The 227912-nt window shown below is 33.3% G+C and overlaps 14 protein-coding genes, 4 long non-coding RNA genes, 4 other non-coding genes and 2 pseudogenes across 26 annotated transcripts; 7 read left to right on the top strand and 17 right to left on the bottom strand.

The window, feature by feature from the left end:
* The first annotated feature begins 3250 nt into the window (after positions 1-3250).
* On the top strand, positions 3251-9488 carry LOC114758713 (probable protein S-acyltransferase 22). The gene is made up of 9 exons (XM_028947803.1): positions 3251-3735; positions 3824-3937; positions 5730-6131; positions 6350-6418; positions 6500-6571; positions 7097-7225; positions 7402-7482; positions 7793-7981; positions 8596-9488. The coding sequence occupies exons 1-9, from the start codon at positions 3694-3696 to the stop codon at positions 9370-9372; spliced, it is 1875 nt and encodes a 624-aa protein (XP_028803636.1). The 5' UTR covers positions 3251-3693; the 3' UTR covers positions 9373-9488.
* Positions 9489-13806: 4318 nt separating this feature from the next.
* LOC114758750 (uncharacterized) lies at positions 13807-14790 on the bottom strand. Its single transcript, XM_028947837.1, has one exon. The coding sequence runs from the start codon at positions 14788-14790 to the stop codon at positions 13807-13809; it is 984 nt and encodes a 327-aa protein (XP_028803670.1).
* Positions 14791-23343: 8553 nt separating this feature from the next.
* LOC114758780 (uncharacterized) lies at positions 23344-34608 on the bottom strand. Its single transcript, XR_003741847.1, has 3 exons — positions 34547-34608; positions 24537-24541; positions 23344-23356 (listed from the first exon to the last, which is right to left on the bottom strand). It is a non-coding gene; the product is annotated as an uncharacterized LOC114758780 (long non-coding RNA).
* Positions 29040-30682, top strand: LOC114758777 (uncharacterized). Its single transcript, XM_028947874.1, has one exon. It carries the CDS (start codon positions 29199-29201, stop codon positions 30282-30284), a length of 1086 nt encoding a protein of 361 aa, XP_028803707.1. The 5' UTR covers positions 29040-29198; the 3' UTR covers positions 30285-30682.
* On the top strand, positions 33959-39897 carry LOC114758779 (protein UXT homolog). The gene is made up of 7 exons (XM_028947875.1): positions 33959-34183; positions 36616-36714; positions 37585-37614; positions 37773-37874; positions 38353-38460; positions 39199-39253; positions 39491-39897. The coding sequence occupies exons 2-7, from the start codon at positions 36623-36625 to the stop codon at positions 39557-39559; spliced, it is 456 nt and encodes a 151-aa protein (XP_028803708.1). The 5' UTR covers positions 33959-34183; positions 36616-36622; the 3' UTR covers positions 39560-39897.
* A 4330-nt stretch (positions 39898-44227) lies between these two features.
* On the bottom strand, positions 44228-48812 carry LOC114758717 (protein argonaute 7-like). The gene is made up of 3 exons (XM_028947810.1): positions 47974-48812; positions 46245-47481; positions 44228-46111 (listed from the first exon to the last, which is right to left on the bottom strand). Exons 1-3 carry the CDS (start codon positions 48320-48322, stop codon positions 44653-44655), a joined length of 3045 nt encoding a protein of 1014 aa, XP_028803643.1. The 5' UTR covers positions 48323-48812; the 3' UTR covers positions 44228-44652.
* A 6151-nt stretch (positions 48813-54963) lies between these two features.
* LOC114758751 (ethylene-responsive transcription factor RAP2-2-like) lies at positions 54964-56008 on the bottom strand. The gene is made up of 2 exons (XM_028947839.1): positions 55393-56008; positions 54964-55277 (listed from the first exon to the last, which is right to left on the bottom strand). The coding sequence occupies exons 1-2, from the start codon at positions 56006-56008 to the stop codon at positions 54964-54966; spliced, it is 930 nt and encodes a 309-aa protein (XP_028803672.1).
* Positions 56009-62538: 6530 nt separating this feature from the next.
* On the bottom strand, positions 62539-63776 carry LOC114758767 (CSC1-like protein At1g69450). Its single transcript, XM_028947858.1, has 4 exons — positions 63741-63776; positions 63007-63240; positions 62706-62897; positions 62539-62652 (listed from the first exon to the last, which is right to left on the bottom strand). The coding sequence occupies exons 2-3, from the start codon at positions 63172-63174 to the stop codon at positions 62745-62747; spliced, it is 321 nt and encodes a 106-aa protein (XP_028803691.1). The 5' UTR covers positions 63175-63240; positions 63741-63776; the 3' UTR covers positions 62539-62652; positions 62706-62744.
* Positions 63777-66262: 2486 nt separating this feature from the next.
* On the bottom strand, positions 66263-73106 carry LOC114758766 (CSC1-like protein At1g69450). Of its 3 annotated transcripts, none has more exons than XM_028947856.1 (11): positions 73096-73106; positions 72091-72244; positions 71625-71780; positions 71439-71502; positions 70909-71118; positions 69917-70108; positions 69465-69763; positions 68469-68745; positions 67452-67724; positions 66718-66951; positions 66263-66609 (listed from the first exon to the last, which is right to left on the bottom strand). In XM_028947856.1, exons 2-11 carry the CDS (start codon positions 72108-72110, stop codon positions 66457-66459), a joined length of 1878 nt encoding a protein of 625 aa, XP_028803689.1. In that variant the 5' UTR covers positions 72111-72244; positions 73096-73106; the 3' UTR covers positions 66263-66456. The 3 variants fall into 3 exon arrangements, with proteins under 3 accessions (XP_028803689.1, XP_028803688.1, XP_028803690.1); XM_028947855.1 differs by lacking the exon at positions 73096-73106 and adding an exon at positions 72844-72964 and having other exon boundaries at positions 72091-72419; XM_028947857.1 differs by lacking the exons at positions 66263-66609; positions 66718-66951; positions 73096-73106 and adding an exon at positions 72844-72977 and having other exon boundaries at positions 67502-67724; positions 68447-68745; positions 72091-72419.
* A 13034-nt stretch (positions 73107-86140) lies between these two features.
* On the bottom strand, positions 86141-86301 carry LOC114758791 (U1 spliceosomal RNA). Its single transcript, XR_003741851.1, has one exon. It is a non-coding gene; the product is annotated as a U1 spliceosomal RNA (small nuclear RNA).
* A 7024-nt stretch (positions 86302-93325) lies between these two features.
* On the bottom strand, positions 93326-94867 carry LOC114758752 (glycine-rich cell wall structural protein 1-like). The gene is made up of 2 exons (XM_028947840.1): positions 94167-94867; positions 93326-93860 (listed from the first exon to the last, which is right to left on the bottom strand). Exons 1-2 carry the CDS (start codon positions 94865-94867, stop codon positions 93326-93328), a joined length of 1236 nt encoding a protein of 411 aa, XP_028803673.1.
* A 7013-nt stretch (positions 94868-101880) lies between these two features.
* Positions 101881-102041, bottom strand: LOC114758793 (U1 spliceosomal RNA). The gene has a single exon (XR_003741853.1). It is a non-coding gene; the product is annotated as a U1 spliceosomal RNA (small nuclear RNA).
* A 3347-nt stretch (positions 102042-105388) lies between these two features.
* On the bottom strand, positions 105389-107776 carry LOC114758788 (uncharacterized). The gene is made up of 2 exons (XR_003741849.1): positions 107202-107776; positions 105389-106445 (listed from the first exon to the last, which is right to left on the bottom strand). It is a non-coding gene; the product is annotated as an uncharacterized LOC114758788 (long non-coding RNA).
* Positions 105783-105943, bottom strand: LOC114758790 (U1 spliceosomal RNA). The gene has a single exon (XR_003741850.1). It is a non-coding gene; the product is annotated as a U1 spliceosomal RNA (small nuclear RNA).
* Positions 107777-109085: 1309 nt separating the features above from the next.
* LOC114758792 (U1 spliceosomal RNA) lies at positions 109086-109246 on the bottom strand. Its single transcript, XR_003741852.1, has one exon. It is a non-coding gene; the product is annotated as a U1 spliceosomal RNA (small nuclear RNA).
* Positions 109247-113092: 3846 nt separating this feature from the next.
* On the top strand, positions 113093-116149 carry LOC114758787 (vesicle transport v-SNARE 12-like). 2 transcript variants are annotated; one of them, XM_028947883.1, is made up of 6 exons: positions 113093-113259; positions 113375-113485; positions 114062-114120; positions 114220-114408; positions 115117-115287; positions 115838-116149. In XM_028947883.1, the coding sequence occupies exons 2-6, from the start codon at positions 113389-113391 to the stop codon at positions 115988-115990; spliced, it is 669 nt and encodes a 222-aa protein (XP_028803716.1). In that variant the 5' UTR covers positions 113093-113259; positions 113375-113388; the 3' UTR covers positions 115991-116149. The 2 variants fall into 2 exon arrangements, with proteins under 2 accessions (XP_028803716.1, XP_028803715.1); XM_028947882.1 differs by having other exon boundaries at positions 113093-113485.
* A 4639-nt stretch (positions 116150-120788) lies between these two features.
* On the bottom strand, positions 120789-122650 carry LOC114758753 (zinc finger BED domain-containing protein RICESLEEPER 2-like). Its single transcript, XM_028947841.1, has 2 exons — positions 121037-122650; positions 120789-120939 (listed from the first exon to the last, which is right to left on the bottom strand). The coding sequence occupies exons 1-2, from the start codon at positions 122648-122650 to the stop codon at positions 120901-120903; spliced, it is 1653 nt and encodes a 550-aa protein (XP_028803674.1). The 3' UTR covers positions 120789-120900.
* Positions 122651-122820: 170 nt separating this feature from the next.
* Positions 122821-123959, bottom strand: LOC114758782 (uncharacterized). Its single transcript, XR_003741848.1, has 3 exons — positions 123934-123959; positions 123671-123744; positions 122821-123082 (listed from the first exon to the last, which is right to left on the bottom strand). It is a non-coding gene; the product is annotated as an uncharacterized LOC114758782 (long non-coding RNA).
* Positions 123960-127203: 3244 nt separating this feature from the next.
* Positions 127204-136282, bottom strand: LOC114758776 (uncharacterized). Its single transcript, XR_003741846.1, has 4 exons — positions 136213-136282; positions 134117-134121; positions 132208-132211; positions 127204-127216 (listed from the first exon to the last, which is right to left on the bottom strand). It is a non-coding gene; the product is annotated as an uncharacterized LOC114758776 (long non-coding RNA).
* Positions 136072-144166, top strand: LOC114758775 (integrin-linked protein kinase 1-like; annotated as a pseudogene).
* A 384-nt stretch (positions 144167-144550) lies between these two features.
* On the bottom strand, positions 144551-147368 carry LOC114758786 (transmembrane emp24 domain-containing protein p24delta7). Its single transcript, XM_028947881.1, has 4 exons — positions 146897-147368; positions 145697-145900; positions 144996-145072; positions 144551-144782 (listed from the first exon to the last, which is right to left on the bottom strand). The coding sequence occupies exons 1-4, from the start codon at positions 147110-147112 to the stop codon at positions 144638-144640; spliced, it is 642 nt and encodes a 213-aa protein (XP_028803714.1). The 5' UTR covers positions 147113-147368; the 3' UTR covers positions 144551-144637.
* Positions 147369-160061: 12693 nt separating this feature from the next.
* LOC114758759 (pentatricopeptide repeat-containing protein At2g35130-like) lies at positions 160062-166235 on the top strand (annotated as a pseudogene).
* A 26809-nt stretch (positions 166236-193044) lies between these two features.
* LOC114758761 (acetylornithine aminotransferase, mitochondrial) lies at positions 193045-199066 on the top strand. Of its 2 annotated transcripts, none has more exons than XM_028947848.1 (4): positions 193045-193244; positions 196038-196530; positions 197543-197977; positions 198289-199066. In XM_028947848.1, exons 2-4 carry the CDS (start codon positions 196087-196089, stop codon positions 198826-198828), a joined length of 1419 nt encoding a protein of 472 aa, XP_028803681.1. In that variant the 5' UTR covers positions 193045-193244; positions 196038-196086; the 3' UTR covers positions 198829-199066. The 2 variants fall into 2 exon arrangements, with proteins under 2 accessions (XP_028803681.1, XP_028803682.1); XM_028947849.1 differs by having other exon boundaries at positions 193166-193244; positions 196000-196530.
* Positions 199067-204702: 5636 nt separating this feature from the next.
* Positions 204703-209937, bottom strand: LOC114758760 (ribulose-1,5 bisphosphate carboxylase/oxygenase large subunit N-methyltransferase, chloroplastic). The gene is made up of 6 exons (XM_028947847.1): positions 209347-209937; positions 209203-209231; positions 208673-208884; positions 207620-207745; positions 205914-206318; positions 204703-205296 (listed from the first exon to the last, which is right to left on the bottom strand). The coding sequence occupies exons 1-6, from the start codon at positions 209844-209846 to the stop codon at positions 205078-205080; spliced, it is 1491 nt and encodes a 496-aa protein (XP_028803680.1). The 5' UTR covers positions 209847-209937; the 3' UTR covers positions 204703-205077.
* Positions 209938-227912: the final 17975 nt, after the last annotated feature.

Below are 227912 nucleotides of genomic sequence, written 5' to 3' on the forward strand. Positions count from 1 at the left end.
TCAACGAAATTTTAATATATTTGTGATTTTCTAATATTGTTCTCACTTTTAAAAAAGAAGCCAACCTTTGTTTATGGGCATAGGGACAAACTTCTATTAATTATTTAAAGAAGCTCGCCCAAAATATGGAGAATAATTTTTGTATTCTTAATCAACTATTACATGTTGTTTCACCAGTGAAGTTAGACTCTAAGCTACTTTGTATTCAACTTTTGAATTAATGGATTTCATTATCATTATTATTATTAAAAAAGTATTTAGGAAAACTAATAGAAAAAAGAACCTGAAAATCATTAAATTTTAAATTTAAATTAGGCTTGTTTCCTACATTTTAAGAGTAAATTTGAAATGGTTTATAAGTAGTTTTTTAATTAATTTACAAAATATGATGTAAGTATATGAGAGGAGTTTTGTCTCGACTTATATAAAAGATTCTTCTAAACACATAATAAGCCAATTTTTTATTACAATTGACGTGCAAATAACTGTAGTTTTATAAGAATTCCTGGCTTGAAATTATGCAGTTTTCAAGTTCTCCCAAAATTTACTGCTAAGATGTTTAAAATAATCAAATATAGATGATAATTTTGTGGCCACAGTGATTCATTCCAATTGATATCATCATTGGTCACTTCATGAGTTCAACCTCTGCGTTTAATAATAACTACTTTGACAAGAAAAAGGTTAAAGTTGCCAGCCCAACTGTAATCGTAATTATTAAAATTTGATTGTGTGCAGCTATGATTTTTAAAAAAATCTTTCAAAATCATATAATTTTGTCATGGTGGTTTTGTTAATAAGTATAAATATGGCGTTTTCCATTCAAACTGATTAAAACTATTTATGAAAATTTTCAATCTTCATATTGCAGTTTTTTGAGGAAAAGCTTGATGATATGCTTACAATTATTCAGAATCTGCTTACAAAAATAATTATTCAGAATCTAATTTTATGATAATTAGTTAAATAGTTACATTTTTCGAAAAACAACAAAAATAAAAAAAATCTATTTGAAAATATGCTTTTATCATGAGTTTAGAAAAGAAAAAGAGTTCATATATATATTTTTAATATTTTGTTATATTTTGTCCTATAACATCATCTTTTCACTAACGACAATTATGTTAATGGTAAATCAAACATTTTTTTTTGCCCTTCACTTAAACACATTATTTTATATATGTTTTTCAAAATAATAATTCAAATAATTTTAAAAAAAATTTGTTCATAAAAATTACTCTACATAATTATTTTGAGAACAAAAATATAGAATAAAATAAAATAAAAACTCTCAAAGGGCATTTTGGTCAAACATTTTTAGAAAAAAATTTTCCCTTAAAAATGACCAAGCTCCTTTAAAATAATCTTAAAAAGTCAAACTTCGTTCAAATAACTCATTCCTGAATTTAATCTTTAAACATAATTTTCCTTAAAAACTTTTTTCTACTTTTGCTCTGCATTAGACACAATTTTTTTGAAAATAGAAGGCACATATTTTTTTTAAATTTAAAAATATGGTTTATACTAATAACATGAATATGATATATATGTTGGAAAAAAGAACATGATAGAGTTTTAAGAAATAGATCAATAATCAACAGTAAATACTGAATAAAAATAATAATCACACACTATCATTCATTTTGGCCCCAGCAATGCAGGACCCCTGGAGGGTAGCTGTGTATAATAAATAACGCAGTAAAAGTAAAAAAAAAAAATCATTATGAGGTCTAAAAATATACCAGACTGATCTTTATTATAAATCATTGGTAAGAAAATTAGGAAAAAAAATATATAAGTCACTTGTAACACATTTAATGATTTTTTTTTAATTTTACTCTTATTATTGAAAAGAATTAAAAAAGATAGAGGTGAGAATAATTTGTGAATGCATGGAAAGAAAAAACTGTAATACGGTAAATACAAATTTCAATTTTTTTATCAATTTAATATAAAAATACGTTACAAAGTGATTTATATTGAGTATCATAATAATATATTAATCATAAAAAAAGTCTCCTAACAAATGTTTAAATCTGCAATGACGTTTCGGTTTTGTTCCAGAAAATAACAACAGGTTCAGATGTTACTTACTTCTTAGAAATTTTTTTTATAATTATTCTTTTAATTCTCACAGTAATTTTTATCCAAATTTCTTGAGAGTCTGTCGCTTTTGTAGATGTCGTGTGGAGGGGCGGCCCGGGGAAAATGGCCACGCTACCAAGTAGGCTCCCCAGCTTTTCGCTTTCACGGTTTCACCAACCAACTGAAATAAAATTCTTCTCATGTATTATTAAATTATGATTAAAAATTTAGTTATAAACCATTTAAAACTGGTCTAAAAAATAATTATTTAACTGATAAGTATTGATTTTATTTAAGAAAAAAGAAATATATAGCCTTTACCTTTTAATGTTTATCCAAATTAGTAATGTAAGTTAGTTCTTAAATTTTAACTTAATATAACTCAATCTTCATAATTCATTAAGAGAGCATTTGAATTAGCTTTTAAAAATGATTTTATATATATACGTGAAAGGAATTTTATTTTGATTTATATTAAAATTAAAAAATTATAATTACTAAGTTGTTAGAGTTAAAAAAAATTATAAAGACTATTTTAAGTTAAGAAATTGAGGTGCTGTGAGTAAAATTCACCAACTAAATCGATAATTGAAAAGCATAGGCGGATCTAAAGTTGTTTTTCCCAAAAAAAAAAAAATCCATATAAATATGATAAATTGGGATTATGAGTCTTTTAATATTACTACAAACTATGCTTTTGCAAAAGTCATCCCTTATTTGGCCCTTTGCTCTCTATTTAAATTAATTGGAGTTGAGTGTTGGTTTGTTAGAATATATTGATTAACATAATTATCCATACTTGGAAAAATATTTATTGATATTCTTAAAAATCATTAATAAATTTTTAAATATTTTTATATAATAAAATATTCATACTCTATATGTTTATAAGACTCATCCTTATGTTCTTTAATCTTTATCATTACCTTGGAAAAAAAATCTTTATGGTTACAAAATGTAGGAAAATATTTACGACTCATTTTAGGAGATGGGGGAGTAAATTAAAGTTAATTAATTTGGCAAAAAAGTTAATTAATAATTAATAATTCTATTAACTTATCCAATCTTTAATTTTATGAAATTTCCCAAAAGTAAAGGGTAAATTTGGGCGTCGAAAGGGGGGGAAAAACAGCAGTTCGTCTCTTCCTCACTCACACTTTCCCTCTCGTCCTCACGCAGATCTCTGCCAAAATGACAGGGTGAAAAAGCTTGCAAAGAGCAACAAGCCAAAACCCAAATTCCATAGGGTTCCTTTCTCTCTTTCTTTTCTTTCTTTACCTTCTTCCATGTCCTACTGTGCTTGAGTTGTCCCTGACTGAATAAGACAAAAGCTTCCTCACTGCACACTCCTCTTCGTCCACCACCCCCATACCCTCTGTTCTATCTCTATCCGCCAGCTCTCTTGCTTTGGTTCCTCCCAATGTGTCACTACAAGCTTCTTTTGGCTGTTCTTCCCCTACCGTAAATCGGTGAATTTTCGTTTCTTATGAAAATGGGGCGAAAGTGTTGAAAAATAGTCACCAGGTCGTATAATTTGGTTTAGTTCTCTCTGCGTTCTGTGCTTTGTTTACTCCTTTACCCTGTGGAGAATCAAAACCTGTGAAGAAAATGAGGAAGCATGGATGGCAACTTCCGTACCATCCTCTCCAGGTGGGTGGGATAATATTTGCACGATTCGTTTATTTTCTTTCATGGGGTGTTTGTGATATCGTTTGACATTATCACTGTCTTCGTTCAGGTGGTGGCGGTTGCTGTGTTCTTGGCTTTGGGTTTTGCCTTCTATGTGTTCTTTGCTCCTTTTGTTGGAAAGAAGATGTTTCAGTACGTTGCAATGGGCCTGTACACGCCTCTTGTAAGCCGACTTTTTTTTTTCTTTTTGGCGCTGTTCTGTACTCATTTTGTTTCATTATTATGTTGGTGAGTGGAAGGGATGAGATCTGCAATTGTTGCTTTTGATTCTTGTTTGATTCTATGTATGTGTGATCTTTATCGCGGTTTGAGTTCCTTCATATAGCTAGCTAACTCAGTCTGCTGTGGAGTGCTTTAGCGGTTCTTGATGAGGGCCATGTATTTGCTTGTTACTTGTTATCACTTCACTCCTGAATTCTCTTTCTATAACCCTCCCTGTTTTAATCCAGTTTCAATGTATGCATACTAGAGTCGTATTCGTTGTAATTTCATGGCATTATCGTGATTTCTAATTCCTGTACCCTCCTCCTTTTCTCAGTATAATATTAGACTTAATGTTCATTGCTTTTCAGGCACAGACATGTAATAAATTCTTAAACACAGAAATTGCAAACTGACTTGTACAATTCCAACGTGGACTGAATTATCAATGTTATATTCTTTCCAGAGTGTGCTAACACTCCTGGCAATCAAATCTTTATGTATATAGAAGGAACCCTTAGTAAAAGGATAAACCTGAGTGAAAGTTCCTGTTGATCTAATGACAATATAATTGTGGATGATGTCAAGTTCTGTTTTTCACTGTGGATATGAACAACCAATTGGTTTCTGATCCCCAGCAACATATGCTGCTGGATTGACTTCCTGATGTCAACACTCTCTGGAGTTATTGAACGAGACATCCATGAATTGCAGAGAAAATTTTCTTTGTAGGTGGCAGTTCAAAACTCAGACGAAATCATTTGCGTCATGCTGAAGTGTTATGGAACCAGACGGAAAGTAATAACAGTTCAGCGTGTATTCTTACTGAACTTGGATGATTTGAGCAATATAACATTTGAATTTCTGTCATGTTAGCCGAACTGGCCCAAATTGTATTTAAAAATATTCAAGTGGAGGTTGAAACTTGCAGATTTGTTGCTTAGAAGAGGTAGCACAGATATTTTGCTTCCAATTTATTAGCCTGGCTATGTGGGTTGTGATATCAAATAAGCAAAACTTCTGGGGTTCAGTAAGATTTTGTGGAAGCCTATGCTATAACTGTTGTTGAGCTGCTTATTAATATGAATTGTCGGCATGGATCCCTGATCATGAAATACAATCAAATGGTTGATTTGGACTGGATAATCACTAACTCGAAGTGGGAATGATTCAGCCAATTGGTTGGTAAATTTCAGGCTTTCTGTGAACCGAGATGCAGAAACAGGAAACCAATCAGCAATCAAAGATGGGATTATAAATGTCTTTGGGAAGGATTTGGCTTAGATTGGCTAGCCTTTGTTGTCTTTTCGAGTCTTTTAGAGCCTTTCTACCCAAAGGCTACATTTTTTAGCTGAACAAAGCTGCATACTCATGGTGGAAGAACGAAGTTTTTTTTTTTTTTTTTTGGGGGGGGGGGTTACAAATAAATGAACACTTTTTTGATCCGTGAGCTGTCAAACATTACCTAAGCTCGGACATTAGAAGTTTACTTTCATTGCAAGAACACATAAATTTGTGGCGTTGATATTGCTCCACATCATTCAGTTATAACTGACCAAGATCTTGTATGTTAAGTGCTTGAAGCAATTAATTTGATAAGCATTTTTATTCAGTAATGTAATAAGTGTGCTTTTTATTGTTTGAAGGGAATTGTAACAGAATGGAAGTTGCTTTGCCTTTATTTTAAACTGCATGGAGGACATGACCCGTTTATCATTTTTCCAGTAATATTTCATCTCTTTTTTTCCCTCCAGATTGCTTGCGTGTTTGGGCTGTACATTTGGTGTGCGGCAGCTGATCCTGCAGATCCAGGGGTCTTTAAGTCCAAAAAATATCTGAAAATCTTAGACAGTAAAAAGCTTGTGGTACAGAAAGATTCTAAACTTGGTGGGCAATCAACTTCATCAATCAATGATGCAAATACTTCAATTGTTGAAGAAAAATCTGTTGATAAGGAAGCATTGGGCACAGAAGCAAATTTGAAAGATACAGCTGTATCAATAGAGCAGAATGCATCAACACCTCATTCATCCTGTTTAATGTTGGTGTGCTCTCCATGTGCTTTTATTTGTGGGTGCTCTAGTTCAAGTGAGGAGTCCTCTGACCTGCAAAAAAGTGAAGATGGCATGTTTTATTGCAGTTTGTGTGAAGTTGAGGTCTGTGAAATCAATTTAACTTTAGATTTCGTTCATCCAAGGAAAGTTTTAGAGTTCACTTTATGAAATACAATGTGGCTTACTTAAGTAGCTAGATCTATATTACTTCTCTCATGATTAGCCTGAAATGCGTGTACAGGACTTTAAATTATTGAAAGCTTCATCCTGACAATTTTGATTAAGGGAGTTGGCTTCATTGAAGAATGTTATTGTTTCAGGTCTTCAAATTCAGCAAACATTGCAGAGTTTGTGACAAATGTGTTGATAGCTTTGATCATCATTGCAGAGTATGAGAATCTGATTTCTCATTTCTTTCCTTATCATCTGCTATATGATTTTAAGGCCTGTTGTTTCTTGGGTTTTTGCAGTGGCTAAACAATTGTGTAGGGAGGAAAAACTACAGACAATTTTTCACCCTTATGGTTGCTGCTCTCCTCTTGGTAAGCAAGATCGTCCCCCCATGTCTTGCTTATCATTCCTACTGTCATACCCGGCCTTTCCTGTATGACCTGGCTCAGATCCTCTGTGTACAAATCTTATGTTCTTAATAAAATTTTCAATCCTCTGAGATGCTTCTTTAGTCCCCTCATTAAAGTGAAGCTCGTGACATGGTTTGAGTCTATATTCTTATTTGCGCTCTGGATAATAAAGAATGTTCCTTTTGATATATGATTTTAGGTTTTCCCATCGATTACTAGAGTGTGTAATGTGCCTTGGAACATATAGAATTTGCCTATTCTTCTATTGCTTTTGTGTGCCCCTATCTAGAGTCAGATTCTTGTCTTGCTCATAAAATAGTTATGCCATCCTATATCCGTCTCAATTGTTCTTGAAAGCAACAGTCCACAACCTGAAGGCCATCTAAGAGGCCCAGAGTAAGCTTTTAGTTTTCCTGGTCATTTTCATTTTGATTAATTATTGACAGGTATATACATGGTTTGTGCACATTGGGCTTGAGATTGCAGCTTATTCTTCAATGGTCGACTGGAGTGCTTGTGCTTATCCGATGTTCTCTTGAGAGGAAGCAATGTTCTGTGGATATCAGCTCCAAGTTGGGAAGCAGTTTCTCTCTGGTTCCTTATATTATTGTGGTGGTTAGTGTTCTGCACATTTTGTTTTTGGATGTATATTATGTAACTACTGCTATAAAAATGGGTTATCTACTTCTGCATGCTGTTATTTTGGTAGTCGTCTGTGTCATCTTTATGTGTGTTTCTTTTTGAAATACCCATGGCTGCCATTTTTAACAACAGCATAATTTTTTTCACAGGTTGTCTGCGTCATTTTGGCTATGATTGCTACATTGCCTCTTGCCCAGCTTTTCTTCTTTCATATCCTTCTTATTAAAAAGGTAAGCTTCGGTAGTTTCTTGTTACTTTTATCTGATTTTACATTTCAATTCACTTGTGAAGCATTGTTGTTATTCATGTATGGAGCTGCTTTACTGTCTGGGTGAAATGGAGAATGCAATTTCGTGGTGGATGGAATTGTGTGATGTGGCTATAAAGTTCAAGCAGTTGCTTAAGCTTTTAATGTGTTATGCCAGAGTCAACATATAAGAATATCATTATTCCAGTCTTTTTTCTTGCGAAGTTTGCTATTATATTTACACAATGATGTTTTAATGAGCTAATTATTGAATTTGTTGTTGAACAACTCAGGGAATCAGCACATATGATTACATTATTGCTCTGAGGGAGCAGGAACAGGAGCAGCAAGGAGTTGGAGGTCAGCAGAGCCCTCAAATGTCACCTGTCAGTTCACTTACTGGATTAAGCAGTGCAAGCTCCTTTACTACCTTTAACCGTGCTGCATGGTGCACACCCCCACGCCTCTTTGTTGAAGATCAGGTAATTTTATGATCAATGCCAGCTTACTTTCATATGCTTTAACTGCTGAGAGGAAAGTAAAATCTATTATCTATATATTAAGTCTGGAGGTAGCTGCCTTGTTGTGGATGCATGAACTGTATGGCTTAGTTCTTGGGCTACTTGCTGAGCATTTTAAATTTAAATATTCTTTTGCCTCTAGTTTTTAAATTTTGAATCTGCAGGTATGGGTCCTCATGCTGCCAGCACAGGGTCCACTTTTGGTTTCTTTAGATATTGCATTGCATGCAAAAGTATGAGAATAGCCTTCTATGTCTGCTTCATACGTACTTGGCTTTCTTGCATGGCGCTTGGCTCTTGATGGGGTGCATTATGAATGTGTAATTCTTTTCTTGGCGGAGTAGTGTGGCATATAATTAAGTGCTGTGTGATGATTTATTACGCACTGCGTTGTTTAACACACCCATGAGCCCAGCGCATTAACAGAGAAATTGCATGGTTTAGCAGTTGGTGTAAATATTTTAATGAAAATGACCCATGATTCTGCTTATCTTTTCTTTCCCTTGCTATTAGAATGGTGCCTCACCCTCCTCTAATTTCTTTTTGTTTTTTTTTTTCCCGGGGGTGGGTGATAGTTTGATGTAGTACCCCCAGAAACAGGTTCAGTAAGTTCATATGGGAAGAAGGCAATGAGAGAAGAGCCGGTTAAGAAAAAGAACCCTGGAGCAGTCAAAATTAGTCCATGGACATTGGCACGATTAAATGCAGAAGAGGTTTCCAAGGCTGCCGCAGAAGCAAGAAAGAAATCCAAAATCCTGCAGCCTGTGATGAGACAGAATGACGCTTTCAGGCCCGAAACAGACGGCACCTTTGATGGCAGTGGTCGAAGAGTACTCCCCAGAATTGAGAATAATAGAAAGCGGGCAAGCAAGCGGGTTCGTCTACCAGTTGAACTACCTATGGAGTCACTGGCAAAAGCTTCTGCTAGTAATTTTGGCAAAGGCTTCAGTGGAATGTCTAGTTTAGCTCCTCTTCAGCTTGAAGCACGTAATGCATTTCAAACAAGTCAAACGATATCCAGCTCTGCAGGTGGCGTTGTTTCCTCACCTGAAAGCAGCTTAGACTCACCAGATATACATCCTTTCCGAGCATCTTCATCGGGAGCTGAGGAAACAAGAAGGCTAGCAGGTCTTCCAGCTGCTAGTGCAGCGGCTTTGAAGGGAATCCCACTGTCACATTCAACTAGTGATGGGTATGAAGCCTCCGGTGGGGAAGATAGTGACCAGGTACAAACTAGAGTTGTTCAGAGATCTACTACCAGTTGGACTAACGTTCTCTTTGGTGCTGATCAGGATGAGAGGGCTTATAATCCCAAACCATCTTCTAGCCTGGGTCATAACAGAAAGTTGTGACTGATGTTAATTAAAACAAAGCAAACAACCCTTTTGATTACATTGATGGGAAATGCCATTCTTTTGATTTGTGAAGCTAAGGTTTTAACCTCACCATCCTTATCCAACAGCTTTTGGAAATCAAAGCTCGGCCCTGAGAAATTTTGGAGTAACGAATGTACAAAGTTTTAGGTCAGACTTGAGAGGAGTCACAAGGGTATGATTTATGGCAGCAATCACCCCTTGTAGTTAAAATGCATGAAGCATTTTCTTATGGATGATTCTGCTGACTGTTCTGATTTTTGCAATTTGTGAGAAAGACAGGTGACTGTATTAACTATTTACTTCTCTTTTCCCCCCAATCTTTATAACTTTGTTAAAATTATTGGCAAAAAAAAAAAGGAAAAAAAACTCAGAATTATCTCAATGATTAAGTACCGAGGTGGCAGGTCTATTCCAATTCCACTAGTTTGTCATTGGGAATGAGAATGGGAAATGAATGAGAAAGGGGTATTTGGTATGTCCATGGAATACTAGTATAATTTTTATTTGATATACTCCTTTCTTTATTTTTACGAGAGACAATTTAGTACTCCTTGGATTTTTAATATAAGATTTATTTAACTAATTTATTAGATTAAGAAAGTTAGGTAAATTAGTTAATTGTAAAAAATATGATATATTTTTTTTAAAACACTATAATCATCTTTTTTAATATCATCTTTCTCTCTTCTACTTGATTATGGTGAAGGGGTATTTATAGGGGTAGTTTAGAAAAAAAATGATAAATATGAAAAATAGGTCTTATATTTAGGACTAAAACTAACTTAACGATTAGGTCTTATATTAAGAACCAAAGGAGTATAATTTTTATTTGATATACTCCTTTATTTTTATGAGAGACAATTTATTCTTGGCTATAGTTTATTCTTATTTATAAGAGGCATTTAGAGGCTGTGTTCAAATTTTTTGGGGTTAATTTTTCATTTTGTCCCATTTAATTACTTATATTGATACCATTGTATTTATTATCAACTTAAATTGTTTATATGGTAAATTGTCATGTTCTATCTCCCTATAAATAAAGTTTTTTTTATAAAAAGAATATTACGGCATATATTGCCTCTAATTAATTTTAATCAATTTTTCGGTTAATGTGATTCAATTAATTGTTTTTATAAAAAGAAATAGAGGGAATGTGTAATTACAATAAAAAAACTCCGTAGTACTCTTGCCCATGTTGGGGGAAAATAAGTAGAAACAAGAAGTTTGTAGTGGCTGTGGTGATCTAGTCCATGTATCACCGTTGGTGAAGAGGCTGCTTGAAAGGCAAATGAAGATGTGACGGGGGCCAGTGGTAAGTTTTTAGTTTAAGAATCAATTAACTTGATCAGTGTGAGGGAGGAGACTGGATTTCTTAGATTTATTGTAAATTTCTTATCATGTTTGAGAGAAAAGGATTGGGATTCACTTGCACTCTCCTCTTCTCTCCCCCTCTTTTTATTTCGCTAACTTTATAAAGAAAAATTACTATGAAAATTTAAAGCATCTAATCTCATGAAAAACATGGCTCGTCTGGATCAATCAGGCCAAATAATTTTTTTTCTAGTCTGTAACTATTGTATGAGATAAATATAATCTAGGGAGTACCCAAATTATCTCATACTACTGTATTAATCTAAGCAGGCTCAAAGTATGATCATATAAATCATAAAACCTAAGTGAAAATTGGGTAAAAGCTCTTGACAGGTAATTTTATTGGTGAAAAGGGCTCCATAAATTTTTATACTTTTGGAAATTTTATACCATAGAGTACTATTACTCTAATTTAAGTTATTTCCACCAATAAAATTTTTAATGGGGGACTTTTCTCCAATTTTCTAAGAACTATCATTTGTCTAATGTGAATGAACGAATGGTGTGTGTATATATTTAATATGTATTTCCTCCAATCCTTATTATAAGAATTTTCAATATATTTCATAATATACTATATGTTTTGCTTTAAATATTAATTTTTTTCACTTAATATCTCTAACTAATTATAAAACTTCCTAACTAATTAACCAGACTCCTCTAAGTAATGCTTTTTGAGGGGATAATTTTCATATTTTATAAGAAATAATTAATTTTAACAAACTTCATTATTTTTGTGCGACATTGGTATTAGATTCTTATAATAATAACTGGATACAGTATTGGCAATTTGTAGCTGGGAGTTCAAATCTAGTTTAGTAAAATTTACTAGTAAGACGCTTCTGTTCCACTCTTTCTTTTTCTTTTTTTCTCCCCTAGTTTAAGAATCTTGTGTTAGTGTTCATGATTTATGTTCTGAAAGTAATCCTAGTTGAAAACAATGATGCTCAAAATATAAACCATCCATGACTTCTGTATATTTAATTTTTCAATTAATATAATTTTTAATCTCTTAAATTTGTGTTTGTTTTGGTTTTGATCTCTTCAGTTTCAAACCATAAGTTTTGGCCCTTCAAGTTTTTTTCTTTATTTGAAACATTGGTTTCTATAATTCAATAAAAATATGGATCATTTTGTCTTTTGAGGGACTAAAACCTGTGATTTGAAACTTGAAAACCAAAATTAAAATGAAGACAAATTTGAGTGACAAAATTATATTGGCCCTTGAGCAGTAAGATTGCATTAGATGAAAAGTTAAAAATAGGAAATCTGTTTATGAGGCATTGGGTCAGTCTAACTTAAGCACAAGCCAGTTCTTCTCGAAAACCAAAAAAGGGAAAACAGAAGCATGCGAGAAACACATTTCCAAAAACCAAGAAGAAACCTTTTTACTCATCCAAAAGAAGTACACACAAAAGATTTACCAAGGGGACAACACCCTCTTTATGCCTCTCTCTTTAGAAGCTTGTCTCATTAACACACTTCTTTTACATTAGCACTACAATAATAATAATGATGATAATAAGGCCTAACAGGGATTAGTTTCAAATCTAAAATGATTTGATGTGATTCTGGATTCACACCAAAAATAATAATAATAAGCTTTATCCAATTAAAGAGAAACTGGCTATATGAATAATGTGACATCATTATACTCTATTAGCAATTAATTGTTCAGATAATTCAGACATATAATGAAGGACAGTTTGCTTTTTAAAGTTGAGAATGGATGAAGACAGAAAAAGAACCATCCCCAACTAATCCATACAAGTCACGAGGGGAAAAAGTTGAAATTTTCTCATCACATTTCATCCCATTGAGTTGCTTTATAGTACAGATTGTATGCTATAAGCAGAGTCCAGCCAGCCAGTGTTGTTTTTTTTCCTAGAACTGAAAGTGAAGGTTAACTAGCACACAAGCAACATCTTTTTCGTCTTCTTGTTTGATTTGATGAGGGAATATCCCAATGACAGATTCCGTAAAACACAATTAGCCCATCTATTACTCTTGACTCTTCAATATTATTTCCCAAAAAGAGGATTTATAACAGAATGCTTCCTTGATATCCAATTAGCTATTCAATTAGGCATGTTCTGGCAAAGTGAACAAGCTATGGACAGTTTAGATAATACCAAAACAAAAACAAATCAAATTAGCCGTGAGATATGTAAATGGTACGTGAACTAATAATCCAACTGGGATTTGCACTACCAGATTCAGGAATGATGAAACTGTGTGGTCTGAGTTTTCAGTCCCTATACATTCCGTCATTACGTGGTTAACAACGCAAAAGGTGTTGTTCACAAGGACTAGAATGCTTGATCTTCAGATCCCAGTTGATGATTTGAAATGTATCTTATTGTAGTGATAATGAATCGGTGGAGCATTTGTTTTTCCAATGTCTTTGGGTAAAAGATTAATTGATGGGCATTTGCAATTGGATGGCGATGAACAATGTCCCAATGGAGTTTAGCATGGGGAGAGTATGGTTATCAATTGGATTCTTCTGTTTTTTTTTTTTTTAAATAAAACATGCTTCAGACAAATTTTATATGTAGGTATTATTACAGCAGTGCTCGTGTACAAAACGGGAGGTCCTCTACTAGTCAAATGGTACTCAGTGATAAAGCAATAATTACAATGGGTACTAAGACTTTGAGTGTGAATATTATTGTGATACGAATTCAAGAATCCTTTTAATTACAATAATTGGGGTCTGAAAATTGAAAACAGAGGCTTCTTTTCCTTCAAGAAGATGAATTTTGGAAATCCTCCACACTCTTCAAATTTAATTTAAAGTCCCTGATAAACTCACTCACTTCAATCAGATAAAAGTGGGAAGCAAAAGAAAAAGGACAGAAAGTATAACATTGCCATCAGATGACGATCATGATATACACTAATTCACAAGTCTCATATCTTCTTTTTTCAGCTTCTGCCTCTCATTCTTTGGTGTGACTGTCTTTCATTCTGTATACAAATCATATTCAACTATGGTAATTATGAAGTCAGAGGCGACCACTAACCTCATTCTCATGGTCACTCATGGATTATTGACAGAACATGAGGAACTTTCCCATCATCAAAGGGCAAGCTGATATAAGTTAATTCCTCAGCAATCTCCTGAGCAAGCTCACCATTAATAACCTTACAGTAGACATATAACACAGCATTGGACGCGGTTTTGTGAAGCAGAAGCAGAACGAGGAGAGCGGAGGCGACAGCAATTTGAACCACCAAACCCCAGTTCTTCCCTTCATTATTGGAACTTATTGATGAAACCGAATTGGCCAAGACTGAAATCCCAGTAAAAATCACAAGAAACAACAACGAAGAAAGAGCGACTTCTTTCATTCCCTTGATCAAATCCACACTTCGTTTCAACGCCGTCAATCCCCAATTGAATTCCACGACCACAATCACGGATAGTAAGGTCCAATTAACTTGCAAATTCACCAACACAAACAAGAAAGCTAGGAGAAAAACAGCAGAGAAGCCAATGAAGTAAGGGGAAGAGTACTCAATTTGAACACCAAGAAGCTCAACTCCACGGAAAACCAGAAGCGAGAAACCCCCAAATACAAGTGAGATTAAGCAGACTATAACTTGTGAAACGACGACGGCTCCCAATAAGGGTAGGAACGACGTGAGTATCGACCTAATAGTGGTTAGGAACTTGATGGGTTGACCGTAGAAGCCGTGGAAGACGCTATACGTGATGGTTGCGATAGCGCAGAGGGAGAAGAGGAAAACGAAGAATGAGTAAATAAGAGAGAAGAAGAGTAAATTAGTGTTGATATTGTTGGATTGGAAGGATTGCCAGAGGAGAATGTCGGTGGTGGTGACGAGAAAGCGGAGGAGGAGGCGGTGGAGGGTGTAGTAGCCGATGAGAGAGAAAGAGAGTGAGAGGATGAGGAAGGTAGAAAGAGCAAGGAAGTGACGAGGGTGGGCATTGATGATGCGTTTGGCTCCTGTGATGACACCCCAGAAGCCAAGATGTGGTCCTTGAAGCTGCGCCGACATGGCCGACGGCGGCTTTCTCCGCCGGCGATGAGAGAAGGAGAGAATTGGTAAGTAGCAGAGTGGAGGCAGAAGGAAGAAAAATGCGACGTGAAAGAGAGAGTCTCAATGACGTAGTTAGTTATTTAACGATATTTAACCGTCTTGTGCATCAAGATCAGGAAAGGACAAGGAAAGCGGGCGCCGCAGAAGTGAGCAGGAAAAATGATAAACTATTTTTTTCTTCTGCCAAATTAAAATTTCATTTATAGTAAAAAGAAAAAATTAATATTTTGATCCTTGCAATTGATTCTAACTTAACCATTGGATTTTGACTCACGATAAGCTTATAATTGTAACAATGGTTTGTTTTAGAAAAAATTTTTTTGGGTTTCGTCAAACTTAGGAACTAAAGATTTAAGTGGTTAAAATTATAAGAATTAAGTTATAATAAGTCAAAATTTTAAAACTCAGTTACAACTGAATTAAAATTATGAAATTGAGTTACACTGACTTAAATTCTACTCTTCTAGTCTTTAATATAAGACCCATTTAACTAATTTGATTAGATTAAGGAAGTTAGGTAAGTTAGTTAATTATAAGAAAAGTGACACATTTTTCCTAAAACACCATAATAATATTTTTTTAATATCTCCTCTCCCTCTTCTACTTGATTATGGTTGAGGAAGTATCCATAGGAGTAATTTAGAGAAAATTGATAAATATAAGAAATGGGTCTTATATTTAGGACCAAAACCAATTTAAAAATTAAGTCTTATATTAAGGACCGAAGGAGTATATTTTTAGAAACTGAAATAATGTATTTCATAAAACTTCATAACTAAAAGTTTTAAATAGTTAAAACTCTAAAAACTAAGTTGTATTGAGTCAAAATTTAGAGACTAAGTTACAATCGAATCGAAATTTTAAGATTGAATTGCACCCACTCATAGGACTAAAATTTCAAGATAGAGTTATAACTAAATAAAAGTCATAGAGATTAAAAAATTATTTTTCCTAAATAAAAAATTATACATCCCTATAAAATTTCATTCACACCAAGAAATTAAAGGCAAGCCTTCATATCTTCAAATGGCTTTCAATTTATCAGGAAGTTCTGAGGTTGCCCACCAATTAAAACTCTCCATTCGAAGCCTCCTGTCGTTCGCAACTTGCCAATACAAGGTTTGTTAATTTTAATGAAAAGAAGTAAGAGAAGGGGGTATACATCCTGCTGTCTTATTATTCTTTTTCAAGGAAAAGCTATTCACCTTTTTTTTTTTTTAATCAATAAAAGGCTCCTTCTTCTCTTGAACTTAAGAATTGCCTTGGTATAGATTAGAAGTAACAGTCAATGTCTAGGAGAAGATAATTCATGCTTACACCTACTTTGTGTTGGGAAAAAACTTCATAACATATACCAGTGTTTTGGAATTCGTTCTAGCAGTTTATTGCATTATATTTTTTTTCCTACTGTCTTCTTTTTCTAGTGTTTTTTTCTTTTACTTATGTTAATTATTCTTTGTATTTAATTTCTATTTTTGTCCTTCTATTACTACTGTAACTCTTTAATTCTATATGTTTTTTTTTATCTTTAATATCGTTTTGTCTTTTCCTTGAAAAAGAAACCATAATCCAACTACTAATACGTAAAGAAATAAACTATAAGCCCAACCACTCGAGATATGAAAAAACAAAAACAACAACTAGCACGCCCCGAAATAAACGACACATAAATAAAACGAGATGATGATGATGAACATCATAAACGTGATCTAAAGCCAATTTTTTTTAAACAAACAAGCAATTTTTTTGTTTGGCGCAGTTATCATCTTATTGAAAACAATCATGTTTAAGACATTACTGGGCAGTGGATGTGTACACATTTCCTAACAGAAATTTAAATATTGGTTCAACACGTTATAAGAAACTAGTCCGTTCTACTAGATTTAACCCTATTGGTTATAAATAAGCGATCTTATTCAAAGTAAAACAATAGAATGATTGGGCTTCATTATTTTTTTTTTTTAAATTTGGACATCAGGCATAAAGAATGATTAACAGATGGGAATCCAATCCCAGACCTGATGCCACCAAGGGCACATCTTACAGACAACTTACTTTCATTCCTATGAAGTCTTCGTTCTAGTTGATGAAAATCTCCTACCAGCAAGTCTACTGTGTTACAGAGTTATAGTTCTCTAAAGGCTTTTTCAACATATTGAACATGTCTGCCTTGAGTATAGCTGGTAATACGGGCCAGTTTGCTAGTTACAGGATAGCTCGTGGCGGGCCTTAGGCTCGAGGGATCGGTCTTTTTAGGACCAACCTCTGGTGGGCTAGAATTTTTCCAACCCTAGGCCCGCAACCCCCAGTTTTTGTAAACTTTTTTTTTTACTTTTTATTTTCTTTTAACAAAATCTACTCAAATTCTTAAATACCTAAAATGAAATTTGCAAATAGAAATTATCATAAATAAAACATGGAATATGAAGTTTCAAATACCTCAAAATATTAAACATACATGATACATCCTAAATGATTTAACAAATATCCCAAATTAAAACATAAATCCAAATCAACAATAACACAAAGTCACAAACACAATGTGTCACTACTTAAATCACTATCAAATGCTCAATCATGGGCCATCACTCAATATTGATAGGGTTGGATGCATGATTTGAAGATGTGAAATTATTTGGCTAAGTTTGAGAAGTAAAACCACCATCTCTTTGCTCAGTTGACTTTGTCACAGATAAAATTCATAATACAAAGTGAAAAAGATGAGAGTTGAGAGGGCGGAGACTCAGAGAGGTTGTGAGCTTGGGCGAAACGCAAATGACTAAAGAATGAGGGGGAGGAAATTGTTGCCTTTTGAAGCAAAAAATTTTTAAAAAAATGAGAGGGGGAGAGATGGTGCGTTTCAAAGGGAAAAACTAAAAAAAAAGAAGAAAAAAAGTAAACAGGCTGACCCGCCAACCTTATAGGTTAGCCTATCATAGGTTCGGTTTTGACAGTTTCAGGCTCAAAGATTCGTTGTAAAACGGTCCTCATTTTTATCAACCCAGTCTGTCACTTTTTGACAGGTTGGTGAGTTGAGCCTACCGACTCTAACCTAGAGAATGATAACAAATTCCCACTATATGTTATCTATATAATTTGAAATCATGTTTGACAGACTTTTGTTAGCATATTACTAATGACTAATGTTTAGATGCACTCTTTTTGTACTAATATACTCCTATGGTTCTATTTATATAAGGTAAAGAGTTGATGTTTTACTTGAGCCTATTTACAAGTCATTTTACTAAATTTTTAACATAAATATACTATTTTATTTTTTATTTATTATTTTTTAAAGCATCATACCTTTTATTTATTATTGTGTAGATCATTATTGTTTTGAAAAGTGCACATATTAAGTAGGAATAAAGTTAAAAAATTATTAAATTTTAAGATAAAATTAATAAAATTTAAATTTGTTCTTAAATCATATGAAATACGTGAAATGATTTATAAATAAAGTCAGAAAAGTATATTCTAACTTTGTTTGAAGCAAAAGGCTTCAATCCCCTAACCTAGATCATTAACAATCATTTGTCCCTCGTGTCGCAGAAGTTATGTCCTTCATTTGTCACTTTTATCAACTCTATAACTTCGTACTCAAGATCACAAATGCCTCCCTCAATACCCTTGGTCAATTGCTCATTATTATTATGGTTGTTCGTCCATGGAACAATTTTTTTGCTTTTTACACATTTTTGGATGAGCTAATTCATTTGACTTTTGAAGCAAAAGCTACTTTAAGCATTAAGCCCACAAGAAGGTGCTTTTGAGGTAAGTAGGACTGTACATGAGCAGGACTGGGTAAGACAAGACCCTTACTCGATACCCAGCCAAAAAATAAACAGACCGGAAAATGCAGCTCATTATCCAGTCCTACTCATAAAAAGCCCTAGTAAGTTCGGGCTGGGCAGGACGAGCTTTCATACCCAGCAAGTCAATATACTAAATTAATTAATTAATTATTTATGTTCCTCTAAATAATCTAATGTAACTTTATACTCCTCCGGTCTTTAATATAAAACTTATTTAATTAATTTGATTAGATTAAAGAAATTAAGTAAGTTAATTAATTATAAGAAATATGACATGTTTTTTCTTAAAACACCATAATCATCTTCAATTATATCATTCCTCCCTCTTTTATTTGATTACGCTTGAAGAAGTATCAATAGGGGTAATTTTAAAAAAATTGATAAATATGAGAAATAGGTCTTATATTTAAAACCAAAATAAACTTAACAGTTAGATCTTATATTAAAAAGTGAAGGAGTATTAAAATGGCAACTTGGCCTTAATTTAGTTATCACTAATTAATATACTATGAAACTACATTTTATAGTACTAAGAAGAGTGAGCTATGACAAAAAAAATGTTGTTAGTATATTTTATTAAATTTAATTGCTTTTCTAGTTTCTAAAATTTCTCAACCAAATATGAATTTTTTTTCCCTATAACTTCCAAATACTCATAAGAAGATGGATCAATTATACAAATTGCCAATGGTCATAATATTTGCATTAAAAAAGAAAATGGTTATACAAATCACAGTACATGATAAGATGTTTAACTCTCAAAATCATATGAAAATAAATAAGTATAATAAACACTAAATATTGATACAAAAGTGTAATTGATTCAGGAGATAAATATAAAGCGAATAAAATATATATATATAAATAAAATTATATATATTTTTGCGGGTAGGGCCAAATGGACAGGGCAGCATACTATGCACGGTGCCCAGCCTTGCCTGACAATTTGCCAGGCTCAAACATGCCCAATATTTCTTTCGGGCCATTTTTTTAAGAGCGGGCTGGGCATTTTTTTGAGGGCTTGCGTGGGTATAACGGGTAACCAGGCTCCATGAACACCCCTAGTGGTAGGAACGGCTTATAAGTAACTTTTCAAACGTGATTTATAAAATATGAGATGAGTATGTGAGAGGAGTTTTGTCTCGACTTATGTGAAAGTGCTTATAAACACTTTTGCAATGTTGATCCAAACAAACCCTTACAAGTAGAACTGTCAAAACGTTCTGAACCCATCAAGTCAAGTCTTTTTAAACCTATTTAAGTGGGGGCCAAACTTGTATTTTAGGGGATTCAAAAGAAAATTGAGTTTTAAAGGGCTGGTCTTTTAGAGTTTAAAAATAAAAAAGGTAAGCTTGTTTAAAGCCACCTAATTTTTTTATTACGAAAACCTAATAAATTATTGAAATAACTTACTACTATTATTCATTAATTACTATTTGTTGTGTGAGTAACGTTGTCCAAGCCACTTGATTTTTTTAAAAAAATAGACATACAACTAGTTGTATGGTTTTATTTTAGATAATGGTGATGAAAATATACTTAAAAAAAACAGCTGATTAGCGATGGAAACAAATTCCGTTGCTAATTACCGGTAGAATTTGCGACGGAAACAAATTTCGTTACTAATTTTCGACAGACTTGTGACAAAATTCCATCGCTAATTTTTTCGACGGATTAGCGTTGCTAATATTAGCGATGGATTAGCGACAGAATTTCTGTCCGTCGCTAAATTTCGTCGCTAATCTGTCAGAAAATCCATCAGTAAATATTTAGCGACGGAATTTTTTTCGTTGAAAATTTCCGTCGCTAATTCCGTCATTAAATTGTTTGTCATAGAAGTTTTTGTCACTAATTCCGTCACTAATTCTATTCCGTCGCAATTCCATCGCTAATCTGTCACTAATTCTAAATTTCGTTATTTTAAATTATAATCTTACAAAAATTATATTATAACAATTAAGAATATAATGATTTAAAAACATTTTTAATTATAAAATAAATTGATATACTTATGGAGTTGGTGTTAATAAAGATATCGTCATCATTTATGTCATCATTATGTATATACTGAAAATAGAAAAATAATTTCTTAGAAAACTTATTTATATTTTGTTAGAATAAATTCCTCTTGATTATTAATAATAATTAAAAAATACAATAAGAATATTAATAAATTTTTTATACAAACTGATATAAGAAAGAAATAATTTTATCATATGTAAAATATATTGAAATATATAATATATGATAGAAATTCAAAACGATTTAATAAATTTATATGAATGCAAATTAATATTGAAGTGAATTTTAAATTTCAACTGGTAAAGCTGCACGCGCCACACATTGCAGGCAGAGGTGAGGTGGCAGCACACGTGGCAGGCAGAGGTGGGGTGGCAAGAGACACGTGGAAGTGGTCTCCAGTGATGACGTGGTAATTGGTAGAGGTGCCACGTGGCATTTTATTTTATTTTTAAAAAAATCAGGTTAGCGACGAAATTTTTCCATTGCTAATTTGCGACGGAAATTTCTGTTAAGAATTAGCGACAAAAAATTTCCGTCGGTAATTAGCGACGGAACAAATTCCGTCGCTAATTCCGTCGCTAAAAACATGTCTTGTTTTGTAGTAATAAAAGAAGATATTAGTATTTTTTTTAATTGAAAAAGAAGCTACTTATAGTAAAAAACAGTCAAATATTGTTGGTCGTAACGATAATAACGAAGATGAAAATGAAGGTCATATTGATGTTGCTAATATTCAGTTCTAAACCTGCATGTTTGAGAGTTGTGTTTCAATAATATGATGATTTTATGGTATGCAGCTTTTAACGGATTGGCCCTTTTAGGCCTTAACCCACCAAGGGCCGTTTAGGAAAGTATCAGACTTTATAGACAATTCTGCTATTTCTAATTAAGCCACAAGTCTACTTGATTGGAGTAAAACTAACGTGGGGTTTATTAACAGAGAGAATTACAATCAAGTCCCACATAAGAGAAATAATTACCAAAAGCTTCCAATAACAACCTCAATAGCCTATAATAACAAGTTCTATAGTGAGAATGACAACTCCTAAGACTTGTTTTTCAATTGTTTTCCTTGCTTGGGATCTCATTGTAATTCTCCCTTAAGGAGTTGCATGTGAGTGTGACTTAGAAGTTTACTCAGATATTTTGGGAAAATTTATATCCGTGTATCCACTTCGCTGTTTGGACGATTGTACAATTAATGGTAATATTATTTAATTAAAAATTTTTACACTTGTACGATTTATAATTTATATGCATTTTTATTTATTAAATATATTTTTTCAATTTTTTTCATTAATACATCAGCTATCTTTATTTTTATAATTTATAATTTTGATATTTCTCTTAAAATTATATATTTTAATATATATGTATTGTTTAATAAAAGTCATATCCTTTTCAGTTATTTTAGATTTAAATTTATTTTTTTAATTAATCTTTTAAATAAGTTTCAGTTTATTAAACTAACTTTTTACAAAACTCAATTTAAACATAAATCATATTACACAAGCTAATTTTTATTCTATCTTAAACTTTTTCCACCACTAATCCAAATACAATCTTACATTACTTTTTTTGGGTCCAAGCCTTATATTACTCTAAACACTTAATGTTGTGTATATGAGTGGGTGTGTCAAAAGTAAAGTCCCACATTGCTCAAGAGAGAGGAAGCTCAAGTGTATAAATACTATCACACATTATTGGGCTAGTGGATGGGCTAGAGGAGAAAGAGGATTTCACGCACACAATAACAGCCCACCAGGAGGGAAACGTAATTGAAAACTGGTGATTCCCCCTGCGCGCGAATTAGAACAGCATCGGGTACCTTTTGTAAATCACTTTTGCAAAATTAAATTATGAAATGGTATTAAGAGAGCTTATCAGAAAATCCTTGTTTTGACCATTTATTTTTGTAATAGCTGAAGGTTACTGAACGTTGGGAGTTTTCAAACCGTGATTTATCCTCTATTAATCCTTAAACCATTTTCCATGGATTAATGACAGGTAACATCTGGAATTTATCTCTTAAACGTACCAACGTTCATAACTGAAGGAATAAACAGCGTTTATGGCCGTAACGTCTGAAACTGAAATTTTATTACTGTAATCATGGTGCCCAATGTTCAAAATCTGTGGCCTATATAAAGGAGGTCGAGGCAGAGTGTTCGGTGCACTGCTTGAGCTATCGAGCTTTCTCCCCTCCTCTACCGTTTTGCTCCCTTCTCCTCTTCTCTACTTGCTGGGTAATTGTTGGTTTCTGCTTCTCTATCACCCTGCCCTTATGGGAAGGGTTCGTTTAATCCTGGGAAGTGCCGCATTCATATTTAGTTACGGTGGCGAAATAACTCTTAAAGACAGTGTCTACCGGCACAACTCGAACCAGATTGTTGATTGTTTCCAGTTTCCTCAACACTTAATAATATGACTCAAGAAACAAATATGCAACAATTCCTATCCAACAAAACATTATTATAGTAACAATAATTACGCAACACAAAAGTATCCTTGCATTATCAGTCCTCTAATAAGATTCACTTGGTAAAAGCAGAGCACAAGTAGAGAACTAACTTAGAGAGCAAATTTTATTGCGTTCAATATGAAAATAAATTCTGTTTTGTTCGATCAATATCGCAGCCTTTTTTTTCCCCTTTAAATTACACAACAAAAAATTTCCCAATTCTTTTCTCTACCTGGCAGCATATCTACGGAACAATGTTATTTTGGAGAAAATAACATTGGCCAGACGTGTGAGATTTTTAACATTTTTTTGGTATTTATTAATGATACGTTATGAATATTGCATGAGTGAATAAGCAGAAAGTCATTATCTTCTTTGTCTCTTATTTTTTCTTCTACTACTTTCTAGTTTTCTTATTTTCTCTCATTTAATAACACGATATGATTGATTAGAAGCAGTGCGGCCTCATCACAATATTAGCAGCTACTGTCACCATTAGTTTTTTAATTGTCATTTCTATTATTTATTTTTAATTAATAAATTAACTATTTATTGATAGGGTTTTGACAAAACCTCAAGCAAAACAGCTATTAATTTCCGTTGCAGATTTTGGCGCGCCAACCTATTGTAACAAAATTGTAACGGTTTTTAAATCGATGCAAAGTAAAAGTTTTTGATATTTTGAATTTTATAGATCAGTTTAGGATAAGTATGTTTTTTCCTACTTAATTCTATGTAATGTTATATTTTTTTTAAAAAAAAGTTAGAAGCGATTTTGCTTGCCAAACCGCTACCAATGTCGTTAGATAAAACATGACCATTTAGTAACTATTTGTTTTATAATTGCCACTACAGTCATAAATTGTAATGGTTTACTGCAACTACTACTATCAATCCTTAATACAAGAAACTAATTTATTAATTTGAGTAGATTAAAGAAGTTTGTTAAGTTAGTTATTTATTACCTCCGATCCTTAATATAAGACCCTGTTTGGTTTTTATTTTGATCCTAAATATAAGACCTCAATCCACTTTATCTCTCATATTTATATATTTTTTTCCAAAGTAGTCCTTCTAATAATAATAGTTTTAGTCAATATACTTGATTAGCAAGGATATTTTAGGAAAAACAACACCTATTTAGGACAAATAACTAACTCAACTTACTTCCTTAATCTCCTCAAATTAATCAACTGGCTCTTATAATTAGGACCGGAGGTAGTATAATAAATAGGCATTGTTTTTCCTAAAATACCCTTACCAATCATGTGTATTAGCTAGAATTATCATTTGATAGAATATTTAATATGTGCAACTATTACAAAAACTATTTTGAGAAAAATGGTTAAATACAATAGACAAAGTGGATTGGAATCTTATATTTAAGACCAAATTAAAAATCAAACTAACTCTTATATTAAGACCTTAAGGTAGTATTTACTATTTTTTTTATAATTTTTACTTTTTTTGCAGTGATAAAACACCATTTTTGAAAAATCTTCAAGAATATTGTTTATAGCTAACACAATGTGTTTATTAAGTACTACTTCCGGTCCTTAGTATAAGACCTTGTTTGACTTTTATTTTGATCATAAATATAAGATTCCAATCCACTTTGTCTCTCATATTTATACATTTTTTTTTCAAAGTAACCCTTCTAATAATAAGAGTTCTAGTCAATACACTTGATTATTAAGGATATTTTAGGAAATATAACACTTATTTTGGACAAATAATTATCTCAACCTACTTCATTAATCTCCTCAAATTAGTCAACTGGCTCTTATAATTAGGATTGAAGGTAGTATAATTCATCATAAAATGATAAAATCATACTTCCAAAATACACGGTGATTGGAAAGCACCAACGCAATTTTCAAATCAATACAATTTGTCCCAATACTGATATTTTTCATATATAAATAACAAAAACTAGTGTGTTTGTATTCCAAACATTCACTTTCCAAACGCCATTCATTTTTCCACGATGTGTGTGTTTACATATCCAAATGCTTTATATAAGCTCATAGCAAGCGACAAATAAAAACACATTCTATATGTAGCATGCTGTAAAAGAAGATTTGTATTTCCAAATATTTAAAAACACTTTACCAATGCAAATATAACATGCTATATATCCAACAAATAGTTTTTTAAAGTTTATCACAAACACTTGGCTTCCCAACATAATTTATAAACCTTTCCCAAACACAATACCATGCATCCAAGAATTTATCTTCCAAACACATTTATACACATCACAAAGTTTATCAATCATGAAATTACTGCGACCAGTAACTTCACATGGCATTCCTCACAATGCTAGTTTATTGGCCAAGGGTCACACTACAGAAAAAAAACTAAAGATTGCAATGGTTTCTTTGTAACGGTTTAACAAAACTACTACAAACTACAGATATAATTGCGGTTTAAAACAAAACTGCTACAAATCTGTATGGATTTGCCCAACTATCATTTTGTGTCACAAAATGTAACGGTTTTCCAACAAAAAACTGCTACAAAATTGAAGCCAATTTTGGGTTAGAAGGCGGGTGATTGGCCCCATAATTGTAGCAGTTACTTAGTTGTGGTTTGTTTTCAATAACCACAACAATAATTTTGAAGCGGTTCATGTTGTAGCGGTTGGTCAAAAAGCAAAAGGTGGACCGTTTTATGTTTGTTGTGGTTACAAGTAAACCGCTACAAATGTGATACAATTTGTAGCAGTTCCTTTAGCAACCGTGAGAAAGTGTTGTATTATTCAATGCAGACACAACACGTGTTACAATTTTGCAGCGGTTTGTTAGAAACTGCTACCAATATCAACATTTGTAGCGGTTTTTTAAGAATCGCTTCAAAATTTCAGCATCTATATAAACGTTCCTCCCCCCTCTATTTCACTTTTGGTGTGTGTGCATATAAAGGTTCTACCAAAATTTTTTCAGAATTCCACTGTAGCTCTAGATCTAGTTCCAACCACCCCGGTACAAATATATGTTCATTTATTAGTTAATTTGTTTGATAGTTATAGTATTTAAATATTTAGTTAGTGTTTTATTAATTGAATATTTATTTGGGTTTCTGATTTAATTGATATTGATATTATTTGACTTTATGATTATAGCTAGTATTGTTTTTAATTTTTATAGTTTGCATGTTAGCTATAATTATTTAATAATAAAATATATTTATTTAGTAATTAATTTAATTGACATTAGGAGTGATATTATTTTAATTACACTTTTTTATATTTTATTTAATTCGAGAAAATTGAATTTGGTGGTTTTTTTAATTATTAATTATGGTTTGAAATATAATTATAAAATGTTTAGAATTTATTAAATTCATTATGTGATTTAGATTGTTGAATTAATTAATTGTAATGATTCTACATCTTATTGTCTTCAATTTTTTTTAGTTTGCATGTTATATATTTTTAATTTTTAATGATATTAGGAATGATATGATTTTAATTACATTTTGTAGTATTTTATTTAATTCTATGTTTTAAAACTTTTTTTTATGGTTTCAAAGGTAATTGTACAATGTTTAGAATTTATTAAATGTTATGAATATTATGTGGATATCCATTTACCCCTTCCTCTTCCTCTTTCTCTTTACCAAGTAACTTCCGCTATCTCTACTATCTATTTAATCTTATAACTTACCTCCATTCACATTCATGGGCTTGATTATCTACTATTTGTTATTTAAGAACAATTGTAATTTGTTTGTAAGACTATGCTTATAAATAGGGCATGTTATTTGTGTTATAGTGTAAGTGAAGAAATACAATAGTTCTCCTCATTCTCTTGTCTTCATCTTTGTAACGCTTAACCTCCGTCTCCACCTGCATGAAGCCACGTGTTAGGCTAGCTCGGGAAAATAAAAAATTTCTAGCGATTGGAGCAAAAACCGCTAGAAAATCCGTTTAACTTTCTAACGCTTATGTAACCGCTAGAAAATTAAATGACAATTTGCATTCTCTAGCGGTTCTAGCAATAAAACCGCTAGAAATTAAATGCTGGAAATATAGCGCCAACTTCATGCCAAATGGCAAGAACAGTTGTAGCCGCGAATTTCTAGCGATTGGTATAAAACCGCTAAAAAATTGTGGGTCCCATTTACTTTCTGGTCAAAACGCTTCGGATTTCTAGCGGTTTGTGTTATAACCGCTAGAAATGAACTGCTGGTAATTTACTTTTTTTTTTGTAGTGATGATTTTAATTAATTTTAATGTTTATTTCAAAGTTATCAAATTTGTTTGATAAAATTTTTTATTCTTAAAATTTGGACTTATTTTGGTTTCATTTCCTCAAATTTCAAACTCGTGGTGGTTTCAGTCTTTAGAATTTAGTTTATCTTAAAATGTTAGTCTTTGGAGGTATCATAGTGTTGAAATATACTGAAATATCATAAAGAGTATTAAAGTAGCGGCATAAACCCACTAGATAGTACCTAGTTGAATCTTTTGTAGATAACAAATGGCACCTAGTTAGCTCCTATTTTTTCCCCCCTTATTGTTCGTCTGAGAAATGGTTCATTGCGCTATGTTTGGAGAACTCATCCCTCTCTATATAATCATTCTTTGCATTACATTTTGAGAACTTGTTCTTTTTTTCTTGTTATCCATATAAGATGCAGTTAACTGACATTAATTTGGTGAGTCAACGTTATGACTTTAACATTATTTATGACATTTTAGTAGATTTTAATATTGTTACACTTTTATGGACTTATATTTTAACGTGGATTAAAATTCAATGACAAAACCAAGGATTTAAAATTTTAGGAACCAAAACTAAAAAAAGCCCAAATTTCAGAAACAAAAAATTATGTTAACCTTATCAAATTTTATGTAAAATATATATTATACAAGACTCAAGTCTTTTTCAATCAATTTTACATCTAAACATATTTCTCCTCAGTTTGATACTTTTTATCTTTACATCTAAATTATATTATGCTAATTTGGCTTTTACCTTTATTTCAATTCACAAAATTTAATTGTGATAAAAATTATTTTTGCAAATGTTAGCTCAAACAATCCTTTAATAATAATAAAAAAAAACTCCCATCTTGGTTTTACATCTACCATGCAAGATTTGGCAAGGGATCTATCTTTGTAAAATTTTTGTGTCGGATATTTATCTACGCAGTGTCGGTGCCGAAATGCAACGTGTCTTTGACGTGGATGTGGACGTCAATTTCCGCGTGTAGGATGATGGAGAAAATTTTCACAGGCTCCTGGGGTTTAATTGATTAGTAGTAATTAAATCTTTAGCCCAAAAACAACCTATTAATTATGTAAGTGTTTTTACATATTTTTTTTTGTTCAGAAAATTGTTTAGAAATACTATGAGTTCCAAGTATTAACCTATGTCCTGTTTTCATATGCTTTGCTTCTACTGCCATTTATGACGTACGAGTTCACAACGGAAATAAACAAAATAATATTTAATTTTAATCACCTTTTTAAATAAAATTAATCACTTAAAATTTTCTTTTGACCGAACAAAATTAATCACTTAAATTAAAGCACAGTAAAACTCGCCATAGAATATTATAGTACAAAAATTGAATTGAAAAACAACGGAGAAAACACTCAGAGATTCAGATTTCATTCTTACGCTCAAGAAGGAACATTATTACAGTAATGCGTATTTATCTGAATTTGAACGTTGTTCTGAACTAAGACCGACGAATCCCTTTCTTCGTTGAACCTCCTTCTACTTTCTCAGTCTCTTCGTTTTTCCGCCATGTTAGCCCACCCCACCTAGCGTCTACCTCCACTTCTGCTCTTATTTTTGCACGTGACGTTCTCTAATGCTGGAATCTGCTCGCCTCGCATTGCCACCGCTTATGATCTCCATTCCTGTTTTGTGGACACTATATGGTATGAATTTCACGATACTTTAATCAATTCTTTGTTCGTTGCGTCCATTGCCGACATACCCAGTTATTGATTTGCTGTTCTGGAGCTTAGTCTGGTTCTTTTAGATCTGGGTTTCAAATTGAGCGCTATTTAAATCTTGAATATCTACTCAATTATCCATTTTTGGCTGCGAATGGAGATTTCTAGTGGAGTTTGTTCTCCTAGAGTCAGGTCTGATAGTTCGAAGAAAGAGGGATCCGAGGAAACCCCTTTGCAAGGTTTAGAGATGGAATTGTCTTCTGAGGTCGGTCATGATTATCAGACTCAACCAATGAATGCGTTGGATATCATGAGAGAGACCGTGAGGATTCTTAGGTTTAACTCTTGGGGTTTCATGGGGATAATGACTTTCCTCATTTGTCCTGTTTCTGCTGTACTGTTGCCTAAGATTCTAGTAAATGAGTCCGTTGTGACGAGACTGACTATGAGACTTGTGTTGGTTGCTCAAACAAGTGGTTTCTCGCTGACACCTTTCATCAAAGACTCTTGCCATCGTTTTGCAGAGACGATGGTTTCTTCGTTCATGTGCTTCCCATTGTATATCACACTGCTGTTATCATCAAAAGCTGCAGTATTTTACACAGTAGAATGTACGTACTTGAGGAAACTGTTTGATGTATCCAAGTTTTGGGCGGTCATTGCTAAGTTTTGGAGGAGAATAGTTTCGACATACATGTGGACTTGCTCAGCAATAGCAGGTTGCGTCATCTTGTTTGCTGTTATTCTAGTAGCTTTGTGCAGTGCATTTTCTGTTCTTGGGTTTTCATCAGAGATGGTTGTGTCTGCTGCAATGGTGGTTGGGCTAGTTTTCTCAGTCATATTTGCCCATGCAATTATCATTTGCAAAGTTGCTCTTGTAATATCTGTGCTGGAGGATGTTTCAGGAGCACAAGCGATGTTGAGATCTAGTGTTTTAATCAAGGGTCAAATTCAGGTAGGTCTTGTGATATTTCTTGTATCTGCTATAGGAATGGCCTTTGTGGAGGGACTGTTTGAGCACAGGGTAAAGACAATAAGCTATGGTGATGGATCTTCCAGGACGTGGGAAGGACCACTCTTGGTTATAATGTATTCCTTTGTTTTTCTTGTAGAATCCATGATGAATGCTGTTTTCTACTTCAATTGTAAGTTTTCTTATAAGGAGATCTCAGATGTTGAAGGTGACACAGTTTTGTACACCAGAAATGTCACATCTTCTGAATCAATGGGTATTCAGTGAGATAGCCAATTTGATTTTGTTTCATTAAGTGAATTAGTAATGCAAAGAAGTGAGTGAACTGCATGAGATTGTTCATGGCAAATTTATCATCACATAGTAGCCTTGCACTGATGCTTCTTCAACCCATTGAATATGGGGGCTATACAAGAGCGGATGAATTTGAACGGCTTTCAAGTCTCAAAAACCTTTTGAGATTTACTCATTTGAGCAAGTGAAAGTCTCTTTCAGATGAAGAGACACATGAAAGCAGGGTGAGATTGATGGTTTCATGTTTTGTAGTGTTTGAGGAAAATCTGCTATTTGTGTGGACAAAATGGTAGAAATTCTAATTTGAATCTTCTCCGTTCATGTAATCACGCATTTGCTAAAGAGAATTACACAAGAACGTGTTTTGATTATGTATGAAGCACGCAACTCTTTTGTCCCCCCCCCCCCCGGGGAATGAGCACGCATCTCTTCTTTACACCTATTAATTTATTACTTCTTAATCCTTTTCTCTCAAAATGTATGCATTGGATTGATCTTGCATATCAATATCATTCATGAATCACAATTATTTTATTAGGAAATGCTAAGTACACTGATATCTGGGTAGGCCTTGGTTTTGATTCAAAGAAATGTCTCAAGCATCTTAGTTCTTGTTCCTTCATCAGACTCCATCATCGCAGATCGTTCGAGAGTTTCCTTCTCCATCTTCTGTACCTTAATAGTCTACTATATATTTTTTCATAGTTGAGTTTTGAAAGACTTGAAAGGAAAATGAGTTTATCTATAAATGCTCTTCGTACATCCATTGGGTTTCTTGGAATATTGTATCAAGCTCGCTTGCATCTAAAGATCTTTAAATGCAGATTATTGTCAATTCTTTGATTCTGCTTTACATGCACAGTGTTCATTTTTGCCATTGGCATTTGTGTAGTGATATTAAGGTTTGCTCACTCAACAGCAAATTGGTGCATGAACAAGCTCTATACAGTTTGCTGTCAGGTTCTTCAATGAAATTACACATGATGATTTTGGGTGAAGAGTCAATAATGTATTTCCTAGTAAAATAAAATAAAATAAAATCTATATATTGTATTGTTATTAAAAAATTTGATTGACAGCCATCCAAGAAATGATACTCTTTTGCTTTTATTTAGAAATCATTTCCAACATTTTCACACAAAATAAAGAAAAATTTAAATTTCATTAACTATCATTTAAAATTTAATAACTTTCAATTTTATTTCTATTTAAAATACATTATACCATATGTAAATAAAGTCAACACAATAATTCTTAGTGCTATATAAATAGGACAAAAAAATGTTTTCTTTCTTTGGTCTATAAAATAGGACCAGCAGAGTATTCTCTTTTGTCAGATGGGTTACATTGTACAGGAATCTAGTGATTACTTGCCGGTGACAATTTGCCCTCAGCTTGGATCAAGGTGAAATGGCTGATTTTTTTGCAATGATGACGTCCGAATTTCCTCTGTGGTCCAGACAGTGAATATCAATGATCATATTTTATGCATTTAACCAACTAATTTTGACAGGTTATATTACATATCAACCATTTCGGGATGGATGATATGGGGCTGAAGCTATTTCAATAATAATTTTCTCTATTTACACAACTTATATGATGAGCATAAGCTCAAAAAGAGAACTCAATTTTATGAGATTAACCTATTATAAGGAAAAACTAATTAAACTTATACATCCCATAACATTTATTAGATTTTTCAAGGTGGGACTCATTTAGCCTAAAATCCAGTTTAAGAAAGGCAAGTGTTTTTCATGGTCAGCACTAAAGTCTAGTACTAAAGTCTATTCGAGAAATCTATAGAGTGAAGGGACTAGTCATTACTGTTGACAAGGGATATCCCAAGTTTGACAACAGACAATTGTTGAATCACTTACTAATGTCATTAATGCTGAATGGTCATAATGATGATTGAACCATTTAACAAGTGTTCCAAAAAGGGGGGGAAAACAAAGAAAATGATTGAGGTACTTAACATACTGAGTAAAGTGAAATACTTTGTTCTGCATATTCTGCCATTTTCAAAGAACCATGCCCATGCTATTCCTGCCCAAAGCTGAGTCATTCGTCAGACTGATTTGTTAATCCATAAGAAAGCAAATAGTGAAGGAGAGAAGTTGAAGTGGGAATAATAATAATAATGAGAAAAACAGAAGTGTGTGTATCTCCGTATATAAAGATACACACAAAATTTAGGTTCTTTTGTTTGTATCTACCATATCTAATTCTCCAATCAAATCTTGTTATCAATGGTTTTTATTACTAATAAAGGTCTAATAAAATTTTGAAATTTTATCAACGTGAATATTTATTACTAAGAAAAGTTCATATGCTAAGATTTGATTGGAAAATTAGACTCAATAAATATGAGCAAATTGATCTAAGTTTTCTCATTTATGTTTTTATGCCTATTCACATTTCTTAGATGACTCGGTCACCGGCTAGCACATTAGCTAACACAGGATTTTTGAGTGGATTGGAAGTTTGTGGGGAGCAGAGATGTCAATGCAGAATGTCTAAAAGCTTAGCTGAGGCTTATACACAATGACAAGCCATTGGAGACTATGATTAAAATTGGACAGTATATTGAAATACAGATGATCAAAATAAACAAGAAATAGATAACTCCCCTAATAAGTGACGATTTGATTGAAAAAGATATTGACAGTATTTTGAAATATTGATGACCAAAATAAAATTTAAGACAGAAAGACTTAAATAATTAATTTATGATTAATTTTTCTTAAATTTTACGACAATTAAATGAACAATAATATATTTCAACTTTGAAATTACCCTTTTTGGGGGTTTATATTTGAAAAAATTAGTTAAAAATCCTGATCTGAGGTATGAATTGGGAAATGGGACCTAACATAATATAAATGTGTGCGGTTTAATAAGTGTGATGGGAAAAAGTTACATTACCCTAGTGACAGATGCTAGTTGCATATGACAAATGCTCACTTGGATATAACTAATTACTTATGACAGATACTCATTCATTTGATATTAGCATCCGTATTATGTAATAACTTGTAATAAGAACCTACATGCAAGTGAGCATCCGTATTATACAATAAACTTATATACAAGTAGGTATCTACCATATGCAATTAGCATATGTATTACATAAAAACTCATGCAAGTTGGCATTCATCATATACAATCAGCTTCCATTACATGTAAATGAGGATATATTATACAGAATTGACACTTTTCATAAGGACAATGTAGTTTGTTATCTATCTCATTTCCTGGCAATTAAGAATCCCACATCATTACATTGTTTTAGGTCCCATTTTCTAATTAAATGATTAATTTGTTAAGAGGGATTTTTTCTTGAAAAAATGACAAAAAAATTCTTGTTGAGTTTAAAAAAAAAAACCTAATAGGTCTTGCTAACTATTCTTGTACCACTCTAGTCCTTATTATTTCTCACTTGTAAGGAAATTTTGGTTGTTTTTATTTATCATTTATACCTTTTTTTTAATGTTTTATTTTTATTTCTGCTCTTATTAATCATAATAAAAGTGAAGAGAGGGGGAGTATGTGAAAGAAATATACTCGCTGAAGGATGACAACTATTTAATATCCTCTCTGTTATGTGAGAGTGGTAATTACGTTCCAAGAAATAGGCTTCAGTCTGCGCCAGGCAGCGCTTGGGCGTTCCTCGTTCGCCGTCGCAGTCACTCACGGTGCCCCACTCATCACTCCCTTAACTTTCCGCCTCTCCATCCCTCAGTCACACGGTCGCAGAGTCGCCGTTATCTCTCGCTCAGTCGACGGCTGGTGATTCATCCCCAGAAGACCGGAAATCTTGCTCAGTCCCGGTCTCGCTCAGACAACCTCACTCCCTTAGGTCTTCAATCGTGTAACTTTGCTCTCTTTTATCTTCACTTTTAGGTTTTTTTTCCTGCTTGTTCATCGGTGATTAGTTTGTGAATGTGATAGATGTTTACTTTAGTGTGCTCTTCTTCTGAAGTGTTATGATTGTGCTCTGCTTGTTCGCTTCCTTGCGGTTTCTTTCTTCCACTGCTTAATTTTGGTGATTCAAGCGCTGAACCGTGACTGAAGCCTGATTATGATGTTTCTTGTTAATGTTCATTCCCTTACGGTTTCTTTCTTTAGCTGCTTAATTTTACTACTTGTTTTGGTCTTTGATTTTAGGGGAGAAATTATGGTTCTAAGTTGTTTTATATACTTAAAAAGTATTGGGAGCTTGGAACTAGTACATATAAATACAGTTGATGATAATAGAGTCATACAGCAATCTTTCTCAATCATTTTGCATCATTCTCTTTATAATTCTGTATCAGTGGATGTAGCCATCCATATCATATTTGAATTAAAGTATATTATGCATAATAATTAACATGTTGCTGGTACCTTGAGACAATTTATTTGACATAAAATGTAAAATATAGTAACATCGTGTTGATAAGATCATGTGGGGCCCTTTGAATTTGAGGAATATAATTTATTTGAAGGCTTGCAGGATATACAATGATGGATAAGTTCCTTTCTTTTCATTATTTCTAATTTTTTAGTTGACTTGCTCCATTTTAGATATTTGTATAAGCTTCAATCTTTCTTGTCAAATTATTTTGACCTTTCATGTAATTTAATATAAAATATAGGTTAGAATAACTATGACTTACATTTCTGGGGATTGAGAACTATGGCACATGCTAAATTTTTCTGTAGGGGAACAAGATTTGCTTGAACTTGCGTTCTAATTAGATGTTTCAGTTGCAAGCCAAGTTGTGCGTTTATTTTGAATTCATTGTTTTATTGTGTAGGAGCGATTCAGATAAGAGATTACACCAAAAACTTGATTGGTGCTATGATGGTGGATTGTCGTAGATTTATTTTCAGTTCTTTAATTTTTGGGTTGGTCTAGCTTAGATGGATTTGAATTATATATTCTGTTGTGCAGTTGTCTTGTATGTATTATCATGAACTTGTTGATTGTGTTGTTTTATGGAATAATGTAATGTAAAATATGGAATTTTGTTATTTTATTGTTTGCAAGATTTAGGTTAACAAGTAGGCTTTTTATAGGCTCAAAACCTATTAGAGGCCTTCAAGGTTGAGACTATAAGCCTTTTAAAGGCCTCCTTTTTAAGTTGGCCTTTAAATAGGTCTGTAATAGGCGCAAACTTGAGCTTAGAAAAAAGTCTTATAGTGGCTATAGGCTAGGTTTAGGCATGGAGCCTACCTTTCAGGCTTAGGCCTATTTGGCAAAAGCCCGGCTTGTTTCCATCCTTAGTATAGCCCATTTTTCATCTAACTTCTCCATCATCCTCCTCATACCAGCAGCAACAAGCTTTGCTCTCCTGAATGTCACTTACCCAACATAGTAGAACTACCATTGTCTAGCAGGTCAGTTGGTCTTTGCCTTTTCTTCTCCCTTTTCTCTTTGCTGAATGCAAGGGATTGTATTCCTAGGAGGCTTTTGAGAGCAAGGTGGAAGAGAGTGGGGACTTTGAACTGAGAATTGAGGAAGGCAGATCAAACTAGTAGAGAAATTGGGAGGGGGAGAATGGAGGGAAAGTTGAGAGTAGAAAAGGAGGTGAAGCATTCATGTTGCTGAGTCGATAAGTTTTCTTCTTAACCATTGTTTAATGATGGTAAAAATCTGACATTTGCAATGAGCTCTTAATCCTGTTTAGGCCGTTGGGAACAGATATGTGGTCTTGTTGTCCTGAAGTTGACTTGCAAGCTATGCAATTAATAGGTTTGCTTTGTCTCTCTGATGGGTGATGAGATGAGTCTCATTTGGGGCCTATTATATTAGCTGGTTGAACTGTTTGATCCTCCTGTCTTTCAATGATTTTGGGCTCCTAGTTGACTTCATAGATCATTCTATTAGATGAGGACTGATGAGTCTTGTTTGCTTTGGACTTTGTGCACTCTGTGTGTGTGTGTTTTTGTGTGTGTAGTTTTTTAAGTTGGCATTGAGTAACGAGTCTGTGCTCCTTTCATGGATGACCAAATTTCCTAATGAAGCATAAGTAAGATTATGTCTATGTATACCACGCAATTATAGTCAATGCTGCCTCTAACGTCTGATTGATTTTTCTTGTCACATTTGATATGATCACTTGGTTTCCAAATGCTGCAGCAAGTTTGGCATTTGTTTTTTGTAGATTGAGAATTTAATTTTCTTTTCAGGGAGTGTGATGATGGATTTTGCAAATTTGCAATAGCTATATGAAGAGATATTCACAAGATAACCTATACTTTCTTATCTCTCTCTCTCACTCTTGTAATGATTCCATGTTGATAATTCCTTGAATAGGAGTCCAATGGACAGATTACGCCAGGAAAAAATACACAAGTTTGAAGAATTTGTTGATCAACGTTTGAAACCGGATCTTGTTCATGCTATTGCTGCACGGTATTGGATTGCTTTGCAATTTCATCTTTGATTTATGTTGGAAAGCATTTGTTGAGTTACCATTATCTTTTCTCCTACTATGGTTCCCTTGAACATAATATTGAAAATGCGACCCATCAATCTAGTACAAAAGATCTGTTAGATCTTACTAGTTTATAAACCATATTATTGCTCAATAATGTTTTGGTTTGTGGGATTAAATCTTTGTGATCTATAGGTTCAGTAATTTTTTCCGCAAATGTTATGCCTATAGTAGTGTTCCCCCTCCCCCCTCCCCCAATCATCTCACTTTGGTTTTGTTGGGTAATTATATTGATCATGTCAAATTTATCTGCACATGTATGTATCATTTCAATATAGTTTTACTTTTTAGTTGATTCAATTGATGTTCATAAACATTGCATTACATTATTTGAACTGCTATTACCTTTAAGTCCTTCTGATGGGGAAAGTATGGTGCCTACAAGGAGTATTACCACAAGCATGCTAGTGGCTTTCTGTATGCAAACTTTCAATCAAAAAAATTGCATGATCCATTCTGTAACATAGGAAGTTGCTTATAACTTCTAATTGCAGTTATCAAGGTTTGTTAAAAGGGAGATGATATTGTGTGCTACTGGACTAGTGATGAGACTACCACTTTTTATGGCTTATGAGCGTTTTGGTTTATAGAGGCCGTTATCTTATATGATCCTTTTTTCTTTTTTGGGGCTGAATCTTATATGGTTTCCTGACTGTTGTAATGTAGGAACATGGTCTATATTTCCTAACGTCCTGCACAAAGAATTAAAAAAGCAGTTGTATAATTTTATGTCTATCCCTGCGCATTTACTTATCTATCGCATTGCATCTTTCTTTTTTTTTTGGCAGGGACAAGGTCTTTGAACAACAAAAAATCTTGTATCCTTTTACTTTTGTATTTGTGCTGTGCTTTATCAGGCAGAATAAATTTGATGGTGTTATGTGCATGATAGATGTGAAATTCAGTATGTTACTCATAATGAAGCAATGCAGTTATTAAAACCATTAATCATGTTTCACTTGACTTGTATACTCAGCTCTGATTTGCGAAGGAACATTGAGAATCTAGACAAAAATAGTGTGACCAGCCTTAAAACGTTGGTCAATATTGGTTCTGAGGTGTACCTACAAGCAGAAGTGTAAGGGATTGGTATTTTTAACACTTTCTTGCTTCACTATCATGATTGTTGCTATTTATTTGTTCCTTTTATATTTCTGTCAATGGCTTTATATTTTCATTGAATGCCCTGTTACATTTAATTCTTGATTTGTGGGATTGGGTGTGATTGGCTGATCTTCTCTGGGGCGAGCATTCCCAACACTCCACACGCATAAGTTCTAGTTTTATATGTTAAATAATAATGATAAAAAGAAGTGAGCTAAATAGCGCTGTTTTTCATCATTTTTCAATATCTAGATAACCGTCATTCCCATGATAAATAAGGTAATATGCTATCTACATTTTATATATTCAATGATTTTACATTAAGATTTAAAGTTTCTAACCACATGAACCACATGGCTCAATTTCCAATAATGCAACTTTATTTTGGAATACCATTTTCTTCTCTAAAGTCTTGCCTTTTTGTGTTTAAACTTTTAAAATAAATTTTGCAGGCCTGATACACAGCACATATTCGTGGATATAGGTCTGGGATTCCATGTGGAGTTTACCTGGTCTGAAGCTCTCAATTATATAACCCAAAGGGAAGAAAGAATAAAAAGGTAACAATTGAAGTTTGCTCAATTGAAAGCATACTTGTCCTGTCCTATATAAGTTTTCTATGTTTTTACCAGGTTGAATTCGTAGATACTATGCAACAATTGATTTATTTATGTGGAAAAGTATGAATGGAAAAATGAAACTGACTACATCTATAAGAATGTTGTACTGATATATACCATACGCCTCAAGTAGTAGGAGGAGACAGGTTTAAATTGCCTGGTTTAGTTAAAACATAATCAAATTTTGGGAGGAGACAGTTAATGTAGTTAAGTTGGACAGACATAGAAACCTAATGCAACCTGGTATAATAGATTCTGAATAGTTTCAAGTATTTAGGGCTAGTTGATCTTAGTTTGATAACTATCACTTGCCAGGAAATTCAACGAGTTAGAGAATTTTGCGGCTGTCCATTACATGAAGCAACTAAATATGCTTGCTTAGGTCTCACATTTCAAATATTTATTATTGTTTCAAAATTGTGATAATGCCTTTTACTGTCTTGTGTTTCTTTTTTCTTTTCTTTTGTGTGTCATAACTGGAGCTATTATCCTTTTCTTTTGTTCCGACCTTTTTCTTTGGCGTTTTGCTTTTCTCTATCAACCCCCCCCCGGGGGGCGCCCTTCATTCCCCTTCCCCCGCCCGGGCCTTTCACTCCCTTTGGCTTCCCTTTCTTTTTGATTTTGTAAGGTTGGACATAACATTGGAAGTTGAAATGTGGATTTACTTGCATTCTGCAGGCAATTAGAGGAGTATACAAAATTAATTGCTTCAATCAAAGCCCAGATCAAGCTGGTAGGTGTAGTTGATTGTTTCACATACTTTGTCCAACTAATCTTCTCACATAAGGATGATTGGATTCTACTTTTAAAATCACAAAAAGGGTAATGTTTGACATGGGGTTCCACGACTGACCCAGAATTGGATGTTTCCTGGGATATCATTTGCAGGACTCACAAGTAAATAATATAAATAGTATTATCACTTCTCATTTCAAAACAATGAGAGCACCATTTCATTGGTTGCATGCAGGTTTGTGAGGGTATTAGGGAGTTGCTTCAACTTCCGGCAGAGAAGCCTTTACCAGAGCGCACATTTTGATGTTAACCAGTAGATACACAAATTGTTTCTAAAGAAATTGCAAGCGGAACAGAGCTGGGAAAGATTTCACCCATGTTCATTTTTTCACAGACAAGATTGTACCTATCTCTGAGCATGTAGTGAAATTTCAAATCGATCTTGTTGCCTGTGATCAAAATGCTAAACTGTGAGCGTTTGGAAATTGGATCATGAGCCATGAACATTGATGATATGAATATAAGAGAAAGGTAAAAGGAAGTATTTTAAGGAAGAGAGAATATATGCCCATTGATGGGATAAATAAGTATTGACTTATTATTAGAATATAGCTATAAATGAGATGACAAGTGTCTAGTAAATTGTGCGGTCTTCTCATCATTTTCCTTTTACCGGAAAGTTAATAGGACCTTTTAATTCTTTCCTTTCTTTTTTCTTTTTCCTCTAACCGCTTGTAGTTTCTTAATTGGAAGCAATTATTTTCAGACACTATTGGATATTAAATGCGAGTATTTTTTTAGGAATGATTCGAATATTGATTTATCATATTGTGAGAAATTATTATTATTGTTGTTGTTGTTTTGCTAAATCCTGGTGCGTTCTGACTTTTCATGCTTCATGATGAGTCGAAACTAAATTGGAGCTTTTGGTGGGTCGTTAGGTTGGGCCTGTGTTTTTATTTGCACTTGGGCTTCGTTGGGATTGTTTGATTGTGTTGGTTACTTGTTTGTTTTGGGGGCCAAGTGTGTCTGCATTATTTTACTCCCTCTTGTACTGTACATAACAAAAATTTAAACAAACCATGTAGACTACTACATTCATTAAAATTAGCTAAAAACAATAGATGTGTAAGAAATATAATTTTTTTATAATATACCCTTATTTATGAAAATGGTGAGAGAATGAGTGGGGAAACAGATAAGAATGAGTGGGGAAAAAATGAGACATGTAATTAGCTTGGGGGCAATAATTATCAAATAAATACAAAATGCGGCTTATATATAGTATCAATCTTATTTGAGATAACATTTTGGAGAGAATGTTGCTTATATATATATATATATATATATATATAAATAAAACAAGAAATGTTTTTTTTTTTAATAAATTGTCTTACCATTACCAATTTGCTATCCGACAAGCGTACTTATGAAGAATATAAGAACCTTAAATACTTTGTTTGATGACGATTACTCTTAAGCCTAGAATGATCTGGGACACATAAAAAAGTTGTCTTACTATTAAAATAAAAGATTATGTACATAAAAAAACTAAATGCCAGCGAGGAAAAACCTGGGACTAACGTCAATTATTTCCTCTTTACTTCTATGCATTTACAATTACAGTCGAAGTTGTCCTCTTCTATAAACAAGAGGGAAAAATAGAAAAAAAGAAGAGATTGGTTCAGCTTTATAGAGGTTAATTAGGTTAATAATTATTAGTAAAAAGAAAGGAGCAGGAAGAGAGGACCACGGAATGTGGAATCCAACAGAGATACCAAAGTTATCTGAGTAAGCATACTAAGGATTTGACAGCACAGAGAAAAAAAGAAAACTGAATTTGAAGCAGACAACAGAGTACCATCCCACACAAAACACCACTTACCGTCAATCTGCTTCATAAGCCCTACCAATAAGAAAGACAGGATTGGATTGAAATGATGGCACCAATAATACAAAACAACAAAAACCCACGACGTGTCATATCTTTGTCTCCTTCTCTCTGTTGTGTTTCTGGTTTGAGGGGTTTTATGATTCTGAATGATATATCATTCATTCATCGTCTTGCTGCTTTGTGCTGTGGCTGGTGTCATCACTCTTAGGTTTTGATGTAACAGAACCATCAAATCTCCTAATTAGAAAGTGTTTGGATAAGATAAAATCATGGTTTGTAAAATAACTTCTGGAAAATAAATTTTGGAGAGAATAGATTTTGAAAGAATAACTTTTCTGAAAAAGTGATTCTGATAAAATGAAAGTGTTTGAATAATTATTGTCAGAAGTGCTTTTTGATATGTAGAAATTACTAAAAATGATATAAGTTTAAATGATAATTACATGTAAGATATCTTTCATAATATATATTTATTTGAATTAATAAATTTGTTAATAATATATATTTTGGCAAAATAATAATAAGACATAAATAATATAAATAATAAAAAATTAATGTGTATATATATTAATAATATAATTAAATATGTTTTTAGGAAAATGATTTATTTTGCCAAAAAAATATTATTATTTCTTAAAGATGATGCCTTGTAACCGAGAGTGAAGGAATATTGACGCCTTGTAACCGAGAGTGAAGGAATATTGATGCCTTGTAACATTTCCTGAGCCCAGCTCCAGCTATCAATAATTTGAAGACAGAAGCTTCTCCGGATGGCTTTTTTTCAAACCATGGTTTTAAATTTTTTTGGGGTGTTTGGCTGATTTCATGGTTTGGGGACCCAAACCACCCAAACCATAGTTTGGAAAGAAAGACAAACACCCCCTTAATCTCCTTTTTACTTTCACTTATCCCTCTATTTAGTTATGAACTATGGTGCTGCTTTAATATGGGTTCATTTTGTTTGATCTTTTTCTTTTCTCTAATTCTCTCAAAGTTTCTGTTGTATTGAGGCTGTTGGCAATGCTATGTTTGTTCTCCTACTGCTTTCACAGGGTATTGAAGGACGTGCTTTCCAGAGTACAACTGTTAACAATAAACAGGACTCTTCGGTTTTTTATTTTTAAGAAATGATCTTATGGTATTCTTAAATATAAAAAATAAATTCTCTTTACTTAAAATTTTAAATTTGTCTTTTTATTTTTACTCTCATTAAATATATGTCAGCTGTTATCTTTCTATTATAAAATTTTTCTCATTATCTCACATACCTTTTTTACAAAACAAGTATATAATTGTAAAAATATGTATATATACTTTACATATATATTATTTTTAACTAAATTTAACTAGCATTTTCACTCGTGTGATTTTAACAATTGTTTCTTACAACAAGGAATGAAGGGAGTATTAATTTCATAAAATGCAACGAAAGTGATAATACATAAAATTAGAAAGGTTTATCCCCTTGGTAAGATCATATCTTCAAAGGAGAAGGTTTAAATATATATACATATCTATGAAAATAGTTAAGAGTTGTAAGCCTTGTCTTAGCAATTTTAAAATTCAACTCATCCAAATTTTATTCTAAAAAAAGGTATGAAGGGATTTTTATACTCAAACTACTCTCCAGCCTTAAATATAAAACTCATTTTGTAGTGTAAATATATAAGACTCATTTTAAAATGTAATCTACATTACAAAATGAGTCTTATACTTAGGACCGAAAAAGTATTTCACAAGTAGTATTGGGTGTTCTAAACTATTTATTGAAACAATATTATTTTTTAAATGTTAAAATCATTGCAATGTTGTCCTTTGATTGTTAATTGTTAGCTTCATATTAAAAAGTATTTTGTCCCTAAAATATTTAAGGAGGAATAATGGGCACCTTAAATAATGATATTGGAAGAGCTCCATTGTATTATCATTTATAAGTACTATTTAAATATTTTTTAAGTCACGAGACTTGTCATAACCACCTTGACAAACTTAATATTCAACTTATCTAAATTTTATTTTTACGACAGGGGAAAAAAAAAACCTAAAATGAGCTGTTACGAGGAGAATACTATGCCTTATTGTGATCAAATCTCAAGATGCAAATTCAAATTTCACCACTTAAGCAAAGTTCTTGATGAATATCATGCAAGTATCTTTATGAGTAACTTTTAATTGAGTCTATTTCAGTTTTAACGAGCCTGAGCCTTAGGACCTATATCTTGTGAGTAATTTTTAAGTGAGTCTATTTCAATTTTAACAAGCTGAACCTTAGGACCCATTTCACTTATACTTTATAATTGATTTTAGGAAAGAACTGAAAAAAAAAAACACACACACACACACAGAGAGGCAGAAGATAATGATAGGAAGGCCCCCCACTGTATTATTGGCTTAGGAGACAATGTGTTACTTGCAACGGGCATGCAATACTCAAAAGAGGGTAAAACACAGAGATAAGTGGGAGAGACAGAGAGTGGTGGGGAAGAAAGATATTTAGAGAGAGAGAGAGGGAGAGGGAGAGGGAGAGGGAGAGAGAGAGAGAGAGATTGCTGATACATAATGCAAATATATGTCTTTCTTTGTGTGTTTGATATATATTCAGCTTTTTCCCGGGAAAAAAAAGGGCCCTAAAAACGAAAAAAAGAGACTTGAGAAACTCAGATAGACATGAGTTCAGGGGCTTTACCATTACTCTCTTCCCCCTGAAAACCTGAAAGGCACACCTTTTCTTGCCTCTCTCTTTGCACCCTGTGATCATTCAGTCCCTGACTTGGGGTTCCATGCTCAGTGGGCCCACCAAGATTCTTTTATTACATGCTCAGGGAAAAAGTACATTTAAGATTTGAAAAAATATAAAAAAAATTTCAAACTAAACTCATCCATACTAGTTGATGGAAATTTTAATGTAAGATTTCAATTTCTTTTATCTTCTCTGCACATATATGTCTCAAATTATTTTATAGCTAGACTTATCAATTATCATATTATTAAAATAATAGGTATTTTAGGAAAATTAATCTATATTTTTTTTATCAATAACTAAATTCACTATCAAATTTTGAGAGTAGGAAGATAAAATTGGAGAAATACATTATATCTATATATCCACTGAAGGGTATTTACATCATTATATACACTGATTCAGAAAGATAAAAGAGGAAAGGCCATAAATATATCACAACAGTAAAGAATCAATCAAAGAAGAACCAAATGAAATCAGATAAATGGTCCTTAACTCTAGGAGTTACTTTTGGGGTTTTCACAAGTTTTTTTTTTGGTAAAAAAAAAAGCAAAAAAAGAAAGTATCATAACATGGAAATTGACCTTGGACAGCTTGTATATGATTAGATAGTTCAAATCTTACATCACATGCCTATTGTACTCTTATGCTCCGCTAATCCCATCTTGCATTTACTGTTCTACTTTTCTGGTGCCTCAATCTCAGATATCACAAGAAAGTGGCTATACATCAAATGGCATGGCAGGAACATAAAATATAATAATTAGCAGTAGAACATGAGCTTCTTGATGTTCTCACTAAGTTTTGGAAGAGGAGCTGTCTTTGGAGGTGCAGGTCTAGATAGTGAAGAGATACCTTTAGACAAAGCAGAGGAATCTGACCTGTCAAGGTAGAGTCTGCCTCTGTACGCAGCTAAATGGGCATAATAAGCAGGAGGAACCAAAGAAATTGGCTTGGTGCATCTAACAAAAGTATAGCATAAGTTGTAAACCAGCTTTTGGAGTTCATCAGAAGTAAACTGGTTTTCATCCCACAAAACATGGTAATGAGTTGGCCTGCTTGTTCCTTTCATGCCCCAGTGGCTGCAAAGATAAAAATCGAACTCCCTCGGATGAGTGATCACAGAGTCAACCACAGTCCCTGGTGGGATATTCTCATAACCATAATGATTTTTTGTGGATGACTGATCAGTTTCAAAGGGAAACAACCTTGTGTGATGCCTCTTCTGCACTACTACAAAAGTAATGAATGGTTTATAACCAAGAAATCTAGAACATGCCCCTTTGATGGATTGTAGTTCATCTTGAAGAACTCTGTAGAATTGGGTTTCGCTAACCCCATCTCTAAAGAAAATTATTCTCCCCGGGAGTTTCTTTACCTCCTGATAGAAATCATCTAGTAACTCCTTCACCATTGCACCAAGATCCTGGATGATTTCTTGTCGGTGTTTTTGCGACCTTATTCTTGATATATATTTGTTTGCAGTAGGCCAATTCATGCTACCAACAACGGCAGCAACAGATGGACTATGATCATCAAGTGGATGAGGATGAGTTACATCAGCACCCATAAATATAGCAGGTTCATCATACTTGAAGAGTCGTGGAATTTGACATGGAAGTGAATTGTACAGGGCAACAGTGCATCCACCAACTTTGGCATTGATTTTGAGAGCCAAATTTGCCAAAAATTGTGAACTTAATTTACTGAGATTTGGATACAAGCAGCATTGGCTCACAACCCCAATACTTGTCTCTGCAATTCTTTTCAAGTCTGCATATCCTTTGTGTTTTCTCTCCATAACACAAATGAGCAGCTGTAGATTGTTTGAGGCACTTCTCTGGATTTTCTCGAGCTTAGATTCAAGAAGGGAGACATTATTAAGCACCTGAGCTGATTCAAAATGGGGCCCAACAATTGTGTCCTTGTTAAGAAAAATGCCCATTTCTGCACACCTTTGTGATAGCTGGCTTATAAAGCTAGGGACTTTGGACTTCTGTTCAGGTGTACCACCAAAGCCGATTAATGCCCACCGCTCAATTTTAGTTCCCTCAAAGACATGACCATCCAGAAGGTTCCACTGGCGGTCATGGCGTGAAGGAACCAGCTTCGTCACATGACCTCCATTTCCAAGTTTTAGCTTGGGAGGATGGAGAATTCTCCCAGATAAACGAGTCATTTCTCTTGACACTTGGAGGTTGAATTCTCTTTCCTGGTTGCCACTGCCAAAACGATTCCTTCAAGATATTAGAAACTAAAACAAGATAAAGGATTTACATGAGTACATTAAAATCATACAAAATAATTAAAATGCAAGAAAAATGGAACTACAAGAAACAACTATCATGGGGTTACCTAGTTGGCCCAACAGGCCCCCTCATGACTCCTTCAATGATGGCTTTTCGTTCTCTTGGTCTTTGGCAGCCCATCTTGAGTATTTTAGCAGTTTGATCATCAGAAAGCTTCCCAAGAAACTTCTGGCCTTCACAGATGACACAAAGCTCCATAGGAAGATAACATGGCTTGCTCCTACTAATTTGCAAGCATGGCAATTTACTAAATTGTATGTCATAGTTATAGTGATCTTTAAAATAGCTCAGGAGCCTCAGATTCTTTCCATCCCTGTCAGTAAACCAAAGATTTTCAGTAGCCTCCTCGGTTAAGCCATAGACACGATATCTCTGAACAGTTTCTCTATGACAAACGAAGACCCTGATGTTCTTCAAGGCCTTCTCCACTTCTTTCTTCTCTTGACCTGTTAAACTTGTTGTCTTCTTTTCAGAAAGATCTCGAAGGAACTCAAGACGCTTCTGCAAATATGGAATCACTCCTATGCTTTCATGGAAAGCAGTCACAGAAAAGTCAACATTGAGGGCAAGTCCTTGTTGAGTGGGTCGAAGACTCTGAAAGAACCCTCTCAACCCAGCAGCTCCTCCCCCAATCTCTTTGGTTCTTCCCATTGATGTTGAATAGAAAGACCTACCCGCAGGTATACACTTCTCAGTTGGACTCTCCCTCAGAACTACATCCAAGGCATGGAGATAATCCTGCGGAAGTGGAATCCAATCATCTTCCTCTTTGCTCAAGTATTTTGCCAACTCCTTCCCATTGATCTTAGAGACTAGTTTTATATTTATTCGGAACAGTTTAAGCTGTTCATGCCTCTCTTTCAAGTCACATATTTCTCTATCAGGTGATGAGCCCTTGCTCGCTGGGATTGGCAGGTTTACGTAAAACTCAAGCTTATCATTCTGGAATTCAACAGAGCTGTAAAGATTCTTCTGCCCATCATAAGCGGGAAGAGCACCACAAAGCACAGCAGAATTATTATTAACAAACTTCTCTTTGATTGCTCGGGCAACTTGCTTGGAGGGATTGGGAGTAATTTCAACATTGTAATGGTATATTTTTTGTGATGAATCGAACTTCACTAGAAAGTGATTGGCAAGGAGCGAGATGGCAGAGCCCTCTTTGCCACCGGAGTCTGGCCTCCTTGCGGCAACTAATGGCTGTGGTTTTCCGGCAGGTATGAGTTTCTTCCCATCATCTCCTTTAAGGGACGCCGTGGCTTGCTGATGAGACCCCTTGGGAGCTGAATTAGCATGCGGAAAAAAAAAAAAGATGGCATAGAAGAATGATTGAGATGACCCTCCATTCTATAAGGGAGATCAAAAGAGCAAAGGCAATAATTATAAATGAAAAACTCTTAACTGTAAAGTTATAAATTATTAAAAAAAAAAAAAAAAAGCCAGCCAAAAAGACTCACGATTGAAGAAGAAGATAACAATGAGATACAAGAATTAGCTAAATTCACTATTTTATTTACTGTTTTATTCTATGTGAGTAATGAAATTGATCTGTTGACAAAAAATTCTGCAAAAAACGAGTAAGCTTATACAATGAGGCACACTTCTGCCTTCGACTACAAAGAGCAAATTTATCTACCAAAAGGAATATCTTATGCATTTGTAGTATCTACCAAAGAAAAAAGAAACAGGGAAAAAATCATAGTTTCTCTGAAGGAAAACAATCATGCAGGTGAAGGAAGTAAACGAAGGAGCTATAGAACGAAGATTAGTGTTACCATGAGAAACTGTGTCTGCTGAGACTTTGTTATAAGATGAGGCAGCAAAGGGAGAGTTATTCAGCTTGCATGGAGACTTCTGGGAATGGGTTTTCGATTTGACGGTCTGGTTTTGAGTGAACGATGGCGTCAAAGCTAGTTGCAGCGGTAGAAGAGAAGGTAGAGGAAGAAGAGCCGGGTGGTACCTCTGATACTCGTTCTGGTAGCAGAACCCAAACTGAGTCGAGTATTGTTGTAGCAGCTGATGCTGATGATAGTGATGATGCTCATGAGGGTTAGCTCCGCCTCTGAAGCTTCTTCTTTTTGTTATGAACTTCTTTTTAGCATTGGGCTTGTCTGTCTGTTCCATGATTTGATTTGATTGCGAGCAAAATGATAGTAAGAGAGAATTTGAGAAAAACAGAGAAGGTGGGGTGTTAAGTTTAAGATTGAAGACGTCACAGCAGAAACTGAAGTTATTGCACACGCACTGAGAAGTAGAGAAGAAAAGGCAGGCCAGGAAGGGGTTTTGTATCTCTCAATTTCTCAAGAAATTCGCATTGTCAAATTCAAGATAACAGAGACATACCTGAACTGTGTATTCATGATACTTGTAGTTCTTCCCCCTTTTTTAAATGAAATAAACAGTCAACTTTAAAAGAAACTTAGATCATTCAAATTTCAATATGCAGTAATAAAGATAATCACACATAAGAAATCGCTGCATTGAAGTGGCTCCCACATGCATAGCATTTTTCTTTATTTACGAAACGGCACCATCAATTTCTATAAAAATTTGAGAGAATCCTAACAAAGAAGGGAAGAGTGAGCAGCTTTGGGTTTTGGTCCTTGGCGGTTTCTTTGTCCTTTTTCTGAAATAAGGGTTTGAGATTGGTATAATATATCGTATGGGAAACTGGCAAGCCTTAAATGAGAGAGAGTAAAATGCCCTTCACTACAAAAGAGGGCATGTCTTTATGGAGTTTGCAATCTGTCTGGAGAAAAGTATATGTTAAGGCATTAATACCTTCTTACATAGTCCTCGCGTACCTGTCAAAAACACACAAAAGACTAGCCTGCCCTTTCCCTTTGGATGTATTGGGAAGTCAAATGGTAAGAAATAGGAAAAGACGCTCTTTTTATTTTCTTGTTTTTATAATGAAACTTACATTTATGCTGATAGAGATTGGTCGTTCATCTTCCCGTGTCTGGGGTCAACTTGATTTCACATTTTGTCTTTCTTTAGCGGTATTGCTAGTTTTCCCTCGTCTTAAAACATCATCATCCCCTATGTTAATCAATATTGTCGTCTATTTTGAGCAGGCTTTAATCAATGCCATACACTGAACTTGCTGCGTGTCATGTAAGAAGCCTTTGTCAGCAGCACTGTGTTTTATCAAACCACCGCTCTTCACAGCAAAGAAAATATTAAACATATTCTTTGACTCTGGACCACTAAAGCCATTTTGCACGCCAGAAAAAATGGTCACAGGAAGAAACAAGAGAAAAATTCGTGATCATGCCAATCCAAATATGAAATCAAATCACTCCTGATGGATATTAAATAGAATTCAGGGGGGTGAAAAGAAAAATTAGAATTTGTTTACTTAAATTTTACGAAGATAGAGTCATAGAGATAGATTCCACCTTTCGTCCTCTCTCTGTTTTTTTTTTTTTTTGAACCTCTTTGCTTCTTTCCAATCCTAAGAGCAAGTTTAAATTCAGCAAATAATGTATCCAAAAAAGATCACCTGCAGTTTAGGATTCTAAACACATATTTAAGAAGAAAATCAAATGGCTTTTCCAAAATGAAATGAAAAAGCCAAAGAATATGAAGATGGTCTTAATTATATTTATGTACTCTTTACCGAGGCAAATTATCTTCTGTTCCTTTAAACTCTTGAACGTCATTATGCATATAGTGATGTGTAGAAGTTTTAGGTCCAAGCCTATAACCGGCCTAACTCCAACCCTAACCCTGGGCTTAAGCAGATAGATGTTTTAAAGAGCACAAGAATTAAGTTCCTAACCAATAACATAAATTCCCCGGAAAAGAACATGAACCATATTGTGCTTGTCTCTTTCTAGTTCCCAGTTTCTGCCCCATCTTTTGCTGACAGGATTTTACTGGTGTGGGACTAGGAAGGGCCATTCATGCACTTATGAAGGTGGGTCTATCAGGATAAACCTGTGAAGTATATAGTGATGGGGCAACATCATTTGTGTGGAGCCTTCTATGATCATGTATTTATTTGAATCTAGACCACTTCAGTCCACCGATTGCCCCCATTTTCTTTTGTTTATGATTTCTCAAGCATAAAGCCAAAAGTTCAGTCACACCTAAACAAGTTGCATCTAGGAATAAAAAGGTGGATAGATAATAAAGCTCATCATTAAGGGATATATATGAGTAAGTTCTATCTTTGACGTATCTTTGTAAATCAAGTCAAAGTAAGAATATTTCTTCTATGCAGAACTTGACATAACTGTGACATGATTGCGTCATGAATCATTACAAGTTGTATTTTTCAACCAAGGGGAAACGAAAAGTTACTCAATGCTACTGATGAAGCGAAGACGTGGCACGATGATCGATCTTCGTTGAAGTGAAACTGAAACTATTCAATCACCACTCACCAGCAATCTGCCGGCCCTAGAAAGTTTCGATGAATGCAATTTCATTCTCCAAATTTTTGACCCATTTGTCTTTGGGTCACTAGAACTGAAAAACGTCGCTGCGAATAAAAATGAAGAACAAAGGACGCTAAGAAAGACAAAACGCAGACGAACAGAATTCCGCAGAACCAATGGGTCGATTATGCTTTTGAATCAGTGAACAAGTCAGGTGTGGATGATCGAAAATGACGAAAACGTCGAACAAAATTGCAGGAATCGACCATGAATGTGAGCCTCAAATGATTAAGACAAAAACGTAGACACTAACAATGAAAAAAAGAACACGTAAATATAACAAATGATCACAATAATCTCGCTGTATTTAGCATCGTCTTCGATTTGAAGAAGTGAAACTCCAGATTTCATCTTTTGTGCGACTCTGGGATGGAAGTGTGCCGCACTATTTTTTTTTATCAAATATATTTTGCTTATTGAACTGAATCAGTTTTTTTAAAAAAAAAAAAATTATACCAGCTTCCATTCTAAATACAAAATTACAGTACTACAAACTAGATCTTATATTTAGGATCAAAATTACCATATTTCCAAGTATATTTTATGTGTACATATATCTCATAAGCATTGGGAGAGAAACACTAATGTTGGGGGAAAAAAAGGGCAAGAAACACTAAAGAGTGAATGAGAAAAAAAAGATGCGTATGCATTATAAAATTATAAATTATAAAATAAGTGTATACATTATCAAGGGCAAAAGTAGAAGAAGCCAAGGGCCTATCATGCTTAACGTAAGAGTTAATTGACTAATTTAAGTTAATTCAAAAAATTAGTTAAGTTAGGTATTTATAATAAGTATATATTGTCTTCCTTAAAATACTATTGCTAATTATGTATATTAGCTAGAATTATCATTTGATAAAACATTTAATATGTGCAACTATTACAAGGATTACTTTGAGAAAATAGACTAAAATCTTATATTTAGAACTAAATTAAATGTCAAACTAGCTCTTATATCAAGAACCAGAAGTAGTAATATAAATCAATTTTATAATTTATTTAACCAACAAAGATTAGATCTAACGGAAGAAACTGATCCCTTATAACATAGCAAACCAAGATTAGAATCTCGTTGGGAAAGATGCATACATTTACTACTCAACAATGTCTCGAAAAGATTAACTCCAATAAAAAGATACATGTGCCTTAGCAAAAAATTTATAAATTATTTATAAAATTGTAAACTTTGGTTTGACCCAAAGTTTCATATCAAAACATCCTTTAAAAAAAAAGTATGCATGTAGACTCAAGTCTGGGTTTAAGCTATATATTGAGTGTAGACTCAAGCTTATTCAGCCAAAGCCTGGTCTAACCTAACATATTTCTATCCACATTATGTTTATATTGTCATAATTATTTTGCATTTTATTGAATGATTCTATTGCAATTTTTTTTTTTTTGATACTAGATTCTATTGCAATTTTAAACGAGCCTTTATAGCTCATGTGGATTTACTTAAAATGTTTATAAATACGTTTTATATAAATTAAGTCAAAACTCCTTTTTGTTATAAATAAAGAAGAAATATAGAGAAGAATTATACAGAGAAAAAGAGAATCAATAAGAGAGAGTATTTCTCATTTCATTAAGTGTGCTTAATACATTATACACGGCCTTTATTTATAGACACAGCTTTATACCTTTGATAGAATCTACAAATTACATAATAATATGAGATAATTGTGGGATATAGAGATAATAGAGATATTGAAGATTATAGAAGATATAGGAGATAATGGGAGATAGATAGACATTCACAAAAATATTATTATATTCATAACACTTTCACATATATTTTTAGTCTCATAAAATTCATACTTCTAGTCATTAATATTAGTAAAATAAAATGCTAAATTGTTATCCAATTTCTTTTTTTCTTAATGGAGTGTTATCAAATTTCTAAAACTAAACCAATATTATTATAAAATATTATACAAAGCACAAGCTAAACACTAAATAATAGCAATATCACCAACATGCTTTTCATTATTATCTTCAATATCAACAATATTTGATTATACTTTACTATGAGTAGGCTCTTCTTTAGTGACAAAAATATCAAGATTTTCTATTTTAAATAAATTTCACTTCCAAGTTTTACAATCTAATTATCATTTTATTTTAATTTGGGATACATTACCATTGAAACTTATAAATTTCTAATTCAAATTATAAAATCACAAGTTACAAGTTATATAAGTATAAAAATACTCTTTTATTACATATATAGATGTAGTTTAAAAATATCAACACATATAATATAAATCAAATTATTATCGAAAGTCCAAATTAGTTTATTTTTTAAAGTTCAATCGAACAAATCATTGTCTAAAATGAAGTAAATCAAACAATTATATGAAATTCAATTTTAAAAAGATAATTATAACTAAATATTTGCAATATCATTAAAAATGTAAAAAAAAATCATAGTAAAATTACATAAATAATTTTTTTAAAATAATAAATGGGCCTGTTTAGGCCCTCGTCCCATTAGAGCTAACACTTTTAAGTCTTTTTTTAATTTGAAAAGCAAAATCACAAACCCGATCTTCATAATTTTTGGGCTTAAATAGATTGGTCTGACAATGTCAACTCATTTTTTCCGCTTTGGAAGGAGTTGCAGTTTGTAATATTCACATGTCAAAATCAACTATCAACAAAAACTTATAGTTATTTCGTGTTATCAAACATTTTTATATGTACATGCTAGAATCAATTATGAAATTGAAAAGTTGATAATAGCATCTTATGAGATAACTATGCTTTTGAATTCATAGATAATTTTGACATGTATAGGGGTGCTTGGTGAATTATTCTTTCTCCTACGGCCAAAAAAATAATAATAATTTTTTCTCTTGAACATTACTCCCTCCGTCCTAAGAAACAACTATGATTTCTACTTTGTCCTTATATAAGAAACATTTGTAAAATGTCTTAAATTTTCTTCACCCTATTAATTATTTATTTGAATACTTAATATATTTATTATTTTATTTTTCAAAGTATCGTTCTTTTTATTTTAATGATTTCCTCATTCGCTCATTTACTCTCTCTCGTAAATAAAAGTATTTTTTAGAGAAATCTTACAACTTTTACATATTTATTGTATTTAACTAATTTTTTTTATCTATGTAATTTGATCAAGTGTTTCTTATATAAATAGAGGCGGAGTACAAATTTAAGACTTTGAATTTAAACCATCCAAATTAAATTGGATAACTCAAATCATATCATATTAGTAAGCACTATTGTTGTGATGAGTTGTGAAATTAATAAGAACTTTTGGTAACTCCAAATAGTAAGAATCATTGTAAATTTAAAACATTATGGAGAGAGATCTAACTAATGGCCAAAACTATGGGTGTTTAATTTGTCCCGTCCCAGTCCCGGTAAACTCAAGACCGGACAAGACGAGACAAAAATATTTTAGAATGGGACAAGTACAGGAGGAGATGGCCGAGATTTTTTTTTAAAAATTATTTATTAATAATATATATTATTCAATTTATTTATTATAATAATTATTATTATTTTATAGTAATTTTTAGCTCTTAAGAGTATTATCTCAACAAAATCTCCTTCCTTGATAAAATAATTCATAAAGCCATTATATAGTGTTTCTTTTACGGTATTTTTTTTTTACAGTATTGTTTTTATACTTTTTATATACTATATAATTGAGCTTTTTGTATAACATTTTTATCTTTAAAAGCCTAATAAAAAATAAACATTATAACATTAAAAAAATACATATAAAAACTTATAGTTTTTTCTAAAAAAAAAAAAATGGTTAGGACCGAGACCAAACCCGAACTGACGGAACACGGGACAAAAGTCCCGTCCCGTTTCTGTTCACTAGGATGGGATCGGGACGGACCTGTCCCGGTCTCATCCCGTGAATAGCCATAGCCAAAACTCTCAACAACGAATAAATAAAAGAATTAAAGGATACAATCTTTTTTAACTTATTGATCATCATGAAGGTACATGAAATAATGGGCTAAGAACTAATTAAGAAGCAATATAATCCCCTAATGTAAAAAGTCCTAATCCCAATTATTCCGTCCTAATTTGAAGAGTAGATAAATCAAGCAAAATATATCCCCTAATGTAAAAGTCCTAATCCCAATTATTCCGTCCTAATTTGAAGAGTAGATAAATCATTAATCAAGAGATTAAGAACCCCATCTTATTGGATTGAAGGAGAAGACTCATCAAAAATTTTCCAACCCATCTGCATTATTTTCTGATCCAAATTGCAGCCTCAAGCACTCAGAAACACCACCGTATGTATAAAGACAAGCTGAGAATTTTCTTTCATAATTTCATCCTAAAAGTTTCTCTGAGAAATGATGCTTCGTAATTTTCGGCATCATTTTCATATCCGTCTTGCTGATCCATTGTTGGCCCCATCATCTCTTCTGCTATCTCAAATGGAGAAGAAGAAGACGAAGAACAAACCGTTGATCCCACGTTATCCAAAAACTGGAAATCCACGAGCCGCCACATGTCAGATTCGAATCTAGTTTCAATGTTTTCCTCATCATTCACTTTCAATTGCTTCCCAGAAGAATTTTCTTCGTTAAATCCTCCTTCATCCAAGTTAGTCTTGTTTCCTGATCTAAAACTGACTACGTTTGAGAGAAAACTATTGTCTGAGTCGTCTAGAAAGTGGTGCAACTGGGATTCTAAACCTGTTTGGTTACTGGGAAAATAATGGCTGACTTCAGAACTATTATCAGATACACAGTCGCGTGTTTAGCCTAGAAAGCATGAGATTAGCCATCTCATTTTCTTCTGATTTTCCTTCACTTTCTCCTTTTTCAACTCCCAAATTCATTTTCCTCCCCCACCCCTCTTCAATCACTCCATCACTACAAAATTCACCACCATTATTATCAGATCCAGGAAGGAAATAACCAAGCTGGGTCAACTTTGGTTCTGCTGCTGTTTCTTCTTCTTCTGTTTGGTTACTGGAAAAATTACAAGAAGAAGCAAGGTTTCGAGCTTTGAGCCTAAGAAGGATGAGATTAGCAATCTTTCTGGGAAGAACTGGATTTGCTGGGGAATTACTAAACTGAGAAGGCCAGAAGTTTCTGCGAGTGTTCGCTCCACGAAGCAAGCAAGCTGCTTCATCATAAGCTCTCGCAGCTTCTTCTGCAGAATCATAAGTCCCTAACCAAACTCTTATGTTCTGAATTGTGTCTTTGATTTCAGCCACCCATCTCCCTGAAGGTCTCTGACGAACCCCGATGAATCTCTTTCTTGTTGATCTTCGAGCTTTCAGAAAACTAGCAGCCATGGCGGCTGCTTCTGCCCATTCAGTCTCTCCCACTTCACTGTGTTCCCTCAGTTTCACCATTTTTGTGTGTATCAAGTTTCAAATTTGAAGGAGATCGTCATGCGTATTTATATGGAATTCATAAGTTGGAAATGTTTAGCATGAGTGAGATTTTTGAGAGTGTAATAATTAATGATTTGTGTTATATTATTTGTCCTTAAATCTGATTCGGCATTTTTAGATTGGTAATTGGATTCAGAAGCTGACACAAGTTTCATTTTCATTCATGAGGAGAGTTCGAAGATGTTAATTAATTAGTAGTATGACTCAGTAAACTAAACTTCCAAAACAAAAACGCGTGCTCAGAAACCACCATAATTAATAATGGAGTTACTTAGTAGTTGATTAAGTTTAAAAAGAAATTAGAGAGATCTTTCACATAGTGCTCGTAGATTATATATTTTTCATAATTTAATAACTAGTTTCTCTTATATTTGAATGAAATTTTAAAAATGAGCAGTATAATACATTATCCAAATTCGTTTGTGTGAAAAAATTATTGAAGTTTAGGCTCTTTTTTTTCCCAGTTCAGACTTAATTTTTTCTGTGGGATGAAGATACTGTTCCATGGCTAGTAAAGCTCTTGCAATTTTTTTACCACCAAACCATTGGAAAGATGGGATTAGATAAAAGCTAATCCAAGTCTCAAGGTCATATATTAATTCATTAATTCATAACAGAATTAGGAGCATTATTCACTAAAAAATTTGGCTCTTATGTTTTAAGTTGAAGCAACATATTCCATATGTATCCCAAAATAAAAATTCCTTTATTTCTTTTTATAGGGTTAAGGTGTAATTTTAGTAACAAAATTTATCCAAATGGGTATTAGGCACCATAAAGTTTATATTTGTGCAAAAATATACATGACATTGTTAAAAGCAGGCATCTAATACCACTTTGTTAATGTCCATTAGTTTAACATTAGTGAGGCCTACAAAAGTCAATTTTAATGCGCTATTTTAACAACAAATTTGCATTAAATGACACTATACACATAAGGTTTATTATGTGCAAAAAATATACATGAACTTTTTAAGAAGAAAAAAAAATCATCAAATTCTATAAATGTTAATTAACTTTATTCTTTTAGGTCCACAAAATATCACATTTTTTCTTCACTCATTCCCACTTCCTCCTCTCTTAGTATATGGATTAGTTTAAAAAATTAAAAAAAAGGATAAAAACTTAATTATAACATATATTATATAATCTCTAAAATATTTATACATAATTAGATTTATATTAATTATAAGCTAAGTAAATTAATTTGGAGAAAAACAATAGATATAATATTTTAAAGTAATTTATATAATTTCTTTAATCTCCTCAAATTAGCCAACTGCGTTTATATTAAATACTACAGGTGGTAGTGAGTGGAAGCAATGAGTCTTGTATCTTAGAAGGAAAAGATGTTGTCTTGGATAAATACATATAAAAGACTTCGGGTTGAGAAAAATAACATGACATAGAGTGTGTGTTGACTATGATAAGATAAAGATAGATAGACTTGAAAGTAGGAATGGATGGAAAGAAAATGTAGCATTTGGAGGGATCTAAAAGAATAAAATTAATGGTTGTCTATGGAAATTGATGAGTTTTATTATTTTCCCCCCTTTTAGAAAGTTGATGTATATTTTTGCACCTAAGTAAACTTTATAGTGCCTAGTACCCCTTGATCTAAACTTTATTGTTAAAAATATACCTTAATATGACTTTGTGACTTACTAGTGGATGTTAATGGTATGGTACTAGATGCCCATTTTGACAACTCATGTATATTTACACCCAAATAAACTTATAGTACCAAATACTTCTTAAAGTAAACTTTGTTTTTAAAATTGCGCTTTAATTTTTTTTTTATAAGAAAAATTCCTTTATTTCATTCTTAGGGGAAAAGATTGACATCTCGAAGGCTCTTTGAAATGAAATATTTCTTAACTAACTCAGTCCTTTAACTATGATTTATTGTCACTTAGTCCCTAGACTTTTGATTCATATATGACTCAATCTCTTATCTTTTTACTTTTTATATTATTATTCTTGTCATCTAATCTCGTGGCAAAAATTGCTTCAGACTAATCTCCATAGGTGGATCTTTTTTAAATACAATCATCTCTAAGATCAATCATCAATGTTCAACGATGGTAAATATCTCTTGCATTTGATGTTCATGAAATGAAAATAATTATCATTATCACTGGAAATATGATAGACTCCAACAATTAAATACTTGTACACTATTGTGGCCTGTTGCAGTTTTCTTGTACACTATTGTGGCCTGTTGCAGTTTTCCTCTGGTAAGCGCTAATAAGTACAAAGGATAATATTTAGGTTAATTTTATTTATTTATTTTGTCAAGTTTTCTGATCACATGTAACTATGTCTCTTATTATTATAAATTTATATAAAAAAGTAGAACATATGATCACATATAATTAGAAAATTTGACGAAATGGATATAAAGAATTAGGTGTAAGTATATTCCAATTACAAAATCAAACTGTACATTTTTATATATGCATTTCCCCTCAATATATAGATCCTGTTAGTGGGAAATTCTGTTATTTTCCCCCATGATAGGAAAAGCAAGATGAGCAATATCTATTATGTTTTTATGATCATTTTTATATAGTAGTAATTTTAATAATATATTTCATTCAGTTCTGCTGCTAATGATTGGAACCTCTGTTGTAATGCAATATAATGGACACTTTTTATATAATAATTTAAAATTGAAATTAAAATATCTTCATAATTGTATTTTTCTTTTTAGCCTTCGGCAAGCGAGAATCGGGTGTCAATATCAACTTCTTGTAGAAATCACTCTTTCTTGATCACTTGTGGGGTTGAATGATTGTACCATTCTGCTTGTACAATGCGCTGTACTTATCTATCTTCGTTAATATCAAACTAAGTGGGAGGCCATAAATTTATATTATATTGTCTCATCAACTCAACTCTCAAGAACAAGTCAATAATAAGTCATAACTCATAAATTTTTATAATTTATGAATAATATAATTATTTAAAGTTTTCATATTATATATATAATTTATCAAAAGGAAAGCATTACAAGTGTTGGCAACTGTTTGCTTCAATGGCTTCTTACCTCAATGCTGCATGCTATTATCATGATATATAGTTGAAAGAATTTTATTATTTTCAGATGATATTGTTTGCTATTGGTGATATATGATTTTTTAATATAAAAAAGAATTTTTTTTAATAACTAAGAGTATCCTCAAGTCATTTAGATTTGAAACTAATTTCTGTCGAGTTGGGAGTATAAGGTTAAAGTCCTTTCAGCAATTTCGTTTTTTGAGATTCGAATTTGTGTTCTCTTCTTTACAGGTCAGATTGCTTACTATATCAACCAACAGCTTGTTGATAAAATTTTTTTTACACATTATAGATATATAGTAATTGGAATCTGGAAGGAAATCAGAGGTAATCTATTAGAAAAGTTTTTTGTAATTAATCTTTGCACAAAATCCATAAAAGATAAAGGGTGGGGTGCATTCAATACTTTCAGATATTTTTTCAGGTGCATCCAGCATCTTGAGTAAATTTTGTGGTACATCTAACAGCTTGAAGTATTTTTCAGATGCATCCAACACCTTAAAGTTTTTTTTTCCTTGCCTAGGTGCTAGATGCACCAAAATATACTTTTAGGTGCTAAACGCATTTGAAAAAAATATTTCAGAGTGCTGAATACATAAAAAAAATTCCAATGTGCTGGATACACTTAAAAAAAAATTTCAAGGTACTAAATGCACCGCAAAGTACTTTAAGGTGTTGATGCATCCAAAAAAATATTTCGATGTGCTAAATGCAACTTACCCTAAAAATAAAAGCCTCTAGTTAACAATACATTAACATCAATTTCTTTGCCGAAAATCCTTTTCATTATTCCTTTGTTTGTAGTGGTCATGATTAGTTCCTATTTTAAAATGGTATTTTATATTCTATGTATTTATATTTTATATATAATACTACCTCCGGTTCTTAATATAAAGTTCGTTTGATTTTTATTTTGGTTCTAAATATAAGACCTCAATTCATTTTGTCTCACATTTATTTCATTTTTTCTAAGATAGTCCTTATAATAATGAAAGTTCTAGTAAATATATTTGATTAGTAAGAATATTTTAGGAAAGACAACACTTATTTATTACAAATAAGTAACTTAACTAATTTATTAAGGATCAGAAATAGTATATAATAATGTGTTATTCATTAAATTATGAACAATACACTCATATTAGATTCCATGCAAAAGCATATACTTAAACCCTATTCTTTTTTTTTAATGTAGTTTTTAAAAGTATAATTTTGTTGCAATTTTATTTTTGAAAATGATCAGATTGTTTCTGAAAATTCTTTCTTTCTTTCTCTATTTGTCCTTTTTTTTAAGAACAATGTCTCGAGATTGAAGCAAAATTATATTGAACTCACAATGATGCTAGCTTGTTTACAGTATCCTATAAAGTTCAGAAAAGGGTATCTAACAATTTCTTGTGTGATATCCAGAGAAAAACACTAGAAGAGACGATGACAACCCAAGAATCTGCAACATTCCAAGTTTTGGCTTTATCACTGTTCTTTTAACCTCTAAAACTCGTTTCTTTTAACCTGATAAATTGATATTTTCGTTAAAGCAAAGTTAACTAGAGTTTCAAAATAAAAGAGCTAACAATAGCCCAAAGCTAAAAACCCTAAACCTAAATTGAGGGAACAACTATCGTCGAGTTCGCTGAAAATATGCCCACAGTCTTCTCGACAGAATTCTACAGAGAGGAAAATGTTATCATCGATACCAACACCATCAATCCATCATAAAGGGGTGGGGGTATGAATGAACCCCCCTAAAGGACCCACCCCTCTTGTAGGCAAAATAACAACCAAGAAACGTTGTTGAAACACCATGATAGGGCTCGTGGGAGATGAAGCACCCACAAACACCAAACAATGAGATGAATTCATAAAAAAGAGAAATAGGATAGCTCACTGTCAACAACACGTCAAGCAACATCGCTTGAAAATACATATTTCCTTCTTTCATCCCTTAGATTTGCCACCATTGAACTAAACCACCAGTTGTCCTCTGAGAGATAGATCGAAAGACAGCAGAGACAACCATCAACATAACCCTTGCGCCAGAAATAGAAAAACAAAGGCATTGGGTCAGGATCTGATTGATCAAAAGTCAAGCTACCAACCAACCAAAAAAAAAGCCACCATTAGTAAGTCTCTTAGATCTGTTTATTGTTGGAAAAACAAACCACACCTTTTGTGCTTTTTGCATTAAACAAATTTGTGAGATTTGATTTGACACTGCTTGCTTTGATGGTGATAGATCAGATCCTGACCTAGTGGCTTGGATGTATGATTTTTCAAGAAGGGTTTTAATGACGCCTATCTCTAGTTCCATATGTTATCTCTCTCAAAGGATGGTTATTGTTTTGCTCAATGGTGGCAAATCCAATGCACGTCAATGTTAGATGTATGTATAATCAAGCGGAGTTTCTCAGTGGGTGCTTGACGGTGAGTTCTCTTTCTATTTTGGTGCCGTTTATTTGGCTAGTGGTTGTGGTGTTTCGTTCTATGGGTTCTCCCATAATTTTTGACAACCATTCTTGATTGCTCTCCACCCTTTACATTGGCATCAGTGCTGGCAACGACAATTTTCTCCTTGCAATTTTGACAAAGCAATAGTGGGTCTTTTTTTTTTTTGAGTGAAAAGGAATTTATTGAAAAACAGTAAACTTACAGAGTACAAACGAGGAAGAAAGAAATAGAGACAGCTAAGAGGTTACATAACAAGCTGTTTACACAACTCAGCAGATCTTATAGTTTGATCGGTCAAAGAAAAAACTTCATTAACTAGTCTTGGAGGCTGAGTCTCTTCTTGATTGAACAATAGTGGGTGTTTTAAGTTGTCTTGAAGGTGATTGCTCCCTTAGCTTTGTTGTTAGGGGGAGGTTTATGTTTTTGGACTGTTACTTTGTTGGCCTTTTTTTGTTGGACCTCATATTGGGCTTCGTATGTTCTGGTTTTTGTATTAATGAAAATATCATTTTATCTAATGGAAAAGAAAAATCCCCTCCACCTAATTGAAGATAAAATCCAGATAATCCTTCAAGGTTGTTCCAACAAGCCCAATCACTGTAACTTAAGCTTGCACTAGGCTTTCCAAATCCCAAAAGCCTGAATTCCGTAGGCTTCTCAAACTTGAGGCCCATATAACTTTTCTTAGGCTAGACAGGCATCTCACCCACGATTGGTCTAGATGAGACAGTTAAGCATCCTCCTCAGCTAGGTTATTCTGAATAAGCAATTTTAGCGCAGGAGTAGAAAACTGAACTGTGCGTGGATAAATTAAACAAACTTGAATTAAGAAATAGGAGGAAGACAAAACTGGACAGTATATGGATTTGGAAGAATCAGCAACCCTGAAGATTATTAAGGTACAAGCTATAATAAAAAATAAATAATTTGCTCCATTGTTTAGAATCTAGAGTTAAAGAAGCTGATTTGAGTTGGGTTTCTCACTACTAGGTATTCAGACCAGTAATTTTTGAATAAACAATCCACACTAACGTTCTTTCACTACCAAAAAAACGTATTCTACAGCCATATACAGTAAAACAGCAAACAAATAACTTCTCAGGCATACTGACAAAAAACCCAAAAGAAAAAAAAAAGAGGAAAAAACCTTCTCAGGCATGGTAAAAAAATTGTGCCTCGTATAAATTCAAGAAGATATAAGGGGAGTCCGAAGAGTGCTGGTGTCTGAAGGTGACTGAATTGGCTGCAAAGCAGGGTCCCTATAAGCAATGATTAATTTGTCATAAAACTCATCCATTGTAGCATCATTTGGGTCTTCTCTGTCTTTCTTGATCAGAGTCTGGAAACACAAACCCAAGTCAAGATCACAGTTGAATAATTAATTGAATGCAACATGCAGCTACTCTCATGTACTTATAGAGATTTCGCGTTGTGGGTTGAAAACATACCTCTGCAGAGTATGCAACAAACATGGGAAGAAACCGTTTTCGGCAGTACTCATTAAAGAGAAGAGTAATGATAGGCAAAGGAATCATCAAGGAGGATGCTGTAGAGAGTTTTTTCAGCGCAAAAATTCCCACTGCAATGATGTGCATGAGTACAAGAGAAAAGATCATGGAATTGTGCACAATAGGCCAGAATTTCCCTGCTGTTTCATACTTGGGTGCATATACATTTATGAACTGCAATATACATGGGCAGAGAACGTCAGTATAATCCACATCAAAACCTATTTCCCCCCGTCTCAATCTCATGATCAAAATGACTAACACTGACAGAGACTCCATAATCAATTAAAAATTGGTTATTTGCTCTGCCAGGAATACGGTACTTCATTACAAACGATAGATGAGGCCTAGGGTTTTTATTACATGTTCAGCTATGCTAATAACCACCACAAATATTTTCCTGGAAAAACAATGCTGTCAATACATTCAAACCATCTTAGACATCTCCCAAACATAGTATTTCAAGTTTAATATAGTTAATTAAACCAATAATAATATGCATAAAAGTAATTATTCAAATTTCCTAGCAGAAGTGACAAGTAGGTATTTCCATTTCTTTCGGGAATGAGTCAGAGGGATCTCAAGTATGACTAATTATATCAGCTTAGAGAAATAAATATCTCAACTTTTAGAAATAGAAAGAATTCAAAACCAACATATTAAGAAATGCTAACCTGGTTCCTAAATACTATGTATGCAAAACCAACATATTCCAATTACAAAATCAAACTGTACATTTTTATATATGCATTTCCCCTCAATATATAGATCCTGTTAGTGGGAAATTCTGTTATTTTCCCCCATGATAGGAAAAGCAAGATGAGCAATATCTATTATGTTTTTATGATCATTTTATATAGTAGTAATTTTAATAATATATTTCATTCAGTTCTGCTGCTAATGATTGGAACCTCTGTTGTAATGCAATGTAATGGCCACTTTTTTATATAATAATTTAAAATTGAAATTAAAATATCTTCATAATTGTATTTTTCCTTTTAGCTTTCGGCAAGCGAGAATCGGGTGTCAATATCAACTTCTTGTAGAAATCACTCTTTCTTGATCACTTGTGGGGCTGAATGTTTGCACCATTCTGCTTGTACAATGCGCTGTACTTATCTATCTTCGTTAATATCAAACTAAGTGGGAGGCCGTAAATTTATATTATATATTGTCTCATCAACTCTCAAGAACAAGTCAATAATAAGTCATAACTCATAAATTTTTATAATTTATGAATAATATAATTATTTAAAGTTTCCATATTATATATAATTTATAAAAAGGAAAGCATTATATATAGTTGAAGAATTTTATTATTTTCAGATGATATTGTTTGCTATTGGTGATATGTGATTTTTTTTATATAAAAAAAGAATTTTTTTTAATAACTAAGAGTATCCTCAAGTCATTTAGATTTGAAACTAATTTCTGTCGAGCTAGGAGTATTAAGGTTAAAGTCCTTTCAACAAGTTTGCTTTTTGAGATTTAAACTTGTGTTCTCTTCTTTACGGGTCAGATCGCTTACTATATCAACCAACAGCTTCTTAATAAATTTTTTTTTACACATTATAGATATATAGTAATTGGAATCTGGAAGGAAAATCAGAGGTCATCTATTAGAAAAGTTTTTTTAATTAATCTTTTGCACAAAAATCCATAAAAGATAAAGGGTGGAGGTGCATTCAATATTCTCAGATATTTTTTCAGGTGCATCCAACATCTTGAGTAATTTTGTGATGTATCTAGCATTTTGAAATATTTTGTGGTACATCTAACAGCTTGAAGTATTTTTCATATGCGTCCAGCACCTTGAAGTTTTTTTTTTCCTTGCCTAGGTGCTAGATGCATAAAAATATACTTTTAGGTGCTAAACGCATTTGAAAAAAATATTTTAGAGTACTGGATACATAAAAAAAAAATTCCAATGTGCTAGACACACTTAAAAAATATATTTCAAGGTGCTAAATGCACCACAAAGTACTTTAAGGTGTTGATGCATCCAAAAAAATATTTCGAGGTGCTAAATGCAGCTTACCCTAGAGATAAAAGCCTCTAGTTAACAATACATTAACATCAATTTCTTTGCCGAAAATTCTTTTCATTATTCCTTTGTTTGTAGTGGTCATGATTAGTTCCTATTTTAAAATGGTATTTTATATTCTATGTATTTATATTTTATATATAATACTACTCCGGTTCGTTTGATTTTTATTTTGGTTCTAAATATAAAACCTCAATTCATTTTGTCTCACATTTATTCATTTTTTTCTAAGATAGCTCTTATAATAATGATAGTTCTAGTCAATATATTTGATTAGTAAAACTATTTTAGGAAAGACAACACTTATTTATTACAAATAAATAACTTAACTAATTTTTTTAATTTACTCAAATTAGTCAACTAGCTCTTATATTAAGGATCAGAAATAGTATATAATAATATGTGTTATTCATTAAATTATGAACAATACACTCATATTAGATTCCATGCAAAAGCATATACTTAAACGCTATTCTTTTTTTTTTAATGTAGTTTTTAAAAGTATAATTTTGTTGTAATTTTATTTTTGAAAATGTTCAGATTGTTCCTGAAAATTCTCTCTTTCTTTCTCTATTTGTCCTTTTTTTAAGAACAATGTCTCGAGATTGAAGCAAAATTATATTGAACTCACAATTATGCTAGCTGGTTTACAGCATCCTATAAAGTTCAGAAAAGGGTATCATTTCATCTAATGGAAAAGAAAAAACCCCTCCACCTAATTGAAGATAAAATCCAGATAGTCCTTCAAGGTTGTTCCAACAAGCCCAATCACTGTGACTTAAGCTTACACTAGGCTTTCTAATGGAAAAGAAAGGTCTAGGCTTTATCTGGCCCAAGAGCCTGAGTTCCGCAGGCTTCTCAAACTTGAGGCCCATATAACTTTTCTTAGGCTAGACAGGCTTCTCACCCACAATTGGTCTAGATGAGGCAGTTAAGCATCCTCTTCAGCTAGGTTATTCTGAATAAGCAATTTTAGCGCAGGAGTAGAAAACTGAACTGTGCGTGGATAAATTAAACAAACTTGAATTTGGAAGAATCAGCAACCCTGAAGATTATTAAGGTACAAGCTATACATCAAAAATAAATAATTTGCTCCATTGTTTAGAATCTAGAGTTAAAGAAGCTGATTTGAGTTGGGTTTCTCACTACTAGGTATTCAGACCAGTAATTTTTGAATAAACAATCCACACTAACGTTCTTTCACTACCAAAAAAACGTATTCTACAGCCATATACAGTAAAACAGCAAACAAATAACTTCTCAGGCATACTGACAAAAAACCCAAAAGAAAAAAAAAAGGAAGAAACCTTCTCAGGCATGGTAAAAAAATTGTGCCTCATATAAATTCAAGAAGATATAAGGGGAGTCCGAAGAGTGCTGGTGTCTGAAGGTGACTGAATTGGCTGCAAAGCAGGGTCCCTATAAGCAATGATTAATTTGTCATAAAACTCATCCATTGTAGCATCATTTGGGTCTTCTCTGTCTTTCTTGATCAGAGTCTGGAAACACAAACCCAAGTCAAGATCACAGTTGAATAATTAATTGAATGCACATGCAGCTACTCTCATGTACTTATAGAGATTTCGCGTTGTGGGTTGAAAACATACCTCTGCAGAGTATGCAACAAACATGGGAAGAAACCGTTTTCGGCAGTACTCATTAAAGAGAAGAGTAATGATAGGCAAAGGAATCATCAAGGAGGATGCTGTAGAGAGTTTTTTCAGCGCAAAAATTCCCACTGCAATGATGTGCATGAGTACAAGAGAAAAGATCATGGAATTGTGCACAATAGGCCAGAATTTCCCTGCTGTTTCATACTTGGGTGCATATACATTTATGAACTGCAATATACATGGGCACAGAACATCAGTATAATCCACATCAAAACCTATTTCCCCCCATCTCAATCTCATGATCAAAATGACTAACACTGACAGAGACTCCATAATCAATTAAAAATTGGTTATTTGCTCTGCCAGGAATACGGTACTTCATTACAAACGATAGATGAGGCTTAGGGTTTTTATTACATGTTCAGCTATGCTAATAACCACCACAAATATTTTCCTGGAAAAACAATGCTGTCAATACATTCAAACCATCTTGGACATCTCCCAAACATAGTATTTCAAGTTTAATATAGTTACTTAAACCAATAATAATATGTATAAAAGTAACTATTCAAATTTCCTAGCAGAAGTGACAAGTAGGTATTTCCATTTCTTTCGGGAATGAGTCAGAGGGATCTCAAGTATGACTAATTATATCAGCTTAGAGAAATAAATATCCCAACTTTTAGAAATAGAAAGAATTCAAAACCAACATATTAAGAAATGCTAACCTGGTTCCTAAATACTATGTATGCAAGACAGAGGTAGATCAAGAGGAATGGTAGAATTAGTGGGGCTAAGAAGAAATATGTAATTCCAAGAAGTCCAAACATAAGTACTCTTGGAATATCTTTGTGGTAAGGAAAGGATGGAACTTCAAATTCGTCATCTTCCGATGCGAAAGGCCTTTTAATCAAACTCCAAATTAAAGGAAACATCCGGAAAAGTTCTGATGATGTGCTTGTCCATCCTGATGTCACGACATAAGCAATGAAAAATGATGCCTGCGGTCAAAATTGATGGCATTAGAAGGAAGACATAGAAATATCAAACGTATTGTAAATTACATTATAGTCTTGCACATACAATGGTTATATGAATTACCAAACTGATAAATAGTCTGTAAGCAACGAGAACAGAGTTAAAACTATTTTTAACTATCAGAGAAACTGATACAAGGGACTGCTGAAATAAACCTTCAGCAGGATTCTTGCTGTACTGAGGTTTTAACTGGCAATTTCAGAATTCAGAATTTTAATAAAATTGCGGTGCTGTCATTTTCATTTTAGGTGCTTACGAAATCACTGAATATTTTAAACATTCTCAAAACGTTTTTACATGAAAGAGTAGGTTAATTCATTCGGAAGACTATATAATTATAACTTATACTTGGGTAAAAGGACGGGTTACAATAGATCAGGTTTTAAGAAGCAAGGTAGCCTAATCCACTAGAGTAAAAGGTAAGGATAGTAGGATTGTCAACCATAACAATCAATGTTTGAAAGTTCTTGACCACCAATGTTGTAATGGGCTCTTAACAAATAACAATCCCTTCAAATGGTCAAACACCTAAAAATATGCGAGAATCAGATGACATATTCGCACAAAAATATATTAACTTTCAAAGTACTTGAAAGTAATTTGAACAGACGTTTAAGGAAAATTTACCGTAAGAACTTTCAAAGTACTTGAAATTAATTTGAACAGACGTTTAAGGAAAATTTACCGTAAGAAAAGCTTTGGCTAACCTGTGCTGGAACTGCTACCGCTAGTTTTTGAGGAATGGCCTTGGGGTCAAGGAAAATGGACATTTGATATAGAACTGATCCAGAAAACACAGTCGCAAAAAACACATTCCATACTGTGAACCACAGGACTTTATTACATGCACTCTTTTCTATATTACTGTGTGAGATGTACCCTTGAATGGAGGAAAGAAACTCCATGACAGGAGGCACCGTTTGCAGAAACAATAGAAGAATGAGACTGGGAAGGTATCCTGTAATTACTTGACTGATAAATGTTCTGCAAGCAGATTCATAGGTTTTTTGGGTCAACTGAATGAACAGAAACGTAAAAGGTAATATTAGCAGATTGTAGGTCCCATATTTGATAAACCGCAAGTCAACATGGTCAGAAAGAATTTAAGAAGACAGAAAATGCACACGCATTGCTTTTAAGACAAGACAGAAATGAAATAATAGGAGGAGGATTCTAGTGGCATGAAAATTCAACATCAAATACAGCTGGTAAAGAGGTCTCCAACAATTTCTTGACGAATATTCAAGAAATTAAATCCCTTATCCATTATGAGAACCCATGCTTACACGTGCTCAAACTATCATGGGAGGTAGATTGCAGGCAACAAGATCAAAAACCTCATAACCATGGATATTCATGAAACATTTGTTTCTTTCAAATTGGAAATGGCAATTTGATACATTAATTTTCCTTTTGCATGAAGTTCCACTTTGATCTCTTGGTTAAGGCCCTTCAAGATCTAATCTACAATGAATTACCCAGGACAACATGACAGCATAAAATCCATGATCTCCAACTTTCAGTTGATGACTAAAAGCGTATACTGAAGGAACAGTCAAGTATCTCTTTGATCGTGCTTTATATAATGCTGAGAATAATTCCTTTAAGCAATAAATCTAACGTGAGATCATGCTTAAAGGGGAAACACAAGAAGGTAAAATACACGAGAGAGTGGTTATAGAAAAATTGTTCATACGACTTACATGGTGAGAATACTTTTCAAGAAGGGAAACAAAACTTCCAGCTGGCTCAGGTTGGTAAGGCCTTGCACAATTAAGACAGGTATAAGGAACAATATTGTGAAAACGATGAAGACAACTATAACTACCAACTTGGAAATCCATCTTCGCATAAATGATTCAGAGAAAAAGGGCCAGTAGACATCATGGGGTTCTGGAGCTTGCTCTGTATTCCATTCAATGGGATTGACTGCTGGATGCAGACGGACAGCAGCTGCAGCAGCATAACGGGACTTGAAGGCCACAAAGGCAGCTCGAGTCTCCTTTAACGTTAAAGAAAAAAGTAGTTAAAAGGTATGCACTTTGTGGTTCAGCCAACACATATAAGAGAAAAACAACTCACTTAAAACAAGACTAAAGATAATTGATAAATATTTTTTGCTCTTGTTTTGACTATCATAAAGATTACCACATACTTCTCCTGCCAATGAAGCCTCTGATTGCTTCAGTCTTACATTCTCTTCAATGTCCTCCAACCTCTTCTCATAGTGATCCCTAAGATTAATTTTGCGTTTAAAAAGTCCAAAGAAACCACCTTGCCTGTGCTGTTGCTGAGAGGGATCTGATTGTAGTTGACCAAGTCTTTTACCTAAGTTTTTTGCTTCATTCTAGATAAAAAGAGGCAAATGAATTTTACAATAGGAAAATTTGAAATAGCACATTCAGCATCAAAGAACCTGTTATTATCGACAATGTAGCACTTACCTTTATGCGTAATGGCATAAATAGTTTGGTCATTAGCCAAGCTATTCAATCAACAATAGAATAATGCTAAACATGGGTAGCAAAATATCTGAGGTAATGTCTTTTCCAGAAAAAAGATATTTTCTTATGGACGATCTCATAGAAAACTTAATCACAATACTATGATGCTCAGATGTGATAATGTGACAGAAAGAAAAATACCAGGAGAACTTAGTAACCAGTAGTTATTAAATGGTTTAATAAGATGTCATCACCACCCACTCTCCAGTCTTTAAATAATAATATATTACAAAATGATTAATGATCCACATAAAACCAAAGTAAACCATTAAAAAACGGATGGTATAATATATCACATTTAACTATGGAAATTAAGGGCACAAACATTCAGAATAATGCACAAGGTTCTGAGACCTTAAGTTTAGACATGACGTGTGTTAAGAAGTACGGATGTGGACATTATGTCATGACAGAATTTGAAGTATTCAGGAATTTTTTTTTTTTTTCATGTGTTTTGCCTTGCTTGATATGATTATCTCTCACATAATGCACATGGACATCAAGGCACAACTCCCATTTTCAAGTATTTGCCCTTCAAAACTATGTTGTTACCCAAATGAAGAATATAATTCAGGTTTCCAGGAAGGTGTAAAGACAAAATTAATGGAAAAAAAAAGGAAGTTAAATCAGAGGCAGTGCTCACCAGGAGACTTTGAATTTTGCTTGTGCGACGAACAACCACATGCGATAAATATGTAGCAGGGTAAAGCTCTTTGAAGAAGCTCTCGACACTCTCACTGACACTACAACTGGATGAAGTAGGAATACTGCGAACTAAGATGGTGAATTGGTGTGGTTGAGGTGGGGATGAGTAAAAATAAGAAATCCTTCTTGCAGATATGTATTTATATTCCTGTAGAATAAAATAACATGGAGTGATGGCGGATAAGTATCTGGCTCAAGTGTTGGCTTTGGTATTCATTGTTGATTATTATGACACTTATTTCATACTTCAATTAATAAAGGGACACAGGAGAAGGGGGGGTCCTCGTACTTTCAAATTATGTAAAATCAAGAAACAATCGTTATCCTGATAATTGATGGAATGTACATCCAAAAGATATTTCGATATTACTACTCATCAGGTAACACCATAATTTATACCTGACGTAAAGGGAACTAGCTATCATGGTTGATGTTATAGTTGCACAAGTTATGAGTGCACGAACTTACTTTATAAAGCATGAAGCATATGAATACAGTAACAAAGTACACCGCCGAGAAGTGGATCCACAGCCTGACATAAGGATAACGGAGGATAAATATCTAATACAGACGCTAGTCCCCTAAGACGCAAGTAACCCAAGCACTGCTTCAGTAAAACCAAAAAACCAAAATAAATCTTGAGGTAGTATTCACCAGTTAGAGCCATTTTTCACATTTGATATGGTGAAAATGTCCAAGGAGCTACTCGTCACATTGGTAAAATCAAATCCTACTAGTGCATCTCCTGAGACATTTACTGGAAGAAGCACAAGGATCCCGATAAACCCAGCAAAAGAAAATATTTTCAAACTGCACTCAAGAAAACAAGTAACTCAGTCTAAATAAGGACATCTTTTTAATGGTCTGTGAAGTAAAAAGCTGCAAGTTATGGAGTCCAACACAGTCTAAATAACTAATTTCTGTTGTAACATTACCTTTAGTTAAGCTTTAAATTTATATGACAATAACTACTCTACCCGCAACAACAAGGATCTAACAGGAAAAGGGAAAGAATTAAGAGCTACCCCAAATGTTTGCACACACCGGCTCCACCTTTGATTTAGCTACTCATCAATATTGATATGCTCAGAAAAAACACCACATGAAGAGAATGAAATACCTGAAGGTTATAAGACGCATATATACCACCCCGTCTAATCCTGATGACGACAATATCTCATCTTCAGAAAGCCTCCAGGCTTTTGCAACCCACCCAGTTGAAGGTACCAGTCTTTCTAAGTTGAAATGACTTCTCCGCCTAGAGGTTCCTTCGGCTAGCAAGCGTGGCATATAAACTTCATAATTACAGGGTTGTTTTTTCAGTACAGAGTACAATGTGAAGAATAACACGCACAGAGCTGTGTTTATCCCAAGAGAAGTGAGAAGAGCAGAGACAATCATATCTTCAAGGAACTAAATGGACCAATGAAATTATGAGCTAGATACCCGCTGCAAGAACCATAAGAGGAACAGAAGTTAAAGATCATAGAAGTTTCATCTCATTCTGTATCCAATTTGCAGAAAGACCAGAAACATGAACAACTTCAGAAACATACAAGGGTGACCCAAATACTACTACAAAAACAGGATGATTCCCCGAATACAACTGTAAAAGCCATGACCATCAACTTCAAAAATGAACATAAAGGCGTCCTGCGGATTTTTGCAAAACAATGAACATACACAACTTCAGAACTAAGCATGGTCACCATAGTCCCCAAAGAAAATTATAAAACCATAACCGAGGTTCACTCTCTATTTAAATATTAAGTGGTGAATTGAAGCCACACCCATTTCTGCTCGACACACAATTTATCACCCCATTGGGCGAAAGATCATAGCGACTTTGACCAAGCCTTGAAATAAGAAATACCTTAGTTAATTAAGAAAAGTAGAAGCAGGTAGTTTTTCGGATTTCTCATCCCTCTGCCGATGAGCATAAGTTTCAAATGAGTAAGTCTCAAAGCCGAAGCAAAACAGCAAAAATCACTGGGAGAAAGAAACCAGATATCAATCATCCAATAACTATAAACGTCCAAATTTTTCCGAATAGCAGTGCAGCAAGAAAGAGGCAGAAGGAGCTCAGAGAAAAGGATATGAGAATTATAAAGAGAGAATTCAGTACCAGGTAGAATCTGGACAAGGAGAAACTCACTTGTGATTACAGAGAGCTCCAAATGTTCAATGTGTGAACAGAGCAAGCGGTAAGCCGTGTGCTGAAGGTAGGTACCTGAATGATTAGTCGAATGACCACAATACCCTTATTTCTACATTTGTCCTGCTTGAGAGGGTTCGGGATATTCGTCCTTTCCGCGTAAACTAACATTTACTGAAGATTTCAGTTTAGCGCGCTGTCCTGGCCCCCAAAAAAAAAAAAAAAAAAAAAATAATTTATGTTTAATACTCTTCCTGTTCTTAATCTAAAAACTAATTTTAGAGTTAATATTGATTTTATATGTAACATTTATTTAATATATTTATCAATTTTTTTAAATTAACTTTATTGATATTTTTTGCAACAATAATTAAGTATAATGAGAGAGAGGAAGAGAATTAAAGAGGAAAATTATGGTATTTTATAAAAAATATCATATTAAATAATTAAATTAATATATCTAATTTTTTTAAATTAATTAATTATATTTTATATTAAGAACTTAAGTAGTAATAATTTTATACACCGTCCGATCATTCAAAAGTTAGTAATGTAAAGTAGTTGAATGGATATCATTGCTGGTAAAAAAAAAAAAAAAACAAAGAATGGATATCATTATCAATACAATCATCATGATTAAAATAAGGTATAAAAAATTATGATTGTTAAAATAACATATTTTAAGTAAGCTGTATAAAAATATTTATTATAATTCTGCAAAAGATAATATAGGGAGAATGATAAAAAAAATCTTGAAAATTGTAAAATTCTCGATAAGATATTTTCATAAAAATGTGTTGTTATTTGTAATTTAATTGTTGTTAAAAAAGTGTTATCAGAAAACTGATTTAAAATTTTACAATTTTCAGGATATTTTTTCGGTAATTGGGAAAAAGGCAAAAAACAATTTAAAGGGGAGAACCGGAGAACGGTTGATGAGGTCAAAGGCTCGTCCAATGGTTTGCAACTGCTAGTCAATCACTCACGAAGTCATGATGGCGTAGCGGAACACACTGACGGTGACACGTTATTGGATTCGGCATTTGAGCAATTTTTAATCATTCTAAAATACAAAAACCAAAGTTGGCGTTCGTTTCCTGCAGACATGTAGATCTAGTGATCCCCACATATATATTTTAATCCAATTAAACACAACTCATTTAGGCAAAATGACTAGAAAAAACATTGAAAATAGGACATTTAAAAAAGGGTTACTAACATTTTAAAATGATAGGAAAGAAGGTAAAGCCTGAATTGAAATTATGAAAATATGAAGAAATAATCAATATGTTCTTGTATGATGCTTAGAAAAAAATGTTATTCTGTATTCCAAACTTCTTAATTTATGTTTCAGTTTTATTATTTTCATATTAAATTTAGCCATTTTTAGAAATAGATATTTTCACCTGAGAAAATACAATCGTTATTATGTATTACAAACTTGTTAATTTATTTTGCAATCTTATTATTTCCAAGTCAAATCTAGTTATTTTTCCAATCTGACACAAAGGCTATTGATCATTTTTTCTCATTTTCATAATTTCAATTCAGGCTTTCCCTCATTCCCTATCATTTGAAAGTATTAGCTGCCTTTTTTTAAAAAAAATTATGGCAAGGTTGTTTTTTTTTTTTTGGGGTCATTTTCTCCACTCATTTATTGTAGTGGATTTTAAAAAATAAGCCACATTATTTATTGTTGTGAAAATTAGTCTAGAGCTATTACTAAAAAATTTCATGAAATGTGCAAATAACTATGAAGTTTCAAGAGAGCTCAGTGTGATTTACGGAGGAGATGAACAAACCCGCTTGCCCTGCTAAGAAACACACAAATGGTGCTCAAAATTCCAATCTAAAAGTTCCATTCCCCCTATTCAAACTCTTACCCATTTTTTGTCGAAATGTTTTTAAAATAAAGTGACGCACAAGAGAGTCTTTATAAATTACTCCTCCGGTCCTTATTATAAGACCCCATTTGACTTTTTATTTGGTCCTAATTATAAGACCCCAATCCATTTTGTCTCTTATATTTATGCATTTTTTTCTAAGATAATCCTTCTAATAATGATAGTTTTAGCCAATATACTTAATTAGCAAGGATATTTTAGGAATGACAACACTTATTTATTATAAATAACCAACTTAACTTACTTTCTTAATCTCCTCAAATAAGTCAATTGAGTCTTATAATTAGAATTGGAGGAGTACTAAATTTATACAAAGAGTTGCGTAGAGAGTATTTGTTCAAAATCATATCTTGCTAGTCACAACTTGCTCGTGAGAGTGCCAAGAAGCCCAAACTTGGTCGAACCAAGGGTGTCATCAAGACTTGCCTGAATTTTACCAGATCATTCCCTGGATATGTATGTTGCTCTTTTTTTTTTTTTCCTCCCTAAAATATAAATATCCTCCTATTGAAAGCAATCCTATTCGAGATACTATTGGGTACTAAATATGAGTACTTCTCTCACCAGAGATTCGAACATTGATTTATCACGTTATGAGAAACTAATCCCTTTCACTGGACTTAATCTCCGTTGGTTGTATAGTGCTCATAATTGTCATGACCTTACCGCCAAGGTGTACGTTATTTGGGCTTTGCCCAAACTTGCCCACGGAAGATAAGGACTTATGCATGGGTGCGCATGGCCACGACCTTATACCTTGACGCCTACCAATTCCTTCACACAAGCCCCTGCTCACAATTTTCTTTATACGTCTGACCTCTTTTTTTTTTTTTCTCCCTTTTTCTTTGTTTGGCTTACTTTGGAGGTGGATTGGATAGAATGGGAGAAAAAAGAATTAAGAATGGGAGTAACTTAGATTGAATATCTTAGGGCTGTTTAGCAGAAAGAATTAGTTGGAATGAAGTGGAATGGAAAAGAATGGAATGAAATAGAATGGAAAATTTCTGAGTGATAACATGTTTAGTAAGCGCTGAAATGAAAGATAAGTTGATAGAAAATTTCATGTTTGATTGGATGAAAATGGGTTGGAAAATTGTACAATTTTACCATGTTACCCTTAATGATAGTGTATAATATTGTTAAATAAAAAATGCTTTTAAATCTTAAAAAAATAATTTCATTAAAAAATCAGTACTTCAAAAACTGAATAAAAATAAATTGTAATTTAAATACATAATTAAATATAAATATTCAATGTAAAGATAAAAATCACCATAGATATTAAGCTGGTTAACATGATTTCGGATTCATAATTCAAAAATTACCCTCCCCATTCATGGTTGGGACAATATTGAAAGCTGAGAATTTATTAAACCAAACTTTTAAGAATACGTTGCCAGCATCCCAATTCATTTATTTCATTTATTAACATATAGCATGTTTTCAATATTAAAAAGACAACAAAAATTGAAGAACCACAATTCTATCTCCAGTATACTGTATTTGCCCTTATTTTTCAAGCGTTAAATAGAGCATAAACAAATCCATATAAACAAAATTAATTTAAAAGTTAATTTTTAGTTGACATGTCTTTCTTCATTTAAACACAAATTACGCCAATTACATATTACTGTAAAGCCCTTTTTTTTTTTTGCCAAACACTGAGCCTAATTTCTAATGCAATATTATTCATTCAAAAAATCTTTCTATTTTTAAAGTTATGTTTGGTAAATTTTGAACTTTAATATAACAAAAAAAATGAGCAAGCAAATTTTGAATTTGTTGCAAAGAATTCAAATTTTCTTGCATCATATTTGAATTTGTTACAAAAAGTCAAATTTTCTGGCAACACATTTGAATTTGTTCGAACAAATTTACAATTTATGCAGTAAAGAATTTAATCATTGGGTGAGCAAATTCACATTTTACGCAGTAAGTTTGAATATCATCCCATCAAATTCAAATTTGCTTACCTCTGTTTATCTCTCTGTTTTTTTTAACTAAAAACAGAGCAAACTAAAACAAAAATCAACATCATAAATATATATTAGAACAAGTTCTTTGGCCGCTATCTATACTACTTTAGTAGTAATAATGGAGAAGTAGGCCGCTATTTATATACACACACAATGCGATGTAGGATAATATTACAAAACGCTAGGAGGCATATGCATTTTACACTAATTAATACTCCTCCGGTCCTTAATATAATATTTATTTAACTAATTTAATTAGATTAAGGAAGTTAGGTAAGTTAGTTAATCATAAAAAATACAACATATTTTTTCTAAAATACTATAATCATCTTCCTTAATATCCTCTTATTCTTTTTAACTTGATTATGGTTAAGATAGTATCAATAAGGGTAATTTAGGAAATATTAATAAATATGATAAATAAGTTTTATATTTAGGACCAAAATCAACTCAACAATTAAGTCTCATATTAAAAACTGGAAAAGTAACTTGGACTAAAAACCAAGATACCCAAATTATTCATATTTCCTGTTAATATGTAGCAAAGAGTAGTATGACTGAGACTCCTATTTGTATATAGCCAATTTGACATCTGTCATTGTTAGTTACGCAGGAATTAATGTTTTGAAAGGGATATAATCGGCTTGGCCAGTCTTTTATTCAAATTTCAAGGGGGATGGTCTTTGACATTTTCCCACGCACGAGTGAAAATCAATTCCCATCAAAATGGGTGGGAACCCATTTTCCCTTATAAGCTGGAAAATATTCCGCCACTGGAAAATAGGTTCCATGAAAGTATACATGCCAAACGTCCGCCACCGATGGAAAATATTTTCCATCTCCCTCACCAAATTTTTAACGTACCAAACGCGCTCTTACAGTGGATCATAAAAGCAAGTACCTTGGACTTTAGTGATCGGGAAAGGCAAATAAAGAATTTTTTAATAAAAAATGGAAAATAAAGATTGGAGAAAGAGTTGTTCATGGGACAAGATATGATTAGGATAGGCCTGTCCTAATCCCATCCTGATAAATGAAGATGATATAAGAAATTTGTCCCATATCCTGTTCTGTCTCGTTGTTATTATGGGATTAGGATGTTTTCTATTTTTTGTAAAATAATTTTTACATTATGGTTTGATCTATTATAATGAATTTTGGTTTTTTTCCCCTATCTTTAGTTCTTTGGGCTTAGCTCTTCTGAAAACATCTTTTTATTTTGTTCTTTATTTTTGGGACTTAGACCTCTTAAATAAATAATAATCAATAGCATAATAATTCTAAAATTCATTTTCATCATTTCAAAAATCATAAACAATTAAAAACTCTAAATAAATAATAACTATTAACTACATATGTACTAAAAACTACAAATACAACTATTTTCTATTACATATGCTTTAAACATTTTGTATTTTTAACATTTAATAATTATAATATAGTTAAAAAAAATATTACTATCAGGACAGAACAATCTCATCCTATATACCGTCCCAATCCCATTTTCTGTGAGGTCTAGAAAAATCTCAGGATGGATCCATTTCGTCCTAATATGACCTAGACGAATCTAGGCTTATTTTGAACACCTCTCATCAAAGACAAGGGGTTGGTACAGAACATGATTTTTTTTAGAGGGGGAAAAAAAGACAAGGGGAGAACGTTCGATGAGATCAAAGGCTCATCCAATGGTTTGCAACTGCCAGTCAATCACTCACGGATTGATGATTGCGTAGCGAACACACTGACACGTTGTTGGATTTGAGGAATTTTTAATCATCATAAAATACGAAAACCAAAGTTCGCATTAATTTTCTGGAGACATGTAGATCCGGTGATCCACCCCACAAACATATTTTAGTCTAATTAAACACCACTCATTTTGAGGTGAATGACCAGAAAAAACTTTGAAAATAGGAAATTTAGGCAACTAATAACACGTTAAAATGATAAGAAATGAGAGAAAGTCTGAACTGAAATTATGAAAATATGATGATATGATCAATATGCACTTGTCTAATGCTTAAAAAAGGATGTTATTTTGTGTTGCAAACTTGTTAATTTATGTTTTAGTCTTCTTATTTTCATATCAAATTTAGTTATTTTCCCAAACAGATGCTTTCATCTGAAAAAAGAATGTTTTTACTCTATATTCCAAAATTATTAATTTATATTGCAATCTTATCATTTCTAGATCAAATATAGTTATTTTCCCAAACTAACACAATGACATATTGGTCAATTTTTCACATTTTCATAATTCCAGTTCAGGTTTTTCTTTCTTTCCTATCATTTAAAAGTATTAGCTGCTTGTTTTAGAATTTCTTATTTTCAACGTTTTTTTTGGTGATTTTCCCACCCATTTATTGTATTGGATTTTAAAAATAAACTGCATTATTTATTATTGGGAAAGTCAGTCTAGAGCTTCAAGGCAAATATTTTATTATTAAAAAAATTTCATGAAATGTACAAATAACTATGACGTTTCAAAAGTGCTTAGTGTAATTTATGTAGGAGGTGAACAGACCCGCTTGCCTTGCTAATAAACACAAAAATGGTGCTCAAAATTCCAATCTCAAAGTTCCGTTGCCCCTATTCAAACTCTTACCCTTCAGTCCCCCAAAAAAAAAGAAATCTTACCCATTTTTTGTTGGAATATTTTTAAAATAAAGTGATGCAAAAGAGAGTCTGTATAGATTATTAAATTTATATAAAGAGTTGCGTAGAGTCGCAGAGAGTAGGTGCTCAAAATCATGCCTTGCTAGTTACAACTTGCTCGAACCTTGCCCGAAAGTGCCAAGAAGCCCAAGCTTGCTCAAGCCAAACTCATAACAGCAAGATTTTTGTTTTTGTTTTAGTGATCTCCCCGGTATCTTAGGCCAATGCCATCTTTCAGGCTTTTCAACAGGTCCAGACTAATCCGGAGCAGCACCTGTGAAGAATTTCCTAACAGATAACTGGCCTACCACTCCACGCTGCTGCGTTTCCAAGCGGGATCGAACCCCTCACCTTGGTTAAGCTAGAACGACCCCACAATCAGTCAATCTAAGCGCTTGATGGTAACAACAAGATTATTTTGCCACTTGGTAATTTGACTGTGGTCAAGCAAATGAAGGGTTTCTGCTGGGACTCTAGAAATATATGTAGAGATCAAGCGTTACACTATCATATCAAAATTTACAAATTCGTCTAAAGTTTTGTTTTAAAATATGCCAAAACAATACGCTATCATATAAATGGGTTCTCTATACAAATAAATAGTCTGATATCATAAGTCCTAAGGAAAATGAGCACAATCAAATTAACTCATTGCAAAGCCAACAACTTACAGTGGCTTATAATCATGTAAATTTTATAATGAAAAAAAGCATAAAGAGGTTGAGATTAAAAAAATAAAATGAGAAGTGAACAAATAAGTTTAAATACCAAGGAAAAAGAGTCAAACCTTCTTCATTACCACTGTGTACGCCAGTTCTAATGGTGCACAAAAGACTTTCGTCCGTCTCTCTCTCATCAAAATCAGTTACAAATAAGCACCATAAACTCATCAGATCTGGACCATCAAGATTTTATTTTGATTGTCTAGATTTAATTTCTTTTTTATTTTTATTTGTTCAAAATAATTATTTTAATAGATATAGAATATAAAATAAAAATATTCTCTTAATTATCATTTTTTTTAAAAAAATAATTTTTTCTATTCAAATGAGATCTAAATAGTCCATATTTAATGAATTTAGAATATTCATCAAGACGATGATCAATGAAACTAATTCCCTCTCTCAACCCCCGTGGACCACTATTTTTGTAACTGGGTAGAGGATATAGCCCGTGTGGAACTAGGCAGCAGCAATCCATTTTTCACTTGGAGGAGGGAAGGATGCTAGAGTCATTTTGATCGTGTTTTAGTGACGTTTAACCCTCCTAGAGCAATACGTAAGTACGGACGTGGCACTGTGAAATCTTCACTATTCCACTCTGATCATCAACCATTGCTCTTTCTTATGAAGAAGGAGACGTCCGAAACTGCAACAGAGCGACCCTTCCGTCTTGTTGCCTTTTAATTTGGATGCTTCATGAAGATTTTGAGCGTTTTATTAGAGAGTCCTGGAACCCTAGTACGGTCTGGTTGGGCGAGGTGGAGACCTTCGCGACGGAGACAACAGTTTGGAGTCGTGAAGTTTATGGTCACATTAGACGAAGAAAACGACGGCTACTAAATACTCTTTTCTATTCTAAATATGAGACCTATTTTATTGTGTAAATTATATTACTTTTGGTTTTTAATATAAAAACTAGTTGACTAATTTAAATAGTTTAAGAAAATTAGTTAAGTTAGTTAGTTGTAGTAAATAGGCATTGTCTTTCCTAAAACATTTTCGTTAAGTGTATTGGTTGGAAGTACTATTATTACAAAGATTATTTTTAAAAAAATAGATAAATGTAAGAGGCAAAGTGGATTAAGATCTTATATTTAGAACTAAAATAAAAGTCAAATGAGTTCTTATATTAAGGATCAGAAGAAATATTACAAAATAGATCTTATATTTAGAACCAAATGAGTAGATTGGATGGCTTAGCACGGTCAATACAAAACGCAGGCACATCGTCCTTGCTCGAGCAACTGTAGCGAAGCCTTTGGAAGGAGCTTGAAGAGGTTATTATTCAAGATGATTTAATGCTTGCTCAGAAAGCTAACTGGGATTCACTGGGTGACCCGAATACTAAATTTTTTCATGCTAGAGCTGATGGGAGGAGGCAGAGGAAAAAGATCGAGGCCATATATGAAGAACAATAAAGACCAACGGACTGATGATATCCGTGAAATTAAAAATCTAGCTTCTGGTTTTTTTCATTAATCTTTTTAGTGATGACAGTAGCAATGATTGCAATATTATTAACTAATCATGTTAATTCCCTGCCGTTGAGTCTGTAATTTTGCAGGGCGTTGGTGCTAAGGTAACAAGCTAAGTGAGGAAATAATTAAAGAAAGCCATTTTCGGTATGTGAGCCTTCAGGCCGGACGGGTTGAACTTGCTATGTTTTCAAAGCCAATGGAACAGTATTAGTTAATCGGCTGTTGAGATGGTAAAACAAGCCCTGGTGAACCTGCACATGATTAAAGAGATAAAACATACTTATATTGTTCTCATTCCAAAGAAAGACGAGTCGAAGACAATTTGGGATTTCAAACCGATTAGTTTTTGCAATGTCATCTACAAGGTGATAACAAAAGTTATCTCAAACAAAATTCACCCGATCATGCCCACTATTATCTCTCTTAATTATTATCACCCAAGAAGTTATACATTCTATGAGGAACATGACAAGAAAAAGGCTTAGAAAGCTTATATGACCACATTAGATGGGGTTCGTCTCAAATTGCCTCAATGAGCTGCAGCTGCTTCTTCAATTGTGGAACACTATTATGGCTTGTATCTGCTCTACGTCAAAGCAAATTTTTTTGGGAAGGTAGCAAATCTAATAACATCTGACAAGTCCCTATTTTGCATGGAATAAATGCATCAAATGTTAGGTTCTTGGTACTTAATTGAGCTACAATGGGCTAATTAGAGGTTAATTGTATTTAGGAGTGATTGTATGGAATAATTGCTAATTTGACCTATTTTACCACTTCTTAAATTTGTCTTATTATTTTGATATTTAATATTAGACGAAGTATTGCTGAATTATGGAAATGACAATCAAGGACTTGGACTAATGGCAAAATAGGAATTGTAAAGTGACAATGAAGGACTAGTGAAACACTGCGTTTTGGGTGGCTGAACTTAGGGCACTCCATCAATGACTTCATCACTTATTACCCTTTGAGATTAATTTCCTCGACACCTCCGTCATCCACCATCATTTTATTATCTCATTTCCATTTTTAGTTCACTTCGTCACTCTTCTACTCTCCCCACTTCACCATCTCGATCCTTTTCCATCTCTCCACAGACCATCACCACTCTCCTCCATTTCAACCATCCTCTCCCTCTCTCCGTTCATCTTTGCTGCAATGGCCGACCAGTTGAGTGAGCTTGGTGGAGCCTTCTTCTCTTCCACGCGCAGCTAATCTAGCTAACACCTTCCTAAGAGGTGTGACCAAGCCGGAGCCATGCAAGTACAGGGGAGTCTTATATGAGTTTGATTCGTATTTCACTAGTTTAGTTATACTTGTGCTTAGGGATTGAATTTCATTTGGATTGTATTTGTGAGATTTCATGTATTCTAACTAGGAATCTGTTGTGACCGACGGTGTCTTTTGATTTTGAGTACATTGGATTGTTCTCTTGTGTCTAGGTTGACATATGATTATGATTTAATCGATTGAGTCATGGTAATTGCTGGTTGGAATTATCTTGAAGATTTTCGGCTACTCCGTTCTTAGTCTGCTATATGATTGCTTTAAGTATAATCGACTCCATAATTCTCTTAAGCTATGAAGGCGAAGTTATTTCTTTCAGGAAGATATCACCCTCCCTACATTTCTAATCTCATTTTCATCTCTGCCATTTACATTTTCATAAACCAGAAAAATCAAATAAATATTAGATAGATTCAGCTGTAGTAATTCAATTAGGTAAAAATCAAATTCAGTATTTACAAATAATTTGTGATTGGCATTTAATTAACTAAAATCCTGAAAATTAACTAGCCTCCTTGTGGGATCAACCTAAGATTGAGCTACTAAATTATAGTGCTCAATTATAGTTCTAGTTATTTTTGGAAGCCCTAATGACAAGGTTTTTCAAGATCTTAACTTATTTAAATTGGTATTTTAATCCTTTAGGACCTCATGTATCCTTGAGAATAATACACTTAAACAAATTGTCATGTCAAACAATCTTGAATACTATTAATCTCTTCATTAATTAGTGTAGGAGCTCTCATTATTAAAAATCTGTAAGTTCATATATAAGAAAATTTAAATTTATCAAGATAAGATATTTTTTAAAAAAAAAAAGAGAGCAAATGATCATAACAAAACTAATAATTATCATTTTGAAATTGTTAATAGATCCTGCCTCAATAATTTTATACATGAAACAGACAATATATTATCCACACTTTGTACTCATTGGTTGTCGATGATACTATAAATCAAAAGCAAATAGTAAAGATAAGAAAAGGTATATATGAGGTGGAGAGGTTAACAGATACCCAGATGTTGATAAAAAGGAATTGCATGCAATTAATGCCAGATTATCCCATGGAAATGACTATAGTGTAAGTGTTATGAAATTGAAAAGTAATATATGTGATTGAATGGCTAGACTGCATACACATTAGTAGCATTAAGGGGGATCCCTGAGGCATAGAGTACCACGCAGCTGTAAATACGTACACCCAACAAACCATATTCAACAGGCAATTTTACATCACATCATCTAAGAAAATGCTCCCTCTCAAGTTCATAAATTATTGTCTCCTAAATGTAGCTTATGCATTAAAGGTTAAATGCATAAAGACTCATACCATAATACTCCTTTGATCCTTAATATAAGACCAATTTAACTAATTTGATTAGATTAAGGAAATTAGATAAGTTAGTTAATTATAAGAAATGTGACATGTTTTCCTAAAATACCATAATCATCTTTCTTAATACCCCATCTTCTTCTTCTACTTGATTATGGTGGAGGGAGTATCCATAAGAATAATTTAGAGAAAATTAATAAATATAAAAAATGGGTCTTCTATTTAGGACAAAAACCAATTCAATAATTGGATCCTATATTAAGGACTGGAGGAGTGTTATAGAACTCACTCAAGTTACCTAATAGTATAGTTCACAAGTGTAACCCAGGAGAACTATGCAGATTAATATAAAATCACTGAATCGTTGGGCAGTAAAGTAGGCACATCGATTAATTGCAATAGCAAACAAGATACATAGCATGTGGGCAGGATGTTAGTTAAAGAAATAATGAAACAAAATCTGCATTTATATCACACAAGAAGATTATAACAGCTTATTGGTCCATGCATATATAATCAGAAGGTTATTAAAATGTTACTGGAAAAACTTGCATGAAAGGACACAAGGACTGCTCAGGACGGGTATTTTCATCGTTTCACATAGCAGCATGCATATCCAAGAAGTAAAACATGAAAGTATTCTTGTGGGCGCAACAATCAACAGCCAGTTTCTTGAAAATATTTCCAATCCAGCTTTGATTGACCCCCTATCCTGATGAATATATACATAACATGGAAAAGCAGATAAAGTATGTTGTTGAGAACATGATCCGTATAATGGAGAAGCAACATAGACGTGCGGGAAAATTTTCAAAACATAAGAATCATAAATCATAGTCAGACTTACATCAGCATATATACAAAGCATTTATATATACAAAGCATATACATACATGGCAATTTCAACTCCTCCGCCTAATATAATACTACATCAAATCCTTAATATAAGAGCTAGTTTGATATTTAATTTGGTTCTAAATATAAGATCCCAATTTATTTTATCGCTCATATTTATTTATTTTTTTCCAAGGTAATCCTTGTTGCAGTTGCACATAGTACTAAACATTTCATCAAATGGTAATTTTAGCTAATACACATAATTAGCAAGGGTATTTTAAGAAAGACAATACTTATTTATTATAAATAATTAACTCAACTAATTTTTTTAATTTACTCAAACTAACTAATTAGCTCTTATATTAAGAATACGAGGTAGCGCTTTAGATGCTGTTTTTAAACCAAAGAGCTTATTGCTTTGATTAAAAAACAATGAAAGAAAAAAAGGAGCATGCATAGATTTTGAATAGGACAGATAATGATAGAACAGAAGAACAAAACAAGTTAGATAATCGTAAAACTTTCCTTCGTTCTATACAGGAAAAAAAGAATAAGACTGGAAGAGCTGAAAATAAAGCCAAAGAAGAACATGTTATGATCATCTTCAGAAATAAGACTACTGTAAAACCTTGACCCCCATAAACAACACTTTAAGAAACTAGTAGTCAAATCCTTGTAAAACCGCACAAACATCTTAAAAATCGAACATAAAGGCAACCAAGAGGCTACTCCATATCGATATAATTAAGAACATCCTCCGAAATTCTTCAACATATGATTCAAAAATCAGAGACGATCAAAATTGAGAACTAGAAATGGGAAGGGGCTGCGCGAACGCAGGCCCCTACTGCCACAAATTATGACGTAGGCTCTCCTACTTGAGGAGACCTTAAGCGGGCACCCCTCCTAAGTGCAATGGAGGTCACCAGCTTAGGCCATGTGCCTTCATGATCACCCATTGACCCCGTCCAGGTAAGTATGTTGTAATCGTCGTGCATGGTTCCCTTTTATACGCATCGCGCCCACTTCTATGTTGCATCATTACCGATATGGGATTAACTGCATTTATCTTTTCTTCTACCTCAGTCTTAGTAAGCTATATCAAGCATGAGCTTAAACGAGGTTCGTAATAATGAATATAGTTCCGACTTGCTGTAGTATATATATTGTTCTGCTTTATTAGTGACCAATGGAGAGAACTTGATTCGTAAGGATTGGAGAAAGAAAGAATCGAAGTTAGAAAGAAACTATATCAGAATTTGATTTGGGCTATAAAGACCTCAAGAAGGGTAGAAAGAAAGCAAATTATGGCTTCTCAACTGAAGGCCAGAGAGAGATACAACACAAAATAAATAAATAAATAAATAAAGCTTCAAAGGAAGTGGAAAAGCTTGCTGTGAAGGGAAATGATTAACATGAGAATGAGGAGGAGAGTGCTGAAGGATATAGATATATATATATATATAACATTAATATGAAAATAAGGATTCAGAGTTGTATTAATTATAATAGGCAATGACGGAAATAGGAAAATTCTATTAATCTCTGTTTATATGAATACAAAACAGAGGCGTATATCAAGGATTGGATAGTAACTATATGTTGCTTCTCTTTACATGTATCATCAAGGTATCTTAATTTTGTGTCTCTTCTTTACATGTTTGCCACAGCTATGGGGTCCCAGACGAGTGAAATGAAGAAAGAAAGAAACGGTAGACATATACACATACTTCTCCTCCTTAATATAAGATCTATTTAATTAATTTGATTAAATTAAAAAAGTTAAGTAAATTAATTAATTATAAGAAATATGACATATTTTTTCTAAAATACTATAATCATTTTTCTTAATATCCTCTCTTACTCTTTTATTTGATTATGGTTGAAGGGACCTATAAGGGTAATTTAAAAAAAATTGATAAATATAAGAAATAAGTCTTATATTTAGGATTACAGTCAACTCAATAATTAGGTTTTATATTAAAGAGAAAAGGGTATATATTGTCGAACTCAAGCCAACAGATCCTAATGTTATATATTGAAACCCTTCACCTTGATATATTTTCATTTGATATCTTCCACAGTTGTTTCGGATAAAGGCTGGAACCCCAACGAAGAACAAGCAAAAAAGCAACGATGCGTTCCGATGAAACTGTTCCCGCACAGAACGCTATGAATGTTTTTGCCCCAATTTTTTGAATGTTTTAGAAACCCTTAAAATCAATGACCTGTACGTTGTGGTGGTGAGGCAGCTTTATTAGAATCTGAACCTGAGGATTCAAAGAGACCCAACAGAAAAATCCATTATAATCTTCAAGTAGTATGATCTGATATGATATGATCAGCAGCGGAAAAAGTTTGTTACTACCCCCTATTTCTAATATAAAATTTTATTTAATTTTTATTTTGATTCTAAATATAAAATCTCGATTTATTTTTCTTTCATATTTATCTATTTTTTCAAGATTTCTTTTAATAATAATAGTTCTAACCAATAAACTTGATTAGTAAGGATATTCTAGAAAAGATAATACATATTTGTTATAAATAACTAATTTAATTTATTTTTTTAATCTACTTAAATTAATTAATTAACCCGTATATTTAGAACCAGAGAGGCAATATAAAAGAAAATGGGGAGGCTTTTTCCTCGCGCAGAGAACTATGGCTTGAACGATTAATAAATAAATAAATAAAAAATTATCTTAAAATCTTCATCATACTGTCACGATGTGCCTTTAAATTTACAGGACCATAGGGCTTACAAGAAAAAACCGAGTTGAAGAAACAAAAACATGCCCGTTACCTCTGATTCTTAATATAAAAACTATTTAACTAATTTAAGTAGATTAAAAAAATTTATTAAGTTAGTTATTTATAATAAATATGATTTGAATCTCACAAAGTATCCCTTTTAATCATGACCAACCTCAAAAGAAATCCCTTAATATGCAAAATCAATACGGATATTTTAGGAAATAAATTATAAATTTAAAAGACAAAATAAATTAAGATCTTATATTTAGAATTAAAACACAATCTCAATTAATTTTTATATTAAGGACCAGAAGTAGTGTGTATGTGTGTGTATATGTATAATAACCCTCTTTTTAAGCTCTTTGTGATGCTTACATGCGGGTTGGACACAGTAAGGTCGGCCAGATTGTCGGTGTAGGAAGCCAAATGCCACTGGTTATTAGGAAGCTTCTATAAAAGCAATTGAATTGATGCAAAAGGATGAGTTCAGAGAGTTGGTGCGTTCAAGAGGGAAGAAAGTAATGGGAGTGAGGCATCGTTTTGAAATCCTACATAAATCAGCTTATCAAACCAATGAAGTACTGACCAGTCTGATTTAAAGTTTTGAATGCAACAGCTGAATTGGATTTTATTTTTTTCACTTTTATTTTGAAAAATTATTTTTAATATGTACAAAATCTAAAATAAAAATAATATCTCAATTGCCCCCTTTTCAAAACAAAATTTATTTATAAATCTAGTGCCGGAAAAACAGATTGAACCTGTCAGGCTGTGGCCCATTTATGCTCGAAAATTGTAAGGGTCGGATTTGAAATTTTTCCCTTCAAATAGAAAACAGATTTAAAAGGGCTGACTTTATAAGACCTAGAGCTTAAACAGGCCGGCTCGTTTAGGTCTTTTTATAATTTTTTTAAATTTTTTATATAATTATAATATTATTAATTTTTTTTACATTGTTAACAATATTTTGAATATTTAGTTATTATTATCATTTTGAAACTAAATTTCACATAATGGTTTGATTTATTTAGTAGGCAATAATTTGTCTAATTAAATTTTAAAAAATAGGTTGATTTGGACTTTAATAATGATTTAATTTATATTATATGTCTTGCTATTTTTAAACTATATTTTTTATAAGAGAGTATTTTTATACTTATATAACTTGTGATTCTATAATTTGAATTAAAAATTTATGAGTGTCAACAATAATACTTCTCAAACTAAAGCAAAATAATAGGTAGACTACAAATTTTAAAAGTGAAATTCCTATAAAGAAGAAAAACCAAATATTTTTGCTATGAAAGAAGAACAATTGATTATAGTAATGTTAGAGTTTCAAAAAATTAATGATAGTATTTGTCTATTATAAATTTGTACTATTGATGAAATTTGTGGATGTTAATAGATGTTTTATATGTTCTTCGATATTGATAGATATTAAGATATGATGATTTTTATATTTGTGACCTAATTTTATTTATATTTGTATTTTTTTTATTAATAATTTTATTGGTTTGTTTTTTTTTTGATAAAAAATATGAGAAGTATGGAAAATAACTTTTTTTTCTTAACAGGTTGAAAGCCACCAGGCAAACCTTAAGTCAGGCTTAAAGGTCAAGTCTCACAAATTAAAAATATTTTTAAAATTTTAATCCTAAAAGGCCGGTTCTTTAAAACCCAGCGATCCTGCAAGGCTGATCCTGAAAGTGTAGGCCTGTTTCTAACTCCAATAAATCATTAGTTAAAAATTTTGAATCTTGATCATTAAAATTGTATTGAAATGAGAGAAATTTCACCGCAGTGCTCATCTTCAGCACCTTGTAATCAAGCGCATCATTAAAAGTCCACAGGAACCTGACATAAGAGTCCAAACTAGCCAGTAATACAGAGCGGATATGTCTTGTCAAAAAACACGCAGAGCGGATATGCGAACGCAAGCCCCCACTCACAAATTACGGTGCAAATTCTCCTGCTGGGGGAGACCCTATGAGCAGCCAATCCTCCCAAGTGCCATAGACCGGTCACCAACTGAGGTCATGGGCTTCTTCTTATTAGCCCCTACAGGGGAAAAAAAAAGAAGCTTATTGCTAATAAAATTAAAAGTGAATGTGCAACCAGCACTCAAAATATTTTTTGGGATATCCAGTATCCTAAAATATTTTGTAGTGTATCTAATATTCTGAAATATTTTTTAGAGGCCCTAGTATCCTGAGTATTTTTTTTGTCTTGGTGCTGGATGTACCAAAAAATATTTTTAGGTGTTGGGCACACTTAAAAAAATATTTTAGACTATTGGATATATCACAAGATACTTTAGAGTGTTAAATGCACCTGAAAAAATATTTTGAGATGGTGGAAGCACCACAAAATATTTTAAGATGCTGGATGCACCCAAAAAAATATTTTAAGATGCTAGATACACCTTAACCTTAAAATTAACATCACCAAAAATTATTTCATCACTATTTTTCTATGAATTATTTATGCAAATCTGGTCACTAAATTTAGTGATAAATTTCTGTCGCAAATATACCAGTAATTTCGTAAGTAAATTTCCAGTGACAAAATTTCGACTACTTCCAAACAAACTTCTTCAAATATTTTGAACCAGGAAGAATAGTAAAAACATATATGCTTGAGTTGTTACAAGTCTATGATCACTATCTTGAATCCTTGAGCCTAAACTTTGACTCCCAATTCAGATTGTTAGCAGGTATATTTGGATTAGTGTTAGACAAAATTGACTTCTAGTTCAACTGACTTTTATAACTGAAATTAGAGTAAAAGTCAGTTATGGTATATTTGGGTAGGTGTTTTTAAAAAGTCAGTTGAAAAAGTTAAAAGTTATTTATATGATTAATAGAAAAGTTAGTTTAGTTATAAAATGACTGAAAAGGGCATGGATTTTATTGAATAGTAGTGCTTAAAATTTTATATTTTTAATGTGATAATAGTTTAAAAAAATACATAAAATTATTATGATAAAATATAAATAGTTTATTTGTGAAATTATAAAATAAAAAAATTTGTTATGGAAAAAAATTTAAAAACACATTGTAGATAATTAATTAAATATATATAATGAACAAATATGAATATAAATTAAAATTCATTTCGTCTGAATAAAAACTCTTTATGCTAACAAAGGAGAGGAGGCAGAAGGAAAAATGTGAGGGTAAATCTGGGATGCTCATTTTAATGATCACCATTTGAAATTGTAGTTTGAAAAGTTAGATTTTCCTCCGTTAAGTCCAACTGAGGTTGAAGGCCAAAAGTTGGTTGGAAAAGTTAGCCCGGCCAAACAATAGTTTTTATCCAACTCAGTTTGCAACCTCAATTTCACCATTTTCAAGACACTTTTGCTATTAGAAACAGCAATCCAAACATACCAGCATCGTCAGCAACCAAAATCACAACTGATGTTTAAATCTGTATTAAAGTTATGTAGAACATAATACTACCTCTGGTTCTAAATATAAGGGCTAATTGACTAATTTGAGAAGAATGAGAAAATAAGTTAAATTAGTCATTTGTAATAAATATGTATTGTTTTTTCTAAAATATTATTACTAATCAGGTGTATTGGTTTGAACTACCATTATTAGAAAAACCACCTTAGGAAAAAATGCATAAATATGAGAGACAAAGTGAATTGAAATATTATATTTAGTACTAAAATAAAAGTCAAATAAGGTCTTATATTAAAGACCGAGGTAGTAGAACACTGTTCAAATAAACGGTGTTATTACAAGATTCAAAGAGACAAAGATATCATATTATAATTAACCCTTCTATCATCTTAAATATTCATTTTTTTCATTATTTATGCCTCCCTGACTCACCCATTATTCCTCAACTTCCACACTCGTTGCCTCTTTCCTCTTCATTTTCATCTTATCATCGCACAAATAATAAAACAAGAAAGCCTCGTTTGATTTCTTTAATTTATTCACCTCTCAAACCCTCTCTTGATCTCATTTGACATTTGATCTACAGTCACAGAATGAAAGGAGTTATCAGTTTCAGTGCTCATTATTGTCAGTGCTCATTGTTGTAGTAAGATCTAGACTGTCTAAATATATTTTTAACGGTTTTAAATTTAAAATTTTCAATGAATGGTTTTCAACTAATTTTTTTTAAAAAATAACAATTAGTACACATTAAATTATTAAACTATTAAAAAGATAAGAATATAATCATATTAAATCTGGACTGTCCAATTTTACTCCAGACAGTTCATAATGACGGTGACGGTAAGCACAGAGAGATACATCAAATGATATGTTATTGTATGTATTGCTAGTTTATGTTGGCAATTTATAGGAAAATTTACTCTCTAGAGATGAACATAACATTTTTCCCAGGAATGTGATCCAGTTACGACTGATTTTTTTTTTTTTTATGTTTATGTCATCGTTAATGTGAATAAATTACAAATTCTTTCTTGCAATTTTTTTCCCTGCAAAGCAACAAAAGTTAAAAATAATTAAAGAGTTTTTAGTAGAAGAGGATACAGGTTTAGTAGTAGACTTTGTTAAACAATAAAAACTGATGCATATATTGGTAAAATATTTCTCTCAGAAGTTTAATCCACATTTCGACGTCTACGCTAAAAATTAATTAATCTTAGATGTAAACCAGTTAAAATGATGAAATCTTGGAATGGAAATATCGTACATGCGCTTCAGTTGATTGAATGCATTATGATTAAATTTTCAAGTCTACTTTTCTTGTTTAGTTATCTCCTCTTAAATATAAAACAATAATTATCACGCCTTACTCGATGCATGTATGAGGGATTAATATTTAGTTTAGTTTTTAAAATATGAACAAAATCTATTAAAAAATCATAGTTGAATATCTAGCTTTTGATATCGTTTCAAAATTTAGACAACAAAATTGAGAAAGCAAATCAAATTATGGAAGTCACAAGACTCTTATTTTATTCTCTTATAGAACGAGTAATACTACTTCTATTACATAAAATATTGATAACCAAAATAAAGCTCATTAAAGTCTTAAAACTCCAACAACACCACCTTGCTTCTAATATTAATTCTTCACACTGGTCCTTCACTTTTTATGCCCCCTTCCCACTTTCACTTCCGCTTGTGGCACCTCTTGTGTCCTTGCTTGCACCAAAACCACCTCTCACTTTACCACTGCCTTTGCTTCCTACATCAACATCTGTTCTTGCACCACCTCTTATTCTAGTACGTTCTCTTGTAGTAGTGCTACCTCCACCTACGCCAACACCACCTCCAGCACCTGCACCTCCTCCAACACTAACACTTCCACCTGTACTAACACCCCTCCGGCTCCAGCACCACCACCTACACACCTCCTCCTACACCACCTCCACCACCCCTCCTGCACCAATACCACCTCCTGCACCAGCACCTCCTCCTGCACCATACTTCCGCCAGCACCAAGACCACCTCCTGCTCCTACACCTCCTCCTACGCCACCACCTCCTCCAACACCACCACCAGCACCACCTCCTACTCCGCCACCAACACCTCCACCTGCACCAACACCACCTCCTGCACCAGCACCTCCTCCTGCACTACCACTTCCTGCTCCTCCACCGCCACCACCTCCTACACGCCCACTTCCACCTCCACCTACCCCAGCACCTCCTCCTGCACTAACACCTCCGTCTGCACTAATACCACCTCCAGCTCCTATCCCTCCTCCTGCCCCACCACCTCCTCCGACACCACCTCCTACTCCTCCACCACCACCACCTCCTACACGCCCGCCTCCCCCTCCGCTCCTCCTGTACCAATGCCACCTCCTGCACCAATACCACCTCCAGCTCCTATCCCTCCTCCTGCACCTCCACCTCCACCTCCACCTCCACCTGCGCCAACACCACCTCCTGCACCGGCACCTCCACCTGCACCTATCCTCCTCGAGCACCACCACCACCTCCTACTCCACCCACCACCACCACCTCCACCGCCACCTCCACTTGCACAACGCCACCTCCTGCACCGGCTCCTCCTCCTACACTAACACCTCCGCCCGCACCAATACCACCTCCTGCTCCTATCCCTCCTCCAGCACCACCACCACCTCCTACTCCACACCACCACCACCACCTCCACCTCCACCTCCACCTACGCCAATGCCACCTCCTGCACCAGCTCCTCCTCCTACATTAACACCTCCGCCCGCACCAATACCACCTCCTGCTCCTATTCCTCCTCCTGCACCACCACCTGCTCCGACACCACCTCCTGCTCCACCACCACCACCACCTCCCACACGCCCACCTCCACCTCCGCCTGCACCAGCACCTCCACCTGCACCAATACCACCTCCTGCCCCTATACCTCCTCCTGCACCACCACCTGCTCCGACACCACCTCCTACTCCACCACCACCACCACCTCCTCCTACACGCCCACCACCACCTCCACCTCCACCTACGCCAATACCACCTCCTACACCAGCACCTCCTCCTGCACTAACACCTCCACCTGCACCGATGCCACCTCCTGCCCCTACTCCTCCCCCTACGCCACCACCTCCTCCGACACCACCTCCTGCTCCACCACCAGCACCTCCTCCAACACCGCCTCCTGCTCCACCACATCCGATTCCTCTATATTTCTCTTCCAAGCCTCCTACATTATTATGAAAATCCCCACCAGCTCCAAAGCCTCTCGGAGCATGATCACCTCTTCCACCTTTTTCACCTGTACCACCTTTTGCTTTCCATAGTAGTAAAATGACTAATAACAAAATAAGTGATCTGACGTTGTGTGAGAATCTTCCCATGGTTGTATAAGATCAAAAGTAATAATAATGTAAAGTGTATGACGACCGATATACTTTGAGAAAGGCTTAAAAGGCAAGTTCTATATGTGGCATGAGGTTTAGCAAAGCACCCTATTTATAGGAGAGGATAATGGCATGTATGTGAGAAGGCTAACAGCACTATGGTTGCTAGAAATTTCTACAGGCTTTCAACATGGTTCTTGTTGACTTCGAGTTGCTACCTGTAATTGCACTAACACTCTCAACCAAATATAGTGCTCCTGCCGGCATGAAGTTATTTTCATCGCAAAAAAAAAAAAAAAGACGTGTCAGTATTCGACGGAAGTATGTATTTTTGGCTGTCGTTTGCCTTCACAAAAGTGTACTCCAAATGTTTCTTCCAACTCTTTAATTATGTACCACTATCTATCTCCATTATAAGTTCCCACAAATGACTAAATAAAACGTAACCCACTGCCACAGACGAAGCTATCAGGTTTAGAGACTTGCCAATTTCATCGACCTAAATGCTAGGCTTTTGCTGAAGGTTGTTTTACAAGTGGCACTGCGTGCAGCCTAGTTTAAATACTGAGTAGAAAGTATGAAACGATTAATTATATATAAGTATATAATACCGGGGCCATTTGCCTTTATAGCGTATGAAGTGTTACGTTTGATAGTGGGGATGGCTATTTGATAAGATACATAATCTTTAAAATTTAAAAGTCAATAAACTTAAGTTTTTATTATATTTTCCATATAAGTTTAATTCATGCAAATCACCAAATAATCCATTAAACTTTCAACTAAAATAAAGACATATATAATTTTTAATCAATTTCTAATATTTGAAGTTATATTTTGAAGATTAGATAAGAATATTATTTGTTATTTCTTAAATATTTATGTGCTGATAATTTTTCAGTAAAACGTTAATTTTGGAGATTATTGGATTTTCCTGATTTCAATTTCGATATTGCTAGCTACTTCAATCTCCAAGCTTTACAGAATTAAAGAAATTCTTATTTTAGTGATATATATATATATATATATATATATTCAGATATGACTGGATGGGAAAGCCAACAGAAGGTTTTGATTTGATAATCCGAAGACTTCTAGAAGGAATGTCTTACAAGCTGATGTAAACATGGTGAAAGAATAAAAAATGCGTATTTTATTACTAATATATATATATAATGGTTATGACTATGCTAAGAATATTCTAGCTATTTACGTATCTTTCTTTTATTTTATTTTTTCCCTTGATACGCACACTGTTTTCACCCTTATCATCTCATAATTTTAATTAAAAAAGCATGAATTTAACTATCGAATTATCTTCCTTTATATGGCACACCAAATTGGCACTTCATTTTTGTTTCTTCTTCTTCACTTTTTATCTTTTTTTCTTAATTTCATTTTTGAAATTACATTATTTTTTTCAAGTATAAAACTGAATTTATTCACTCATGAAAAGATGCAAAATAATACATACTGGACTCCCTTGTCAAACTTGGAACTACTTCTTATGCTTATCATTATAATCAGTATCTTGGAACTCATCACTATAATAAGGCCTACATCATCCCAATACAATTTTAATAGTCTAAATTTAAAATTTTTAATTGATAATATTTAAATTAAATATTTATTTTTGAAAAAAAAAACAGTTGAGATATTGTTGTTATTCTGGATTCTATACCCATTAAAAAAAAACTACAAAAAAATATGAATGGTTCAAATTTGATGAACATCATAATTATCATTATTCTGATGAGTGCTAAAACTATTTCGATTAAACTGCACTTCTTGCCTAATAGATAGAGGTTGATTAATGATAAAATACTTACCTCCACGCTATGAGAGGACTTATTAAGGAAATTTACAAAACAAACCCTGCCTATAAGAATGGTGGATTAAAACTTGTCAATCCCTATGGAAAAAAAAAAAAAGATCCTAATATCATCTAAAAGAATGGGTGCTATCACATCTAGTAATCAAATTTATATCTTCAATGCAGTTCGAATATAAACAAATAATCCTCCAGGCTAATATAATTCCCAAAGATAGAATAGATGGGTTTGATGAGGTGAAAACCACGGCTATAGAAGGCAAAGTTTCTTTTTTCTTTTGTTAAAAATAGAAGGCAAAGTTATTCATGAGGTTTGATAGTTAACCTCCCAAAAGTGCTTTTTTTAAACCTCCCGTTATATTCCATTGTGATTTGGGCCTTTTGTTTTGCAATTAAGCACACTCCCCAGTATTGGGTTAACTCGTCGACCTACTTTCTTGAGTTAGTCCCAAATGGTCATAGAAATCAATAAAAAGATTTTTCTTGTTTAGCCAGCAATAAAGGGAAACTTACATACAAGTACAAGTTCCATGTAAAAGACCGAAGTCCTAACTAATTGTAAATACTCTGATGCTGTTTATAAGATAGGGAGATATTTTTTCCCTATTTATAAATATCATCATTAATTTTAATACAAATATACTATTTTATCTTATGTAGGTTGTTACTTTCCTAAAAATTATGTTGAAAATTTGTTAAGTTTTAAGGTGGAACTAATGAGATTTAAGGTTTTTTTTTTTGTTTGAGTAAAACATGCTAAAAATGACTTGTAAGTAAACCAATAGGGTTGGGTCTAGTCTCACTACGTAGCAAACCAAAATTTGAATCCCCTATCGCTGAGGTGCTCATATTTAGTATCTAACAGTATTTCGAATAAGATTGCCTCTAGCTAATAGGGGGATACCTATACTCTGCACACAAAAAAAACTTATAAGTAGGATGTGAGGAATAGTTTGACTTATACTCCTTAGTTCTATTTACAAAGTAGAGAAAGTTTTTTTGTCCCATTTATAAATCTCACCATTATAAATTTTCACATGAATATACAATTATACTCATCCAATCTTTAATATAAGACAAAATTTGAAAGTTAATGTTAGTTCTATATATAAGACTTATTTTATATACTTATCAATTTTTTTCAAATTAACCTTATTAATATTTCCTCAATATGACACATTAAAACTTGTAAATCATCAATCAATATAACATCTTAAAACTTGTAGCGAATCACTAGTTGGTCCATTTGTGCATATTACTTGTCATATATCTCAATCCGTAATTGGTGAGCTATTCGGTGGTTCCCACATCATACTTCAGAGTTCTGACTCACGAAATGTAGACTGTAACATTTCAATTAGAAATAAAAGTAAAATAAATGATATAGCATGGGCAAACAAAGTAAATTTTTTTTAAACGATGGAGTATTGATTAAATTGGTCAAACAATTTTATTTTTGAATTGAAGGGGTGAAGAACCATGACATAGTGGTAGGAATTCCGAAATTTGACTTCTAGGCTCTGTAACGATTTTTATCTTGGGAGGGGGTAATGGGGAGAATAGAGCTGTCAATAAAAGTCAGTCTGACTCTAAAAAGCTAGCCCTTGAAAGGCTAGGGTCTAAAGGAGCCGATCGTTTAAAGCCCGTATACCTTAAAAGTATCATGTTATTAAAGCTCAGTCCTCAGACTTGTGGGCTTATAGCCTAAAAAAGCCAGCCCTTTTGTGTTATTTTTTCAAAATTTAAATTCTTTTCAATTATTTTGAAATGAAAAAAAATAGAACAATAAAACTTCAAAAAAAAATTTATTCAAATTATAATATTAGTAAAATAAACTAACGACGTATAGAGAAAAACATCAAATATTGACGAATTAGTATCCAGACAAAAACTAAAACAAATAAAATAGGGAAAGCAGAAAGATAAAAATTAAGCAATTAAAGATTAAGAACATCAATATGATTATTATCTTCATCTTTATCACCATCATCAAGATCAACAATATTTAATTGTTCTTCAGTACAGATGAACTCTTCTTCAATGATATAAATATCAAGGTTTTTGTTTACATCACTTTTGTTTAAAATAAAACTATGTAATAGTGCGAGTACAAATGAGAACCTAAACATTTGTTAGAATAAGAGAATTTTTATACTTTGTTAAGACATATGAAATGATAGTAAAGAGAGATTCACTAGTTACTGTAGTGATTAAAATGCCTGTCATCCTTGAAAGAATTAAAAATTAATTTTCATTGTCCTTCTACTAGTTCAAGACATTTAATTGTTTTCAATTATATGAATTAAGTATTAGTTCTTCTAAATAATTTTCTAATTCAGACTTATCTATAAAAAAATTAATCCATAATTGTTTAAATATCTTGATAATTAAAAAAATAGACTAGTTTAAAAGGGCTGGCCCTTTTATTTTTGAACCCTAAAGGGCTAACCCTTTTAAACCTAATTTCGTTTTCAACCTCCTAAAATGCAAATTTGGTCCTTCACTTAAAAGGGTTGAAATGGACTCGCCCGATGGGCTTAACCCTTTTTTCCGGCTCTAGGAGAGAAGTTTTGATGTTAACAGTATTACTATTAAAATATTAAAATTTAAGAAGTCCAACCAAATGAGTAATCATGTAAATTATCTTAAAATTTTAATAGGCTAAACAGTTTTTTTTAAAAAAAAAAATACAAGGGGCCAACAACTAGGACACGGTGGTAGTAATTTCAGAATTTAACTTTTAGGCTTTTGTAATTATTATTATTATTTCTTTGTTGGAGAAGCGGGAATTTGGGGGAGAAGTTTTAATATTAACAGTGTTACTATTAAAATGCTAATATTTAAGTAGGATAGTTAAAAATTGATGCCAATTATATAAGTGGTTATGTAAACTATCTCAAAATTTTAATTAGAGATAGAAGTAAAATAAATAATAGAGTATGTGAAAATGAAGTAAATTAATTTTTTTAATAATAAAATATTGATTAAGCAGGTTAAACAATCTTTTTATAGGCTGGGGTAAAAAATATTGATATTAATTTCAACGGTATGTTTCAGCTACGGCGTTTTTTTTTTTTTGGCCCATCATTCACAATTCTCATTTACAATCACTTAAACAATCCCATTTTATTTTTATTTTTGCAAAAGCTTTGGCATACACGGGGCTTTTAGGTTTAGTTAAGAAAGATAATTATAATATTTTAAAAAAATTACATTATATTAATTAATTTAATTAATATTCTCAAGTTACTTAAATATTTATTATTCATGGAAGCACAACATTAAAGTATGAAGCATATATTAAACAGAGGTATAGTTTAAAAAATTATTAAATTTTAAAACAGAATTAATAAATATTAAGGCTACCAAACATGTAGATAGGCTAAAATGTTGTGAAACATGTAGGGTGTGGGCCCACATTGATTTACCAAAAAACAAATCCCATATTGATTTAGTGCGACGAGGAACAAATGTACACAAGACATCAAGCAGCCTGAAGGGAATAAATGGGCGAAGGGGTTTGTGCGCTTCCTGCGCGCGAGTTGGAGGCGATTGCCCATTATGATTTATGAGACGCAGGCTCTTTAATTTATATTGTTTATTATTTAGATTTTATTAAAAATAAATTTTCCAATGAAAAAAGTTTTTCCTTAATAATAAAAGTGTAAAATTTAATAATAAATATTATGATAATATCATATTTAGTATTTTCTATTTTTTTTCCTAACAAAATGACTTTTTTCATTCTTAATAATTTTGATCTTCATATTTCTCTTAAAATTAACACATTTTATGCATAATAAACAGGTATATATAGAAATCACATTTTTTTAGTCATTTACATCTAAGTCTGTTTTTTACTAGCTTTGGTTTTTAATATAAAATTAGTTGAAGGTTGAATTTGGTTATAAATATATTTTAATTTACTTTATTTCTCATTTTTTCCCCTCAAAATATCCTTATTGATTGTAAATAGTTCTCACTAAAAAAATAATTTTAATAATCTAATGCACATGATTGAAAATGATAATTTAAAGAGACCAACACACATTTATGACAACCAATTTAATTAATTTTTTTAATGTCCCTATATTTGTTGTTTAGTCCTTATATTGAAAACCTAAAATAGTAATTACTCCCTCCGTTCCTTATTATAAGAAACAAATAACTAAATTACGTTGATAAAAAAAACAGTTAAAATTAGTTGAGGATAATTAATGTGTAAAAAGTATAATGTTTTTTCCAACAATGCCCCCATTAATAAGGAGAGAGAATATGAGAAAGAACAATTAAATTATTAAAAGAAAGAGAAGTGGGAGGGAGAGAGAGTATGAGTTGGAGACAAAATAAATAGGGGTAAAATATGAAATCAATACAAAAAAATAGGAACAACTTTTAAGTGTCTCATATATATGGAAACATGCCATAAGCATCAAATGTCTCTTATAATAAGGAACGGATGGAGTAGTATTCAAACAACTTAAATGTACTTTTTTTACTATTCAAACATAAATCATCACGTTAACTGATTTTTACTTTAATTTCAGTTTGCAAAAATCAATTAAAATAAAAATAATTTTTACCAATATTAAGTATCCAAACACATCTTCAACTGCTTGAAAACAAGAATCTTTAACCCCAGTTTTCTTATTAGTTTTTTGGAAGTGATTTTCAGGTAAATATGTGAGAGACATGAGAAAAATTTTGTTGGGGTGAAAGCACCGTTTTTAAGTCCCAACTCTCCCTAAAGACAAGGTAAATCATCGTACCCAAATCAGAGCACAAGCAACTTCAGAAACAAGTACCAAAAACAAAACAAAAACAAAAACAAAAACTTCAGAAACAACGTAAGGATGCCCAGAAGCATCCTAAAACTACGAACATGAACAGCTTCAGAAAACGAACATGAGGGGATTGTCTAGACTGCGGTAGACCCATACACATCAACTTCACATTTACAATGATGCCCCAGACTCATTGTAAAACCCAAGAACTGGAACAAAGTTGAAGAAAAGGGTAAATCAGACGAATACAAAAGACATGAAGAAAGACAAACACTGAGTTAGAGCAGAGATGACTCATACCAGAAGTACGAGCTTAGCTGCTACTATTTAGGGTTTCTCACTACATAATAAAATGTTGCAAACCCCTAAGAAAATTAGCTTTGGTGCTGAAATTGGGAGGGGCCGCGCGAACGCAGGCCTCCACTGCCACAAATTTTGACGTAGGCTCTCCTGCTTGAGGAGACCTTAGGCGGGCACCCCTCCCAAGTGCAATGGAGGTCACCAGCCTAGGCCATGGGCCTTCTTGATCACCCATTGACCCCGTCCAGGTAAGTATGTTCAAATTGTCGTCCATCCTTGTCTTTTATAGGCATCGCAGCGTCCTCTATCTTTTAATCTTGTCGATGCGGGACAAACTCCACTCGTCTACTCTTCTCAGCTTCATTCTCCGTGAGTCAAGCGTATTTCTCCTCCTCTTTCTTCTCCAACTTCTGTATGATGCTTAGAACGATGAATATAATCCCGTGAATGTCAAATATATATCAGAGAAAAGTACATCAATTCCTTCACTGGAAGGATATATGGCCGTGCAAAAAAGTTCCAACGTCAAATCATCCAAAGGAAAAGACAGTCTTTAAGCCTTGATGTAATGTGGCTATTGATATTTATCAAAGACCCCTGAGACAGTGAAGAGTCCTCTTCACAAAGAGAATTGGTCATCGTAAGGAAAAGCTTGGGAGTAAGATAATTCAGTGCCATTAAAATATGACAATGAAGCCATCACTCTTTTTGTTTCGGAAATGAGATGTGGTCATTGATTTTAGAATTCCAAGGGTATGTATGTTGCTTATCTTCTCTGTCATTGATACGTAAGATAACCCTCCCTATAATATTTGTTATTCAGGGAAATTAATTTAGGAAGAAAATTGACAGTATCTTGTAAATCAATTTGAGTTCAACTCATGGATTTAATTTAGTAAGAGATGATAGGACTTTTGTCTCATAATAAAACTATGAGAATTAAACATCCAATGTCCAAAATCAATGTAAATGCATATACCATTCTTAAGCAAACTCCTAATAGTAATGATAGAGAAAAGGTTAATTGTGTCAACTAGATTCTTATACTACTAGTTTAACAGGGGGGAAAAAAGGCTTTCTGATAAATTGTCTAGAGTACAGAGATGGTTATCAAATGTGTCCTAGAAAATGCCTCTGTAAGGATTTATGATAGCCTTATTATTATTTAATATGACATTAAAAACCATTACTGATTTTTATTCATCAACTTTAGACCATAAGCGGTGCTGGATTAGATGATGCAATGAACAAAGAAATGCATACTGATAGAGCCGTCTTTGCTGGCCAGACCTATAAAAGCACAAATAGAAAGATGCTTTCTGCTGGTCAAGGAGTTGATTTTAAAACTCCTACCAGTTTGGAGAAAGAAGCTGAGAATTAATTGGAGCCCTCTAGGAGTGTTTTAGACCTGACCTTTGGAGGTATTTTGGGGATTGTGTGGTTGACTTTTTACTTCTTTTTAGCCGTTGGTGCATCCTGTTTGGAGGTAGGAATTATTTTGTAATCTTAGTGTGGTGAGGGGAGTACTGGCTTCTCAAATGCCAAGGTGAGGATGGAGGAAGATCAACTTCCTTCATCATTTTCTGTTTTCTGTTTTAGTGTGCCAAGTCCTTTTGTATCTTTTGTGTGAGCTTAGTGTGAATAATCTTCTGCTGTAACTTCCGTCAGTTCTTGATGGGGAAGAATCTTGTGATTTAATTCAAATACGGTGTTGTATTCTGTGTTCATGCGTGGGTTCTGTAGTTAAAGAACCATTGTGCTGTAACACCTTTCTGTGTTTGCAGAGTAGGTATTTTGGTGTATTAATCTAAAGCGCAGTTTTAATCATTCTGTTAGCTTAGGTTACATCAGATACATTCTCTTTTAATCATGAAAATTGAGACGTGGTGGGTGATTTGAAGTCTAAAACATCAATTCACTCTTTGAATTTTCATCTAACAGAACTGGAGCTCAATCAGAAAGCCAAGTGTTTTGGATAAACAGAGCTTAAAGTTTTCTTGCTTGCCTTTATCCTGCTGTATGGCTTTTTTACTGTCTTTTTTTTTTTTAAATTCTTTGGGGGCAAAAATTAAAAAGTGAATGCACCTGTATATTTGGTCTTTACAAGCGTCTGATGTATAACAACATTCTGTCACATAGCTTATGCTACTAAAAATTAGAATAATTTGAGAAGAACACCAAGGTAAAGAGGGCTAGCAATTGCAAGCCTAATTTAGAAGGTTTAACTATCAGTTCTTAGAAGAACTTTTTCTTTATGACAATTTGATTTGTGTGGTGTAGTTTCAGTTCAGTTCAACTTGTCTAGTAGCCATGAGCCTGTTTATTACAAGTGTGTTTTTCTGCTTAAAAAGCTTCTAATCCTATGAACATATATGCCATAATCAGAGAGAAGTTCAGACTTGAAATCATGGAAAGGAAAGGACAGTCTTGACCCTATATATTTTCTATATCAGAATGTGTTCACAAAGATAAATAGTCATTATAATTCAATTGGAATTTAAAAATGACCTCCAAAGAGATGTGGATGTTAATGATCTCGCTTAATCTCTTTTCTTATATTTAAGTGATAGCCCTCCCCACAAAATTTGTTATTCCAAACACAATTGATTCAGTATCAAACATGACAGCATCTTGCACTTCAATTTGAGTTCAATTCATAAGAGTTAATTTAGTAAGAGATCATGGGATTCTTTTTCCCTTCACTGTGAGAGTAACATCGTCAATATCAAAATCAATGTATATGCATATGCTTTTTATTTCACAATTAAGAAAAGCCTTACGATAATGAAAACAAAAAAAAAAAAATGCTCCAGCTGTGTCAATTTGCTTATGATAATATTATTTAAAATAAAAAAAAAAGTTTTTTTGGGTTAAATTTTCATAGTTTTGGGTAATGAAGATGACCAAAACAATTTTTCTAGAGTACTAGATAGTTATCAAATGTTTGGTTAAACATGCTTCTGTGAAGATGTATAATAATCTCATTACTATGTATTATAACATTCAATTTCATCATAGAATTTTAGTCATGAATTACAAGTAAATAGGTTCTCATATAATGTTCATCACAGCAATAAGCATATTGCCATAAGGAAATCTAGAACATTTAAAATATAGTTTTAATGATTCAAATTTAAAATTTTTAATTTACAATTTTTCACTAATAAATATATTTTTTTAAAGGAAATGTTAGTTATGAGATTATCTTTATTTTAAACTCTATGCCAATTAAAATTAAAAAAAAATATTTAGAACATAAAAACTATTTAAATTGGATGGTCCAAATTAAGATGAGCACTTTATGCTTTTCTTTATGTGATGAGCACGAGATGTGTTCGCTGAATTATACACCATAACAATAAAAAGAGTTTCTAATCTTACTTCAAAAAGTCTAGACGTTGAAATTTTGCCCCTTAAACCATGTGCTTTAAATATTTTTTCAGCGTATGATCTTCCCCTTGTGTTTGATCTCTCTCTTTCTCAAGCTCTAGATTCAAAGGATGGATCTCGTGGTACAAAGTTAAGTGAATACAAATCTGATATGAATTATAAGAACATATTAACAATATATCAATGAAATGATAAATGAGTAGATCATAAGAGCAGTAAGTAACACGAACAACTTTAGAGAAACAAAATCATGAGAGAATTGAGTTTATCATAAAACCAGGAACATGAACAGATTCAAAAACAAACATGAGGATGCCGCAGAGTTCTTGTAAACCCCGAGAAACAAATTCAAGGGCACACCCGTTTCTCTCCAACTTCAAACCAGCAAGTATGAGAGACAGCCACGCTGAAAACATATATAATTTCCTCAACGACACAAAAAAAATTGTTGCCAATCCATTAACATCAACAGGAGATCGTAGTAGTGCTCTAGGATGGCAGAACCACTGAACAAACAGTAAGCGCGCATCTACCTCATATCCGTTACCGTCAACTGGAGATCGTAGTAGTGCTCAAGAAATGTCCCTTGGTTTCAGAACTAAAATAGGAAGGGGCCGCGCGAACGCAGGCCCCCACTGCCACAAATTACGACGTAGGCTCTCCTACTTGAGGAGACCTTAGGCGGACACCCCTCCCCAGTGCAATGGAGGTCACCAGCCTAGGCCATGGGCCTTCATGATCACCCATAGACCCCGTCCAGGTAAGTATGCGTGTACTGGCGTCCATCCTTCAGTTTTATAGGCATCGCAGCCTCCTCTGTCTTGCAACCTTATCGATGTGGGACTAACTCTACTTCTCTGCTCGTCAACTTCATCCTGCCGTGACCGTGAGTTAAACTGTGTTTCTCCTGCTCTTCTTTTCCAACTTGTATATGATGTTTGGAATAATGAATAAACCCGCCAATGTCAATTATATCACAGAAAAGTTCACCAATCTCCGTACTATAAGCATAGCCTCTAAGTTCGAGCATCAAATCATCCAAATGTAAAGACAGTCTTACCCCAGATATTTCCTATGTATGAATGTGGATAGTCCCCTGTGATTTCAAAAGGAGAAGCCATTGTATGCAAAAGCAGAGTAGTAAGATAATTTATCATTCTGGCATTAAAATATGACAATGAAGCGGTCACGTTTTCTTTTTTTATTTTCCCCCTTTTTTTTGAGCCTTGATCTACCAATGGTAGGACTCCATCTTTGTCTCGTACCAAAACTACAAGAATAAAATGTCCAATGTGCAAAATCAATGTGAATGCATATACTATTCTTTAAGGATTAAGCAAACTCTCAGCAGTAATGGCTAAGAAAAGTCTGATTATGTCAATTAAATTCTGATATTATTAGTTGGGGGGAAAAGATGCTTACTGATATTAATAAATTTTCTACAGTACAAAGATTGTTGTCAAATGTTTCCTGGAACATGTATCTGTAAGGATTTATAGTAGTCTTATTATTATTATTATTTAATCTGACATCAAAAGCCATTACTGAGTTTGATTTATTTATCAACTTCAGACCATAAGCAGCAAAATCCTGAGAGATCAATGCTGGATTAGAAGATACAAAGAACAAAGAAATGGATACATATTCTTTCAATCATGAAAATTAAAATGTGGTGGATAATTTGAAGTCTAAAACATCAAGTTGCTCTTGAAATTTTTATCTGATAACACCGGGGCTCAATTAAAGTTTTTCTACTTGCCTTTTTTCTCCAGTATGGATGTCATAGGTGTTTATTCTTTACAAGTGTCTAATGTATAACAACACTCTCTGTCACATAACTGATGCTACTAAAAATTGAATAATTTCAGAAGAACACCAAGCAATTGTAAGCCTAACTTGGTTTGGTTTAACTATCAGTTGTTAGAAGTGCTTGTTCTTTATGATGATTTGATTGTGTGATGTAGTTTCAGTTCATTTCAACTTAGGGCATAGCTCTAGTAATTGGTCTATCATTAGGCTCAGTTACCTTATTCCACTTCTCTTCTTCAACTTCATTCTCCATGAACCTGTTTATTACAAGTGTGTTTTCTCTGCAGAGAAAGCTTCTAATCCCATGAACATATATGCCAATAATAAGAGAAAAGTTCAGACTCTAAATCACATCCAAAATGAAAAGAGAGTGTAGATGATCTCTCTTCATCTCTGTTTTGATATTTAAGTGGTAGCCCTCCCCACAAAATTTATTGAACCGGAGAAAATTAATTCAGTAAGAAAAATGGCAGTGTTTTGTACTTCAATTTGAGTTCAATTTCATAGGAGCTAATTTAGTAAGAGATCATGTGACTCTTTTTTCTCTTAAATATAATGAGAGTAAAATATTCAATATAAAAATCAATGTATATGCATAAACTTTTCTTATTTCACAATTAAGAAAGCCCTCAATAGTAATGAAAATGTAAAATACTTGAGCTGTGTCAATTTACTTATGATGATATCAGTTTAAAAGGGCTTCTGTTTGGCAAATTTTCATAGTTTTGGGCAATGAAGATGACTTGATGCAACACACTCACACACGCCCGGATCTAATGCAGAACAGAGGAGATTTTAGGGGAGAGGAAATAGAAAGAGAGAAGAGAGAGGAAGAAACAGAGAGAGGGGGAACAGAATTGAGGAGAGGGAGAACCAAAACCGGGGGAGGGCGAGGCAACACAGAAAGGGGTGGGAGAGCAGCTAAGCCATAACAATTTTTTCATTCATCACAGTCCAATTTCAGAGCACATAAGATCTTCCATTTATAGACTAACCATCAACTTGCTAACAATAATTGGAAAAAAAATCCGCTTGCAGCAAAATATCTTACCAGTTGCATAAAATTTTTTTAAAAAAAATCCACTTGCAACAAAATATCTTGCACTTGCATAAAAGATAATATAAATAAATCAAAGCTTCCTTTTATGGTAAGTTTCCCAAAATGTTTTTAATTCCTATCTTCTATTATGACTGCTTAACACATTTTCTACAGCACTGAGATTATTATCAAATGTTTCCCTCATTAGTATTTATTATGACATTCAATATCATCATGACATTCAATATCATCACTGATTTTTATTCGTTAATTTCAGACCCTAGATATCCAAAAAGTTTCTGACCTGCATCAGAATCCTTTGTAGATTCTGATACAAAGTTGGACTTTTCTTCCCCGCTAAACTTTAGATTCAGTGTATGATCTTGCCCTTGTGTTTGATCTTTCAATTTCTCAAACTCCAGATTCAAAGGATGGATCTTGTGGTAAGAAGTTTGCAGCCAAGTGTGAAAAAAATTCTGCTCGCAAACTTGAGTGAAACAAGTCTGATCTGAATTGTAAGAACATATTAATATTATATGAATGAGATGATAAATGAATAGGTCATGAGAAGTTAGCTAGTTATTATAGAAATCAGGATCAGTAAGTAACAACTTCAGAAATAAATACAATGATACCCCAAAAGACTATTGTAAACCCATGAACACCGAGTTGAGAGAGAAACATAATGAAAAATTGAAAATGATGCCCCAGAAAATGAGATTATTGTACAACAAAAGACATGTCGATTTCTCTCCAACTTCAAACCAGAAAGTATATCAGGTTTCTCATCAAATAAGAAGCAGCAAAGCGGAAAACAGATTGAAGTTCCTGCAAACCCATTAACATCTTTGAGAACCAATCAAGAAAACCAACTTGGGAAACGAACAATCGCTCTTGAACTGGAAATAGAAGGGGCCGCGCAACAAGTGTAAAACAGATCCCAGTTTCCTCATCCACAAGATAAAACTGCTGCAAAACCCACTAAGTTAAGCTCCAAAGTACCTAAGACAACACCAACCCTTTCCACATCCAAAATCTAATAGCTTTATACAACTGGAAATGGGAGGGGCCGCGCGAACGCAGGCCCCCACTGCCACAAATTATGACGTAGGCTCTCCTACTTGAGGAGACCTTAGGCTGGCACCCCTCCTAAGTGCAATGGAGGTCACCAGCCTAGGCCATAGGCTTTCTTGATCATCTATTGACCCCGTCCAGGTAAGTAATTTGTAATCGTCGCGCCTCCTTCCATTTTATATGCATTGCAGCCTCCTCAATCTTATGACATTGTCGATGTGGGACTATCTCCACTCCTCTACTCGTTTCTTCAACTTCATTCCAGCAAGATGAATATACTCTAAAAGCTTTTCTTGGACTCACCGGTAAAAGCAATAAAAAAGAGCTTCTCCCTAAAAGCTCATTTGCACAAATAAATCAGATTGTAAAAATGTGATTCTAAACACATTCTAAATCGTACAAGCTCTTTTTGCTGGCAGACAAGTCAGTTTGGGACTCCAAATGTGATCCCAAACACACTCTTAGTAATAGACTCGATTTCTCCTCAAAAACTCAAAATAAAATGCAAAGCATCCATAATCAGTGTAAATTTATATAGGGTTAATATAATTTTTGTTATTTAAGTTTGTCTTTATTTTGGTTTTAATCTCTCAAATTTTTTTATTTAAAATATTAGTCTATTTCATTTAATAAAAAATTTGAATCATTTTAGCTCTGGAGATATCAAAACCATAAGTCGAGAACTTGAATTTTCTTATGAAGCAGAGGACCATGCCAGAGCTTGGAGCAACCAATTAGGGCGTTTTATTTACATTTTATCTCCACTTCCAATTTTATATATTTGATCTATCCTGGTTAGAAGATTGAATTGTGATGCTAGAGTTGTTTCATTATATTTGTAATGGATTTTAGTATTTGAATGTTGAAATTGATAGTTGCACACTTGGTTTGTATTGATTAATGCTTGATTTGGTTGTTTGACACTAGATTGAATTAATCTTTTATTAATTTATTAAGTGTCTGTTCAATCTTGTAGTGCATGAGATTGATGAATTTGATTGTGCACAACTTTTTAAATATCTTCCAATGGTTCTTAACGAGGATTGTTAATGTTATTATGACTCTTTTGGTTAAAGAAATCATTAACAAGTTAATGAATCTAAATTTAAGCAAATATTAATTAATCTTATCACTATAACCATAATCTAATTCTAATTTGAGTGATGCACCTATATTAACTAGACTATAAGGCTCAAAAATTAGGGTTGTACAAGGGACAAACCAAATCATGTCAAAACCCAACTTAAAATATAGAGTTTGACAACCTATGGTTTAGTCTAATCCAATAGGAACTGGAGGTCGAACGGGACTGGACTTAGTCTATCAGATGGACTCGACTAGTCTAACTAGTCTAGGACCTTAATTTTTTTTTTTAATTTTTCTTTATTGAAACCAAGATTTCAATAAGAAACACAATTACTCCTCCGGTCCTAAATGTAAGACCTTTATACACACTAGTATAAGGGTTTTACATTTAGGATTAGAGGAGTAGAATAATTAAAAAAATACCTATAATCATATAAAAATCTTCCAAAAACATCAAAACTTAATTATAAATCCATAAGAATATCCACCAATATTAAACAATAAAAAAAATTTCAAATTAAATTTTTTTTAAAAAAAATCACTCAAACCAGACTAACTAGTTCATGTGGTCCGACCACTTGGTTTAAAACATATATAATCTAGTCCGACCAACTAGTTTGATATATGATTTTATCACATCATTTATTTGGATCGATCAACTTGACCATCTCGAATTGCTTTGAATTAGACTGAAACACTAGGTTTTTGCATACCCCAGAAGCTAGAGAACTCTTTTATATGAAGAAATGAAAACCAAGGGACTAACTAAATGTAAAGAGAACCTCTTCAAAATTCTATGATTTTACCGAGCCACGTTGGTCATAGTGAGCAAAGGCTCTAGAGCCATAATAAGGTTTTGCATCTTTGAGGCAGTTATGTAACTTCCAAATTGTTTTTTCTAGCAAAAAAAAAAAATCCAAATTCTTCTCCAAAGGTCAGACAAGTCTCTGCTTCAGTGAATTGTTATGTGCTCATGAGCCGACTTCAAGGAGAATTCTCTATGAGAAGACCATTGCCATTTCGGGGATTAGTCTTCAAGGTAAAGTCATCGGATTCAAAAATTCATAATTAGTTTTTTTAGCTTGATTAGGAATTTATCAAAAGTATAAGTCTGAATACGAATTTTAGTCTTTCAACTGAATTTAATTGTGATTTTTTCATTTTATTCTTATATTCCTTTTATTTTACATACAAGACTTTGTTAACATGTGAGGGAAAAATAGCTAGATAATTAAAATTTCAATTTAGTTCAATGTTATCATTCTTTAGCACTACCAATCATTAATTGTTTGTTAGGTAAGAAGTAAATAATTCTAAGAGCATTTTAAATAAAAAGCTAATTTGTTCTCAAAACCTTGTTAAATGCGTTATATATTGAAATACAGTATTTTACAAAAACGGGGGTCATATTTGAAGAAATGTGGAGAGTAATAAATAGTATAGATCTTTTTATTACAATTAAGCAATTTCATCTGTGTCCTTTTTTTTTTTTTAATCTTGTGTTTCTCTTTTCTTTTCTTTTTTTCCTTCTTCCATTCTCTAACTCTAATATTGCATTGTATACTTTGGGTTAATATTATTTTGAAATTAAAAAAAAAACGGATTTAGACTCACCAAGAATTTAATTGCTAGCTCCCTTATCTATATAACAGAAATACAAGAAGAATTCTTTTTTTTTCCTTCCTTTTTTTCCCCAAAAACACAAAGATTTTGGCCTTGTTTGATTCTTTTTTTGTTTTTATATTTTTAGAATAGTTTTATAAAATTGTTTTTGAAACATGTTTTGGAAAGAAAAAATTTGTTTAGATGATTGCTCTAAAAAATCACATTATTTGAAAACAAAAAACATAACATTATCTGGAACAAATTTTTGCAACAAAAGAATCATTTTACTATTTTCACAGAAAAAAAGAATCATTTTATTAATAATCAGAAAGAAGCCTACAAAACAACCAGAAACAGAAACCAAAGAAATATACAGAAGCTACAACAATCCAAAACACAAACTAAAGACAACGCTTTAACAAACAGCAAAAAGGAGAAAAAAGAAAAAAGAAAAAGAAAAAGAGCCTTAAAGCTAGATCAGCCAACTCCCACTCTATTAGCCATTCCTTCAGTATTAGATCTTCTGCTATTCCTTCAGTATTAGCAGCTGCAAGAAAGTCTGTAGCACGATTTTATTATCTAGCAACCAATGAGAACTATACACTTGGCTTTAACTCAATTAGCCAAAGAATATCACCAAGAAGATAAGAACTTTGCCATTCAACTTTGTCTAAATCCTTATCATAAAGAACTTTAAAAAGTTCTTCACAATCCATTTCAATGCAGATATTATAGCTAGAGAAAGCATAGGCATGCAGATTCAAAAGGAGTATAAGCTTTAACTTCCTTACATATACCACCCAAGAAGGTTCCATTATTCTCCCTGCATATTGCTCCAATGCCTGCAAATTCTGCTTGGTTTATGAAAAAGCCGTCGATATTGATTTTGATAGTGTTTACATCAGGAGGTTCCCAAATACGGCTTGAAAGACTAAGAGACAGCATGAAAAAAGACAAGCCACCGAAAAAGTAAGCATAAAAGATAGAATGAAAAGCATGACCGTAAGTGAAAGAGAGAATTAGAAAAATGAAAAAAAAAATGCTTACATATCTCTATTTTTTTTTCCAAAAAACTTACTTAAAAAATTAACCATCAAACTAAGTTTTTAATATTTTTGTTTTTCTAAAGTAAAACATTATTTTTTTAATACTAAATAAAACAGTATTTTTAAAACCAAGAAATGAAAGACTCTGGGAAAAAAAATTGTTGGCAGAAAAGACTCTAGGAAAAAGTTGAAATTTTTGAGGTGCAGAAACATTGGCTCTTGGTCTTGAATACGTATAACTCCACTCCAGAGAATCTAGCAGCCCGAACCGCACGCAATATTTCCCTGCGTTTGATGAAATTACAGTTCGTTCAGTGAAGTTCCTGATCGGCCCCTTCGTTTATCGGCTTGTCCGGGCACCAGAAAACTCAAGGAGTCTTGTGCGGCTCTTTTAGTTTCAGATCACTAATTCCCGCTAGATCAAGGTAGTAATCATACATCCATGGCTTGCATGGTCGATTCATGAACCATATATTATCGGCTATCTGATTTCTTCCTCGATCTTTTTTGTTTGCTTTCCCGTCTGTTCATTCTCTGAAGACGGTGCCTGCAATATGAGCGAGGTCTTCGAGGGGTACGAGCGTCAATACTGTGATCTCTCTGCTAATCTGTCTCGTAAATGTGGCTCGGCGTCTCTTCTTTCTGACCCAGGTAGAAAAGATCCGAACATTCATCTGATTGCTTTGGAAGGAATTTAGCTATAGAAAGATCTACTCCAAGATCTATAGCTCGGTGTTTCTGGTTAGTGATAGCATGCGTGCATTTGTCTGCAGGAAGTGCAACTGCTAAATTGGTTGGCAGTTGACCTTTTCTAAATTTTAATTTAAGACGTTCCTTAGAATGTTGCTCAGGGCGCTGCTGTCTGAGTTTTTCTTTTTTTTGGTGGTGATAGATGCCCTTAGAATCTAAAGAGTCAGGAAAAGAAACTCATTTATTGTTACATCAGATTACTTATTATGCAATTTGCCTGCATATTCGGTGTCCAATCAATGATTGGTTTTTACGGGCTGAGACTTGCTAAATTAATGGAATTGACAAATATTTGGCGGCTACTGCCTGGCAGTGTGACGTGATTCGGTGCCTCCCTTAAATGATTGTCCTTTGTTAATGTTGGATGTTAGGTTATCCTCGAAGATGAGTACTAGATAAATTTTCTAGGTGTACTAAGATGTATAATAATGTAATGTGACATTAAATGCATTATTGTTTTTTATTCGCCAATTTCAGACCAGAAGCAGCAAAAAATTGCTGAGATCAAAGCTGGATTAGATGATGCTGAAGTTCTGGTACCAAGCTGCAGATAACTCTTAAAAGCTGTGCTTCAAATTCTTTCACTGCATGATCTTCCCCTTGTGTCTGACCGATCTCTCTCTTTCTCGCTTCAGATTCGAAAGATGGATCTTGAGGCAAGAAGTTTGCAGGCAAGTGTGAAAGCAACGCTGCTTGCTAAGCTGAGAGAATACAAGTCTGATCTGAACAAATTGAAGAAGGAATTTAAAAGGTTAACATCACCTGATGCTGATCAGACTGCTCGTGAAGATTTGCTAGAGGCTGGAATGGCGGATGCTCATATGGTATTTCTAAAATTTTCGATTATACTATTTGATAGTTTTCTAGATTTACAATGTACAAACTTCCCTTTGAGAATAAAAGACGATAGATGGGGTCTTTCTATGTTAGAACCTTGAATTTGGAACGACAGAGTTCAGCATCTGCTTATGGTCATTCTTCATTATGATATTTTGTGTTAATATCAGATTAATTTATTTTTCTTGTGTTAAGATCAGGATATTTTCATCCATGGTCTCATTCAAGGTGGTCTCATTCAAGGTAAATATCGATGGATGAAAATATCCTGATCTTGCTAATGAAAAGTAATGTTTCCTTAGTACTATTATCGATGGCCCTCTTTGTGCATAGTGAAACGTGAAAAATTTTCTAGTAATTTTTCTGCTTGTCATCATTTTTAATGTTATTATCATTTTATATGTTGTCTATTTTTCTATCCTGAGGCTAAATGTGGTATACATGTCTGACCCCCTTGCTGCCTTATTATTTTGATAGAGTGAGATTGTCTCTTGGGATGGGTTTGGAGTTATTTGCATTTGCATGTTTGTGACTTGTTTGACCTCACTTCTTCGACTGCTTTAATGAAATTTGAAATTAATGGTTTGCTTAAAAATAATTTGTGTTTCTAAGGCAGCTTGGGCAGTAGAATTGCCACTCAGTCATTAATTGATGATAAGAGTACTTTTTTTTCTCATGTATGGAAAATAATGCAGGCCTCCGCTGATCAAAGGGAAAGGTTAACTATGTCAATAGAAAGAACAAATGAATCAAGTGACCGAATTAGGGAGAGTCGAAGAGTCATGCTGGAGACTGAACAACTTGGTGTTTCAATACTCGAAGATTTACATCATCAGCGTGAGACTCTTCTAAGCTCCCATCAAAAGGTATGTTTGATCAGCCTATGTTGTTGCCTTCGTGCAAACACTATATTTTCCAGTTCAACTTTCGTTTATTACTAGGACTGAATCATGCTCGGGCCATTGGGAGCTCTTTAAACTTGCAATAAACCAATGTGCCTTTTTATTTATACGATGTGGAGAGTTTTTGGTACACTGGTACCAGTCCAGTCAATTCTCATATTATTATATCTTGGATGCCTAATTTAATGCCACCTTGGCATCACATTCCAGAATAGGTGGAATAAAATCTTCATACATGATTAATTTTGCAATTTAACTGTATACAACAATGATTAATGGATTGCTTCCCTTGGAATGTTAGCTGCCCCCAATTGCCTTATTAAACACAAGCATCTCAGATAGCCTATCATCTTATAGTATTCCATTCCATGTTATTTCAAATATCAAGGGGAGCTGACTGGTATATGAGTTAATTACACCTCCTTAGGGATAAGGCCTGTAAACCTTGTGCATAGCGAGTGGCATGCAGAAGCGACATTAATTGTAGACTGATGGTCAAATTTCTGTCTTGCAGCTTTTTGGGATAGATGATGCCATTGACAAGAGTAAAAAGGTTTTATCTTCTATGTCACGGAGGATTTCTAGGAACAAATGGATAGTTGGCTCTCTAATAGGAGCTCTTATTCTCGCCGTAGTTATAATCATATCTTACAAGCTTTCTCATTAATGTTCAATACATTCAAGATAGTTGAAATATGGGCAATATTTCATGTGATGTTGTAAATAGGATCCAATTAGTCATGCTTTGTCACATCTCCCCAATTATTTCTGTATTGTTGTTGTGTTTGTTGTTTATTCAGTAAAGCTTTACTTTTTGGCCTCTTCATCATATTTCCTCTGGAACAGGGCGACCGGTCACGGGTCGCCTGAACAGAGGACTTCCTTTTGCCTTTAGAATAATTTTGTGACATTGTTTGCTAGCGTTTCTGGAGTTTATGAATTCCAAATTCTTATTCTGAGCAGATCAAATTTGTAGGAACAAGAATGTTTGAACCTTCTTCATGCCTATAGAATGATGACTATTGCCTGAAGTTGAAGGCTTTTTGGGACTTAGATGTCTGTGCTTTGGCAGGGGTTTGATCATAGCAATTATCATGGCATCTATGTTTGATATGAGGGAATTGGGGGGAAAGAGAGGGAAGAAAACATTTTAATGAGCTGATTTAAAAAAAAAAAAAAGTGGGGTTATAAAATTTTGATTAAAAAAAAGAAAGATATAAGATAAAGAACAAGTAAAATTAACTTCAAGCACCAATAAGAGTTTGTACAGTTGGTAAGGAGTCAGTTCATAACCCACAAGGTCGTGAGTTCGAATCCCACTGCCGATGTGAGGATCTTGTTGGTGGGCGATTTATAAGTACTTTTGTAAGCGTTCTCTGAACCTGGAGGAATATCCTAGTCCTGGTGAGCTCTCAGGATCCAACTCACTTAAATTTTTGCATACCAAAAAAAAAAACTTCAAGTTCTTAACCACATTTCTTCAGTTTTTTTAATCAAACTCGTTAAAATTTTTCTTTTTCTCCCATTCTCTATTTTTCTTATACCAACCAGACCCAGACCTCTTTTTCAAATTTGAATTAATTTTTGCAGATCATTCTAACTTATAAGCTTAAGGTCACACATAAACGTTTTTCCCCCTAAACAGTTTTATTGTGATATCCCAGAACATCACACATAGAAGTCTTTTAGGCATGATGTGTGGATGAAGCTTGAGTCCCTCGTCCCTTGGAAACAACTTTTATTAAGAAAATGTCGGGGACGGTGATTGGAATCTAGATCATATGTTCATAAAAGATCTAATATTATTTTAAAAATATGTTTTTAAATAAAAGAATTAATAAATTGGTAAGTGAAGGTTTATTAGCAATTTTTGTTATAGTATATTATAATTATAATTTTGAGCCCTGGACCAATTTATATCATGGTCTATCTTGGTCACCTAAGCAAGCCTCATAATTATTCATAATGTGTTTATTGCTGCTATTTAATAGAATCAATTTCTTAATACTATTTCAGGCAGGAGCATGATAACTATTTTGTGTTTATTTGATTCACAGTTGATTCTTCTCCCCCTCGTCATGCCTAATAACTCCAGTTTGTTTAGCCTTAAAAGTTGTTGAGATGCTGATATTATTCAAGAATGAGATTTTCAGGATCTTTTTTATGTATAATGATAACATCATATCTCATAATTCTTGGATGGGAAAACTTTTCAATGTCTATACCCTATAGCCTCGAAAAAAGATGGTTTTTGGGGTATTTTTGTGACTGTTCATTTAGTTTTTTTTGGTGCAGTTAAAAGTCTTTGCAGCTAAAAGACTTTTTTTTTGTTTTGTTTTTAAAGATTGCTGGCTTATGTTGTAGTGAGGGCATGTGCTAAAGGTGTTTTAATTTTTTCTTTATATTATTTTTATATTTCATGCTTTACTATTTGAAAGCTCTATAGGCGTTCATATATTCCAAAATCTACAATATATTACTTTTGATACTTAATACTTCTTTGGTCCTTAATATAAGACTCATTTAACTAATTTGATTAAATTAATGAAGTTAGATAAGTTTGTTAATTATAAGAAATGTGACACATTTTTCTTAAAATACCATAATCATCTTTCTTAATACCCCTATCCTTTTTCTACTTGATTATGCTTGAGGGAGTATCTATAGGGGTAATTTAGAGAAAACTGATAAATATGAGAAATGAGTCTTATATTTAGGATCAAAACTAACTCAATAATTGGGTCCTATATTAAGGACTGGAGGAGTATGAGGGCAGCTAGAGATTCAATTCGATCCTAAATATATGATATCAAGTCACTTTATCCCTAATATTTATTTATTTATTTCTAAGTAATTTTAATATAACTGCATATGTTATGGAGTCTCCATCAAGAAATAGTTTTAGTACATATGATTGATAGAGGTATTTTAGAAAAGATAATATTTATTTACGATAACTAACTAACTATATCAAAGGAGAAATGTGACAGTCACATTTTTTTTTTGGGAGAATTTTATTCAAGTCCCATAAATGGGGCTTAATTTTTAATGAGGTTTTAAGAGATTTTGAAATCCCACTTTAGGCTTTTTGGCCCAAAATGAAGTTAATTTGGAAGAACGTTCATAAAATAACCCTAACTACTCAAATGAAATGCAGGCCCTAATGAAAATTAAAGTTGATTTACAAATATATTTGTATATTTCTATATATATATATATATAAGCATTTTTGGCAATAGAGCAAAATAGATGAGTGTCCGTACAAAATTTTACAACAACAAGTCTTATCCCACTAGGAAGGGTCCGCTACATGAATCACACTATACTATCGTGCTTTATCATTGACCCAGTCTTTAGATATGTTGTTGACCAGGAGGTCTTATTCAATGATTTTATTGAGCGTTCTTTTCGGTCTTCTTCTATCCTTTTTTATGGGATTTCGTATTGTTTAATCTACCCTTCTCATCGGGGCTTCTAATGGTCTTATTGGCACATGTCCAAACCATCTTAAGCGATTTTCAACCATTTTCTCTTGGATAGGCGCCACAACAATTTTTGCTCTGATATTTTCATTTCAAATCTTATCTTTTCTTATATGATCACACATCCATCTCAGCATCTTTATTTCTACTACCCCAATTTTGTGCTCTTGTTTTTCTTCTATCGCCCAATATTTGCTACCGTACAACTTAGCTGGTCTTATAGCAGTTTGATAAAATTTTTCCTTAAACTTCTCGAGTGCCTTCTTAGCGCAAATAACTCCGGTAGCTTTCCTCCACTTTAACCAGCCAGGTTGTATTTTACGAGAAACGTCTCTATCAATTTCTACATCCTCATGTATAATATATCCTAAGTATTTAAATTTTGATACTTAAAGGATGATTCGATCCCCCCATCTTTACCTCCAAATCACCATTACCCTGTCTCTCCTCAAAATTATAATACATATATTCTGTTTTGTTCCTATTCAAACGAAAACCTTTTGACTTCGAAGTCCTTCTCCATAAATCCAATTTAGAGTCAATCTTTTCTTCTGATTATGTTATGAGAACTATGTCATCTATGAAGAGCATGGACTTAGGGATTCTTTTTTAAATAAGTTCGGTTAGAATGTCCAAAACAATATTAAACAAGTAAGGACTCAAAGAAGATCTCTGATGTAGGCCAATCTTAATGGAAAAGTCCTTTGTCTCACCTCCAGGCATTTTTACATTAGTAGTTACCCCCTCATACATATCTTGTATGGCTTTGATATAAGCAACTCATATACTTTTTTTTTTTCAAAACCTTCCACAGTACTTCTCTTGGCACACAATCATAAGTTTTTTTCAGGTCAATAAAAACCATATGTAAATATTTTCTTTTACTCCTATATCTTTCTATTAACCTTTTTAGTAAATAGATTGCTTTAGTTGTGGATCTCCTCGGTATAAATCCAAGTTGGTTCTCTAAAATAGAAGTCTCTAATCTCAACCTATATTCAATCACTTTTTCCTACAACTTTATTATATGACTCATGAGTTTTATCCTTCTGTAGCTTGCATAGTTTTTAATGTCTCCTTTATTCTTGTAAACAGGAACTAAAATGCTCCTCCTCTAATCATCCGGCATATTCTTAGAGCGTAAATTTTATTAAAAAACTTGGTTAGCTACAATTCATCTTCATTGCCCAAACATTTCCAAACTTCAGTAGGAATATCATTAGACCCAACGGCTTTATCATTGTCCATTTTTTTTGAGAGCTGCCTTGACCTCTCCAATGCGGATCCTGCGGTAAAAAGCCAAATTCCGATTATCTTCATTAATTAGCAAGTCCTGTAAGTCTTGAGTCGCATAATCGCTTCCCTCATTAAACAACTTGTAAAAGTAAGCTTCTCATCTGTCCTTAATATCACTGTCAATAACTAGCACTTTCCTATCTTCGTTCTTTATACACTTCGCTTGGTGCAGATTTCTCTTTTTCCTCTCCTTTTGCTTTACAATCTTGTAAATATTTCTTTCTCCTACCTTTGTTCCTAACTCCTGATAAAACCCCTCATAAGCTTTAGTACGTGCTTCGCTCACTGCTCTCTTCATCTCTTTTTTAGCCAAACGATACTTTTTCCGGTTTTCTACATTATTGCACAAATGTATGGCCTTAAAATAATCTCTTTTCTATCTGACTTTCTCTTGCACACTCTTATCCCACCACCAAGTCTCCTTATTTCTCTGACCACGACCTTTAGATTCTCCCAAAATTGCTTAGCTACCATACAAACCCTTGTAGCTAGGGGTGGAAACAGGCCAGGCCAGGCCTCACCCTTAACAAGCCAGGCCTGTGATGAGGCCTGTTGGCCTGAGCCTGGCCTGTGGCCTGTCACAGGCCTTTTATTTGGCCTAAGCCTGGCTTGTTTATAGGCCTGGCCTGTGGCCTGTTATAAGGCCTGTATTTTTAACAAATTGTAAACATAAATAAATCCATTCAAAATTACAATAACTTAATCCAAATTATCCAAAATACAAACAAGAAATATGAAATAACCAAATTAACACAATTGTTCTTGTTACAATTACAACAAATCATCCAACTACAAAGCATTAAATCTTCAACACAATTTCTTCTTCTTGTTCAAACACCTGAGAAGAAGACATCAAATATATATTAGATCATAACAAAATTTAATAACTAATAAATATAAGAAATGGAATTATTTTTAAAATTCAAAATTTATACCTTTGGTTTCTTTTTCAAACCATACTTATTGCGAAGCCAATCCCCACCACAAATAAGTGCTTCAATTGATTGTTCATTTAATTTAGAACGATATTCATCAATAACTCTACCACCAGCACTGAATGTGGACTCTGATGCCACTGTTGAAATTGGAATAGCTAATACATCAGCCGCCATCTTAGACAAAATCTTATACTTTAGACTATTATTTTTCCACCACTCTAAGGCGCTGAATGAGTTAGAACTACCCTCAGGAATGTAAACACCCTCCTCAAGGTAAGCTTCCAATTCTGATTTCATGGGGGGAATTGCTTGCTTTTCACGAACAATGCTCATGATTTGGTCGAATCCAGTAACTATGGAAGAACCAGAAACATTAACAGGAAAGTTGTTGCTAGCATTAACAAGCTCATTACCCATAGTTGTCTCTTCCTTATACAAGCCAACATACTCATCATACATTGTTTTCAAAGCACTCACCACTTTATCCACATTCTCTAAAGCCACATAATCAGGTTTATAAATTAGAGGGAAACAATAATTGACAACATATAATTTGCACCTGGGATCTAGAACACTTGCAATGGCCATTACCATATTACATTCCCCCCAATATTTGTCAAACTTTTCTTTCATTGAGGATGCCATTTCTCTAATGAAGAAATCACCATCTTCTGTGGCATTATCAATTACTTGTTTCACTCTCCAAACTTCAGGAAGGTACAAATTTGCAGTAGGATAATCACTACCTGAGATGACATGAGTTGCTAGATTAAACACTTCTAAAAGTTTACAAATCTTCTCAACCTTATTCCAATCCTCTTCTGATGGTGCATAGTTGTAATGTGGCTCTCTTTCTTTATAAGCAGGAAAGACAACCTTGAACTTCAAAGCAGTAGACAACATCTTATATGTAGAATTCCATCTTGTTGGACAATCAATGATGAGCTTCTTTTCCTTCAACCGTTTCTGCTCCACAACATCACAAAATGCTTTCAGCCTTGAATCATTATAATTAATATATTTCACACTCTCACGAACATTATGTATAATGTCCCTAATTCTACCAAGGCCATCTTGCACCAACAAGTTTAGTATGTGTGCACAACATCTAATATGAAACAAACTACCACCAAGAGGCAATGAACTACTAAGTGATAAGGTATCTTTAAGAGCCCTCAAACAAGAATCATTGTAAGACGCATTGTCAACTGAAACAGAAAATACTTTGTTTTCAATCCCCCAAGCCTTCAAACACTTGAAAATAGCATCTGCCATGTCAATTCCCCGTCTAGGAGCAGGAACTTTCACAAAACTCAAAACCCTCTTTTGCAGATTCCACCCTGCATCTATGAAATGCCCAGTGATAACCATGTATTCAGCTACTTGGTGAGCTGATTTCCACATATCAGTGGTCAAACTAATCTTGCTTACACCTTGTAATAAAGCCTTCAACTGTTTCTTTTCTGCCTCATATATGGCCAAACAATCACTTCTTGCCGTCTTGCGAGAAATCTTTTGAAATTCAGAATTTGCATACTGAAAGCCCCACATCCAAACCTCATCCTCAACAATGTTAAAAGGATGCTCATGTACCATAATTGCAGTAGCCATTATTTCTCTCATCTTTTCATTAGAATATCTAGCACCAGGTGCTATAAATGGATTAACACTCTGATTAGAAGGTTGGAATGGAATGGTGGGTTGCTTTTGTTGTGAAGAACTGTGCAACTTCCTTTGCAAGCAAGATCCAACATGTCTCCAAAGATGAGAAGTGCTAGCTCCCTTACCTGAGTATGCAAATAGTTGTTTGCAATACTTGCATCTACCTTTGAGCCCATTATCAGTCTCAACTTGGTCCATTTCCTCCCAAATACCTGAAGTTTTTCGCTTCTTTTTCTGAATGATACAATCAGCACCATCATTCTCATCATTAGTTTGTTGACTAGAATCTGTTGGTGCTTGTTGATTGACCTCAGTTGCAATTGTATTAAGAGGAACTGAATTGGATGACATTGTTTCACTTCCAAGTGGAGTTGACATTAACTAGAACTCAATAACAACAAAAAATCAGAACGCCTACTAAGGAGGAAGATATATATTACAAGGAGAACGCCTACTAAGAAAATGAAAGATTAATTTATATTGACCAAAGATGATGATATATACAACAAAACCAAATACATGCATGCATGGTGATCGAAATACCAACAAAAAATCAGAACGCCTACTAAGGAGGTAACGCAGACTTGAAACTAAAGAACCCTTTATCTTGGATGAGTGAAAGCTACGGCCTACAGGGCTACAGGGTACTAATATCTATACACACTGATAAGTGATAATTCAACTATGAGATGCCATAAGCTATGTCACTAAATCCACGAGTGATCGAAATACCAAAAAACTAATAATGACTCCAAGTCTCCAACCGATATATCAATCACAAAAACCAGCAAACTAATAATGACTCCAACCTATATATCAATCACAAACCAAGTTATCAGAACCAAATACAATAACATCAGGGCAAATTTTTTAATTATACAAATTTAATTAATGGCTAAAATCCAGGCAAGTTTTTTTTGGTTTAAATTCAAAGCACAACAGATAAGAAGGCTACAACACTCGACTTACTTGTTGGCAGATCTTGACAAAATGGAATCAAAATTCAAAATGGCGTCGGCAGATCAGAATTCAGAAGTCAGAGCCTGCATGAAAGAATCAATAGGCAGAGCTTGACAAAATGGAATAAAAAACGCAGCGACGGAATAGAAAATGCAGAGGCAGCAGATTTATATCCATGAGACGATGACGGAATAAAAAACGCAGCGATCATCGAAGAACAAAATGGAAGAAGAAGGGAAGAAGGGAAGCGTGTGCGATTAGCTACTGGGTACCTGAATGTGCCGCTGTCAGCCCGTGCACCGCCGTCAACTACCTTCTGAGTTCCGCTGTCTGCTGTTTTCCGTTGCCGAGCGCCGACTGGAGAGTAGAGAACCCTGGAACTGGAAGGACGAAGTGAGGTCTTGACTCTTGAGTGCCGAAAAGGAAATGGGAGATTGGGACTGACCGTCCAGAACCGAAGAAGAAACGGGAGATTGGGAGTTTGGGAGTTGGGACTGAGTGACTGACGAGCCGAAGAAGAAACGGACGAGCCGAAGAAGATTGGGACTTGGGAGAGTAGTGACTTAGGTTAAATTTCTAACCCTTGTGAAATTACATTTTTAACCTTAAAATAAAAAAAAAAGAAAACAGGCCCAGGCCGCCTGACAGGCCTAACAGGCTTATTGTCAGGCCTGAGCCTAGTCTGATAACATAAACAGGCCTTTTCACAGGCCTGAGCCTGTTCTGGTGGTTAAATAGGCCAGGCCACAGGCCCCTGACAGGCCGCCTGGCCTATTTTCACCCCTACTTGTAGCTATCTCTTCCCACATCACGTTCGCATTTCCCTAGAACTCTTATATCCTTTCCTCTAAAAAGTTCCTTTTGAATAACTCCTGCTTCTCACCCTTTAACTGCCACCACTTAACCCTGGGTTTTACCACTTGATGATACTTTTGTTTGATACTCTTAAAATGTATATTAAGGACAAGTACTCTATATTGGGCAGTCACATCATCTCTAGAAATAACTTTACAATTGGTACACAATCTTCTATCCGGATTCTTAACCAAAAAGAAATTAATATATGATTTTGAGTCCCCACTCTTGTACATGATTAAATGCTCCTCTCGCTTCTTAAAACAAGTGTTGACAATCTTGCGATTGTATGCAAGAGAAAAGTCAAGAATAGATTGTCCTCCATTATTAAGCTACTCAAAACCAAAACCACCATGAGCCCTACCGAATTGTCTTGCTTCCCTGCCGACATGTCCATTAAGATCTCCACAGATAAAAAAAATTTTCTTCGAGTGGTATGCTTTGAATCAACCCCTCCATATCTTCCCAAAAGTTATATTTAAGGTGTGTCTTTGCCCCAACCTGAGGTGTATAGGCACTAATAATATTGATAGTATCCTTTCTGACAATTACTCTTAAAGATATTATTCTGTCATCAAACCTGTTAACCTCCACCACATTCTTTTTCTATATTCCATCAATGATGATACCAACACTATTCCTTGCACTTACCTTTCCTATGTACCAAAATTTATACTCTCTAAGTTTCTTGGCAACTTCTTCAGTCCATTTGTTTCTTGGAGGCAAAAGATATTAATCCTTCTGTTCCTCATAACTCCTACTACCTCCATAGATGTCTCATTTAACGTCCCAATATTTCAAGTGCCAAATCTAATCTTGGTCTCATGAACCAACTTCTTTAACTGCCTCCGTCTAGGAGAGTGCGGTAGCCCTTGCTCATTTAACACTACATCCCAGTAACGATGCAGGGGCTCCAGCTCACTTCTCACTGTACCCGGGCCATACAGTGTGTCACTTCTGGGCAACGTCTTAGCATTAACATAATTACTTTGTTGATCTATATTCATGAGATTCGACGGGTTTTTACGTTGGCTATCAAGGGCCCAACACAACCTTCCTCCTTCATCCGGGCTTGGAATCGGCTATACAATATAGGTAGAGTTATTTATACGTCCAAATTTATATTTTAACATGTTCTGATACAGAAAATTATAAATATTCATGTTTTTTTTATAACTATACATATGTATGTTAACAATTAAGCATAAGAAAATAACGAGTGTTGAGAATTGTTTGGGTCTCATTGAAAATAAGTCCCTTTTATGGCACTATAATGGAATTCTCTATAATTTAAACTGCATATAATTTTTATTTAATTATACTCTTTTTCGCTCTCTTCATTTAATTTTATTTAACTAAAATAATTTTGTATTGACTTTATTATTATCTCTCTCTTTTATAACAATCCCTTGCTGTGGCAAAAGAAAAAATCCCTCGCATATTCTCTTTCTTTCTTTCTCTGTTTTTTTTTTTTAACCTGCATCTTGCATGTTTTCTTTTCCCGTGAAATTATGAGTTGAGTTAATAGGATAAATGTAATAAATGATGCTTAGTAATAATATAACTAAGAATTTATTTAGAATAATTTATAAATAACTTTTTAAATATCATTTACGAAATACGAGATTAGTATATAAAAAAAAATTTTATTTCAATTTATAAAAAAATATTTATAAACACTTTTGTAATGTTAATCTAAATAAGACTAAGAAGCAGAATCTTGCTCAGCAACAGAGAACATTTTTTGCGAATGTAAAGTTTTCATTTGTCACATCTAAAAGTCATTGTCACTCTTATCAGATAATTTATATTTTATTATTTTTATAAATTGATCTTAGCCAAAAGGCGGAGAAAGGTCTTTTTTATTAGTTTTATAATAACAAAAGGTATTGGACGTGGATTGACCAATAGGTCAAGATACGAGGAATATTCTTTTTCTTTTGATAAAAGGATCAATATATTAAAATGAAAATATTATACACCTGAATTCAATAAATTTTAGAGAGAATTTAAAAAATATATTTTTAATTTTAAAATTTTAAATCATTCTTGTTTATTATATTTTAATAATAATTGACAACATTTGAAAAAAAAATGACAATATATTATTGAAATCATTTTTTATTTAAAATTTTAAAATTTTAAAAATATTTTTTGAGATTTTTCTTAAGTTATGGTCCGGGGATGGGAGGGTAATGAAATATATAAGGAATGACTAGAAAAGAATTCGAGCACTGAATAAACATCACTGTGCAACGTTCCACTGAATTTTGGGTAACTAGTTTGGGCAAAAAAAAATTGTCAAACACCGGAGAAAAAACAGAAATCATGATTTTGGATTCAAAACTATGGTTTCAAAAGAAATGAATCCATTCTGCTTCTGGTTCAAATTAGAGAGTATAATTGTGCCTGTTAGAATAGATCTCAACGATAGTATGATTTTACACCCATCAATTATTTTTTTATAAACATATTTAATCTTATATTTTATAAATATGTATACACATATTAATTATTTATTAATTACATTATCTTATATATTATTAATTATGTTGGTAAAAAATATATTATTAACAATTTTATTCCTTGAAATTAAAATATATTATAAAATCTATCTTTTATGTAATTATCATACTAACTTATGTCTTTTTTAATAATTTGCACATATAAAAAGTGCTTCTGATAACAACTATCAAAACACTTTCATTTTATCGGAATCTATTCTTCACAAAATCTATTCTCCCAAGAATTTATTCATCAAAAACTATTCTCTAAACTATGGTTTGGTTTCATCTAAACACCTAACACTAGAGCTGTGAATGCAGGCCAACTCGCCACGTGTTGCAACTTATATGAGTTGGGTAGGGGTGTGCATAGGTAAGGTTGGGCAAGGCAGGACCCTTGCTTGATGCCCAACTCGAAAGATGAGTGGGCTACAAAATGTAGCCCGGTGCCCGGCCCTGCCTAGTAAAAGTCCATACTATTTTGGGTTGGGCTATTACAGGCTGGGCAGGGCGGGCTTTCCTTGCCCAAATTTATAACTTGAGTCATGAAACTGTCGTATGTCTTAACAGATATCCATACTTTAAGAATTTAACAATATTCATAATTTATTAAAAATAAGAAAATAAAAAAATTGTAATTAAAGTCTTAAAGTCCAAATGATTTGCATCAACCTCCACAAAGCTGAGAAAATAACAAAACATATAAAAAAATACAAGCTATATTAACATGTTCAATTATATTATTAACTTATAGTTTAATATAATTTATAGAGATCTATATATTACATTCAAATTGGTATAATTAGTATCATTTCATGATATATGAAGTAATATCAGCATATAAAAGTTAAAACACAATTATAGTACACAACATGATAATTTTAAAAAGTTAAAAAAGGTGGTATGATTTTAAAAAAAAAACTAGAACTTTAAAAATATGAAGTCTAATAATATAAGGAAGTAATGTTCATTTTGCGTATTGAAGTATAATAAAATATACTATATTAATATTATACTATATATATATTATAATTCTGAAAAAATATATATTATAATATAGATAATTATATATATATATATATTTCGGGTAGGGCCAAATGGGCAGGGTTGCATGCCATGCCCATGACCCGACCCTGCGCACGAATAGCCCAGTCCAAAAATACTCATTTTTTTTTCGGGCTGTATCTTTTGGGCTGGGCAGGGCATTATTTTGGTGGGTTTAAACGGGCATACCGGTTACTGGGCCTCATGAACACTCCTAATTGGGATGAATAGGCCTACTACCTAGCAGGCTATAATTTAGCTAACCCAGCACTAGGGGTGTGCATGAGGCTCGCATGCCTAATAAGCCCGCCCAAGCCCGCAAGAAAAGCGCCCAGCCCAGCCCAGTAAAAAGCTGCCCAAGCAAAAATAGGCATCTTCGGGCTGGGCTAATTCACGGGCAGGGCAGGGCCACGGGCAGGGTATGCTGCCCTGCCCATTTGGCCCTGCCCGAAAAAATATATAATTATATATATAAGAAAATATTATTTTAAGCAATTATCTCTTTTGTTTTGGCCAAAAAAATTAGGTAAAATTAGAAAAAAAATGAAAGGAACATAAAATTATAATTATATAAAAGAGTTAAATATCAAAATATAAGATTCAATATACTAAATTACTCCAAGTCAAATTTCCTTCTTTTTCTCTTACATCCAATTTTTTAAAACAAAAAAAAGAAAAATAAAACCACCTTTCAAATTTTGTGCTTTCACATGATTATAAGAATCTGCCAAGTATATGAATAAACTAAGGAATTGAACTACTGATTTAGCTTGATTATTAAATGTTCTAATTATTAAATATATTTTTTTACCTCCCATAAGAAATTGAAAGTTGAAGAACAAGACTACATAGGCCTTATATATATATGAGTGATAGACTCACTCGTGATAATTTTTTTCCTCTCACTTGTCTCAAAACACGATAATTGAATTTTTTTTTCTACATATGATATAAGGCATAGTGTCATTACGCTGGGCAGAAAAGCCCACCCTGCCTAGCCCATCCTTGCCCTGCCCAAAATGGTTAGGGCTTCTACTGGGCAGGGCTGGGCAGCGGGCTGCAAAACGCAGCCCGCTCATCTTTCGGGCTAGGCATTGGGCAAGGGGTATGCCCTGCCTAGCCCTGCCCATGTGTAGCCCTACCCAGCACACCAACTCACATTTTTTCAAACAATTTTTTACATATATATTTTAAAATTTTAAATTAAATTTTAAATTTCTATAGATTGAATTTTAATTATTTTTATATTTTCATATAATTATATAATTAAATTAACCTCAAAACTTGAAAATATAAAAACAAAATATATTTTTAATAGTTATTTTATTAATATAAAAATAGTAAAATAAAAACAAGAAATCAAATTTAGAATATTAAGTTTCTAACAAAATATAAGGCCATATGTTAGAATAGCTAATTACTCAAGAGGGGCGAATAAGGTTTTTATTAAAATCAAAAACTATTTCGCAATAGTGAAAATCATAAGAAATTTAGAATATAAAAATAATGAACAACAAAAGCTTAATCAAGGAAGTATAGTAGTTTAGCTGGAAATATAAAGTGGTATGGAAAGAAAAGATACAAATTGTGATTTATCCTAGTTCAGTCTCTCCATAAGGATATAATAGTTTAGTTGGAAATATGAAGAGGTATGGAAAGAGAAGATGCAAAGTGTGATTTATCCTAGTTTGGTCTCTCCATAAACCTACGGCCAGTCTCTAGGCTCCACTTGAGATTTTCAATCTACTATCTCCCTCAAATTTAAACTGAGCACTTCAAAACCACTAGAATGCATAACAATCTCATACTGTGGCAAGCACTCCTTCTTACACCCATAAGGATTCACTCCTCTTTACACGTTGTAAGATTATAGTATGATGATCAGAATGAAACTCAATTATTTTTTCTCTCAAAGAAATGATCAATAACTTTTAAGCACATAGAAAACTCTTCTTTCTATCTCAAAATTGTATGTGCATAATCTCTAAAACACAAGGAAAGAGAGTATTCTCATAGAGCTTTAAATAAGATAGGCTAATTTGTCATCTCAGCACTTTGACATTATAAGCTCAGGCTTTCTTTATTACTCTGACTTTGAATGCCCCTTCTAGTTATAGTTGATGTTGAGCATTTCACTGTCGGTTATCTTCTTCCTGTTTGGCTTGAAGAATATGACTGTTAAAGCTAGACGTTGGAAGTTTCTGACATAAAATAACTAATCATCATCATTTTCCTATTGAGCAATTAATCCTACATTAATTTTGCTCAAATATGTCATTAGTAACTCATAGTAGCAAAGATAAGCAAACGATGATCAATAATCAACTTTTAAACAAGTAAATCTCAGTTAGTTTAAAGAATCAAATATCAAAATTGAAAGACTATTTAACGATGAAGAACTTGACAATCATTATTATCAAAAATTTTATCAATAATTGTTCAATGATATGAAAGTTGGAGTGAAAGCTTGAAATTCATTTGCGATAAACAACTTTATCGAAAATCTTATCGATAAATATTTGAAATTACAAGATATAATTATCGTGAACCTTTTCAAAAAACCTAAAGGTAGAAAGCTTGTCAAAGTACTGCAATTATCGATGACCTTATCGATAAAAGGATTTATTGATAATCTTATCAATAAATACCAAAGTAAACACAAAGAGGTCCATTTCAGGTGATTGATATGTGATCAATGTGCTGGACTGTCACCTTTCGGATAGTCAAGAAAGAGAGTTGCACTAGATAAAATGCAGTATGGGATGCAACCAGTCATTCTTCTCGATGAGCTTGTTATTGGAAATCCTAGTCTAACTTGGTTTTCAAAAAACATTGTAAAAAAGAGGGGTTTTAGTTGTTTTAAAAGTGGTGTAACAAATGTAAAGTGCAGAAAGTTAATTGTTTTTGGTATTTTAAATGAATGAAGAAATGTTTTGAATTAAAAGGGAATTATGGTTAAACAGTCTCTTGATGATGAAAGCTCAGCTATCACTGCTATTTAGAATGATTGGGAGTTTGGAAAACCCCTAGATCTGAAGAAAACCCCAAGTAATCACTTGAGTCCAATGTCTTAATTAACACCTCTTAAGACACTGCTGAAAACCACTTAGAGTGTAAATGAATGAATGATGCAAATGCCCTCTGAATGTCATTATCAATCGATAGCCACAGAATACCAAGCACACAAATTAATCAACAATAATCACGGATAATCAAACTGAACACAAGGATTCAAACTGAAATATTAAATATTAACATTAACATCATCCAATCCAAATACAATAGAATACTCTAAACACAAAATTTACAATCATAAACCAAGTTTGATACAAGTGCAGAAAGTTCCTAAATCTAAAAAAATTCAACACAACATTAAACAAAGGTTTAGACTATGGAAAGAAAACTCCCCGATTAAGTCCTTGAGCTCAAGTTTTGTCTTCCATCACCAAGAGGCTAAGGGTTTAGCCTCTCATGCCTTCAAACCAATTGCAATCGCTCTGGGAATGAATAGTCATGATTAAAACTAAAAATAAGGTTAGAAAAATGGAGAAGGGTGTTGGAGTGGTTTGATTGATTTAGAAATACAGAAAATGATGAAGAAATGAAGAAAAATGGAAGTTTTGGGTGTAGGATCAATGGAGACTTGAGAGGAGATGATGGTGACTCAACTTTGTGCAAATTTGCAGAATGGAAGAATCCTCTTTTGTGGTGGCTGCCCTCCTTAGGTATAGAAGTTCAGAAACCTATTCCAAAATGCACAGCTTCACTTAACGCACTTAGGTCACGACTTAGGGGGGGTCAGGTCATGACCTGAGAGGTTCCATGTTGCGACCTGGGAAGACAGAGAGCTCTCATCTTAACTCAGGTCCAAAACGCGTAGTTTTATTAAAAGGGCATCCAAGTCGCGACCTAAGTAGTCCATGTCGCGACCTGGGAAGGCAAAACACTCCCAACTTTTGTGTTTTGGTCCTTGTAACATTTTGGCTCCATCCATGCTCTATCATGATTCTTGGGTCCTTCTCCAATTTCCTGAAAATCACAACAAAGAGTTTTGTAAAGACCAACTGATTACAGATCAAGGCAATTAATATTTAGAAGAGAAAAAATGACCCTTTTTACCCCTTAAACAACAAAATGCAATACATGACTTAATGTAATTAAATGGATATAAATGCATGCATAATGAGGGTAAAAGTGTTGCAAAACATTAGAAAACACTTGAGAAAGCCATATAAAGATTGGGTTCTATCAATATGCTTATTGATAAACTTAATTATTGATAATCTTATTGATGAATTCTTTAAGAATTATTTTGTAAAACCAATTTCTGAAATCAATTTGAGACAAACTCAATAAGGAACTTGAGAACTTCAAAACTTGGAAAAATTTTGAAACTTTTCTTGTTGATAAGTTGATAAAGAGATTGATACATCAAAATCAAGTTCGATTTAAAAGTTCTAAAAACTTGAGCTGTAGCTTGTGAAGTACAAAACTCGAAGATGTTATTGATAAAACATGTTAATGATAAGGAATTCGATAAAATGAAGTCTTTTCTTTGCTAAATTATTGAAATATCGAAAAGCTTAACAATAAGGTGGATTATTGATGACTTTATCGATAATAAACAATTGAGTGATAATAAGTCTTTCAATTCAACTCTAAATGTTACAATGACCTATTGCCAGAAAGTTCTCCGAGTCTACTTTCCAACGCAACAAGTCTCACCCCAAAATGCACTGTACTTTCAAAGTTATCTTCATCAGGGACAAGGCGTGTGTAACCTCAATATCATCTTTCGAGCAGAATATCTCCTTCATATGAAAAGCATTGGAGTTGATCTTTGTGTTCATGGATTGTGTTCTGAGTCTAGTTTCATATGAATTAAGTTTCACCTCAAATAGATTTGTAGTTTAGTAGATATTATTGAAATACCTAACATGTGTCAAAGATGAATAAAGAGCATTACAGAGTAGTGATTTTTCGAAAAGGTTATGGATAGACGTGTTTATCGATAATGAGCTCAAAAAACACTTGTAAAAGATAATCTTTGAAGGTTGTATTCGAGTTTAGATGAAAAGTGACTTAAAGTATGTTAATATAACTTTCAAATAGGCCACTTTAACTTCCAATTGAGCCACTTTAACTTCTCATTGAGCATAGTAACCTTTAATATCACATCTAAAAACTTAAATTTTGATATTCCTATTTGATCTTATAAGCTCTTATTTCTTCTATCTCTGTTTTTCTTCTTTTGAATTAATCTCATGATAACTCCTTTCTTTTTTTGACCAAACTACACAAGATAGTAACATTAAGTATAATAGTTAGTTAAAGCATGAAATAAACATTTGATGCAAACTTTTTGCTCTAATATTTGATATCATCAAAACTGATTATATCTAACACTTTATTTATGTAGAGGGAAAATGATCAATTCTCTTATTAAAATTTAAACAAAAAACTGGAAAAAAAAGAAGAAGAGCTAGCTTGTGGTAGGTTGATGTGGGTTAAAAAGGTCCGCTTCAAAATAAACTTGCATTTTATCAACCTAACCTGTTAATTTTTAGCAGGTCGAGCCCATATTACCATGGCACTTTCAAAATGATGTTATATATGATGTGGAGGGGGTGGTAACCCCTAAAGTTATTTAAAAAAAATACTTTTACATAATCGAGAAAAAACTCCTCTCATCTCACTAAAAAAATATTATCTCAGATCCTTACTTCATACTAAGTAAAATTACATCTGAAAAAAACTAATTCAAAGGTGTTTGGGATAGAAATCAATTTCATGATTTGAGAGCAAAAACCATGGTTTTATGTAAAATCACTTATAAGTAGTTGTTGTTGTTGTTTTTTTTTCAAAATGTCCAAGCCATTGTTGCCATTAAGCTGCTTCTTTTATCTCAAAAACACCCTATTTATTTTAACATTGATCAGCAACAATAATTTTTTATTCATTTTTGGTATAATAATTTTTAAATTTTTAACATATTTTATTATGTAAAAAATGCAAAAGAATCATTTTCATTATTTTAGTATTTAAATATCACATTAGCTTATGTTTTTTGTAATTTAATAATGTATATATGAAAAAGTTATTCTAATTACAATGGTTCAAATATTTTCAATTTATCAATATTACCTTTTTTACATAATCTATTGGGAAAATTGCAAATAAATACCCCTTAATATGTAAAATTGTAATTTGAGACTCTAAATTTGAAAAATAGCAAATAAGGAGTAGGTCTTACTTTTGCAAATATGAAATGTCTCTCAGTTAAATTATGATTTGGTCCACTAAAATTGTCATTCGCTAAAGTGAACTTGTCATTTCCCACAGTCAACTCGTCATTTGACATACATTCAGTCAAGTTGTGATTTGATCTACTAAAGTTGTCATTCGCTAAAGTGAACTTGTCATTTTTCATAGTCAACTTCTCACTTAGTTGAGGGGCATTTCAAACATTTTATCACGATTTCATATTTACAAAAATGAGACCGGCTCCTTATTTGTTATTTTCCAAATTTAAGATCTCAAATCACAATTTTACATATTAGAGGGTCTTTATTTGTAATCTATTTTATCTTTTTTAGAATCTATTCTTCAAAATTAATTTAAACATTCTTGGCTATTCTATTTAATTTAATAAGTTAATGCATCTAGCATCTTAAATTATTTTTATAAGAGCATCCAATATTTTGAAATAATTTGTAGTGCACTAAGTCACCTAAAGTGTTTTTTTAAGAGAAATTTTGTCCTTAAGGTATTCTGTCAGAGCAATTTGAACCCCATTGTTAACTTTTTTAAAAAGCATGTTAAATAAAATGTATTCAATATCATAAAATATTTTTTTAATAACATTTAAATATTCAATATCATAAAATAATTATTTTAGTGCAATTTTATGCTAAAGTATTATCCAAGTTAATTTTGTTTCGTTGGCTTTTTTTTTTAATTGTGAGTACTTGTCTTTCATATTTTTAATACTCATCTTTAACATTTTTAATAGTAAATTTTTTAATTTTTTACTAATAATCTTAAATATTTTTTCAACTTATCAATCTTTATTATTTTTAATATTTAATACATGAAATATAGGTATGGAATTGAAAAAATCTAAAATGACTGAAAATTGAGTATGGAACATTATAGGGCTGAAATTGCCCAAAAAAAAAATTTAGGAGTGAAATTACTTTTGAAAAAAAATTTTGTAGGAAAAATTATACGACAAAATATTTTAAAATATTAGGTGCTCTTACAAAAATACTTGGGAATACAGAATGCACTTTATTCCTAATTTAATTTATTTTAATAAATTGGGTGGGTGTTTTTTATAAAATGACATTTGTTATTTTTTAATTACATTCAATATCACAACCTTTTTTCTGATACAACTTTACCTTTACAATATTTGTTTAAGTACTGTTTTACTCTTAATGTATATTTTCAGTGCAATTTTGTCCATGTCATTAGCTGCAAAAAAAATTCTATTATATTATATGTATTTAGAATCCTAAAATATTTTTTTTAAGTATCACTCAGCACCTAAAATAATTTGTTGGCACAATTTTTTTCTTAAAAGTATTTTTCGTAACTCTTTAAAATGCTTTAATAAACAAAATTATTTTAGTAAAATATTATTATATTTTATTAACTATTAATTTTATTGATGAGAAAAATTACGAAAAAATATTATAAAATACTTTTTAAATTTTAAAATGATAAATAGGTGATGATGATTATTTTTGTAAAAAATTTGACATATTATGACAAAAAAATAAATTTTGACATATTAAAATTATTTATAAATCCAACATTTTTTTTCTGGTACGGGCTGCATAAATAATTTACTTACTTGTAAAGTTATTTTCCCAGGTAAAGGAGAGACCAAGGAGGAGGGAGTCGCAGGTAAAATACTAGCTAAAGTACAGAGGCCGACATTTTCACAGTTGACACCTAAGATCCTACAGAAACTAGACTCCCCCCTTCCTCTTCGTGCTTCGATTCCTACGGTAATCAGAGCCAATCCAAATCTTTACCACCAAAAAAGTAGCCACAAAATCCAATTGCCGACAATAACTGAAATAACTAGCGTTTCGTTTTTCCCTCACTCAATTCTGATTCATTGTTTTGATACTTTCCCACAATTGCGGCCACTGGATCCATCAGATCCGTCCGTCCACGCCATGAGTTCCGAGAACTCCACTGCCGGCGCCGATTCGTCCGGCGGTTGTACCTCGGAGCCGGACAGGGACAAGCAGAAGGATAAGGCCAGAGTGAATCGCACCTCGTTGATCTTGTGGCATGCCCATCAAAACGACGCCACTGCTGTTCGCAAGCTTCTGGAGGAGGATCGGACGCTGGTGAACGCCAGAGATTATGACAATCGTACCCCTCTTCATGTGGCTTCTCTTCATGGTTGGGTCGATGTTGCTAAGTGCTTGCTCGAATATGGTGCCGATGTCAACGCGCAGATCGCTGGAAAAACACTGTATTGCATTTCTTCCTAATTAAGACACAGAACTCCATTCTTTTTGTGCAATTAAAATTTCTGAACTTTATGAATGTCTAAAACTTCGATTTTTTTCCCCCAACAGCCTCTAGCTGATGCAGAAGGCGCTCAGAGGCTTACCATGGTGGAGCTTTTAAAATCTCATGGAGGATTGTCTTTTGTAAGTTTGCTTCTCTCTTAAAAAGGGACCATGGAACTTGTTTTTTCCTTTCTTTCTTTGGTTTTTTTCTTTTTTGGTAGTTTTACTTTGCTTGTCAATACTTTGAATGCTATTTTGTTAAATTATGATTTATCAGCACGGTGTCTTTTGCAAACACGCTTTCTGCTGATACTCCTAAATACCCTTCTCAACTTGCAGTTAGAGTCTGTAGTTGGTATGGCCGCTGCGCAAGCGGCTATCGTATTGTTATCATTTTGTCTTGCCAAGTCATTATTTTTGGCATGGGCCAATATTTTGCAGGGTGATATATATATTTCCACATCAGTCGATAAGCCTCATTTCTAATTCTCAACTTCGTATCTTTAGAAGTTATTAAAAGCAAATCATAAGTTTTCTTGTCTTGACTTCTCCTTCTCACTATCTACATAAAAAGATTATGTAGTGAGCAATTTAACCTTTTCCTCTCCCCCCTCTCCACGAGGGAAGGAGGTTTTAGATCTCAAGCGAAGCAGAAGCTAAGGTTACCTTGGGAAATAAGAAAATAACAGGGGTAAAAAATATAACAAAGAAAAAAAAAGGAGGAACAACCCTTTTCACACACCTGAACAATGATGGACCAATCTATGAAGTTTTGCTTTGACAACGGAAGCTGGATAACATGTTTTGTCAAAGTTGATACACACAATCATGAGGTTTGGAGCCAAGGCAAGCTAACCCGACAAATAAACTTAAGCTATTGTTTACTCTTAAGGAATAGGATAACTTCTTCCTCTTTGTTTTAAATGCTCTTAGTTCATCTAAACATAGGCCGCCCATCCTTTTCCAAAATTAACGGGTGGCTCCTCAAAACCATTTAGTGCATTATATACGTTGATTCCAACCTGTAGGTTTAAGCAACATGTGGATATTTAGCTGCTTTGGAGCTGTCATTGCTTCCATAATGATTGGAGCCTTGTTAGAACCAGTCTGAAGTTGGGGGTTACGGTGCTTTTATATTGGCCTTGATAGTCTATCTTCAAGAATTTTCCTTTTCGCTACTTTTGTGTGCATTAAAGTAGGTTAAGGTGGGCGATAAGTTGCAGTTTGCTAATTTTACTTTGTTTACTTCAACCATTTGCTTAGCAGCTTGATCTTTATGAGTCTTCGTTACCTAACACTGAAAATTCTGCTATTTGTTCATTAGTTGCTTTTATTACTTTTACGGGTCTTTATTTCTAATCATTGATAATACAGGGTCAAAGTGGGAGTCATTTTGAACAAAAGCCTGTTGCTCCTCCACTGCCTAACAAGTGTGATTGGGAAATAGACCCTTCTGAGCTGGACTTCACTAATTCAGTTCGCATTGGAAAGGTATCCTTTACTTTTTCTATATGTCTTTGACATTGAATTTTGCTAGGATTATGCTGATCAATTGGGAAATTTTGACTGTGCATGCTATATTTGCAAACAGTTTGATTGCATCAGAGTCATGGTTTTCTTGTGTTTCTTGACACATATTTTTATAAGATGTTGACCCTATTATGCTTTAGGGCCTAAAGTTTCATGCTATGGCTTTTGCAAGCATGCTTGGTTTCATGTTATAACATGGCGATTTGAACTAACTTTTTGGTCCTCTTTCTATTGATTCTTTCTTGTGTGGTGATCATCAAATGACAATAATTGAGTGTTGAAGATTATTAATGATTGATAAAAGAAACCGAGCCATTTTTGAGTTTTGGTTTTCATGTGTTTCTTAGCATATATTATTCTAACATATCAACCTTATTATTCTTTTAGGAGCTAAAGCTGCATGTTATAGCTTTTGTAAACAAGCTTGGTTTCATAATTTAAATTTGGCTGTTTTCTATTTGAAGTATAAATTTTGGCCGTCTTTCTGTTGGTTTTTCATTGTCTGGTGATCATAAAAGGGCGGTAATTTAGTCTTGAAGATTATTTATGATTGATAAAAGAAGCAGAGCCATTCATATTTTGTAGTGTTTGTTGCTCCCACTCTTTTACTTTCGCCTTATAGCTTTTATCTTTCCCCTTGCATTTTAAATTTAAGCCTTTGATGAACGGTTGCATATGAAATATAGTCTTATTGGTTCTGCATGTTTTCTGCAGGGATCTTTTGGTGAAATTTTGAAGGCACATTGGCGTGGAACACCAGTTGCAGTCAAACGCATTCTTCCATCTCTCTCAGATGATAGATTGGTGATGTAAATTTCATTCTTCTTGCTTTTCAAGCCTATGAAGACCCATTCAAATAACTAACTAATCTGCTTTGCTAATTGTGCTTATTGTTAGTTTAAATTACTCTCCTTTCAGGGAAGAGTAATCAATTCTTCTTCCATTGTGCCATGGGCCATGGAGGATATAGAGACATACTGTTATTAAGCTGATACTTTTGCAGCGATAAATTTTTTACCTGTGTTCTAGATTTTTCTGTGATGTCATATGTGGCAATCACTCATCCTCTCTTTTTGGGTGGGTTTGACTTTCAATGCAGCCAGGACTTCAGGCATGAGGTTAATTTGCTAGTGAAGGTTCGACACCCTAATATAGTCCAGTTTCTTGGAGCTGTAACTGATAAAAAGCCCCTTTTGTTAATTACTGAGTATCTAAGAGGGGTATGTGAATGCATGTATCTGCTTTCAGTTTAACATTCTGCGTCTAGCTTCTGTACAATAAACCTACCTGGGAAATATGCAGGGTGATCTTCATCAGTATCTCAAGGAAAAAGGCACACTTAGTCCTTCAACTGCTGTCAACTTTGCTTTGGATATTGCCAGGTATGTCTTTACCCCCCTTTTATGTTCGTCCTTTCCTTTTTTCCTAAGCCCCTCAAAAAAAGGAAAAGAGATTACTTAATGGGGGGAGGATAAGAATCCTCCCAACAATAGACCAGCGAAGGAAATGAAGCACACTCTGTCCTTTCTAGAAACCCTTGACTCCTACCCCCAGAGGCCCTAAGGAAACAACTCACTCATTTATCGTTTAACATTATTTTCACATTTTATTCTAGAATTATATCTGACTGCCCATTCTATTTCCTTACATCACTCTAACTTGCATCATGCTTTATATCACCACTATAAATATTCCTTTTTCTTAGTGTTATTAATGATTCCCAAAAATACCTTAGCTGGCCCCTTTTTAATGTGAAATCAGCTATGCCCCTCTCCCCATTTTATGTATATTTATTTCCTATATTCATTTTTATGTGTATTAAGAATTAGCTTAATATGCTCAAAATATTTTTCATAATTGTTCAAATATTTTATTATATATATTCCTAAGATATATTCAAAAATATTATGGGTCCTTTTGAATTGACGTAGAAAAAGTAATTTATTTTTAATTTGACTTTTAGAAAAGTTAGATTGGGTAAAAGATAGATTGGGTAATGTGATTTATGTTTGGATTGACTTTTATAAAGTTAGTTTGTAAAGTAGAAAATTGTTTGGATTATGATTGGGTAATTAAGTTTGCCTTGTAGAATGACAAAAATGGGTATGACTTTTATTAAATAATAAAAAATATGAATTTAAAAATAGGAAAAATTAATGAGAAGGACCTAGAAAATATAATATTTATTATAAAATACCGTAAAAATTAATTATTTAAAAGACCATATATTAACATATAAATTTAAAATTACTAAATTGCCGCAAGCCACACCTCCTAAATTTCCTTCCACATTTCTTATTTCTTGTTTCTGTTTTTTTTTTTTTTTTGATAGACCCACATTCCTTGTTTCTTTCCTACACTCTGGTTATAAATTAAAACTACTATGAATTTATAAACTTTATTAAATTAAACAGAGTTTCTGTCAAATTTTAGAATTTACTTAAATATATATTGTATTATTCGGTTACTACAAAATTAGAATTTTATTTGTAGAATCGGCACAAAGTTGTATTGAAATAAAAAGTTATTGCGATTTTTTTATAACTTATTATATATGTTAAAAAAAAGGTTACATATCTAGAAAGTAAAATGAAAAGTTAACTAATTTTAAATAAATCAAAGAAAGTTTGTATAATTTATTTTTATTTTACAAGAAATTATGAAGTTCTAAAAAAATAAAAAATACATATAATTTTAATAAAATAAAAGACAAATAATATATATATATCTTTCATGTGAAATTTTGATTACCTCCGTCAGAATTTAGAAAATACTTGTTTGTAAGCAAAAAAATATTGTCAATAAAAATTTCCCTATAATCAACAAAATTTATGATAAATCACAATATAAACAAGTAATAGTGAGATTTTTTTTGGGGGTAATGCTTTTTTAACATGTTAGTATACTAATTATTAAGATATATATGAGGTAGAAAATTTAACATCTTCTACATTTAGTCTATTCTTTGCTTACAGATTAATTTCTTAGGGGCATATTCCCTTGTTGTTATTTTTGTAAGTGAAATATAATTTCTTTCATCGTCCTTAAATCTTTTAATATTTCCTCTTATATTTATCACATAAATTTACATAGATAATTCTGACAAGATATAAAATAAGTCTAGTTTTTTGTTTAGTGAAAAGATTTTTGTTGATATTAGTGTTGATAATATGAATTTAGGCAGAGAAACGTAATGATGAATAAAAGATCGATAAATACTAATGTTAATACTTAAATGAAATATTGATGGTATCAATACCAATCTGGATGAGAAAAAGGTTGAATTAATAAAGGATATACAGGGACGTGGGGATGATGGGTGGTTTTGGTTTTAGTTTTAGTTTCTTAAAAAAAAAAAAAACCCATAACGGTAGGAGGTAATTTAGGAGGTTTTGTTAGGGGTAATTTAGTATTTTTGAATTTATATTTTAGTATTTGGTCCTTCTAAATAATTATGATTTTTATGATCATTTCTAATAAATGCTATTTTTTCTAGGTCCTTCTCCCTAATTTTTCCTAAAAAATATAGTAATTTTAAATTATTTTAATAGGAACAAGTTATATTTAATGAATAAAGTATATTTATATTAAAAATCGTAGTAATGTAAAATTTTTTTAACCAAAAATATTACATAATTAATTGAATGATTTACTCTACACAATTTATGTAGATATAAAATGAAAAATAATATTAAAAATATTATAAAAATTTTGTTGAAAATAATTTTTTATTTAAAAGAGTATTAACAATAAATAACTAAAAATTGATTGGGAAGCACAAGAAATATGTAGTGAGAAGTATAAGAACAACATAAACATAGGGGTAAAAATGTCTTTTGCTTTTGAAAGGTGCTTTTGCATAGTTCATAAGCCATAAAAATTAGCTTATGACTTAAGTGGCTTCTTTAGGCAAAATGACTTGTAACCAAGAGTGATGCCAAACATGATAATAAAACTCAATCTGACTTTTGCTCCATAAAAGCTACTTTTACCCTCCCTAATTGCTTAACCAAACATGCCCTATAGCTTTTGTTATTGTCGTTGTCGTCATTAATATGAGGATGTTACTTAAAGCATTCAATTTCTTCTGACAAAACTAGCATTAGAAAACATAGAAGTCATTGCAATCACAGGTCCGGCTTAATCTAATTACAATGCTAATGTCAAAGCTATGAATATTGCTTGCAGAGGGTTGGCCTATCTTCACAATGAACCAAATGTTATAATTCATCGAGACCTAAAGCCAAGGTAAGTTGATTATCTGTATCCTATGTAGGAAAATATGTATTTATATATCGGTGGTGACATAATACACACACAACAAAATCTCAAGGAATTTATTTACAGGAAATTGACATGCATTTTGCTCTTCTCAGCTCTCCCAGAATGACAAAACTTTGTTACCGAGAAGATAAGAATATATATCGAATTTATAAAATCTTTATATATTTCATATTGAAACTATTTCCTAAAATTTCAGGAATGTTCTTTTGGTCAATTCTAGTGCAGACCATTTGAAAGTTGGGGATTTTGGACTGAGTAAGCTTATCAAGGTCAAGAATTCTCATGATGTTTACAAGATGACTGGTGAAACTGGAAGCTGTGAGTGTTTTTAAAAGTTATGTAAAAAGAATGGCGATAATTTCTATTCAAAATTTATTCTGATTTTCATGTGCTTGGGGCAAAAACAGACCGCTATATGGCTCCCGAAGTTTTCAAACACCGGAGATACGATAAGAAGGTTGATGTGTTCTCCTTTGCTATGATTCTGTATGAGGTAATATTTCTTTCTTGCAAAGTAGATGTTTAAAGTGATATAATTTGAAGCTACTTCTGATTGACTCTTACTTGGAGCAGATGCTTGAAGGGGAACCACCTTTTGCAAGTTATGAACCTTATGATGCAGCCAAACACGTGGCTGAAGGACACAGACCAACTATTCGTGCAAGGGGTTTTACCCCTGAACTGCGACAGTGAGTCATTTCTGACATGTGTCTAAAGCATTTTTCCATTTTGTATCCTTTGCCTACTAATGCCTATTTAGCCTTCGTCACTCCTTCATTTTTTCATAATGTTTATTATATCTATATGGTCATTATAGTTAACAGTTTCTATATTTTATTATTATTTAACAAAAGGACCTAATGACCATTCTTTAACTTTAAAATCACTTTTTTCAACTTTGATTTCTTTCATTTTCATTCTGCACACAAAAAGGGCAAGAGAAACCCATGTTTGCTGGTTAAAACGTAAGGAAATGCGACTTTATTTTCCTTCTTACTATTGAAAGTGCCAGAAGTGCGCCAACTTGACTGACTCATTTATCCGTACTTGCCAAAGTGCTTTGGATAAAGAGGATGCTTACGACAAATACTTGTTTTCGTGCTGTTTTTTTAGTCTGATTCCTCTTAGTGCAATAACCAAAATTGTATTATATCTACAACCATTCAAGACTTCCAACCCAATTGAAAGCATTGGTGTGAGAATTGACTTCTTTTGCTAATAGATTCCTTCTTGGTTTTACTTAGATTAACCGTGGAATGTTGGAGTGCTGATATGAATCAAAGACCTTCCTTCTTGGAGATCCTCAAACGGCTTGAGAAGATCAAGGAAAATTTACCCGCAGATCATCACTGGCACTTGTTCTCTTCCTAAATGTCTGACCATTGACATGTTCAGAATGCACATACTAGTGATTTATTAGTCATTACTATTCTCTACAGTAAAGCCCGGAAAGGCAGTGCCTTTCAATTGCTTAAATTCTGGTGAGCAGAACAGGCATTGTTTATGGCTCTTCTCCAGTTTATATTTTACAATTTTTTTCTCTTTTTATTATGTCAATCCTACTGAGGAATTCTATTTAAGTTATAGTATGCTAGTTGTTGCTCGAGTGCAATATGTTTAAGCTTAGAACTGACCGAGGAAATTTGAGAGTATAGGGTGCCGTTGACTCTTTTATGCCTTGTCTTTCGTATGAAAGGATGATATCCTCTATTCACGGATTCTGCTTATACCACTGAGGATTCTTTCTGATTTAATAATGCCTTAGGCCTGTGATTTCCTCCACACCCCCCCCCCCCAAACAAAAGACATTGAAAATGAGAAAAATAATATTGTACTCAAATATTAGTTGGACATTTAAGTTCATACATTTATTCAAATTTTCGTCTTTATGTAACCCAAATTGATTCTTTAAATTCTTATTTTGCCTATGCATTAGAAATTGCTAGTCCTTTTTTTTTTTGGTGTTACAAAATTGCTTGTTCTGTTTGTGAAGTTGACAAACGTGTTATGTGTAAGATCAACAGTCAAAATAAGATCCAGCAAATCCATGGGATATATCACCAAAAATTGATTTGAAATATTATAACCCCAAAAAAAAAAAGAAAACCCCAGAAAGACTACTTCCAAATTCACTCTGGTCTACGGAGCACCAATTTGCTGGCTGCTACATATATTCTACAGAAGCTCTTTCTAGGGGGAGGGGAAAAAAAACTTAGGCCAAAATATTATAGGATTTTCTTTCTCAAAAAGTAGGTCTTCAAGTGCCAAACTTGCAAGCCCACTACTGATAAGCAGATAAGAAGTGAAAGCGAACTGAACCATAACATTCTATCGTTGGTGGATAAGTTGAGCTCTTGCATTTCTTTTTCTCTGAACCAAAACAAAATTGCCAATGAAACTAAGACAAACAGTTGCTCATGAACAATGAGTTAACCAGAATTCATACTTGCAGAGAATCCACGTGCTTGGGACATCATAAAGTATTAGATTGGAAAAATTTTATATTCAAAAAATAATGATTAAGGCACCATGTTCTTCAAAATTTTGAATATGTGTATGGAATTATGAATAAGCAAAGCTTACCTTGAACGAAGATAATGCATCTCGTTGCGAATGGACGAGACAGTGCCTTGCATCTTCAACAGCTCTAACTCCAATAACTATTACACATATTTGAATGACAAAAAGTGTAAGAAGATTAATTACCTAATAAACTTATTTAAAGCAATAGAGTGTGCGTTGCTCCAATTGAAAATGAGATTTGGCAGGAATGACCTCGTAGTCTAATAATATGAAATTTCTATATAAATAGGTTGCAGACTTAATCGTACTTGTCACCTAAGGTTATTAGTGCATGTCCCTTTAATTTTTTTTTTTTTCCGAAAACAGAGTGTGTCGCTTCAATTGATTCTACTTGCAACTTAAGGTCATTAGTGCTTTTTTTTTTTTCTAAAACATAGATCAAACAACTTCTAAAACGAAGTTCTTTTTATTCAAATCACAACCAAATATGACTTGATCTTCCTCAAATATTTCTATATTAGATTATGTATTAGTTTATAAATTAAAAAAATTAGTTTAAAAAAAATAATAAACATGAAAGATAAAATAAATTAAGGTTGTGCATTTAAAATTAAAATCAACTCACTGGCTATTCCATATACGGGCCCTCTACAAGCTCTTATATTTAGAATCCGAGAAAACACTATTAAAGGATTCCATAAACATACGCAAATGTAATTAGCAAAACAGAGTTGAATTGGGAGAAACTAGAAGGGACTTACATCAATGTGGGCTTTCTTAACAACCCCAGACCAACCCTTGGTGACCACACCAATTTTCCAGTCGAAATCAATGGTTAGGTTTGAAATAACGATACTTGTCCAGAAACATGTCATGTAATCTCCAGCTTCTACTCCCATGAATGCAAATTCTCCTGACATTACATGGTCTGCCGAATGGTAGTGTTTCCCAAGCATTGATGTTACCTTTTTCAATAAATCAACGTTAGTTTATGGTTACACCCTTCGTCCCCAAATTATATATAAAAAATTGTTTTTTTAATATACAAAAATGTAGTTTTGTTAGGAGAAATTAAATATTTTAAACATGTCACAGTATGTTTTTTATTCATAAATGCTCATAATAAAACCCTTAAATAATCATTTTCAATGCTTATCGCTGCGTTGGGACCTATATTGTCTAAATGCAATTGTGTAAAATCTTTAATTGACGATGTTTAAATAAAAAATTATTTTTAAAAAAAAACTGACATTGAAGAGATGGATTTTATTTTAGATTTCATACACTCAATTTCTTTTTTCTAAAAAAAAAAAAGCAGAACAAAGAGTATGAAATAAAATTCAATCTTAACCATTTAAATCATGAGCAGTATTAAAAGTTCTTGGTACTCATGAACCTGCTTATCATCATTAAAACTTTTTCAATATATTCTTCTGATCCTATTTATAAGATAAAGTGAGAAGGTTTTTCTTGGTCTTATTTATAAATTACTACATTAAATTTTTGGTATGAATGTAACGTTTTGTCATTCATTTATTATACTACCTTCGATCCTAATTATAAGAGCTAGTTGACTAATTTGAGTAGATTAAGAAAATAAGTTAAGTTAGTTATTTATAATGAATAGGTATTGTTTTTCCTAAAATATCCTTACTAATCAAGTATATTGACTAGAACTATCATTATTATAATAACTTTTTTGAAAAAAATGCATAAATATGAGAGACAAAATGGATTGGGGTTTTATATTTAAGACCAAAATAAAATTCAAATGAAATCTTATATTAAGGATTAGAGGTAGTAGTATAGATAATTTTTTTTTTTGAAAAGAGTATGTATTAAATAAAAGTAAAGTTAAAAAATTATTATATTTTAATAGAGAATTGGGATGGTTTAAGATTTTTTTATTAAAAATGTCTCGTAAATAGGATTAAAGCCGCGTATAAAATATAGGTCCGTACCCGAACGTTGATTCTGTGGTCATCGGGCGGAGGACGACCCTGCTTGACAGGGACAATATGGTATTTTCCGACGGTCATAGAATTGCTGGTTATGTCTTCGGTGATGCATTTGGTGCGACCTGGGGGAAGCTCGAACCTGAACGACTCAGCAAGAGATGACAACAAGCCCACCACCACAACCAGAAGACCAAGACGAAGATGATTGAATCCGGACATGGTGGAATATATGTGGCTGTATTGAAGGAATTATGATAATTATGGTGGCCGGGGGAAAAGAAAAAGGAACAACGAGCGATGAAACTTGATTCACCGGCGGCGGCGAGAGACGACGACGACGGTGAATCACAAGGCTGCTGTTCCTTTCTCTCCGATGAGGGTGATCAGGTTGTCGCTCCCGTAAACATGCCATTTGAGAAGAAAATGTGATGACTCTTATAGTTGTGGTGCTGATTCCTACGTTCAATCGTTGCTCTTGTTTCTTTAGTAATTGGGATCATCCTTAATGGGACGAAATGGCCAAAAAAAGAATCGCCAAACAACTTAAGGATATGAGGAGGAGAAAAGGGGGGTGGGGGAGGAGTTTATAATTAATTAATCTTAACTTTGGTAAAGTGACTAACATTACTTCCATTACTTCCGATCCTTAATATAATATTTGTTTAATTAATTTGAATTTTAATATAAGAGTTATTTAATTAATTTGAGTAGGCTAAAAAAATTAATTAAATTAGTTATAATGTATTATCTTTTCAAAAATATTCTTGCTAGTCGACCAAAACTACTATTATTAAAAGAATTACTTTAGAAAAAAATTAATAAATATAAGAGACAAAATGAATTGAGATTTTATATTTAGAACCAAAATAAAAATTAAATGAGTTTTTATATTAAGGATGGGGTAGTATTACAATAGGTATTATGCTATATTATCTTTGTAAGGATAGGGTAGTATTACAATAGGTATTATGCAACATTACTATATTATCTTTGTCCTATCCATTTCTTGAAAGAAGCGCTCCTCATTTCTTGACGCATGAGTCCAACAACGTCCTTAGCTTGCTTATTATGCAAGGTGTTATCTCTAGCAAATCTTCAACGTGTTTTATCTGAAACTAAGAAAAAAATTGAAGTATTTTCTTAATAGCATCAAACATCATGAAGTATTTTTTCAGAAATATTCAATATTCTAAGTTTAGGATACTTGTTGCTTTTAGGAAATATACTTTAAGAATAAAATTGAACGAAAAATTGTTTTGATAGTCACTGAAAAAACACTTCACCCTATGTTTGATATGATAGGGGCTTATCTATCCGGTCTGAGTTGCAATGATGGTAAATATACTGTAAAATCAGGTTATCAAAAGGGGAAGAGCAAAGCCTGCGTGGCATAAGACTTGGTACTTCGTACATTATTCCTGCTTTACTTTGGAATTGTGTTTAGAAGCTACAAATACCACCTAAGATCAATCATCTCCTAGGGCGTTTATTAAATGGGGCATTGACAACTAAGGAGGCTCTCGTCAAGGGGAAGTGTGGGAGGAATGGTGAATGTCCTGTTTGTGGAATTGGAGCTGAGAGTATTGAGCACTTAAGTTTGGTATGTCCCTGAGCAAATAGATGTTGGTTTGGTTGCTCTTTATCATTGATTATTGATAGTAGGCAGGTTGCGTGTACTGAGAAATAGTTTGAGCAAATGTTTTTGAATAATAAAAACATTGATGATCAAGGGATATCTCTCATTGCAGCGATTTGTTGTTGGGGCATATGGAAGGCAAGATGTGATTATTATTAATGAAGTTTGGTCAGCTAAGGCGTCTGGAAATAGTCATTCAGAGGTGAGGAATCAGTGGAAAGAAGTGAGAAGGTTGACATGCGAAGCTCCTTCGGCTGGTGCAGTCAAAATTAATGCTGAGGGAGCTTTTTTTTAAAGCAATTTGAGTTTGTTGGGGTAGGAGTTAGTAATGGCTAGTTTTTAGGAGGTGTTTGTAGTAGGATCTGGGCCAATCCCTTTTGAAGCCGAGTATATTGTTTTTGAAGAAGCTATTCTGTTCAATGACATTTTCAGCAATTTCAAGATTTGTCTGGAGATTGATTGTGAGGATCTTTATAAGGTAGTGATCAATGAGTCCCTAGAAAAATAGAATGCAAAGTATAGCAATTTCAACTGATATTCTCTTGTTCATTAAGAGAAGGCCTGGTGTTAGGGTTTCCTTGGTTGCAAGATAAGGAAATTACGCTGCGGATTTCTTAGCCGCTAGTGAAAGAAGAGAGATGGGATCCAATGAATGGCTTATGACAGCACCATCTCGTCTGCAAAGAATCTTTAAGGGCTTACCCTATTGATGAAAGGAATACTCAAGGGTTTGATGTAAATGGTAGCAGAATTGAGCGTGAGGGGATTGGCTAGTCTCATAGTGCCTGTAGTTTTATTGTTTGAGGTTCGTCTTGTTTGTACTATGGTGTTTGTTTTGTTGTTTCCTTTTTGAATTGCTGGCTGTATTTCTTTATTTTGTAATGCAATTTTTCTTTGTTAAAAAATAATTTCTTTTTTTTATTTTTTTTATTTTATAAAAAGACCAATTCTATAAAATGAAGAAAATCATACAACTAAAGTTGAAATAGCACAAACAAGGGAAAGGAAATAGCACAAAAAAGAGAAAGGGGAGTTAATATCAATTTTAAAAAAGGAGTAGTTACAAAACGCTTGAAACAGTGAATGAACATCCTTTTGTAAAATGCCAGTGAAATTCCAATGAACGAGGGGATCATCGAGTAAATTCTTCTTGCATGTGATGACATCGATGTGGTTCAAGGATAGACAAAAATAAGCTCTTCTTAGTTCACCCAAAAAAAAAAAAAACGCTCTTCTAAGGGCCATTTGGTAGGAAGAATCAGTTGGAATGGAGAGGAGGGGAATGGAAAATTTCTTAGTGGTGATATATTTGGTAAGCACTAGAATGAAAAATGGGTTGATGAAAAATTTTATGTTTGATTGGATGAAAATGGGTTGAAAAATTATGCAATTTTACCATGTTACCCTTAATGAAAAAATAATGGTTAATACAAATTTTGATCTTTTAAATTTATTCTCATTTTGATTCTGGACCTTCAAGTTTCAAATCATACATTTTGGTTTCTCAAGTTTCTTTTCATTTAAAACATTGGTTCTCATAATCTAATAAAAACTTAGATTATTTGCCCCTTGAGTGGTCAAAACCTATGGTTTGAATTTTGAGAGACTAAAACTAAAATGACAGCAAACTTGATGAACCAAGAATTATATTAATCCAAAAATATAATATTATTGAATAATAATATTCAAATTTATCCTCATTTTGATTTTGGTCCTTATTGAATAATAATATTATGAAAAAAGTAATAATTCAAAAAAATAAATGAATAAAAATATTATAATTTAAATAAATATAAATGTTCAATATAAATATAAAAATAACTATAGATATTAAATGATATAATTAAATATAAATATAAATAAAATAGTTCTTCAGTCTTAAATATAAGACTCATTTTGTAGTGTAATTTATATAGTTGTCATGTCTCCTCTCCATACCACTGCACCCAACCCTTCCCCTTCAAGTCCAAGCCCTAGAAACGACAGCATCTTCGACCTTTGTACTCTATCTCTATTCCAACTTGCCTCAACAAAACTACTCGTCTTCTGCTCGATACTATTGAAGATGAGTTTGATTCACCTATCAATCAAACATTCAACTGAAACAAGCCACAACAACACTGATTCTACTTTAACGATGGATATTTTTTATTGACTGTCTTTCTCATTGATATTCGTTGCTGTAGTTGATAATTTGTTTGTGTTCACTCTTTTAGCCACTACTCTTCTCCATTTAGTGTTTTTCTTTGATTAGATAAACTAAGGGCATATTTGGAACAGCTTATAAGTAATTTTTTGATCGTGATATACAAAATATGAGGTAAGTATATGAGAAGAGTTTTATCTCGATTTATATAAAATGTGTTTATAAGTAATTTCTAATGCCATGCCAAACAGGCTTTAATCCAGTCAGATGTTATGTGTCATTCAAATACTCATGTGATTTATTTTTGAACAAAACAAATGCCTTGGTGTAAATAGATGTTTAGAGGCCTGTTAGAAATGGGTAAAATTACATCAAAATAAAAAGATGGTAGGTAAAATTGTATCACTAAAAAAATTAGGATGCTAGTTGCACCTAGAAAAAGGATTGGGTGTTGAATGCACCATTATCCTAATTTAAAATTTGTTTTGGAAAAATTAATTTCAATCAAATCGTTTTTAAAGAAATTAGAGTAACAAAAAAAAAACTGGACCCTTCTCAACCTAATCAGAAAGAATCTTTAGATTCATCTTCTATTTTTTTTTTCTAGTTTTCTTCTCATATGATGTCCTTCTTTGGTCATATTCTTAGTGTGTTTTTTTTTGTTAAAGACGTTACTAGTTTAGACATTTGTGTGTTAGGTTATGAATTTTTATAGTTGGGGGGTTTTCTTATTGTGTAACATTCACTGAGTTAGTCATAGCGAACGCCACAACGAATGGCTTAGCAGAAAGGGCAATTATTAAGTACCATTCGCTGTGGGTTCATCGTGGCCAATCCACAGTGAATGCGTCACAAACTTGTTTTTTAAAATAAGTTTTAGACGCGATTTTCATTTAATTTGGGGTGGTGAAACATTGGGAATCTACTAGGGCTTGTGGATTTTGGTCCTTAGAAGTACATTTGAACTTTTAAACATCAAAAGAAGTATTTTTTAACCTTATTTTTACCTTTTTCTCTTAGATTTTTCATGCTTGAGATAGTTGAATCTTGGGGTTTTTCTATGATTTCGAATGGACTAAGATTTTAACTGATTATTTTGAGTTTAAATGACTTATATGGTTTAGCTTAAGCGTTTAATTAGTTTAATTTTTTTAGATTTGGATTTTTGAGGATTGGAGCTAGGATTAGTGATTTTTGGAAGGTTTTTTTATGGTAGGTGATAATGTGATGATTCAAAATGAGTTTTGATGATTGAGTTATGTTAATGGGAGTTAGAATTGATGTTTAATCAGTTTAGAATGTTAATTTGACTTGATTTTTAAATTTGAGCATTTTTTATGATGAACCCTAGATTGAAAATTTGGGACTTTGATCCATTGGTGTAATTGGGAGGTAATTGAGGATTCCTATAAGTTGTTTGACTTATCAGGATAGTGTGTTGAATGTTGGAGTAGTTAAATTGAAGTTGAGATGATATTTGGGTTAAGTAGGGATTTAAGTACCCAAAATTGTTATTGTTAACTAGTACCTCTGATCCTTAATATAAGACCTAGTTTGACTTTTATTTTGGTTCTAAATATAAGACCCCAATCCACTTTTTCTCTTATATTTATCCATTTTTTTTCTAAGATTGTCCTTCTAATAATGGTAGTTTTACCCAATACACTTGATTAGTAAGGATATTTTAGAAAAGACAATATCTATTTATTACAACTACCTAACTTAACTTATTTCCTTAATCTCCTCAAATTAATCAACTAACTCTTATATTTAAAACCAGAGGTAGTACCTAATTAGTTGTTAACTAATATGTGGTGATTGTCTATTTGTGTATATTGTTTATGAATAGTGTTGTTATGCATGAGACAATTTGATTTGGGGTAGCTGATCCTTGCTTAGGTGAGAGGTAACTACTTTCTACTAATTATATATGTTAATATGTTGTTTATGAGTGGTTTTATTGCTTTGAAATTATGAAAGGTATTTTGGATTATACATGGAATTATGTTGATATAGTGGAATTAAATAAGTCATGTGGAGCTAGATTTTGAAAGGCAATCGTTTGAGTTCATGATATCATGTTATAACTACGGGTTTTAATTTGTAAATGGATTATGTGATTTGGAATTGATTGAATGCATTCTTGAGTATGATGCATACAATGAGAATTGGTGAGTGATGTGTCTGTTACTATCACGTGATGAGTGTCTCTATTAATGCATGATGGTTGGCTCTTTACGTTTTCTTAAAGTGATGGAATGGCCTCTTGGTTTAATCCCCTAGAGTGAGGGACATGCCTCAGGGTTTCTTTTTATACTCTATAGCAAGGGATTGGCTTTTTGGCTCTTTCTCCCAAAGTGTGAGATTAGCCTTCTAAATTTTTACTTCTCCCATAGTGAGGGAAGGCAATTATAGGGATTGCATGTACATAATAGTATTAATTTATGAACTATGAGTTCAAGGAACTGATTTATGAGTTCAGAATTGTTGTTATCTAAGAAATTAATATTGTTATGCACTAATTCTTAATAGTTCCAATTGACACCTTACAAGCACATATTGGTATGTCTAATGAGTTAGACTGTTGGTTACTGAGGTTTATATCTCACCCTATGTTTATGAATATTTTTGGGCCAAAGTTTTAGGGTCATGTCGCTAGGGAAGAATCTGGAGGCTTAAGCTTTTTATAGCTTCTTTTATTGTCTCTGTCTTTTTTATATGTGATGATGGATTGTATATTGCCACATAAGGCTTCCTTCTTTTGCGTACTTTATATTGTTTGGATATTCTATTGTTGACTTATACTTTGTTCACTAGATTGTTATGGTTGAGTGCTGGTAGTAGGCCGAAGGCCTTAAAATGATGTGTGCGACTTCTCTGTAGATCCACACTGATTATTTTGATATATTATGAATATTATTCAATAACCTGGTTGTGAAGTGGGTTTTGATTTTCTATTCCTAGGCTTGATGTTCAGAGACCCATCTTAAGATGCTTAAAATGTGTTATTTGTGATAAACAGGGGCTCATTTCCTTTTACTATGTTAGTAGAGCTAAGCCCTTTCTAACATAATCTCACATGATTAGATGATGTACAATTTCTACATTCATATATACTTTCAAAAGTGAATTTAAATCCTTCTTCTAAACATTAATTAGTTTGTATGAATATTAATAAGGAGTTTTAAATATCTATGATTGACCTTCTAAATTAATGATTGCTTCTTTTCTATTATCGATTTCATTTTAAAGGGGGTGAACATTTTTTACTATGGTAGCTACTTTAATTATTTTTTTCCCACCATACTAGTAATTAAAAGAGCTTTAAAATAGGTACATTTTTTTTGTTTTAGGAGGTGGACTTTACAGGCATTATCACCAATATATATATTGATCAATGATGATAGGAGTATGTTGATTGTGAACATAATGAGTACATTTCCGTCGATATATGCTAATAGCGAGAAGTATGAACATGTTAATTAGGACGAATAGGCTAAGCAATGATATGAGCACACTAAGCATCATTGATATAAATATGGGGATCACCATGAATATGTCAGCCTTCATCAATGTAATATGCTAATTATTTTGGACATGAGGAAGAAGCTTATGAGCAAACTCGGAGATGATTCATAGGAATGACATTCACAACTATGATAGATCAAATTCCATGCAAATGAAATCAAGAAAGGGATGAATAGAATCATTGACATGATGCCTCCGTGAAAGCTTTCTAGTGGCCAGTGAAGCCTACCAACAGCAATACAACGACAGAGGAATAAGAATTTGATTAAATAGACGAACAAGTATTAGGTTGATGTATGTTACTCTTATTTTTGGATTCTAAATTTTTAGAGTTAGCGATGAAAGATTCTGATTCTCGTTGCTTTGTTTTGGGTTTATATCGTGAATGAAATGTAGCTCTTTAATAATTTTTTTTTCTAGAGTTAGAGTATATGCTATAAATATCTCTTATCACCACATCACTTCTCATTTGTAAATGTGTTGTAAATTGAATAAAACTAGAAACCGGGTGGTAGATTTGATTAAAAGTACAATTGTAATAGATTGTATTATCCTAGACATTTGTACATTCACTTAGAACAGACTGTATAACCATAATAAACCGTTTAAAGACACAGATAAAGATGCAAAAAAAAAAAAACTGTAGAATCATATCTAACTACATATTTCAATGGATGATTTACTCAGAATAGATGAGAAATAGTCCCCCAATAAGCATGCATGTTTAAGCAAAAGAAAAAAAAATCCAAAAATGCATGAAATATGACACTAACATTCTTGAAAAAGAAAAGCATATTAACTCCTTCCCTCCCCCAAAACAAACAAAAAGCAAGCCATATTTCATTTCGATATTATATTTTTGAATAATATTTTTTGAGAAATAATATGCTAAAGCTTCTAAATAGTAATGTAGCAAATCTCTATATGCATTTATGAAATAATAGAAGTTCAACGCAATATAATTTAACAATTTTGCAAGCAAAGAAGAGGAAGTCGCAACTTGAAAGGGAGAGAGCAAGTCATACCTAAGTAGAACGGAGAAACAAAAAATAGAGATCTATCTTTGACCTGCTTTGTTTACACCAATCATCGTTGCTGGCCATTGCCTCTTAGGATTACTGTTGTTAGTCCTTAGTCGCTGCATATGTTTGAGTTCTTTATTCCTTCACCATAAGTTAGTGTTGCACTACTTCTATTTGCTCATCTTGTCTCCATATGAGGGAGAGCTGAAAGAGATAAAGAGAATGGAAAAAAAGAAATAATCATTAACAATGCGTAATTAATTGATAATAAATGGGAAATAGTCATTGTGGCATATAAATAAAAGAAATAAAGAATAATCATTAATAATATACTACTTCGGTCCTTAATATAGGAACTGATTGTTGAGTTGATTTTGATCCTAAATTCAAGATCTAGTTCTCATATTTATCAATTTTACCGAAATTGCTTCTATTACTACTTCCTCAACCATAATCAAGTAGGAGAGGGAGAAAGATGATTATGATATTTTAGAAAAAAAACATATTATATTTCTTATAATTAACTAACTTATATGATTTTCTTAATTTAATCAAATTAGTTAAATAAGTCTTACACTAAAGATTTGAAGAGTATAATTAGTGCTTTATTGGCAAAATATATATATAATTAGTGACATCAAAAGTGATTATTGTGTAGACCATAACCAATTTGTTTTTAATTGAATTAATTTCACAAGATTTTAAACATAAATTTGATGATTTGATTGATTGATTTAAATTGATTAATAATTGATTGATGAATGATTGAGTTTTCTCTCCAATTTCTTTTGGATTTGGATTCTCTCCACTCCTCCCATCCTCTTCCTCTCCACTACCCTCTTTTTCCCTTCACGACCATTGGATCAAAATTCCAATGGTCCAGATTTAATATCTTATCAAAATAATATTATTAAAAAAATTTAAACTGTTAAAATCTAGTCTAAACAGTTAACAACTGTAATAAAAAAAAAGTAGAAAAAAATTTGCTCTGCAATGACAGCCTGTAGATATGAGCTGTTCAAATTAGATTTTAACAGTTTAAATTTATTTATCTATTTTTATAATTATATTTATTTTTATAAAATGTTGTAAAATATTAAATTTGGACCATTGAAGTTTTGATCTAATGATTGTGAAAAGCTAAAAAAGGTAGTGGAGGGGAAGAGGATGGGAGAAGAAGTGGGGAGAATCCAAATCCATTTCTTTCTTCCCTCCTTTTCCCCTTTTGCGTCCTGCATCATAAAATCCTCAAAATTGTGCTTCGTCTTGATGGGCAAGTCAACTCAAAAGTCCCTCAAGAACTTCAGTCAACTCCAACCTTAAAAGTTAGTTATTTCACTTCCCTGTTTCACCACCACACCAGTCACGTCATATCTTGGAACAATCCAATGAGGATAACCAAAACAAGCATCGAATTTGTATTGGGGGGGGAAGCAAGCATCAAAAAACTCAAATAAACAACTTGAATCATGTAATTAGCAGGAGATCTTGAAAGTTGAAAGTGAGGTATAGGGGGGTCGGCGGGTGAACCAAGTACGCATCCTCTCGTGGTCAACAGGATTAAGGGAAGTAACAACGGCCTTGATGAGGACCTGGCATTGCTTCAAAATATCAGCTGATTTTTCCCTGTTTTTCGTATAACCAGTCTCTGCTATGAGATGGTACCATGCTGCAAAATTACGAAGGCACTTGGATATTTTCTAATCTTCAATTCATTCACTGGGTTTAAACACCTCGGATCACACTTATTCTGAGTGGTTGGACTCGCTTGCCAACGTTTAACATGGCAAATTTGTTTGCCATCCGTGATTTTGTCTCATATTTTGTTGAAGAGAGTTTGATTCATTTTGTTGTATCATGGAAAAGCAGTAGTACTTGTAATATCAAAGCATCGGTTGAATTATCTGCCAATCCAACCAATTCTGAATCATGTCCTGATTCGAGTGATTTATAAACCTATTTTGCGTTAAAACCTAACGAATTGGTGCAGAAGAAGAAGAAGAAGAGGCTAGCCATAATGCTGAACTCGAAGCTATGAAGAAAGAAAAATCATGATTCAGTACACAACTTTTGTCAGCAATACAAGCACTGTGAAAAACAACATGAAGTGTGTGTATATATTTATAATTTGGGAACAAGCCTTAGGTGTTTGTCTTTATTTTCATCTACATATGCGACTATCTTAATGAGTGAGCACTTGTAACGAGGAGGAGGATGTTAAATGGTGAGAAATAGAGGTGGGAGATCGAGGAAGAACAACCAGAAGCTGAAGGTCGAAGAATATTCATAGTCAGAAGAGCAGAAGAGGACGTTGTGAGCGTTGATTCATTTTAAATAGCTGGTGCAATGTGACCTCTTGGATCATCTGGACGGATGGGATTTTAGGACGCTGGGGTGAGAGGATGTGGTTCCCATTCCCTCACGGAGTAGATTGCTATCTTATCTCTCACATCTCACAACATAATGTCTGCGTCTTTCTTTATTGCATCCCTCTCCAAGCTTCCCTTCCGGGTTCGTCACCTCCTTCCCCAAGCTTCCATTGCAAGATTATCATTCTGTTTACATTTATTACTGGAATGGGAAAATGGTGATAACTGTAACTTGCTTCTCCGTGCTTAGTTCGAAGTCAGACTCATAAGTGATTACTGTGACTTGCTTTCTCTGTGCTGGATATAATTTTTCATACTTCTCCTTGCTAAAGGAAGCCTCTTGATTCTGCTCGATTTTGCTTCTATGTTTGAGAATTTGGCTTTATCCTTTCTTGACTTCTTCTTTGAACCATGGCGAGGGCTGATGAAACTTCCAGGATTGACTTTAGGTGATTTGTTAATTAGTTCCTAACTAAGTTAGTAGCTGAGGCTACTTGGTTAGAAAACTAATTAACAAATCAGTAATTATTCTTGTTATGGTTCTATCAGGCATATCCCTTGTAAAGTCCTATTCTGCTTCTACATCTTTTTCTTTAAATTATCTCACGGGTTTCAAATTCTGCGTTGTGCTTTTTCTGTGATCTCCCTACTTAAACTCAAGAATCTGGATCCTGAGTTTTACAAGGATTTATTACTAAGTGTAAAACTGTAATTATCATCATGATCATGAATAGCTCTAGTTTCATGTCTTTCTCTTTCTTCTGTCATAGAAGTTAGATTGTCCGAGCCCTAAGAAGGGGGATTGAGACTTCAAGACATTGCAATATTAGTCTCAATTTTATTAGTCTTCAAAGATTTGCGAATGCTAGGGCATTTTGAGTTTATCTTATGCAACTGATGATTAATGGTGGCAACTTGAATTATCTTTAGAGAGATTTAAGTTGCTTTATTGTGGCATAATAATACTTTCTGTACTATTTTCCATTTTTTGTTGGGAAATCGAGAGCCAAAGGGGAAATTTCTTTTATATATTGAAGTTATAGAATTGATGAGTAACGGATTTTGACTTACTAGCTCTAACCAGAAAGTTTTTCAAAAGATCCTTGAAATTATTCGCATATAGGTAGTGATTATGCTGAATGCTGAATCATACCATTGTACGTTGCCTTAGGCTTGCCCCTTTTGAAGATTCAATAGCATTTTGATAGGAACCAGGGGCCTTTACTAGTTTATTGTTCAGTGAATTATTATGTTTTATGTGTTCTATGTTTTATTATGTGTCTTGTATTAATTGTTACAAGGGTCTAGCGTTGGTTACATCATTATTGGTTTTATATGGATACGATAAGGTAGTTATTTTCAGTTTAAATACCATACTATAAATATCATACATGTATTCTGCCAAAAGGCGGGATGAATGGAAAACATTATTCAATTTGCCTTAAACTTCCTTTTCTCCTAGAATTTCATATTCTCGTTTTAGGCTCTCTCTCTTTCTCTTCTCTTCTCTTCCCCTTTCTTTCTGTCCTAACTCTCAAGATCTAACACATTTGGAGTTGGGATTTGTTTTCTTTTCAAAATTATTTCTTTGAACTCATTGCTTATTCTGAGTATAAGACTATTTTCAAAATGCTCAAATACATTTGAATATAAGACTATGCCTCCATATTTATTGGAATTAAGAAGGACCCTTTCAAGCTGTGACAGAACTAGCAATTTTTCTTAAATGAATTATGTATATTATAAACTGTGAGGATATTGCTATTTATTTAGTTTCTCCTCCAAATAATATTGGTCCAAATAATTACTTGATTCTTCCTAGAAGCCTTATTGACAGTATCTTTTAGGTAATACTGTTTGGAGCTCTGAAATAGTAGGTCGAAGTGATTAATTTTGCATAATTCCTCATAACTTGAATCTCTCTGCATACTGCTATTTCAGTTGGTGTATCTCTATCAATATATTCCTTCGCTGAAGTTCCTTTCCCAATCCAATGAGTATCTTAACCTTTTCAGTTTTAATAACTTTAAAAGAACAAAGAACACATGAACATTTTTCTAGGACCTACTAAAACCTATATATGATCTATTTCACGTCCAAATACATGCCTTGACCAGGACAAGTGAAGGAGCGGACACTGCCAAAGTGTTCATATAATTACTAGCTACGAGGTTACAAAAATTGAGATCACATTCAGCGTCCTTATCTGAAAACTAAACCAAGACAATATGATTAATATTTGAATTTCCTCTAAAATAATTTATATATTGTTTGTAATTAATCCTGTATTTTCTTTATTGGGTTTAGGGAGAGGTGAGTTAGGGTATTGGTGTTGTGATGAAGAGTTTGATCCTATGCATACATTATTGAGAATTGTGTTTGTGTTGTGTAATCCTTTTTTATGTTTCATTTCCATCTAAAGCAAACATGTCTCCATGTAAATATGCTTCTCCCTGCAAAGAGAGAGAGAGTCCTCTAAAGAAGCAGATATAGATAGCTTACTAGTATCACTGGAAATCAGAAAGAATGATAGCATGTCCATCCCAAAATGTATTTCATCGGTAATAACAATGAAACCGTATTTCCATGTTCTTATTGAGGTTATGGAATTTGGCGTATTATGTTTGGGGTATACATATGTTTTTGTTGGATTATTATTAGTTTATCTTTTCTTCTTTAGTTAAGCTATGTAATCTGCATTTAGGGGTGTTCAAGGCCGGCCTGTCCTGGTCGGCCCATTCCAGTCTGCTCGTTCTGGTCTTATTGGGATGGGACGGATTCGTCCCGAAATTTTTCGGGACGGGAAAAAAAAGGGACCGGGACAGGACGGGACACGGGACGGGGTTGTCCCGTCCCGGTCCCTTTTTTATTTTTTTAATTTTTTATCTTATTTATATAATATCATTTTTTTCATATTTTTTTAAGATTTGAGACTATTGTATGGAACTATGGATATATTTATTTAGAGTTTTTATATTTGTTGATTAGAGATTATTGATAATTAGAATTTTTAGCAAGTTTTTATTGTGTTAAAAGCTTTTGTTTAGAGTTTTTAATGATTATTATATATAATATTTTGAGTTTTTGTTTAAGAGTGCCCAAATAAATAAAAAAGAAAATAAAAAGATTTTTTTATAAGGTTTAAGCCCAAAAAAATAATTAAAAAATTAAATTTTATTATAAAAATTTTAAAAAATTAAAATAAATAAATAAATAAAAGTTCGGGATGTCCTAGTCCCGTCCCAGATCCGTCCCGTCCCGACCGGGACCGGGACAGCCCCGGGACTGGCCGGGACACGGGACATATTTTCTGTTCCGTTACTGTTCATCGGGATGGGCCTATCCCGATCCCGATCTGTCCCGTGAACAGCCCTATCTGCATTGGTTGCATCTGGAGCAATAAAACCTTCCCTTTGTTGTTATTATTGCCTCTGATTATCAAGATTGTTTAGAGAATTTTTCCTTTTTTTCACTGCTTTTGTAAATATTCTGCCGTGTATTTATAATAATTTTTTTTAATAGTACTGAAAACAACAAAAAAAACTAGACAAAAAAAAAAAGAATCCTAGTTTCCTCTATCAACCTCCAGGCCTCTAAATTGGGAGGTGGGTGATCTAGGATACAAAAGTTACCCTCCAAAGAATGGGAGAATTTAGCTAAGTGATCTGCAGTTGACAGAGACTTTCTTGATAAATGAGATCGAACAGTGGACCAATTTCTGTGACACAAATGCCTAGCTTCATTAATAATGTCCTTGAAAGTGTGACGTGCCTCACTGCCTCTGCCGAAAAGAGAGAGGGCTTCAATACTATCTGTGTACAAAAGAATCTATCTGTATCCTTTTGACCAACACAAATTGACACCACGAATAAATCCAGTTAACTCTGCAATTGCCGAAAGAACCTGTCTTTATTGAAACTTCAAAAGACATGTATGAAGACTTATTATTTATTATGAGATCTATTAGAATTTATGTGAAAACCGATGATAACTAAGAGCCTAAAAAATGAAATTATTTTTTCTTATAAACATCAGGTAGCACTTATTCCTCATGAGTACTACATGATGTTAAAAAATAAAAAAAGAATAAAGCATCAAGTAGTGCTTGTGATGCATAAGCGATACCTAATGCTTTATTCTTTTTAATTTTTTTTTTGACATTCGATAGCGCTTTTTCCTCACAAACTCTACTTGATGGTACACAAACAGTGGCATTTATGGGCACAAGCGCTACGGCTTGTCTATTTTTTGAACAAAAAAGAAATTCAAGCAGCAACACTTCCTCTTGTAGTGCTTTTTTAAGCACTACCTAATGGGCTACCTGGTAGTACTGGATTAGATAGCATTTGAAAAACACTACAAATCAATATATATATGCTACCGCTTTTTATAGTAGTGATTGCTATTGTATTTGTAAATGCTTGAACATGACACACCTGCCATGGCATTTTGAAACTGAAATTGCTTTATGCTGTTTTGCAGGCCAAATTATGCGGGCACTTCGAATAATATATTTATAGGACCAAGGAATTGCATTGGTGATTTTGAATTGAAGGCAAATGATTTCAATGGTGGCCCCTTGAAGAAGTATAAGCAAGACATCTTCTATATTGATAAACGTGGCAACTTAAGAACTTTCAATCACAAGAAGTTGTCTAGGAAAAGATGTATAACTGAATCACAAAATAATACTATTTTGTCTCTATGATATATGCTAGAGTTATCATTCAATAATGCTAGTGATTTCTTCCGAGCAGGTGGCTCTTTGAGAGGACAGGGTTGGAAATATGGGTCTGGATTTGTTGACAGAATTTTCCCAGTTTTAAGTCCAGCTGCACAGAAGATTCTGGACTATCTTCAAAGCGAAGTAAATAGTGAGGAGATTTGGAGTTCACTTGACACACTTCCTTCTTCTCTTTCCACATGGGATGATATAGTTAATGTAGCTGTTCAGCTCCGAATGAGAAAACAATGGAATCCAATAATTTCAGTGAGCAACACTTATCTGTTGTTCTTTTACCCTGTTGTAATTACTTAGTTATATCTCGTGATATATCACTAGATTAAATTTTTAAAAGAAAAAAAGTTATACTAGTACTACCAAATAAGTGAAGCTGAAGATACCCTCGCACTGAAATTTCTTTTTCTCCTTTCAACATACTGCAGTTAAATAGTCTTACCTTAGGCTCTAACTTAACTTTCTTGAGATATTTCTATTTGGCTCGCAATTTACATTTTATTGGGCATAGCACAACCTTCTATGCAGTTATGTCAATGGATACTTTATAGGAGCTCCTTTAAGCCTGATGTCATATGCTACAATTTACTCATTGATGCGTTTGGGCAAAAGTTGCAATACAAGGAGGCATAATCCACTTACTTGAAACTTCTTGAGGCACACTGCATTCCTACTGAAGATACCTATGCTCTTCTCATAAAGGCCTATTGCATATCTGGTTTGTTTGGGAAAGCTGAAGTTGTCTTTGCTGAAATACGAAACTATGGCCTTCCTTCAAGTATGAAACTTATAAATCCGCTAATTCCCCACATGTATTGAATGAGATTCTTTAGAAGTAATTGCCTGACAACTTAAGCTTTTTGCTGAATTAGTATTTAACATGGTATTAGAGTCTCTTTGACCAAGTGGTCTAGAGTTCAATCTTTTCCTATCTACTCTTCATAATTAAATGAAATTTCAGCACAATGTTGGTGGGCTAGTGCTATGATTGCATTTCATGCCTAATGGACTCTTGCGTGAGAGTGGTTAGAGATTATAATTAAAGTATTCATAGTCTTTCACTCAATAACAACTTCAGCTTGTGAATTTGAATGGTCATTTGAGATTCTAGGTGAAGCTGGTATGATAAAGTGATGATCAAGTTACACTTAAATATCATAGAAGTTAAGTATGCTAATTGGTTGTTCAACGTCAATCTTTTGATTTCTGTGAAATACGCCATATTCCTTTCTTCTAATTCCCTTTGAGTTCATGCATGAGTTAAATTGGTTGAATGGGGATTAGGAAAGTTATAGAGCCATATGTTGGTGTAGACTATTCTTTCTTGTTTACCACTATAAGAACAGCGACAATTTTGTATTTGTTCTCCCTAAACTTACTCTATTTTTAATTTATTTAGAAGCTTGATGAGCTTTCATTTTTAAGGTTTTAGACACTAGGAAAGAAATACAATGTAATGGGGGGAAGTTTCACGTAGAACAGAAAAGCCTCAGCATTATTTTCATACTCCATGTATAGCAAGCTTCCGCAGTCAGACTCAGTGTGTTCTAAGTTCACTTTACAGCAGATGACTATATATGTTAAGAGAACTTTTGATACACATCCATATGTAACAGTAGATATTTATTTGCATACATTTAATCTTTGATGTTAGCTAATTATTTTTCGGACTGAAAAACCCAGGTGCAGTTGTATTTAATGCATATATTGATGGGCTAATGAAAGGCCAAAATCCCCAAAAAGCTGAAGAGATTTTCCAGAGGATGAGGAGGGATGGCTGCAAGCCAACTATTGAAACATATACCATGATGATAAACTTATATGGAAAGGTAAGGTAGTTAGGTTCATCTAAATATTGTTAATTCTTTCAAATGGTCATTGTCATGAACATCCGGCAATAAGCTTTCCAATTGATCTGATGGCCTATGAAAATATTTAAAGCTTACATTCATATGGATTTACAGTCCATGAGTAGATTGCAGGGGTGTCAGTGCTGATTTCGTTGTTTGATTCTCCCAAAAGCAACTCTATCCAGCTTTTCTCACACCTAACCTCTAATAAATTGATACAATTGGCAAAAATTGAGTCTGTTATGTTTGTGCCCTGTGATGAGCAGTTTTAATTGTGCCATGGCTGGTAAGCATGGCCATCTCAGATGAGGACCCATCCTTTTTGAAGTTTCATGGCCGTTTGGAATATGTCCTATAGCATCTGGTTGGTTCAGGCCGATCTGATGTTTGAAACAAAATAAAGTTGTGTAAAGCTTAAGTCAAACGTGATGTTGAGATGATGGGAGATCTGCAACATAAAAACAATGCCTTGTCCAATGGTTTGATTCACATACTTGGTACTCCTGGTTGTCTTGTCCATTTATAACTTTTGTGTGCACACGTGTCCTTGTTTTTTGAGGGCAAAATACTGATTTTCTGATTCAGTTTAAACTGCAGTTACAGATACATGGTGTAAATGTGTTTTGCTTGATGGTGCTGTGTCAACAATGTTTATCACTTCATCTGCATGTCCAATTAATATTATCTTCATCTAATTATTTATGCTTTGAATTTGAATTTTGTACAGGCAAGCAGATCTTCTATGGCCTTAAAATTGTTCTATGAAATGAAGAATATCAATTGTAAAAGAAATATTTGCACGTACACGGCCATGATGAATTGCATTAGTCATGCAGGTTATCCATATGGGGCTGCATAAATTTTTTCATTAATGCAGCACATGGGATGTGAACCAGATCGAGCTTCATATAATATCTTAATAGATGCCTGTGGGAGAGCTGGTCTTCAAGAGGGTAAATTTATCAATTGATTTTGTTTATATAACTGGACTATTAACTATCCTATATATTGTGGCAAGCTCTGCATTCTGATTAAAGAATTATGAATCTGAAATGGAGGAATTGCAAATGGGAAAATTGACGAAAAAGCCTTTAAACTCTGGGTCACTTGTAAACAGCCACTGAACTTTAAAACAAGTCTCATAAGTTTCATATTAGCCTTTCCCAATTTTGCACGATTACATAAAGGGATCATCAATAGTGGAACGTTTAAGTGGTATATGGTTTGTTGTAACTGTGGAATTATCAAGTTGTATTTTATTTATCAAACTTCCACAACATAAAACAGAATTGATTCATTTCTTTTTTGTTCTTTCTTTTACTAATTTCAAAACAGAGACTTTGCCCATGTTTTGTCTAAACTGGACTGAATTTGACTGGGAAGAACTGGAGCAACAAACTTTGATGTATTGCCATAAACTAATTCTCCTTACAAAATGATTTTATAATTCTACTTCTAAACGTATTATTTTATGAAATGTAGAAGCAGAAGCGACCTTTGAAGAGATGAAGAGAGTAGGAATGACACCAACAATGAAGTCCCATATGGTTCTCTTGTCTGCCTATTCCAAGACAGGCAATGTGGGTAAATGCGAGGACATTCTTAGCCAAATGCATAACTAGATACTTATGTTCTCAACAGTATGCTAAACTTGTATGGAAGGCTAGGCCAATTTGAGAAGATGGAGGAAGTACTGTCAGTAATGGAGAAAAGATCACATGTGAATGATATCAGCACATACAACATCTTAATAAACATGTATGGACGAGCCGGTTTCATCGAGAAAATGGAAGAGCTGTTCCAGTCTCTTCCTAGAAAGGATTTAAAACCCAACGTGGTGACTTGGACATCTCGGATTAGAGCTTATTCTAGAAAGAAACTTTATGGTAGGTGCTTAGAAATATTTGAAGAAATGGTTGATTCTGGTTGTTACCTAGATGCAGGAACTGCTAAGGTACTCCTAGCAGCATGTTCCAATGAGCATCAGACTAAGCAGGTCTCCACTGTGATTAGGACAATGCATAAGGATTTGAAGACTGATTTGCCTATATGATTTTTGCTTTCTTGTATAGATGGATAGTTATTGTTGATGCTGAGATAGCCAATGAGATAATATATTTTTATAAAATCATATCATTAGTTAGATTTTTTTGCCCTGTAAATGATGTATGTTTGCAGTTTCTTTCAATGAATTGAATTAGATAAACTCATTTGCTTCTTTTGGTCAGAGTACATAATTTACTTGCTTGTGCCCAAAAGTGGTTTGGCTAATCACAGTGAAGCTACAAAGTTTTTGGGTTGGGGTTCTCTAAATTTTTCGCCCATAGTGTTGCAAGGGCAAAAAATAGAGGGACAAAGTTTAAGTGTAAAGGAATAAAATGAGTACTATATACTATTTATTTATAGCGCCCTCTTTGTTATTGTACTGTAACATTATTCTAGAGAATGCAAAGTCTACATTTTCAGTGTTTATCAAGATAGAAAGAAGTTAGTTCTCAAGGATAAAAGTTTCCTATTATAGAATAATGCAACTACCATGTTAAATACTCTCTTTGTTATGAAAGAATTAATTAAAGAGTTTGCTTTAATTTTAAATGTAAAATTTCAATTTACTTTGCCTTTCAAATTTATAAATTTTCTTTCAAACTATCACATTTGATGGAAATTTAGAAGGTCAAATTTATCTATTAAGTATCAATCATAAAATCATTAGTACTATAATAGTATAATAAAATTTATTAGAGTTATTTGTCAAAATTGAAAGAATTAATTTAGGAAAAATCGCATTAAAAGACTATTGAATTATCAAGATTGTGACATAGACACCTCAATAAGCTAAATTGCCTGGGAGACCCGGTCTTAAATTGCAATTAGCAAATGAGGTTGAAAAGATGAAAACGACTCTAATTAATTTTAAAAAAAGACCTTATTGGCACCTACTCCCTCCACTATCGATGACTTCCCACTCTCTTCTACATTCCCTTCATTCTCTTCATTTTTGTGTACGATATTATTGCCATTTTGCCCTAAGAGTAGCATTGAGAGGAGTGTTGCCTGAGAGAAGTGTATATTTGCTGTGAGAGAGGCAAACGAAGTAGTGGTTTCTGGGCATTGTGGAAGGGAGAGGAAAAGGTTAAGGCATCATCGCACAGTAGGGGGTGGCTGTGTTTGGTTATCTGAGTTAGCAGCTACGTTGGGCGACTGATTGCGGTAAGTTTAATGGTTAATTTGTTTGGGTTGGTTGCTGTATGTGTGATTCAATGAGGAGAGGAAAGGAGTTTAAAGCGGAAAAGTAGAAGGACCCAATTGTGATTGAGTGACGAAGAATGTTTTACTGTGAAATATATATGTTTTTTTGTTAAATAACTTGTGGGAATGATGTTTGGGTGGGAAAGGAATGACAAGATCAATTTAGGAGATGAGGATATATAATAGTTTGAGAAATAAAGATAAATGATTTGGTAAAGTGTAAATTGAATTGAAGAGTCATTAAAATGTTTATGTTGTTGTAAATGACAAGATGGATGTTGGTATTTGACAAGTCACCTATAGGAAATAACAGTTTATAATAGGAAATAACAAGTTGTTGAGTAATTAGGAATGACAAGATGTCTAAGTGAAATTGACAAGTTTATAATAGTGAATAACAAGTTATTAAGTAGTTGGGAATAACAAGATAGCTATGTGGAATTGACGAGTTGATAACAGGAAATGACAAGTTTATAATATGAAATAACAAGTTTGAATAACAAAGCTGAACATAACAATTTGAGAAGTTTATGATTTGAAATAACAACTTCATAATTGTAAATAACAAGTCTATGACTAGAAATAATAATTATGATAAGTAGTTGGGAATAACAAGTTGGGTTTGAGGATTATACAACTTTTGCATAGAAAATAACAAGTTGACGTTAGGAAATAAGAAGTTAGTGCTTATTAAGTAAGAAGGCTTTTGATTGGAAAAAACTAGTATTGACGGAGTTGTTGTTAGTTAATAAGTTGTCATTGTGAAGGATTGTATGTTAAATGTTTTGTAGGAAAAATAAGATGGCATTTGAGGGAGCATCTGGATTGAAACTGGCACACAATGGGTGGTTGCTACTCAAGAGGGAGTTTCTAGCAACATTAGGTGACAATGATATCAAAGGCTAACAAAAAAGAGAAGATGTATCGAATGTATGAAGAGCTTTGCCTTATGAAGAGAGGAAGAGGTACATGGAGGAGGTGAAGAAAACAAGGCCAAAAAAGGTAGAAGATGAGAAGAAAAAGAAATATGTACCGTCATTTTTAACCTGAGTGTTCATGAAGGGTTTTAAAAAATTACTACACTTTGTGAATAATAATGATGACTTAAGGGACAGGGTAGAGAGGATAAGTTTTGAAAGCTTGTTGAAGGTTAGACTGAATAGACTTCCTGTGATCTCATTGTGACTATGCTCAGATCATATGACCCACCAACTCATCAATAAAACTAAGGAAATAGGAGCATAAGGAATACGCCATAGTGGGGAAAAGGTCACAGCTGAGGTTTCAAAGGATGATACAATGTATAAGAACTTGAAGAATGATTATTAGAGTGTCATTTAGCAAAATACTAAAAGACATTATTTTTAAGGAAGAGGATCACATATTTGAGTTTTTGTTTGTCCTGTACACTCTAGGTACTTTTCTATGTCCCTCGTTAGGCTCAAAAGTAACAAGCTGATAAGAGTCAAGCGTTGCATAATGGATAACTTTAGAAAGTATGATTGGGCCACATATTATAGAGGACTTGTGGAAATAGATAGCTGACTATTTCAAACTGTATAGGCAGGCTAATGATGGGCAAGGGAGCAACACTGTGGTGGCTGCATACACTTGCTTCTGGATAATGTTAATGTTGATGATATATGGTATTGCAACTTTTCTGTGTGAGCATTTTAACCTCAACAAATTTGTAGACCGAGACTCAACTAGTGCGGTCCAATACTTGACATATGAGAAGATAAAAGAAATGGTGAGTAAGGAGAGGAAGAATGTTAAAGAAATTTTGTATGTAAAGAAAGGGAATAAAGTTGTGTTTGGCAAAGAAGAGAGGATACGTGTTGACTCTTTGGATCCGATATGTGGTATCTTTAGTAAAGTGATACTCTTACTTGCTAAACTAAACCTGTTATTTGCAATAGTTAAACTATTGTTTGATAAACTTAATTTATTAGATATGATACTTAAGTTGTGATTAGGTAAAGTGAACTTGTCATTTGCTATAATTTAAGTTGTTATTTGATAAACTTGTTATATATGATACTTAAGTTGTGATTGTGTAAAGTAAACTTGTCATTTGCAATTGTTAGGTCATTATGTCATATAGTTATCTTGTTATTTATTTGATAAATGTCATTTTCATACAAGAGCTGAAGCAGTTGCATGCACAACTAATAAAGAGGATTGATGAAAGCTAAAAGAAGCTGATGGATATGATAGACGAGGAGCTACTGAAGGGGCACATTTCAAGAGAGGGAAATTGTAAGTCAAAAGGAAAGACTCTTGTTAAGACAGTTGCATCAACTATCAATGACTCTAAAGATGATGATAAAGAGACGCAAAATGCTAGTGAGACTAGTGAGGAGAAGAATAAGAATAATGGAGAGAGTGATGATGACACTAGTGAGGAAAAGGAGAAGGAGAAGGATGATAGAGGGAGTGATGATGAAGATAGTGAAGAGGGAGATAATAATGACAAGGATGAAGGAGACAGTAGAGATAAGAGTGGTGAGATGAGTAAAAAGAAAGATGATCGATAGAGTAAAGAGAAGGATGAAGGGGACAATATAGGCAGTGGTAATGGGGATATTGATCAAATGGATGAAGGAAAGAGTAAAGATAAGGACAATGATGAAATGAAGAATGACATACCCACACCTAATTCTCCCATAAATGTGTCATCCAATGTTGAAGGTGATAATGCGAAGGGTGACATACCATGGCTGTATTCCCATTGGCAATTGTTCAATATGTTGACCCTCTTGAAAATAAAACCCCTATAACAGTGCAATCTGCAACAGCAGCTGAAGCTATGCAGCCATAAGAAGTAAGGAGATCTACGAGGGTTTACTTCAGCAAAATTAGGTGTCCTTGGTTAAAGTTGATGGCATAAATGAGGTTGAATAGGCCTATGGAGGACAAGGATATTTTTTTCACCATTGTCAGCTGAAGTAGTGATAAGGGTAACTAGTATGTATTATCATTCTCAGCTTTTGTGATGTTGTTATGTTAGCACATATCAACATAACCCATATGTTAACTCATTTGAATGATTATCAGTCCTTTGATTAGAATGTTTGATGAAAACATTACCTGACGGTCATTGGGAGGAAATAACAGAGTAAGTAATAGGGTCATGTCATTGGTTTGTAAGGATGTGGTGGGTGAGCAACTAGTAGTAAAAGAACAAGTTAGGAGGTGTATATTTGATTCGGACTTCATGGTGAGGTTTTCTCTTAGGAAATTTATGACAAGCATGGATAGGAAAATGACAAGTGTAGAATATAAAATAACAAGTATGTATAGACAATTTACTATTTTAAAAAACTAATTACGAAATGACAATTTCAATTTGTGCTTTTACTAGGAGTTAATGACAAATAATGTTTGGAGAGATAGATTCTGTGATACAACTCGTTGGGATCCTAACTATCATGCATGACAAATAATGTCACAATATATTAGGTATAACATAGGTGAGTGTGACTTGATAATGGGTCTTGCACTTGTTGGTGAACACTGGTTCTGCTTTACCCTTGAGCCAAAGACTATAAAGTTCAATGTCTTCAATTCTATATGAGTAACTGTTCGGCCTAAGAAGACCACAACTAAGAAGAAGAAGGCTATCACGTATGACCCTCAAGAAATGGTCATCATAGGATGTGTAAGAATGACCTCGATATATTAAATTGCATTATTATTATTTAAAATTATAGTCATGTTGATAAATAGATGATATATGTTTGGAGAGATAGATTCTGCGATATTGTTTGCATAATGAGTTTTTTGCTTAAGCAATTTATGACACGTGTAGTATATATAATAATAAGCCTATATAGGCAATTTATTGTTTTAAAAAATTAATTACAAAATGACAATTTTAATTTGTGCTTTTATGATCTGCTTAAAAAAATTTGTGCTTTTATTAGGAGTTAATGATCCGTGACCCAACTCGTTGGGACCCTAACTATCATGCACAAATAATTCCACAATATGTCAGGTACAACATAGGTGAGTGCGACTTGATAATAGGTCCTGCACCTATTGGTTAACATTGGTTTTGCTTTGCCCTTGACCTAAAGACCATAAGGTTTAATGTCTTCGATTCTATGCAAGCAATTGTTTAGCCTAAAAAGACCACAACTAAGAAGAAGAAGGCTGCCATGTATAACCCTCAAGAAATGGTTATCATAGGATGCGTAAGAATGACCTTAATATATTAGATTGCATTATTACTATTTTAAAATTATAGTCATATTGATGAATATATGATATATATGTGGAGAGATAGGTTTTGTGACATTATCCACATGGTTAAACTAGACTTGATTAAGAAAATGCCAAACTTAAATTATAAGGCCTGATGTACATCAGCAGAGTAATTTGTGCGTATAGACATCTCTCTCATGTTATATGTTGTTTTGCTATGTTGATTTAAGGAACTTAAATTGTAATCATAGTGGTATGGTCAGGAGGAATTGTGGTGTGCATGTCCTAATATGGCTTAGCAAATGAGAACCTAATGTGTTCTACTTAAATACAATTAGGTGATGTGGTTTGTTATTTATTGTAACTGGTAAAGTGCCTCAGATTAATTGAATATCGAATTTGTTGTGTAGGATGAAGTTGCCACTTTTCGGAATGATCTGATATGGTGGTTGGTCAATCATGATAATAGTGAATGGCATCAGGATGTGTTGAATCTTATTCCACATCCAGAAAAGAGACAAATGACAAAAAAAAAAGGAGAAAGTCTTTATAGAGAACAAAATAGAAAAATGGGGATACATTGTACATAATGTTACTGACTGGGCTCAATTATTATTTATTGATGACAATTATATGTTGGTTAAATGACATTTGTATTCACATTATGAAAAGTTTACATTTCAATAGAGACTATTTCCAGATTTCTTTGGCGAATGACAAATTCAGTAAGTCAAATGACAAGTCATGAAAAGCAATTTATATGAAGTATATTTTATGTTCAAATAACATTATTTTCATATTTCTTTGGCGAATGACAAGTTTAGTAAGCTAAATAACAAGTTATGAAAAGCAATTGACAAGAGTAGAAAGATAAATAACAACTATGGTAAGTAAAAATTACAACTATGTTAGTTTATCATCAACTTCAGAATATTAAATGAATTTACACGATACTATTTACAATTGTTAAATACTAAATATCAATATTGTTCTACCCACAAAAAAAAAAACCAACATTTGTAAATTGTCATGTCATGTTGCTATTATTAAACTACTCAATCTGTAGTTACAACACTACCATGAGAACAACAACACTAAGTCAAATAATAAAAAACCAAAGGTGCTTTGACAGCAACTAGATTTTTTAATATTCAATGACAAGTGCACATCAACAAGATCTGTCCACTTAATGTTCTCTTATCACCACACATATTACTCTATCAACACCCTTCTTTCAAAAAAAATTAAGAAGGGTAGAGCCTATATAGATGTTCAAATTAGTTGTCCCATAGGCCTCCTTGTGTATCCAAAATGGTGGCATCTAGTGCAATGGTAGACTTTTTTGTTTTGGAGTTGTGATTCCCGCCATTTAGTTCTTGGTCTTTTAGGAGGATTAATTGTGTTTGGTGATAAAAGCATTTATTGAGCAACATTCTAAAACTTATAATTATTTGGCTTAGGCATATCAATTGTCATCATTAGAACCATGCTCTTGGTATAAATTTTCTCCTATGCTAAAATTTTATAACACTCTTCAACATATTCATATACATTTTCCCATATAGTCTTAATAGCGGCACATGCATGGTAGCACGAAATTCATGACATTTGCCAACCAAAACAACTATATTGGTGTAGACCAAGATCTATTCTTTGGTCTCCATGAGATATATGTACACACAGTCTTCCGCCTCCATAATTGTCACAAGCCATATACTTACTGAAATACACATTCTCCAGAACCTTTGTCTTAATTTTTGGCCTAACACAATTTCTTCACTTAATCATTACCACATATGATACATGTATCTTTCTTGCTACTTTCTCTTGGTGCTTATAGATCATTTGAGCTACATTATATTTTCTCTCCTTCACCATCAAAGTATTGAAAGATTCAACTAAATTGGTTGTTACATTATCCCATCTTTTATATAAGAACTTGCTTATTTCCTACGTATTCACATCACATTCATTGATAACCCAATCATGTAACTCAGAAGACAAAGTTCTCAACTCTACTATTGCATGATCAAATTCACTGTCAACCTTTACATAAGCTACTTTTTAAAGTAGCTTTAAGGCATCTTTTTTTAAACATTGACTTGTCCTCCTCTTACCTCTATTTACTTTTACTTGTTCAACACTACAGTTTTTCTTTATATGCCTATAACAATATGCATGTTTTTTACCTTTAAGTATTGCTTGCACAGCTCCTGTTATGGAATTGTGTTGGTATGAACAATCATCAATTACATCGAAGTAATAAATTCTTTAATTTGTACAAAAACCAAATATAGTCATTAAGATTCTTTGATTTTACCATTGCTAATGCAAAAGGCAATAAGTCATTATCTGCACCATATCTTGAAATTGAGAAAAGTATCCCCTTATATAAACCACTTAAATGATTATATTAATATATAATATAGCCTTTGTACCACCAAAAAAACCCTCAATACATGCATCGTACACAATTAAAATATGCTCAAATGTATTACCAACAGCTGCACATTTAGCAACTGTTTTATCATCGATTTCCTTTAATTTTTAGCATATCCATGGTATGAACTTATAAGATTGTTCTAATTTCCTATATATGTCTTTCATTGCCTTTTTCTTTACTTTATAAGTTTGATAATATGTTAACCTCATACCATACTCCCTTTCCAGTATCTTCCTTATTTCATTGGGATACTTTTTTGTATGGTTCATTATCTTCTCAAGTATTAGTGATGATGTCAAAATAATACTCCCACCACAAGTCACATTCAGATTGTCTTGCACTGAATGAATGTGTTCATTATAGAATATAGTGACGCGTAATAAAGGAATATCCCTTCTAACAGTATTTGCACATATCTCCTAAAGACACCCTTCCACTTTACACCTGACATTCATCTTCTCTTTACTGTTCTATACATATTTTGCTTCAAACTTCTATGCAATACTAAACCTGTACATAGCCTATCTAAAAGCTTTAGTATGTGGAATATATTACTCCACTCTTAGAAAAACTCTAACCCATTTTATGTAATTTAAATTACCCATCAATGTCCTTTCACTCTCTGAACTGCCACACAAGCTTCTCTGACTTAAACCCCCTCCTTCATACGTTAGGCATTTACCACCATTGTTAACATTGACTGGCTCCTAGTCATTATCAAAGTTCACCACATCTTTATTTATTTCTTCTTATAGTCTAAATAAATTCTCAACCCTACAAGCATAATAGAAACATTTCAATGGAAATTAGCAAAAAGTCATTACAAAAAAACAACTTTCTACTATAACAGACCAAGCATAATAATAAGATTTGTATGGGAAATAGCAACAACTTGTTATCAAATTACAACTTTCAATTGCAACTTCATAATCTTAATAACAAGATTTGTATCCCAATTAACAACAATTCATTAGTAAATAACAACTTTCAATTGCTACACGATACACATGATAATAAGATTTCTTTGGGTATTAACAACAATCCATTAGCAAATAACAACAATCAATTGTAAAAATATAACTACTCTCATTTCTCCATCATTTATTGTTTCACCTTCCCTGTCATTCCCTTTCGCTGCTACATACAAATGAGTACTGCTATTATTATATCTAAACATATTGGAAATATCACCTTTATCATAAAGATCAATCAATGTCCTTTTACCAAATTTAATCGTGTACTTAGTCTCACATCTTTTACCATCATTGCCTATCAACTGTGATATTGTCTCCCTTAGTTCCTCAAGTATTATCTATTCTTTTATGCTATTCATTCTCACACTCCCTCCAATGTATTTAACTTCACCTTCACTGTTTCTTTCAAAATCTCTACCAACATGAAAAAAACAAAACAAAACAAAACAATCCTTCCTAGTGCCTGGCTATTGTTACAATTCATTTTTCATACTAACATGCAACAAGAATTTAGATAATAAGATTTCTTTGGGTATTAACAACAATCCATTAGCAAATAACAACAATCAATTGTAAAAATATAACTACTCTCATTTCTCCATCATTTATTGTTTCACCTTCCCTGTCATTCCCTTTCGCTGCTACATACAAATGAGTACTGCTATTATTATATCTAAACATATTGGAAATATCACCTTTATCATAAAGATCAATCAATGTCCTTTTACCAAATTTAATCGTGTACTTAGTCTCACATCTTTTACCATCATTGCCTATCAACTGTGATATTGTCTCCCTTAGTTCCTCAAGTATTATCTATTCTTTTATGCTATTCATTCTCACACTCCCTCCAATGTATTTAACTTCACCTTCACTGTTTCTTTCAAAATCTCTACCAACATGAAAAAAACAAAACAAAACAAAACAAATCCTTCCTAGTGCCTGGGCTATTGTTACAATTCATTTTTCATACTAACATGCAACAAGAATTTACATATAATAAATATATCAGCTTCAATATCATTTTATTCAATCAAATGAATCATTTATGTAAAGAAATGAACACCAATGGCCTCTTCTCTTCCCAACTTGATATTAAGGTCTTACAACTTCAATATTCAAAAATGATAAGATGCTGATTCCCTCTCCCCACTATACCACATGAAACTTCACACTCAACCTAACCACTATTACCTCCTTCCATTTTCCCTCCCACACTCTATCATTCGTGACATTCTTGACCCCTATCCATTGTAACATACCCCATAGAAATCAGAGGTTAACAATCTGAGCATAAAGACAAAAATATCCAACCCTAAACTAACCAAAATCTCATCAAACTACCATCTTCCATCATCAACTTCACTCTCACTCCCTCCATACCTATAACCCATCAACCCATAATGCAACTCACCACATTGAAGAACAAGATCACATTCCTCGGTCTTAGAGGCTAAAGGAGAAAAATAGTTTAGTTAGAAGTGTTACCCACTTGATTCTCAAGCTCGTACACTGCAAACAACATCCAATCTTCCTTCTCCAAAAGCTCTCCTTCCATTAATATGTTGTCTTTGCCTTTATTATTTAATTTGAGAAATTGAGGGCTATTCTAGTCTATTAGGCATGATTTGTCAATTATAATTTAAGACTAGCTCTCCCCATGCAATTTAGCTTATTCAGGTGTGCTTCTAACAATTTTAGTAATTCAGGGGTTTTTTAGTGCCATTTTCCCATTAATTTATTAGGTTAAGGTGTAATTTTAATAATAAAGTTTTATGCCAAGAGCATCTGGCACTATTTAGTTTTGAAGAGTGTAAACTTTAACAAATGGGGCAATTTTACCATTTTCGTTGATGAGCCCAAACGTCTACCCCTTCTTAAAAATGTTTTTCCCCAAACTCTCTCTCCCCAATCCTCACGTTTATTTGTCTTCTTCCTTTTCATCTTTTCTTCATCCCGTCTCTCTCTCAAACTCCCTTCCTCTCTATTTACCAACACAGAACTCACTGCCAATATAGTGAAGGTGAAGAATGGAAAAGGCTGAAGATAATGTGAGTGCTTGGTGGTGATCTGGGTTATTTTGCTCCCTTGTCCGTCTCTCTCTATCTCTCTATCTTTGCTCTTGTAACTGCCCCTTGTTGTTTTGCTTTCCTCTCACTAGTTTTGATCTAGATTATGAGTTAACCTTAGTATTATGATATAATCAAGTGTCTTTTTGCACCTTGCGGGTTTTGATTTGATTTTAGAATGAAATGCCCAGAAAATAGTCAATTTAAGAGTGGGATTAACCATTTAAGAGGTTGGAAATGGTGAGGGGTTGAAACATTGGAGCAAGGAATTGTTTAATTGCAATCTAGGTAAGCATTTCCTAATTTTTTTTAATTTCTTTAAGGAACTCTTCGACGATTGATCTGCTAGTTAGTGCTCGAGCAAATCGGATTTTGATTGGGTAACAAAATGAGTATTATCAACATTCTAACCAGAGTTGATTCAATCTGCAAGAAGTACGATAAATATGATGTCAACAAATACAAGGATTCTCTACTCTAAGCTGTAGTTGAAGTCTTTATACCATTTGTTTTGAGTTAATAGTGAGTTTCTAGTGAAAATATGGGAGAGAGAAAGATAGGAGGCAAGGAAGATGCTTTGGTCAAAGAGAGAAATGAGGTCAAAATTTGTAGAACCGAAGCCAAGTGGAGCATTTTCATTAGAGCATATAAATGATGCGGCTGTGAAGTGGGATCCACCAAATTATAAATAATAGACGTTTGGGCTCATTGACAAAAATAGTAAAATTGCTCCATTTTTAAAAGTTTATGTCGAATTTTGTGTCTTTCAAAACCAAATGGTTCCAAATGCTTTAGGCATAAAATTTTATTGTTAAAATTGTGTTTTAACCCTAATTTGTTTGTACGTTTATGGGTGCTTTTGCACCTCTAAAAAGCCTATGGTGTTTGGCATTTTAATTAAAAATTTATGAGTATTTTTACACATTGACCCCTTTTTTTTGCTATTTAAGCTGAGGTATTTTGAATTTTGATACGTTCATAATATTACCATAAGCCCTACTACAAACGTAACTGCTAATAGGTAAATTTAACAATTGTATTATTTTTGCTATAGTTTTGTAAGTTTATGGGTATTTTTGTACTTTTAAAAAGCATATAGTGCTAGGCACAATTTATGTAACATATTTTATTTTTTTAAAATTATAATAAAAAATATATATAAATAAATTAATTAATATTTTATTAATACTTATATATTTTTTAAAAAAAAAGCCAATTTGATGGAAAAGATGGGGGAGGGGAGTGGTTGTATTAAATGAGAGGGAAAAATGGAGAAAGGGTTAATAAATAAAAAGGAAAATTGGGGGAAGGGATGGTTGAAGTTGGAAGAAGAAAAAGAGCATAATAGTAGTAGAGAAGTAGAGAAGAAGAGGTAGAAAGGAAAAGAGAGAGAGCAAGTAAGAAGTTTTGCAGACTACGTGCTGTCTGTAGGATAAGATAACACTTGGGGATCATTTAGGTACACAAAAATATTTTTTTATCATATTTTCTTAATAAATATTTTTCATATATTTATAGCTTTATATTATTAGTATCATTATAATATTTAGAGAAAATTTTACGGTTTGAGTATGGAGTAAATGTGGAGTTTTGACAATATATGGTTGTAGAAATTTAAAGATATATTATTAAAAAATTTTAATCAGTTTATATTTGTTTATTGATTGTTTTGAGAACTTTAAATTAAGATCTTAGTTGAAAATTTGTTATTCAAGACATATAGAATGTTTTTACCTATTAAATTTAAGTTAAATAACTTATTTGGGTTATTTAATAAATTATTGAGGTTCTAATAAGTTTGAATATTGAATAGGTTAAAAATATATAGTTCAAAAAAATTTTGAAGGCTTGAAAAATTATAAATTGAAAATTTCATAAAAATTAAAGTTTATTTATAATTCAAAAGAACTGTTTTGGTTAAAAAGAAAAATTTAATAAGATTATAATAAATTGAGATTTTAATGTGACATATTTTGATTTTGGGTAATAAAAATATTAGGGCTGGTAAAACAGGCCAACCCACGGGTTGCGGATTATATGGGTCTGGCTCAAAAGGCCCATTTTCTAGCGGGCTGGTATTCTGCCAACCCTAACCCACCAAGATGGTTTGGCGGGCCAACCCACCAACCGGCCAGAATTTTTTTAATAATTTTTTCTTATAAATAATCAAAATTAAAAAATCATAAATGATTTAAAGTATTCTAAGCATTCAAATAAAATTACAACACATTAAAACACAAAATATACGATTGTTCAAAGTCCAAATTCCAAACATGATGAAAACACAAGTTCAAACATAAATTTTTCCAATAAAATCAACATGCAACAATGAATAACCATCTTGATCTAATTATTTCTAATGGTGATGACATTTGAAGCTAGCTCAATATTGATTTTGACAATAGTAGTTAGTAGGACTTTAGCTTTCTTGCCTTTTCAGAATTCCAATCCACCTCCTCTCGATATTTTAATATATAAAAAAAAAATAGGCGGGTTCAACCCGCGAGCCAATCTGTGGCGGGCTCGAGCTGTGGCGATTCGGGCTCATATTTTTTAGGTGAAGGAGGGTTGGCCTAACCCGCCATTTTTGGCAGGTTGGCGGGTTCGACCCGCGGGTCCAACCCATATTCTTGGCTCTAAAAAATATATATATTTAAGTTATTAAATTTAAATCTTGTCGTATGAAAATTTGTATTTGTCGAATAATATTGTATCTATTACAAATAGTTAGATCTGTAAGAGTTAATATGTTTATATAATTTTGGTTTAAAGGGTAGTATTAGAATTTTAGAATAGTTTTATAATAGTTTTGAGATATATATCAATAAATATTTATGTGTAATTTTGTAAACTTTTGAGAATTTTGGAATAATTATTGTGTCATTATTTATAAGCTAAAAAGTAGCAAGTAACTCTAAAAATTCTTTCATGTACATGTAAATTGTGTATGATTATATCTTGGATTTATTAGTTTTTATATCATAGTGAAATATATGTATATATTATGATTATTCAAATAAATGTTTTAATATGTTACTTTATTTTGTTAAGATTTATTGCTATTAGTTATGATCAATATTTAAATATATTGATAGTTATTGAATTATAATGAGTTGCAGTTACATGGTACATGTATTTTATTGCTCTCTTATTTTAATAATATATTTGAGGACATACTTCTGATGTAACACTATTTGCATATGACATATGTATTGTTGAGCTAAAGATAGAAGGAGATATGCATGGATATAAAATTACCACGTGGTATGCTATCACTCGGTGCATAGTGGATGGCACTTATCAGGTTCTCGTCTTTCATATTTTTCTTTGGCTAGAAATTTATTGGTGTTGTGGGACATATGGCACCTCTTTATTTTTGTTTGCAAAGGATAAGATTCATAGTCCGAACTTGAGCTCTATATCTTTGGCTAGATATATCTCCATTTTTGGTGAGCTTGAAATAATCCAGTAAAATGGATTAGTTTTTATTGGATTATGCTTTAGCCTATGGTTCTAATCAGTGGTATAAAGATGGACGATGATATAAGGGAAGTTGCATGTTGTATTATTTTTTTGATATATTGGAAAATGATATTGATATATTGTTGAAGTAGATGTGAATTTAAGTTGAATGTAAAAATCCGTGATTTCCATATTCAAATATATATACGTACAAACAGATTTTTGTTTGTCATATATAGTTTTCTTGTATAAGTTAGAATTTTAGTAGTTACTGAGACGTTAGCTCTCATCCTTTATATTAATATTTTCAAGTGAAGGATTTAGTAAGAATTAAGGGAAGGCACTAATAGACTGAGCCGTGAAGGTTTTTGTGCTCTTTGAACACTTGCTATGTTATATTTTTATTTGCCATGACTATAAGACTTTAATTGTTTATTTTGTTAAGTTAGAAAAATATTTTGAAATTATGAGCTGTTTTGAATACTAGGAAGACGTGTTAGCTTTTAAGTGAAGTATTTTATCATGTATATAGATATATTTATGTGAGATGTTACACTTTATATCAAAGATCGGAGGTAATATTTTTTAGGGAAAATTTTGATTAAGGACCACAGATGGGAATTAATTTCAAAGAGCCCCCAAAAAAATCTAAAATTTCAGTTCAGGATTCTGAAATTTCACTAAAGGACCCAAAGGGCAAACTGAAATTAATTTCTCAACCCAATTTACTCAAATGCCCCACGAAATTGTTGCCCTAAATTTGGAAATGAGATGGCTGAAAAATATGAAAACACGATCCCACTTTTCCCTCTCTCATTTTAGTCACATTCCCTCTTCCCTTGGCACAGTTGTGTTGTGTCTCTGAAAACTATCAAAGATATTCAACCACCGAAAGAGATGTGGGCATCGCCGTGGCCGTGGTTCCAGTGTAGCCATTACCGTGGATAAAGGAGGAAACTTGGAAGGCTAGCTCCTTGGTGCATGACAGTCGGTAGAATAATAGGAAGAAGAAGGAGAAGCAGAAATCAATTGGAAGGCGATCGAGATAGCACGAATGAAAAGTAGAAGAGACATCAGGCAAATAGCAAAGTGAAGTTCGGTGAAGGTAAGACTCCTCATGTATCTGAATGCAATTTTTGTGTGATTGGGTTCATTAGGCGAATGAAGTTCTATTTGTGCTACCGAATCATCCATTTATTTGTCTGTAGATTGAGAAAAAAACGCTGATTGTGTGGGTCTATTATTGTGGTGGGTGCTCTGTTTTTTGCTTTTGATAAAAATGGGTACTGCATTTGTATGCATTTGAAATTTTTTGATGAGAGGTGGGTGAACGAAATTGTGAGGGGGAACGTTATGTTTGGGACAAGGTTTAGGCTTGAGAGAAGAACTTATTGTCTGTGATTGTTTGTTGTTAGTGAGATAAAAGTTGAAGTTAGGCAATTTGCCAGAAAAAGCAGTGCATTTACAAGTTAAAAGTGGTTAATTGATATTCAGTGGTTTAACAACTGCATTTAGGGAATTTGCCAGAAGTAGTGCATTAATAAGTTCATTGTGGCAACTTCATCTTGAGTGTACTGACAATCAATTCTAGGCAATTTACATGACGAATAAATGCATTTGCAACCTAACTAGAACAATGCCATGTGTCATCCTGTAACAAGTGAAGTAAAGAAATTTTCAATAATAGTTAGTGTATTTACAAGTGTGGAGGTTATTGAACAAATGGAGCCGCATGTAATCGATGTTGATGAACTGTGCACCATACTTATTAATGAAACAATAATTATTGCGTGTAGGGCCAAAAAAGATGAGTAAGAAGGATCCAGAAGTTGCAGGGTGAAGGTTTTAAGATTGAATTTTGGAGGAAGAATAAAGAGGACATACAAGGGATGAAAGTTGTGTCAGATACAGCATCGAAAGTTTGGAAGAATATGACTAATGTTGAGAAGGAGCCGTATAGAATAAAGGAGGAAGAGGCATGAGAAGGAAAGAAGAAGAAATACATGAGACCATTTTCAACCCGGTGCTCCCCATCTAAATTCAAGGAAGTTGCTGAATTTGTTAAGGGGAAAACAAATTTAAAGAACAGGGTACAACATTTAGGGTTTAGGAAGCTGTTAAATATGATCCTGAACAAGATTCTAAGAGAATTATGTGTGGAGGTGATGTGTGCATATGATCCCCCATCAAAACAACTGCCCATAAAGGGGAAGACATTAATGATAACACCAAAAGATGTGAAAGTGCTAATGGGGTTACAGGATTAAGGTGTAAGAGTGAAGTTATATGGCTTCAAAGATGAAGTGAAGGAGCTGAAAAGGAAATATACCCCATTAACATATGCTGAAGTTCAGGAAAAGCTACTGAGTGAAGAAGATGATGTTATGTTTAAGTTCAATTTTGTTCCCTTTACACTAGGAACTTTTCTTTATCCCACCGGGAGTGCAAGTGTCAGTGAGAAAGTGTTGAAAGTAATAGCCTGCACAGAGAATAAATAGGCAGAATTTGATTGGGCAACATTTGTGCTTGATGAACTTAATGATGAAATACAACGGTACAACATGGGCAACAAAGAAGGGAAAGCTGAAGGCTCAAAAGTCATTGGAGGCTACATGTATTTGTTACTAGTACTTGTCTACATAATTAAATGGAAGATCTTACTAGTTAGGCTGTTCCCGTATTGCCTTCTCTGATTAATAACTTGTGTTTTTCTTGTTCAACTTTACTTCTTGCAAAATCACCTAGGCAATGAAGTTTTGGGATGAGAACGCTATGAAGGAGAGAATTAAAGTAGAAAAGGGAAGTAAATGTGGCCTTTTGCACAGCCACAGTACTGCAGAAGTCAAGTCAGCAACACAGTCGAGGAGACAAGTTTCAAAGACCTAGTAAGTAGTACTAAGAAATTAGTTTGATTCGTTAACAGTGAATGTAAGTTTGTTGATAAATTTTTAAATATGCAGGACATTCAGGAATTTTGGCTAAAATTCAACAACAAAATTAAATAGTGAGATGGAAAAGCTTAAAAGTTTTGTTTTGGAAGAACTGATGCAGTTACAAAGCAAAAGGCCTGCTAGTGGGGGAGATGAAGGAATGCATGCTGTAGAGGTAGGAGAAGATTAAAAAGAAGATAAAGAAAAAGAAGAAGGAGAAGATGAAGAAAGAATAGATGCACCCTCGAAGAAAAAGATGGGAGAAGATGTTATAGAGGTAGGACAAGATGAGAATGAAAATGAAGGAAAAGAATAAGAAAAAGAAGATGGAGATAAAGAAAAAGGTAAGAAACATATAAAGCTGAACATGAGGAAAAAATTGGGCAAAAAGATGAGGAGGAAGAAAAAGAAAAAGAAGAGGAGGAGGATAAAGAAAAAAGGAAACAATAAGATGATGATGAAGAAAAGGATGAAGAAAATCAGTTAGAAGAAGATGAAGATGAAAATGAAGGAAAAGAGAAAGATGGTAAACCTAAAAAAGAAAAAGAAGTTGATGAAGGGGAGAGAAAACAAAAAGCAGTGCAACTACCAATAAGGAAGTCAAAAAGACATCATAAACCGACTGTAAAGACACCATACAAAGCGACGTACGTGAGAAAGGTCAAAGTCAGTGAGAAGAAAACATTTTATAAACTTTGTTGTGATTCGTGTCCACAAGAAGAGGCTGGACAGTAAGTAGAAGGAGTGGTTGAAGTTCTTTCTGTGATAGGAATAATAGCACTGTACTCATTTCGCTTCCATGTCTATTGTGCAGGGTTTTGTTGGATATGTTTAGCCATTATGCAATACGACAAGACCTGCAGGTCTTTGGTCCAAGGCAGTAGATAAGCAATTAGGTATGTGAGATGCTGAAATGATTTTGTACAGGCATATATTGTGAATCAATCTTAATTTTCATGTTGCATAAATGTGCAGATAATGTCATTGATTGCTCATGTAGTGAATGGTGAACATAAGGAACAAGCTTATGTGGTAAAGAGGCATATATTTGATGCTAATTTCATGGTTAGTGCTGACTAGTTTATCTTTGACAATGCATTCAATAAGGTTGTCCTGTGACAACAACAATTCAGAAATTTGCAACTGGATTTAGGATATATACACTCAATTTCAGATATTAACAACTTCATGGTGTGTATATGTCTAACAATGCATAGAGTTGCATTGTCTTGTGAAAAAAAATTCAAAAATTTGCACAGAGAGCAACAATGTTCACACTTGAAATTTTTGCACACAATAAGAATTAGGGTAATTTCCATAGAAGTTCGGATTTTAACAACATCATGGTGTCCAATGTTTTCTATCATAGATAAGAATGGTGCAGCAACAGAGATCGTGGGAGGTGGAGAAACACCTGAAAGAACTATTACCAGAACACCTAGGCTATAATTTTGGAGATTGCGACTATCTGTTTGGACCTTTCATATTTGCTATGCACTGGTTCTGCTTTGTGTTTCAACCAAGCACACTGAGGTTTTATATGTTGGACTCCCTTCATGGTGACAATGAGGATACAGACACACAAAAAAAGCAGAAGAAGAGAAAAGCTGATCCTAAAGACAAAGGCTAGCACATAATGACTCAAATTTGTGTTAGTTTAATAATTATCAATGCATTAATTATGTCACTGTTGAGTGAAATTTGCATTTGATAGTTGTATTTTTGTTGTCTAGCGAGCAAACTTCATTGACATACTACAGAGAGTTAAGCCTGATCTGGAGTCACTGACTAACCCAGATAAGAACAATGAGATCTTCTACCCCGTTGTTCATCTCTAATAGAACACGTGAGTTTTGAATAACGTTTATGTGATGCGTTTCCCTTTTTTAATACAACCTAATTGTGTGGATTTGTCAATTCTCCATCGATGATTGTGGGATCTATGTCATCATATATCTCAGAGAGTGGCCCTACGCATAAGATAAAGATGGGATTGAATATACAATTTCTTATTATACAGAAGTATGAGTTCATTTAGTGTTTGTGTATGAATGTATTATTTTTATATCTCAATCCTGGATTCCACTGTGTCCCCTTGTTCGATGCTTGTTTATGTTGTGCAAGGAAGAACTCAATTCTGTGAGGGCAGAGTTGCTGTGGTGGCTTGTTATCCAAGAAATACATGGTTAGTAGATGTTGTAGAACTACTTTCACAGATACAAACACAACTAAGAGGAAATTAAAGACGGAGTTGTCTACTCAATATATGTTTTGGACAACCATAGGATGTGTCAAAATTCGTCATATGAGGATTATCAACACTTTCATTTTATGTCATCAGATTGCACATATATATATTATGTATTTATTACATGTCCAGTAATGCCATGCTATTTCCCCCCCCAGAAATATCACACTTTGATTGACGATCTTCACTACTAGAATTAGGGAATTTGCATCAATGATAGTTCAGTTTACAACAGGGACTCATGTTTTCGCAAGTGGTTTTTACCTCACATAACTCTCAACCTACGGACTGTCATGTACGTGAACACCTGGGTTTACACAATTTGCAAGTAGAATTATAAATATGCACAATAGGGACTCATTTATTCGCAACCCCAACTCTGTCCTCATATATCCATTTTCTATCTACTCTTGCCCCAAGATTTACAACCCGGGTTAACAAATTTGCAACTGGATTTACATTATTAACAACTCAGACTCGTGTATTTGTAACTCTCCATTTTTCACAAATGCCCTAATTTTCTATAAGCCTAACCCCACGGTTCACAACACCAATTAACAAATTTGCAACTAGATTTAGATTATTAATAACTGGAACTCATGTATTCGCAACTCCCCATTTTTCACAAATGCCTTAATTTTCTATAAGCCTAACCCTACAGTTGACAGCACCAATTAATAAATTTGCAACTGGATTTAGATTATTAACAACTCAGATTCGTGTATTCGCAACTCCCCATTTTTCACAAATGTCCTAATTTTCTACAAGCCTAACCCTACAGTTGACAGCACCAATTAACAAATTTACAACTATATTTAGATTATTAACAATTGGAACTCATGTATTCACAACTCCTTATTTTTCACAAATGCTTGAATTTTCTACAAGCTTGACCCCACAGTTGACAGCACCAATTAACAAATTTGCAACTGGATTTAGATTATTAACAACTGGAACTCCTGTATTCGCAACTCCCCCTTTTTCCAGAAATGCCTTCAAGTCTGACCCCATGGTTTACAATGCCAACTAACCAATTTGCAGCTAGAATAAGGTTATTTACAACATGGACTCGGGTATTGGTAACCCTTTTTTTTTTTTCAGAAATGCCTTCAATTTCTACAAGTCTAACCCCAGCGTTGACAACACCAATTAACCATTTTGCACCTAGAATAAGATTATTTACAACAAGTACTCGGGTATTCGCAACCCCATTTTTCAGAAATGCCTTCAATTTCTACAGGTATGACCTCACAGTTCACAACACCAATTAACATATTTGCAACTGGATTTAGATTATTTACAATAGGAACTCGTGTATTCACAACACCCATATCTCCCTAAATGCCTTCATTTTGAAGTCAAATCCCATCGTTGACAACACCAATTAACCAATTTGTAACTAGATTTAGATTATTAACAACAGGAACTCGTGTATTCGCAGCTCTCATTTTTGCATAAATGCCATCATTTTCTACAAGCCTGACCCCAGAGTTGACAACACCAATGAACTAATTTGTAATTGGATTTAGATTATTAACAAATGGGACTTGTGTATTCGTTGCATCCTTTTTTTGCACAAATGCCATCATTCTCTATCTAGTCTGACCCTCAAGTTCACAATAGGGCTCAAACAATTTGCAACTGGATTTATGTTATTAACAACATCGACTCAACTATTCGCAACCCAGATTTTGCACAAATGCCTTCATTTTCTTAACAGGGTAACATAATTGTATTACATTTTGTGTAGTTAACAACACAAATTAGACAATGTACAATAGGAATACACTAACTAACAACAGAAGTACGTCCACTCACAAGTGGACAACGTCTTCCATACATTTACAGTGTAATTATATTGATTTCAGTGCAGTACTTTGGACACCTTGTCGTCAAGTACCATCCTGAAATATTTTAACTATTATGTCACTATACAAAATATATTCCAACCTACCACCAAAAATACTAAATGGGTTGTCTTAGCTACTTCCCCACCCTATCCAAAAAATTATATATTGGGGTTCATTCATGTACAAAAGTAGCTGTATATTGAACCAAAATAATACTATTGTCAGCAATAAAGTCACATGCGGTTCGGGTTACTGCAAGTCTTTCTCGTGTGACCACCTTTACCACATCTTGAGCAATGATACAATTTCTTGTCCTGAAATTATGACTCAATCCTCCTAACTCTAGGCCTTCTAGGATGTCGAGTAGTCATTGGTGGTTGTAGAAAGGTAGTTGATGAGTGTTCTTCATACCCAAGGAATCTGGCCTAGGAATGTCATGTGTCTCAACTGGGATCACAAGTCTATGATAAATTTTTTCTTGAGCTGGGAGTAAAAAACAATCATCCACATATGCATATAAATTACCATATACTTTCTTGATTGCGGCACATGCATGTGGGCATGGCAATCCTGACATCTGCCAACCTTTGCAAGTGCATTCACGTAATATCAGATTTACCCGCACATCTATGTTTCCCCATCTCACCCTAAATGTGTTCATTCCATAATCTTGTACATCCATTTTTTTGGATCTAGCCACATGATCCATCAATTTTTTCTCTATATTTGGTTCTACACCATTGGTCCAATTGCTCATAGCCAGTTTGCTATGATACATCCTATTTGCTAATTTTTCCCTATGCTCATATCAAGACAATAATGTTGTGCTTTCTCTCATGAACAATCTAGGCATTGAAGGATTCAGCTAGGTTTGTCGTGATATTATCCCACCTCTTGTAAGAAAATTTGCTTTGTACCCAATGCTCAATGTCTCTATTCCTTTGCAGCCATTCTACCAATTCTGGATAAAATCTCATTAGCTTCTTTATACTACGATCAAAGTTCCTATCCAGTCTTGCATATGCAATTGAATCAAGTAATTTCAGAGCAACTTCCTTTGTTTGTCTATTGGTCTTCCTCTTTCCCCTTGTTATTTTTAAGAACTCGGCACTATAATTCTCTTTCAAATGATGATAACAAAAAGCATGCCGATCTCCTCTAAACACAGCTTGCACTACATTTTTGATTGAGTTGTGCCTATCCGAAACTATTACTAATTGCAATGATCGAGTAATATCCTTTATGTTACCCAAGAACCATGCCCACTTCTTGAAAGTCTCACCCCTCACAATTGCATATGCAAGCAGAAATAACTCATTGCCTGTATCATAGGCTTGTGCTCCCAACAAAGCCCCTTTGTACGAACCACTCAAGTGGCATCCATCCACATATAGTATGAGTCTACCACCTTCTAAAAACCCTTCTATACAACAGCCATATGTAATAAATACAGCTTGAAATCTATTATCTGATGATGCAACCCACTTTGCTATAGTCTCTAGATCAGTTTGTTTTAGCCTTTCACATATCCAAGTGATTAATATATAAGAATCCTCTAGAGAATTTAGGCCACTGCTTTCTCTTTTGCCCTATATGCTTGTTGGTAGTTGAGACTCAACCTATATTCTCTCTCTAGATCCTGTCTAATTTATTGGGACATTCGTCTATGCTGGAACTTAACTCATCTACAATCACCCCTAAAATAAGTCTGCACTTGCGCATAGTGCAAGTGTTCATCATCAAATCTTCTTACAACTAGGAATTCATGCTTCTTATCTACACTATATGCTGAAACTTGCCATCGACAACCATCCACACAGCACTTGACAATAATTTTATGCTTATCATTCTTCACAAATAGGTATCTAAACTTGTGTGCTAGGCTAAACTTAATAGGTTACCCATGTCTTGATCGAATACACGTGGAGATACTGACCTTACAAATGAAGGCCCAACCAAATCATCTATTCTGCATATATAAATACAACACGTGAGTTTTGCAATTCAATTCTTTAAAATTATACCAAAATCTTAATAATTCCAATTAAAAACAACTTACTCTTGTGCACTCTCTAACTGTGAGGCTTGTCTCAACTCTTTTTCATTGTTGGATATATAAACATGCCCACTGTTATCATTGTACTCAATTAATTGGGCAACTCCAATATCATCAACTAGTTCCAAGAATGTTCCTGTGTCAAATCTAACTGTGTACTTCATTTTATATTGACCCCTCCCAGGCCAAACATTATCTGCTGCCATTCTTTGTAGTTCTTCGTATATCATCCCTTCTGTGAGCAATCTTCCACTTACAATACCCCCTTCATATATCAATTTTCCATCTGGGGTGTTCACAAATTCCCCTCCTGTATGGAAGAAGCAAAACAATTGTTTTCCCCCATTAGCAGCTATTTATAATCCATTCCTACACATCCTTCAGCTTTCAATTTCAGTCACCTGTAAACAGTAATAGACAGTATATGTTAACAATACAAATTTGCAATTTAACAATCACCGAGCCACCAAGAAATCGAACGCCGAAGGTAATGCTTCTTACTACTTGACTTAAACACGATCGGTAGATCCGGGCAAGGGATTGAAATTCTTAAATTTATTTTTCGTTGCGCGTCTTTCAATTCCCTTCATTTCCCCCCCTCAGTACCTACTTACCCATGCATTTAAACACTCATTTCTCTATTATTCAGGCACCACAACCCAACTGTGCTCAACAAGTCAGCTCAAAAAACGAATATTTGGAAAAAAAAATTTACCTCACACACCAAGCATCAGAGATGATCACGACACCACACCATAAGCAGGGGATTCGGTTTCTCTCACTACCACCAACACTGATGATGAGTTTCCACAAACCGCCAATAGATGCACCTTCAGACTGATCATCACCCACTGCATTTTCTCAGCTCATTCTCATTGATTAGCTCCCTTCATCACTGTATGGGTATAGGAACAACTGGCGCCAACTTCCCCCTTTTCCCTCTTTCTTCTGCCCTTTTAGCTTAGCAAATTTCGAAGGGTATTTGAGTAAATTGGGTTGAGGAATTAATTTCAGTTTGCCCCCTGAGTCCTTTAGTGAAATTTCAGAATCCTGAACTGAAATTTCAGATTTTTTGGGGGCTCTTTGAAATTAATTCCCATCTGTGGTCCTTAATCGAAAATTTTCCTATTTTTTATTAGGAAGTCTTTTAAAGCTAAGAAAGGGGGGATTATATGTGAAGCTGTATAGCAGTTGAAATATTAGATAAACAGACAACAGAGGACAAGGGGCAACGACAACACCGCTTATAAATTGAAAGATCTAATCTAGCAAAGTATTTTGCTACAACATGCTTTTAATTTTTAGTTACAAGATAATAATCAAACATTTTCTTAAGAAGATTCTGATATTACAATCAGAAGTAACCAACACAAAGGCATGGTAGGGGCAAGAAAGTGTCTTCCATTGCCTTATAGGATAAAGAAGATAATTGAAGGACATTAAGTAGATAATAAGATAGTTGTAACGAAATCAATATAAATCCCTAGACAACAATCTTTTTTTTAATATAATTTTTAAATCCGATCAATGCCTCTAACACACTTGTAGCAGTTCTAGTTCTGGCATGGTTTGTAGCAGTTTTTGGTTTTGACCACATTTGTAATAGTTTTAAATAATCACTACAAAGTACTTTGCCACACCCATTTTAATAGCGATTCTATAAATCGCTACAAATAAATTGCTACAAACATGAAAAAAAAAAAACTGCTACAAAATATTATTTTTCATAGTGCTTCAATTAAATTGCAAAGCAAAATAGCCATGTATTTGTAAGATGAGTTCTAAAGTTAGATGGCAAAAGTACAAATTGATGAGAAAAATTTCATAAATAATTAGGAATATTAATGAAGAAATATATTTGAAAATAAGTTGTTTAAATTTATTCCAAATTTTTTTACACAATTATTCAAAATTTACTTAATAATTTATTATCTAAGTTTCAATATTTTATTTGTTACTAATAATAATTAATTATGAAAACTCATTTTGAAATTTTTAACTAAATGTTTATGGTTAATTAGAGAATTTTGTAACTGGAGTACAAAAAAATTCTTTTATTAATAGTTTCTAAAAGAGGGTATTTGAATTAGCTTTTTCGGGTATGTTTAGATTAGCAGTGATAAAAATAAACTTTATTTCACATAACTTTTGCAAATGTAAGCTGTAAAAATCAGTTAATATAATGTGATTTATATTTGAATTGACTTTTATAAAAAATCACTTTGACAAGTTGAAGCTGGTTTAGATTGTTAATAGAAAAATCAGTTTAAATATAAAATAACTAAAAATGATATGGGTATTCTAAAAATAAAAAAGAATTAATGTATTATCGAAAAGTTATAAAAACTAAAAAAATATATTTAATAAATAAAATATAATTACATGCAAATATAAAATTTATAAAATAGCATAAAAACATATTATGAAGAAAAATACAAATATATGTAAGTATATAATGTATAAAATAATATTGAAAATTAAAAAAAAATAAAAACTTATTAAAAAGTTATTCTACTTTAATTTTTAGTCATATGATATTCAGTAAAGTAGTCTTTCTAACATCAAGTGACTGATAAACTATGGGAAGTAAAGAGTAGAGAAAGAATGAAATTGCCACCACAACAACAAGCATCAAATTTTTTTTTTTTTTAAAAAAGCTTTAGTTTTGGAGACAAAAGTTACTTTACTACTAAAAAAAAATGTTTGGATGAGTATCAAACTATAGTTTTAAAAGTGATTTTATGACATACAAAGTAAATATGTGAAAGACTTTACCTCGATTTGTAAAAAAGTACTATCTAAAAACACTGTCTTAGTTATCCAAACACCTCTTAACTCAGAGAATAAAAAGCAGCTTGTCATTCAAAAAGTAATTTTTCATGTGTTTCAAGTCACATTTTTGCCTCAAAACACTTATCCAAACCCATATCTAAAAACAATTTTACGAAGTTTAAGATAAAACCCGTAATATGGGGTGAGTTTGTGAAATCAGCATGCTAAGAAATAGTTGAACGGATTGATAAAAATTGAAACCATGTTAAAACAAATCTTTTAAACCTATAACTATCAAAACTGAACCCATGATGGACTAATTTGAAACCGTTTTATTTATTTATTTTTGTTTGAATTTTTTTTTCTTTCCTTCCATGTTCAAAGTGCACTATCTTCCTCCTCCCATTTCACGCTGCAATACGGGACCTTCACTTTGCTGCCTGCATTTATAACTGTTTGGGTGAAAACAAAAGTAATTTTATAACGGGAAAAATTTTATCTGGATTTGTGTGAAAATGATTATAAGAGGCACTCTTGGCAAACCAAACGCGCCCTGAATACTAACCCTTCGATTTCATCTTTCACAGCCGGAGTCCAGAGGTCCAGGCTCCAGCCGTCCAGAGCTTATCGTCTCATCGTCATCGGCGTCGCCGCCTCGCCCCTACCTACCTCCTCTCGTCGACCTGAACGCCGGCAAGTCGCGAGTCGCACCACGGGACCTGAGGGGTGTGTCGCAACCCAGGACCTGAAGGCTGTGTCGACGCTCGACACCCCGTCTTTTCGCTCTCAAGTCTCAATCTCAGGTACACTTCGTCTCTTCCTCGTTCCTAGTTCCCTCTTTGTCGTCGTCTCCCTCTGGACTGGTCGACTGGTCACTGGAGTCTGAATCTGAATATTGTTCTGATTGTCTCTTCACTGTTCGCTCTGGATTTTTGTTAAATTAATATATTACTCATTTTTGTGAAATGTGAAATATGGAATACATTGAATGAGTGAATGTTGTATTGATTTGGGTATTTTTGTGTGCTGCTGGTGGTTGTATTGGTTTTATATAGGATGTCTTCTGCTAGTCCTAGTATGCCTGTGCCTGATGACGGTGCTAAGAATGTTCTTAATGAGTCTCAAACTCAAACCAATGTTGTTGATGGAGAAAAAAAGTCTGAACCTGACTCTTCTGTGCATGTGCATGACAATGGTGGAAAGAAAGCTAAAAAACATGCACATATGAAGTGTGGAAGTATTTTACTAAAATTAGCAAAGTAAATGGGCAAGAAAAGGCTACATGTAATGGGTGTGTAAAGCCTTTTGCTGTGGGGGTAAGAGTTGTGGCACTTCTACCCTTTGGCGTCATGTAAAGTCATGTCATTTAGTCCCTAAATACCATGACATTGGTAGTATGATAGACTAAGCTAGGAAAATGAGAGCTAGACATCTTGATAATAACAAATTTTGGGAATTGCTTGCTATCGCTAGCATTGTGCATGATTTGGCATATTCCTATTATGAATATGAAGTGGTTAGGGAAACACATCAACAAATGGAATCCATTAAATGGCGATTGTTATAGAATATAGTGTGAAAAACAGGAATGCTTACAATGACACTCAGATGCATGATAAATTTTTTCATATTAAGTAGACCAAAATACATGAAAATTACACATAATTTCTGGACTATAACATGCTATTTTGAAACCTATCTTATATACCCTTATCATGGCCAACTAATGCCAATTTGAACGGAAGGATCATCGCGAGCAATCATCTAATCATCTGAACTCGAATGTATATATAAATGAAGAATTTTAGTGGAGGGTAACGAGAGAAAATTGACATTTTTTATTACATTTTAGGGCTTACAAAATCAAATCAGCTACGAATGAGGATGTATCTCCATGCATTCAAACAAAAGTAGCACTTCAATTAAAATGAACTAGCATGTACTGACCACTGAAAGAATGAATCAAAAACGAAAGAAAGGTTCTTATGTGCCTAATCACACAACTGCAGAGTCTCTCCCGAGCAATGTGTCGAAGTACAGGATGGGGAAAAAAATTCTTCTGCTTGGTAAGGATCAAAATCAGAGAGGAAGAGAAGCTGACTGAATGTGAAGTCCTTCTTCTTCTGCTCTGTGCTACAATTAGAGTGTTTGTTCAAATTGGCTTGACAATCATGATTTGATTTATGAAAGAATCATTATTGGGCCATATAAGTCAAAGGTGGTGACCTCAACTTTTGCTGGGGTGGCTACTTGCTATCTGAATATGACGAGGCTTTCTAGGCTAAATATTTTGTGTCTACTTAATACTAATTGATGCTATCAAGAAATGGAATAACTGGGATTCCCAAGTAACCGATTGTGTTGCTAAAGTGGTGATAAATCATGTCAGTAAAATAGGGCCTATAGAGAGTCCATCTATTCTGAATCTCCAATAAAAATAAAAATATTGGATCTATTTATAATTTTCCGTCAATTGGATTAATGGATCGTCCAATTGGAAATGATAACAGGCAATTAGAAGTTATAACAAATCCAAAGATTTTGATTCTTTCAAACTATCGCTTCTCTTTTTTTAAATCAAAGGACAAACATTTATTTGGATTTTTTCTTATATCTATTCATAACATCAATTAACATTAAGCAGACACAAAAAAATTAACCTGGAAAGCCTCATCATATTCAGATAGTAGCTAGCCACCCGAACAAGAGTTGAGGCCATCGCCTCTGACTCGTATAGTGCCATAGTGATTCTTTCATAAATCAAATCTTGATTGCCAAGCCAATTTGGAAAAAACACTCTAATCAAGAAGGAGAAGGACTTCACATTTAGTTAGCTTCTCTTCCTCTTTGATTTTGATCCTTACCAAGCGGAAGAAGACGATTTTTTTTTTTTGGTCATCCTATACTTCGACACATCGTTGCTTGGGAGAGACTCTGGGGTTGCGTGATTAGGCAAGTAAGAACCCTTCTTTTATTTTTGATTCGTTCTTTCAATGGTCAGTATGAGCTAGTTCATTTTAATTGAAGTGCTGCTTTTGTTCGAAGGCATGGAGATACATCCTGATTCACAGCTGATTTGATTTTGTAAACCCTAAAATGTAATTGAAAATGTCCATTTTCTCTCGTTACCCTCCACTAACTTCTTCATATTTATATATATATTCCAGTTCAGATGATCAGATGATTGCTCGTGATGATTGTGCCTTCTATTCAAGTTGGTCATGATAGGGGAATATAAGATAGGTTTTGAAATAGCATGCTATGGCCCAGAAATTATGTGTAATTTTTGTGTATTTGGGTCTACTTAATATGAAAAAATTTATCATTCATCTGAGTGTCATTGTAAGCATTCCCTTTTTTCACACTATATTCTATAACAATTGCCATTCAATGGATTCCATTTTATGTGGCCCATTTTGCTTCTGACTTTAATGCAGCCATGTTTTGGCCTCTTCTAAACTAAAAGTAGTCCTAGTTCTTTTTATGTTTTTTTTCCTTTGAACAAATATAGTTGAACAAAAAAAAAAATTGGCTTGACATTTTGATTCTCTAAAACAGTTATGGTAAGCTGATTGTCAGTTTGACGTTCTTTGTAGCAAAGAGAAAGGGTGAAAAGGTCAAGAGCCGCAACCGCTGCCTAACACAATGAGTGCTGTTAACATTGGTCTTAATGATTCAGCTTCTCAATTGTCATGCATTGTTCGGAGGTTTTCCAACGTGGATAGACAAAGCATGTCAACCAGAGAAAAAAAATCTACTCAAATTAGTTGTCAGAGGGTTGTGACTGCTTGTCTAAATGTGGATGTTGAGGCACCAAATAATGCTGGGAAGATATCATTGGGAAAGACTAAGGAGGTGATTGAGTCAGAAGGGAAGTTTTTGGTTGGAACGTATGCAAGAGCTCCAGTTGTGCTTGAAAGTGGTAAAGGGTGTAAGTTGTATGATGTTGAAGGCAAAGAATATTTAGATTTGAGTTCTGGGATTGCGGTTAATGCACTAGGGCATGGGGATGAAGACTGGTTTGAGGCTCTAGTTGAGCAAGCCAGAACACTCACTCATGTCAGCAATCTGTACTATTCAGTCCCACAGGTATGGGCATGCCATGATTCATTTGCTTGTATTTGAAACAAACTGTCTTCAGCTTCTGAGAAAGCATGGAAATAACATTAACTGCTAATAATTTCTTAAGTTGTCAACATTGAGATATGATCTTAGAAAAATGTAAACCAGGAAATAATACTGCTACTTGTTATTTTTTATCATAAACCTTTTCAAAGTTGAATGCTTCCTCCTTGTATTGATTTTCATTAATTTAGCAGGGTTTTTAGGGTTAGAGATTATCTTTAGGTCAGGGTTTGAGCTGTGGAGGTGTCAAAAGTGTTAATATCATTTATTGCCCGCTGTTGAGTATACGGTGTGTAAATTGTTGCTTAGGTTTGTATAGAGATTCTGGAAGTGCTTCACTTTACTCACAATGACAAAGGTTAAGCCAGATAGAAGAAATCATTATCAGTGTTATATACATAGAACTTTTAGGAAATTCTATTCACAAACCGTGAACAGTGTGGTGCATCTTAGACTCTGTGGAAATGCACTGGACCCACTCTAGTTGATAAAAAATCATACAGCTTTAAACTTTGCAATGGCATCAAAAGGTAAGGACTGTGAATGGCAAGAAAATTCTAAATTTCTGAGGAGTGCAATTCAGTGTACTAATGTTTCATTTGTGAGTGGTCTGAAATTCGGTACTCAAAAGTATTGGTTAACTTAGAAGTGTGTGCAATGTTTACGTAATAATCCTGTATTTCTGTATGACAAAGTTCTCTTTGAATTATAGATATAAAATAGTAAACCAAATAAAGCAACATATAAAAAATATTACAGTCTGTCTAGAAGGGGTAAAACAGTCTGTTTATAATCCTACTTGTCCCTCCATTAATATCATAGCTGTGTCCTTGTTCAGGGTTTGAGATTTATTTTTGTTACTTCGTTTATTAACTTGTAACTCTAGTTTAGTTGAGTTCATGTCTTGTGTTTTATGTTGTCACATCAATGTTTTGAACCGCTTATAAATTTCATAATTAATTTGGCTTTGGCGCAGGTAGAACTTGCAAAGATTCTAGTAGCTCATTCTTTTGCTGACCGTGTATTCTTTGCCAATTCTGGAACTGAAGCAAATGAAGCGGCAATTAAATTTGCTAGGAAATATCAAAGACATACATGTGCTGATGGAAAAGAGCCAGCCACAGAGTTTATAGCTTTTAGCAATTGCTTTCATGGAAGAACCTTGGGTTCACTTGCTTTGACAAGCAAAGAGAATTACAGAGCACCATTTGAACCTGTTATGCCTGGAGTGACATTTCTAGAGTATGGAAATACGCAGGCAGCAATAGACTTAATTCGCCAGGGTAAGATTGCTGGAGTGTTTGTGGAACCTATCCAAGGAGAAGGGGGAATATACAGTGCCACAAAAGAATTTCTGGAGTCTCTGCGAAATGTATGTGATGAGACTGGGGCTCTTCTTGTGTTTGATGAGGTATGTAGTCTTCTTGCATAGAAGTAATTAAATGCAGTTCTTCTTAGCTAATTTTGGGGAGCTTCAGTATGCTTATGCAAAGTAAGGTGGAGTCACAAAGCAGCCTTTTCCTAAATTCATCTGATATTTTAGTATAATTTACAATTTTTGCTGTCATATCACTTCTGAGGACATAATCACTTGAATCCCCCCCTCCCCCAACATATATCATCTTATTTTATTTTATTTTTTTTCCTGAGGAAATTATATGGTACCATCATATGTTTGGTTATTCCATTTTTTCTAATAGGCATATTTGTACAATTTTCTAGGTTCAATGTGGCTTAGGCCGATCAGGGTATCTTTGGGCCCATGAAGCTTATGGTGTCTTTCCAGATATGATGACACTTGCCAAGCCTCTTGCTGGCGGTCTGCCTATTGGAGCAGTGCTGGTAACTGAAAGGGTTGCTTCTGCTATAAAATATGGTGACCATGGAAGCACCTTTGCTGGAAGTCCTCTTGTCTGTGCTGCTGCTCTTATTGTATTGAACAAAGTATCAAAACCTGATTTCCTGGCTTCAGTCTCCAAGAAAGGTTCCTTCTTCAAAGATCTTCTAAAACAGAAGTTGGGAGGAAACCGGCACGTGAGAGAAATTCGTGGTGCTGGCTTAATTATAGGAATTGATTTAGATGTTCCCACCTCGCCTCTTGTCGATGCATGCCGAGATTCTGGTCTTCTAATTTTAACAGCCGGAAAAGGAAATGTTGTCAGGCTTGTTCCTCCACTAATTATAACAGAACAAGAGCTTGAGCTTGCGGCTGAAATTCTGCGCCAAGCTTTTCCTGTTCTTGATGAGACCAATCAAAGCTAGGGGTAAGAGATATTGCCTTCCCACTTGGAAATTACAAGTGGTACTTTTATTTTTTATAGTCGTCAGATTGCCACATAAGTTAAGGCTTGGATAAGGAAGTGCGAACTTTCTTACTGAAGTTCTTGCCTAGTTTTTACAACATCGGAGCTGAGCTGTATTAGTATTTCTTAAATGTGTCGGATGAGACAGATATATTGCTGTCTAGAATGTAATAATGCCTCAAGTGTTGTTGTTAGAATCATGTGTATCGAGAGCGGTTATATCATATTTTTAAAATCTAGATGCGGTTAAACATATAAATTTCCTATACTAATGACTAGGTGAGTAGATGTGGGGTACGAGGTTTGATCAGTCGTAATTTAATTTTTATTTATCATTATTTTGATCTTTATTTTCTGGCAGAAGAAAATATTGAATAAAAATTTTATACTGTATATTTGTTATATATTTTAAGTGAAATCATTCGCTTAATAAATGTAAATATTATATGTGTTTGTGGGGTGTGCGAGATAAAATTTATATCTTTTTAAATCATTGTACATTTAAATATGCTTTTGATTTATATCATAGTTAAAATTAGAGACTTGTGTTACTAATTTTCCTTAATTTACATTTTATTTTGTTATTTCTTTTGTTGCAAATCTCAAACTCCACACTATTTGCCAACTCAAACCACACATTGATTTAAGGGACATTATATTTATTTGTTGCTATCCTATCAATTATTTTCAGGAAATAAATATTTGAGTCTTAGCTTTGATTGAGATTTAAACATAAAAAATAACAAATAAAATTTGAGGAACTCCCTGTTTAGTATAATTTTTATATTTTATATTAATATTGATTAAATTGTATTCAATTAAATTCATAAATGAAATTGAATAAAATAATATTGATAGTAATTTATTAAATTGAATAAATGAAATTTAAAACAAAAAAGTTTAAAAAATTAATTTAAGAAGTTACTCATGGCAAATTTAGAATATCACTTATAAGTTGTACCATTGATGGAAGTTAAAGTTAGATGGCAGAAGTAAAAATTGATGAGAAAAATTTCATCAATGTACATAGAGAGCCATAGACTAAGAGAGTGTTTGAGATTATATAAAAGTGCTTTTCAAAAGTACTTTTCTGCATATTTACTTTATATATTATAAAAGTACTTTTAAAAGTATAGTTTAGTTTCCATCCAAATACCTCATAAGCCAACAATTCTACTACAAAACATGGGAGGTGAAGTCACATCAATCTACAGTACATATCACAGGACATGCCTTCACCACGGGTATGTTTTCCACATTCTTTAAATATGATCTACTTCACTTCTGATGCCATTTTGACCACTGCGTTACTATAATTTTTACGCCATCATCACGGGGAAAAAAAACATTAAGGCCAAGACTTGAAGAAACAAATTTAAGAAAGATGAAGAGTATGAGGTTTTACTATCATGCCTTTTAATTAGAATGAAAAATATTAATATAATTTTTATCCCTTTAAATTTGTTCTTATTTTGATTTTAATCCATCAAAATTCAAATTATAGGTTTTGGTTCAGACAAAATAGTTGAAGTTTTTAATAGATTATAGGAACCAATGTTTTGAATGAAAAGAAACTTGAGGGGTTACAATATATTATTTAAAACTTCAGAAATCAAAACCAAAATAAAAATAAATTTAAAGAACCAAAGTTAGTATTAACCCGCAAAGAAATCAAAATAGACAAATAGTCAAAATTACTTAATCTGATATATACAAAAACATGCGTGTCATGCATAGTTTTTAAAACGCCTTATACAGTACCCAGTGGCCTGTATTTGACCATTGTGTGAGTACCATTGGCATGGGATCTGTTTTGTTTTGTTTTTTTTTTTTTTCCGCCCTTCCATGAACCAAATAACAAAATATTTGCCTTACTTATGTCACTGGTATTAATCTCCATGCAAATGGTAGGATATAATAAAATAAGTGTTATCTTCAGGCCAAAAAATAAAATAAAATAAGTCTTGTCTTAATTAATTGGCAAGAATTGGAGCTCGAAGGACCAAAATGATTGAGCTTTTAAAAAGTACGAGTTATGGCTTACTTGTTTTGCATGGAGAATTCGATACTCCATATTTATTCCACCAATCATAATGAGTTGGTGCTACTGACTTATCATATAAAGCAATAAACGAAAATGGATTAACACTATATCGAATGAACTAAACTATCTTTCATATTCATAAAGCAACATTTAGACAATCAATAATGGCCTCAACGATCATAGCATATGAAAAATAAAATAGGAAAAATAGGACAAGGATGAGAAAAGAAGGAATACAAAGAGGATCATAAAAGTCAAAAAGATGTCAAAAGGAAGATGATGAGCCACCATACAGAGCCGCAAATAAATCCATCGAAAAGAAGGCCATAGAACTAGACGAACAAAACTTTGTTTGGAGAACCAGAGATTAAACTGGAAGGAAGGAGGATGTAGATATTTACACTAGAGATGAAGTCAAATAGATCTAAGGAACAAAAAATAGAAGTAGTGAAAGAGAAAGGACGAAAGCATTTGAAAGAAAAAAAAGAAAATACATACTCCATAATAATGAAAGAGAGAGACCACAAAACATGGAGGGGATTTTAAAATTTGAAATTTAAATCTAACGCAGCTACCAGTTGAAAGACACTCAGTCACAACCTCGACAATTAGATCAGTTAGTTGGGACTGTTCTAACTTAATCATAGGTCTCGAGATATAGGAATGCAACATCTTAGGGGCCAAGGATGCCAACTTTAATGGCTCCTGTTATGCCTCGATTTAAATTAGTCTGACTTGCTGTACTTAAAAGATGGCTTGGTTCAAGATACCAGGTGCTTAACGCAAAAAAAAAAAAAAAAGAAGAAAAAGAAAAAGACACTCAATCACTTACCATGAGATAGCCTCACAAAAAAAAAGCAAAAAAAAAAAAAAAAAAGCAGAGACCCACATGCATGAGCCATCATTGTTCATAAGTCTTTACTGTTCATAGCACAATAAAATGAGTGAGGAGCTGATATAATAGCAAAATAGTTCAGCTTAGCTTTGATTTTTATTTATTAGATATATAGATAATTAATCATGAAATATCATGATGAAATGTATAATTAAATGTTTATGGTTAATTAGAGGGTTTTATGATAATATTTCTTTTACTAATAGTTTCTTGAAGAGATAAAAACATGATTAACAATTTAACACAATACTCAGCAATTTACATCACTATACTCCATGATAAAATATTTCTTGAAGCCACCATGGTGGATGAATAACTAATACTTTCTTCTTAATCTCTTACATCCTATTGTAATTGTTGATTTGATATATAGTACTACCTCCGGTTTTTAATATAAGACCTCATTTAATTTTTATTTTGATCTTAAATATGAGACTCCAATCCACTTTATCTCTCATATTTGTACATTTTTTTCTAAGATAGTCCTTCTCATAATGGTAGTTGTAGCCAATACACCTAATTAGCGAGAATATTTTAGGAAAGACAATACTTATTTATTACAAATAACTAATTTAACTTATTTATTTAATCTTCTCAAATTAGTCAACTAGCTTTTATAATTAGGACCGGAGGTATTATAAAGAGAAGCCGCACCAGTTGTGGTAACTATGGTTGCTGCCACTACATTGGAACTCCAAATCCTTCATCTACAAGTCCCCCAGCCATTTAGGAAACCAAAATGGTTTGACCATTAGCTGGTGCTTGAATCATGACTAAATAGAACCCACTTCCAAAAATCATAGAAACTTGGTATTTGACATGCGGATTCAACATTCATAATTATTAGCTGTGCTGTAAGTAGAGAGAAAAAAATGATGACCAAAATCAGATGAAACATACCACTCCTCCGGTCATTAATATAAGACTTATTTAACTAATTTGACTAGATTAAAGAAGTTGGATAAGTTAGTTAATTATAAGAAATAAGTGAGTTAATTACAAGAAATATGACATGTTTTTCCTGAAACACTACAATCATCTTTTTCTTAATATCATACGTATCTCTCTTACTTGATTATAATCGAAAGAGTGTCAATAGAAATAATTCAGAAAAAATTAATAAATATAAGAAATATATCTTACATTTAGGATCGAAGGAGTATTAATAAATGAAAATAAAAAAAAAATCAACAAGAAGATAATAAAATCATCTTGGTTGATGGCAGGCGATAACCTCACAATTTTGAGCAATCACAACAAGTAAATATTGAAAATCAAGAGCACCCACTAAAGATAGAAGAGAATGTCTCCATGTCGTTGTCATTGCCACCTTTGCTTTTGTTCCCTTCACCAATATCCCTTATTCAACCAACACAACTCTTGAAAAGAGAAGGGGTGTTTCCAAGCTTGGCACCGAAGGCTTTCCATGGAATTTGAGAAGAAAAGCGTCCTTGAGTGCCAAGTTACCAAGAAGTAAGATCCGTGAATCTTAGCATCCCATTCCCAGAAGATCAGAGATGAAGAAGAAGAAATCAATGAAGAAGGGAGAGAAAAAGGAAAAAAAAGAAAAAAACAAACTGATGAATTGTCTTTGGAGGCTGAGAGAGATGAGATGGGGCCAAAATGAAAGAGGGTAAGAGCATGGTAAAAGAGATGAGGGATCCAAATGGTGGGAAATAGAGAATGTCAAGTGGTCATTTTGCATTTTAGATTTTGAAATTTGAAGGAAATGGAAGAAATAGAAAAAATAAAAAACAAATTTTCTCGCACTGCTGTTGATTTGAAAAATAAAATGTGGGGAGGAGCCATCTTGAGGCATACTATGAAACTGACTGAAGTCATTTTAATTTGTTAATTGCATTGATTAGGTTGTTATTGAGCTAAATACTACCAGAAAAACCCTACACGATGAAAAGAATTTACCAGGATGTTATCATTTCAAATTCACTTTGAAGGCAACCATTTCAATGAAAACAATTTTTATTAAAATATTTATGAGGAAATTGGAGTATTCTCTTTTGATCAACGAAGAAAATACAATCATTTCACACTAGATTTATTTTATAGGCGAAGAAGAGTTAAAGTCTCTGATTGATTATTCAAATGATTGTCACTCATTCTAACTTATTTATTAGTTTCTGGGCCACATACCAAAAAAAAAAAAAACTGAGAACAAATTAGTGATTTTTAAAGAAATTAGAGTTGGGGGGGGGGGGACTATACCCTTCCCAACCTAATTAAAAAAAAAACCGTCAGACTTCATCGTCTATTATTTTGTCTTCGTTTCTTCTGGGCACAATTATCTTCTTGTTTTTTTTTTTAATTCTTCTACGATGATTTTTTTTTGGGTCATACTCTTCATGCTTTTTTTTTTTGGGTAAAGACATAATTAGTTTATAAAACGAAGTCATGCTTGCAGTGTGGTACAAATATGTGCATTGATCAATGGGATGAAGAATGATCCAATAATTTTTTTTATCTAATCTGGTTATTAATTTTTATTTAATTCTATTTAAATTTTTAAGTGGTTGTTAATGTTCAAGCCTAAATATTGTTTTAAGTGGAATGATTAGTATTGATAAATGAGTATTTTATTACATAAGAACAATGCCTAGACATTAGAACTAGCATTTGTAAGTATATGTCAACGTCATGGCCTTTCAAAAATCCAGATTTCAACGCATGCTTTGCAAAAAAATTGAGACTAAATCGACGAATTATTTCAGATTCTACTCTAAGGAATTAAAATTTGATTTTCTGGTCACGTTCTCATACTTGTATGCTTCCATTCCAAGATTAGATCCTCATATTTCAACTTTGGAAACTTCATAATTATGACATGGAAACTGATAGGGCATCCTTTTCGACGGACCAAAATCTTGCGACTTCTCCCATACATTGATTTAGGTCTTCAGCTTCACTTCCCATTTATTGATTTATTTTTCTTCTCCAGTTATGTGTTCATGAATTATGGTCATGGATATCCTGGTAACACCAGACCAGCACCATATCAACATCCAAAAGTTCATTCTGATTCTTACCACACCTGTTGAACTGTTACACAATTAATACAGAAGGAATTGTAATTCTGCATCACATGTTTCTCTGGTGAAGCATTAGGCAATGTCAAAAACTTGATTTTGACCCTCTTTCATGAATTAATTGAGTGAATGGCACAGATTCATCTTTGAGAGAGATTCCCTTTTGCCAAGTTCTGTTTTCTCTTCTTCCTCTGGATAGTGCAAGTTTAAGGCGCTTTTTCTGCCATCTTACATGAACTTGCTGAGATCACCAAGGATCTCACCAGTTTCTCCGCAAAGACCAAGATCTTTGAGCCTCCTTTCTTGATAATATTCTAACTGATCCAATTCTAACTCTTTCTCCTTGAAGATCCCTTCAATCTGCTGCAGCACCTTCTTTTCTCCTTCTCTTATTCCCACTGCAATTGCCTGCCTTGAATCTGGCTTTTCTTCTTTTAACTTCCCATCCTGCCATTGACATGTTTGTGTTCAATCAGTTCTTCAGCATTTTATCATCCTCAAAGTTTTTACTACTTTGTTATCAAAATTTCGGCATTTTAATGCACCATTTTCTAAGTCATAGTTTTTGAAACGATACTATAAAGTAACGGTAAACAAAATGTTGCACAGTTGATTTTAGCTTTACACATTGCTACACGATAGTATACCATAATTATCTAATATATCATGAACCCTTAGGCAAGCTCTTATTTTACATTTTTTTTAATAACTTTGACAAATTGGTATTGTATACCAACAAGGATGGCATCAAATACCTTGGTATTTATTATTCCCATGTTTTTTTTAACAATTGAAATTGCAATGGAAATTACAACCCGTTTCTAAGAGAGCTATTCTTAAAAAGAGAAAAGGTGATATCTCCATAATTTTTATGTGGTATAAAATAGTTATCTATGCGTAATAGTATTTTGAATGCCGCTAATCTTTCATGGGATCAGAAATTCTTGTTCAGCAATCTTAAGTTCCGTTTAAATTTACCTATAAAAACCAATATCCATATACCGATACTGAGCCTCCTCACGTGAGAATGATACCAAGCAAAATACAAAGCCACGCATACATACCTCTTCAATGGTAGTATGATAACCAGCAAGGGCAGATTTGCAGGCATCTTGAACAACTCGACATATTAGCTCCTCATTGTCACGGCTTACAGGCAACTGAAGATGACCCCAAACGGAGTTTCTGAATATAGATTCCAACAAGAAAGCATCGGTGCCACCAAGTGCCACCAGACGCAGATATGGAAGCACTCCTGGTGGAAGTGTTTGGTCAAAGAAGATGTCAAAATATGCCGTCTCACCAAAACCATTGGACTCAGCAATGTCTAGTTTGTCATCAAAAAACGGATCTGATTCAGATATTTGTAGCGTCAGAGTAAATGCATTCCTGTTTGAATTTGGTTCAATGAAGCCGTAGTCTAGAGCCAACTCTGCATTGCTTTTCTTCAAATCATATTGAATATATATCTGCAGCAAAAATTCCAAACATTGTTACGCGGAATTTTATAATTTCCATCACCAACACCCTGGGACAATCTCCATCAGTGAGGATGAATTATTTTTTTCAAAAAGACGGTTCACCATCCCCAGAGATTTACCAATTTGAATCTGATCAGAGGGTCCAGGAAAGTTTGTTTTTTGAAGACTTTATTTGAAATCTGTAGATATTCTTATTTTGTTAGTTTTATATGAGTAGACTAAAGATTGGTGAGTTCTATCCTGAAATGAGTTCACTGGTTTTTAAAATTCACTGGCAAATAGATCTGGATATAAATGGGTCCCAGAGCAAAGAATATACTTTAGCGCCATGCCCATTTCGGTCCATGATCATACTTCATGACCAAAATAACAAATAAATACAGGTCAAGTTTTCAAAATTATAAAATATTTTGTGTGCACATGTGTGCGCGTGAAATTTTATATTTCATACACTGTAACCTTTATAGCAAAATATGCTGGATAAAAAATGTCAGATTGTATCATGCAAAACGAATTTTCATAGGACTTCTAATTTCATTTTATGTTATTTAATATCTTCATTTTTTTAACGGATCAACAGTAATACGAATATAATACAGAAAGCAAAGAAAGCTGAGATTTGATTTCACTAGATACCAATTACATGTTTCAAGACCCTACCTATACATATTATTATAAATACCCAAACTACGCTCTCTCTACCATTCACCTAATTAACTTTCAATTCCCTACATAACAATACTCACCTTTACATAAGATCCTTGTCCTCAAGGATCATAGACCTGGCCCTGTCCCAGCTCTGTCGAAATTTTGCATTTCTTATTTCATTTGTCTGTATATATATTGGATACATGTTTTAACGTGTCCACACTGTCGTTACAATATCTGACAAGTGGTAGAAAATTGAAACAATAACACAAATAAGCGAGTCCCTGCTTTACGTTTCATAATTGATGATTATAATGAGGGCCAAGAATAAAGAACGCAATATCTTCAGGATGAGATGTCTAATAATCTGAATTTTCTACAGTCATACTAATATACATCGAGAGAGAAAGTGACGCAGAATAGTGTAACTGGGTAACTGTATTTTTATTCACATCAATCTTAATTTCTCTTCAAATGCACTATATCAAGATCTGAATTGGAGATCAAATTTGTGTAACTGTACAGTACACTAATGGATAGTGGGGGCCTCGTATCAAAACTTTGTAGCAGTTCTTCAAACATATTGGGTATTGCATGGCATTGGAAAATGGAAAGGAAAAGAAGAGGAGGGATAAACTCACCTGCTCCCCAGCCTTGACAGAAAGAGGGCTCCTTAGAGAAAACAGGTAATCCCACGAGAAAAGACCTGCTGCCCCTTTAATTTCATAAGCATGGTCTTCTGTTGTTACTCTGGCACTATGGTTTATCTGATCCACAAATAGAACTCTTAAAACTCCAATTTTTCAATGCAAGGCAACACATTGGTAGAAGAAAGTACAGAGAATAACTACAAAGGATATCAACTCGAGGTCATATGAACCTTTGAGGATAGCTGTATTTGAAAAACTAATGAGTTTGGACAGTCTAATCTATCCATTTATACGGTATGAAGTTTGTAAAAAGCCGCACTGTTTACAAGTTTCAATCAGTCTGGCACACTTCAGAGCACGAGAAGTCATGTCTAGTTTTTACATAAACCTTGTAATAGAATCTCATGCTTTCAACGTAAGACTCAATTCCTTATTACAATAGTTGAAGAGATAATTACATTAGTTATGAGATTTCCAACAAGTCACTTTCAAAAAACAAAAATCTCTTAGAACTTTTTCTAGATCCGCCGACTGGAAAAGAGAAAATATTTAGGAGAAATGACGGTTCATTCCCCATTATAGTCACAATTTAGTTCCATAATTTAATAGAGGTTTCATGACCTGGGTATCATTTGCACAATTATAATGAGAACAAAACAGCCCTTCCTCTTTATTAACTCCCCTCGCTCCCTCCTTCCACCTCCCTAGTCACTAGCCACCTTCATTGGCTGCCGGACCGCCTTCACCGGCCACCCAAGTCAGTTTATCACATTCGTGGGACTGGAACTAAATTGTCAGTGTCTTTCTTAACTGGGACCAGATTGTCATTCCCCCCAAATATTTACAGTGACGGAAAAGGTATCTAACAGATGCGTTAGTTGGAAATAATTTTTTTTTTTTTTAAAAAAAATGAGCATCGCTTCTTCTTTTCAACATGGAACACTTAGGAACATAACATCATGTTTCTATCTTTTCTTTCTACCAGTAATATTGTTGAAGTCCTTAGCTGCCGCAAAACAGAGAGGAAGAAGAAATGAACCTTACCAAGTCTGCAAGCGGAATCACCACTAGATTTTCATTGCGAAGGCGAGAGAAAGCCCTTGATCTGAGAATTCCAAATGCCCAGAAGAAGTCATCCAGTGTGATCGGAGAAGGGAAAAGCTTCTTATTAGGGAGTATGATTTCTTCTTCCAGTTTTAGAAACTCATTCTGCACGTATTCTTTCACGGCTAGTGTTGTATTCAGAAGTTGAGTACCTGCAGATATCATATTCAATCAGGCCATACAACAATATGTTGGAAATATGATCTCCGAACGCGCCACGGCATAGCCACTTGTTATATCAAGCATAGCCACTTGTTTCCAGGCATGTTGTTGTTGGACATATGTTGGAACACCGAGGTACTTTAGCAAACATGGCATTTAGTATATTATTTTATGAGAAAAGCATCGAGTTATGTCACAAATATGAACCAATTTTCATTGACGTGAGGAGCACGATGTTAAAATTCACAAGTATAGATTACGATAACATAGAAATGGCATTGGAAACTGCGACTTCACCAATCACTAACCTTGAAGCTCAGAGAGCTCCTCCTCTGACCTGCACTGGAATAAGCAAAATAAAACACTTAGAATTACCAACTCGATCAATCCATTCCATTCGAAGGTATGAATTCAAATAAATGTGTCAATACAGAAAACAAACAAAAACCCACCAATATATCGTCGAATCAGTGACCTCTGGGAGAATTTTGAAGTAATGCTTCCAAACAGACTCATCCCTGGACCTCTCTCTAATCAAGAACAGAGCAACCGACACCCAAGGCTTCAATCCGCTACAAACGTTCCCAATCTCCGAACGCGCCACGGCATCGGGGTTTATCCATAGTCTCTTGGGCACCTGCAAAACGACTTCGTTTCGCGAAATGTCTCTCCTGGCAATAAGTCCGAGGCCTTCCGGCACGACCCCGGGCTCCACTGGCGTTTTCGAAGAGATGACCCCTTCTTCCCATAGCCACTGCCAGAATGTCTGAATCGCAGGCGACAATGATGTATCAAATTCGACAGAAGCAAGAGATTTAGCGGACAGAGTTTTTCTGAAGCGAACAAGTGGAACTTTGGCTGAGATCGGAAAGGTGAAGGAGTTGATTTTGTGGGATACAAAAGAAGAAGGAAAAGCAGAGCCCTGAAGTACAGAGAAAATGGCAGAAGCCATTGAGCTTTCTGCTGGTCTTTGCTTGACAGCTTGAGCTTGAGTGTCTGAAAGGCGCGAAGCCGTTAATCTTTCTTGCGAGTTGCGGATAACGGGATAAGATATTTATTTTGTTCCGCCCCTTTTTTCATCCCGTTGTAAATAATGTAATGGCACGCCAAATACTTTTTAATAAAATTATATAATCTTATAAATTGTGTTAAAATGATACAGAACTCTTCCCTTTAAAATGAATATAAAGTTTCTTTAAAAATAAATAAAAAGATATACTTTTTCCAGAAAAGTTTAGTCTAAATTATTCTAAATTTCATATAGGCTTTGCATGTTGTCAATATAAAATTTTCTGCTATGAAGTATATAGTGATTTGTACTAGTAAATTCAAAATCAACAAAATTTTCTTGTATAAATTTATAAAAATATGTTTGTTCGTCATAAATGCCCCGGTAGCTTTGATTTTTAGGGAAAATTATTTCCCAATCATTATAGTTTTCATGAGTTTTGAATCAAGTTCTTAATTTTTTTTTTATTGGCTCCTTTGAGTTCCCTTAATTAGGTCCGTTACTTCTTTATATATAAAACCATTAAACACAAATTAACATTAGAAAATGAGTTAAAAATGGAAGATATGGCAGATATGTTGATAAGTCGAATCTGATCAGACATGAGTAAGTCCATATTAACTATAATAGTACTTCTCTTGTTTTGGGGATCGAGTTAGGGCATTTTTTTTCAGTGAGAAAAGGATTGAGTCGTGATTGTAGAGGAGGTTGTGGGAGAGAAGGTCGCGCATGATCAATTGCAGAGGAGGCTAGGACAAAGAGAAGTTGCTGGTCTGTGACGAACTCTCAAACCCATTGTACTTCATATGAAACTAGTAAAAATGTCGATATTCTATGGCTATTGGAGTAGTCAAGGTCAAAAGCATCAGGCAAAGAAACTCTTAATGGTTTTATATATAAATGACTAATGAATCTAATAGAGGAAACTTAAAAGACATAATAATAATTAAAAAAAAAAAGGTCTAAGGACTTGATTCAAAACGTGCGAAAACTACAAAGATGGGAAATTAGATTTCCCTTTATTAAAAAGGTTTATATGTAATTATGATGTATTAATTTTATATGTATAGTTTGACTTATGTATAATAAGAAAAGACTATGAAAATTTTCAAAAAAAAAAAATGATAGGTGAATTTCTAGAATCCAAAAGGTCATATGAATTTGCAAAAATTCCAAATCAATCTTCGGACTAAAATTTTGAAGCATTGGTGAATTTACAATGTTTCTCTTTAATTCTTTTTTTTTAATAAAAAAACTCAAGTTCCTCTCTAGAGCTCTAGAGTTTTGGCAGTTGGCACCATTTTCAACATTGTAATACAATTGATAACTCTTTTAATGATATTCACAATTTCATTAACATCATTTACTGCATATTTTTCAGGTTTTTAAATTGAAATTTTTTTAAATATTTGTAATATAATTGCAAATTCTTGTAACGATATTTATATTTCTATTAATATCATTGACCACTTTATATTTTTAAACTTGGAGAAGTTAATGAGTACCTAACCTTATGAGATTTTTTTAACACCATTTATCATGTATTCTTTAGGATTTTAAACTGACATGTTTTCAACACTTGAAACATATTTTATAACAATATCCACGACTATATTAATACTATTAACAACATTATATACTTAATATTCATTTATTTATTTTAATTTTAATATATATTAAATTAATAATATCAATTTGAAAACCTGCCATATAATGTTAATGGAGTTGTGATGGTCATTAAAATAATCGTTAATCACGTTACAAGTTTTTAAAAAAATTCCAAAACGTTAGGCACTTACTAATTTCTCCATGTTTAAAAGCCTATCATATAAGGTGACTAAGCACATTAACAGAGTTGTGAATATTATTATAAGAGTTAGCAACCATATTATAAATGTTTAGTCCCAACTTAGATGATATCAATGGAGTTGTGAATATTAGGGCTGTGTAAAAACCCGATGATCCTATATGACCTGGTCCAACACGAGCAAACATGATCTAGTCCGGTCTAGAAAAAATTAGCCGGGAGCAAAACTGGACCAAATTGATCTCACTTGGTTGGACTGGACTAGTGACTGACCCCTTAGACCAGCTGTTCCAGTCCAGTCCAACCTCTTTTTTTTTTTTTTACCTTTTTAACTATTATTTATATAATTTTTATTTATTTTAATACTTATATATAAGTTTTTTTATCAATTCAAATAATTAAAATTTATCTATTAAGTTCCTAAGCGATGAGTATATGTATGTATTTTCTTCAATATAAGATCTATATTGATGAGAATTAATAAATGAAACATGACATATGGAGAAATTGAAAGGAATAATCAAAATTGATGAAGTTTGGATTAAAACACGTGAAAAATTTGATATAGTAAATTGAAATCTTGTCTCCTATTGAAGAAAAAATTTAAAAAAATAAATAAAAAATGGTCCCAGGTAGTCAAGTAGACAAAGTCGAATCTAATCTGACCTCAGGGTGATACTGGATTGGACCGGACCTTGAGCTGTCTTTTTTAGCTTGAGGTCTTTATTGGACCAGATTTTGGCAAATCTAGTCTAGTTTAGTCCATGCACACCCCTAGTGAATATTGTTATAAGATTTGTCAATTCACTTTACAAATGTTAAAGAAAAATCCTAGTTTAGAAACCTAAAAAATACATGATAAATAACTTTAATAAAGTTATGTATATTGTTCTAAGAGTTGTTAATTACATTATGAATGTGGAAAAAAATGAAAATAATAGCTGTTGGCATCGGAACTCTAGAATCAGGATTTGAATTTCCTTAAAAAAAGAAATTAAATGGCAACATTGTAAATTAATCAATATTTGAAAATTTTAATTTAATTACTGATTTGGAATTTTGCAAAAAGTAACATTTTGTTTTTGAGAAATCAACTATTATTTTTTTTGAAAGTTTTATAGAAGACTATTTAATTATTTAACTTGACTTATTTCAAGTGATTTTATTTTGCATGGATAAATATATAAGATTAGGTTTTTCTTCATGAAAGGTATAAAACAATTCTTTTTTCCTTAAATGATTTGGATGGTTTAAGCAGGGCAAGGATTAGCAATGGTGACATTACGCGGCGGAGATTTTAATTATGATAGAAAGACATTATTGTATCTGTAATTTTTTAAATTGACCATACTGTACGCCGAGACCCTATAGCCTATCCACCATCTTCATCGCTACCAGCATTGCCTACGAGTAAAGGACAATCTGTAATCGGCAATGAGGTAAGTCATTCACTGCTTGAATCTCCCTCTTTCTTCATCGTTTTCTTGTGTGACGATTCCTTACTCGCACACCCTAAAATCCTCATCATTCCCTTCTCTTCATCCTACCTTCTCACTCCACTTCCGTGCTTCTTCTTCTTCTTTCAATTCTCCAATCACGAATTCCAAACCTAATTGCAGAGCACCCAACTCCAAACGAGACTAGGATCACTGACTGGGTCTCCCAAAACGACGACACCTTTCGTACTTTACTCATCTGTATTGCTGTTGTTTCCCTCTTGATCGGTCTCTTTAATCGCGCCCTCTATGGCATTGCTCCTGTGCTGACGCTAGCAGGTTCCCATCTCTATTATTTAGGGAAATTTCGAGCAATAGCTGTAAGACAGATTCAAAATAACATATGTAAAATATATTCAATATAAATAATATAAAATAAATCCTCTTATAAAACATACAGCGGAAGACTTTAAGATTAGAGTTACCTCTCGCCATAGCTATTGCTTGATTAATTTGAGAGCTGCAAGATAGATTAGAGTCAGAAGAAAATTGATTCAGGTATCTTCTAAGTGGCAGATAGGCATAGTGATGGTAACCGGGTTCAGCCGTCACCAGTCAAAGAACCTCAAGGAGCAGATAGGATTAACTGTTTCTGAATGTAACACTCTGTTAACTTTAAGCCGTCAAAACCATATAATCAATTGAATTCTCAATTTAGTGTTTTTCTTTGATTAGATAAACTAAGGGCCTATTTGGAATAGCTTACAAGTAATTTTTTGATCGTGATATACAAAATATGAGGTAAGTATGTGAGAAAAGTTTTATTTCGATTTACATAAAATGTGTTTGTAAGTAATTTCTAACACCATGCCAAACAGGCTTTAATCCAATCAAACGTTATGTGTCATTCAAATGCTCATGTGATTTTTTTTTGAACAAAACAAATGCCTTTGTGTAAATAGATGTTTAGAGGCTTGTTAGAAATGGGTAAAATTGCATCAAAATAAAAAGATGGTAGGTAAAATTGTATCACCAAAAAAATTAGGATGCTAGTTGCACCTGGAAAAAGGATTGGCTGCTGAGTGCACCTTTATCCTAATTTAAAATTTGTTTGGAAAAATTAAGTTCAATCAAATCATTTTTAAAGAAATTAGAGTAACAAAAAAAAAAAAGACCCTTCTCAACCTAGTCAGAAAGAATCTTCATATTCATCTTCTATTATTTTTTTTCTAGTTTTCTTCTCATACAATGTCCTTCTTCGATCATGTTCTTCGTGTTTTTTTTCCGGTTAAAGATGTTACTAGTTTAGACATTTGTGTGTTAGGTTATGAATTTTTATAGCTGAGGGTTTTCTTATTGTGTGACATTCACTATGAGTTAGTCGTAGTGAACGCCATAGCGAATGGCTTAGCAGAAAGGGCAATTTTTAAGTGCCATTTGTTGTGGGTTCATCGTGGCCAATCCACAGTGTATGCATCACGAACTTGTTTTTAAAATAAGTTTTAGACGTGATTTTCATTTGATTTGGGGTGGTGAAACATTGGGGATCTACTAGGGCTTGTGGATTTTGGTCCTTAGAAGTATATTTGAACTTTTAAACAGCAAAATAAGTATTTTTAACCTTATTTTTACCCTTTTCTCTTAGATTTTTCATACTTGAGATGGTTGAATCTTGGGGTTTTTCTATGATTTCGAATGGACTGAGATTTTAATTGATTATTTTGAGTTTAAATGACTTATATGGTTTATATTAAATGTTTAATCAGTTTATTTTTTTTAGATTTGGATTTTTGAGGATTGGAGCTAGGATTAGTAATTTTTGGAAGGTTTTTTATGGTAGGTGATAATGTGATGATTCAAAATGAGTTTTGATGATTGAGTTATGTTAATGGGAGTTAGAATTGATGTTTAATTAGTTTAGAATGTTAATTTGACTTGATTTTTAAATTTGGACATTTTTTATGATGAACCCTAGATTGAAAATTTGGGACTTTTGATCTATTGGTGTAATTGGTAGGTAATTGAGAATTCCTACAAGTTGTTTGACTTACTAGGATAGTGTTTTGAATGTTGGAGTAGTTAAATTGAAGTTGAGATGAGATTTAGGTTAAGTAGGGATTTAAGTACCAATTGTTATTGTTAACTACTATCTCTGAATTTGACTTTTATTTTTGTCCTAAATATAAGACCCCAATCCACTTTTTCTCTTATATTTATTTATTTTTTTCAACATAATCCTTCTAATAGTAGTAGTTCTACCTAATACACTTAATTAGTAAGGATATTTTAGAAAAAACAATATCTATTTATTACAACTACCTAACTTAACTTATTTCCTTAATCTCCTCAAATTAGTTAACTAGCTCTTATATTTAGGACTGGAGGTAGTACTTAATTAGTTGTTAACTAATATGTAGTGATTGTCTATTTGTGTACATTGTTTATTAATAGTGTTGTTATGCATGGGGCAATTTGATTTGTGGTAACTGATCTTTGCTTAAGTGAGAGGTAACCACTTCCTACTCATTATATATGTTAATATGTGTTTATTTGTGGTTTTATTGCTTTGAAATTATGAAAGGTATTTTGGATTATACATGGAATCATGTTGATATAGTGGAATTAAATAAGTCAAGTGGAACTAGATTTTGAAAACACTACTATAGAATTTGTCATATTTGACGCTTAATACTTGACGGTTAAAAAAATAAGTGTCAAATAAAATGAGAAGAAAATTTAAAAAAGGCTTATTTAACGGTTATTTATAAGAACCGTCAAATGTTATATACATATATTTGATGGTTCTTTAATAAATGTCAAATATTTAATTTGAAAGATTTTAAAACACCTACACCTTAATGTCAGAGCACCTTCTCTTCCTCGACTTAGGTTTTTTCGGCAGAGCTTGATAGTCGCCAAATTCTGCCATCTTTCTCTACTTTCTCCTTTACCATCATTCACTCCCTTTCTCTGCTCTCGCACTCCTCCGATATGGTTTACATTGTGTCCAATGATTGCCTGGTGTAGATTGTGGAAGCGCAAGGCGATTTTAAAGAACTCAAAGTCTTAGGGGATGACAACATAGAAAAAGGATGGTGAAACCTATATGATGCTGTTGGTTACTACCATCAGGTTCTTATTCTCCTGCTTTCTTATCTTTGATTCAATCCTTTGTCTTTATTGATGGATTTCCATCTCTCTTGTTGTGCCCTTAGCCATGGTGAAACTTGACAAGACTATTGCTCACCAAGGTTAGGTTTTATCTTGGGCTCCTCATCACATTTTAGATTCTCTCCCTCTAATCTCTACTCCTATTCCCTTTAATGCTCTCTACCAGAACTATAGTACTTGTTAGTTGATTTTGATGCTTTATTGTTTCATGAACTCACACATTTATTTACCTAATTCTCTTAGGTGTTAAAGGAATTACCTAGAGAAAAGGTTCAAGTTGCCACAAAATTTGAGATTGTCAAAATTAAAGTTGGCAATCAGTAAAAAGGACCCCAGAATATGTTCGGTCCTATTATGAGCGTAGCCTTCGATGCCTTGGTGTGTAATACATTAATCTCTATTATCAGTACTTGCTGACAGAACTCCCATTGAAGTCATAATAAGTGGCATACATGATCTGAATTTTTGTTCATTGTCCTTTGATATGGCTTAGCTTATTATGAAGAATTTTGTTGTTTGGATTGGTCATACAGGAGAGTTGAAGAAGTTGGTGGAAGAGGGAAAATTAAAGTACACTATATGAAGCTAGCCCTGACACCATTAGAAGGGCTCATATGCAATTCATCCAATTGCTATAGTGCAATTTGAGTGGTTGCTTTGGACTTGTGAGATAGAAGAAAAATCGTTCCACTTTACAAGTAAATTCTGCTTCAGAAACTAATGCATGTATCAAATGTTTGTCTATTTGTTTATCCTTAAGTATAGTTTTTGACACTTACTTTTCTCATGATCCCTTTGAATTTCAGCATGAGAATAGTAGTTGTGAAATTGAGTTTATTCTTTTGCTGACTTGTTCTTCTTCATCGTTCATGGATCTTCCTTGTGACAGGGGAGTTGGGATTAGAATAGTTCCATACAATCCGCTTGGGCATGAATTTTTTGGCTGTAGGTCTGTCCATTTTGAATGTGTATATTCACTTAAATCTGAGTAGTGTTAATATGATCAGCTTTGCCCTTATATATTGGAAGAAGATTTCTTATATGCTCATACTTAGATTAATAAGAGCTATTGTTAATTTTAGTTCTGAAACTTGTTTTTTGATACATTGTACTAGAATTCTTGCATAAGTTTACTTGTCAACTCATGCTTGTAGTGTTCTCTATGTTTTCTTTCCTAGACAATATCTTTTATGTGTAGGACCTTGATCGAATTGGTATTTTGGTGGACTTATTTAAGTTCTTGTCCATTCATTTGCTGATGATGGGAAAGTGTTTAAGGTACCTAAATTCTTGTTTTAATAATATGAACTATTTTTGTCATTTGGAGAATAATTGAATGTCTATTATTATAAGAAGAGTTCTTATTGCTTACAGATAAAACTATCATTAATATTTTCTAACAGGTTAGTATGCAAGGGATATGTAAATTGGTTTTGATTTATCTTGTCCAGGCTTGCACATTCAATTGTATATTTAATCAGTAATATTCTCAATAGAAATCTATTTTGGTTTTTGAAAAGGAATTTTCAAATGATATACCATAGTCTTGGGTTTTCATTTTACATGTGGTGCAGAGATGAATGCTCTTTTGCTCTTTTTTCCTCTGTTCTTTTGGTAGCTAATACATTGATCAGATATAGCTATAATATGAAAGGGATGAATTACATAAGTATATAAAATAAATGAGATATTGATGCACAAGAGAAAACTAAAATTAATGATATTGTTTTCTAATTTATCTGTGTTGCTGTTTGTGTCTAGTTACAATTTTTGACTGAGAATGGGGGATTCAGGTAGCAACTGGTTTAAAACAACATTGTTGTTTTGCATTTGGATGATATGGAGGATATACATGGACAGTACTGATGCATAGTCTATGAACAGTCTACAATAAAGGCATGCGGGAATATCATGGCAATTTTTTTCCTCAGTAAAATTTCTTTTAATTTTTTATCAGTAAAATTTCTTTTAGAATTAGACAAATTTGTAAGAGTAAGGAGTGCTCAAGTGACTAATTTGTTTTAATTTGTAGGATGTTTATGTGCATTGTATTGGATTTTGGATTCCATAAATATAAATTTTTTATTTAATATTATTCTCTTTTTATTATTCAACGCTTATATTGCATATTATAATAAATATTAACCGTAAAAAGTAAACAAAAATAAATAGTTGTAATTAATTATAACTAATAAATAATAATAAAACCATTATATTTGACAGTTTTTTATAAAAAGTGTCAAATAAGATTACCTTCCAGGTGACCTTATTTGACGGTTATTGCCAATAACCGTCAAATAAGGTAAAAAGTATCAAATAAGTTTACCCTCTAGGTGACCTTATTTGATGGTTATTGGCAATAACCGTCAAATAAGGTCACCTTATTTGACGGTTATTGTCAAAGAATTGTCAAATATTGTTTAAATATTTGACAGTTCAGAACCGTCAAATATTCATTCAGATCTTATATGACGCCTCATTATTTGACAGTTCAGAACCGTCAAATATGACAAAAAATAACTGTCAAATAAGCCTATTTTTGTAGTAGTGAAAGCAATCATTTGAGTTCATGATATCATGTTATAACTATGGGTTTTAATTTGTAAATGGATTATGTGATTTGAAATTGATTGAATGCATTCCTGAGTATGATGCAGACAATGGGAATTGGTGAGTAATATGTGTCTGTTACTATCATGTGATGAGTATCTCTATTAACGCATGATGGTTGGCTTTTTACATTTTCTCAAAGTCAGGGAATGGCCTCTTGGTTTAATTCCCCAAAGTGAGGGACAAGCCTCAGGGTTTCTTTATATCCTCTATAACGAGGGATCGACTTTTTGGCTCTTTCTCCCAAAGTGTGAGATTAGCCTTCTGAATGTTTACTTCCCTCATAGTGAGGGAAGACAATTATAGGGATTGCATATACATAATAGTATTAATAATTTATGAACTATGAGTCCAAGGAACTGATTTATGAGTTGAGAACTATTGTTATTTAAGAAATTAATATATGTTATGCACTAATTCTTAACAATTCCAATTGACACCTTACAAGCACATATTGGTATGTCTGATGAGTTAGATTGTTGGTTACTGAGACTTATGTCTCGCCTCGTGGTTATTAATATTTTTGGGTGAAAGTTTTAGGGTCATGTCGCTAGGGAAGAATCTGGAGGCTTAAGCTTTTATAGCTTTTTGTATTGTCTCTGTCCTTTTTATATGTGATGATGGATTGTATATTGCCACATAAAGCCTCCTTCTTTTGTATACTCTATATTGTTTGGATATTCGATTGTTGACTTATACTTTGTTCACTAGATTGTTATGCTTGAGTGTTGGTAGTAGGCCGGAGGCCTTAAGATGATGCGTGCGACTTCTTTGTAGATCCACACTGGTTATTTTGATATATTATGAGTATTATTCAGTAACTTGGTTGTGAAGTGGGTTTTGATTTGCTATTCCTAGGTTTGATGTTCAAAGGCCTATCTTAAGATGTTTAGAATGTGTTATTTGTGATAAACAGGGGCTCATTTCCTTTTATTATGTTAGTAGAGCTAAGCCCTTTCTAACATAATTTTGCATGATTAGATGATGTATAATTTCTACATTCATATATACTTTCAAAAGTGAATTTAAATCCTTCTTCTAAACATTAATTAATTTATATGAATATTAATAAGGAGTTTTAAATATCTATGAATGACCTTCTAAATCATTGATTGCTTCTTTTCTATCATGGATTTTATTTTAAAGGTGAACAAAGAGAGACTGAAATTCTTCTATGTTCCAAATGGGTAAATCACAATACATAAATAGTGTAGATGGGATGCCATTAGCTGTAATATCATGTATTCTAGCCTAGGATTAAGCAATTCTATAATAATTACAAGATATATCATATCTCCTCTAAGAGAGAAAGGAATAATATTAAAAACAGAATAAAAATCCCTAAAAATTAGGAAATTATAAAATCCCTGAAAAATAGGAGATTATCATGCTAACACTCCCCCTCAAGCTGGTAAATAGATATTTATCATTCCCATCTTGCGACATAGCTCCTAAAACTTTGAACTAGGTAGTCCCTTAGTTAGTAAGTCTGCTATTTGCTCCCCTGATCGAACATAAATTATTTTAGCCTCCATCTATCTCTATGTGCTTAGTGCGATCAAGAGCCACAGGGTTCTTGGCAAGACAGATTGCAGACTTGTTGTCACAATACAATCTTATTTTTGGATCCATTTTAATTTTTAGCTTTGCCATAAGCCTTTAGACCCAAATGCCTTCACATATACCAAGTGCTACTACACAGTATTCAGACTTGGTGCTACTTCTGGACAACACACTTTGTTTTTTACTCTTCTGTGTAACTAAATTCCCCCATAGGTAGGTAAAGTAACCACAAGTTGATTTCATATCATCTTGGGTTCCTCCATAGCTCGCATCAGTGTATACTTCCAAATTCCTTGCATTGCCTTTTCTGAAATGAATACTCTTGCCAGGTGCTAACTTTAGATAGTGCAATATTCTATATGCTATTTGTATGTGTATTTCTCTAAGTTGATGTATAAATTGGCTAATAACACTCACTGGAAAACATATGTCAAGACGGGTATGAGAGAGATATATGAGCTTAACCACCAAATATTGATATCTTTCAACATTAACTGGTGCTCCAGGTTCCTCTAACATGTTTTTGAAATATGTGAATATTGGGGTATCTTCAGGACTTGCTTCTAACATGCTAGTTTCCTTGAGTAGATCAAGAGAATATTTCCTTTGAGAAACTATTATTCCTTTGCTTGAATGGGCTATTTCCATTCCTAGAAAGTACCTCAAGTTTCCTAGGTCTTTTACTTCAAAGTTTTCAGCTAGGGATGTCTTCAATTACTTTATTCCCTCTAAATCATTACCTGAGATCACAATATCATCAACATAAACTATTAGTACAACCATTTTACCATTCGGATTATGTCTCACAAACATGGTATGTTCAGCCTGGCACTGATAATACCCTTAAGCTTTGACAGCTTTAGAGAATTTCTCAAACCACGCTCTAGTGATTGTTTTAAGCCGTAGAGGGGCTTATAAAGCCTGCATACCTTGCCACCAGTCTTTTCAAAGCCTAAAGGGGCATCTATGTAGACTTTCTCAACTAGGTTGCCATTTAAAAAAGCTTTTTTTTTTTTTACATCAAGCTGTTGTAGGGGCCAGTCTAAATTTACAGTAAGTGAGAGAAGAATTTTAATTATATTAAATTTAGCTACTAGAGCAAATGTCTCGTGATAATCAATTCTCTCTGTTTGTGTGAAACCTCTTGCCACCAATCATGCTTTGTATCTATTAATGTTGCCATCTAGATTAAATTTTTCAGTGAATATCTACCTGCATCCAACTGTTGATTTTCCTGGTGGTAAGTCAACTAACTTTCAAGTCTAGTTTTTTAGCAATGCACTTAGTTCCTCATTTATGGCCTCGTTCCACTTGGGATGCTGTACAGCTTCATGGAAGTATTCTAGTATTATTTTCCTCATCTAGCTTAGTTACAAAAGCCTGCATTCTAGGCGACAACTTGTTATATCCAACAAAGTTGCAAATAGGGTGTTTGGTACAGCACCTCTTACCTTTACGTAAGGCTATTGGCAGGTGTAAATCCAACTCCTTAAGACTAGAAGTTGGGGTAGACTCATGGTCTGGCATGGGAACTCGGGCAGATTCTTCTCGATCCTTGTCAGGTTGCATTGATTCAACACTCAGGATGTGTTGTTTTAGCCTTCTCTTGTAAATAAAGACCTCCTTCTTGTGTCCCTTTGCTCCTCCTATATTTGTATCCAGTGCATCCTCAAGATTGCCATTCTCAAGTATTGGTTCAACACTATTTATGGTCTTTTTATTAGTTTCTGGTTCTCTAGCAGGTTCGAATTCTGTAACAGGTTCAGGCTCTGAATTGTTTTGGGTATTTTGGAGAGGTTTAGGTGATTTAGGTCTAGGTGCTTGAGTGGTTGGTGTTGTTTTAGGAAGTACAAAAGGGGAAAAAGTCTGTTCATTCTCAAAGTTCTCCCCCTAAATAGACTTTTTGGGGTAATAGGATTGTTCTTGAAAGAAGGTAACATCCATTGTGACAAAGTATCATTTGAGGGTAGGAGAATAATACCTATAACCCTTTTGAGTGGCTAAATAACCCAAGAAAATACATTTATGAGCCCTAGTATCAAGCTTATTCCCATGCACGTTGTGGACAAAAGCAACACATCCAAAAACCTTTTGAGGAATTGTGTTTACTAAAGGCATAAAGGGATAAGCTTCATACAACATTTGCAAAGGAGTTTTAAATTTGAGAATTTTTGAAGGCATTCTATTGATAAGAAAAGCAGCAGTAAGAACAGCATCTTCCCAAAATTGATATGGAACATTTCTTGTAAACATAATGGCTCTAGTGACTTCTAGGAGGTGTCTATTTTTCCTTTTAGCAATCCCATTTTGTTGGGGTGTATGGGCACAAGACATTTGGTGAATAATGCTATAAGATTCAATATATTGAGTAAAAGATTAGCTTAGGTACTCTTTTGCATTATCACTTCTAAAAATTTGAATTTCAGCCTTGAACTGGTTTTGGATCAGCTTATGAAAAGTTTTGAAAATGTCAAACACTAGGGATTTTTCCTTCATAAGATAAACCCAAGTAGTTCTTGTGTGATCATCAATGAATGTGACAAACCAGTGATGGTGGCTAACAGTGTGTGTTTTAGAGGGTCCCTAAATGTCACTGTGAATGATGGAAAAAGGTTTAGTTGATCCATAGGGCTGTGAGGGGTAGGAGCTCTTGGTGTGCTTAGAGAATTGGCAAAAATCACATGATAAAACATCATCTTTATTAAATAAACATGGATACAAAAATTTCATGTATGAAAAACTAGGGTGTCTAAGTCTATAATGCAGTACTTCAACATCATTATTCTTAAAGACAGCAGTAGCAATCTTCTTCTCATAATCCATAACTAGGTAGTATAATCCGCGAAGTTCCCTAGCTTGTCCAATCATCTCCCCCGACCTCATATCCTAGAAAATGCAATGGTCAGCATAGAAAATAGCAACGCAGTAAAGCATTTTAGTAATCTTGCCAATAGCTATCAGGTTACAATCAAGACCTGGTACAAAAAGAACATCACTAAGCTTGATCTTTTCCGTGAGATCAACTGTACCATTTCCTTTAATTTTGGTTTTGTCACCATTGGCTACTTTAATCCCTTGGTTACTCAAATACTTTTGCAGACTAGAGAAAATAGTAGAATCTCCACTCATATGATCAGTGGCACCTGAATCCACTATCCAGGTGTCATTAGGGAGGTTTATAGCGATTAAACAAGTATGTATAATACTTGATTGTGCTAGGTTACTAGCACTAAATTTCTTATCTGATTGCTCATGTTGGCTGAGAATTTTTTTTGAGTAAATCCAATTCAATAGATGACAATATGTGCCCTTTAGAATTGTCTTCCTCTGGTGCATTTGTTGCAACATTGCCCCTGCCTTCAATTCTTTGCCTCGTCCGCTGATTTGGAGGCTTTCCATGCAGCTTCCAACAAGTCTCACATGTGTGACCACTTCGTTGACAATGATCACACCAGCCCTTTCCTTGTTTCTTGTCAGGTTTAGCCCCCACACCTCTTTTTACCACCAAAGCTGATGAATCAGCAATAACGGGTGTGCCTTGAGTGAGTTGTTGTTGACTCTCCTCACATTTCACTAGGTTAACTGTTGCTGTAACTGATGGCAGTGGACATGTGGCTATGATTCGGGCTCAAACTGCTTCATATGTTGGGTTGAGGCCTAGTAAAAATTCGCAGACACATTGACGCTCAACAATCTTCCTATAACAAGCCAGATCAGCATTACAATGCCACTGTTGAGGATCATATATATCCAATTGCTGCCAAGATTTGACAAGAGTAGTGTAATATTGAGTAACAGAATTACTTCCCTGAGTTGTCTCACGGAGGATTTTCTGGATGTGAAAGAGTGCAGCTATATTTTCAATGGTGGCATAAGTAATTCAAGCACTCTTCCAGATTTCCTTTACACTGGTGGCCATAACAAATTGCTTACTTATATCGGATGTCATGGAGTTAATGAGCTAGCCCATGACTTGATTGTTTTCAACAACCCAGATCTGATGTTTTCAATCAGTAGACTTAGGCATCAGCAGCATCTGATATGTATTGTTCTTACCTCTTTCCTCTGAGGAATATTAACATGGCATGTGACCATTGCAAGTAGTTATGTCCATTCAACCTATGATTGACTCTTCAGGGTCTGTAAAATTGAAACATTATTGGGGTTTAGCATTTTTGGCATTCCATCACTAGAACCAGAGTCACTTTTTTGTTCTCACTCAACATGGAATGCTTTCATCGACCCAAAAGTTATCATCTCTTGTTACTTTGTTCCTGCTCTGATACCATGAACAAATAGAGATTGAAATTCTTCTATATTCTAGATGGGTAAATCACAATACATAAATAGTGTAGATGGGATGCCATTAGCTGTAATATCCTATATTCTAGCCTAGGATTAAGCAATTCTATAATAATTACAAGATACATCAAATCTCCTCTAAGAGGAAACGGAATAATATTAAAGACAGAATAAAAATCCCTGAAAATTAGGAGATTATAAAACCCCTGAAAAATAGGAGATTATCATGCTAATAAAAAGAGTTGAACATTTTTTTACTATAGTAGCTACTTTAATTATTTTTCTTTTCTACCATACTAGTAATTAGAAGAGCTTTAAAGTAAGTACATTTTTTTGTTTTAGGAGGTGGACTTTACACGCATTATCACCAATATATATATTGATCAATTATGATAGGACTATGTTGATTGTGATCATAATGAGTAAGTTTCTCGCCGATATAGGTACGCTAATAGTGAGAAATATGAACATGTTGATCAGGACGAATAGGCTAAGCAATGATATAAGCATACTAACCATCATAGATATAAATATGGGGATCACCGTGAATATGTCAGCCTTCATCAATGTTATATGCTAATTATTTTGGACATGAGGAAGAAGCTTATGAGCAAACTCGGAGATGATTCATGGGAAAAACATTCACAACCATGATAGATCAAATTCCATGCAAATGAAATCAAGAAAGGGATGAATAGAATCATTGACATGATGCCTCCGTGAATGCTTTCTAGTGGCCAGTGAAGGCTACCAACAGTAATACAACAACAGAGGAACAAGAATTTGATTAAATAGACGAACAAGTATTAGGTTGAGGTATGTTACTCTTATTTTTGGATTCTAAATTTTTAGTGTTAGCGATGAAAGATTCTGATTCTTGTTGCTTTGTTTTGGGTTTATATCGTGAATGAAATATAGCTCTTTAACAAAAAAAAAATTTCTAGAGTTAGAGCATATGCTATAAATGTCTCTCATCACCATATCACTTCTCATTTGTAAATGTGTTGTAAATTGAATAAAACTAGAAACCGGGTGGTAGATTTGATTAAAACTACAATTGTAATAGATTGTATTATTCTAGACATTTGTAGATTCACTTAGAACAGACTGTATAACCATAATAAACCGTTTAAAGACACAGATAAAGATGCAAAAAAAAAAACTGTAGAATCATATCTCACTACATATTTCAATAGATGATTTACTCAGAATAGATGAGAAATAGTCCCCCAATAAGCATGCATGTTTAAGCAAAAGAGAAAAAAAATCCAAAAATGCATGAAATATGACACTAACATTCTTGAAAAAGAAAAGCATATTAACTCCTTCCCTCCCCCAAAACACACAAAAAGCAAGCCATATTTCATTTTGATATTATATTTTTGAATAATATTTTTTGAGAAATAATATGCTAAAGCTTCTAAACAGTAATGTAACAAATCTCTATATGCATTTATGAAATAATAGAAGTTCAACGCAATATAATTTAATAATTTTGCAGGCAAAGAAGAGGAAGTCGCAACTTGAAAGGAGAGAGCAAGTCATACCTAAGTAGAACGGAGAAACGAAAAATAGAGATCTATCTTTGACCTGCTTTGTTTACACCAATCGTCGTTGCTGGCCATTGCCTCTTAGGATTACTGTTGTGAGTCCTTAGTCGCTGCATACGTTTGAGTTCTTTATTCCTTCACTATAGGTTAGTGTTGCACTACTTCTATTTGCTCGTCTAGTCTCCATTAGGGGTGCACATGGGCAGGGCTGGGCAGGGCAGGACCCTTGCCCGATGCCTTGCCTGAAGTAAGAGAGGGCTGTAAATTGCAGCCCGATGCCCAGCCCTGCTCGTTGAAGCCCTAACCATTTTGGGTAGGGCATGGGCAGGGCATGGGCAGGGCGGGCTTCATTGCCCAAAGAGTGATGCCCTGCCCTCATGTCATGGGAAAAAAAATTGATCCATACCGAAAAATTACATTTTATAATTCTACATTTTAACACATAAAAATCATTCAGAAATAATCCAAAACAAGTGAAATCATCTAGAAATCATCCAGAACATATCTTAACAATTATCCAATTAAATAACATCAGTAATCCATTTAAAACAAGACAATCTCAATTTTATAATTGAAGCTTTACTCTCCAAAATTTCCACAAAAAGATGGACCACCTGAAAAAATACAAATAAAAATAACTATAACTTTAACATATTAGAAACAAAACAATTAAAAAAATGTACTTCTAAATTTTAAAGAATGAATAGATGCACCTTACCAACTTAGCCAATCACGCTTATAAAATGACCCTTCAATCACCAATCTCCCCTCCAGATGTAGCAGCACCTAGGGGAAAAAAATCAAAGAATAATTACACACCAAATTATGAAGTAATATATATATGAATTATTGAGGTTTAGGAGAGAAGATTACTAGCAAGTTGAAGGATGTTTTCTGACTCATCAAAATTATCGAATTCAGGAAGCTTGTCAACAAATTCAAACATTGATTGCCCAGGTTGTAGCCAGTTTTGGCTACAAATTAATGCTTCTGTCATTCTAGAAGACAAAGAACTCCTATAATGGTCAACCACACGTCCTCCAGTGCTAAAGGCAGACTCAAAAGCCACTGTAGAAACTGGCATAGCCAATACATCTCTTGCCATGTGAGAGAGAATTTTATATTTTTCTGAATTAGCTCTCCACCATAACAGTATGTCAAACTCAGCTGCAGAAGGGATCTCATCTCTTGAGTCTGTTGCTAGATATCTATCTAACTCAGTTTGAGGATCTGTTGAGGTTCTTTGTTTCATAGATTCTAACCACTTATGACCTGGATCCTCTTCACCATCATCATCATCATCATCATCATCAAAAGAAGGCAATGAAGTTCCACTTGCTGTACTTGTAGAGATAGTCCCTGATTCAATAGAAGTCCCAGCAGAGTATTCATTAAACAACCGATACAAACAATCTTTGACCCTCTCCTTCATAATCAAAGATACTTCAGGATCAACATAAAGACGATCAAACATATGATGCACATATGCTAGTTTATATCGGGGATCCAAAATGACAGCCACAAACAGCAATGGATTCATATTATCTGTTTGACTCCAATACTTATCATA

The sequence above is a fragment of the Neltuma alba genome, unplaced genomic scaffold, assembly GCF_004799145.2.
Source record: "Neltuma alba isolate B1F8T4 unplaced genomic scaffold, ASM479914v2 tig00010746_pilon, whole genome shotgun sequence".
NCBI classification, from domain to species: domain Eukaryota; kingdom Viridiplantae; phylum Streptophyta; class Magnoliopsida; order Fabales; family Fabaceae; genus Neltuma; species Neltuma alba.

Coding starts and splice junctions, on each gene's coding strand:
- LOC114758713 (XM_028947803.1), top strand. CDS start 3,694: ATGAGGAAGCATGGATGGCAACTTCCGTACCATCCTCTCCAG. Junction 3,938..5,729: donor TGGGCCTGTACACGCCTCTT/GTAAGCCGACTT, acceptor TTTTCCCTCCAG/ATTGCTTGCGTGTTTGGGCT. Junction 6,132..6,349: donor GCAGTTTGTGTGAAGTTGAG/GTCTGTGAAATC, acceptor TTATTGTTTCAG/GTCTTCAAATTCAGCAAACA.
- LOC114758750 (XM_028947837.1), bottom strand. CDS start 14,790: ATGTCGGCGCAGCTTCAAGGACCACATCTTGGCTTCTGGGGTGTCATC.
- LOC114758777 (XM_028947874.1), top strand. CDS start 29,199: ATGGAGATTTCTAGTGGAGTTTGTTCTCCTAGAGTCAGGTCTGATAGT.
- LOC114758779 (XM_028947875.1), top strand. CDS start 36,623: ATGGACAGATTACGCCAGGAAAAAATACACAAGTTTGAAGAATTTGTT. Junction 37,875..38,352: donor GTGTACCTACAAGCAGAAGT/GTAAGGGATTGG, acceptor TAAATTTTGCAG/GCCTGATACACAGCACATAT. Junction 39,254..39,490: donor TCAAAGCCCAGATCAAGCTG/GTAGGTGTAGTT, acceptor GGTTGCATGCAG/GTTTGTGAGGGTATTAGGGA.
- LOC114758717 (XM_028947810.1), bottom strand. CDS start 48,322: ATGGAACAGACAGACAAGCCCAATGCTAAAAAGAAGTTCATAACAAAA. Junction 47,482..47,973: donor AGCAGACACAGTTTCTCATG/GTAACACTAATC, acceptor ATGCTAATTCAG/CTCCCAAGGGGTCTCATCAG. Junction 46,112..46,244: donor GGGCCTGTTGGGCCAACTAG/GTAACCCCATGA, acceptor TCGTTTTGGCAG/TGGCAACCAGGAAAGAGAAT.
- LOC114758751 (XM_028947839.1), bottom strand. CDS start 56,008: ATGGTGAAACTGAGGGAACACAGTGAAGTGGGAGAGACTGAATGGGCA. Junction 55,278..55,392: donor TAGGCTAAACACGCGACTGT/GTATCTGATAAT, acceptor TCTCAAACGTAG/TCAGTTTTAGATCAGGAAAC.
- LOC114758767 (XM_028947858.1), bottom strand. CDS start 63,174: ATGATCTTTTCTCTTGTACTCATGCACATCATTGCAGTGGGAATTTTT. Junction 62,898..63,006: donor TTGTTGCATACTCTGCAGAG/GTATGTTTTCAA, acceptor TTGTGTTTCCAG/ACTCTGATCAAGAAAGACAG.
- LOC114758766 (XM_028947855.1), bottom strand. CDS start 72,371: ATGATTGTCTCTGCTCTTCTCACTTCTCTTGGGATAAACACAGCTCTG. Junction 71,781..72,090: donor ATGCGTCTTATAACCTTCAG/GTATTTCATTCT, acceptor TCTTGAGTGCAG/TTTGAAAATATTTTCTTTTG. Junction 69,764..69,916: donor AGGCTTCATTGGCAGGAGAA/GTATGTGGTAAT, acceptor TTAACGTTAAAG/GAGACTCGAGCTGCCTTTGT.
- LOC114758752 (XM_028947840.1), bottom strand. CDS start 94,867: ATGGGAAGATTCTCACACAACGTCAGATCACTTATTTTGTTATTAGTC. Junction 93,861..94,166: donor GGTGGTGGTGGTGGTGTGGA/GTAGGAGGTGGT, acceptor GCATTGGTACAG/GAGGAGCGGAGGGGGAGGCG.
- LOC114758787 (XM_028947882.1), top strand. CDS start 113,389: ATGAGCGAGGTCTTCGAGGGGTACGAGCGTCAATACTGTGATCTCTCT. Junction 114,121..114,219: donor TAGATGATGCTGAAGTTCTG/GTACCAAGCTGC, acceptor TTCTCGCTTCAG/ATTCGAAAGATGGATCTTGA. Junction 115,288..115,837: donor TTCTAAGCTCCCATCAAAAG/GTATGTTTGATC, acceptor TCTGTCTTGCAG/CTTTTTGGGATAGATGATGC.
- LOC114758753 (XM_028947841.1), bottom strand. CDS start 122,650: ATGGCTACTGCAATTATGGTACATGAGCATCCTTTTAACATTGTTGAG. Junction 120,940..121,036: donor GTTTGAAAAAGAAACCAAAG/GTATAAATTTTG, acceptor TCTTCTTCTCAG/GTGTTTGAACAAGAAGAAGA.
- LOC114758786 (XM_028947881.1), bottom strand. CDS start 147,112: ATGTCCGGATTCAATCATCTTCGTCTTGGTCTTCTGGTTGTGGTGGTG. Junction 145,901..146,896: donor ACCACAGAATCAACGTTCGG/GTACGGACCTAT, acceptor TTATTGAAAAAG/GTAACATCAATGCTTGGGAA. Junction 144,783..144,995: donor ATGCATTATCTTCGTTCAAG/GTAAGCTTTGCT, acceptor GTTTTGGTTCAG/AGAAAAAGAAATGCAAGAGC.
- LOC114758761 (XM_028947848.1), top strand. CDS start 196,087: ATGAGTGCTGTTAACATTGGTCTTAATGATTCAGCTTCTCAATTGTCA. Junction 196,531..197,542: donor TGTACTATTCAGTCCCACAG/GTATGGGCATGC, acceptor GCTTTGGCGCAG/GTAGAACTTGCAAAGATTCT. Junction 197,978..198,288: donor CTCTTCTTGTGTTTGATGAG/GTATGTAGTCTT, acceptor ACAATTTTCTAG/GTTCAATGTGGCTTAGGCCG.
- LOC114758760 (XM_028947847.1), bottom strand. CDS start 209,846: ATGGCTTCTGCCATTTTCTCTGTACTTCAGGGCTCTGCTTTTCCTTCT. Junction 208,885..209,202: donor GGAGCTCTCTGAGCTTCAAG/GTTAGTGATTGG, acceptor TGATATCTGCAG/GTACTCAACTTCTGAATACA. Junction 205,297..205,913: donor ATCATACTACCATTGAAGAG/GTATGTATGCGT, acceptor TGTCAATGGCAG/GATGGGAAGTTAAAAGAAGA.